Here is a 258,780-nt window from a genome sequence, read left to right as displayed (position 1 = left end):
GTGTGTGTGTGTGTGTCTGTGTGTGTGCCTGACTGCTTTGCATTAACATGTGTGTGCTTGTGTTTCTGTGTGTGCATCTATGTGTGTGTTTTGTAGTATAAAAACATCTGCGTTATCCTGTCAGCATCCAATCCCGTGTTTATTTTATGTAATTGTATTATTTACGCTTGGGTTGGAAAGAGAACAATGATGCAGGCCTACAGCTCAGGAGTGCACACAAAACTATTTTCAAGCTTCAATGAAAACGCTTTTTCAATTTCAGTCAGCGCCTGTGACAGTCGAATGTTTAACTGACCAAAGTAAGACAACCAATTACAACCTAAGTCATTTTTTTGTCACACAACAAATCAAAGCCCAACCTTCTTTAATGTGTTCTTTCAGTTGAGAAAACACTTGGGCAACTGCAATGTTCTGGATCCTTGTGGTCTTGGTAATGTATTCCGGAAAAAGCAGTACACTATGGGCAAGCCAAGTAGGCTACTTACTGTAGTTAGAATTGTGAAACACTGGGTAGGTTGTCTGATCTATGTAATGCTGCTTGTCGTGACAGAAATATCTATTATCTTGTGTATCACAACGTGGAGGCTGTCTGGTCTTGTCTTGATAAGAAGTTTGAAGACAGAGATTGCTGTCCTGCGCTTAAAGTTTGCACTTATGATCAACACTGCAACCACTTGTGCTGTGTGATACAGATATGTCTTGTGATGTTGATCCAAACGCAATGTGTACAACTTTCTTTAGTAGGCCTATAACAACATTTCTTCTGTACTGTCTCTTGTATAACATGTAATTTATCATGACAAAACTCCAAGGCTATTGCCATCTGATTATGTGACTTTAAGTTCAGATAAGTCGTTAAATGCTTTCCTGTTAACTAGGGAAACGTTATGACAACGTGTATAAAACTATATTTTCAAAATATCAGATAAACCAAGCTTCATAATAATCAACTTACCAAGGCTGTTAGTAGACCCATCCATGATCGAAGCTCCAATACTTTTAAATCTCGGGTTTCTCAGGAAAGCGAATAATTTCATGTGTTTCCCATCCTGTTAGTAAGCCTGGAGACTTGACAGAAGTGAAACGCAATTTCTCAAGAAAAAGGGAAAAGACACGCACATGACAACGTGCGCTGCGTTGCCACAGGACAGCAGTATTGTAACTGATTCAAAATCACAAATCCAGGAAATGAGTTGCGTATCTTGAAGGCAAGTGCATCATAACGCAGATAACAAGTATGATTCTATCGTTGGAGGGACTCCACTCTTACTCCCTAGGGGTGTGTACCATGTGATACATGTGGCGCGCGATTCACTGTATTTAAGACTTGAAGGTGTGTAGAAACTTTTCTAGTTTGAGCGCTGCGACTCATGAACCAACATCCAGTTCGTAATGTTTTCCTTGGGGTGTAGTGCCGCCTACAGGTAAACCATTGCCTAACGCCTCTCTCTAGCGGAACCATTCATGTCTGATTCCTTCAGATTAAGGGAAGAAATTAAATGGGAACAGGAACTGCAGCCACCGGAGAGTGATGTTGGTGTTCACAGGTTATGTTGTCTAAAAGTCATGCTTGAAGGAGAGTGCCTGTGAACGACTAAAATTAGGTTGACAGTTGCGTATCACCCACCAGTTCAGGTACTGGTAATGTAAGCTTGATAGCTTATTTTTATACAATATTAAGTCGAGATGGTATGCTACAACTCTTTTGAATGTGTTATGTTAGTAAGGATATAGTAGCTAACGTTAGTTATATAGGATAGTACATATATGCTAGCTAGTTTGCCAAGCCTAGCTACCAGTGTGTTTCAACGTTGAAGAACGTTTTATCACTTGAATACATTTGAGCATTCTTCAGTTCTATTATGTAAGATAAATACCTCAGGCGGTCTGCAGTAACGTAATTCTGTGCTTTACGGATATAACTTAAGTAGCTATGGAATTTGTGCTCCCGTGCCATTTACATTAGCTAGGTTGAACGTCATGTTTAGTAACGTTTAGCTTCTGTGCTTTCCTGATCAGCCTGCTACCAGCAGTGTGCAAATCACAAGATCAAGTTAGGTGACTGAGCCTGCAACTGACGTTACACATTACTGGTCTTTCGGCATAGGAAGCTAGCTATGTCTACGTAGCTGTATTATCTGAATCGGTTGTCCTAATATTTAACTCACACTCACACACTCTTTGTATTTCACCAATGCATACATCTGCTAGCAAGATGTTATCATGAATTCGGCTCACATTCTACTACGGGGCCAGTGTGTCCGGTGCTTAGTTCCTTATGTCAGGACAGCTGTCAAGCAGGCTGTCCTCTTCAATGGAGGTCTCCCACACCGCACAGCTCTAAGCAGTAGCAGCGTCCAGGTAAATAAACATACTTTTTCACCACTAAAGCTTTTGAAAGCACTGATGCTAATATAAGTTAACGGTTACGGTTGGTTCATTATACCCCTGCAATGATTTGGTTCTGAGCATTTGTGGAGATTCGTCTTCATCTGTGTTTTTCTTTGCCAGGTGCACCGTGCTGTCCACGTCAGCTGCAGGTACAACCAGAATCGTACTGTGCCCTCCGCCTTCAAAGGGAATAATGAGGATGCCAAGAAAGAGAAGGCTTTGGTTGCCCATGACGATCTGTTTGAAAGGGCAGGCAAAGACGCAAAGTCTAAAGCCACTTTCACCAAGGTCGTGGACATTTTCAACAAAAGGGACAAGCGACGACGGGGCCATGTGGAGTTTATTTACGCAGCCCTGAAGAAGATGCCGGAATTTGGAGTGGAGCGAGACATTACTGTCTATAACAAGATCTTGGATGTTTTCCCCAAAGAGGTGTTTGTGCCGCGGAACTATATCCAGAGAATGTTCTACCATTACCCACGACAACAGGACTGTGCTGTGGAAGTGTTGGAACAGATGGAGGGTCATGGTGCGTATGATGCGTGTGTGTGTGTGTGTGTGTGTGTGTATGTGTGTGTCTGCCTTTTCTCTCTGTCTCCACACACACACACACACACATTCGTGTGTCTTATTGTCAATCCGAATCTGCTTGAATCTCAAAACATGTTTGTCTGCTTGAGCATTTGCTTCTAAACATGTCATCAATCATTTTAAAGTCACACATTTTAAGTTTATATCACAACCCTCCATTCTTTCGATACTGTCTCAACAGGAGTCATGCCCAACGTTGAGACTAAGGTCCTGCTGATACAGATATTTGGAGAGAAGAGCCAGCCGGTGAGGAAGTACCAGCGCACCACCTACTGGTTCCCCAGGTTCATGCACGCCAACCCGTTCCCTGTGCCCCACCAGCTGCCTGAGGACCCAGTGGACCTGTCTCGCTTCAGCCTCGCGCGCATCGCCAACGACAGAGACGCCCAAGTCACTGTCTATCAGGTCAGCCTGGAGGACTCCACTCCTACACTGACATAGAACCATAGAGTTTTAGATCGACAGATTGATTGATTGATTGATAGATAGATAGGTAAATAGATCAATCGAGAGAGCATATTATTGATTCTGAAGCAAATGTAGGCATCCAGTAGCTACGTGCTTCACATGATTAACCCCGATTCACTCTGTACAAAAGCTGCGCTATACATTACATACGAACATCTTTGTTCTTAATCTTGTGTTGAGCTGGTGATCCACACACATTTCTCGATTACTTTATTCTTCTCTGCTGGTTTTAAAATCATGAGGCAGAGAACTAGGAGGGATGGATTAAGAAGAAGCCTTGATACTCAAAGCACACCTACTACATGTTCCCGGTATCGATTTTATATGCCTAACCTGTTGATGCATACGTGATACAAATGGCTTATGCAATTGAAAATAATATGACATCAGAATTTCTATCATTCTATTGTGGATACAGTACATTACACAGTATAATATTTTGCACACATGGGGCATGTAAGCTGGCATTAACTTGCCCATTTGTCAGGTACAGCTGATTGATGAACACCGGGTTCTGGTTTAAAACCATGAGTAGAAACTGGACCCGGTTTAAAACCATGAGTAGAACAATTTGATTGATTGAATTTGCCTGTTCATTTTTCTGGCCATTTCCCTATGGCGTCTCTTAGTCCAATTGTTTTGTGATTGAAAGAGAACTGAAGCAGACCTTTTCATTTGATTGTCCAACACAGACTCCTTACACGGACCTCACAGAGACCGGCGAGGAGATCCAGGAGCCGCACATCGTAGGTACAGAACTTCACTCCTCCACAATTTGAAACATGCATAAGACACTCTTGGTGACTAGTATTGTGAAGTAACAGATGTAAGCAGTCCAGGTTTGGTAAAAATGCCTTTGTGTTTAGACCACTGAGTGATGATAAATGTTCACTTAGCTAGTAGCATGGCAGTATGTGTTTCATTGTTGAGAAAACCAAATGTGGCACAACACTGAGGACATAACATCTTGATCAAATAAAATAAAAAACAGTAATCGAAAGTAAGCCACACAGCAGAAAGATATGGCACCAAATATTTCAGCTGAAATGATAAATGTTTGTGTGGTGAACTGGGGCTAAAAGCTGAATTGTTCTCTGCCCATCAGGAATCCAGAGTCCAGATCAGCAGTCCCTGCTGGCTAAGCACAACCCCAACAGGCCTGTGTTTGTGGAAGGGCCCTATCCCCTGTGGCTCAGGAAGACTTGTGTGTACTACTATGTACTGAAGGCTGACCTTGTACCACCTGAGGAGAAGGTTTGACAATAATGTTTTTTTTTCTTTTCTGAACAGGCATTTTTATAGACAGCTATCTAAGGAGGTTTGCTTGACAATTGCTGTGTGGAAGTTTTCAGTTTGCAGGAGTTTTATAATTTGTTTACAGTCCCAGGATGGCAGGTTTTGGTACCATTATGCAGTTTTGATTTCCCAAGCAGTGAACCCCCTTGTGCTGGTTCCTGTGTCCTGTAGGTGGAGGAGTACATAGACCCGGAGATGGTGGGTCCTCAGCAGTCTCTCTACTACCCTCTGTGGATAGACCTGGATCTTCAGCGTGACATGGGAGATGATTTCAGCTTTAAAGTGGAGAACTGTAAGTTGTAAAGGTCTTGTATTTCATTTTACTCAAGGACGTAACTCCAATCAGGATATTGGGTTTCATGAAAAATGTTCTTCAGGTTTGAAATGTACATAATATATCATTATCTTGTCTTCACTCTTGCTAGTCAAACATCTGAATCTCCTGTTTACCAGGCAGTCTCATATTGTTATTAAAATAATAATTCCTGTTTTGTGCCCGTTTCCTTTGCTCTGCAGTGGAGGAGGGGGCCGTCTATGCCATGTGTATGGCCGGTCAGGGCGACCAGGCCACTCTGGCCCGCTGGATCTCCGGCCTCCAGGAGACCAACCCCATCCTGGGCCAGATCCCCACAATCTTCCGCCTCGATTCTGGGCCCACAGAGCTCCAGGACACCATGGAATCCCAGCGTCCTCCGGGGCCAGATACGGAAGCGGAACACGGAATGGATTCTGACCATTTCACAGAGGAGGAGCATCATCTGGGTGGCCAGAGAGTAAAGCAGTGAGGGTTCGGTTTGTGCTCTGCTAGCTCAGCATAATGCAACACTGTCCCAGTTATACTCCAAGACGTCTGCCCTCTTACAGGATTAGATAATGATCCTAATCACAGCTAGTAAATAAACACAGCTAGTTCCAGTGCTCAGACACTCCTGAGGGTCTAGCTGTCGCCATGTTAGGTGTGCTATGCTGGGGTTATGACTTAAACTTCACGGAAGGATAGACCAGGAAGAGGACAAGGTACACGTAGTTCTCCCCAATAACAAAAACGGGTTAGTGCATCGTTTGCTTAAGTCCTCCGCTGGGGTTTCACTAGATGAACGTGTGTGGACACTTTTGAAATGAAATAAATGCAGCAGAAATATTTTATTTAATCAAAGTGGTTCAGATTTAAACTTTGTTTATGTCGACAGTTGTTTTAAGAAGAAATATATCTGTTGGTAATGTTGTGAGTGAATGAGATCTATAATTTAATTGAAATGAAAATAATTAAAATCATGCAAAGTTGTGAAAACTGGCAAAGTGTGCAGTTCATGTGGTGAAGTGGGGGAATGTGTCAGCTGAGCGTCAGATGAAACTGATTTCCCTTCAGGATTTGATTTCTTCACCATCGTTGCATACACATAGATGGTTTCCTTTAACGTTTCACAAGGAAATAAACGGTTTGCCTTGACATGGGCTGGACTGCTGTGACGCAGTGACTTTTCACATCTACATATTTAGAACCTGTGATACCATGTGGCAGAGAGGTCTTTTGTTCACATGTAATCATCCTCATTGAAATAGACTGGCTTGGATTTCAGATGATCAAACAACAGGGAAGGGTAGTGCTGTTAAGTGTACTATATCAAAATGAGCAGTGGGAAATCTGAAATCTTCTTTATCAGAAGTGCTATATTCTTCTCCCCCATGATCAGCAAACAAGACTTCAAATATAAAGGGCTAATGTGTCATGGAGACCTTTGCATCCTGCACAGTTTACAGTATAACACAACAGTACAACAGAAATATTTCGTAAGGGCAAAACCGAATTCCCCAAAATACCGAGCTTTTTAAAGCTCAAATGACCATTGTTAAGCTCCACAGGACAGCATTGTGCTAATGTGAAGGCGACGGCCTTGTGTCATACAACTCTGGTACACCACTCCTGGGAGTACAGTAGGGAAAATAAACAGATAAACTCTCATTTACCTTAGATAAAAGCAAGGTGGGCTGCAACTCTGTCCTTCATTCATTCCACTGAGTAAATGAGTCCTCGTGAGTAATGTCCCAGTGGACCCCCCAACCCCATGTATATTAGGCGGAACTACCTAAAGGTGCCTCATGGGGTAGTGAGTGCAGACCTGCATTTTTTAATCTACAAGCGTGGGGCCCCAGAATTCTATTTTGGAAGAGTAAGGCCCTCCAGGGGAACCTTCTAAGAATGAATAGTGAGAGCTGGCCTCTGAGGGCTGTGCAAGATGCACTTGAACTGGATGTTAGGAAGAACCATCTATTACAGGCGAAATTTGCTTTGCTATCATTGGGGTTGAATGGGAGGCGAAATTCCCCCTTCTTTGGCAAAATGAGAGCAAATATACCTTGGCAGGCGAATCAAAGATGGCGAATTTTAACTTTATGCAAATGAGAACCACCCGAGAACCCAATTAGTTTGGCGTGTGTATGATTTGGCAGCCTACAAACATATGATAAAGAACTACGTGAAGGGGTCTCACGACTCGCTAGAAATGTGTTATAGGGAGACCAGACACCTGAGGTTTGGGGCCCCTCAGATTTCTGAAAGGGGCTACTAGCTTCTGTGAACAGCAAGATAACTGAATAGGGCTAACTAACTGACAGGTCTCCATCCTGCCATGGACATTAGTTATGTCCTCGGCCTATAATCAGGTACATCCTTATGCCAAGAGACTACTTCAGTAAATAAATATGAAATGTATGAATAGCCAGATTTTTTTTGAAACATGGTTTGTTGACCTTTGCTCAAGGGCTTCTTACTGGCTTGTCTCCACTCTGTTTATGGGGATGAGATTGGTGTGTAATCCACTGACATTAGAAATGGTTTTGGATGAAAACCAGGCTTTGGGGGCTTTTAAAGCAGTGTCTGCCCCTTCAAACAGTTTTATGCTAACGCTAATCATGCTAAATTATTGATTGTTTCATCAGTGCTAAATATATTTGACCCATAAATAATTAAACATCTTTATATAACATTATTATGTAACAAAACATGTAATGCATTTGGGTACAGATGAGTAATAAATAACCTGAAAGTAATTTGATAAAAACATTTGAAAGCCATGTTTACATATACCTGGAAATCCAATCATGCATTAAATAACTCATAATGCTTCAAAAAAAAAAAAAAGTATAGAAAATAAAAAGCTCTATGAATCTATTAAAAAATACTTAAATATTGGGCTTTATATACAGTGCATAAAAACACCTGTACCAAAGCTGTTGAATTACATTCAAATAATATACTCGAATAAGTAAATATAATAACTGGAAAGACTGTGCTCTTAAATAACTTCCAGGATTCACAGGTACATACATAACCTGATGTCTCCCCAAGCATTCTCAATCTCAGTACGGAGTAAGACTGCTGCTTGTGGCCACGTCCGGGGCAAAGATTGTGTAGGGAAACTATTTTGATATATAATATAAAATTACATTAAAAACTGAATTGAGGCCAAATATGTCTCCTGTAATTACAAAAAAATGAAGGTAACTAAAAGTTCATTAGAGCTGCTTTGATCTGAATTTCTCTTTTTACACTTTTCATGCAGGATTTTTCCCTGTTTCTTGTTCTTTCTTTTGTTTGTAAATTAAATATAAACACTGCATCCATACAAAAACAGCAAATATGACCATACATTCAAGTTTGTGTGTGTGCATGTGTGTAAAAAAGCAGTGTGCTGCTACACAACTTGAGTTGTATAAAACACATGATGTAAACACTTGGTTCTAGTCCGCTTCGATCAAACTCAACTTCTTCAGCTGTTTAAGTGACATGCACAAGCTGCCCACAGGGGAAAAAGAAGAAGAAAAAGAACATCTTTTCATTTTTTCATTTTTTCAACGTGTCATTTTTCAAATCCTTTTTCACACACACTTTTTATGCCAAGCAGTTGAACTATAGTACAAAATGACGTCATGCACATCAGTCACACCACTCATCTTTAAGTAATATCACAGCACAGCAAATGCATGACTGGAAAACAAGTAGCTGCCATTTTGCAAAGCCACTCAGAATCTTTTCAGGTTTTTAGTCTTGGCCGACTTGCTGTCTATTGACTGTGAGGCGTCATCCATATCCACAGTCACCTCCACTTCTGCTATGGATTCTGAAGGGGGGGAAAAACAGTCACATCATTTTTGCAAATCTGTTTAAAAATGCATAATAAAATCGTTACAGAAGTGAACAAACAGTAAGTGAAGGAATGACTGTGAGAGAAAGAGTGATTGAGTGTGTGTCGGCATAATATTGTCAAACATCCATCAAGCCAAGACCAATAAACACCCACAGAGATGCCACAATCATTTCTCAAGTACAGGTAGCCTAAACGGACATTTGCAAAGATATAAGATCTACAATAAGAAAAGGACTAACTGTGGCACAATCTGTGTACTTCTAGATGGATTTTGTACAAAACAAACAAATTCATTCCAGTTTGCTTAACTTAACTGGACAATGTGCAGTCTCTAGCATTTCTGCACAATAAACCATGTGATCTCGACCATATTAGCTTATTAAATGAAACTGTGCATTCAACTCCAGCCTGCTAGCATCTTTATCTCCCCACAACAGTAGGTAGACGCATCCCCACTCCTCCGGTGCAGGCTCCCTCACCTGTGTGTGCCGTGGAGTGCTGTTGCAGCTGGCTGGTGAAGAACTGCTCCCGCTGGGCCACCTGCTCGTCCCAGGCCTCCTGGAGCTTCCACCGTTCCTGCTGCCCCAGGGAGAGGGTCTCGGGGTGGGCCTCCTCAATGTGGGCCGTGGCCCCTGCCAGGCTGTGGGAGTACTGTTGCTCCCCGCACACCATGCACACCAGCAGCTGGTTCAGCGGGTCGTAGTCCATGAGGTAGCGGTTCCGCCATGCGCTTGCGAAAGAGGGGCCGCTGGGACAGATATCATCTTCAGCGTCGTTCTGGAAGACCATCTCGGCTTCGTCTGGAGAAACACAAGGTCAAAAGAGATGGGATCAGCCTGACTTCATCTATTGTGTCTATTTGAGGTGTATGTGAACACATTATAAGCCAAGCCAATGCTTTTTTTTTCTGTTGAAAAATTCTTGGTAAAACAACTGTGGAAGATTTTTGTTTTATTTAGCAGTCATCTTTATAATAATTTTCAGCCACCAAGAACATATTTGCCAGTAAATATTCTGTTTTTTTAAATTTTAGACTAAATGGAGAACCTTAAGCTTTTAAAGCAATTATAACTTAAACAAGCTTACAATACCAAATAATGTGGTGAATGACTCAAATCAAGTGAATCATTATAGATTGTACAGATGCTTCTATCCAGCATATCAGGAGGCTGGACCAAATACATACAAGTGATCCAGCTGGTCTATTCCCATCTATCACAGTAAACGGTATCAGATATAAGGTATCTGCTTGCGTGTATAGAGGTGTGTGCGTGTATAAGTGAAGAGGCACAGGGTAACTTAAACTACATGCGTAAACTATACCTTTCATGGGTTCAGCATGGCTATGTACACCCAAGTACCCCAGATCTGCATCCATTGGTGAGCTGATGAACAACAGAAATACACAGAGTGGAGTTAAGCAATGACATTTCTGATCTGATTTATTCTACATTTGTAATTACTAAGATCAAGGAAAGGATTTTTGTTTCAAATAATAATAATTATTATGATTATTTTTTACCTCAAAGCTAAGTCAGTCTCTTCCGAAGCGTTGAACCACTGTGTGGAGTCCTACGTTGTTTAAAAATAGAAGTTAGAAATTAAGAATTCCAAAAAGCAACTGAAATTGGTAAACATATATAGTTAATGTTAGAAATATAATTCTGGACAAAGAAATCTGAAAGTAACATGCAACACGTCACGTCTTGAAAATTCATAAAATAATACAACTTATAAAATATAAAAAATATAACAGCATGGTCTACCTGAGATTGAAAATTGTGAGGCAGTTGGTTTAGGGTGGGGAGGACGGGCTCCCATGGAGGTGGCATGTCCAGGTGTCCGAGCCCTCTCTCTCGTGCTGCCTTCTTGGCCCTTTGCTCCTTCTTCTTCACCCGCCAGTACTCCCTCTTCCTCCGCATAACGTCGTCATCGCCGTCCACAGCACTCGCTTGTGTGTGCTTATGGGGGCCGAGGGTGTGTGGGTGCTTGGCAGGACTCCTGTTGTTGTTGTTCAAGGGTGGCGCTACCCTGCCGATGGGCTGAGACGGACGGTAGTTTGAGGTGGGTGTGAGAGTGGCAGCAGGGGGCATTAAGGTACCTGTTTGCTCCTGCAGGCTCCAGCGCCTCACTCCCTGCATGTGGCCAGGGGCAGAATTCCTCTGATTCTCCACCAGGAGCAGTGGCCCATTCTTCTCACCAGAGGGTACAGGGCCTGCCCCATGTTGCACAAGCGGAGGTACACGTCTGCTTCCACCAGGATGGACTGCTCCTTGTTGCACAAGCGGAGGTACACGTCTGCTTCCACCCGTAGGGACTGCTCCTTGTTGCAAAAGCGGAGGTACACGTCTGCTTCCACCCGTAGGGACTGCTCCTTGTTGCACTAACGGCGGTACACATCTGCTTCCACCCGTAGGTGAAAGCGCAGGAACGCGAGTGCAAAGGCCCTGGAGGTCACCCCTGGGAGGGCACACAGGCTGAGCTGATTTCTGTGCAATGGGGGATCCACCTGAACGCGAACCATACTGATGGAAACTCTGTTGCTGGTTCGCCTCAGAAACAGGTGGGCTCACGACATGGACAGTGGGCAATGGGCAGACTGCAGTAAGGTGTGTCTTTCTTTGCAAGGTGCAAGCTGAGGAGAGAGACTTGTTGAGAGGTAGGCTGGCCTTCGGGTAGCTGCTCTGAATTGGCCTCTGAGAACCACTCCCAAAATTTGGAGCCTGAAAAAAAAAAAACATTACAATCACATATTTCATAGATGCTTTCAGCACACTATCTTTACTTCCTAATCACTAAACATTACATTTATATATACATACACATTTTATACATGCTTTTTTTCTGGCTTTATACTATTTGTGCCTTCCAGAACTGGAACTATAATAACCTTGATGTTGGTATGCTCCATCAGTTCCTATCTCTACCCCCTTTTTTTTCTTTTTTTTTTACAGTGTTCTGATGTTGTACCTGAAATGTTCTTGTGGCTGTTTTCCCCGGTCGGAAGCCCTGCTTCTCTTGTGCTTTCCTGGCCCTCTGCTGTCTCTTCATGAACTTCCAGTATTCCCTCTTCCTCTCCAGGACGGAGGTTTCATTAGGCACCTCTGTTCCATGCTTTTGCTGATGGTCAGGCGGTTGCTGATTTGAGGTCTTCAAAGAGCAAGATGGCTTCAGTCGGGCCCTTGTGGAGCAATCCCTCTGGACTGTTTGTGGTGAGGCGAGGGGTGGTGAGGTTTGGGTGCAGGGAAGATACTGAGACGAGCATAAAGAGGCAGGCGTAGTGGAGGCTGAGGAAGCCACAGCTTCAGGACAGGAGGATGGTGGAATGTCTTGACTGGAATGTGGACCTACTAGAAGAGGAGGTGACGGAGGGAGTGTGTGGCCTCCTGAGTGTTCACTTGTCTGTGGATGTGCATCTTCAGCAGAAAAACAGACGGGACCTGGGATGTCAGCCTCTACAGACTCTTCCACTGGATCGAACACGGGGTCTGTTTTGATGGCAGGGGTGGTGGACACCTCAACAGGAAGTGGCTCCACTTCAGTCTTACATTGAGGTTCTTCCATCTTAATGTTTGTGTCTGGTGGGTCAGAGCTCACAACAGTACTAAGGGATTCTTCCAGGAGTTTCTTCATGGAGGCCACAGCCAGGAGCGTGGTGGCCTGGGTGTCTGTACTGCCTGATGGGTCTGCTTCACTCTGCGGCTCTGAAGGTGGCGTGAGAGAGGGTTTGATGTCATTGCAGAGGGGCTGTTCTAGGGTAGGATTCACCTCTTCCTTGACAGACAAGTCTTGTTCTTGCTTTACCCTTTCCACTGGGAGAGTATCTATGCTGGGGAGGGTAGGGAGACTGGTTGAGGTGTTGACTGGGACAGAGGGGTTCATATTGGTGGTTTGGTGGCTAAAACCGGGTGAAGAAACTGGAGTCTGGTTCAGTCGTCTCCTCTTGGCTGCCATAGCCCTTCCTCGTAACAGTCCTTGTCGAAGTCGGGCAGCACGCTTGGCTCTCTGCTCCCGCTTTTTGATTCTCCAGTACTCACGCTTTCGAGCAACCTTTTCTTCTTCAGTTAGTTTTTCATTTGGATAGAGTGCAGCAGCCACAGAGACTGTGCCAACTGCCCTGGCTACATTGCCAATCCTCCTAAAATTTGTAGTATTATTAATCATATGTTGGGCATGGTGAGGAGCGGAGACATTAATCTGAGAAGTACTAGGACTTGAGTGTTTGAATTTATTATGATGGTTATTTGACACAAGACTGGGTCTAATACAAACTAATTTTGGAGGTGTTTGGACAGACACTCTGACGGGATAATTATTTTTCAGTTGAACAGCTCGTTTTTGTAAAGGTGGGGGGTTTACATTCATGTGGCCACTGAAACTGGCACAGTCCCTACTGGTGGAAACGTTAAAATGTGGAAATGGAAGCAGTGGTTTTGAGGGGGTCACTTTTTCAATGCCAGATTCTGTGCCTTTTGCAAAAGTTGGAGTAGGCATACCAATGGTGACGGTCCCATCCTCCTTGATGAATCCGCCAATGGCCTCTGAGGCACTGGTTATAGTATTTCTCCTGGGCTGTTGTGTATTTTGACTTTCTGCACGCGCCCGACGAATTTCCTCCAGGATGCCCTGGTAGCGTTTCACGCGGCGCACCAGGCTATCCCGCTCCCTCAGCTTGGTCTTCACCTCCGCGGACAATTTGGCCCGCTGCTCTCGTTTTTTGATGCGCCAGTATTCTCTCTTCCGGGCCATCCTTTCTTCCGCGGTCTCTTCCGGATTTTCGTAGAAGGGTGAGAGAGACAGCCTTGTATTTCTATACAGAAACTTTTGGGTTCTTACAAATGTATTCATTTGTATTCGGGAATTGTATTTGTATTTGGCTGTGTTTGAAAACTGGGCTGTGACTCCTTTAGGTGCATAAGTAATACCATGTTCCAAGTTCATGTTATTACTCACAACACAAGTTGCTGTTGTTGTAGAGGGTGCATAAAATGCCTTGCTCTGTTTTGGGTCTCCTGTTTTCACAACCACAGATGGTGGCTCAGGATCTATCACAATATGATTAGTCAGAGAAGAGCCCTCAGATTTATTTGTAATTGCAGTATTTATGCTTTTTGGGATGGGGCCAGACAATGCTAATGCATGGTTTCGTCTTTGTGTTTGCGAAGCAAGAACACATGGAATCCTGGCTCGAATTACGGCTTGCCTTTGACCCTGCCTTGACAGTCTTGGGCTGTTAAAGGCCACTCCGACAGCCTGCGCTCTCTCTTGTGCAGGCACACCCATTCTCTGGATTCTCTCTCTCTCCTTGACTATCTTCGCCGCCCGCTTTGCTCTTTGCTCCCTTTTCTTGACGCGCCAGATCTCGCGCCGCCTTACTGCCCTCTCCTCCTCGGTCTCAGGTGTCTGTCTCTCAAGAGGTCTGGTGAGCGTTGTGGCCAAGGCACACTGTTTGGTCTTCATATTGGCACAACTGACATCTGAGGGGCACTGTTTCACATCAACCCCTACTTTGTTTGTCACACTAAGAGGAAAGGCTTTACGCGGGATTTGGACTCTGACTTGAGGCCTCTTGTGGTCATTAAGCCCTTGTACACCGTTTGGTGGAAGGCTCTGATTATACACCTGAACTGAAGATGTTCCATTAGTAGCTGCTATTCTGCTTGGAATTCTGTGGTTCACAGTAGTAGCAGGATGTACTGTGACTCGAACCGCAGGCACTGGGACATTGGTGTTTAGCTGAGATCCATTGGATTTGGCCAAGGTATTGGATGCAACTAAAGGCCCTGTTGTGGATGTCCTTACTTCTTTTCTACAACCCATTGTTTCACCTTGTAGAGGTCCTGATCCCTCTGGAAACTTTGGTAAGACTTTGTTGAGTTTTATCTTCTGAAACCACCGAACTCTTTGACCAGGAGAAACATTTTTTAATTTCTGCGAGGAACCTGGAACACAAGCTCCTGCCACAAGCACTTCATTCACACCAGTCTTCTCCACTTGCTCGCCACAGCTGGAGGTCAAAAGACCTAATTCAGATGAATCACATAGATTTGTGTGGTGTGATCTATCGCTATGCAGCAACGTTGGACCGGATGCAGCGTTTTGCAAATGGGCACTCAAAACGTTACGCCTCGCGTCATAGACCCTTGCATTCTCCACACCAAGCTTCTTCCTAACCGTGGCCACCTTTGCCCTTTGTTCCCTTTTTTTAGTTCTCCAGTATTCCCTCTTTTTAGCAAGCGTGGCATTGTCAAATTCAGATGCTGGGTGATAGCGCTGTGTGCGAGGCCCTTTCGTGGTGGCCATTGGGTCAACTCTCAATCAGTCTTCAGCAAAGAATCTGTGCTTTCTCTCCTCACATCACACACTCCAATGTGTTAAATTAATTCCTCATCTGGAAGGTTAGCAGCAGTGTCACCGTGCAGTTACATATCGGATCACCTTGGTAGTCTCTCCTCTGACTGTAATCAAATGACATGTCAATAAAAAAACATGTGTGCCTGTATCAGAGGTCTGTGCAGAAGCATCCTGAGGGCCTGAGAAAGTAAAGAAGGGCAGAAAAACAATTTACATATTAAAATTCTAAAATGTTTTAAACACATATCAAAGGAGAGGTAGAAAGGTTAAAAATAGGCTACATAGTATTTTTAGACTATTCGCACATTCCATGCAATATATGCATCTTGATTTTACCATTGCACGGCAAAAATAGCAATCAAGATATATAGACAACATAGCAAAGCATAATTTAAATGTATTGTACATCTCTTTGAATGAAAGATTTCTAGATCATTCACTGTACACCTAATTGTATACAAATTCACAAATAATTAGAATATGCGCAATGTACATTTCTGATTTAACACGTGTGAAATCAAGGCCACTACATGTGAAATGGATATAGTCTACAGTCAAAGTACCCACAAATGTATACCAAGACCAAATGCTGTTCTCTGCCTATGCAGTTCAAGGAATGCCCAGTGTTCAACTGCAAAAAAACAATCCCCCAATTCTTTAGCATTAGCACACCGAAAAAGCACATAGCACATTGCCTCAGAGAAGGCTTTTAAAGGAATGTTTTCTTTTGTTGGCTGGAATGCGATAAACATTCCTGAAAAATCGAGAAGACAAGAGACAAATCAGGAAGCAAAAAAAAAAAAGACCTGTCTCTTTAAAACATGTCCCTCTGTCTATCACGGATGGATATGGTCGTTAGCCATTATTCACGTTTTATTCACAAAAATAACACTCATCTAGAGCTCCGTAGCATTGCTTTTGGTAGTACAACAAAATTGAGAGCTAAAAATAACTCCGAAGAGACAGTTTCGCTGTAATCGTGCTTTAGTTTACGTTGTCTCTTGTGTACTGTACAATGGACAAGCTCTTCCTTCTCCTGTCCACACAGACTGGCGTCTGTCTGCCAGGCGATTGCTTTATGTAAAACGAAGCGATAAGTACATACAAATGATCGGAGCCTTTCAAATACATTCTCCGACGTGTGTGAAATAACGCATGCATCAGTTTTACCTGGTAGCTTCACCTAACTTTCCGGGACACTTTTCGAGCGCTTGGACATGGGCACTGTCAGGACACTGCAGCTACTTGGCACGAGCCAGCCTGCCTTTCTTTCTATTGCTGCCTTGACAACGGTGAAAAGTACCAGGATGTGAGACCTAACAGGATTGAGGCGGAGCGAGAGCAGCAAACGTACGACAACTTCCGTGTTCGGTGTTTGCAAGTGGGAGGGGAGATTTATCCCCCCTTCATGGGGACCAGGGGGGGATTCCTCGTACGTGGTTTAGTGACAAACCCGGGCCACATTCAATCTCAAACCGTTTCGCTATGGTTTCCGGGTTGAACGACATTTGTCCTCATGTGTAATGGTTTTGGTGTTTTTTCTCGTTTGGTGGGTGTGTCAGAGATATTACCCAATCAGAAACAACGTATAACTAACGAGCCGTATTAAAAAGGTAGTGCGCACAATGGATCCAACTACAGTAATTTACCAATCGAAGATAACATATAAAATGTGGAAAAAGTTGAACGCGTATTAAAAATGATTTCACTAGGCTTCAGGCCTTCTTAGCTTCACTTATAAAACAACAGGGTGTTCAGAGTATGAACATTTCCATTTAAATATGTCTGGGCTGAAGGCAGCCCTGAGTAAATTAATTCAGAGTAAGTGGTAAACCTCCTAATAGAAGAGCCCTTTTCTATTAGGAGGTTTACCACTTACTCCGAGTCAATGGCTGCGATAGGATAGTAAAAACGTCTTACTGAGCTGACATACCACAGGCAAAAAATCGTATCCGCCAGCTACATGTTGTGGGTCACATGGACCTGTTCGTAGCACTCTGTTTAACAGGAATCCAAATATCCCTGCAGTTGGGTTATGCAAAACTAATAAGCACTGTTACAATTACAATAACCCATAATGGCCCAGCAGCTTCATCTCGCTTTATTATTGCACAGTGCAATATTTCTTATGTACAGTACAGGGTTCCCACGGGTCATGGAATTTCTGGAATATCATGGAATTTCATAAAAGTTTTTCCAGACCTGGAAAGTCATGGAATTTTACCATTTTGCATGCACAGTCTTGGAATATCATGGAATTTTCTTAACAGTTGTGTAGAAGCAAAACTCGTGTGCATTTTGTTGCTTTACTTTTTAGTTTTTGTGTACAACTTTGTTTCATACGTGATCCTACAACACTTCATCAGGGACGGCTTGGTTTCGCGCTATAAAATGTGCAACCTTCTAGAATGCAAGGTCTTCGTTCGAGCCCAGTGAAGTCTGGCAGGCATATCTGGTTGTGTAAAGCTTCGTATAGACAAAGAAAAGCTCTAGGGATGAATATAATCTTCAGTTTTCACACTTTTAAAAACTTTTTAACATTTCTTTTAACGGAAGTGGTCATGGAAATTCTGTTTTTTGGATCTGGAAAGTCATGGAAAATCATGGAATTTTATATTTGACTTTTATATTTGGGAACCCTGACAGTAGTAGGCTATTTATTGTTACACTAGGTTTGGATTGCTCGTAGCTTGACTATTCTCTCCCTTGTACGTCGCTTTGGACAAAAGCATCTGCTAAATGACTAAATGTAAATATGCAACCTCACATTTCTTTTATTTGTTCCATTCTAATGATTTCTGTCAGATCAGCTCCGATCCGTATTATGGGTTTGGGCCAAATCAGCGTAGTGTCTTTTAAACACATCTTCTGGGGATTTAGGCTTAAAGTGGTGGAAAATGGATCTGGGCCGAATCTGTAAGCCGGCAAAAATTCTGCACTGCTTGCAGTTGGGATATTTACACTAAAACCTCTGTCAGAAACAATGTGTAAGCTACAAACGGATCTAAAGGCTTTTGTGTGAATCCGTTCCTAACCACTTGTCATGAGGTCAATGAAATATGAGAGAATCCAACTGCACTTAAAGTAACACTATGCAACAATTTGACGCCTTTTGAGGTATGGTTTCATAGGCAACTAGTTTCGGTACCATCCTCAAATTCATATATTTTTTTTATAGCATGTGGTCATGTGAAGGAAAGACAAACAGGGCAAACACCTGTGTCTTTCCTACTAGCCATCAAGGATATGCCCTATGTAGTTCAGTATACCAGGCTGGAATACACTACAAAAATGGAAGAAAAGCTTTCACAGCATGACATTGCCAGCTTAACTTCCAAAAGACACCAGTTAGTGTGTAGGCAAGCTTCTATCAGTCAGTGCGGTTACATGATGGCATAACCCCGATTTCGGCCAAAGCCCGACTTCTCTATCCATGGGGGGTTAACTGCGTTATCTCACGGTACATGGCAGTGACAAATCCAGATCTTGGCCGCGTCAGTTCAAATCAAATGTGGAATGTTTACAAGCTGGCATTTGCTACCGTTGATTATACAGTAAATAAGTTGTGAAATGAAACAAAAACACATCACAGTTAAAGTTGTATTAGTATTGATTGATTCACATCGATATGAATGGATTACATGACTAACAAGTGGTGGAAAAGTAATATGAAAATATTTGTTCAGTGAAATAGAGCGTTCTGTTCAGTCGGACACAGGAAATCTAGAATTGGGGAGTTACATGAATTGGATCGCCGATTGAACCCCGACTACACTCGGAAACTGGACACATGTAACCGTGCTGACTGTCAACTGGGCTGTTGGTGGTGTTTGCAAGGTTTTTGCATGCCTTTTAGGTAGTTAGCTTGCTAGTTTTGGAACAGAATTCTAAATTTCTGCTTTAAGATGGTGGATGTTATTAGCAGGGGTCTTTAAATGTTGCTGCCACAAGCAATTGTGGAACAGCATTATCTCCTTCTTATTTGTAAAGAATGGTCCAGTGTACCTATATGCTAAAGGAGATGAGAAAGGATGGTCTAGTGCACCCTATGTTATAGAGATGAAAAAAGAATGGTCCAGTGTACTTAAAGCCATGAGAAAGGATTCCCCTAGCATTCAGAGAACTCGGATAGATCTTATCATAGCTGTTACTTATACTTCCAGGTCATGTCACTTGGTTATGATGAACCTTCCTAAGTAAAAAAAAAAAAAAAAAAAAGAATATCTGACTCAAGCCAAAGACTGTATAACAGAATACTACTTAAACCATTTTTTCCCCCCACAAAACCACATACTTGGAATAAGCTCATTGCCCTATTAAAGTCAATTAGAGAGTCAAGATTTCACCAAAACATTATTTCCCCCCATTATTTCTCTCTTGAGTGGTTGTGAGTGAGGTGAAGCAGAACTAGTTAAGGCAGCTTTTTAAATGCAGAAGAGTTGTTTCTATAAAATGATAGCTAGCTAGCTAACATAACTGATGTTAATTAAAACTGACATTTAAATTAAACAACTCTGTTGTTTTAGAGTTTAATTTACCAGTATTGAACTTTGCAGTTGTGAAGGAGTTGCGTGACTTTTTAATCCCCAATGCTGTGTCATTAGCACATGTGGTTTAACCTATAGCTCAGGTTTAGGTTATATTAAATTGCTGTGTCATCATGACCTCACAACTGCCACTGGAGGTTGCCTTTTGTTTGTCTTAGTTCAAACTTGGTGCGATGTTGGTTTATGGAGATTAGAATGACTTTTCCCACAATAAGACTGATATAAGATCCATCACACAGTCATGTAGGCTTTGTATTTCTTCCCATGTTGGACTATGTTGTCTTTAAGACCTTCTTTGACTCTATGAATTTAATGCTTTATAGGCCTATTAGCCTACGTCACACATATACAACGTGGACAACTGTAGCCCAACTGTGGGGTTGTTTCTCTTTTTACAAAATGTAATGCCAAATGCAAATAGCAAACGTTTTTTCCCCGCATGCTTTCAACAAGCACCATTATGAATGTTGATTTGTGGGTCGTTGGATTTTATGTGACTTTTAAACATAAGTCACACTTGCTTAGGCTACTATTTCAAATTTGAGGATATCAAAATTAGTAGGTTTACTGTGGTTAAACTTGCTTTATGTACCCTTATATTTTGAATATTTTGTACTATTGATTCCTAATAAACAGATTGTGGATTGTTAAAAAGACACCACAATGCCAACAGTGTAACCGTATTTTATTCTTTTTACATTTGTTGGTGAATGTGATGTTGATTGTATTAAATAGCCTGATATTTGTATTATATTTGCGCAGATCTAACTTCATAATTTATATCATTAAGCGATATCATTGTACAGTCTGGATATTTGATATTGTATCGGATATTGAATTCCGGTTTTTACACACATCACATTCAGCTGTGTTAAACTCCAAAGCTTCCGTTTTAATTAGTAAAGTAATTATAAGTAATGATTGGTTAAGACAAGTCACCTGACCGGAGCGGAAAACACGATGCGTTTCATAAGCTAATACCAGGACCTCAATTTTTTTTTATTGAGTAACGGTGTCGATTGCCTTAAACAATTGTTTTTTGTTTTATTCTGTGAAGTTAATACTTTATACTTAATACTTAATACTCAACTGACTTGTTAAAGCAGCACAACGGATCAATAGCTATTCGCTAAAGGTATGCTAGCAGCTAAAACTAACGAAATCTCTTGAAATGTGCTGACTTTGACATTATGACAAACTAGTTACTCAACGACCTTACACAGTCAAACATCAAGCAAGTGCAACACAAGACCAAGCAAGACGGCAAATAAGCTACTTACTAGATCGGCAGGAAGTTAACAAGTCAGAGCGGCGGGCTGCGGCAGGCAAAACTACAGAACGCAGTTATATGCCTATGGACCCTGCTATCACCATGGCACGGTGGCGATTCTCCATATTAAAAGTCATTGTAGCGCCCCAATTTTTTTTAAGCTGTTATTTTAAGGTTAAACTGCTTATCCTAACCCTAATCCTGAAGTATAATTGTTGCATAATGGGGCTTTAACCGAAGTTTACTTGCAACAATACAAGTCAGACCGATGTCGTTAGCTGCTAGTTAGTTAGCGCATGTAAGCACACATTAGCCATGTTGCCATAAATACTGCCAACTGTAGATGTAGCCTCCTAAGATAGGATAGGCTAGCTAGCTCAGTGAACCAACCTAATTAATTGCATATCCGAAAGTGTGATTTATTGGTATTATACACAATCATAGCCAGTAATACAGCACAGGAAATTTTGTGATCAAATATTATTGCTTATTAAGAGAAAATGTTTTTGTTGTGACATAAGATGACACTTCAGGAACAGTCCTGCATTTGGTGTTTATTTATTCTGGTGAACATAATTCTTCTTCAGCCACTTTGGAATTGTTGAGAATTTTTTCGGAACAAGGTGGTAAGGAGCTACAATGAATATATATCGCATAGATGACATCACTGGTTAGCCCCACCTTACCGAGCTGGTAAAATGGTAATTTTGTATTGCTTGGCTGGTTTAATGTTTTGGTAACGGGAAAAAAATGCTTACAGGGAAGTGATAACCATTATATGAAAAGAAAGAGGCAATTAATATATTGCTCGAAATGTTTACAGTTAGTAGGTTATTACACTACAAACAAAGGAAAAACTTTTGGTCTGTAACTTCATTGACATGGTTTCGAGGTATTTATGAGATCTTTATAGTGCTGTCAGTTTAACGCGTTATTAACACGCGTCAATTTTTTTATTGCACGATTAAAGGCACCTAGTGCAACTTTCGAGGCAAAAATGAACATTCAATTTCTAGTCTTTTTACACGTAGTAAGTTTCAATTACTCCATACCATTACATATCGACATTCAAGGAGCAAAGATGAGACGTCGTTGTGTGGTGAGAACTGATAGAAAATCGTAAACAACAACAATCTTTATTTATTGGTGCCACCAATAAATAAAGCAGGATTTCCGTCGGCAATTCTCTGAGTTTTCCGAACGCGTGACTTCACTATTTGCGAGCGCATGGTTCTATTTCATGATGGCGGATCTAAGTTGTTCCGTGACGAAGACGAAGAGAAAGCGTGGCCGACCTCGTGTTTTCACGACACCACAGAAATAACAGAAGTTTCATAAGAAGCATATGGGTGTCATGAGCTCTTGGGCGACACATTTGATGAATGGAGGAAGCTAAGCGAGAAGATCGGGCTGCAGAGGGACAGCGAACTTGCACGTGTGCTGTTGGACAGGTAATAATAATAATAATAATTAATTTTGTAAGTACTAACAACTGTATTCAATGCATGGGCCACATTTGCGGAATTCAGCAAATACCTTAGAACAGACAGCACTGCCAGCACAGACAGCACTGACGGGAATCCTGCTTTATTTATTGGTGGCACCAATAAATAAAGATTGTTGTTGTTTACGATTTTTTTATCAGTTCTCACCACACAACGACGTCTCATCTTTGCTCCTTGAATGTCGATATGTAATGGTATGGAGTTATTGAAACTTACTACGTGTAAAAAGACTAGACATTGAATGTTTATTTTTGCCTCGAAAGTTGCACTGGGTGCCTTTAACGCGTTGTTAAAAAAAAAAGATTAACGTTCTTTTTGGCCTCGCAAACTGTGTAGTAGGCTAACGTTACGTTTGAGTGAATGGTGAGCGCGATACGGTGAAATGGATGATAAAAAGCAGGGATGCACCGATACCGATACCAGTATCGGGTATCGGGTCGATACTTCGTTAAAATACTCGTACTCGTACTCGTTTTAAATTACCGATACCAAAAACCGATACCCAGTGTTGCGTCTTAACGCGTGTGTTTTCTTCTCCTCTACTTTCTATGCCTGCCAGGTGTGAGAGCGCCGAGTTGTATAGAGGCCGAGAGCGGTATTGCAGACAGATAAGTTGAGGTTGAACTTGCAGTTTAAATCAATTCAATAACAGCTTGGATACGATGTGTGGAGGTGGCTTGCGTAAGCTAACGGTTTCGCTAGAGATTTTAAACTTAACACGTACGACCTCCAGTAAAGGTAAGTGCTATCTTCGGCTATTTTATGTTTTGCAGTTAACTTAGAACTGCTGTTACATAGGCAAAGTGTAGGGGCTAGCCTACTGTCTTTAGCGACGCTGCGCCTAAAACATATTATTGCCATTTGCTACGGTTGATTGACGGGGACGGGAATGTATTTGTTTTCTCCTCTTTTACCCGGACGCATTTAGGTCTCGAAAGGAGGACATGTGAGGGTAAAAGAGGACGTCTGCCTTGTCTTGTGTTTCAGGAATCTTGTTGACTTGCTAGTTTGTCATAAACACCTCTAGCAAGTAGCCGCTAGCAAGACATCCCGTTAGCGATGTTAGCAAAGTTGTTTTAACACTCTTGGACATTGATGCTAGTATTAGTTTTATTACGTTTTTTTTTTCGTTTTTCCGCCTGATGCTAATATAAAGTACTCTTGCGTTAACTTATTTGCAATGTTATTGTGATAGCTATGTTGGCTAGGTTGCAAACAACTTCCCTAACACAGTAAGACATCGCTATACCGTTGTGCTGCCTTAACGGCGATTGAGACTAATTTTAAGATAAATTATGACAGGAGTAAGGCACAGTGTAATATCTGCACTGTTACAGTGTCGAGGGGCGGAAAGGAAAGTACTTCGTTTGACACAAGCAATTTGATTAAACATCTGAAGACGCACCATAGTGCTAAGCACATAAAGTTCACTCATGCCAGTGGCGCAAGAGACCAAAGCAACCAATCTTTACTGACGTCTTTCAAAACCAGAAAGCTCTGTTTATTTTTGGCTTGGGATAGCCTTCTGTTAATGTTGTACTATAGGCTTGACATAACCTGCAGAGGATAAAATAAAATCTTTCATGGAAACCAAATCTTGGAAGTATCGGTATCGGTACTCGGTATCGGCAAGTACACAAATAAAAATACTCGTACTCGTATCGGTTTGTAAAAAAGTGGTATCGGTGCATCCCTAATAAAAAGCTTCTGAATAGAAAGTTTACCTTTAAAAGTTGTGTTGTGCAAAAGAAGCGAGTAACTGTTACGGTTCATTGTTCACAGCAAACTTGAAAAAAAGAAAATATTAAGCCATGGTGTAACTGCACTATAGGCTGAGTCCTTGTTTATCAGAAATGTGCACTTTATAATTTTATTTTGTACCGCCCTGTTTGGCAATGTTGTTTTTCAATAAAATAAAATATTGCAAAAAGCAAGCCAATCCACTTTTCCATGTTGATAAGAGCATTAAAATAAAATAAAAATTATGGAAAAAAATGACTGAAGGGACATTTAGGATAGATAAAAATTAGTGCTGTCAGTTTAACGCGTTATTAACGGCGTTAACGCGAACCTAGATTAGTTTGTTCGTTTTGCCCTGCCAAACTGTTTAATAGGCTAACGTCACGTTTGAGTGAATGATAAGTGCGATACGGCGAAATGAATGATAAAAAGCTTCTGAATAGAAAGTTTACCTTTAAAAGTTGTGTTGTGCAAAAGAAGCGAGCCTCACTGTTGTCTGAAAATGTCAACATGCAGCTGGTTGAAAGCACAGAAGTAGTTGGCTTACCTTTTATTGGTAACCTAACTGTTATGGTTTATTGTTTTTGAATAAGAGGCCTGACTTCTATGTTCACAGCAAACTTGAAAAAAACAAATATTAAGCCATGGTTTAACTGCACTGTAGGCTAAGTCCTTGTTTATCTTAAATGTGCACTTTATAATTTTATTTTGTACCACCCTGTTTGGCAATGTTGTTTTTCAATCAAATAAAATATTGCTTAAAGCAAGCCAATCCACTTTTCCATGATAAGAGCATTAAAATAAAATAAAAAAGATGGAAAAAAAATATTGAACGGACATTTAGAATAGATACAAATTTGCGATCGCGATTCATTTTGATTAATTTAATCGCGATTAATTTCGAGTTAACTATGACAAAAATGCGATTAATCGCGATTAAATATTTTAATCGTTTGACAGCCTTAATAAAAATGAATCGTGATTCATTTTGAGTTAACTATGACAAAAATGCGATTAATCGCGATTAAATATTTTAATTGTTTGACAGCACTAGATTTTTAGTCTAATCTGTTCTCCGAATAAAACCTCTAGGGGCATAGATTTTCACTTTCCCTCCCTATTTGGAGGTGTGTTTCCGCTAAATCCCTGAGGGTTTAGGGTTGTCAAGTGCATGAGGGCTCTCTTGCAGACATTTTGACCCTTTTATGCACACTTTATGTAAATCCACATTTCTGCATTTTCCCTGAGGGGATTACACATAGCTCCTAGTGCTGTGACATGGAACACAGGGTTACCAGGGGAAGCCCGGAAGTGTTATAAAAAAAAATACTGAATGGGTCCTGTGATCTTCAATGCCATTCAGATGGTAAACTAACAATTTCAATCATAAGTCAATCATAATTGCAAGTCTGCATGTTGCAAAATCTTTTTGAACTTTAAAGTAACACTATGAAACAATTGACACTTTTTGAGGTATGGTTTTATAGGCAACAAGTTTTGGTACCATCCTCAAATTCATTTTGATAGCATATGGTCATGTGAAGGACAGATAAACAACTGTGTCTTTCCAACTAGCCATCCAGGAAATGTCCTATGTAGTTCTTTATACCGGGCAGCAATACCCTGCAAAAATTAAAGAAAAGCTTTCACAGCATGACATTGCCAGCTATTCTGCCAAAAGACACCAGTTATTGTCTGGGCAAGCTTCTATCAGTGTCAACTGTGCCGTTGCTGATGATATGGCAATGAATCTGGAAAAGGGCCAAATAAAATATAGATCTGTATTATCTTAATAGCACGGCATACACAACTGATGAGCATGAATACATCTTAAAAGACAGGCTTTCTTGACTTTTAACAATTAAAAAAGTAGCTGAAATCTAATAATGTTATTTATGCATAGCCTATATGCTCAGTGTATTCCATGTTTTTTATCTTGTCTTCATAACAGGCAGTATGGCACTATGACTGCTGGCTATGATTAAAGGTCTACTAAAGTTACTAAAAACCATGTTTCAAACCAGGTTCAATGTTTGGATAATTGCCTACTAACAAATCATCAGTTACAGATGGAAACTATGTAAAAACAAAAACCCACTGTCATGTAGACTAAGTGTTCCTTTGTGTTTAACATGCTTATTCCAATCATCATGATATAATAACATGGCATGGGCTATTTAAAGCAAGGGTCCCCAACCTTTTTTGCACCACGGACCGGTTTAATGTAGGCATTTTATTCACGGACCGGCTTCAAGGTGTCATTTTACCTGTCTTATTAGTCACGTCATCCATTCATATTGATGTGAATCAATCAATTGCACCCGTGATTGCATGCGAGTTTGATAGAATGAAGCCCGGTCTGCTCATACACAAAAGCTGACATTAACGTTAGGTGGAGTTAATTTGCGGCCAACACCATTGTATAACGAACGTTAAGTGCATGAAAAATACAACTCACCAAAACTCTGAATCAGTGCTTGGTCTCCATGTGCCGAAGCAGTTTTAAAGGCTTCATTGGCTCGTTTGGTAGCTTGTCGCCACATATTAAACAGAGCGGACTTGGTGCGTGAGAGTAGCCTACCTGTTGCGATAAACCCGTATTTTAAGTATGACTCCTGGTATTGTCTGTTAAAAGAAGCTTTCTCTTTTGAAGGTCGTAGGCTCCTCTTTTGGCTCCTTAGTTGGCCTTTTCATCTTTGCAAAGAAGCTCTCCAAAGATGTTTTTGCTAGTTTGCGGGCTTATTTATTGAGTGACGCATCACTTGAACTTGACAAGCGTCTTGGCGTGACAAGAGGCACAGGCGAATGTGACGTCCGGGAAAGTCAGCGTGTTTTTCAAAATAAAACACCTTTCATACGCTAATAATTAATACAGCAGAATTTATGTTAATAATGTATTCTTTCTGTGCGGCCCGGTAACAAATGCCTCACGGACCGGTACCGGGCCGTGGCCCGGTGGTTGGGGACCACTGATTTAAAGGACATAATTTCCTGCCACAAACAAAACATTGCAATGAACACCAGTGTCGGAAAAGCATAGTGAGTTAACTAAAAAAGGGGAAGTAACAACAGGTCTAGCAACGTCTGTTTTCTAGCAGCAGTACAACAGTTGAACAGTTCTGAAGGTAACATTGTGTTCTGGTGAAAAGTACTCTGAGAGATCTGTTGAAAGCAGTTTTTTTTTTTTCAAAAAATAGCTTTCAATTGGAGATAAAGGATAATATATCTATTTAAAGACAGCTAGATACGTAGCTTTTTCACTCGTCTAAATGAGCTGCCACAAAAAGCAATGGTGAGACCTTTTGCTTATGGACACATGCACAACAAATAATGAGGACAAATATTCTAGAAGTAGGTAGTTTACACTGCCTTTGGATAAGCCAGGATCAGCAGAGTAGAAACACGCCCACACTCTGTATTCTGTACCTGTGGTCTCAATCTACGGAGCACTGATTAAGCAGATTGGATCATGCATGGGTGGGCCGGGCGGACCTCATATACAATTCTGGCTCAAAGTAGCCTTTACTGCACAGACTCTTCAGTTCCCCTTACTGCACAGACTCTCAGTTTTTCAGAAATGTGGCACTTTGGGCAATTCTCAATTAAATTAATTTTGGTGTCATTTCCTCAGAATGAAGACACAAAGCCATACTGTCCACACTTTTTACAGTCATCGGTGAACACTAACTAAGTGCTCTCTAGGGGGATGCAGATTCACCAAAAACAACTCACACTTGAACAACCAATCAACATGAAGCCAACATAGTGAGTTTTTAGGTTTCCAAAAGAGTGTATGGATTTTTGTATCGGTCTAACCTGATACCTTATTAGACTGATCAGTGAGATCCTAACAAACCTGCAGCTGTTGGCCTAAACGGAAATGCACATCACTTTCAACAGGTGAACACCCACTAAAAAAACAGAATAGACTGAAGTAAGAATTATGTTGTACATAATAAGCAAAGAAAAAACTGAATCTTTTATTAATCTGTTCTTCAACTGCTTTCTACAATTTTGTTATTTGACAAAAAGCCTAAGTCGGTCTTAAAATAAGATTAATTTAGCAATTTGGAGAGTGATGTATATAAAAAAATCATATTTCTAAATATATATACATATAAACATTTAACATTTTTTACATTTACAAAACCCTGAAATATGTAAGGATTATGTGGAATGTGGATGATGGTTAACTGTAATTAGTCGATTTGGCAGTGTAAGAGTGTGGAACCAAATTGTAATCCTCAGGGATATGGCCAGGACCTTCATAGACTGCCTGGCTGAAATCTCCTGGCCCCCGGATATGCGTGTCGCTGCGTGAAAGCCGCTACTGTCTCTTTAAATTTACCCAGGAGCCCCTTAAGGAGCCCCAGGGGCCCCTAGCTCGGCTCCCCACCCTGAAGACAAGCTGAGTCTCAAAATACGTCCAGGAGGCCGTTACAAAACCGACCGACTAAAATCTGACAGGCCCTTTCGTCGATTCCTCACATGGATTTATGACCGACAGTGTGGTATCGATGCATAAAAAGTTAAGTTGACTCGCGCACTGAGGGGCACCGCACAACACTGCACTTACAGGAATGGGTGCGTGCGTGTTTCAGATAGCTCACTAAAGCGCCTGCCGAATGACTCTAAAAGCACCTCCGTCCGTGGCACTGCTACAAAGACGACGTAGGAACCGCTTTCAACACAACGACGTTACATAGGTATGGAAAAACAGGAACCGAAGGAAACCGAGGTCCAACCGTGCCCTGAGCAGACAGATTGCCTCTCATTAATAATAAGCGGTGAGGAGGAGACGATAGAAGAGCCGACGGACTTTGGAGTTCCTTTGGGAGGTAAAGATTAAAACGTTAAAATATGGATTTTACCCTTTTGCCTGGTCACCGACCTCAGTCGGTGTTAATCCGTGTGACGGACAATACAGTTGGGCAGCATGGCCCCTCGTTCCATGGGCTCCACTATAAACAAAGGCATAATACCATGCTGGTTGCGTACTGTGATGCGCAGTCGCCACCCAGCGGAAAGCAGCAGTGCATCAAATGGAGTCGCCGCCCCCCGCGTTGAGGGCTTGTGGTGCTTTGCGGAAATGAAAAACTCCGTGTGTGACTGTAGCCACCCCTGAGTGAAATACACACATTATCGCCACAGATTACATACATGTTTACGAGTGGCCGCGCTCTGCTCCGATTTTAACCTAAACCGAGGTCCAAGCGTGTGTGTGTGTGATTTTTAAATTAATTCGCAACACTCTAGCTCTAGAATTCGAGAAAACCCATGTTTTGATAGGATGGAAAACATGACCTTAATCTGTGCTAATACTTTCTCCCATAAAACGCCATGTACCAGTCACTCATTTTATCATTTTAAAAATAGATTTGTGTAGGTGTAGTCACATGTGATTAAGTCCATATGTCTGATGAAGGGAGGTCCATCATATCTCTCCCCTTTCCGCTGTTCTGTTTCTAGGTGAGGATGGCATCACTAACGGCCACGGTCAGGAAGAGGAGGAGGAGGAGATGGGGATCCCCTCAGGTTCACCGCACACCACCTACTGGAGTGTCAGTGAAGACCCAGACTCCCCCTTCCTCCTGTCTCCAATCCCTGGCCCCTCTCAGTGCAAACCCAGCCCTACACCATCGCTGGGAACGCCACCACCGGCCAAACCCGAACGGGCCTCCCGACCGGGCCTGAGCCGCATCCCGGGAAGGGACCACCGCCGCTACTACCATGAGTACTGGCGCAGTGAGTACCTAATGGACTTCGACCCGCTACGACATGGTATGATCTGCATGGTGTGCGGCAGCTCGCTGGCCACGCTCAAGCTGAGCACCATCAAGCGGCACATCCGGCAGAAGCACCCGGACTCGTTGCTGTGGAGCGCCGCCGACAAGGAGCTCATCCGGCAGGGCTGGGAGAGCCACCTGGGACTGGAGGCTAGGCAGAGGCCCTTCTACTCAGGTGGTGGAGGAGAAGGTGGAGGAGGAGAGGACGAAGAGGAAGGAGGAGGGGGCGGAGCGGGAGCAGCAGCGCCTGAGGAGATGCTGGACTGTGCCATGCGCTCAACAGGTGTGCCTGGTCGGTGTTACGCCATATTCGGCAAAACTTGGTGAAAAAAAAACCCTGTAAATCCTGGTAACCGATAGTGAAGCTGTCAGATGTCTGTATTCATTCATTTTCAATTATTAAGCTTATAACTGCTCAAACATCTGACAGCTGTCACCATGTTGTCTTGCAACTGCGATTGGTTGCGCCACACCCACTCTGGTGAGAGTGTGTATGGGGGAATCATAGGAAGAGAGCCGATAGACTTACATTCAATATGGTCTTCTACTATAAATCAAGGAAAACTAATAAGCTAGCTGTGACACTTACCCATCCATATCACTGTTTTCACCCCTCAGGCAAACTTACTGCTATGACCCCCAAACGGACACCACCATCGGGTAACAGCAGCTGCAGCATGACGCCTGCCTCTCCCCCATCCCTCCCGGCCAGGGAGGAGTTGCAGATGCCCTCGGCCCAGACCCTGGAGCGGTACCTGAACGACTCGCTGCACGCCTGGTTCCGCCAGGAGTTCCTGATGGAGTACCAGGCGGAGGCGGGCCAGCTGGTGTGCATGGTGTGCGGGAGCGCGCTGCCCTCACTCCACCTGGACCACATCAAGAGCCACGTGCTGGACCTCCACCCCAACTCCCTAGTGTACAGCTCTGAGGAGAAGCACTGCATCCTGCAGAGCTGGGCACAGACCCATGGTGAGGAGGGCTGGGAGGGGGAATGTGTGTGTGTGTGTGTGTGTGTGTGTGTGTGTGTGTGTGTGTGTGTGTGTGTGTGCACAGAGTGTGCACAGAGTGTGCACAGAGTGTGATTGTGGTAGTGTACTTTTATGTTAGAGTTAGTAGTGTGTTCATATCTGTGTGTGTGTATATTGTGGGGTAGACACTGCCTCTGTAACACTCTGCGTTAAATATAACTGAATACGTCATCATTCAATAAATGGTCTACACACCTCTTTTTCTTATTCTCTCATCTGTCCATTTCTGCCCTGTTTCTACCTTCTAAACTTCACTCCTACACTCTTGCCATCAGAATCAGAATCCAGCCCTCTGCCAGATTTTTTCAAATTGGAGCCCGACGCCAAAGACCCCACCGACTCCACCCACCCCACAGACCCCAGCAGTTGTATGGGCTTCCTCCCACAGAACGTTGACGATCTCCTCACCCCCATCCCTACTGACACACCCCTCGAGATCAACAGCAACAACAACAGCAACAACTCCTCTGCCTCTCCCTCTCTCCCTCTACCACCTCCTTCCCCCCTTCACCACAACCCCCACCGCCCGCCACGTAAGCGGCAACTGCGGGACGGGTTCCCATGGCGACTGCGCCTGGACTACATGGTGGCGTACGGGCCGCAGGGCACGGGCTGCTACTGCATGGTGTGCTGGCAGGCGCTGTCCGTGGCCAAGGTCAGTGGCTTCCGGCAGCACATCCAGGAGAACCACCCGGAGACCACCAAGCTGAGCCGGCGCGAGAGGGAGCAGGTGGCCGACGCCTGGGTCCGGGACGTGCCATCGGGAGGGCAGGACGGAGACAGGACCGTTGTGAAAGGTGAGGGGAACTACTGAGAGAGGGAGAGACCGGGAGGGGGAGTAGAGAGGGGGAGGGGGAGTAGTTTAACAACATTTTGCAGTAGCTTGCTGGTGGTTCAATTACATTGATATTTGCATAGAGATTCAAAGAGTTAAATCACTGTTTTGCCATTTTATTTTATTTAACTTTACGTTCACCATTGCCTTCCTACTTTAATTGATCCCCCTTTGACCAGCCCTGCCCCCTTTCTTACATCCTGACCGCTGTGAAGGCACACCCAGGCAATGCATTCATCAGGCAGCAACAATCACACATTTGTCCTTTGTGAAGAGCACGTGCTAAAGGGTGGCTGTTGCGATTCCTTGCAATTATATATTTGCGATAAGCCCAAATGGGACTGTTAAGGACAGGTTTAGGTCTTAGGGGTATTCCAGAAAATTAGATTGTCAGCTCACCTGTGAAATATTTGGCTTTAGTTTTAAATGTATTAGGTGTCAGTTAGTCATAAGTATTGGTTGCCTGGCTAACTGAGTAATCCTGTTAGGTCCAATACCCCACCTGGTATTCCTTGCACTTTACCATGAATAGTGGGTATTGTTATTTTTTTGTGTATGTATGACCTGTGAACAATTAAGCACCTTTTGCAAATACAGTTTTTTGCTGGCATATTGTATTATATTTAGTTATAATTTCATATCACAAGTACAATATTTTTTTTTTACAAAGTAGAACAATTATATTTTAGTAGCTTTAGTTAACCAAACTAGAATTCTCCTTAGGGTAGCTTTGCTGTAGTTCCAACTTCGTACAGTGTGAAGTAATTGGTTTTAAAGTCTTCTTGACTTCATCTTGTATCTTCAGTGTTTTGAAATAGTTTTCATTGCCAATATCCAGACTAGTTCATTCCTGTTTAGGTTTCTATGGGAATAATATCTTGCCTATAGAGTTTTGTCTTGTCCTGTAATCTAAAATGTTTCCTCACTGTCTTTCTCTGCTGTCCATGTCCGTAGCTGAGTCTGCAGGAGACCTCATTGCCCTGTCCTTATCAGATGGAGTGGACACCCAGACCTCTCCCAAAAAGAGCAGTGGACAGACCAAATCAAAGAATCAGGACGGCGTCAGCCCCAAGGGCACGGACAAAAATGTCCCCGCATCTGCAACCACGGCGACCGCGTCCACCGACCCGTTGCCTGCCTCCTCCTTGGGACGGCACGGGCACTACCCGGGCAAGGACCAGCGGCGCAACTACCAGGTGCGCTGGCGCACGGAATACCTGATGGACTACGACTGCCAGCGGCACGGGCTCATCTGCATGGTGTGCGGCGCCACGCTGGCCACGCTCAAGGTGAGCACCATCAAGCGGCACATCCAGCAGGTGCACCCGGCCTCGCTGGCCTACGGGCCCGAGGAGCGGCAGCAAGCCCTGCAGGCCTACGGACACACCGCGCCGCCCCAGTACGCCCCCTCCGAGGACTGCTTCTCCGCTCAGGATCACGGGCAGGCAGCGCATGCCAGCCTGTTTGTTACTTAACACGGGAGAGAGGGAGAGAGGGAGGAAGGGAGGAAGGGAGGATGCTTTTACTGATGAGGATGGGTTTCATTCTCTCTGTTTCTCTATCTTTCACTTTTTCCACAACTGTTTCCACAACTACAGGTGTAAGGCTGTAGCTGTGGCCAGTGATGGTCTGCTTGTCACTTCACGAAAGAAAAAAGAAAGAAAGGCAGAAAGACAGAAAGAGAGGAGGATGTGTGTTGTTCTGGTCCTTCCTCACACTCCCTTCCTCTATTACTTTGACTTTGTCCTTTTGTTTCGTTCGTTTTCTCAGGAAATGGGAATGAAAGCTGATTTTTCCAAGGCTGTTGCAAAATGCTTTAGTGATTTTTTTTTTGTCCTCCTTTTTTCTGTAGTGCACATTTTTCCCCCTTTAACACATGCATGTTACAAAGGAGCAATTGTGAAAGGAAACTTCACATTACAAATAGGCCTACCACTTCAATTGCAGATGCATACAGCCTTGTTTATGATCTTGTGATCCTTTAAGGAAGATCTTGTTTGTAAATGTGGTTTGGTCAATTTTTGTTTCTCCTTTCCCAGCTTATTGAGCTACACACTAAATTTTGTATGAAAGTGGTAATGGAAAAAAAAAAGTACTTTTATGTTCGGGAAACTTTAATTTGGACAGCACTTTCTTATTATCCTCAGTGTAAAGATGATTACACTGAGAAGAAAAAAAAGACATCTTTTGTCAAGTTTTTTTTACAAGCACTTTTATGCAATGCTATTTGTACACCAACAAGGTTTGTAGAGATGCCCTTTTTGTATGAAAACATAGAGAGAGAGTGTGTGTGTGTGTGTGTGTGTGTGTGTGTGTGTGTGTGTGTGTGTGTGTGTGTGTGTGCGCGCATGCGCGCAAGCATGTGGGTGCGAAGATTACACTACGTATTCCATTTTGCATGGAGGTCAGTGGTCATGCATGGTTTTCGGAAAGCATGTTTCTTATCTGTCAGAGAGCCAAGCTTGCCCAGGGCTGGTCTCTAAGGCTGGCATCTAAAGTGGCACTAACTAGCACTCCTCCATGAAGGTGCTCAATGGTGTGAATGCTTTGGCTAAATTATGGGCTATAAAACCTTCTTCCTTATTGTTTCACATTCCATGCAGTTCATATTTGGATGACCTTGAGAGGGCGAGCATGCAGAACAGTTTGGGAGTAGGTCGGTTGTAATGACCTCTCTCACACCAAATTGTTTTGAATCTGAAGAATGTGACCCATGTCTGTAGACACTGGTTAGTGGGGCGTTCGGGCCTCTGAAAGGGCTAAGGTAGCCATTCCGTTTTACAGGTGTGTGTCAAGCACCCTGATAACATCTTGTTTGTGGCTCAGTTATACAGTACTGTAGCGTACAGTATGTGTGGAGAGTTACATTGACACCAAATTGAGACTGGTTAAATCCCCCATTTTGAGTGCACTTGAGGTTGCTACACTGACTGTTATTCACAGCTGAAGGATGACAGCAGATAAGTGGAAGGCAGCGAGTCAAGGTTTCCAAAAATTCCTAACCAGGCTTTTTGAGGCCGATCTGGAAGACAGCACAAACTTTAGCCCTCAGGGCCGAACTGACGGGTTACAACAGCTAGCCTAGAGCTTGTGTAGGACCGATCCGCAACAAGACTTTAGTATCTCCAGAACCTTGTGTTTCTCAGTACTATTCCAAAAACCCAATCCTCTGCTACTGATTATGGGGCCTACTTAGTGGGGCAACATGACCCCTGAACTCACCAGGTCAGAGACCTCTACTTGGACTGGTGGATAAAACGTCAAAATGTCATGAATCAATGAAGCTTACCGGTCTCAGCGACTTGTGCTACATGTCTGAAAAGATCATCTCCTGATCTGTTGTCTGTAACAGCCTCTTAATTGGAGGGGCAGCTGATTATATTGGTAGCTTTGAAGAACTGCTTTTCGGACTGTCATCGACCAAATGTGGACAAAGCTTTTTTTATATGTGGAATAAATGTCACGTTCCCATCTCAAAGGTTGTTGTTCGACCATAAAAATTGTTAATGGTTTTTAAGCCAACCTAACGTGTAATTTAATTTGTTCCAGGTGTCCACAGCATGTGTCTGCAAGCTGTGAAGTGCTAGTTTTTGGCCAAATGCACAAACTGCAGTGATAATGCGTGTATCAAATCTGTAGCATTGCCAGTATGTAAATCCCAAACATGCTTCTAATGGGTCCCTAAAGGAACAACACTGTTTATTGTGAATGGAGGGTCCTGGAGAAAAAACCTGAGCAATCAAATCAAATTCAAATTAAATTATTCACGGAATGAATACACACAGTGTGAGAGAAGCATACAAGTCTTCATTTTTGGTAGGAATAGAAAAGGCATTTTGTAATTCACAGTTTTGTGACATCACATCTGTATCCCAACGTTCAAACACATGGTGGAGAAGGCTGGATGTTTTTGCTATTGGCTTTCTAAGCATCTGCCAAACCTTGTAATAAAAAAGAAAAAACATGGGTAAAAAATGAGTATTGGTGGGATTCTTTTAAAATAGGACTGGACACGCAGAATGTCTTCTGATGTACTTTTTATTAATTCCACTTTTAAAAGACGACTGAACACGCGGAATGTCTTCTGATGTACTTTTATTAATTCCACTTGAACATCAGCACAGGGTCCACATAGTTCTGTTTCCTCTGTTTGCAACTTTATTTTTTTTTTCTCCAAAGCACCCACAAACAAACTAAATCTGCAGCTAACAAACAGAGCTTAGGTGTTAGTTAACACATCTAGTTACCAAGAGAAAGTCAAAAGCAAAACAAAAAGGAAGAAAAAAAGTCCTGACCAGAAATAAATGACTTCCAACTCCCATCAACCCTCCCTTCCCAAGAAAGTAAACAAGACTAAGGTGGAAACATGCACTGAAACTACAGGATTAAGTCAAAAATAGTCATAGTGTAGTTCTTCCTGAACTCTTAACACTAAAGGAGAATAGAACAGCAACTAAGGCATGGTATCTACAGAGAAAGAGGTTTGTGTAGTCTATAATAAAAGAAAAAAAAAAACAACAAAACAAAAAGAAGACAGCATTGCATGTCACTCACGACTGAAGAAATACCTATGAAAACCCTATTTGCTGGAGCGTAGCCTATTCACCAAAACGCACCGCATCCATGATTCAGCTGTCGAACAGATGAACGGTAAGCATGTCAGTCCAGCGGAAAGCAAAGACACAGTGGTTTTCAGACGTAGGATACTTTCAACTGTAGGTGAGTGTGTATGCATGTGTGTGAAGAGCCATGTACGTGTTAAGTGTGCGTGTACAAGTGTGCAACCGAGGCGTGCATGGTGAATACGCGACGCTTACTCCTACGACGACTACACATCCAATATTGTGATTTGAGAAAACAGCTTTTATAAGGAGGACAACGAATACAAGCCCAGAGTGTCTTGGTGGGGAAAGCAGAAGAGCATGTTACCCAGTAAAACCTTCCGATGGCCTACCAAGACACCAAGAACTGCATGCACAAGATGGAATGTACTATAAATATTGCAGGGAAGACACATTCAGCAGGAGACAGACTTCTGTGTAGTAGTAGTAGTAGTAGTAGTAGTAGTAGTAATAATAGCATTAATAATGCATTGAGAGGCAATCCAAGAACAACCATTAAAACATAACTGAAATACAGTAAATGCAATTTTTTTTTAAACGAGATCCCATACATTATCTACAAAGATGGCTTGCAGAGATGCAACACTTGTGATGAGAATGATCCCTGTTCAGTTGTTTAATGGGGGGTGGAGGTGTTGGCAAATATACACAACAAAACACACAGCAAGAAAAAAAATAAAACCTATATAAAAACATTTCCCCCAATTTTATTCATCTCAAGATCCTTTAGAAGTACAAAGCACAGAAGCTACAAGGCCCTTGAAGATGCGCAGCCCTGTCAGACAAAATGGTTTTCATTTTGTACAACGAAACGAAGGCGAAAAAAAAAAAAAAACCTCACTGAGCATATTCATAACTCTAAGCTGTGTGACACATGGGCTGCTGTTGACACCAAAACGGACCCAAGACAGTTGCTGACAAGGAGGATATTTAGCAGGATTTTACACCGATATACCTGGGGCATTCATTTTAACGGCCTGCCATACCAAACATGGTCATCAGGGCGGCAAGGCCATGACAAACAATATGTAAATTATATATATAATATCACCACCTTGGGTGCAGACAGACACCCTTGCCAACACCCTGGAAGTCACAGATCAACACGGGTCACGACCTTTGCAGTCTGAAGCCTCCGAAATGCAAAGCTTTTGCGATGACACATAACAGGGAATCAAAGCAGTCATTCTAACCAGTGATAGCAATAATATCAACTGTAATGACAATAATTATTATACTATCAACAGTAATGATAACTAGAAGGATAATTGCGTAAATGTACATATAAACGCAAAAGAGTGACACTGAGAGATGTAACAGAAATAAGCACATTTGCCTTAAGGGGATTATAGTTATATAAAAAGCCACACCTTACTCCTTTATGGCAGACAGTCTGTTGCCTTGACTTATTATATACACATGATGCAGTTTCCAAATGCACCAGAACCAACCGGGTGAACTAGACCAAAAGTATCACAGCTGGCAAACGGCTTCAATCCTCTTTATTCCACCTGCTTGGATGAAGCTGAGACATGTTCAGTGCATTGCAGATAATAAAACATACATTAGTGCCTATAGGTGAACAAAACACAAACGATAAAGTGAGTGTCAGGCTAAGCAGCGTATCAATAACAGAGAAGTCCCAGAGATATCTAATCTAAAACTATCATCATCCAAAAACTTTTTTTTTTGTCTTTCAAATGCATGAAGTCTGGGAAGAAAGAAAAAAATACAACAAAATTATATAAAAAAAGCCTTTTCTCATTTTTCCTTTTTTTTTTTTTTAAAGATACTTTTCAGTTTTATTTTTAGACAAAATGTTTCGTTTCAATTACAGACATTTGCTTTTACAACACAAACCCCTGTTCGTTGATAATTGAAAGCCAAACGCCCCACCACTGCAAAACCAGGTCATAGATTCAGTCTAGTTCACCAGCCCTGGGCCACTTAAGAGCGCCGATACAAAAACAACAACAACAACAACAACAAAACAACAAAAAGTATCCAGTTGCAGTGTTCCATCCCTTCCTCCTCTACGCTGTGTGCCCAAGGCGGCACGACTGGGTGCCACTGGAGCTTCCCTATAGCGCTTAGAGTTAAGCCTGCGCGGTTAATAGTGAATACTGAGAAGCTTGTACATTTTTTTTGTTGTATTTGTCCCCACTAGCTGGTTCAGTGCAGGGAGGAGGGGGGGGGGGGTGCTGATGGACAGTGGGTGTGTGTGTATGGGGGGGCGGTAGAGAGGGTTAGCTTTGGGGTGGGGGTGAAGGGGGAATAACATTGTAGGATGAGAAGGGTGGTGGTTAGGGTGGTGGCAATGAAGGACGATCCGATGAAGCGGGATCATTCCGTTTTCACTCTCTTCAGTGATCCAGGAAGTTTCTCTTGTAACCTGCAGTAAAAAAAAAAAAAAAAAGAGACAGAGAGAGAAAGAAGCAAAGAGGGACAGATATTACTGTTGCCATAGTGACATTTAATTCTAGTAATACCTACTGCCCATCAGGTGGCGATATCCTTCCAGCTTACTGGAAATCTAATTTTAAAATGACTCACTCACACACACACACACACACACACACACACACACACACACACACACACACACACACACACACACACACACACACACACACACACACACACACACACACACACACACACACACACACACACACGAAAATGAGTCTTACTTGGCCATCGTGGTGTTGATTTGAGTACGTGCGATTTCCACATAGTGATCGATCTGGGTCTGTGAGCAGAAAAAAAGGAAGTGACATCAGGACAGCTGGATCAACTTTCTGCAGATCATTTTAGAGCTCACATTTCGCATTGCATGATAAGGGTAAGGGATGGGGTTTCAGACCGGCAGTGAAACAGTGAAACGCTTCAAAGAAGGCTGAAATATCTCCCTTATTCTAACCACAGGCATATCAGTGCAATAACTTAGTCAAAACTCTGCTGGATAAAAGGAAAATACCTCCATGATATAACACAGTTGAACCAGAGTGTGTTAACGCTTCAAGGAAGTCTGAAATATTTCCCTTATTCTGACCACAGGCATATCAGTGCAATAACTTAGTCAAAACTATGCTGGATAAAAGAAAAATACTTCCATGATATAACACAGTTGAACCAGAGTGTGTATGTATGTATGTTTGTGCGGTGTGTGTGTGTGTGTGTGTGTGCGCGCACACAATTACGACTGTTAGCACGTGTGTGGTTTTGCATGAGCATTGATAAAAAAGTAATGGCCCTCAAGTCAAATTCACTTAAATGACATGATGCAATGGACACCTGGACCATCACAGGCTGTTGTACAGCAACAATTACCCTTCTAACTGACATAATTGATGACCCCGTCTCATAAAGATGATGTCAGGACTGGAGAAAGCTTGTCGTAACCTGCACACCCCCTCCCCTCCTGTCCTGTGTGGAATGTGATCTGCTGTGCTTAGTGATCTGAAGGTCTCATGATGACTAAGGGCTTTATATGGGAATGACTCATCAGACTGGTATGGTTGCAGTGGACTTTTTGTGTGTCTTACAGGGCAGAGAGAGAGAGAAAGACAGAGAGAGTGAGAGAGAGAGCGAGAGAAAGACATAGAGAGTGAGAGAGAGAGAAAGAAAGAAAGAGAGATAGAGAAAATATCAGAAAAGAAGTTAGTGCAAAGGCCAACCAGGAAATACTCCCCATGAGTCACTTCCCCTATGTACTTCCTTTTAAATTAGAAATGGCCAACTGGGTGGGAATCACACATGATCGACCTAGACACAATCTTGGTTGGATTTCTGTTTTTAAGTTCAAGAAATAAAAAGTAGGATTCCAAACAATTTAAGAATTGTTAGCATATTTTCTGAAGCAGAGGTTATATTTTTCAATTTCTCACTTAAAAATATTGAGGTGTCGTGATGTCTTTGCCCAGGGGTGTGGGAAACTGTAAAAGGTTCTTGGACATACATTTCATGTCGAAAACACGAATCTCACCTTGTTCTTCTCATACACCAGAGGCATGGTGAAAATCAGGATGTCGGCTACAGAGAGAGAGAGAGGAGAGAGAGAGAGAGAGAGAGAGAGAGAGAGAGAAAGAATACAAGATTTAGACAATCAATACTACAAGCATATAAAGACATTTGCAAGATAGGGTCAAAACAGCAGTTTGACTGCTTCACGACTACCAAGACTACTTCATCTGGTCTTACCAAGGATGAGGATGGTGATTCCATTGAAGACTGCACCCACGTAGGTCATGAGCCACATGGCTACTGCCAGCTGTAGATAAAACACCCAAACGGTAAAATGGTAAAAGTGTGTAGGTGTGTGTGTGTGTGTGTGTGTGTGTGTGTGTGTGTGTGTGTGTGTGTGTGTGTAGGGGGGATACGTTCTACTATGCCCGCCTAATCTGACTACATAGTATTTGTTACAGGAGCCATGGCTTCTTAAGCATGCCTGGAGGGCAGCCAGGTCTACAGCCATGCATGCAAGGTTTTAAGGAGGATTGCCACCAAACAGAGCGATTAGAAACAGGCATTAATGGAACAAATACTGGGCTTCTCTCCCCATGTGCACTCACTCTGTCTCACTCGCACGCCTCCCTAGCACAGTATACACATCTATTTCTCCACTATCCTTTACTTCGCCTCTGCCCACTGCCAACCCTCTCATCTCGGTCCCTCATCTCAACTGTGTCCCTCTCCATCTTTTCATAACTCTGCCCTCTCTCTCAACCTCTGCTGCTCTCCCCTTTGCTCCCTTTGCTCCCTTTCCTCCCTTCCCTTCCCTCCCTCTCCATCGCTCTCTCTCTCTCCGTCACCCTCTCCATCGCTCCCTCCCTCTCCCCCTCCCTCCTGAGAGCGTCCCATTCTGGGTCAGGCCGTAGAGGAGTGCTGTAATCCGCAGGCTATGTGTGCCTCTCCACCGCTGCTGCTGCTGCTGATGCTACTGCTGACCGTGCTGCTCAATGAGGTCATCAGACATGACCCACCCCCAACCCCCCTCACATAACCCGGCCACGGAATGTGATCAGGACCCAGGTCAGGCTGTGTGTCATCACTACACCAGACACCCACCCTCCACTTGGGCCAAACAGAGATGCAAGCCGGAAGCAGAGTGTGTTGGGTCAGAGCAAGCCTCTGCTGGTGTCTCACTCCCTCTTTTTTACACTCCTTCACTCTCTCTCAGGTCCTCTCTTCCTCCCTCCACCCTCTCACTCTCCTATTCTCTCTCACTCGGTCACTAGCTGTCTCTGTACATCAATCTCTCCATCCATCTCCCCATTTTGCTTTCCATCTCTCTTTACCTCCTCTCTCCATATATTTCATCATCTCTCCCTCACTCTCTCTTTTCCTCATCTCTCCATATATTTCACTATCCCTCACTCCCTCTCTTCATCTTCCACTTGCAATTTCTTCATCCATCGCTCTTTGTCTCTCTCTATCACTCTCTGTACATCAATCTCTCCATTTTGCTCTCAATCTCCCTCTCTCTTTCTTTATCTTTATCTCTCTCTCTCTCTCTCTGACTCTCTCTGGGTCGCTTCCTCTCTCTCTACTGGCCTATGTGTGTGTTAAAAATAGACGGCACAGCAGCAGAGACCAGAGAGAGATGGAGGGGGTGGGACACCAAAAGTATGAGGGAAGGAAGAAGAGGAGTGAAACACACAGAACCGACAAACAAAGCTCATCTATACACCAAAACCAGTCCAGTGTCATGGACTCATTTTTGGCTTTTGTGTGGGGCATGATACATGTTTATCTAGATCTGAAAGAAAAATGCCTGTGAAACAACAGATAGAGTCAATATGAGGTTGAAGACTAAGGGGGGCCCACACACACACACACACACACACACACACACACCTTGAGGGAGTCCACCAGGTCCTCGACCAGGAAGAGGCGGCTCATCTGCTTGAGGGCGCAGTTGACGTAGGTCAGGCACACGTCCACGTGCTTACGGAAGGTCTCCGGGGGAACACTGACGTCCTTCTCCATGAAGGTTCTGCCAAACACACACACACACACACACACACACACACACACACACACACACACACACACACGAGAGACAGAGAGTGTTACATACCTCTAAAGCAAGGACAGCCCGGCTAATGCTGCCAACATGACATGCTTTCAAAACTCCCTGTGGGAAAGATGACCTCCTTCTCAGTCGGTGGTCTGCTCATGCACGACACAAACTACACTACCCATGCTGCCCCTGCTAATATTCCATTCCTGTCCCCCACTGGGATGATAGGACATTGACATGGGATGTCTAGACCTCACAGTGGGGATATTGATTTCTATTTTGCATAAACACAAAAAAGGGGGTGACCTACATACACTGCAAAAAATGCTTTTCTAACCTAGTGTTATTACTCTTATATTGAGATGAAAAATCTAGTTGGTCTTGTTTCTAGCTAAATTGTACTTACCTAGTGCTTTCTTGGTAAGGTTATTTTTACCTATGTCAAGCAAATATTACTTATTTTAAGAAATCTTTACAAGCCAAATTTGCTTAACGCACTGGCAGCCAAATTTGCTTGTTTTAAGCAAAATCATGCTTAAATATGTAATTATTTGTCTTAATTCTAGAGGGGCATTTTTTGCAGTGTAGGAGTGGAGGTGTCCTCTATATCTCTCTGTCTTTCTATCATTGCATTGAGCCCAAAAGGGTTGAGGTGAGAGAAACAAATTATGAAATAAACTAAAGATAATCTGTTCATTTAATATATTGTGATATATAGATACATCATTAAGGGGGCGATGAGGGTTACTGGGAAGAGAATCACAACAGGTTTTTAGTCAACCTCCTCCCAGTTGCTTTTAGGATACAGTTGCATGTTAGGATACAGTTGCAAAAGGTTGCATACAGTTACGATACAGTGGCATTGCAAGCATTTTTTTTGTGTTGCCACAGAGTGTGTGAGAGACAGAGACAGAGACAGAGAGAGAGAGAGAGAGAGAGAGTCAGACACAGAGTGAGCGAGCGAGAGTGTGTGTGTGTGGGTGTGTGTGTGTGTGTTTGTGAGTGTGGGGCGGGTTGTTCTTACTTGAAGGGGTGTCCATCGCCTGACTTCTGCACGGCCTGCACGACAGACTTGTAGATGCGGAAGCTGATGGTGACGAAGAGCAGGGCGAGCAGGATGTAGGAGATGACGCTGATGACGCTGAACGCCGCCAGAGAGAGCAGCAGCAGCATGGACACGCCGAACACCGCGCCCGACTTCTTGGGGTCGCGCCAGGACACCAGGTCCTTAGCTGCAGAGGTGCAGGGGGGACAGTGTGTGTGTGTGTGTGTGTGTGTGTGTGTGTGTGTGTGTGTGTGTGTGTGTGTGTGTGTGTGTGAGTAGTTAGTGTAAAGTGAGTGTTTCGGAGAGATGTGTGTGTGTGTTTATATGTGTGAACATCAGAAAGACGGGTTACAAAGTGTGGAAAAAGTGTGTGTCGTTTGTGTATTTTGTTGAGTGCAGATGTGTGTGTGGTTGCAGACGGAGTGGAGCAAGAGGAGAGAAGAGATGAGAGGGAAGAGTGGAGGAGGTGGGGAGAGAAAACAAATACGGTTAATAACCAAAATAACACAGTCAAAAACAGACCTTCCGCTTCTTTGCTTGCCTATACATGGCAGCTTCAAAAGGTGGGTGGTAAGTAACCCTCCAGCAATTTCAGTCCTAACAGCCAAGACCGTGGACCATGTGTGCACATGTAAGTGTGTGTGTGTGTGTGTGTAAAAATGTGTGCCTGCATGTGCATGTGCTCGTGGTCACACATGCAGAAATGATAGCTTTCTGTGTACCGCACTGGTTATGTTGGTTACGTAACACCCCGAGAGCCTGCTTCTAAATGGCTTCTTCTGCTGCATGAGAGGAGCCTTTGAAAGAGAGAAAAAGAAAGTAGAGAGAGTAGAGAGAGAAGAGAGAGAAGAGAGAGAGAGAGAGAGAGAGAAGGCCCCAGAATGATTCGCAACCTCTTCAGCACAAGGTTGAGCCCTGAGGGGAGACTTGGGTCCCGTGACTAGGAGTGTGTTTGTTTGCGCTGCACTGCTCTTCAGAGCGAGCCGATGTGGGTTGTGTGCATACACTAAAAGGATAAGAGAGGAGGGGGATAGCCTGTGTAGCGTAATGGTTCGCATGTCATGTGGTGTACTGACGACTTGTTTTTTGGGAGGGCAATGCCACAGATTTGGAGCGAGCTGGGTAAAGGCCCCGGGAGAAAATGGGAATACAAACACGCCATGCCCTGACATACACACACACACACTTCGCCTGAAATCACAGAGGCATGATTATGCACACACGTGTACCCACACGACACACACACGCATATGTTAATAAACATGCTACCACACATACAGGCCAGCAGCTGGCTTAACCCCACTCCAGCGTGAGGGTTTAATGCTACCAGGGTGGGACGTGCCCAGCGTTCATCCCCAACCCCCCCTCAGTGGATTACTCAATCCCACTATGACTCACTCTACATCACAAGTACGACACATACCACGGCCCGTGCTTAGACTGCACCAACTGACCTGAGACCACTGGCATAGGCCGTGCGCTGTGGAAGCATCCCTCTTCGTGCGCCCTACCCACCCCCCACCCGAGGACAGTACCGTCAAAACAAGGATGACGTCAACGTACGCTGACGCTAGCACTGCGCGGGTTTGCTTGCTCGTCCGTTCTTTAGCACTAGCGTGAGAGTCAGTATGAAGTGGAATCAGGTTAGATCAGCTCATTCTTGCAGGACATGGGGGTGGGGGGGGAGGAGGGGCGGGGCAGGGTTGGTAGGCTCAGAGATGACTTAAGAGTGTCTTTATGCCTGTGTTCATCATTCGCAAATGCAGATAAAAGAGAATGACAGATAAAAACAAGTTGAAAATCCAGTTAGATTGTAGTCATGGATTAAGTTGCTAACTATGAAATAGATAATGAGTGAAGTGTGTGTGTGTGAGTGTGTATGTGCATGGGGGGGGGGGGGGGGGGGGGGGGGGGGGGAGGACACACACACATGATACCTCCACACATGTCTTACCGCAGTAAGTGTTTTAGCTTTTGGGAGCAGGACATGGTAGGGGTCTGTTGTTTTTATAGAATGTTATAAAACTCTCTGCTTTACATCATAGGAGGGAACTGTAGCTACATATTTCAGGTTCTAAAACTCCAATTTGATGTTGGAAATTGACAATGGCTTTGGTCAATTCGTGAGTGTTTGGCTGTCTCAAAGTTTAGACATGCTCACATTGCTTCTTGAAACTATGAGTATGGTTTTTGTTATCCTGTGAAGCCCTAAATATGTCTTCTGAACATGGGGTTTCAGAAAAGTACAGAAAAACATCTTAAAAAATATTTAATTGCAGAAAAACAGCTCATTGGAGTGCAAGATAAACAGAAAAAAACTGTGTGTGTGTGTGTGTGTGGGGGGGGGGGGGAATTGTTTACAAAGGAATCGTCGTGACATAACTCCATGGTCATTGTACACAGGCGAGTGCTTGAAAGCGCACTATTGTTTCCAGCGCCTGAATTCAGATGTGGGGTGGTGAGCTCCCCGGTGGAGCGGAGTAGAGAGTGCACATGGGGCTTCCTCACCCATCACTGCAGGGGTCTGAGTCCCTCCCAGCATGCCTTGCTGGTGCCCACAGGGAGGCAGCCTCGGATGACAGCCCTCGTTCATTATTGCTCCGCTCCCCTCCCTTCTTCCTCTTTTCCTCTTTTCCTCTCTCTTACTCTCCCTCTCCCTCCCGCGTTTACCAGCCCCAAATCCAGCGGCGGTCCCTGTTACTGCCGAGCCGCAGTGTCCTCTTTTCAGCGTTTCCACTGCACGGCTCTTAAAGGTACAGGCCTCTGTGTGTGTGTGTGTGTGTGTGTGTGTGTGTGTGTAAGTAGATATAGAGAAAAGTGTTTTTGTGTGTGTGTGTGTGTGTGTGTGAGAGAGCAAATGAGTGAATGTGTGTGTGTGACCTCATTGCGTCGCAGAATATCTGGCAGATTTAGTTGCTAATACCTGAACCCAAACCAAGCCAAGACTGCAGCTTGGATTATGACGCCAAAAATAAACATTTGGACATTTGATTTAAGCATTTCGCATCTCATGCCTTACAACAAAGGCAAACACAGACTAAGACATTTCCACACACACACAAACACACACACGTACGCACTCAATGGATAGACACAAATCTTCTCCGACATATGGCCGACTTGGACTAATCTCAAAAGGCGTAACAGCACCCTTGAATCCCTCTTGGCCTAGGGTGCCCATTTCCAGGAGAGTATTGAGCTTCTGATTGGGGACTGGCATGCGAGTGCCAACAGCTCTAGTGGAAACGAGCACCAACCGAGCAGGCCACACCCTTGAGAGCAAACCTTTTTTTCCCTTGTGAAGCACTGGTTATGCAACACTTCAGCACAATTGGAGCATTCGGAGTCACCCTCATGGCTAACCAGATATTTAAACCAGACATTTCAAAAGCCTAAGAAAAAAAAAACTGGCCTTTTTTTGGTAGTGGGAACAAAAACAAAGCAAAAAACAAACAAATAAAAAATAACCCAAAATGGGCATCTAAATCAGAACTTCCATATATTTAATACTGTGTTTAAACCAGTGAACCACATGGACATGGTAAGACTGCTATCGAAACTTCCTAAAATAACACACATTCAGACAGGGACTCCAGTTAGGCATTATTGTCATTCACTGCCCAACCTCGAGTCTACACTTTCCCCTAGTTTCTGGTTACTGGGGAAACAACCTTTAAATTCAGAGCGTGCCCAGTGTGAGAGAAGCATGCTGTGTATGCACGCGTTTCAACGCATGCGCCAGACACAAGGCCTGCACTGTCTACATACCAATCCACTCGTAACAGGGCTTGGATTTCATGTTTGCTCTGCAAGGATACGGAAAAAGACTGGGGCTCGGTTCAAACGCTCAATCATGACTCGGTAGATGGGTGTGCAGTCCCAGGTCTACTTTGGTTTGGGTTAAAAATCTGATTAGTAAAATTGAGCCAAGAAAAGAGTATTTAGGGCAATTATTTTCCTTAACACTTACCCCAGTGCATGTTATAATGGGAAATGAGGCGTATTTCCGGGGGGGGGGGAAAGCATTTGTGGACCTTTAAAACTGAGTGAACTGATGCAGTCAGATTTAAAAAGAAAACAGTCAAATAGTCTGGGGTGTAGATTGTGATGCGTGATAAGGAAGAGAATCATGTGAACAAATGATATTTCTGCATCAATACTTTCTCTATCAAACCGCATGCCTCATCGGCATAGATAACATAATTACTGGTATACGATGCAAAATGTCAAATCAACATTTTGCTGAAAAAAAAAAAAGACATTTTTAGCCTGGCACGGTCGTGTGCTGTATATGTGAGGTGACTATGGAAAGTTGCATCAAAGCAGAAATCTAACACTAGCGATGGACTGCACCGTGTGACTGTGGGACAGTGCAAGCAGACACCCGGGGACCATGTTTAGACCACCTTCCCTCAAGCTATGCCTCTGGGAGTCTAAAACATCTAAGGACACAGGGTTGGTTAGGGTCATAAAGCCGGAAAGGGAGCGCATAGCATTTCAGGCTCATGCTAGCTACCTATGTTCAGAGTATAACCGGCCTGCTTGTACTTGACATGACGCAGTGTTTTTCACTGTGTGTAATCAACTGAGCTTTGTAATAATGACATCAATTCATTACACGAACTGCTATAAATACAATGTGATGCTGAAGACGGTGTCATCAACTGCTGTGATTTGTGCTGTTAGTGTTGTCAGACTGGGTACACGTTTCAACTGGGGAAAGGGTTTGGGAGGGTGAGGTGCACTGCAGAGCTTTCCTTGCGTGGGAGGTTAGCAGGCTGAGAGCCCAGAGGGAAGGGGTGTTACCTGACAGGTGGGTTAGTATTGCTGCCAACACATGCTCAGCGAGGTGGTAGGCCTCAGCCACCCAGACATCGATCGCCTCTACCTCACTGGACAGCGAGGTCTCCGACGCAGGCCGATTGGCTGAGGAGTCGTGTGTGAGATTAGAGGGAACGTGACTCGGTGGTTGTGGCTGAGGAAATTTCGTCTCCTGTTCTGAGGCCTTGGACTTGGATGAGGTCTTGTTCTCTCCTTCCTCCTCCTGACTGCTCCCGAGTTCTTTCAGAGCACGGATTGTGTTGCTCTCCTGCTCCAGGTCCGTCGCCACAGCTGGGGAGGGAGTGACCGCAGTGACAGCGGTTTTGGGGGTTTCAGTGTTTGCCGTGCGACTGGAAAACAGCGCCTCTGGCTCTTCATCCTGTCGAGACTTCAAGCACTCTTTCATGAACTCCACAAAGCTGTCTGTTGCCAGGGAGACAGAGCAGTCAGGCTCAATGCTCTCAGGGTCGCTTGTGTTCTCAGTGGGTGGGGGTGGTTCTAAAGTCATGTCTTTGGTGTCCTGGTTGACCTCGAGGTCCCCCATCATGTCAGGGAATGAGTCTGGCTGTTCGTTGTAATAAGAAAAGTCATCTTGAGGATATTCCTGCATGGTTGGCTGTTCCTCGACAGGATGGGAGGTGTAGTTATCTTCGGCCATAAGAGGGAGGTCCCCTGAGTCTGTCATTGTCTTGCTGTTGTCACTTCCAACATTGGAGATGTTCTGAGAGATCAGTGGCTCAATGTTAGCGTCTGAGGCGAAATCTTTAGGAGAGGGTTCAGGTACAGTGTCAAAGTTCAGCTGTTGGTCATCACAGGACTCATCCAAGCCAGGCAAAGAGTAACCTCCGAAGTGATCTTCACAGGATTGATCGATAAGTGAGCCATCGTTAAGATCTGGAAGTACATTCGATTTTGAAATGGTATCTGATACATAATCGTCCTTGGAGATTGGTTCAGTCTTTTCCTTCTGAGAGAGATCCTGAGCAACAACGTTTTTCGAATAAAAATCAATTACAGGCTCTGTGTCATCTAATAGGTTCTCTCTGTGATCCATAATGTCGACCGACTTCTCTTCCTTTCCCTTAATAGCAGACTCGGGGGCTGACTTTGACATGGAATCATTCGAACTATCTGACTTCTCAGAAACCACAGCCTCGTCATGGGGCTCATCTCGGCTAAGGCCTCTTGAGATTGGAGTCTGTGCAGCACTGCCAACATTTCCATCTCCTTCTTGGCTGTTGGGTTGCTTGGGAGCTGACTCAGCAGATTCTGTTGTGGAAACCTGAGAAGATTCGTTAGGCAGTTTGCAGTCTTCAGCAGAGGGTGATTCTGAGGGCTCAGGTTTCTTTACATCCGAGACTGGCTCTTGTTCTTTCTGCGGTTCTCTAACTGGGTCTGGCACGGCCCTGTAACGTTCATTTTCCTCTTCCGGCTCATACTCTTCCTCACTAACTACCTGCTCCTCTGTCTCAATGACATTGATGGTGGGGACCTGCATAGGTAGCTTCTCTGGCTTGGCCTGCTGTGGCTCGTTCTCTACAGAAGGAGGAGGACTGTTCACTTTGGCAGCGGCACAGGCATCCTCAATCACTGTGTCATCTGACTCGCCAGAACTGTCCATCTCGTGGGTCTCGGATGGTACAGCATCGACAGCCTTAAAAGATGTTTTCGGAACCTCAGCATGTGGGGGAGATGCCGGTGGGGAGGGTGGGGGAGACAGGGGGGGAGAGGGGGACCCAAACCCTGCTGGAGGAGGGGCGGTGGCAGGAGGAGCTGACATGTCAGATGCCTTTGCTGCAGGCTGCCCAGGAGGGCCTTTGGATGCATTATTCTCCTGCTTATCCCACATGTATGCAGTTGGTAAAAAGTTTAGATCAAACTCAGACTCTTCCTCTAGGCTCTCCTGCTTTTCTGGCTTGCAATCATCTTTGATTTCAGGAGGCTCAATGGGAGTGTCCATAAATGCATCAGGAACCCCAGCAAATGCCTCAGGAACATCTGCTGCTAAAATGGTTTCCACCTTACTCCCTTTCAGTGAACCTTCACTCTCCGTGCTGGGCACGGGCATGGGCACGGGCTTGGGCACGGGAACATCTTTTCCTTCATCCACCTCTGGATCCTCAGTGCTGAAGCTGGGTGCCGGGGGTAGGTGAGCCCGCATCCAGTCTGCAGTATCCTCATAGTCTGTTCCTTGGACCGAGTCCGCTAAAACCTCAAAGGGTGATTCTGGGGATTCCGTCCCCTGTGGGGCATTCTTCTTTTGGGGAGGTGCAGGAGTTGGAACTTCAGTGGGCAACTTCTCATAGTGGCGCTCCCTGAAGTGAGGAAAGCCTCCATCGTTCCTGCTCTCTGGCTCGTTTTTCTTTGCAGCGAGAGCCTCCAGCGCTTTGATCCTCTCAGACACAGGGGACATTTTTATCGGCGAGTCCTCTTGGGGAGACGCGAGGGTGGAGTCGGAGGGCTCCTTCTTCTCTGGGCCTTTGTGAGAACGGTCAGAGGTTTCGTGGCCGTAGGTGACGGGAGTAAAGGAGCCTGGTTGGAAGCGAAGTGATGTTGCCACGCCTTCTGAGGGTTTGTCAGAGCCTACTACCACCCTTTTGTCTGCATCCATCATGCAGGTGCAGTGAGCAAGAGGGGAAAAAGGAAGGGTGGGGGGGCAAGAAAAATCAAGACACACTCTAGACCCATGCAGATGTGCTAAAGCAAGGGGTCCCAACCAGTCTCCTGTCTTACCTCAATTAGGCTCCCTAATCTTAATCTGATTTTATGATTAATAATTAATAATGTTTTATTCATGATAGTTTTACCTTCAAGGACCCCAAACTTTAGCAGATCGCTGGTCATATACTTGTTAATGCTTGTGTTGTTCACGTTCCCAGAAAATAGTAGCATTTTATTCTTTGCAGCTCAAGCAGTCATGCATTGCATCCCAAATGTAGTCGTGTGTATGTGCCATCACCTGCATGCTGCGTTCACACTCATAAGTTGTTGCCATTGACAAGGCAATAGGACAACAGACAAAATCCATTTATATGGTAGAAATGAAGTTGCTGCTAAACAAACAAACAAACAAACTGTGCTGATCGACATACTGTGGTGGCAAAAACATTTTGTTCTTGTGTCAAGACACATGTGAGGTCTAAAAAGCAGTGTGTTTCAGTGGCCTGGCCGCCAGAAGGGAACAGGGGGTACATGACTCCAGGTTAATCAACATGGGAAGCGGAGGTTACTGCATTTCCTGTGGCGATGTTCAATAGCTTTAGGAATGAGAGGCATGTGCTCTTATTTCCTGCTCACTCCCACAACACAGACAAACAACAGCCTATCTGATCAGATCTTTTAAAAAGGACTTTCAGATACAGGATATTCCAAAATCACTAGTGTTACAACTGCCTTTCATCACTGGAACCGAAAAGCCAACACGCAAACACAACTCACTAGCAGGAGCAATAACCCAGACGGTCTTGCATTTCACACTGAACACAGAGGGCACATCTTACGTAATGACATGCCTGCAGACAGTTGGGGGGAGAGGGGGGAGGGCAAGGGTCACATGGGATAAATGCACTGTGGTTTAACTACCAGTGACCTTTAATGAGTGGCGATATGCCCCACTATGGCAGTTTGTCTTCCAGCTGCCTGTGCCAAAACTGCATTGCATAATTTCCCTGAAGGCCCATTTAACATGTGTCTTAGTACATTATGCTAAAACACTGATTCTGACCACAGTAGCTGAATATTTAGGAAATCTGAACCCATCCCTTTGGCATGTAATGCACTAGTTCTGTATTCATTAACGAGGGGAAAAACAGGGCATGACAAAGCACCAGCAATGGAAGATTGCAAGAAAATGTATTGTTGGACTATTCATAAATCCACAGACCCTTGGGCTCGTTATATAAGTTACACTGCAAAAATGCTTTTCTAACCTAGTGTTATTACTCTTATATTGAGATGAAAAAAAATCTAGTTGGTCTTGTTTCTAGCTAAATTGTACTTACCTAGTGCTCTTTGGTAAGGTTATTTTTGCCTATTTCAAGCAAATATGACTTATTTTAAGAAATCTTAACAAGACAAATTTGCTTAACGCACTGGCAGCCAAATTTGCTTGTTTTAAGAAAATCCTGCTTAAAACAAGCAAATTTGGCTGCCAGTGCGTTAAGCAAATTTGGCTTGTTAAGATTTCTTAAAATAAGTAATATTTGCTTGAAATAGGCAAAAATAACCTTACCAAAGAGCACTAGGTAAGTACAATTTAGCTAGAAACAAGACCAACTAGATTTTTTCATCTCAATATAAGAGTAATAACACTAGGTTAGAAAAGCATTTTTGCAGTGTATCATCCGTTTTTTCTCAACTTATTTAATTAATTCTACGATAAATCCACTGGTTAAACAGGGGCTAACAATCCACGCTAAATAAATAATAAAATAAAAATCCTCGGTGACCTTCACTTGCTCTTGATTTCAACAGTGGCCTGGCTACCAAAAAAACCACAGAGCAACCCTCACAGTCACAGCTAACACAACATAGATAAGGGACCTTGACAGCGCAGTGTGTGCAGAGTGGGCTGCCTGTCTGTTACCTGACCCAAACCCGATATCCTGCTGTAATTTCCCCCCCTCCCCCCAATCACTCAACCAAGGTGACCGTATCGAGAGGGGCTGTAGGATCCCCTTCACATGATACCCCACCGGGTACCCTAGGCTCACATCACAAGATGTTCCAAGCAACTGTACCCATGATCAGCTGGCTGGCTGCCAAAAACAATCCTCCCTGCCAGCTCCATTTGTCTGTGTTAAGTGGACTGGCCATTTGGCAGATATACTGGGTTAGTAGCAACTGGCCACTAGTTTGAAGCGCATTGTGCTACCTCTTGGTATGAAATTTGATTTGATTTTGATTAGTTTGATCCATCTAGGTAGGATGAAATTCAAAGACAGGCTTGACAAATAATAGGAGTTGATTTCAGCACAGTGGTTAAATGGAAAAGTCAACATTAGGAAATATGTTCCAATGCCTTGCCCAGAGGGGCACAGTGAGCGTGTGGAAACGAATATTTGCTTTTGCCTGGTGCCAGGGGTCAATTGATGAGGTCAATCTGACCCTGTAACCCAAAACCCTGGGTGGTGCAGGAACGCAGCGCACACCAAGTGAACTGCTCTCTCTCTCTCTCTCTCTCGCTCTCTCTCTCTCTCTAACAACTGACTATGCAACTCAACAAATCAGCAGCCATCTCTGCCCTACGTCTTTTGCCCTGTGCTGCATTCTCTATTGTTCACACTGGAAGTCACTCGTGGGAGTCCACATTTAGGGTGTGGGGACAAAATTCTGAAAACAGCTTCCCAGAGTAACAGCTATGAACTAGAAGCCAAAAAGCTTTTGAATCGACAAACCACTGATGACTTAGAAATGGTTCCAGTCGTCACAAATAACACTACAGGAAATAAATCATGACTCACACCTATACACTGCGACACCCAGTAATCAAAACCCAAGTTTGTACCAATAACAGAAATAATTCATCTCAACACTGCATTCAAGTAGAAGCCTAGAGTCAACTAGAAAAAACAGGATGATCACAACAGAAGCCTCACATCAATTTGCCAATCAGGCTTTAATAGGCCACGGTATCTAGGCCAAAGTCTCTTCCCGCCGAAGATTAATGAAATCACAGGGCGTGTGCACAGAGACAGGAGACAACTGTGGGCAACTGACGGGACTTAATAAGTCAATGGCTAAATGAGACTGCCAATCCTCAGCTTGCAGACACTGGAGTCTCAAGTCAACATTAGTGGAATCAAGGAAAAATCAAGGAAGGCCATTTCCTAACTGCACCTGCTCCTGTTACTGGATATCAAATAATCGATGGCTCATTTGACCTCAACATCGCAACACACACTGAGTATATAGACTGATCTTACTGGAAGAGATTCATAAGACAGACCTGCATCGGGTGCAGCTTTGTGACATTAAATGAATAGTGCAAACTACATATCCAGGACCTCTTGCAAAGACCTCTTACATTTTTTGCACTGTATATTTAATTTCCTTAATTCCTCATACTTCCTGTTACTGCTTATGGAGTAGATACATTAGATTGTTGGCAGAAATCTTGCCTCTGGCCTGGGAAAATATGCTGTTCCTTACAATGATGATAATAATGTCTAACTAAATGCTGTGGATATCAACAAAACAGATAAAGAAACGTATAGATACAAAAATAAACATAAATATATATATATATATATATATATATTATATACGCATATATAATGCAAGCATACATAAAGAAAACACACCGAACAAAAACATACCCAAAAAAAACAAACAAACGTAAAAAAACAAGATCCCATTATCTGGCTTAAACATGCAAGATGTCTTAACAAGCCAAAAGCAGAGTGGAGAGAATGAAGTCATGGCTATGGGGTGTGTGAGTCCCCGAGCTGGTGAACTCACAGCCAATCCCTCCCAAGTGTCGCTCTACCTGTGCTACCACAGAGGGGGGGGAGGGGGCAGGACGAAGAACAGAGTAGTGGCAAGAGAAGAGAGGAGAGGAGGAGGAAGGGGGAGGGGGCATCAAGGACAGAGCTCTGGAGGGACATCACTCGGGATCCATTTTTAGGATTCTGCTCTCGCACAAAGTGAACTTGAACTTCTCTGCTATCTTAAAATAAGGTGGCAAGTCTAGGGATTATCCTGGGCCTACAGAAACATTGACCTAAATAATGCACACAGCTGGTAAAGACTGAAATGGATCAAACTGTTGTCATCTTAAGGGAACTTCTGCCTTTGTGTTTTTAATTTGGGAGCCCTATTGAGTGTGAGGAGAGGAGTCACTGAGGTTCAGAGAGGGGTTGATACAGCAAAGGTCAGATCAGGAAATTGAAGCATTAAGAGAAAATTAATGGAAAAAGCTTCTGCAACATTATTATGTTCCTATTCCCCATTAGGGAATAGAGATACTGTACCTTAGGGGTTACAATAAAGCCAAAGCACGGTTACTGGGTGTGTGGTAAATTTCCGTTCATTAAATTACCCTGCTAGAGACAAACAACGGTCTTGCCAGTTGTTTTAATTTGTTGTGGAGTTCTACACTGTGGAGCTGCTGATTCAGATGAAGAAAAAAAAGACTTACCACAATTGTTTCAAGATGTCAGTCCAAAATTAGCACACATTAAAACCCTTCTCAGCATTTATGGATTCTTCACTAATCATGCACCATGGGAGTTTTAGGGCTTTGAAATCGGAAAAAAGGGTCAGGGAATGAGTCAGCATGATGTCCAGTTGGAATTCAAAATGCCCTGAATGTTTTGGGGGGTGGGGGGGACAGGCAGGGCAGGGCATGGGCAGGGGCTGGGGTTACTCAACCATCAGATGCTGGTGAGTACAGAAGGGGCTTCTCTGGCCAGTTGAGTTACATGAAGCATGGCATTGCAGGGCCATAGTAGAGAGTAGAGGGAGCAGATGGGACCCCGTTACATGGCCCTGAAGGGTTGTGGCACTAGCAGTGGGGGGAGGGGGAGCTGTCGAGTCAGTGAAGGGGTAGACACCAGAAGGTTGGACATGGCCTCCGCCTTTCACAGGCCTACGCAAACCCCCTTTATCGCACTGGTGTGGAGGAGGAGAGGGGCACTCAAGAGAGGGATGGAGAGCATTACAGCAGCAGCCCAGCGAGCGAGAGGAAGAGAGACAGAGAGAGAGAGAGAGAGAGAAAGGACAGTTGAGAAAGGAGAGAGAGATTTGTTTTAAAAAAAAGCAGGCGAGCAGCGTAAGAGAACCATACACTTGCCTTGAGGAGACTGAATGAGAGATACAGGCGAAGAGGAAAGAAAGGAATCTGAAAAATTAAAAAAGGACAGGAAAATGAGCATCCTGAAATTGCAGAAGGTAGGACCTCCCCCAAATCCACCTCCTCCAACCCAAATCCATCTTAAGCTTTAAGAACAGAGACATTAGTGCTTCGTCTAGGGCTAATAGTAAAGTAATTATTAGGAATTAAAAGTGGATAAACATAAAAACCCTAAATCAGGCAAATCCACCAAGTACCATCATTTGACCCATGCATATATCCCTACTTAGGCTTATTTACAACATAAACATAGTTCTTAGCACTATGAACCCTTAACATGAACCCTTAACATGCAGGACCTCCACCCCATGTGGGCATTTCACAATGGAAATACATGAATTATCAGACAGCGTTATTCCTTCCTAAATAGGCCATTGTGCAACTTTTTCCCAGACAATTCTGAAATACTTTCTTTCTCCCATATTTTCCAAAAGTCTTACTCTGAGCAGGGCGCCTACACTGCTCCCCCTTGACATGGATTATGTAACCTATTTAGAGAAGACATTTTCAGCCACACTTTTGAATCGCATGTGATGTTCTGCGACACAATGTGGGCCTTTGTGGCGCTGCACTGCAATAGTCTGGAATCTTATCAAACTGGAGCATTTATAAAAAAAAAACCAAGAGAGCGAGTTTTCCCATCATACTGCTACCTTGTACTTGAGATGTGTCGAGGTTTAGGAGGCAAAAGGGCAAAGGCCCAAGTCTTAATGGCAGCGAAAAACAGGTTTTTCAAGAATTCCAGACTTACCTGCAGGGCTTGGTTCCACTCAGTACAGACACACACCCTGCGGAATGTCTGTGCCAGTTAGACAGCACCTGGCCTGCACCGTGCGACTCTGTGCATCACACGCCCTGCAACACACCCCTCTGAATGGGCCGGCTCAGAGATCACACACACATTCCAGAGGGGTGTGTGAATAGTGGAAGCGTATGAATCTCTGCTAAAGAGGACAGATTGATCTGATCAGGAGCACACCGAAGTGGCAAACATTATTCCAGAGGGCTCGATGTTCTACCTTACTGTAGCTAACTGCATACAACTAAAACACCTGACTGGGGATGACTTAGATATCGGAAGAAATAAGCAGAAGACATTTTAAAAACACAACCACAGTAGTAATTCACCTTTGCTTGAATGTTCTTCATTCGTTCTAGTGACAGAAAAGTAGCTATCCTCAGTACTATACATGGCAGCACAATGCAGTAGTAGCCTATAGATAGATGCATCTTTCTCGGGCAGAGGTTGAACATGGCTCTGCAGATCGTGTTACAAATACCACTGGTCAGTAGTACCATTTCAGGCTATGCATGTGGGGCTGTGGGTGTCTTTCAGGGTCTGCACGGCACCTGTGGGATAGCCCGTACTAGTTTCAGCTTAGGCAACACTATACTATGGGGAAGGGGGTGAGGGTGAGGGTGAGGGTGAGGGTGAGGGTGAGGGTGGGGGTGGGGAGGGGGGTGCTTTGGTATCCTTGTCACGCCATTCATGACAGTCTCATCCCACGGAAGAGTCGAGTCATGATACCAAAAACCCCTCAGAGGGTGAGGCTGCTGCATCAGCCTCAATCAGTGACCTTAGCTTCTACATGCTAGCCCCCAGAGGAGGACAACATAGACTGACAGAGAGACCCTAAACAATGGGATGGGGAGAGCAAGGAGACAGAGATAGAGGAGGGTGGGAGAAAGCAAGAACAAGCGAGAGAGAGAGAGAGCGAGAGAGAGAAAGAAGGAAATAAATAAAGAAAGAAAGAAACAGGGGGACAACAGAAATGATTACCGTTGTGTTTCTGCTGTCCTTACCAGAGAAAACCAGAGCGATATCAAGATCAAACCTGGGGTGGGCAGGGGGTGGTAATCATTTTTCAAGCACTCAGATTACATGTGCAAAGTCACCAGCTCAAAGAGAACAAGGCTAGCATTTTCATTGCTGGTGTTAACCACCACCTGTTTTTCTCCTCCTACACCACAGCCATACAGTAGATCGCCAGCCAGTCTTTTTTGACCTTGAAATTATTTTAACTAAATCAAATGGCTAGAGCCAGTGGAAATGAAGGGATATGAGATTTTGAAAACAAGAGGATATAGAGATATTATCAACAAATGAAGCTTCTCACATGAGGACTGTGGAAAGTATACAGCATTGATCAGTGTTCAACACAACCACCTGGACAATAGCAGTCCTTTTGCGGTTTTACTGCTCTGACCTGTTCTCCAAAGCACCTGCTTGACTGACACATGAGGCCTTGAATGAGATAACCATTAGCATCAATTTAACTTACTTAGCCACCAAGGAATGTTACGGAAACTGCTTGGCCTAGATAGGCCTAAAGCAGCTCCTGCGCAAGGGCAAAGAATCTGTAAGAAAACAAGTATCCTCATGAAGTAATAGGATTTGAGAAATGTGTCTATAATTAAAGAGTAAATTAGTTATTTGATTCAACAAAAGGTTAAACAATAACTGAATTGTTACTAGGGACACATGAATGACTGTTCTGGCCATCTGGTTCAAAATGGCAGTCGACAGATGGTGAACAGGAAATCTATACCCTGACTGATAAACATTCCCAATAATTACAATCCATTCCCACACCTGTAAGGAGGCATCAGCTCTACGGCTTTACAGCCACAAAGCTAAGGGTTAGAAAAGGGGGGAAGTCTTAGTCAGGGCCAGATTAACGGGGCTCGGGTGGGGGTTAAGACCCAGGACCCACAGGCTGGCATGGCCCTGGTTAACAGAAGGAGGAGGGATACATTGGTTGGGGGTCAATTTAGACTGGGGACAGTCTATACAAATCTTATTCCTCCAGTCAGAAACATGCTAAAGAGGTGCCACTCATACTGCTCAGTTAGGCCCTCCCCCAAAAACAAATAAAAACGTACTTAGTTTGAATCCAGGTTTAGTTGACTTCTAAGTGACATGGTTAGTAGTGTCAAGGTCAGTGCGTCAAGGTCAGTGTGTCGAGCTGACATATGATGTTGTCATGGCACAAGTTGTTGCAACTGTCCCCAAGCTCAGCAGCCATGATAAAACAAACCACACAACAGTATTTTTCAACATTTTGAGTTTGATGCTTGAATGGCTTTCTGGGAGCAGGCAGAATTGTTGGGGGAAGGGGGGTGAGGTTCGTTCACTTATGATGTGTCATTTTTGAATGTCTGTGCACCTTTCAGGAAACCCAAAGTTGCAGTTCACATTCACTGCAGTGTGACAAATCAGTTTTCAAAACAGTTGCAGTTCTGTACAATTAATGTTTGCACATTTAATAAATGTTAAATAAAAGTTTGTTGCAGTGCAAACTGTTCTATTCATCCTCTCACATTGAAATACAGTAACAGTAACAGCATATTGACTTGACATTGACTCAAGGTAGGCCTATGTTCTACACATAACGAACAAAATTCAATAAATGTTATTTGATAAATATTTCTAAATAATATTATAATTTAATTATATAAATAAATTATACTATAATAAACAATGCATATCATGCAAAATAAGTAATTTTCTACAGTTTCTTCAGGTGTTGAGGTTAACAGGCACTGGTCTTTCATGCAGATGCTTGCCCCATAGGATTACATTGTATAGTCGCTTTGCGGTACCCAGTTACTGCATTCTAACTCAATGCTGGACCGATTTAAATCGTTATTGTTCCTAGTAAAAAAGAATGAAACTAGGGCCCGGGTTAAGAAGTACCATATTTGACCTTTAATACTGCAGTGTCCTTAACTTTAGATTTATAGGATTATTGTGTGTTACATTTTTGACATTCTAATTAGCATCACCTCATCTAGTTGTTCACACTTGGTGGTGTTGTTGTTTTCATTGACGTCAACTGCTACAAGTGCGCATGTGTTGTGTTAACGGTGGGATAGTCAGTTGGTAGCATTTCATTGCGGTGGCAAATTGGTACATTTCCTAGATGGCCAGAAAATATTGTGTGATCATTCTGAAAGGGCCCTTTGAATAGGCGTAGCCCCAGGGCCTTTAGTGTTCTTAATTTGGCACTGGTCTTGGTAAGAGAAGCTTGGTTTACCAATTCTTCAGTGTTCTTAATTTGGCACTGGTCTTGGTAATAGGAGCTAGGTTTACCAATCCTTTAGTGTTCTTAATCTGGCACTGGTCTTGGTAAGAGAAACTTGGTTTACCAATCTGTTTGCTTATCTCCACTTGGACTGACCATCACAACCACACATCAGAATTCTTGGGTGTACAGCAACCAATACCCATACGCTCACTGTGAGTATACACAGACAAAAGACGTGCAGGCTGGGAGGGTCTACCCAGGGGGTAAACAGCAACTGTCTAGGTGTATGGATGACGTTTCTAACAAAGGGACTCTATAAATTATTCATGAGAAGGGAATAGGTTATTTAATAGCGGTTGGGTGAAAAAAAAAAAAACATATGAATGAAGGAATGAATAAGGCTTTAAAAATAAAAGTCTCTCAAAATCATTCATTGAGAAGGCATCAGATCAAAGGACCACCATTTATAATGTATCTGAGAACGCCTCCCTAATTTCAATAGGTAATGCCCTGATGGTTCAGTTCCCTTGTTACTTAAGTCTTCCAACTGAGCAGTTGTCATAATTGGACTATTTGTTGGATTAAAAACATACACCCGACCATAAAGAAAGGGAGGGGTGGGATTCCTCATGCCAACTATGACTGCTTTATTTTTTAATTTGACTTCATAACAGACACAGGGCACTACACAATATAAACAGAATACGCCCCTCCCTAGCCCAAGATAAATCAACAGCTTAAAGATGGCTGCAATGTGGGCAACACCAGATTCCCTCTTTGTTTTCCAGCCAATAAAACCTCCAGGAGATATCAAACAAAGCGAGCACAGTAATTGCATAATATCCCATTGTTGTCACATGTGCGCAGATAGGTTGAAGATTATTTTCATGTATACTTCAGACGTACACATTCGACGCCAGGGGGTTGATCGACGTGCAATTGATTTTTCGCGCATAAAATCAGACAGCGTGCCTTTAAGAGGTTCTCCCTGTGTTTGCAGTAGCCCAGTTACAACGTATCTGCACTGCAGATTGCTCTCGCCGCAACATGTAGGCTACCGATTTCATCAGGCCCAAATGTGGTTATAAAAACAAGTCATGGTTTTCCACCGTTGCTTGATTTTTACATTAAAGATCTGTTCTCCAACGCCAACTCTGACAATGCCAGAAATGCAGCCTCATACGAGCCCGGTCTAGACAATTAGCGAAAGGTTATGCACATAAGTTATGAGATTCTAGCAATAATAGGTTCTTTCGAGTTTATTCCACCAACGTCGACTCGTTTACGGAAACGAATGTGCTGGAATAAACGCAATGTGCCGCAAACACAAGTAACAAAGTATTCAGTTTCTGTTGCCCACATTGCCTGCGTTTTCACTTGTATGGAGACTAGCAGGTGGAGAACCCCTAAAAGTGTCGACATCTTTCACTTCTGAATCATACCGTTTTTAAAAACAAGCTTCAATTTTAAGGAGACGGGAAATCCGGCGACTTTAACGAGTGACGTCAATTCATTTCTAGTTCTGCATGATATTTTACGCTCACGTAGGACACTTCAGTCTTTCCGTTTTATGAAGCTTATATCTTACCGGTGAACTTGGAGTCTTTCGCGGAGTTCTGTCCATCGGCGAGTCCCTGTGACGATGATATTTGAGAGGACTGGGTCATTGGATCTGCCATTTTTTCGTATTATCTGCAAAACAATGTCTTACAGCTGTTGGTTATAATGTTGCTTCTTGTTGGTGATGTCGTCCTCTGAAATAGCTTGACTTTTCTCGTATTTCCCCAAGAGTGGGACGCAGCGTCACCCAGCTCGAACACCCACACGCACGTATGACTATTGAAATGGTGTGGAAGCGAAGGCGGATACACAGACAAGCGAGGGGAAAAAACTGTCCAACATGCAGGGCGAGAGGTTGTTCGACGTACTTAAAGGCATACACCTCTCATTTTCCTTTGTGTCGATGGTAGCAAAGCCATCCCCTGCGAAGCAAATAACCTGTTATTTGATCAGTTTTGGGTAGGTTCACTGGTTAAAACAGCGTGTGGTGTAACCTTGAGTGGGGTTTGTTATTGAAATCCACCATATTTAATAAGCTATGCTATTTCATAAAAGGCAAACCTCTTTAAGTGCAGGCCTAACACGCCATCAGCACACTTTAAGCTATTTAGTCTAATTAATTAAAGAACATAAAGTCCCATAGGTCTAGGCCTACTTCAAACATTGTGTTGTGTATTCCCCTTCAAAGGCACCTTGTAAACTTACAAGTTTGACTTTTAAAAGGAAAACGTATATTTGACATGCAGTTAGAAAATATAATAGGTCTAACCGATTAGGTGTGTATGTATGCCTAATCTAGCAGAAATAGACTGTAGGACAGAGCTATTAAATTACATCCTGTCCTCGGCTGCTTTTAGAAATTAATCCCTTAAAAACACATAGGGCTGAAATACTATTAGCATGCCGTTTCACTGCAATTAAATGTTACACGTGTGGCTATGGGCCATGTCTAAAATTACATAATCATTTTTGTTGTTATTCTGTAGCCTATCTCTCGCGAAGACAGTAGCTAAACCGACGCCTTTTATCTACCCACGAGAGAAATTATGTAATAGTGTTTATAGTAGCACGTTGGCACCATCTTGTGGTGTATTCTGATTGTTATAACTCAGAATTTACAGGTGTACTAATCGTTGTCAACACACGAGTAAACAATGTCTTTTCATGTGGGTTCATTATTTAGCAACAGCTGACTTTGGATTATTTCAAAACATTTCCAGTGCTGATTTTGAGATAGTCCTATAGTAGTTTCACATTCTCCCTTCTATGTAGACTATGACAAATGCCTCAAGATTTAAATACTTTGGAGTCGTGGTAAATCTGAGGCCTACCTCTGTGACTGACCCTCATCAATCTATTGTTCTTTCCGGTCACATAGGGGGCTGGCTGCTCTCCATAGCAGCTCCATATCAATCTTATTCTTCTACTACAATGTGACCATCAGCAAGGATGCCTTGTTTGATTAGGTTACTGGCCTGCAAAAGTTCCTAAAGGGGGGATACTTCAACCTCCCCTGCCAGGAGTTCATGGGGACGCATGGCAAAGACAAACCTGAATAAAAATACATTCTTCTGAGAAATGCACTGATTAGGTTGGTATAAGTATATTATGTAGAGTATGCTAGTCATCTTCATAGGCTCATGGCCATCTTTTTAAAAAGGCAGTAAAAGAAACCACCCACTCTGAAAACATCACAAAGAAACTACTATTGTCATAGCACGTGTCTGCTTGCCAGGTTTAACTTAGCCTTTGTGTTTGTGTGGCAGCATGTAGTAGTGATGGCTTATGAGTGATATTTAACTTGACTGAAATCTCAGGTCAACACCTTTCTGTATTATTAGCGCTCTATCATTTGTGATCAGTGCCCTAAATGTGCAACTGAAAAACTATGATGACCCATTGTTTCGTAGAAATACTAAACACAAGAACATGATTAGCTGTTCTTTGAAGCTCTTTAATGATTCAAATAAATAATCAGTAAACTCATTCCCAGACTTAGAGGGGTTCAGGATAGCAGCATAGCATTTTAAAAAGTTGCAACAGGATTTGTTTTGTCCTTAATTTCACATTTGGAGTCAGCAAGGCCTGTTGCTTTACTGAGGGGGAAGCAGGGCTTTGGTCTGGGCCATCACCGTCTCAAGGAGATCCTCCATCTGGGCTTCGACAGATTCAGCCAGTGGTTTCAGCTGGGCCCGCATAGACTCAGACAAGGGTTTGAACTGCTCCTCAAAGTTGGTAGTCAGGGGTTTCAGCTGTTCCTTGACCTTCTCCAGCAGGGGCGTCACCTGGGCCCTAAAGCAGATGAGAAGAAAGCATTAGCAACATTCGGCCATTATCAGTCAACATGTGGATGTGAATGCGGACACACATGTGAATTAATTGTGGAAGCAGGAAATAAGCTGTTTCTACTCAGAGACTCAAGAATACTGCTGTATTGACAATACTCACTCTGCCTTGCCGGCCAGGTCTTGGGCCTTAAGCGTCTCCATAAGTTCAGTGGTGGCTGTGGTCAGCATTCTGCTCAGATCCAGGAAGTACTTAGTGATCTTGGCGATCTTCTCAATCTCTGCAGGGATATCAAGCTTCCCCAGAGATGCAGACTCAGTGCCTGAAGAACACAGAAAAAAAAATGGTCACACACTCAAAATGGCATACTAGTAGAAAGTAATTGAATAACTTAAATCACAATACAAGCTCTCATTAGCATTGAAATGGCATTTAAATGTCTCACTGGTTCAACAGAAGTGCACACTTACCCTGTGAAATAACCAGCACAACAAGGGCGACAGCAAGAGCAAACTTCATTTTTGCAAGATGAGTAGAGTTTTCCTCTAGAACAAATGAACATGGCTTGATTAGTGATAGGCAGGTACAAATAAACCGCACTAGTTACTTTTAAATGACAACCTTAGTCACTGCAGCAGAATATAAGACACAAAATAGAGCATAAGGGAAAGCAAAAACACCTCCCCTTCCTTACCTTCCAATATCCTTCACTCCAGTGGTTGTATTGCCTTCTGGTGTCCTCCTCCTGCAGCCGAGAGCTTTTTATATTGCCTCCAAAGAATGTGTGAAACCAGAACTGACTGATTAGATGATTAGATTAGATGCACATGATGAAATCACTGGTATACAGTAAAGGGGTAGAGAACACAGTAAAAGGGTGCTCATGATGAAATCACTGGTGTACAGTAAAGGGGCAGTAAACACAAGTAAAAGGGTGCACATTATGACATCACCAACATACAGGGGCCAGAGTTGAGTCGGCGGAACTTTGATGGTTTAGGTCGAGTTTGTTATTTTGTACCAGTTATTTTCAGTTTCACTTCCAGTTGTATGATAATGGTATCATTACCAATTGAATCATTGTTTATGTTCATTGTCACTTTAGTTGATCAGCACTGCAGGTCAAAAGGGATATGATTTATCCAGCATATGTGCAGGGTAGCTGTGGTATACAAATATTATACAACAATATAGAAATAAAATATGTATTGCTTTCCATCTTCAACATTGTCCCAGGGACAGACTGTCAGGCACAGATATTTAGTTCCTTACATTTTAGACAAAGAATCCTGTTGCCCCATAATGAGCTGTTCTCAACACCACCCCAACTGTTGCCTCTCAAATTCTGATAAAGTAGCCTAATCAATTAATCAATCAAAGCCTAATCAAATTAGTGGGAGACATTCATTATTGTGCTTTCATTCAAACAGTGTTGTCTTCATTATCACAGTCTTGTGATTTTAGAAAATAATAACAAAGGGTAAATTATAATGTTAATACTGTAAAGAAGACCTTTACAGTATTAACATTATAATTTACCCTTTGTTATTATTTTCTGGCTCACACCAAAAACTTTGTGTTGATGTCACGTCTTTGTGGGATCTTCAAGCAGACAATAACACCAAGCACTAAGTCTATGTTCAGTTTAAAACAGATGCAATATTTTTTTTTTTTTAAAGTCAGGTTAAAAGGATATTCTTGTCATGTAATGAAGCGATACCGGTTCTGTCAGGAGGTTATAGCAGTGACAGCATAAATGAGGACAGAAAAGGCATGTAAGTAAAATCTTCAGTGGTAAAAAGTCTATTTTTGGCAGCTTCATTTTGCTACTGTTCTCTTAAATGTAAATGTAATTTAATCTTAATGCCTTATGAGACACATGTCTTACGACAGTGAGGCAACAAGGCAGCCATACTCTGTTTCATACAGACAAGATGTCCATCTTTTTCCTGCTTTATCATATTGGTAGCGACATCTTTATTTTAACGAGACAAAACAACAGTTAGTTACAAAAGACTGACTGATAACTACATTATAGGTTGCCTAGGTTTTCTACAGGTGTTGTTTTGCTCACACCATATTCCCTGAAAATCCATTCATTTTTCTATAGAAATGTTTTCTATGGAACCAGAAAGTGTTAATGCTAACACTAAAAACCTGCAAACTTCGGGCGGACTTCCACACCCTGGTAGTAGGGTGAGACAGCTTCCATGTACCGAACCAAATGTTTTAAAAAACTTTTTTTCATATATAAAATTGGTGCTTAAATTAGTCGGAATTTTAATATTTCTTTACAATATACAGAATAGGCTATATATACCCTTAGAACTCTGAAGTTAAAGGTCTGCACACTGTTCATTTTCGAACCCATAGATGGATACTGCAGCTGGTTGGCGGGATCAATTCAATTCAATTCAATTTTATTTGTATAGCGCCATAACAATACAATTGCCTCTCGGCGCTTAACAGAGCCCAGAGCCTGAACCCCATACAGTAAGACATTTTTTTGTTGTTGGAACATGAAAATACTTTCTACTAAAGTATTTTATATTATATCTTCTAAACTTGTATTGATTTATATTATGTGCCATTGTTGGCTGACTAAAAACAAAATGGTTCTGCTGGTCATCCTCAATAAAATGGGTGTGGCGCAGATCCTTAAGGAGTTAAAAGTATTCGACAGTAAGCCTCGTTCCAAATCACTGGACCTCCATCACTTTTCTTTTGGCATCCCACTACCGTAGCCTACCAAACGGTCTTGAGGGTGATGCTGCAGTTTTAAGTAGCCTATAATATCTATGCAGTTGTTGACTGGTATCAAGATGAACGGCTGTATTTCTTGTAGATAAAATCATTTCTCCTTTTTGCTTTGCTTTATTTCACTTTCGCTTTCGGTGAGGGGAATTGCGTGGTCATCCCATCCGGAGGAAACTTCCAGTTGTAAGCGTAGGCTATAGCTCGTTGCTACTGTAATGAAAGAACGGCCACTGTAACTTATCAAAAATAATCTTTATTAGAGTCGGTACTTTGCCCGAATGACTTTGCGATACCATGGCGAAAGTTGAGTCGAATAGGGCGACGTAGGCTTTTTTTTTGTTTTTGTTCAATAAACTGTTGATCTTAATTCCAGGATTTTCTAGTTCAGAGAGCCTGCACGAGATTAGCACGCTTTTTCCTCAGTATTTAGAATGCAGGCGTGGTGATAGACTGGAATGCTCACGTCTACTGTTGTGAAATAAAAGGTCCCTTCCTAAAAGAAGCCTAGGCTTTACTTCCACTTTAATATTGAAGAGCTGAAACGTCAACATGGAGAACTGCATGGAGAACTGCTGTGGTCTGGTTACGGTCAAGAATGAGCCAGGTATTTATGGTCGTGGATACTGCATATTTTGGCTTATATTTTTGTGTTGATCGTTTTTGATTGGCGCCTTGTGGTTATTCTGGACTTTAATACAAGGCTGTCTTGCGTAGGATTTATTCAATACGGAAGCCGTGTCAGCGTTTCGCCTAAAACCTGCCTGCTTTCATTGGCCGATGTAAGATGAGTGTAGGCTACAGTAAGCTATACGATGATAAAATAGGAGAACCAACAAATAATAAATAGGCTAAGTGCACGGGAAAGCCAGCCAATCGAGGGAAGCCTAAAAAAAGTATAATTAATAAAAGTATTTAAACCTATTGTTGGTGCGGGCTAAATTTAGTTTTCATACGTGAAAATAAATATAACAGCTATTTCCTACAGAAACTAAAACTGAAACTTCAGCAACGGAAGAAACAGTACTTTCCCTACCGTTTCTTTACAGATATTGTGGTTAACATACAAAGGTTTATACGGATCTTTTTCATGTTTTCAGACACTCACAATAACATCATGAGCCTGTCAAAACAAGCGTTTGACGCAGATGCTTGCCTAAGGGATTAGCCTACATTGTAGCCTTTGCGGGTGTAGGTTATTGCATTTTAACTCAATACTTGGACCCGAAAAAATCTAAAATAAATCCCGATGCTGCCCTGGAAGTGGTCTGTTTCAGGTTTTCCAATGTGTTAGGCGCTATATTTCATTTTTCCGTCCCTGGAAAATTCAAAGAAATTAATGGAAATCACCAGATCTTATAATCCCGATGAAATGGCCTAAATGCATAGGAATTATGTAAAACTATCTTTTTGCTGTTCATTTAATAGGTGCACTTCAGGCTTGTTCTGCAACACCTAGATCTGTCCATGCATACAACCAGTTTCATGATAAAATGGACAAGCCCGCCTCTGTTAACACTCAGCTAGACCAAGCCCATCTCTGACAGTGTTCCTGTGCCATTACAAAAGGAGTTTCAGCACACCTTTATTTTTCAGATACTGACTGGTCATTTCTAAATCCAAGTAAGGCCATGTAATAGCTCAAATTCCTCTGTTAAAATAATCCTGTACTTGCAAACACAGGTGAAGCAATGTCATGGGGTAATCTTTGTGTCATTATAAAGCACCTACTGTACATCATGTACAAGTATATGCAACACTTGTACATGATCACTTGTCAATGTGGGAGTTGAGTTCACCCCTCCCTGTGCACACATAATGTTGTTTGTTTGGAACATTCCTAACTGCTTAACACAGCGATCCAACCCAAGACAGTCAAAGAGACTATTGTTTTTTTTCATCATGGGTACCAGAATCTAAGCACAGTTAAAGGTGCATTATGGATTAATAGCTATTCGCTAAAGGTATGCTAGCCGCTAAAACTAACGAAATCTCTTGAAATGTGCTGACTGACATTATGACAAACTAATTACTCAACGACTGTCCTTACACAGTCAAACATCAATCATGTGCAACACAAGACTAAGCAAGACGGCAAATAAGCTACTTACTAGATCGGCAGAAGGTAATCAAAGACAGGTCGGCGGGCATCGGCAGGCAAAACTACAGAAGGCCGTTATATGCCTATCGACCCTGCTATGCCATTGGCACGGACGCAATTCTCCATATTAAAAGTCATTGTAGCACCCCAATTTTTTTTTTTGCTGTTATTTTAAGGTTAAACTGCTTATCCTAACCCTAATCCTGAAGCATAATTGTTGCATATTGTGCCTTTAATGATAGTTTTCTAAAGCAGAAGCTTACGTCTTCGGGCAATTGAATTACTATGAATACACTTAACATTGCAAGATCAGCTTGTCTGGGAATTCCCTGCCCCTTCACTGCATTCCATTTGTTCAGTTGGTCTGGCCAACTCTCAACGGCGCTCCACTTCAGCCACCTGATTGGACAGTCCTTTAACCAATCAGACCAACGATACTATACAACGATACAACGATCGGTAATAAAGCAAACACATATTTTTTCTGTATGAATTGTTCCAGGGCAAGTTTCTGTTCTGTTTTCAAAGAAAACGTGCCTTATCGAAGTTTTGCGGTGCTTCGGCGGCCACCATGTCCAATGTTTAAAAACTCTCCGTGCAGTAGATTTTGTAACGTAGCCATGGTAAGTTTAAATCCGCCAATGGCACGCCAGGTAGCCAAAAGCCAGTTTGTGATTGGCTCCAAGGATTCTGGAAATCTTGAAATGAACGGCTATCCGAAGTTGACCAGACCCACTGCAGAGGCAAAATCAATTTGGCCGGAAGAAGTGGGGCGGGACTTCCCAGACTAAGATCAGCTTTAAGTTTCTTCGATGCAGTTACTAAAAGGCTTCATTAAATTAAAATAAAATGTATATTTGATATAATAGAGTAGTATGATGTTTTTATTTGATTTCATGAGATACATTTTTGTCAGTAGCAAATTCATGTTGTGGTATATGATAATGTGAGTAAGATATAAACATGCCTGTCATTCTAGCTGCCAAGCCAATTCACCATATAGACCAATTTTTTATTATATTTTAGAATTGAAGTTGAATTGAAGTTTAAGTCAGTGCGTATCTCTGTAAAGATTCAATCAGTTTCTCACTCACAAACTTCCTCCAGTTCCTCTGAAGAGCGTGGCGGTGGATGTGCGTGTGCAGGGACATGTAGCCACAGTGACCTCCACTCTGCTGTATGTGAATGGAGAAGAGCGCCCCCTGGAGGCTGTGTTTGTGTTCCCTCTACCTGGAGAATGTGCCCTCTGCCACTTCAGCGCCAAATTAGGAGACACAGAGGTGGTGGCAGAGCTGCAGGAAAAACAGAAGGTGAGATGGGGGGCCAGACATTTTAATGACACTGACTTAACAGCATGATTACAATGTGTACATAGTGCATAATATGTAGGCTTCTATGTGACTGTATTTGGAAGGCTATATGCATCATCGCTGACTACATCTGTTACCTGTGATATACCTGTACCTATGTCCAAATATTGATTCATCAGTGCATAATATGTAGGGAAAAAGGAAAGCAATGGATCAGATATGTGTAACTGAATTCATGTATATGAGGAAAGAAAGTTTGTATAGTATATACAAATGAAGTCATCTCTGCCCATAGACTATCATCAAAAAAAGTCATCATCTGCCTTGATGTCAAATAGTTTTTTTTTGTAATAGTGACTGTACTTGATGTATAATAACGTTTAGACTTCCCCTTGGTTCAGGCACGCGAGCAGTATGATGATGCGTTGAGCTCAGGCCATCAGGCTTTCCTGCTGGAGGAGAGTGATCAGAGCCCAGACATGTTCCAGATGAACGTGGGCAGCCTGCCTCCAGGAGAGAGCGCTGCCATCACTCTGGTCTACATTTCAGAGCTGGCCATGCAAGCTGATGACGCCCTGCGCTTTTGTCTGCCCGCTGTGCTCAACCCCCGCTACACACCCCAGGGTGAGAGCCAGAAACCTGGAGGCTTGTGGTGAAGAGGCCTGTCATACCTCATTGCATTGAAGAGTTTAGTATATAGAGCTCATCCTGCCTTTGTAGACCATGCTCACCATTAGTTAGCATGAGCGCTAAGCCATTTGCTATTTTGATTTATGTGTGATTGGGGGCAGCACCTGAATATTAGAAGCCAATATTGTCCAAATGTTATTCTTAAAAACAAAGGTAGGCAAAGTTGAAGGTACCAATGTTAAATGTTCATAACACTCAGTTCATAACACAGTAGCATTTTCCCAAACTCTCTACTCTCAGATATGGACATGAGTAAAATGGCCACTGTGACATCAGTCCCAGCTGGCATGGTGCCCTACACTTTGGCTCTGAGTGCTCACCTATCCTCCCCCCAGCCCATCTCTAAAGTGGAGTCCAACTGTGCTCTGGAGCCACTGGTTTACCTAAACACAGACGAAACACAGGCCACGGTATGGTATGGGGTGAGGGTCGAGGGACATGAATGTCTGCCTTCATAGTAGCAGAAGTCATTTCATATTGTATTTTATTTTATTCCTCTTCATGATCCTCCAGGTGAGTCTCTCTTCAGGCCACATGTTTGATCAGGATGTGGAGCTGTTGCTGTACTACCAGGATGCTCATGAGCCCACTGCCATAGTGGAGGCGGGACAGGACAGTGCTGAGCCAGGTGAGGGGTTGTGTTTTTCACCTGCCGATAAGCTGCACAGTTCTACGGAGTTCACTAATGAGTGGCTTTTGTTTTATCATAGGCTGTGGTTGTAAAATAGTTTACCAAACTGATTTCATATGGCTTGATGTAGAAATTCAATCAAATAAATGCAAGTGCCCCCCTCTCTGTTTCTCTCTTAGGCTCTTTGATGGGTGACCCTGTGGTTATGCTCAGCTTTTACCCAGAGTTCCCTGCTGCAGTAACATCCTCACTTACCACCTCTGGAGAGTTTATTTTTGTGGTGGACCGATCAGGCAGTATGGACTGCAGTATGCACTCAGGAAAAGACTCAAAGATGCGGATCGAGAGTGCCAAGGTATCATGATTGTATATTACTATATTGCTAGAGAGTACCTAAACTGACAAAACCTGCCAAATCAGGCCTTGTCATTAATTCTTCTCTTTTGCAATATTCCACATTTGTCGCAGATACTTGTCCATGGTTGTTTACTACTCAATCTAAACCCTGTTTTTACATATTCAGGACACGCTGCTCCTTCTCTTGAAGAGCCTTCCCATGGGCTGCTTTTTCAACATCTACGGCTTTGGATCCCATTTTGAAAGTTTCTTCCCGTCAGCATGCTTTCCCATTCATCTGTCTCACTTAACTATTATCTATTTTATTATGCTTCTGATTAGGTTTTGAAAAATTCAGCCTGCTTCTTACAATACGATGGCTACTGTCCTCTTGCAGGAAGAGCGTGGAATACAAGCAGAAGACAATGGATGAGGCTCTTGAGAAAGTGAAGGGAATCAGTGCAGACATGGGGGGCACTGAGATTTTGGAGCCTCTGCAACACCTCTTCAGCCAGCCCTGCATTCCCAGTCACCCCAGACAGGTAGATAATCAGACACATCACTGTGACTCACTTCACCTTCTAGGAATATAGGGTATGCCTGCCCTTATGAGCATGAGCAATAATGAGCAATAAGTGTTAATTGTGCCTAGCTGGTTAGTTAAACTAATTTTAGACCAAAACTTTATGTTGCTTAAAAAGTGCAAAATATACTACAAGAGGGTTCAGCAAAAACCTCTTCCATACAATTCATATTCCATCCTGAATGTGTGGTCCCAGGTAACACATGTGGTTTCTCTTTTTCCTAGCTTTTCATTTTCACTGATGGAGAAGTGGGAAACACTAAGCAGGTTTTGGACTTGGTGAAGCTGAATGTAAATTCTCACCGGTATGTGATGGGTCACACCACACAAAACATTACCTCAACAGTGTTTCAGGTGTTTTATTAGTTTGCACATAAGAGAAGGTTTCTAATATATATATATATATATATATAGTATATAAAAAAAGACATAAACTTACCTCCATATGATGTGTCCAGGTGTTTCTCTTTTGGTATTGGAGAGGGCGCCAGCACTGCTTTAATCAATGGCTTAGCCCAGGAGGGCTCTGGGCATGCTCAGTTCATCACCGGAACAGACCGCATGCAACCCAAGGTAGGAGGAGATGGAACTTGTGTGCAGACAACTGGAGTTGGGTAAGAAAGGCAGAGACTCATTCACTACTGAGAGTGTGATTGCACTGAACAAGGATAGTACACGAAATGAACTGAAAGATTGGCGGGTGATGCAGTGTATTATCAGAATTACAGAATTAAGAAAATTACAAAAGAAAGGAAACCGCTAAAGGACAAGGCAGGCAGATGGCACAGTCACGGGTCATCCTGAGCAAGAGAAATAAATATATTAAAATACACATTAATGACATTAAAATACACATTAATGACATTAACATATGTCAAAACAATCACATCTGAAAGGAAAAGATAGTTTTGAAAAATACATTGATATGAGTAGTAGTACTGTGTGCTGGATCACAGGAAGCCAACAGGTGAGTTGACCACTCTCTGAGCCTTTCATAAACTGGTATGCCCACATTTTATCTGCTATACATCAGGCTTCACTACCATTATGAAAAGCTAATTTGTACTTTCCTCTGCACATTTGGTATGTCAGTAGGTTTACACTTTTCATTTGTGGTGGTCATTTTGTTTCATTAATCCTCACAGATACTATCTTACTTTTCACACCCCCTCTATCAGGTGATGCAGTCTCTCCGCTATGCACTGCAGCCAGCAGTGAAGGACATCTCTGTTGACTGGGACCTTCCAGATGGTGTGTCAGTCACCACTTTGTCTCCTGCACTCAAAGTGCTCTTCCATGGCCAAAGGGCTTTGCTGTATGCTCAGCTCAGAGGAGAGGTGAGAGGACATCTCAGTCTTACCTCTTGTGTGGTCATTTTGAACCTGAAAAGGTTATGGATAAATAGGCGTTGCAAACATGGTTTGGAGTGAGGTCCTTTATAGCTGTAGTACCAGTCTTTTTATTCTGGTGACCATCAGTACACAAAAAATGTTTTTTGACAAACATTTGTCTAGAAGGATTGTAACTTGTAACATGTGTGTAGGACTATTGTACCGTTGTAGACAAATGAAAAAGCTCCCCAATACAAGCAACACAAAAGCAACTAACACAAAAGCAAGCAACACAAGGATTTCTTGTTCTTTCTGTTCATGTTTTACATTTTCTGCACTTTCATTTGCAAGATGATATAGTGATGACACTGACATCATACTCCATTTCCTGTTTCTAGAGCTCAGGGAATCCAGAGGGATCTGTAACGATACAGTACAACCTGTTGGAGGAGACGGTCAAAAACCATCTCGGCTTCTGTCTCAAACCCGTAGGAGACACAGGGTAAACATGAGTTTTTGTTTGCTCTGAGAAAGTGCAAATATTTATAATATCAATAATAGAAATAAAAATAATTTAGAATTTTAAAACTTAGAACCTTTTCAACTCTCAGTTTCAAGGACCGGGTTCATTGGTTTCATGAACCTACTTTAGATTCAGCAACATTCTGGTAAAGGGTGAGAATATCGTAGCTGTATACATTCTACACTATTACTCGTCTACCCTTGAGACTTGTGCCAAAAAGGCACTAGACTTGCTAAATATCTTGACAGAATGCATTTTTTTTTTTAAATATATATTCTGCATTAACTTGTCAATATCAAAAAGATAATTTTCATCAGTTTAGATATTAGAACATTCTTTTTGAAATTAGGGAAAGATTCCCACGGCACAAGATGAAGAAAGAAACAATTTCCAGATTAAAGATTTAAGGAAATTGAAAGCATATAGCCCAATGCATGATTAAACAGCAAACAACTATCAAACAGGTGTTAATGATCAGCAACATAAGCAGGTTGAACTAAAATCATCTCCGAGATTCTTGGTAAAACCTACCTGCCAAGTATACCATGTATACCAAGTATACAGACAATTGATCATATTTTTGAAGGCAAAGGGTTTTCTGTGAACTTTGTGTGTTGTTAAAGGTACAGTCCATGATTTCTTTCTTTCACCTGATGTGGGCTGTACTTTTGCATTTTCAATTTACAGCAGTTTGTCTCCCAAGTACCTTAAACCTCTCCATAGTATTGTACATGTGAATATGTTATATATAAGCATACAGAGATGCTGATCTCTCCTGGTCTTCCACACTCTGCAGGGTGACTCTCCATCGGCTGGGGGCTCGGGCCCTGATTCGTTCGCTGGAGGTGGAGGAAAGGGCAGACGGGCCAGAGTCGGAGGCCCTGAGAGAGAAGCTGCTGCAGCTCAGCCTGCAGTCTGGAGTCAGCAGCACACACACCGCCTTCATCGCCATCCACAAGGGCAACGGACAGGCAGTGCAGGGACCACTGCTCCGCAGAAATATACCAACCCCAAGTTTCAGTGGGTCTCTTTTTATGCTTGTGTGTCTTCTGATCCCACAGTGATTCAATGCTGAAGAAAATAACTTACAGGTTCTTCTGCTCACATTTTATTTCTGTTTTGTTTTTGCCAGTGATGTCTGGTGGTTTTGGTGCACCTATAGCCATGTGCTGTTCAATGGCCCCAATGTCACCAACGTGTCTTCGGATGTGTGGATCATTTGGAGAAGGTAGTTGTAAGTGTTCAGCCTGTTGTGATGTTATCTCGTCCCTGTTTTAATATGCTCCACACACATCACAAGCTCACCCACTTGTTCCATTTCCAGGGTTTTGCTTTGCTCCATACATTTGTCTGTTGCAGTGTGTTCGAGATGTACTGATTTTGCAAAGCTGAAAAGACCAGTCAAGGACAAAACCTATTTTTTAATACATTGCGCTCCTGTAGTCCATAGAAAAGTATGTGTGTATCTAAATGCTGTCTCTGAATTATTACTGTATGAATGGATTCAGATTCATATTTATATTTATATTTATTCACTTAGACGAGATATATGATGACTGCGCTATGCTGGATGACGAAGACGGGTTTGCTGTTGAAAATGGGTTTGAAGGTACAATCTTCAATTTAGTCAATTGTTTGATGTGTATTCTCCACCTACTAATATTCTGTAACAGTCATTTTGGTTTATCTTGCTGCCTATGTTCATCTGAATGAATGTTTCCTTGTCTTTTAGAACCAGAGTCCCTCACAGATCCCCTCCTTCAGCTGATCTCTCTCCAGAAAGCCTCGGGGTCATGGGAAATGGACTCCTCAATGGCTAAAGTGTTGGAGAGGTCAGATGACGAGTTGGCCAAACTGATGCCAGTGGGGGTAAAAGTTGTCTGATATTAATCATGCAAACATCCAAAGAGCTACAGCAATCATAGGATCACTTTAGGAATGTTGAACCTAGTTATGCATTTTGTCCATAAAATAGATATACAGTACACATGGTATACATGATCATTCAGTCATGTTTTTGTGTTTTGATGCCTTGTTTTAGTGTGACATGTTTAAATGGGCCTGGAGAACTGCACCCCTTTAGTTCAAAGTACTTTATTGTCATTGCCACAAAGACAACGAGACAGTAGGGGCAGCAACAGAATTCTTCCACAGCTAAATAATAATAAATAACAATTAATAAATAGATTAACAAATATCATAAATTAAAAAAGCAATATATCTCCATATTAAGGTGCATCAAGTGTTAGAGTGCAGTCCATGGGGGGCAGGGCGGGCTGGGCCGGGGGGAGGTGAAGGGGGGGGGGGGGGGGAGCTGTTGAGGAGCCTTATTGCACAGGGATAGAAGCTCTTTGCCATCCTGGAGGTGCGTGCCTTTTTTGATCTGAACCTTTTCCCTGACGGGAGTAACAGGAACAGATGATGGGCAGGATGGGAGGGCTGTGAGGATGTGTTTAGAGCGCTGCAGGCAATGGGAGGAGGAGATGGAAAACATGTCGGGCAGCTCTGCTCCAATGATCCTTCCCGCTGTTTTAATCAGCCTCTGGATGGCTGCCTGCTCCGCCTTTGTGCAGCTGTAGAACCATACATTGAGGCAGTATGTAAGCACACTCTCTATAGCGCAGCGGTAGAAGTTATGCAGCAGCCTCTGAGGAAGATGTTCTTTCCTCAACTTCCGGAGGTAAAAGAGGCGTTGCTGGGCCTTCCCCAAAACGGAAGCTGTGTTTTTGACCCAGGACAACTCCTCCGTCAGTGTCAGACCCAGAAACTTTAGAGAGGTGACTCGCTCAACCTCTTCCCCGTTGATGTAGAGTGGGAGATGGTGATTATGCTGGGAAGACTTCCGGAAGTCAATGATCATCTCTTTCGTTTTCTTTATGTTGAGATTGAGGTTGTGCTCAGAACACCAGACTGCCAGGTTTCCCACTTCTTGCCTGTAGGCAGCCTCATCGTTGTTGGAGGCCAAGCACTGTTGTATCATCTGCAAATTTGAAGATTTTGTTGGATGGGCAGGAGGGAGTAAAGTCATGGGTGTAGAGGGTGTATAATAGTGGGCTGAGCACGTAACCTTGTGGGGCGCCAGTACTGATGGTCAGATTTGAAGAGTGATGCTTCCCCAGTTGTACACTCTGTGTGCAATTGGTCAGGAAGTCCAATACCCAGTTATACAATGTAGCATTGAGGTTCAAGTCCTGAAGTTTGGAGATGAGTTTGCCTGGAAGGATGGCATTGAATGCAGAACTGTAATCTATAAAGAGAATACGGATGTAAGTGTTCTTTAACTCCAGGTGCTCTTGTGTGATGGTGTGATGCCTCTTATGTGTTTCATGACCAGCCTTTCCAAGCATTTAGCAGGTATGGGGGTGAGAGCCACTGGCCTATAGTCGTTCAGGCACGTGACTGCAGTCTTTTTTGGCACAGGTATGATGGTTGATGCTTTGAAACATGGGGGGACATGTGAAAGGGCTAGAGAGCGGTTGAAAATATCTGTAAATACCTCTGTCAGCTGGTCACCGCAATTCTTTAGTACACGGCCTGCCACACCATCTGGTCCTGCCGCTTTCCTGGGGTTGATGTTTTTCAGGCAGAGTCTGACCTCGTGGGGGGTCAGAGTGGGTGCAGCATCGTCAGAGGGTAGGGGCAGAGGCAGCTGATCATTGTTGTCCCTGTCTAACCGTGCATAGAACTGATTCAGCTCTTCAGTCAGGGTAGCACAGCTGGTCTGGGGGGGTGACGCAGTCCCTTTGTAGTCCGAGATTGCTCTTATTCCCTCCCGTACTCCCTACCGTCTCGGATTGGTGTGAGTGTGGAAAAGTTGCTCAACACGTTGCCAACAGGGTGTTTGGCTTTTGCAGATTTTATGCCTCTCCTCAGTGCTGCCCTAGCTACGCTGTATGCTGCTGTTTCACCTGATCTGTAGGCTGCGTCAGTGTACGCACCTCTCTGCACATCCATGGCTTTTGGTTGGGGAACACTCTCACAGTCCTCCTTCTTGTGACATTGTTCACACAGAAGTTGATGTAGTCCATTACTGAAGATGTGTATTCCTCCAGTTCAATTTTTGGGTCTTTAGACATCATGTTCAGTTTAAAATTAGGTGATACATTGGTTTTGCTGTAAAAGGTGTTCTTACATTTTTGTAGCGTTTCCAACTCTAACCGCAAAACTGAATAGTGAGCAGCCCAGGTGTCAAATCAGAATCACAGTTGTGTTTAACTCCCCATCACATGACCATGCACCAACAGAGTGTATTTGAGGATGTTATTAAAAAAATTGTTACCAACAAAAAATACCTTTTAAAAATAGTTAAATGTCACTGTTCCGATTGGTCAAGAGGTGTTGCAAGTTAATTATTTGTGTCTACTCTCATGCACTCATAGGCACAGGAAAATATTCAAGTTTAAATTAAGTGATGAAAAAAAAAGTGTATATTCTGAATTTGATCTACAGCGTGTACGCGCATGTGTGTGTGTGTGTGTGTGTGTGTGTGTGTGTGTGTGTGTGTGTTTGATTGTGTATGAGAGATTATGGTAAGGGAACATTCGAGAAATGCGTTCCAGCTAAAGTTGACCCTGTGTGATTCACACATTGTCAGTTATTTTGTAGCCTAATTGATATTCTATATTCCGATTGATATTCATTACCCCGGGCCCATACATATTAGACATCTCAATGTCACACTTTGAAGTTACACTAGAGTCCCTGCATTTATTTTTGGTTCTGAGACTGTAGTCGGCTCGACCCACGTAACCTTAGGGGGACGCGTACCCCACTTTGACAATTGTGATATTCGGGTATTGCATCTTTGATTGCCTTCATGTATTTTTTAAAACACTTCATTAGGTAGCTTTTGTTGAATCGTCACCAAAACACTTCACCCTAGAACATCAAGGAGAAAGCATATTGCATTTTACTGGACCTTACACAACTGTTTTCCAATTCTGTCATGACAGTATATGTCTGTGTTTAGGCAGACAAGGCTGTGTGGGCTACAACTCTGGCTCTGATTTGGCTCTATGGTTTGAGGCTGGAGGCCCAGGACGAATGGCAGTTTGTAGCCATGAAGGCAGCATCCTGGATTCAAGCTCAGAAAGGTAAACTTGTCTCCTCTCAGTCTTTGTCAGCCTTAAGACGTGTGTTTCTTCTAGTGCTCACATTAACATTTTGTGTTGCAGTGGGCTGTGTGTCTCAGTGTGTGCAGGCTGGAAATGCTCTGCTGGGATGCCAGGTGCAGCAGAAGACCCTGGGGCTCTGAGGTGACCAAACCGGTCCTTCTGTAGAATGGGTCATTAATTAAATGTGACATAAACACATCGGACTCATCACTGATTCAGATAGTTTCCTATTCTATTTGTTCCCAATAATAAAATGTTTGTTGTGCTTTCCTTGGTGTTATTGACAGTGGCGTGTTCAGGGAGTGGCCTAGGGTGGCACGGGCCACCTCTGAAATCTGATTGGCCACCTCAAGTGCCACCCCAATATTAGTATGTAAATTATGCCATTTGCGCGCACGAGTACAATAGCAGACGGAGTAGGGGAAGATAAATAGTTTCATTGCGGCTTTCTGCGATTACCCATTACAACAGGTATTAACAATTGGGTCTTGTCCAATGGTATATATACACCTGAAAGGGCAAAATTGTCTCTATCATGGTGGGTATTTTTTGTGGGAGAAACAATAGCAATCTACAACAAAATGATATGCTTATCTTACACTATAGACACTATTAAAAAACGATTCAATTACATGAAAACGTTGTTATTTTCTTCGGTATTTTCATCATATTCAGATTTTCAATGATGATTTCTGGGTAATTGTTGTGTTGTTGTCCAATGTCAAATCTCTATTTGATCATGTGACGAGACGATACGATGTGTATCCTAATGTTTAGAAGGGGCAACTGCTATCGTGAATTATACAATAAATAAGTTGTGAAATAAAAGGAAAACACATCACAGTTAAAGTTGTATGAGACCTAACAAGTGCCTAACAAGTGTTTTTTAGTGGAGGTTTCGAAAAATGATTGCAACATATTGAAAAATCCCGTGCTTGCGTTGTAGCCTATATGTGGACTTCAAGTTTACAAGAAAAAAAAATCTCTTCAATGGTAAGACCCTTTTGTTGTGCTTCTTCTGGTGTAGCATACAATGTGACTTTTATTTGGGCATAGCAGATGCCTATCATGTGTAATGTGTAGGCTATTTCATTCCGTACTTGCAATGTGAATAATTTAATTTCAATATGCTTATCTCCCTCTCGTGCGCGGTTGTACTTTTAACGGGACTTGTGTGAGCGAGTGCATGTAGTAGGCTGTCTGTTGATGCCAGAGTTTAAAAAAGCCCAAAATCGTGCTGTACGGAGAAGTCAAATCCGACCTTAACACGGATGAGGCAAAGCTCGTGGCTGCCTCTGTCAAATCTCTTCCGTCAGTCTAATTTTGTTTTAGGTGTTATTAAATATAAATTACTCTAGCCTGCATTTAATTTGGAAAACCACCGACTGGTGACAGTGATACGGTAAGATGTGGCGTTGACTTGCCAAATGTGAGCTTGCTATTCACAGATGAGGTAACGATCCCTACAGCTAGCCTAGCTAACGGTATGTCTTAAATTGAGACCGTTATGATCTGGTAAAATAAGCAAGCTGGTGCTGTTGTCAACCACGAGATTATCATTTTTTTTATTGTTCGAATGGGATTTTCAACACCTGACAATACACTGTAGAGCATATTGTAATGCAACGTTGAATGGATGAATAGCTTACATAAGGGTACCCAGCACTTTTCAAACCATATTCAAGCTTGGTTATTGTCCCCACCACTGACACCCTTGCATATCGCACATTGCAACGTGTTAGTATTGCTGTTTTAACCATGGTAACCACGGTTCCACTTATGCATGTGAGAAAAATGTCTGCGCAGGCGCTCCTGCTCACACTTCATGCCACCCCTGCATACGTCAGTGCCCCACTGGTGCCACCCCTATCAAAAATTTCTGGACACGCCACTGGTTATTGACTGTTCTTAGTTTCTAAATCTACTTGGCAATTAATATCTGCTTTGCCAGGGTCCTAACCCGGAGGCTCAAGAATGTGGTGATGTCCATTTTCAAGGAATACCAAGACTAAGTGCATAAAAGGAAAGATAGCCACTCTTGGAAAAAATTATGCAGTCTACAACCCGAAAAGATTCTTAATCTGTCACAGTCTTTGTCTGCATCATGGTGAAAGTGACTGTAACTACCCGCTGATTTTGTCTAATAAACAGGACCACGCATCATACTGATGTCCAACTCTTCCCGTACTTTATTGTCTGGAACACCGTGAAAACTAGACAGAAACAAACAATCAAACAAACAAACAATCAACAAACAAACAAACCCCAAGTTTACATATAACATCGCAAACAAATATACATTCCATTTAATATTCCAGTGAAGATAGGTAAGTATTACCGTGTTCGCCTGGAAACCAGCAGTAGAATAACTTAACTTAATGTGAATGTGTTGCGTGCGTGCGTGTTCTCTCAGTCTTTCAAGTCGCATTACCCTCGCACTTCCAGGTCATATAGGTGAGGTCACATGTCGCAAAGGGTCAAAGGGTCACCAGACTAATGCACAAATTCCTGAACCCACCAGCAAATGCAAATTACGTTTGCAAAACAACAAATTAAATCACAAATTGTAAATGACAATAATAAATAAATATGTGCAATTGAAATGTCTATCAACCTTGGCCATATCTTGACAGCTGATACATCAGGGTCAGCTACAGTGACAAATCCATTATCAAAACCAAAGAGCAGTACAATTTAGATAATTTACGGCTAACTTACATACAAATCAACTGGATGTCAGGAAAGCGTGTTGCTTTTAAGATAACCTACGATAACTATATGTGGCATGCTTGCTTGGCTTGCCAAGCCTACCTGACACAAGGCTCTGTTTCTGCGATGATGTCAGCTATAATTTCAGGGTGTGTTCTCTCTGAATGACTGTGTGTACATGTGAGTACACCACTGCCTCAGTCAGTGAGAGGACCTGTTAATGGCTGACGTTTCTGAGAATTGTTTCATGTTTCTGAATACAGTGCCCTCATATTTAGTCAGAGGAAGGGACACCACGAGAAAAACTTCATCTGTATGAGATTCTGCACTCCAGGTGGAACCATTATCATCGCAGTAGTGATACCAAAGACACATTCCTAACTCATAATATAAGAAAGGATTAATGTAACCCTAAAAGAGCATCAGATTTTTATATTCACTCTGAAATAGATTTGATGATGATAGGTTACATGACCAAAAAGCTATTGAAGTTTCCAATGTTCAAAAATTCACTGAAAATAGTGTGAGGTGAAAAAGAAAAAACTAAAATCTGTGCAACATGTATACATAGTCAATGAACACTCTGAAACTAGTTTGAGGATGATAAGTCACATGACCGAAAAGCTATTGAAGTTTCAGACTTTCATAAATTCACTGAAAATAGTGTGAAGTGAAAATGAAAAAACCAAAGGCTGTGCAACATGTATACATAGTCAATGAACACTCTGAAACTAATTTGAGGATGATAAGTCACATGACCAAAAAGCTATTGAAATTTCAGACTTTCATAAATTCACTGAAAATAGTGTGAAGTGAAAATGAAAAAACGAAAGGCTGTGCAATGTGTATGCATACATTTTGAACAGTTCAACATCATTTTTATGTTTTTAGTTCATGTTATTGAAAAGCTATTGACTTTTGAAATTTTAAATGTGTAATTTGTTGATGGTCCCTAAACATACGGGTGTCCGAATGTCTGTTGAATATCCAACTTCCAACCAACTTTACCACGGTGTGTTAGTGTGTGTTACATTTAACTGACGGTAACTTTTCACCATGCGTATGTGTGTTTGTATCCACCCGTAGTGCGGTGGTTTTTATGGTAACGGCAACCTATAGCACAGGTGTAGGACGTTCTCGGGTGCAGCAAAGGTATGTTTCATCCATGCCTACAGTGTGTACGGGGAAGGCTAGCTGTATAGTTAACATACCACTGAATCTGAAGTCTGGTTTAATGAGTATGTTTCTAGTGTAAGCCTAAACATGTCCTCTGTTTGCTCTGTCTATAGCAGCTATTGCAGCACGCAGTGATGAAGCATTGTTAGCTGCTGTTCTCTTTGAGGTTGATTATAGTTTCGGGTGCTGCTATCGGAATATTGGTTTATTTGTTTTCCCCCTCTAGCCTGGGGGGCTAGTAGTGTGTATGTGGTTAGGATTATTGTGAGCCACAGGTTAGAGGGTTTTCTTTTCGTTTTGTTTGTTTTGTTATTCTGTTATCTGTTTCCCCCGTGTCAGTCCCCGTCAACCATAGCCTGGGTATATTTAGGGCCTTAGCCTAGATTACAGGTTGGCCAGGTTTCCTCTCAGAGTATTGTTCTCACCTTTTAATATTATGTGTAGTGTAATGCAGTGAAGTGTGAAACCCCTCTTAATGTGCCTAAGTGGTACGCTTGCAGTGGTGTGGCCAATGAGCTTGTAGTGTGTGCTCTCCTCCTCTCACGTGTGAAATTGGAGGCAGGCCCCTGTTAGTCAGTGTTGCAGTGGCTCTGGTCTTACTCAATGGCTTGGTTATCTCCCATGAATTCTATTTAATGTATTGTCTTGTATTTATTTATTGATGACCAACGCAACACCTTATTTTAACGACAACCAAGAATAAAATTGATCTTTTGTATTTCCTCAAAAAGAACCGGCGTGGGTCCATTATTGTGACGGAGTTCCCCTTGCTCTTCCAGTATACCTCAAGGGGTGGCATAGTCTGTTGATAGGCCTACCTAAGGGCCACATTTAATTAAATATAACGGTCACATGACGACGTTCAGATACAGCGGGTTAAATAAGTATTGAACACGTCACAATTTCAATTTTTCTCAGTAAATATATTTCAAAAGAATTTCCATTCCATTATATTTCCATTCATCCTTCCTTCAATTGTGTGACGTTTGCCAGTACCGTATGCTGAAAAGCAGTCCCACACCATGATGGTCCCACCTCCAAACTTGCCTTTTTGGATTATGCGCAGTGCCATTTCTCCTCCAAACATGGTGTGCATTATGGCATCCAAAAAGTTTAATTTTGCTCTCATTTGACCAGACTATATTCTCCCAGTATTTCACAGGCTTGTCCAAATCTTGTGCAGCAAACTTTAAAATAGCTTCAACATGCTTTTTCATCAACAATGGAGCCTTGCATGGTGAGCTTGCATACAGGCCATGGTGGTTGAGTGCATTACTTATTGTTTTCTTTGAAACAATTGTCCTGCTTATTCCAGGTCTTTCTGAAGCTCTCCACAAGTGGTCCTTGGCTCTTGGACAACTCTGATAATTTTTTTCACTCCTCTGGCAGAAATCTTGCGAGATGCACTTGGCCAGTTTATGGTGAAATTACGTTCTATCCACTTCCGGATTATGGCCCCAACAGTGCTGGAAATGCGTCCGTAAACAATGGCATCAGTATGTTTTGCAACAATAAGGTTGCGAATGTCTTGAGAGAGCCCGTTACTTTCACCCATCATGAGATGTTTCTTGTTTGAAACCTTTTTAAAGGCCATCGGTTTGGACTGAAGCAGCTGATATTAATTGACACTGACAATGGGCCAGATTGCCTTCTAATATTGATAGATTACAGCATTTGTCATGCCTTTTGCACCTCCCTGTGTTGTGCAGTCTTTTAATGACACAGAACTTCTACGGAAACTTAGTGAAGGGGACGTGGTGGCCTTTGAACCTAAATAACACACCTGATACCTTGTAGGTCTTTACAATCAAGACAGAAAGGCCAGCCATGACATACATGATGCCTGCCAGAAAGGTAGCATTAGCCTCTGCAATTGTGTTTGCTGAGCTGGTCCTTTACATCGAACAGAACAGGCAAAATGATGAAACAGCACCAATCTTTGAGTAAGCTGAACTTGCCCAGCTCTACCATTTACGAATGGAACAGCTAGGAGCGGAAGAGTTCACTCTACCCGGCTGATGGAAAGGCTTCTTGCTGAGTTCCCTGATATAACCCTTGTACGTCGCTTTGGACAGAAGCGTCTGCTAAATGACTAAATGTAAATTTAAATGTAAATATAACCGCTTATACAAAGGGAAGATAAATCCTGATGGCCTTTGAAGATGATGTTGGAATTGCTCTTGTCAAAGCCTGTGAACAGAACAACACAAAAGATGTTATGCACATTGCACATGCTGCACAATGTTTGGTGAGGCCAAATCTTTTAATGGATTCCCTGATACCAATAATGCTCTGTTCCACAGCTATTACTGACCCTTGTTCAAAAGCTGTTAAGGGGACCCAGCATAAAAAATCAGATGGCAGAGACAACATCACCAACACAATTCAACAGTGTAAAGCACAAACGGGGACCAGGCACAGGATTTGTCAGACACAGTACTCCACAGGATATACCAGTTCCTTTATATGTAGGGCTGATGCTGCATGCCCACACACAAAAAAAGGAACTGACCTCAACTGTCAACTCAGATGGGGAACAACTTCTACAGGCATTATCAAAATTGGTATGCCATGTACAATCAGTAAAGCTGTGGAACACCTGAATCCTGGCCAAATTCCAGTGTTCACATTTGACCAACCTTTGTATGCCCTGTTCAAATCCAGTTCAAGTGGCCTGATAAATATGGTGAAGACAAATTGGTGGTTTTGTTTGGTGGGTTGCATATTGAGATGGCTGTACTGAAAATGCTGGGAAGTGGTTGGGTTGAAGCCAATGTGTCTCGCACCAGGAGCAGTGTTGGGAAAGTGTGGATTTCACTTTCTACATGAACTAGTTCAGTTCATAGTTCACAAATTTCAAAATGAGCTAGTTCAGTTCATAGTTCAAAATTCAAAATTTTGAACTAAGTTCACAGCTCCAAAAAATGAACTAGTTCAGTTCTTTTTTTCAATATGTTGCGAGCAAAAAAAAAAAATCAAAATCTCTATATGTCTGCAATACCGCTTTCGGCCTCTATGCAACTTCGGCGCTCTCACACTTGCCAGGCATTGACAGTAAAAGAAAGCACATGCAGCGACTGGAAACAGGACTGTTAAATGTATGTTTTTCGCCTGGAAGTCTCTAGAAATCTGGCACCGTATTGAAACGAAATTAAAAAGAGTGAACGTGCTGTTCAGACACCAGAATTAACGCGTTCACAGTATCGTTCATCAGGCAATAATACAAAACTTCAAATTCACGTTCACCAAAATTATGAACTTTCGTTCAATGAACGCGTTCAGGTTAAACACTGACCATGAGGGCTCATCACAAATGTCTCATGACGAGTTTGGCCCTGGTGTGGGGTGGACTCCCCCGCCACAATGGTTCGATCCGGGCTTCCCCAGCCATAGTGGCTGGACCCGGAAGACCAAATTGGCTCAATTGAACTCAGCTGGCGGCCCCTATTTAAAAGGCGCCTCATGTTCATGAGGACAGACTTTTTTACCACTTGAGATGGTGATGGGAGAACTTTGTGAACAGGCATGCGAGACGGTGAAAGGTGTTTTCGTTTAGGAACAACTACCTGCTGTGAGGTGAAGTGGATTAAGTATCTAGCTGTGTAAATACTGTTAGGGCTTTAGATGTTTCTAGTGAACTATGTGCTTTGTGAAGAGGTTCCTTCTGAACCTGTGCTGTGAAGATGTTCCTTCTGAACCTGTGCTGTAAAGATGTTCCTTCTGAACCTGTGCTGTAAAGATGTTCCTTCTGAACCTGTGCTGTAAAGATGTTCCTTCTGAACCTGTGCTGTAAAGATGTTCCTTCTGAACCTGTGCTGTAAAGATGTTCCTTCTGAACCTGTGCTGTAAAGATGTTCCTTCTGAACCTGTGCTGTAAAGATGTTCCTTCTGAACCTGTGCTGTAAAGATGTTCCTTCTCAACCTGTGCTGTAAAGATGTTCCTTCTCAACCTGTGCTGTAAAGATGTTCCTTCTGAACTTGTGCTGTTAATATGGCCCTGATTGACCTGTGAATCTGTGCCTAGCTCAAGGATATGCCTAGTCCTCCCTAATGTCTGTAGCACATCTTTTGTTTCTGTTAATATTTATGTTTGTTTATTGTATAGACCTGTTTCAGGGTGGATACAAAATAATTCCCCCATGTAAATAAATAAGAATCTATTTTTATATGGAAGCCACTATCTCCTGCACCCTTCTTCCCAACTACACCACCCAGTCCAGTCGCGACCTCTCAAAACAACCACATGAGTTTAAACACATAAACACAAAGGAAATCATTCATAAGAGATGCAGTTTTACACTTTCTACACATACCGTATTTTCCGGACTATAAGGCGCACTTAAAAGCCTTTAATTTTCTCAAAAAACAACAGTGTGCCTTATAATCCGGAGTGCCTTATATAGGGATTAATTTCGGTTGTGCTTACTGACCTCGAAGCGATTTTGTGTGGTACACGGCGCTCTGTCAAAATGTTTTAGTACGACTTTGGTAAACTACAAAGCCGCACCGTTTGCAGCATTCAGCTACCGTACTTTATATAAATCCTCGAACATTGTTCATTTCATTGCTTCCGACCACTGTTGCTCTCTGGTGGCTCGGTGTTTGAAGTGCCTTCTCCAGCAAGCTTGAAATGACAACTAGAGTAATTTGCTGGAGTAATGCTGGGAGCGTTGCTCTCTATCCATTAAATAGGGAATGTATTTCACGTATGTGTAGAACCTATTGAGAATGGCTGACCTTACATAAAACGGCAGTGAAAGAGCCAAGAGACTGGAGGCAAACAGTACCTCTGCCCTAATGAGGGGGGCGTGTGAGAGCATATCATCATGCTAACGTTATACTTATTAGCAGCGAGGCTAGCTAGCTACTATGTGTTTCAATGGATTTTTGGTCTAAGCGTTAGCAGAGCTTCAGTTAAGACCTACAATACTCTGCAACATTTTGAGAGTTATTATGAATACACTAACGTTTGATTTAGCGGTATCAGACTTTTTTTTACGTGTTACAACTGAACAAGGTTGGGAGTTATTGTGAATACGCTCATTAACGTTTGAACAATGTAGAGAGTATTTGTGAACACGTTTAATAAAGTTTGACTGACTGACTGTTTTGTTTTGCTTACTGCGCCTTATAGTCCGGTGCGCTTTATATATGAAAAAAGATCGAAAATAGACCATTCATTGACAGTGCGCCTTATAATCCAGTGCGCCCTATAGTGCGGAAAATAGGATACATGTCTGGACATTTGTAGATTTATTGATTTATGGCCCGGTCTAGAAATATTTTACAATGGTCATAGTCTTCCATAATATAGCATAGTAAGGCCATAGCCGTCCTGGTGACGGGGAGTTAACAGTGAGTCCATGGGATGTGTTCATGCAAACGCAGCACGAGTGTGGATTTCACATTTAATTTATGAAATAACACACAATATATAATCCAACTAGATGTACTAACTAATGAATTTAAAGGGAAGGTGTGTGTGTGTGTGTGTGTGTGTGTGTGTGTGTGTGTGTGTGTGTGTGTGTGTGTGTGTGTGTGTGTGTGTGTGTGTGTGTGTGTGTGTGTGTGTGTGCGTGCGTGCGTGAACTTGGATGCTCAGGTGTGCCCTTTAAGGTGCGCGCCAGAAAGAATGTGTGTGTGTTCCTTTGTTACAATGGACGTATTCCAGGTGTACCTACAGTATCTTTGTGCATTTTCATAGGTGCAGCCAATAAAGCACATATGAAGCATAGTGTAAATATTCACATAATGTCAATGGGGAGTTAACAGTTATTCTAGCATAATGTTAATTTAAGCTCGTTAACAGATACTCATTAACAGATAATCAGCGGAATAATATTATATAATAATATCAAAAAATTATACATTTTACTTCTCCTCCTTTTCTTCCAACTCCTCCTCCTCCACCCTTTAGTCCTCCTCTTCTTCCTCCTACTCCTCCTCCAGACAAGCATAGTACAAGCATGAGTGTGGATTTGTCCTTTATTCCATGGTCAGAAAGCTTGTCTGTGACCTCCAACTGCTTTTCCACATTCACATCCACATTCTTGTCTAACATTAAATAGACCAGAGAATATAAATCAAAGCATTTATTAACACAATGATGACATATGAGTTAACATATATTCCAGCATAATGATCATTTTAGCTTGTTAACATATACTTCAGCATAATCTTCAGCTGAATAATATTATTTAATAATAATATCATAAAATTATACATTTTCCGCATCCGCATCCTCCTTCTCCTCCTCCTCCTCCTCTTTCTCCTCCTCCTCGTATTCCTCTTCTTACTCTTCCTCTTCTTCTTCCTCCTCCCAGTCCTCTTCCTACTCCTCTTCCTCGTCCTCCTCTGCCTATTACTCTTCCTACCCTTCCTCCTCTCAGTCCTCTTCCTACTCCTCTGCCTATTCCTTTTCCTCCACCTTTTCGTCCTCCTCTTCTTCCTCCAGACAAGCGTAGTACAAACATGAGTATGAATTTGTCCTTTATTCCATGGTCAGAAAGCTTGTCCGTGTCCTCCAACTGTTTGTCCGCATACAGGAGCCGTAGCTTAGAGAGATCTAACAGTTTGGCAAGAATAGTTTAATTGTGTAAGTGGATGAAGTGAAAAAATTAATTTTACAAGTGAGCATGCATTTTGTCATTGTGTGAGTGAAAAAAAGGCAACACCACAAATCATTCTAAGAAAAAGAAAACAGAAACGAACACACAGCACATAATGGTCATCACCTGTGTTCCCTGAGAGCTTCTCCACAAGTTTACTCTTTAATTCAAGAACAGTTGTGTTGTTGAAGTCTTCCTCTGAAGTCGCAACATCAACCATTTTCCGTTCTCCTTGTAATCCAGTAACAATTAATTGGTAAATCTTTCCCATTATGCTGATAAAAGAGGAGAATCAACTGGTGGGTGTTCTGCTGAAGCTTCCTTCCCTGTCTCTTACTGAAGTTAAAGAGAAAGGTTCATCTACATAGGAAAGGGGTGTGCCATTAGTTATGTTGGAGTTTATATGTGTGTGAGATTGTGGCCACTGTAACATAGCTTACTATTAACGCCATCTAGTGGCACTAAAGAAAATAATTACAGTACTCTCAAAACAAAACAGAATAGTTTTCATACTTCATGTGTGAGGTATATTCTTTCTTCCTTATGGAGCACAACTGTATTGTAAATCTAAGAACCAAAAAGTACTATTTCAGTTTTTGTTTTCTCATCACAATGATCAAAGTAAATCCAGTCTTCCTTGTCCAGTGGTGTTAAAATATGCCTCCAGTCCTTTTCTCTAAAATGATATACAATAAATCTGAGCCCTCCATTTTGGAAACCTTAGAGCTGTTGAATTTGTACCAGATCCACTGCATTGAAGTGCACAATACAATCCTAAAAGGTCTTGGGTGTCCCTGTGTTTTTGGAACTTCAGCTGCAGCACAACAGTCTTCAACCCCAATTAAAGCACATAAGAACATAAAGAACAGACTAAACTATTTGAAGCCACGGTGGTAGCGTCCTACCTAAACTTGCTCACACTTTTTACTCCCATGGTCATCTCAATCATACGTACAGTAACTGTCAAGGTTCCATACAGTAAAGATTAGCCTTAGATGTATTCAAACTGGACGAGATGGACGAATGGACTAGCTGGTAGCTCAGTTCAGTTCAGTTCAGTTTATTTGTTGAAGAGGGACAGTGTACATTAATAAACATTAAAATGTAAATGTACCCAATTGTAGCCAAAAGGCTAGTTTCCATTGGCAGTCCCCCTGCCAGAGTGTTAATGGCTAAACAAGTTTAAATAGGCATTAACATGTATATCAAACATAACAGAGTGATGGTGGCTAAACAACTTTTAAAAGGCATTAACATATATATCAAACATAACATTGACAAAATAAATAAATAAATAAATAAAAATAAAAAAAATAATAAATAAATAAAATAAAATCCCAATATATAAGTTCTACTGACCCACTAATGCTCACATTTTTGGCTATTTATTAACCATGTTTTAAGATTTATTTTAAAGCTGTTAAATGAGGTTGATTCTCTAATGTTCTGCGGGAGATGGTTGCATTCCTGGGCTAACCTAAATGAGAAAACTGACTGTCCAAATACACTTTTTTTTAAAGGAATATCACAGTCTCCTCTTGTTGCCCCTCGAGTAGTACTGGTTGCTGCTGTTCTAAACTTGACTAGGCTGCATAGTGGTGAGGGGGCCAGGTTAAACCGGATTTTAAACATTAAACAGCAGTTCTTAAATATGATCAGATTGTCCCAACTTAAAAGTCTGTACTTATGGAGGACTGAACAGTGATGGTGTGAATTAGATTTTTTATCAAGTATTTTGAGAGCCTGTTTGTAAAGGGACATGACTGGTTTAAGAGTAGTGGAGTTTGCAGTAGACCAGGTGGGTAAGCAGTAGTTAATGTGAGATAAAATCAATGAGAACATATACATTTTAGCAGCCTCAGTGGACATGTGATTTCTAAGATGCCTAAAGTTGGCCAAGGTGAATTTTAAATTCTTGCATATTTTTCTTACATGTTTTTTAAAAGTAAGCTGATTATCAATCAAAATACCAAGATATTTGTATTCCTTCACAATCTTGATTCTTTGATCAGAAATAAACACATCGGGTTCAGTGTGAGACTTGCTGGTTTTAGAAAAAAACATAGCAACGGTTTTGGAATTGTTAAGCTGAAGACAACATTTGTTTAACCAGTCAGACACATCAACCATGACCTTTGTAAGCCTAGCAGCGACCTCTACGTTATTCTTACCCCACCCAAAGATTACAGTGTCGTCTGCGTACATCAGAACCTCACAATCTTGGCAAACAGATGGCAGATCATTAATGTAAAGGCTGAAAAGAAGTGGACCCAGGATTGAACCTTGGGGAACACCTGTAGACAGATTTTTGAAGTTGGATAATACATTGTTTATTTTAACACACTGAGTTCGAGTTGATAAGTATGATTTGAACCAGTTGGATGCAGAAGAAGAGAAGTTAAACTGATCAAACTTAGACTGAAGTATGTTGTGGTTGACCGTGTCAAACGCTTTCCGGAGATCTAGAAAAACTGCACCCACAACTCCTCCTCTATCCATAAGGGACTTGACCCTTTCAATAAAATAGACCGTTGCAGTCTCGGTGGAGTGATTTGATCTAAAACCATGCTGCATAGGGTGTAAAAGCTGATTAGAGTTAATATGATTCATTAGTTGCTCTACTGCTAATTTTTCCAAAACTTTGGACATTATGGGAAGTATACTAATAGGTCTGTAATTGGCTGCTGAGTGAGGATCCCCATTTTTAAAGATAGCTGTTTTTGTGATTTTACCAGACTGAAAAGGAGTTGTTTAACAACAAACGTTTATTGTTTAAAACACAGATACAATTTAAACGTGGTACGTTTCAAAAATAGCTACAGTTAAGCACAATGAACCTTTCTCTGCTTTTAAATAACTGTGTATTCTTAGGCCTAGGCCTAAGCATTAAACAGGAAAGATTTCCAACTTTCCTAATCCATCCATGTCTATGGGCTGTCAAATAACAAAACAAGGCCTCCCATTGATGTGAAACTAGGCGTGCTTTTTGCTGCCTCAATGAACTATATAGTCAAAAAACGATACTAGTACCCTAATGTTTTCATAATGATTACCGACACCAAACTGCAAACAGAGGATATGAACAACTTTCTGTCAAGGAAATTGTCTCAGACTCCTCCTGGCAGCATCAATACAGGGAAAAGACTGGATTTGTCATTAATTCTGTTATAGCATAAATCCCATGTACAAGTTTAAACCAAAAGAAAATTCCAACCGAAATTTTGAGTTTCACTTTTACTTGAGCTCTTGGAAACATGTGGCGTCTCCTTTCTGTGCATTACAGGCTATCAGAGGTGAACTAAAGAGAGAAGCTTCACATCATGAAATCGAAGACAAGAAGACCAACGTTGACTGCATCAAGATGCAACATCACGAGGAGGGAAAGCGGTATCATCCAGTTGATCCAACTCTGACATTTGTAAGAAGGAGAGATGACATAATTAGGTCGTATACATTTCATCCCGTTAGTAGCATATATTACTGTAAGTTTCTGTCTAAACGTTGAGGAACACATGTCCCTGCTTCCCGTGCCTTAGAGGTGTGGCACCTCCCCAGTCAGTGCCAGTGTGGAGGAAGCACAAGTAGCTGGCCACTAACACACCAAACAGTGTTGTGGGAATGGGTTGCTTGGAGTTCTGACAAATAGGGATACCATGGGGATTATAGTTGTGTTGAGTCTTTAGTGAGATTACAGTTGGATTGAGTCTTCAGTCAGTTCTAGACACAAGGAAGTGAGAGCAATTACACTCATCAGGATAGACTTAAGTGCCATCATGGACATATGATTAACGCAACATTTTAGTCTTGAGGTTACTTACAATTTCGAATAGTCTATTAAATTATAATTGCTAAAACGTGATTATATTTTTTATGAAAGTATTCTGGTAAAGTGAAGCAGTGTGCTGCTATTTGTATGGTGCTGTAGTATTGAATAGAAATGTTGTGTCCCATATTTAAAGAGAATAGAGCAATATTAAAAGTTCTATTAAGATTGTGTTATTTTTACATTTTGTCTGTTAATTTAGTTTTTCTTATATCATTACTGTTATTGCTGACTGTGTGTGAAGCAGTTCTTCCCCTTCTCAGCTAACAGACTTGAAAATCTTTGTATAATTTACAAGGATTCAAATAATGTCAGTTAACCAAATAAACTGTTAAGGCTGTAATACAAAATACTGATTTTGCTTCTCAAAAAACGTATTACAGCTCAACTTTGGCCTCATCATTTTACAGCATATTCTACCGCATTTAAAAAATAAATCACACCGAGTATACTTACAGATGTTAAAAGCTTAAGACTATATGATTGTGTTCAGCTTAAACTATTTATTTTGAATGATTGATTTGGATGTCTCTACTATTTCTGTGTGGCTGGGGCAGTAGTCTATCTTTACATTAAAATATGTAACTTTACAAAACATTTTCAGAGGTACAGCTTGAGTCGAACACTTGAACTCCGAAAAAGGATGCAATATAATGAAACTATGCCATAGTTTCATGAACACAGTATTTCATTTTTCTGAAGTCGCATTGTTAGTCTTCAGTGCCCTCTTGCGTTATGTTCCTGACTGAATGCTGCATGTCTGCCTTACATGTGACCAAAGAGACCCCATCAAGATTCTGTCTTACCTTCAACAGACCACGTTGGTACGGTTCAACGCTCAGGAACCTCCTCACCCAAGGAACCTTCTATACCTACTATAAAACTATACACACCTCTCCTACTATATAACTACACACCTCTCCTCCTTCATTTTTTTCTTAGGTTTTATGGTCTAAGATACCCACACCTTTGTTAGCATGGAAAAATGAGTGGAGTGGCCAACCTGTTTTAGGTAGCTGTGTCGTTTCCCGTTTTCAGTCGCTGTGTTGTTCAGGATTTCCTCAGGGATCTGTAGAAGGGGAAAAATGCTTTCAGCTTAGTCTTTAAATTAGTTTTAGCGTAGTCTTTAGATTATTTAACAGCTGCTTATGTGGTGACCTGCTTCAAAAATATGCACATGTATACTGTAAGTTACTCCATTGTGCAAGTGTGAGTCACAAAGACTTACTCAGTAAGATCTTTCTTCTCATGCTTATCAAGATACTTATTTACATTACAGTGGTGGGAGGGGGTATATAAGTTAGAAAGATTGATAGACTGCATTGATTTCCAATAGCATTTAAAAATGTGGATTTGGATTACTGTCTGGCGAATCAACAGAAAATATGTGTCCGAAATTTGAAAAAGTACTTAAAACTAATTGTATTCAGTGCAACTCTTAGGTAATCTCCATATTTAATTTGATCATATTATAAACTTGACCCATTGACCCATTCGCAAAGTACCACATAATATTATTCCTAGCATGTTTTTTTCTTCCATAAATAATATAGTTTAATTAAGACCCCACACTTCCTTGCACCTCATCTGCTGTTTCAGTCTCGAGGGCTTGATGAGGAGATGAAGGCCAAGACTCTCCTTAAACACAAACACATGCAATCAGCTCTTTATGTAAAATGCAACAAAAAGAATCATTATATTTTTACTGTCCAATACTGTGGGGTTGAGTTAATGATTGATCACATTTCTTTGATGATTTCATGTAATCTCATCCATCCAATCCATCTGTTAGGTCTATGAGGAGAGTGTATTTGTAAGTTTACTCACTTTTTCTGTACACAATCATGTATGCGGTATCTGACCTGCAGAAATTGAAGGGGCAACTTTACAGACAACGAATAAACTGAACATGTATTGAGAATAACTGCCTAATGCACTGAAATAACTTAATTGTGTTGATCTGCATAATTGTACTACCTTTTCAGGAAGTCTTTGTCTGTGATCTGTAAAGAAAAAACTAAAATCAGTTTGACTGCTTCTCTCATTCTTAGAAAATAAATGTATGTGCTTTAATTTATTCCTGTTCCAAATGGTCACACACACACTCCTTTACAACTGTAACATATGCATTAGTTATCCTACAGTCCAAGGCCATGAATAGAAAAAGAAAGTGATGCATACCTTTACCACACGAGAATCATCAAAGCAATACCAGTCATTATTTTCAGGAGACTGAATGTAGGCATAGTAGTGTCCACTTCCATACCCACCACTATGGTTGATGACACCATACAGATCATATGTGCAATTCTAGGTGGAACATACAAGCATGATGAGGTTGTGCTTCTGTAGACAAACATTACTAACACCAATACCTATGCTTCAATTCCCATGTAGCACATATCATCATTGCTCTGTAGGTTTGCAATGATTAAAGTGTCTTCTTATTTAATTGACAAAATGCTCAACCTCTGTTGTGTGATCAATTCTATTTTAATACCTCAAAGTAGGTAAGTGTGGAGGGTATATCCATAGGGCAGCAGTTCTTCTGATATCCCATTTTCATCTCGTCAAAGTAAAACCTCTTGAGGTGCAGAGTCAGTATTGTGGGATACTTCTGGATGTTAAATCTCTGTAGGATGAAAGGCATGTTCATCACAGAGTCTGAACTAACAAATGCCATTGCTTACTAGAGTAGACACAGAATATAAATGGCTAAATCATAGACTCTCACTCACTACTTCTGCATTACAGTGCCAGAATCATTACGGTTAGGGGGTTGTATAACCTTGGTGATAGTTGATAACAGGATAGATTGTCTCTGGACAAAATAAATACCTTCACCCTACCTGTTGTTCTTTATTACCCAAACTTGAGCTTATTAATTTACCTTACGTTACGTAATTTAAGAAAATGCAATAACGAATCAAATTGATTTACGAACGTCTAAGGACTATATGCTACATCTTCATCAAATATTAGGCCGCGAAATTTGGACTCACAATTTCCATGTATGTTTTCTCATCACAGTCGTCACAGTACAGCCAGTTGTCTTCAACAAACCTTGTGGTTTGAAAAAAGGCTTCAAGACCGTCAACCTACAGAGACAGTACTCTGTCAGTGGTGTCCAAATGTGTGACATGACATTTGTTAACAAATAAATGAATGCAGGAGAATCACTCTTACCACACGGAATACTTCATCAAGTCCAGCATCAATGGTGATTGGAAGTGATAAAAATGTGCTGCCTTCATGAGTTTCATCATGATCTTTCTTCAGACACCTCAGTGTTTTTAGTAAGGTTCCTTCATAGACCTGAATACAATCACAGAAAACATCTAGAAATGCATACACTTAATAGGTGAATGTAAAAGATATTTTAAAGGCAACCTGGTCCTTCCTATGAAAAAACTGTAAAAATATTTGTTGAAGTACCTGAGAGGCATCTGGTGACGCTACGCTCAGGATTTTCTCAAACCACTCCACTGCATCTTGATGTTCAAAAACTAACAAAATAAAGTTGACTGAACAAATGCAGTACTTTAGAGACCAGCATGTTTCATTAATAATTTAGGAAAGCTTGAGTTTCACTCACCATTTGTAATTGAGAGGCTTTCGATTATTTTGACAGTAGATACACATTTGTAATCAGCTTTTAGATTTTCAAATAGTTGTTGCAGTTGGTAAAGTACCTCATCATCATTTGGTGTGATCTGCAACCTGCAAGGTGACAAGACCAACAAGTCAACAACAGTCCTTGCAATATTGTACACTAAACAAGTTTCACTATTCTGTTACCTTTCTACTGCCTCTCTGAATTCTTTGGTCATAAAGAGGACCTGCAAAGCTGAGTTCAGGTAGCTGGTTGCACCTTGATTTTCTAAGCCACTGTACCCAACTGTCAACAGAGAGAGAGACAACTAAAAACTTTCAATAAGAAATCTCTTTTGGCCAGATGTAAATCAAAATTGAGATAACACAAGCAACTATTAATACATTGCAATAATATGTGTCATAGATGTATTGTTGTGAAATGTGGCCTACCTTCCTGGGTAATCTCCTTGGTGTCTCCACTGGGTTCTGGACGAAGGAATAGGAATAATCCATCAGTCGTTGCATCAATGTTTCTTATCTCAGCAGAACTGAATGTGGTTTTCCATTTCTCAGGCAGTTTCACTGGAAACAAACATTGGATAATTAGGCATTGTGTATTGTGCTTTATACGTTGCTAATGAATAAGAGGTTTGTATTAGTTTTAAGGATGTAAATATGTAATTTGGACTAAAATAGGACAGCCTGTGTGGTGAGAGATTTTGTTCATGCAGCAAGGACCCACTGTATAATAGTGTCCAGAAGGTGGCGACACACAATCACCAAAGAGTTCATCACATCTTACGTCTTGCTTTTGTGTACTTGTTTTTGACCATAGGCTGCATGCATGAACCTTAGAATGTGATTAATAAAATTGATTGTACTCTTCTGGCTCCGTTACAGGAAAAATGGTAGTTCCGCTAATTGTCTAAATTTGTGTGTTTTCCATATCAAATAATTGCACATAACTTACAGGTTTTGACATTTGGAGTCAAAGACAAAACACTATAGAATAGGTAAATAATGCAGTAGGCCTATACGGTTCAAATAAAAGACTAACATAGCACCATGTCTTTAAGTTTAAATATTCGCTCTCTTAGGTATTGAAGTCACTTACCTTTAGTGTCATTTGACAGAGCCAATGATTTCAAGTCCGCTTCCAAGGACTTAGACATCTCCATTTTTACGTTCTTTGAAAGCTGAACGTTTACGATAAACTTTAGTCTGTGATTTGCTTTTGAGTGAAAATAATTTGAAGAACAGACTCAGCATTAACAACAATGTTTTCTCTTTGAAACCTGTCTCTGTACACAGTACACTATGCCAAACGTAACGTCAAGTAGGCCTACATTTAATCTTCCTTATCTGCATTTAATGAAATATAACGGTCACATGACGCCGTTCATATATAGCCTATATATACCATATATATCATATACAGTAAATTACTCCGGAAGTTTACATACCTGCCTTGCAGCTGGAATGTAAAAAGTAACAATGTTAAAATAGGCAGATTTACTTGCTGTAGCAGAGATGGAATTGCAACAAGTGAAGACAAACTTATACATTTCGAATGGTTCTGTTCCAGCACACCTGAAACCCACGACAAGTTAGTTAACGCCCACAGGGGTACCCCCCCCCCCCCCCCCCCCCCCCCGAAAGACAGCAGCAGGCATCGCTAAGGAGCTTTAGTGTGACAGATTTGAAAAACTAGACTGTCTATCTGTGCTTGCCAGATCCCGTCTTTGAACTGGGTAAGAGGGGTTTGATGTCTGTTTTATGTGTATTTTTGTGTTTTGTTGATATTCTTTGATATCCGCAATCATAACCCACATAATCAGAAAATAAAATATACCTTCTTGATCTGGGGATACGTGCATGCATTTCTGGAATGCTCTGACATTTTTTTAAAAGCATCCTGAAACATTCCAAAGTCAAAGTTTATATCCAAAACAAGTGCAGCCTCAATAATATGTGGCTCTATGACTCCAGAGATTTAAACAACAATTATTATAGTTATAGTAACAATATGCAACAACTTGACAGTTTTTGAGATATGGTTTTATAGGCTACTCGTTTTGATACCATCCTCAAATTCATTTTGATAGCATATGGTGATGTGAAGGACAGATTAACATCTGTGTCTTCCCCACTGGCCATCCAAGATATGCCCTATGTAGTTCTGTGTAACAGGCTGGAAAAACCCTGCAAAATTGAACAAAAGCGTTCACACGCATGACGTTGCCAGCTATACTGCCAAAAGGCACCAGTTAGCGTGTTGGCAAGCTTCAGTCCCTGTCAGCTGGGCTGTTGGTGGCGTTTGCAAGGTTTTTGCATGCCTTTTAGGTAGTTAGCTTACTAGTTTTGGAACAGAACTCCGTATTGCTGCTTTAACCTTCACAAAATTGAGCTAAAGAAAATATTATTTGATTTAATCATGAATCAAAGGTTTGTTGATCTGCAGCAGTCATGTCTATTTAATACAATCTGAAGACTGATTGCTGAGTTGAATGATACCTAGGTCAAGTTGCGGTGAAAGACTAGTTATATTCTGGTGAGACATTTGTGTATTGCATGTAGGAAGTGCAGCATTTCCTTATTGTATACTGACTCAGATGCATAATATCAATAACATCAGCTGTCATCCAGGTCAGTGTAGGCCTACAGCACTCTGACGAGATCATACCACGAGCAAAATTAAATCTCAGTGTCCTCGCTGCATTCAAGCCTATAGCCTCAAGCCCTGGGCAGTGACTCAGGATTATGACACAGAGGGTATGTATGGGGTCATGGGGTCATCTTTGCCTAAAAAAAAAACTTAACCTTTCCCTTCGAGGTGAGTTTACAACAAAGAATCACTTTTGCCTTGAAACTTCTGTTTCACGTTCAAGTTTCCCTGAAGCTTTATGCTTCCTTTGCTTTATTTTACTAAAGTGACAGAGAAAGGTTGATCTACATAGGAAAAGTGGTGTGCCATTAGTGTAGCCTAAGTGAGTTAAAGGCTAAAAAAAGAGAAACACAGAAGACAAATATAATGGCAAAATAAAATAGGCAAAACACGGAGAAAATAAGCTAAGCGACTAGAATAAAACCACCCATAATAAAAAACTCAATAAATGGACAATTCATTTTTTTTTAAGAAAAATTAAGAATGGACTTGACCAAAACCCATGTCAATAGCCTACCAGGCCTACACTGGATATAACTTCCACATTTTGCTCCTCTCTCCGAAACGCACTGTCCCCCTTTTACTATTGGCTCGTTGGTGACGCTTCGGCGTCTCTTATTGGATCATTTTGTGACAGCTGCACCGAAATCCACTCACGGAAGCGAAACGCACCGGCGTTGCTTAGTGAAAAATGCCGCAATGCAATTCAAGAATATAAAGCAATGACAAAATACTATAAAATAAAACCATGCAAGAGAGATTAACCTTGTTGTCAACGGTTGTCAAATTTAGTAGAACCTTTTTCAAAATTGTAATACAGTTCCATGCTTCCAAGCCTACCATGTCTATGAACATTCTCACATAGTAAAACTATCTGCAGATCAATGTAATGACTTGCCGGATTTGAACGATGGCGTTTGTAGTCTTTTACAAATGGATCCCATTGCACATGCAGGGTTTTAACTAAGCTTTAGTCTGTTTAACAAAAACACTCATATTGTCGTTCAACTTATCCCTCATTACCCTCTTACATTCGAACGTTCTATTTGGACTTTAATTTTGAAATATCCGGCGGCAATCTTAGCCTTTTTTTGCTAGGTTTTGTTGTTGTTTTCACGGTTACCGTTTTCCCTGCACATTACTGGGTCAGAAAACAGGTTGTAGATGGTCTGCTTGAAAGAATATAGAAATAGGCCAAATGGACCTTTTTTATTTTTTGGTGTTGTGTTCTCTGTGTGCAAGTAGTCTGTGTGCGGTCAAAAAAGGCGAGGGTGACGAATGGGTGCATCTCCCAAATAAATGTGAAGGTAATACTCAGTTTGGTTAATTCTGCGCTTGTTCAACAGTGTCATTTATTTGGTCGGATATTACTTTATATTTGATTACTCAGACAAATCCGTTTGCTAATTTTATTAAGATATATGGTCTATGTATAACTAAGCATGTTTATAATATGCCTATGGTATAGTAACGGTCCGCTTAAAACCGTTAACTACCTATCGGCGTATGCGTCCTTTTCCTCAGCAAAGGCTGTCAGTCATGCGCATCATGCCAAGGAAATAAATGTGCTTTCATAGGCATACACAACAATACTGACACTGTCGTTTATGTTTTTAGTATGTAAGTTTGTAAGCATCGAAATGAAGTCCGCATTTGACGAAACTGGGAAGACAAAAGAAGTGATTGACACCAACTACCGCTTCATTGACGGCAAGGGGTCAGCGCCGATAAAATATGTGAAATCGTAAGTCAGTCTGATATTACTACAGCACCAGCAGAGCTAGTGTCTTTTGCTCGGTCTTAAGTAGAAGAACAGAACGCATTTATCTGTCACTCAACATGTACTCTGTTATTGTAAGTGTTTTCTTAAATCTTGAGTTGTTTGTTATAGTGGACAACACCTAAGAAACTATTATCTTATTTTCATTCAATCGCAAAATCGTCACATCTTGTTCAGTGTAGTGTACTTTCAGTTCCTCACACTTTCTTGCTACCTCTTCTCTCCTTCCCCAGTGACATGCGCTTCATCGAAGTGGTAGAGAATGTGTGCAAGAGGCTGCTGGAGTATAATCTGCACAAGGAGAGAACAGGAAGCAACCGCTTTGCCAAGGTACAGTACACACCAGATGTTGCTTCGCGCAAGTGTTGAAGGGGAGAGAGTTAAGGCCAGTACAGCATTTTATTTGGACTCATCTCTCATGCTCGTGTGCTTGCAGTGGCCCCGTGTCTGCACAGAGCATGCTCAACCAATCTCAGCCCATGTGCAGTGCATACTAATCACTTCTTCTTTTTCCACTTCCTCTTATGGTGTATTTGCTGAAGGCTTTTCATTTCTCACATCTCATTTATATCCTATGCACACACACACACACACACACACACACACACACACACACACACACACACACACACACACACACACACACAAACGCACACCCACACACCCACACACACACACACACACACATACATACACACACACAGACTCACGCACACACACAGACTCACGCACATGCACACACACACACCACACACACTCACTCACTCACTCACTCACACACATACACACACACACACACACACACACACACAAACGCACTCACACACACACTCACACACCATACACACACATACATACACACACACAGATTCACGCACACACACAGACTCACGCACACGCACATGCACACACACACACACCACACACACTCACTCACTCACTCACACACACACACACACACACAGTGGCGGTTCTACATGGAAATACGCCCCGGGCCCCCTCCCGAGCGCCCCCCCCCCCCCCCCCCCGATTTTTCAGGGAGGAACAATTAGCTGCTTGGTTACTGCCTAGAATTCTATGCATGCCACACTTCAACTTATTACTGGTAAACTATACTTTGTCACGAAAGCAAATGGCAAATGTTCCGTCTTTGAAACTGCCTAGAGAAGATATGAACATTCCGTTGGCTAATTACACGGTACACGGCGAAATTAGAGCTCGTGTTTGTTGAGTTAAAACCGATTTATTGTTGTATAATCATAAGCAGCAGAATAGCTAACAAATGTAAGAGTTATAGCCTACCACCAATTAACATTAGCCCTTCATCACTTCATGGATAGGCTACCGTAATCAAACAGGGAGAGCATAGTGGCATACCTTTATGTTTTGCTCGTTTCTCCTCTTCTTCTTTTCTTTTTTTTTCCGAAATTGGGCACCTGACGGATTTTTGCCTTTTCCTATCTATCTCTGTGATTATTTTGCACTCGACAATCAACACATTCTCCATCCCCCAAAACTTTCACTCGTACAGAAGTTAAGACTAAACCAATTCACCTTGCCCTTGGTGACACATAATCGTTCAGTATTACCTATTTGTATAAGCCATTTCACACAATTCAGAAAAACAAAAAACGTGCAGGAATTATAGGTCTGTAATTATAATATTATGAATGTGCGTTTTTTGCAAGAAAGTCGAGGTGTGAGTGACTTGCGCCCACTAATTGTATTAGAGTATTGCTCTATAGCCTACAGTGGATCCCCCCGCCCCCCCACTTGTCTGTTCCAGTTGAGAGTCCCAGAGGTTAACTTTTCCCCCGCGCTCCCTCCCCTTCCACGTTTTCACACATATGGCACCTTCTTAGCAAGCAGGGGCGCAAGCAGGAACGCACTCACACACACACGAACACACCATACACACACACACACATACACACACACACACACACACACACACACACACACACACACACACACACACACACAGTTTCCTTTTAGGCTTTATATGTCTCTAATTTGTCTTCACAGTCTCAGAGACCTTTTAACTACACTGCAACTATTCACTCCCCTGTGAAAGAGCAGAGTGACTGTTTAGTGTTTAGGGTCCCCTGGAGCAAGATTGAGAAGAACTGCTTTACTGTTCTCTTGCACACCTGTCTTGTCCTTTGTCATGTATGTTATGTATGTTCAGTCCAGGTTACTAGGGAGAGTAAGCAGTTGAGCTGGCCTGACTGGTCAAGCATGACAGCAACAATGAGTGTTATGTGCTCAGGGAGTATCGACCTGCCCCCTGTCGCTGCTCGCGGCCATGTTTGCATTCTTGTACGATCCGGTGATCTATTTTGACATAGTGCATTGTGGGTATAATGCTTAGCAGGAGCACTGACAGTAGCAGTAGGCAACAGATACTGCCTCCTGGTGGTGTCAGGTGTGTAGATGAGCCTATGCACATAGAAATGCTGCACACCTGTGTAGTGGCATGAAATCCATGTAATGTGTAGCGTAGTCCTGCACTGGATTCTAAGGTGCACCTTGGAGCTTAGGGGCTCCTAAAGCCTACTCCCTTCTCTTAAGGCCTACTCCCTACTCATAAGCTCTACTCCCTTCTCCTAAGGCCTACTCCCTACTCATAAGCTCTACTCCCTTCTCCTAAGGCCTACTCCCTACTCATAAGCTCTACTCCCTTCTCCTAAGGCCTACTCCTCACTCCTAAGGTCTACTCCCTTCTCCTAAGGCCTTCTCCTAAAGGCTACTCCTTAATCCTAAAGCCTACTCCCTACTCCTAAGGCCTTCTCCTTACTCCTACAGCCTATTCCCTTATCCTAATATTTCCTCCCCTACCAAACAGAGATTATATGGAGTGAATGGGAAATTGGACGTTTGCTGATAAATTGAATAGCTGCATTCTGCTTTATCTCTTGTCTCTGTTGTCTTGCCTCACAAGTGTGGCACATTGCTTGTGTTTGCAGGGGATGTCCGAGACCTTCTCCACTCTGCATAACCTGGTCGACAAGGGTGTAAAGGTGGTGATGGACATCCCATACGAGCTGTGGAACGAGACCAGTGCTGAGGTGTCCGACCTCAAGAAACAGGTAGCCCTTCACATGTCTGTGTCTCTGCATGCAAGTGAGTGTGTATTAGTGCACACTTTGGAGTGTGACAGGGTGAGTCTGCATCTATGTGTGTAAATGTAATTACCTTCTACAGATTACAAAGCACTCACAAGAGCAAATGTGTCTCCTGAAGTTGCCTATAGGTCCTGTCAGGATACTTAAAGCAAAAGGTAGTACATAATAATATTATTGTACTAAATATTAGTGCTGTCAGTTTAACGCGTTATTAACGGCGTTAACGCGAACCCATTTTAACGCCGTTCATTTTTTTATTGCGTGATTAACGCGATGTAAAAAAAAAAAAAAAAAACTTTTTTTTTTTTTAGATTAACGTTATTTTGCCCTCCCAAACTTTGTAGTAGGCTAACGGCACGTTTGAGTGAATTATGAGCGCGATACAGCGAAATGGATGATAAAAAGCTTCTGAATAGAAAGTTTACCTTTAAAAGTTGTGTTGTGCAAAAGAAGCGAGCTTCACTGTTGTCTGAAAATGTCAACAGGCAGCTGGCAGCAAAAAATATTAAGCCATGGTTTAACTGCATTATAGGCTGAGTCCATGTTTATCTTAAATGTGCACTTTATAATTTCATTTTGTACCGCCCTGTTTGGCAATGTTGTTTTTCAATAAAATAAAACTTTGCTTAAAGCAAGCCAATCCACTTTTCCATGTTGATAACAGCATTAAAATAAAATAAAAATTATGGAAAAAAAATAATTGAAGGGGCATTTAGAATAGATACAATTTGTGATCGCGATTAATTTTGATTAATTTAATCGCGATTAATTTTGAGTTAACTATGACAAAAATGCGATTAATCGCGATTAAATATTTGAATCGTTTGACAGCACTACTAAATATGTTATGGGATACAATGTAGACCTTCTAATCTTGGAGTTGTAGAAAAAGGGATGTTTGTCAGGTGGTTGGTGCAGCAATCAGTCTTTATTCCTTTAAGTGCAGTAATAAAGCACGTGGAACATACTCCAGATTCAGTGGTGCAGAGCTGAACGACAAGCACCTCCAACTGTTTAAGACACCTCCCACGCATTTAATGTAAATGTGGGAGGCTTCTAATGCAAACAGGGTTTTGGATATTATGCTGGCCAACTTTTGGTGGTCACAGCAGCTGATTTATCAAGAATATCATGTTCTCACACAGGATATACTGTAATTTCAATCATGTTGTTCTATGGGTGTGTCTTTCTAACTGTGTTCATATGTATTTTGTGTGTGTGTGTGTGTGTGGGTGTGTGTGCTAGTGTGACGGCATGGTGGAGAAATATGAGGAGGTCATTGAAGACTGGTACAAGGGAACTCAGGAAGAAGATCTCACCACTTATCTCTGTGAGAAACACGTTCTCAAGGGACAAGATCAAGGTAGAATACAGCTTCAAAGGATAAATCAACCACACAGACACAGACATTGACATGACACACACTCACACACATATACATACACACACACACAAACATACAAACACAAGTAGACCTACACATAGGTATGCATTTAAACTCAGACAGAGCTTAGTGCACACAGCCTCAGCTGATAAACGAATATATACTGTAGAACCTAGCATGACCCCTTACACTAATACTAACCATGATGCCTTTATCAGATTGTCTGCAAGAGAAGTGGAAAAAGAAGGGAGACACAGCCGCCCTGCCGGAGAAGAAAAAGAAAAAGAAGAAGAAGGGAAAGAGCAGGGACCACGAGGACGGACAGAGCAAGAAGAAGGTGAAGAAGAAAAAGAGCAAGTCCACAGCAGCAGATGTTGGGAAGGGCAAAGGGAAGAGCGGCGACAGTTCCAGGAGCGGGAAGAAGGTGGCTCCGCAGAGCGAGAAGACGGAACTCTGAAGTGTCCATCTGAGGGAGAAGAGGGGGAGACTACTGGACATGACGCGATGTCTGTGACTGTCCCGACTTCAGTGTTACACCTGTGCTGACCGGATGGTTGTGTGTGTGTGTGTGTGTGTGTGCGCGTCCATGCGTGCGCGGTGTCAGTGTGAGGGTGCAATGTGGAGGGTATTTCAGGCATATCGTGGTCACTCTCTCGCCCCCTCTCTGGTCTGGCTGGTCCCTCCGCTGGTGCTGCCAGTCCTCTCCTCCCCATGCCAGACTGACTCCACCAGATTTCTGTATTTGTCTACGATCGCTGCTTCTCAAGGCTTCTTCATCAATCAAACCTCTATTTCAAGCTCTCTGTCCTCCACATGACCTGTTTCCCTCTCTTTTTTTCCCCCGTCCCATCTCTCCCTCTCTCTTTCTCTTCTCTGCCTCATCCTGCCCCCAGTGCCATGGCCCCTATGCATTATTGCAGACAGAAGGAAGATGAGGTCTAATTATAGCTCTTATTTACCGCATAAAAGGGACCAAGTAAGAGCTGGGGATACGTCAGGTGCTTAACATGCTATAGAGGAAACGTCCATTTTAAAATGACCCTCTTCTGAGACGGTGATATGTCAGTGTTGCTCTGACGGAAGCCTTTTCATTGCCTAGGGTGTGTGTTCATATGTGGAATTCAACAAAACGTCCTTTTTGATGATACATTTCAGAATTTCAGTCTTAGAATCAGTAAAAGGGGCTTTTTAGATAGCCTGTAATTTAATGATTTTTAAAAGGACAGACATTAGATTGTTTTCTTTAATATCAGCCTGACTTACTCTATTTGTTTATGCATGGTCATTAAGGAAAACTGTAGTCTTATCTACAAACATTGTTTCAACTTGTTTTAACCCAGTTAGTTGTGTTAAAACTTAAGCTGTTCGCCTACTTTCAGTATGCATAGTGGGTGACAAGCCAGGACACCTTTCGGAAATTTGAACTGTGAACTATGTTTTAAAAATGAAAATGTGGTTAGATTCTCTAGCACACGGTGTCTGGCAACCTTCGTGAAGTGAAGGACTGTGCAACCTGATTGTAGTATATTTAGTAGCATAATTAATATTAAGTAAGAAATCATTCCAGAACATTTCGAGGTCAAGTGCAGTACAATGACTTTATCCTCCTCTGTATTGTTTTTTCCCCACAGTATACAAGGTAGGGTACAAGTCCTGTAAACTGTTATGTTGCATATTGTCATCTAGTGTTAGAAACCTTTCCTTCAACTTGCCCGAATACTTCTCCATCATGTTTGCTTTCATGAGGTAGTGTGCATCAAATATGGTCCTCAAATGTCAACACTGTTATTTTGACCCTTCTAATTGTTTAATTCCAATTATTATTATTTTTTATTTTATTTAAATGTACAATTTTAATTGCTAAATTGACAGGACAGAAAACCGTGATTATGTGTAGGCTGTAGACCATCAATAAGTGTTTTATATGCATTTGTAATTGTTTTTAATTGTCTCTGATAAAAATGAATGAAGGGATGAATGCTGTAACTCCTTTTCATTCCTTTGGTTAATGTTTAAACTTGAGCCCTTTGTGTTGGTATGTTTTGTTTCATTTGTTTGTTTCTCCAGATTGCACTGGCCTTTAAAATGGTGTCGGCCTAAGTATGCAGCAGAGGATTGAATGTACATAAGCTAACGCTGCAGTGTAAAGATGGTCTGTGATCAGACCTGGAAGGATGATCTGGCAGGTGCTTGCCAGACGTTTTTCAGGGGAGCTTGCAATAAAGTCTTGCTATTGTAGAATGTATGTCTTTCGCCTTCATGATCTAAACGAGAGGTGTTCCCAACTTCATCTGGCACTAGGGGATGTGATTGTAACCGCTAAGGCTCCTGTGCACCAAAAAATATCAGATACACCAATGTGACGCAGTGACTGTTTTTGGTCATTTCTATAGCCTGTGAGATGTCATTCTGAAGACTCCAATATGAAAGTCACATTAAACCAGACTTTGCATCAGCATCCCATGTGGCCGACAGAAAGCAATTGTGTTTTGAGGTGCCAGTTATTCATTATGACCTTAAATATAAGGTCTGTGACTCTAATCAAATGCACTTTTTGTCAAACTCAGCTCATTGCTCTGCATGGTCCTCTAGCTGTCCAATCTGTGTGCACTCAAAAAACTCCCTTCATTGTACCCAGTCCTGGCTCACCATGCATGCACTGCTTGCACTGGCGCCTCACAGAATAGAAGGTCATGGGTTTGATTCCCACATGGGGCGCTGTTGGCTCTGGGGGGCAGGTCCTCCCCAGACCTTCTGTGCTCAGGTGGGCTATCTCCTGGGCCTTTCTGTGTGGAGTTTACATGTTCTCCCCGTGTTCACAAGGGGTTTCCTCCACTAAGAACCCCGACAGAAAAAACATGCAAAACAGAATACATGTCCCTGACCAAAGATGGACTGTTCACTTCACCTGGTCCCCGTGCGCTACAAGCTGCCCACTGCTCCTGGGGGGTCCTTGAGGAAGGAGAGGGAAAAAGAAGAAAATAAATTCACCGCGACCTCAGGCCTGCCTGCGTGTGTGTGTGTGTCCTGTGTCGCCTCCATATATGCACGTCTGTGTGTTCCAGGGTGTCGTGTGTGCCATTAAAAACCTGACAAAGGTCTTAATTATTGTAAATGGGAAACAAAGTAGTTCAGATTGCACTATACTCTATTCCAGCCAATCAGAACGTTACTTTAGAATATGTAAGGACTGGGTGTAATTTGATTGTCTGTTGAACTCAAATAATAACAACGTTTACGCCAGAATCGTGGACTGGGCCTGTAATGAAAACCAGTGACTTCATCTACCTCGTCTTACAGTTTTTTACAATTGCTAAAACACTAAAACCCACTGGCTGAACAAAGTTCTAAGTTGCCTGAACTCATGAAGCTAATTGTGCAGTCTGTTGTCAATACCTTAAACTATTTCTCATGGTAAAACACAATTTTTCGGGTCTCACTTAGACTTTTCAGCACAACTCTAAACACATTAGTGTATACTGTAGTAGGCCTACAGTGCATTGTAGGCTGTATAAGGACAATACGTAAACAAGTTGCATGGCCCTGAACATTGTGCTTTCTATTTGGTACAGTAACAGTACTGATTGCTCACTACAGTAGATTTTGATAGGTTGCAGGTTCATATCAACAAAGAACAAGAGTGAGTTGTGAGTAGTGAGATGCAGGGTACAGTACTATAGGGGTACAAGAATGAGAAAGAACCAACACAAATTAGAACAAAGCAAAGTAGTAATTTCTGATACATTTGTATAGCTACTATGATAGAGCATGTTTTCATTCATCAAAAGTCAATGACAGATAATATGAAATTTGTTTTGAGGTAAAACAATTTTTTTACTTCTCCCTGAGAACTATATGTTTTGAACAGTGTGTTTTCTATTTTTTGGTGTATTGTTTACTGACTGCTTGAAAGTGTATATAATTTTGAACACTTTGTTTATGATTTGACAGCAGTGTTTGATTTTGAGCACAGGTAAAACTGTTTTGAGCAAGAGGATTCAGAGGTTTTGTAAATAGTGCTTGAAGATGAGGTTTTGTGTTTAGAGTTTAGAGAAAATGAGTGACTGTTTCGAGAATGTGTTTTAGCAATTGTAAAAAACTGTAACACCACGTTGACTCCTTTGATTTGTGTCCCTTTTACTGTGGTAGTGTATTTTGTTGTAGGCCTACAGTGCATTGTAGGCTGTATAAGGACAAAACGTAAACAAGTTGTATGGCCCTGAACATTGTGCTTTCTATTTGGTACAGTAACAGCTCTGATTGCTCAATAGATTTTGACTGGTTGCAGGTTCATATCAAGGAAGAACAAGAGTGAGTTGTGAGTATTGAGATGCAGGGTACAGTACTATAGGGGTACAAGAAGGAGAAAGAACCAACACAAATTAGAGCAAAGCAAAGTAGTAATTTCTAAAACATTTGTATAGCTACTATGAGAGAGAACATGTTTTCATTCATCAAAAGTCAATGATAGATAAATATGAAATTTGTTTTGAGGTAAAAAAAAATGTACTTCTCCCTGAGAACTATATGTTTTGAACAGTGTGTTTTCTATTTTTTGGTGTATTGTTTACTGACTGATTGAAAGTGTATATCATTTTGAACACTTTGTTTATGATTTGACAGCAGTGTTTGATTTTGAGCACAGGTAAAACTGTTTTGAGGCGAAAGTTTCATTTTGCAAGAGGATTCAGAGGTTTTGTAAATAGTGCTTGAAGATGAGGTTTTGTGTTTAGAGTTTAGAGAAAATGAGTGACTGTTTCAAGAATGTGTTTTAGCAATTGTAAAAAACTGTAATAGTCCCATACGCAACAAGATATTGCCAGAAGATTGTACTATTCACCACACGGTGGCAGCATAGTTCCTAAACGACATTGGAAGGACGCAGACAGTTTTAAAACTACGTATGTGAAGATTTACTCTGATTTTAAACGTACAGATTTTGATGGTGCTATAACAAGACTTTCTATTAAGCTGTAAAAAAAAAAAAAAAAAAACTCTTTATGTGCTAATTTATTTAGCTGTAAAAAATCTTATGGGAGATTCCTCTTTGCATAAACTTTTACAACTTTGTTTTAGTTTATGTTTAGAATCGCACTTAAAGATAGCCTGTTTTTTTTTTTTAGTTCGATGAAGTTTTCAGTTTTCACTAAATATATAGTCTGGGTGGTTGTTAATGAACACATTCAAAGTGCACACGCATCTGCGGCGCGCATCTCAATCGCGGGGGCCGCTGGAGACGTAGATGATGCCATGATGCGCTTGACTGGAATGATGCGCGCAGGGTGCCTGCATGACACCGGCACATTGCAGTTCGCAGGGGAATATATGCCCTTGGAGAAGTGGACGTCAATTTATTTCCAAAAGGAGGTAAATAAAAAGGCTACAATATATCAACTTGACACATTTAAAAATACCTATTGAAATTCCCTAAAGCATTAGCAGTAGTTCAATGTTGACGGTGTGTTTGTATGAGCATCATATATAATTGTTTCAGTGAATAATGATAGCTTTCTTTTGCTATGTTTGAAGTATGAACACCTGCGTGTTTTTCAGGGAACTCCTAGGAACAAGACGCGTAGTTGACAGAGTTTACAAGTTATTATTTTAACATGTTCTCCTCTCTCAATTAAGGACTATGTCAGTGAACTGAGGACAGGCGTACAATGGGCGACAAATTCGAATTATTGAGGAAGACGCCGATAAAAAGCAGCATCGCGCGCAAGCTGAAGATACGCGTCATCTTCTTGGACGGGAGCGAATGCTTTTTCGAGGTTGAGGTAAATTAACACTTTCCGTTAAATACATTTTAGTATTTATAGTGGCCGCTTGCTTTGGATTACTGACATTTTGTTAATTTTTCTAAATTATTCCACTGTCTTTGCTGTAGCTAGACACATAAGAACCAGTAGGCAATGGTTGTATATTTGGCCTGCTGAGGTTTAAAATATGTAGGCTAAACTGTCATATACATGAAATTCCTAAACTATAACATACAGACTGTGTTCCTTAGTTATAACTTATATACATTAATCTATTCCATATGGTCATTTGAGGGCTTATTTTAAATAGTATTGGGGTCAGGGGGCGGCTCACTGAACAACATGGCCAGAAGAGTCTATTCAAGATAAAATGGCATTGCAGGGTTTCTGCATTGAATCCACTCACAATACTCACCCTCAGGCCCTGTCCCTGTAAGAGTGAGTGAGATGCTTCAGAGGAGCGTATGTCAAAGTAATGTGTGTCTGTGTACAGTGTGTGTGTGTGTGTGTGTGTGTGTGTGTGTGTGTGTGTGTGTGTGTGTGTGTGTGTGTGTGTGTGTGGAAGAGAGAGAGAGCGAGAGAGTGAGATAAGGACTAAAAGAGAGAAGGAGGGATGTTAAATGGAGAGAGAGAAGATGGGAGGCAGTAAGTAAGAGCAAAGGAGCAAGAGAGAGGAAGAAGAAATACATGGCAGGAAAAAGAGAGAATGAAAGAGTGTCATGGAGAGATGGAGGCTGCACGCTGGCTGGGCGCTCATCTATGTTTTCTTTATAAAGTAGCAGAATTACAAGCGCCATTATCTACGAGCTCCCTCTCTCACAATGTACTACCCAGGAGATGCCCTGAAGCCCAGGGGCCTCTCCTCAGCACCAGAATGGGGGTCAATGCAGAGTGAGAGAGAGAGACTGAGAATAAGAGAGAGAGAGTGAGAGAGAGAGACTGAAAAAAGAGATTGAGAGAGAATAAAAGGATAAACAGAGGAAAGCGTCCTTCTATGTCTGTGTTTTGGTGTTGCAGGGTGTAAGAGTAGTTTCAAAAGCTGTTGAAACAGTTAGTGTTTTATGATATTGTGTTGTTTTGGATGTAAGGCTACTGTGACTTATGTTATAGTTCCGAATGTGAACTCCATTCAGCCACCGTAGCCTCGGGCAAAAGAAGCAATTAGCACAGATAGGGGAGAAACAGGCGGAGGAAAGAGGAGATGAGAGGGCCAGAAAAAAGGACAGGAGAAGCTGTCACACAGAAATAAGATAATGATTCAGACAGAGAAGACTGAAGAAAAAGTGGAGAAAAACTGAAAACTGAAAATAGAAATATTTTTTTTTGGCAAGAAAACAATTAGATAACAAATCAGTTAACAAATAATTTGTTAATTAAATAACCTAGATGTAAAGACAAGACTTACGTTAGGGCTTGCTAATAGCATCCCTCTCTCTCTCTCTGTCTCTCACTCTCTCTGTCCCTCCCTTATTCACTCAAGAGTCATGAAAACGCATGTTGATTACAAGTTTCCGTATTAAGTCCACACTGCTTTATTTTCTCCCCTGTCCCCCTTAGTCTTTTTCTCAGCTCTCTCTCTCTCTCTATCTCTTGCTCATCCTTGCCTTCTCTTCAACCCTGACAGTATAATAAGGATGTTCTCTGCCCAGCTGGTGTGGTAAACACAGGGTTCCGTGTCTTACACGCACACACACTCATATACTGGGACACACACATGCGCAAACACAAACACTGTAATTAAAGCCTTTAAGTGCTTGACACAAAGAGCTACTCGATTGCCTCACTCTTTAAAAATATTTTCTTCAAAGTTCAAGTTAGTATACACAAGGATTTTAACATGTTAGAATCTTCGGGGGGCTTAAGACCCCAGGAATAGGCTTAGTGATACCCCTGATGGCCAGGATGTCCAGTTCAATCAAAATGTATCTCACAATAAATTCTCAAACCTCAGGTAGATTTTTTTACCCCCCTTTGTGCATGTCTGTATTCACACTCTCATGACACCCTCAACCAAAATCCTATTTACTGGGCTTAACCATATCCAAACACTTGCTAGCTTTTGTGGACAGGATATCCAGTTAAATCATAATTGATGTACGATTTCCACCACTGTTGTGCATGTGTGCCTTTACATTCACAGTTCTCCCACAGATCATCTCTCATTTCTGCCATCTGTCTTTCTCTTCAGCATAGGATTTTGGGTGCTGACTTTTTCAACAAAGTGTGCGGCCACCTGAAGCTGCTGGAGAAGGAATACTTTGGGCTGGAGTTCCGTCACCACACCGGGACCTATGTGAGTAACACACCCCTGACCTCTTGCCACCCCTGACCTCACCTAAAGCCTCTGACACACCGCCGGTCACAGGGACACTTTTCCACAACCAAAAGATAGAGGGCTGAGAATGCCTGTTCCATTTGCAACTAGTGGTTATGCTACTAGCAGTTAGAAGATCTGGCGCAAGGCAAAAGTGAACTGATTCAAATTTCACTGGGTTTAAGATGGTATTGCATCAGCAGGGACTCTAAATGGAAAATTTCTGTGATTTTAAATCCAGGTATGGCTGGAGCTGCTCAAGCCCTTATCAAAACAGATCAAAAGTAAGTTTCACAAAAAACTGTTTGCTTGCTGTGTGTGTGTGTGCATGCATGTGTGTGGCAAGAGAGGAAGGAGGTACTTGGGATAATGAAGACTTAGGTTTTGAGAACATGCTGGTGATGTCCATGTTGTCCCACCTCTCCTCTCTGCTCTGCTTTTAGAGGACACCAGTGATCTGGCCTTTCGCTTCATAGTCAAGTTCTTTCCCCCAGACCCAGGACAGCTGCAGAGAGGATTGACGAGGTCTGTGTACATTCATTATTGCGCACGAATCTGTGTGTGGTGTGTGTGTGTGTGTGTCTATGTGTGTCTGTGCGAGTGGGCGTGCATGCATGTTTGTGTGTGTGTGTGTGTGTGTATGCATTCTGGCATATATTTATTCCTGGGTGATAGTGACATGAACAAGTTATGTACACAAAGAAAATAAGTGTAATAACTCTGCAAATATGCAAGTCAAATAGTAGTATAGTTTTGACGACTTGTGAAGGTTTTAGCCAAAAACCTGATGACCCCTTTGATACCTATGACAATAATTTAGAGTATTCAGATACACAGTAATAGTTGTGTTTTTCTCTTCAGGTATTTGTTTGCCCTACAGGTGAAACAGGACCTGTCTAATGGAAGCCTTACCTGCAATGATAACAGTGCTGCCCTGATGGTCTCCCATATATTACAGTGTGAGTCATACTGCACTGTTTACCTGAAAATGACTATCCACTTGCTCTTTCATCACTCCATTTCTGAGATTTCCTTTCTCTCTCTGTCTCTCTCCCTCTCTCTCTGTCTCTCTCCCTCTCTCTCTCTCTCTCTCTCCCTCTCTTCAGCAGAGTTAGGGGACTATGATGATGAGCTGGATGCTCATCACTTAGAGAATAAGAAGTACGTTCCAAATCAGGAGTACCTTGACCACAAGATCATGCGCCTCCACAAGAAGCAGAAGTATGAAATCACACACAAACACGCACACGCAAACGCACACACACACACACACACACGCACACACAAACTAGCACACACACACGCACACGCGAACGCACACACACACACACACACACACACACACACACACACACACATGCACACACACATTTTTCAATTGGTGTTTCATGTTACCTGCAGAACTGTACAGTTGTCTCTCTGCACATCTCACTCTCGCTCTCTCTCTCTCTCTCTCTCTCTCTCTCTCTCTGTATCTTCCTCTTTGTGACCTCTAACTCACTCATACCATCCCCCACCTCCAGAGGCCACACCCCGGCCCAGTCGGACGTGCACCTGCTGGAGGTGGCGCGCAAGCTGGACATGTACGGCATCCGGCCTCACCCTGCCCACGACGGAGAGGGCATGAGGATCAACCTGGCCGTCACACACCTGGGCGTGCTGGTGTTCCAGGTGACCACGGGCAAACAAACAACAATAAACAAACAGATAAACACATAAACACATAGGACGAGAACTGAATGGAGCTTCAGAGCAAACATCAGCAGATATGTGATGTTAGGTTTGAATGTTTTATCACCAGGGCAACACAAAGATAAATACCTTCAGCTGGGCCAAGATCCGTAAGCTGAGCTTCAAGAGGAAACACTTCCTGATCAAGCTGCACGCCAAAGTGGTGGTAAGAAAGTTCCAGAAAGAAAGATACAGACTGAGAGGAGAGAGGGAAAGCCAATTCAGTGAAGGTTCATCTCATGAGGGCATACAGCAACACTGCCCTTGTGTCTGGCACTGCACATTTCAGGCTACCAAAAGAAAATATAATGTGTGTGTGTGTGTGTGTGTGTGTGTGTGTGCGTGTGTGTGTGTGTGTGCGTATGCGTGTTTGTATGTATCCAGCCCTCTCGAAAAGACACGGTGGAGTTGGCCATGGCCAGCCGGGATGTGTGCAAGGCTTTCTGGAAGACGTGTGTGGAGTACCATGCCTTCTTCCGATTGACCGAGGAGCCCCAGTCACACAGGAAGTCCCTCCTCTCCAGCAAAGGCTCTAACTTCAGATTCAGGTTTGACCAATCAGGGACCTCGCTGGAGTTACAAAGAAAATTGCTACCGTCACTGTCAATCACAGTGAGACTGTCCTGGTTAAGTAAAAATGGAATCAATAGAAAAGGATTAGTAATATACCTATAGCCAAAAGCACTATCCATAGACAAAACATATAATGCAAATAGGTAATCTATTAATTTTGTTATGGAATCTGCATCGGGGCTGTTTTGGTTTGCCAAGTAATGACATGCAGTAACAACTGTCAAGCCAGCTGATAAACTCATGTCAGCCAAATATATTTTAGAGATTCTGCGTATGAGTATGTCTACACACTGAACTGCCTTATGAATGGATACAGATAAATGTAAACCCGACGTTAATTGTAAAAGTAGTGTTTTAGATTGGTGTGTGTAGCTATTGTTGTGTGTTTGCAGTGGCCGGACTCAGAAACAGCTGCTTGAATGTGTTGAGGGCGGAGGCACACGACACACGTCCTCCGAGAGGTAAGTATGAGCGCCGGTTTTTCTGCACAAAGAGTGAAAAGGTACACCATGGCATTCATCACACCTCAAACGAGACTGGAAACATCTGGTAACATAATTTCTACAACAGACCTTCATCCTCAAGCAATGAGAGATGCACTCAGCTTAGCTGTCTCAAACTTTAAAAACATACCTCAGATATGATCTAAAGAATGCTCTAGTTACAATGAACACGTTGTACAAATATAAATAATCTATGATCATTTATTTAGTCTCCCTCAGTTCAAACTGATCCAGAAAGGGACAGTATTGGTATTGGTACACACACAAAGGAATGTTTGTTTCTAGATTCGTGGGTACTGTTTAAAGTGAGAGAGTTTCTAGATTCATTGGTACTGTTTAAAGTGAGAGAGTTGTTTTATGTTGTGTAACACACATACCATATGTGTTTTATGCTGTGTTACACACAGACCATATGTATTTTATGTTGTATAACACACAGACCATATGTATTTTATGTTGTGTAACACACAGACCATATGAATTTTATGTTTTATAACACACAGACCATACTCCAGATCAGACTACAGCTCTCGGCAGTGTAGATCCTCTCCTGATATCCTCACAGCTGTTGCCAAACAGGTATGCCACTTTTGGACATCATTTCAGTGATTACTGGGCCATTTTTTTTACAAGCAGCTCTACATATGCTCTTACCTATAAACTGTACATAAATAGTACATAAATAATGGATGAGATACGAATTGTGTAAAATTGTGTATACTGCTCCCAATGCATGAATGTGTCAATGTTTTTTCTGTGTGTGTGTTGTGTGTGTGTGTGTGTGTGTGTGTGTGTGTGTGTTGTGTTGTGTTGTGTGTGTCTGCAGCTCTATGAGGAGGCCCACCCTGTTCTGGGCCACATGCACCCTGACGAGGCCTCCAAACGCAGCCACTCGGCCGACCTGGTGGACCGCTCGTCCCCGTACCACACCCACAACCCCTCAGCAGGGGCCGAGCGCTACCCGTTCTCCCCGAAGTCTCGCTACACTGCCCGGTCGGCGCCGGAGCGCCAGGAGCGGCGCGGTCGAGGGCCGCAGCGGCACCGCGCAGGCCACGGCCCCCAGAGACCCCGCCGGCGCCACTCCCCCAGCAGCCAGCAGCACCTGGTCCTCCTCTATCCCACCAGCCCCCACCTGCAGTTCCATCCGGTGCTGCCCACCTTCCCGCTGGCCACCGCCACTGCTGCCCACCCGTACCTCGCCACGGCCCACGGCTCATCCTCTTCGCTGGATCACCTCCGACCCATCCGGCACGGGCCAATGGAGTATATGCCGCAGCCGCTGAGCTGCTACCCAACATCCTCTCCGTCCTTCTCGGCCCAGCGCAACCAGCAGAGGCTCCAGGCGTCAAGGCTGGGGGTCGGGGCTGCGGGGGCGGCGGCAGCGGCGCGCTCCAGGCTGCGCTCGGAGACGGGTCGGCCAGGGCTCGGCAGGCGGCTGGACCTGGGGAGGATGGAGGTGGGCCACTACAGTGACGACTCCACCTTCCACACGGGTCTGCCCCGCCGCGCCTCCAGCCAGCCCCATGTGGACTACCTCCACCCGCTGGAGGCATCGGCCTCAGCCGCCGCCCACGCCTCAGAGTACCGCCCCCTGGGCTACTACCCCCACCTATCACGGCAGCAGCTGCCCGTTCGTCCCACCTACCTGCCCCTCAGCTCCTCCCCGTTGCCCCAGCGACCAAGCTCCCTCTGCGTGCTCGGCACCAGCAGCTACAGCGACTCCGACTCCGACCAGTTCTGTCCCTATTACTACCCCGCGGTGGGGAAGATGGTGCGTTCTGCTCCACTGGCGCGCATGCGGTTCTCCTCTGGGAGCCTCCAACTAGATGAGGAAGAGGAGGAGGAAGAGGAGGAGGAAGAGGAGGAGGATGACCCATACTGTCATGGTGGTGCAGAAATGTGTCCTCCTATGCCAGTGAAGGAGATCAAATTGTAACTTCAGAAGACACTCACACTGGAAATGCTGCAGTTACACACAAGGCCAGTGGACAGTACAGATGCCTGGTGCCTGAACACAACATCAGCAACCTCGACAAAACTTACAGCAACCCTCTGATTTGATGAGACCATTTTTTCCCACTGGAATGAAATGATGACACCCAGATGCTATTTCTTTAGGATCGCTCAAGAAGGGGAATGTCTCATAATCAACATATTACAAATGGGCCATGGTTGTGCGGTATACAGTTACAGTAACATTTGGGCTACCCATTTTTTTATAAAAAAAAGTAAATACAACCAATGCAGAATATATTAACCACTAATTGAGGCATGTGCCCAGGGAAGCCCACACAGCTGAAATATGTTGGTTGTCTATATCCGTGGAGGTGCATGACTAAAGCATGACAGACTGGCCTAAATCAAGGGACACTGAGGCATTTTAAACTAGTGGACTGAGCCTAAGATGACAGGCACACTATGTTCCTGGTATTTCCATGGTAAGGGAAAATCAAAAAATCTAAATCATGAAACATTCCTATATTACATTTTGAACTGAGCAATGACTATCACTAAGATGCACCAATGGATGGACTTTGAAATATTTGTAAATGTATATTTTATTTTAAAAATCCAGTTGAGGCTGCCCTGCCGTCTTTAGTCAGATGCTGCCATCTTTACTTTGACTATGATACGGTCTTTAGCTCAGGCCCCCTAACCTCAGGTCAGAAGTGTTTCAATCACGGCCTCAAGACAGCGGGCAGCTGTATGTATTCATGTGTTATGTTTAACTGATTCCTTGGCTCAGTGGCTTGTGTGTGTATGTATGTGATGTCTGGAGGGCATAGGTCAAAAAATGATACGCTTTCTGGTGTGTTTTGTTTAGCAAGAGTTGTTTTGCAGAGGTGTTCCACTGTGATAGGTCTGATTTTTAGGCAGTAGGTTTGTTGAAATGCGTGTGAGAGGGAGCAAGCAGAACAAGTCGTAAGGCACAGTGACTATTTAATTAAAGATAAGATAATGTAGCAGTTGGTTTCTAAACACATGTTTGCCTTTGGGATAGAGCAGACTAGCCCAAGACTCCAAGATATTTTTTGGGTAGTTTTTAGTAGACTGAGTGCAGCTGTACATATTAACTTTGAATTTGGTCCATTGAATTTGTTTGTTACAAATGTTTGTAGAAATTGGTAATTAAAGCCTAAAAAGATGGAAAAAACCCTTTGGCCATGGTGCTGTCATTCCGATGTCATTGGTCACGTTCTGTCTATATTGTGCTTTGAAAACAATACCCAGTTCTATGGCTACAGAAAAAAATCTTGTGAATCGTGTACTTGTAAATCACAGTATCACCTTATTTCATTTTATTACACATAATTATGATGCAAACACAAATGGACAAAAAACTAATTAATTCCATTGTTAAAATATTTATCACAGATAAATGTACAAAAAATGCAAAAATAAACATATTGACACATAAGGAATGAATTAGTTGTCATCAACTGTAGTCCAACATTTACATGTAGCAGTATTAAACACTAGGGAATAAAATAACTATTTCAGAGATTTAAAAAAAATTAGACCCTAAGTTAGTTTGAGCTAGTAAAAGCTAGTAAACACTGACAGCTGCTTCCCTAAAGTTACATCCTCATACCATAAAGATTTTATATTCATTTTTGGTGTGTATATGTGTGTGAGTGTGGGTGTGTGTCGGTGTGCAAAACAGTATATAAAAGTAGAGTGTGGGCTGCCATTTAGCCAGATATAAATAATATCACCTATTAGCATTTTTTCCAGTTTGCACTTGGTTAAATGTCTGATTGAACAAGTTCAAAGATCATATTTGTATGGTTTAATTCCAATAAATCAAAGTTCTAAATAATCAGGATATAACCATAAATGCCCCTCACTGCTGAGGAAATGGGGAAAACTGATACTGAACCTGACTCCATACTCATGTCATGTAGAACCACTCTTACACGGAGGGCACTAAAGACGACACCACCTGCGTATCAAGGCTTTCGCATGCTAGTTGCCAGTTTACTGTAGTAGTTAGCATGCTAATGCCACTTTATCACCCAAAGTAAGAATCCTAACGGAGCCGAGTAAGTGTGGTCCAGGATTAGGTCCACAATTATGAGCGGTAAACATTTGTTCATTAAAATAAACACAATCCACCTCTGAGAGAAAGTGGATTCCACAGTCAGTGTTAATGCCATTAGGAAGGGTAAGAGGAGCAGAAAAAAGGAGTTTAGTATTTCAATATTTCAACTTAGGCATGCCTGGAGGAACAGGTGGACACTGACCCGAACTCACTACAGACTGAAGAGGAGGCTGAGAGAGGGGACACAGACAGACTACACAGCACAGGAAATCATGGTTGATCAGTATGGCATGACTTTTTAACCGGACTTACATATCTGAATTTTTCCAAAAAAACAGCTTATTGCCTCCACCCGCTTCTACTAATCTCCCAAAACAGCACCACACATCAGGCAATTCTAACTCTCCATCTGTCTTTCCCCTCCATCAACTCTCCTCCCTCTTCTCCATCCCATCCCCCTCCTCCTCTACATCGTTGACTTGTTCTGTGGTTCAGGCGTAGCTCTGCAGCGGCTCGCTGATCTTCATGCAGGTCCAGTAGATGGCCCTGGCCAGGCTCAGCACCAGGAGCAGGATCAGCACGGCCCAGGCAGCGTAGATCCGCTTGTTGGCTTGGGTCTGGTACCAGGTACCCGCCTGGAGGATCAAAGCAAAGTATGGGAGGAACAAGGGGAGATTAAGGATGGAAAGAGAAAGAAAGATAGATAGTTCAAAGAAGTCATACTATTAGAGAACTATGTATGATGAAATGACACTCGAGTTTGTGGGGTTGGTAAAGGATCTCGTCATTGCTTTGATTCGTCCTCAGGAAATCACAACAGTGGGGATATCCATTACCAACACCAAGGACATGTGTGTCATATCGCTTTGATACAACATTTTTACTATCAACTAATTCAGTTTGATGGCAATGACTTTGATCATACACCCACTCTCACGCACTCACTTACTCGCTCATGCACACACTCGCTCCCTAGCTCACTCGCTCGCAGAAAGTAGAAGGTTACTTGCTGTTCGTTGTTTCTATACATTTAGCCACTTTGTACACTTTTTTTGGTCCAGTAAATATGGCAAGAACTTCTTGAAACTAGATACAAGGAATGCGTCTGTACTGCAAGTATACTTTCATTGCGCCTCTTCAATTCAATTGTGGGAGGCATTTTATTTTTTAACAACAAAATTATAAATAATGCACCTGCCATGGAAACTGCAAACACATCGCATATACAATCCAATCAAGTCTACTGTCAAGCCCAATCATGTCTGAGTATATCTATTCAATGCACTGATGTGCCGTGTATAGTGAAAAGAAAATGAAACATGTTGGCCACAGAACAAAACCGAAGAACACTTACTATTAAGCCTGCTGTTGCTATAGCGAAGATCAGACACAACAGGAAACACCATAAGCTCTGTCTTCTCGGGTAACGCTGACCAATAGAAGAGCTGGGGGAAAAAACACACTAAACATAAACACACGTTTTCTTAAAGAGAGAGAGAGTAAGTGAGCGAGAGAGAGAGAGAGAGAGAGAGAGAGAGAGGGAGAGAGAGAGAGAGAGAGAATAGAGCCAAGGAACCAAAAAATGGTGTGTGTGTGTGTGTGTGTGTGTGTGTGTGTGTGTGTATATGTGTGTGTGTGTGTGTGTATATGTGTGTGTGTGTGTGTGTGTGTGTGTGTGTGTGTGTGTGCGTGCGTGCATGTGTGCGTGTCGAAACAAAAACTGTACTTACACTTTTTTGCAGTGCGGGCATCTGGCTAGTGTCCTGTCTGTAAACTCAGTCCACTGTGGAGAAAAATGACATCCAGGTTCAAAACAAAAGTGTCCAAAAGCTTAATGGCTGTGTAAGGTTAAATGTGATGATGCGGTGTCTCACCAGGAATGTATTGGCACAGTGTCCGCAGCAGACGCGAGCTCCAGTAGGCTGAGGCTCTGCGGCCACTGACCCTGGATGCACTGGCCCCAGGTTAATGATCCTCTTACTGCAACACAATCACCAATCACATTAACAGCAGGACTTCCAACCACCAATCACAATACAGCAGGACTACTAATCACCAATCAAAATACAGCAGGACTACTAATCACCAATCACAATACAGCAGGACTACTAATCACCAATCACAATACAGCCGGACTACTAATCACCAATGACATAAACAGCAGGACTACACACGACTCCTACTTTAGCCAGTGCCTAACTGGTGTTTATAAAGACAATAGACAATGACAAAGTAGATAATGGATCTGTTTTTTGTGGCAGAATATTTAATTGAGATCCAAACCAACCTTCTATTTTTATGACACTGATAGGTGAAAATTCACTCTAGTTACCTCAGGACTCGGAGTTGCATATAAGTAGATATATTACACAACAACAATTGCAATCGGGCTCACTCACAGCACAAGGCTAAAAGTGAAGCAAATTCACTCAAAGCCCACAAGGTCTATATATACTTAAGATTTATCTATTGCTGACACCATAAATGTTTAACATCACAGTCAAAATAAAGTTCTCGACTGAGCTTCTTGTATCTTCCCAGTGTCGAGAAAACAATAAGTGGCGCCAGTAACTACTAATCAAAGTAACACATATACACAGGAACACAGAAAAGCCATGTTTCTGTTCAAATAAGTATAAAAGGCAATTATTAAAACAAGGCACTTGATTCATATATTCTAAGGTCATTAACAGTGCTTGGAAATTATCTCCATCGGACACTTTCTCTTAAATATGAAATGCTTATAGTCATCTTCTCAATTAACTCTAACATTTCAGCTACTTCTTCCCCACTCTCTTCCTGATTTGAGACCAGTTTCCAAGGGCTCGGATTCAGAAAGCAGAAACGGCAACGTTTTCCCTCCACTTATGCAATAAGCCAGGTGATTTCATTCATTAGTTTTACCTCCTTGCTGAGAAACGCTGCTAAAGTACAACATCACATTGATAAACACAAAGCCTCGTGCCTCGACTCCAGCCAGATATCCGGAGCTGCTGCTCACTCTCACTTCCAGTCTCACTTCCACTCCCTTTCTCCCTCTCTCCCTCTCGGTCTCGCTCAGTATCACCCTCTCTCCCTCTCTCCCTCTCGGTCTCGCTCAGTATCACCCTCTCTCCCTCTCTCCCTCTCGGTCTCACTCAGTATCACCCCAGCTCCCTCCCTCTCACCCCTCGTTCTCACCAGTATGGTCGCGGGCAGGCGATCCGCTGAGACGTCACCTTGCAGATGAGGAGACAGTTACAGGGGCAGCGCACGTACTTCTTCCCAGCGGGAGCATTCTTTATTGGCTAGACGGAGGAGGAGAAGGGGGTGAAAAAGAGGAGGAATGCTGTTTAACTGCTGTTTAATTATACGTGTCTAAATCACAGAAGTGTCATGGGCGCCAGGTTTAGAAATATCGTATTGGACACAAAACAAACCTGCAGAGGAAAATACACACTTGTGAATGCTAGCGGTCAATCTACAGTGCAGGTATATAGGAAGAGTTCCATTATCTATCCATTATCCATTATCTGTTCCATTATCTAGTTCCATTAACTATGTCACTTCAGAACAAGCCTTAGAAGAGGACAGGAAGTTCTGATGTTAGTAAAAGACACATTCACAGGATCAAGCAGTCAGATATGATCAGTGAAATCTCAATGGCTGTCTGCAATGTTGCTTGTGGATTCATGCAAGCTCCATTAGCACTGAAACAACATGTCCTTATGTCCCGATTCCTTAAATCATTAGTGAGAGGGACTGAAGATCTTAAAGTTGTAAAGTTGACTCTGGTGGAGAGGAAATGTCTGAGGACAACTTCAGATTTTGAAATCGAAGAAGCACATTACTGCAAGGTCTACATTCCACAAGGCCGTCTTGCCCTCTTAAACCAGCCAACATCGTCCAGAGAACACCACCCACTGTTGTACTTTCCTATTTAAATCGATGCTCCAGGTCTGAACTCTGACCCACATTAAATCCAATCACCCTTGCCACCACTGTAATACCTCTGTTCCTGTGAAACCTTGTGACCTTTACATTCTCTAGGGCTTGATTTCCATTCCTGTTTTCTCTAGTTTGTGTGTCTCCAACACAGCAAACACTATTTCCTGTTTTCTGTAACATCATCATCTGCTTCACCCAACGTTTGTTTACCAGTGTGTATCAAACTTGTGTTTGGTTGCTTTGTTTCAGTTGCCACATTTCTACCCAAGCTTAAGAGAGCTTGAACTTCTTGCTAATGTGTGTGTGTGTGTGTGTGTGTGTGTGTGTGTGTGTGTGTGTGTGTGTGTGTGTGTGTGTGTGTGTGTGTGTGTGCTTACTGTAGCCTCGTTGCAGACGCCACACTTGACCACATGCTGATGGATCTTTCCCTCTACGCTGATCAGGCTCTGGCACACTCTGCAACTGATGACGGGGGCACTGCCACTGTCTGGAGAGCCCAGAGGGGAGTAGGGCGGCGGAGCCTCCTGGGGACCACTGGGAAAGGGGGGCAAACCTGTGTGAGTGTGTGTGTGTGTGTGTGTGTGTGTGTGTGTGTGTGTGTGCATGTGAGTGAGTGAGCGAGTGAGAGAGAGAGAGATCTCATTAATTCTCATTCCCTTTATCACATGATGGTGCAAGTGAAACACTGCCCCTCTTTCTGACGTTTTACGTTTTAAGTTACAAAAGAATTGTGAGCTAAAGGACCAGACCTGTAGGCAATTTTCCACAATTCTACATTTTATGGCTATTTGCTGATGTATATTAAACACAGAACAAATCCTAGGTTACGCCAGGCGTTTGTTTGACGTAAACAAGACGCACATGTCGATAGGCTAGCTACTTAAGTGTTTTGTACCACAAAAATAATTAGGTAAGTCTAAGATTCACACGCGTTTCGTGTAATGATGGGGTTCGCAAGAAGCTAATGCCTACACATAAACTACATGATAAGCACAAATGTTATTTATAATTTTGTTGCAGGCCGAGGCAGGCCGTAGCTACCCTAATTCCAAAGCACTCAGTCACTCACTTTGAGGTTTAGTCAGAATTCCATACTGGCCATCTCCCGCAGATATCCCGTTCGATTCATCTCGAGTATCTGCCAGCAACGGAGATCGTTCGCTGTCCGCCATTCCATGAACACAGCCAGGAACGGAGATGTATGGAAATGTATTAACTTGTTTATAATGAGACAGTAATGAACTGCTCTGCGCGGAACAGTAACGAAACACACTAGGAAGCGTCACATAATCACATGACCGCGCATTCCAGGAAGTGGAGGGAATAATAACAACACCACGTGACATACGTTTTGAATTTCCCTTGCTTGACCACTAGGTGGCGTCTAACGCTGTAAGTGCACGATCATTGACCAAAACCACCTCCTTAAGGGCTCAAATACACATACGCGTTTTTAAAAAACGGGACGCGAGCATTGATTCCTATGGTACGGCGCGCTTTGCGTTGGCGCCCCTTCTCCACCACGCGTTGCGTCTTTGTGGCGTTTTTTAGGTGCGCTTAAAAGTTGAACTATTCTCAACTTTCCAGCGCAAGGCAGGGTAGCGCACCGCTTCTGTTTTGGCCGCCGCACTTTGCCAAAGCGTTACTGAAGCGTCTTTTTTCAGGCAGAAACGCTTCAGTAACGCCTTGGCAAAGTGCGGCGGCCAAAACAGAAGCGGTGCGCTACCCTGCCTTGCGCTGGAAAGTTGAGAATAGTTCAACTTTTAAGCGCACCTAAAAAACGCTTCAAAGACGCAACGCGTGGTGGAGAAGGGGCGCACGCTTTAAACGCGCCGTACCATAGGAATCAATGCATTTGCTCGCGTCCCGTTTTTACAAGTAGCCTAGTATTTCCAATATTTGATTAACACGAAACCCATACTTTAAGATAGTTAACATTCTTATTAGTGTAAAACGCCATTTTTGTTTAGTAATTTTATTGTGAAAACCGGTAAGAAAGAACATCTTGTCTATGAACCTGAGGAATCCTTCTAGGAACGTCGGCCACCTAAGGGCTCAGATACACATACGATACTATATGCTTATTTTTTTGTAGATGTAACACTACAATGGTTTATTCATTTATTGTTGTTCTGAGCTGCTCCTATAACATTTAAATAACTATACACGAAATAATAAACAAAAAAGGATTGCATTTGCATCTCATGAAAACCGTTTTTTTCTTTAATTTCACATATCAAGAGCAGCATAGAGATACACACAGTATAACCAATAAAATACAATATACATAAATGTAAACATGATCATCATGAAACATGATTCATTTCGGCCATGTATGCACACGGCTGCAAACATTCCTTCAGCTGTCCACAAACAGCAAACAGTAACAACAATATCTGTTTTTAATTTTTTTTTTCTTAAATTAAGAATAAAAAAGTTTAAAATGAAGTTAGCAAACCAGACACCGCTGGGGTTTGTATCCTCAAAATGAACATATAATGAAAGGGATCCTTAAGTCCAGTTAAGACAAAATAACAAGCATAACACAAGGTAAAATCCCTTTTTCTTCAGAAAGAAATAATTGTAGAAATACTTCACTTCCAGTTCAGTAAGTGTGTATATTTGTGTGTCTTTGTTTGTGTGATTTGAGTGTTTGTGTGTGTATCACACATCGTAGTCAGGAAGAGCCGAGTAACTGATCCCTCCAATGGTGGGAGGGGTAGAGTGGAGAGGTAACAGCCAACAAAGCACTGACCCTGCAACAAACACAGTAAGCTGTTAGATTCCCCGCCATCTTCAAAACACACACACACACACACACACACACACACACACACACACACACACACACACGGACACAAATGACAAGGCCTACAACACCAAAACCAGATTTAACCTTCTTTCAATCTCTCTCATTCTCCCTCTCTCTATCACACTCATTCACTCACTCTCACAGAAACGTATAAGATTCTCTCTATCTCTTCCACACACACAGCACAAAGACTGTAACATAACACCGTAACCAATTAGATTCTATCCATCTCTCTACTCTTATTGTAGAGGCCAAACACAGGCCTGTGACAGAGTATTCCAGACAAAAGGGTCGTGATAAAACTCAGCCGAGCCCGCGGCCAGCGCCCAGTCACACAGAGACCCCATTTAAAGTAAGACACTTTGTCCGTCTTGGAACAAATGGAACAGGTAGCCGATAGCATAAAAGCCATGATGTAACCAAGACAGTGGAGATTGTTGACAGTTGATTTGATATGGAGTTTAGCCGTATGTTAAATGCGCCTAGATATGCAAATGTGACTTTTGAATGTGTATACATCCAAGATTTTGCATTTGGAGGAACTCTCCATGTAAGTGATCAGGCACACACACACACACACACACACACACACACACACAAACAAACAGTTACATAAATACACAGGCTTATACGCAAACACACACACACAAACATACATCAACTGGCTCATACACACACACACACACACACACACACACACACACACACACACACACACACACACACACACACACACACACACACACACACATATGATATGATCTATAAACACGTTCAATCAGACATTTAACCAAGTGCAAACTGAAAACATTTGCTAACGGGTGTTATGATTTATCTCTGGCTAAATGGCAGCCCAGACACTACTTTTATATACTGTTTTGCACACCGACACACACACACACACAGGCTCAGTCACACACACCAACCCCCACACACACACCCACAGGCTCACAAACAAACACTCACTCACACACAGACATGCACACAGGTAGATGTCAATCTCCTGAAACACAAGTCCAACTCCTGCCCCACACTCCCACTCTCTCACCTCTTCCAAAGACCTCTCGAAGCAGCGCCAGCTTGGGCTTCCGAGTGTGTGTGTTGTGTGCCGGAGGGGCCCCATTGGCTCTGTCCTTCAGCAGCTTATTCTTCATCTGCTCAATGGGAGTCTCGTCTGTTATTATGGACACTAGCTGAGGAGAGAAAGAATAGGGAGGGTGATAGAGAGAGAGATAGAGAAAGAGATAGAGAAAGAGAGAGAGAGATGAGAATCAGAGAGAGAGAGAGAGTGGGGGAAGAAAAATACGTGGGTGGGTGAGCGCATGAGACAAAGGGAAAAAAAGGAAGGTGGATGAAGAGATGCAGGCAAATTCATTTAATCAAACCATTTAACGAATAAGATGCCATAACTCACTAAAATGGCGATGCAGATTCTACATCTACTGGCAAGGACAATGCTTAGCAGAAGCTATGTAAGCTCTGACTGAACTGGATGAGAATGAACTAGGCATAGTGCAGCAACACAGCACCTCACTCACCTGATCGTAAAATATGACCATTACAAACACACCAAAGAGAATAGACTCCACCAGGAGAATGATATAGTGGGCACTGTGTGAGAGAAAGAGAGAGAGAGAGAGAGAGAGAGAGAGAGAAAGAGGAAAGGAGGGAAGTTTAAATGCATGAAGAGCAGCAGAGGAGCAGGACTTTTACTGTAGCTGTAAAACCATAAAACCATGGAAGTGATTAGATATGTTATTGTCCTGTTTCCAGGTAATATGTAAAATGATAACATGGTAAAACCTAAAAGTGTGTATTAAAAAAAGACAATGTGTAAGGTAAACTTGTGTGCCTTCTGGTTATATCAAAGGGCTTTATTACATCGCTACTAACGTCTTGCCCCACAGACCCTAAAACCATGATAAAACAGTTATTTTGCACACAGCCACTGTGATACAGAAATCAAATCAAAACTGGCAAAGTTTAGTAGTTTCTTTTGATTGATTTGTATCAATTTCTTTTCCTTCAAAACAAAACAGTATTGGCTCTCGCTCGACTCGCTCAACAGTCTCAAATCTCTCTTTCACTCACACAATGAGATGTTTGGTGGGAGACTCTTCCCCCTCGTTGTCCTTCTCTCCATCCTCCTCCCTCTCACTGCGGATCCTCCACACCCACGCTGACACCACCAGCGCCAAGGAGTACAGGCTGGCCATGCCTACCACAGGTTAGTAGACGACAGAGGGAAAACGAGAGAAACTTTTTAAAGCCTACATCACCAGTTCAACCCAAGCCTACCAGAGTCATTTAAGGTCATTGTTACGACCCCCTGCGCCCCTGCCGACTGTGTATTGGCCATGCATGGCCTGCAGGCAACAGTGGGGACAACAATCGGTTGATTCCCTGATTAGTGGTTTAACTGATTACCCACACTTGGGGAGGTGTTGGGGATAACAGGACCTTTGGACACCTGTCGCTCTCTCTCTCTCAGCATACAGACGTCAAACCCCACAAACTGAGCCAAAACTATGCAAAACTTAAGACTAGGGACATGACTTAGAACTACTATTTCTTATGGGAAGGTATTAGGTAACAAAGAGAAGACTTACCTGTGTAGAAGAGAAACTGGATGAAATATTTCTGGTTGAGCTCTCCAACACAGTTGTTTATCCTTACAATCAATCAAATAAACAAACAAAAGAAAGAGCACAAAACAACAAATCTATTGTTCAGATAGGAATGTGTGTTGGATAGGACTGCGTATTGATCAGGCAAAGTACTGGACAAGGACACAAGTGTGTGTGTGTGTGTGTGTGTGTGTGTGTGTGTGTGTGTGTGTGTGTGTGTGTGTGTGTGTGTGTGTGTGTGTGTGTGTAACTCACCAGGGACAGTGGTGGTCCATGCGTCTGATGCAGCGTTGACACACCCTGCAGTGGTGTGCCCGAGGTGGCCGATATGTCTCACATCTGCTACACACCGTCCATCCCTCACAACCCTATAAGACGCAAACACACACAGACACACACACCAAAACATCAATATTAACATCTAATATACACATATACACACACTCTCTCATGCAGAATACACACTGCATAACAACACACAAGTACATAACATATGCAACAAACATGTATGAACCCTAATGCCTCTGAATTATGTTGTTAATGTCAATAATACACACACACACGGACACACGCTCACAAACACTGCACACACACACACACACACACACACACACACACACACACACACACACACACACACACACACACACACACACACACACACATACACACATACACACACACACATACACACACACACAGCAACTTACCCTCTCATTCATGCGTTCAGACTGTGATCTTAAGTCAGAGAAGTCAATGGCCATCTCAGGTAGAGGCACCATACCTAGTACAGCATGAAAGGAACAATATACAGATGGTGTATGAAAACACACATGGTGGAACCTGGTTTAAAATTAGGGTATGATTTTTGATTAAGATAATAATGATGACATACTATTCTTATTTAACAGCTATTCTTATTAATCCTCAAGGGTAGGCCTACTTAATTTAACCCAAGACTGCACTGCATTCCATTGTGTAGATGTCATTTAGATGTCATCATGACTGGCGTGAAGGCCTGTCCTCTACCACGAAGACATCGTTTTCAAGCTCAATGCCTTATACTGTCAAACGACAATGTCCTTTCAAAGAGGTGATTTAGGCTATAGAAACATTGTCGATGTATGAATAAAAAGTTACCTGGATCTGAGAACACTGCCTTGGAGTGGCATGCAAGTAGCAGCAGTAAAATTACATTAAACACTGAACCGTGTAGCGTACACCACACACTGGGGAAGAGAGAGAGAAAGAGATACGTTGGTATGTCATTATACATTCAAGCCCCTCATCTCATCCCTCATACATTTGCATCAAAACAGAGATAAGCACGATCGCGTTACATTTCGTTTAATCCCATGAGAATAAAGCAGCATTAAATCGATTACATACTCTTCGTGGCACAGTGGTGGTGTCAGTCAGACCCTACTCTTAATACAGCCATCGTCTCAACACTATCATCACAACATCGCTCTGATAGTGGTCTCACCACAAAACCTTGATGCTTTATGGTGTCTTCATACGATTCAATTATACATACCTTCCGGAGTAGGCAGGAATGAGGACATACTGAATTACCACATAATCGGCATAAAACACGCTGAAGTATGTCAATAATAAACAAATGAATCCACACGGGTCTCGCCGACAGCGATTAGAAGCCATTTTTGGTGCCCTTCTTCCGGGTGACGTCACGTCGGAGGAGAGTCGTGACGTTCGTCAGGCTATTTTGGAAACCTACTATGCCAGTCTTTCTAATCTTACCAGTTGGAACAGAAGAAACCCTTTCACCTGTCTTTCTTTTTTTTTTTAACTGCAGTGTTGGTGAAAAGTTATGATGCAGACCTAGAAACTCTTGAGATTCCAGTTATTTTCAGTTTGGTGTATAGAAATGTGGAACTGTTTATTTTCCACTGGTCACAGTTAATTAAAGAGGAAACAAAACTCCAATGTTGCAATGCAAGAAAAGTGTTGTTTTCATTACACCCAAAACCACCCGTTTCTCTCTCACACACATACACACACAACTACAGATAACCAGAAAACAATCCATCAATTAATGTATTTATTTATTCAATCAACATGATCAAAAAACTTAAAAAGTTCAGAGCAGACAGTTCAACTCCAACATCCAACCAACAGCAACATAAATCATAAACCAGAACAGTTAAACATTAAGAAAAAAAACTGAACAAAATATGAATATATAGTGGTGTATAGGCGAGATACCACTGCTACTGAAGACAGAACTGTGGGAAAACCGGGTTAAATGAAAAAATGCAAACATTTTGGATGTTAAGAGATGTCATGGAAAAGGCACTGTTTTTCTCTGTGGCAGAAATACCTGCTACTTGTTTTTTTTTACATACATACAGTACATCTGTTACTGTTAAAATTCATAGCACTGAAACATTGCAGGAGACCTATTACAAATAACAAAATAAAAAGAAACAAAAATGTTTTTGTGACTGAAGCTAAAGAGTGATTTCAATACTAGGGCATTTGGACGGCATCTAATTATGGCATCAATTTTGGATTGTGAATTTCAGTGATAAAGGCATATTAGTATAGTTAAATATATATGTATATAAGTGTTTACAAATATTTTTTTCTATTATCACATTGCTAATTTCGGATCATTGACGTGATTTATAATTTTGTTATTTAGTTAAGTCTCACACTTAATAATAAATAAATATTTTTAATCACTTTAAAAACTGTTATTTTCAGGACTTCACAATGGGTAGACATTAATACATATTTCTGTTAAATATAGAAACACAGATTCTATCAAATTTAGATTGGCACATTTTTCAAAATTAAACCATATTATGTTGAAAAAAATTGCTATAAAATCAGTGACAACTAAAAAATTATACAATACTATATGTTTGAAATAAATTTACAAAATGACTCAAAACACTATTTTCTTTTTTCATTATTGCCTAGAGTGACAGGCATACCGAGGTCCAAGACTCACAGCGGTACTGTGTTACAGAGGCCCTTGGGATGTAAAGCAATAGTTAATTCGATAAAAAGAAAGACATATATCTTTTAAACCTGCAATGTTACTGGGAACTTGTATTTACACAATGAAAAACTACACGACTAAATGCATATATAATAGGATGTTATTTATACTTTTCACTGGCTTTCACTATGAAAGTCAAAATACAACACAAGATAAGCAAAGATAAGAACACAAACACAACTAAATTCAGAACCCCCCGATAAAATGCAGTATATACAACACCATCACATTCCTACAAATCTGACGTCCTGCCAGTGATGCGTGACACCCAAAACAAGTCAGACAGGCAGCTGCTTGCTGGTTGGGTCTCAGTAGTAGGGTGTCTGGCTGGGCAGGTAGATCCTCTGGCCTGGAGCGCTGCTGAGGGACAGGGGAGGGGACAAGGGTGCCAGGGGGTAGCTGGAATAGGGGACAGGGCGACAGCCGAAGGTGAGCAGGCCAGGGGAGGAGGAGGGGGCTGGGGGAGACAGGCTGCCAGGAGAGCCCTGGCCCAGGAAGGAGCAATCTGTTTCCAAAAAAACAGGAAATAACACACACAGGTTACATTAAATGCTCGTGTGTGTGTCTATGTGTACGTGTGTGCACAACTGTAGTATATCTTTAGCCATTTGTCCACATATTTCTATCTGTGGTATATCTATGAACTAGCATCAAGCATAGCATGTGCATGTAAAGTGTGTGTGTGTGTCTCACCCAGGCTCCAGAGGGCATGCTGCGCGGCCAGCTCCTTGGCATCCTCCAGCACGGTGCACACTTTGTCGGGCATGAAGCTGCTGCGCGTGCTGCTGAGCACCACCTTGTAGATCAGCAGCATCTTGCCCTCCTGGGCCACCGTAGAGTAGAGGTAGTACTCGGGCGGCGCCCAGCCGTTCTTCAGGCATTGGTACTCCAGTAGGCTGACGGCAGAGCTGAGCTGGCCAGGCTTGAGCGCCTGAAGCCCCACGGGCACCAGGCTGGACCCGGGGTGGAAGGGGAACACGCAGCGCTCCACGTCCAGCCTGCACGGGCTGCCCAGCCGCGCCGGCAGGCTGAGAGGACCACCCGAGTTGCCCCCACTGCCGATGCCACCACCGTTGGTGAACAGCTTGAGCCCTCCCATGCTCGTGGTTACCGCCGCCATGCCAGTGAGGTCGTCCGGCTTGCCCTGGAAGACGAAGCCACCGGCGTCGCCGTAAGGGCCGCCCATGGGCATGCCGGCGAGCATACCTCCGCGGCCGTTGAAGCGCCGACTGCCGTCCTTGCTGACGGGCTTGGCAAGAGTGACCTCGATGGGCGAGCCGTCGACCAGGGCGTTGTTGGAGGTGTGCATGGCAGCCACGGCGTCCTCACGCGAGTGGAAGTGCACGAAGGCGTAGTCGGTGAGCTTCTTGACACGCTCCACCGAGCCGGGCTTGAGGCGCGAGAACTCGGCGCGCAGCGTCTCCTCGGTGGTGTGCAGCATCAGGTTGCGCACGTAGAGCACCCGCACGCGCTGCATCGTCTCCTCATCCACGTCACGCTCCGGCTCCGCCCAGTCCACCTGGATGGTGTGGCCCCACAGCTGGAATGTGCCTGAGGCACACACACACACACGAACACACACACACACACACAATATGACACGACACAACACACCGACACACACAGAGCTCTGATTTAAATGGTTTCTGTTTTTACACCTCCTCTCAAAGTGATCTTTAATGTGCCACAGATTAGGGCTGGGCGATATGGGTAAAAAATGATCACGATAGATATTTTATATTTTCATTCGGTAACGATATAAGACGATATAAATTAAGTCTGTTTCATTTGCTTCAGACAAGAACACCTGTGCAAACCAAAGGTTTCAATGTTTCTTTTTTATTGTAAACTCCCAACATTTCTCAACTTCAAAACAAATCAAAAGTGGAAATATACAGTAATCTTTCCACGTAAACAAACTGATGTCTGATAATAACCGGTTCGTCCGGAACATCAGCTAAATGTGTGTAATGCGAAAATACGATGATAAACCAATAAAGAGGAGCCCTGGCTGTGGAGCAATCCGGGGGGTGGGGTTATCCCCTCAAGTCTAGGCTACGAGATTCAGCCCTAACGCAAGAAGTTCCGATCATTTGAACGACAGCAAGAAAATAACATTTGCGAATAAAGTGCACAATGGAAACATAGGACATTCTTCGTGTTTTACTTCTCAAAGCATTCCAGGGATTGAGTTACAGTGGCAAGTTAGCGATCAAAGCAACAGGTAGATCACCTCCCAAAATCAGAGCAACAGTAGATTACAGCACAGCTGGCTAATAAGTGGTAACGTTAGCTACCAATGGAGTTGAATGAATGGTGTGCTAACGGTCACATATTACAACGTAACGTAAATGTAAAACCATTTATCTCACACTGTGATAAATATGTTTAAGTGACCACCGTTTAATTTCCATAAACTGTTGGTTCGTTGTAAGTTAAAAATTAATACATTGCTAGCGGGCGTGGTGTAGCGTGTGGAAATAGTGCTGACAGGACTAGAAAGCTAGTTAGCAGGCTAGCCAGCTAGTAGGCTATCTAGTCCAGTGGTTCTTAACCTTTTTGTAGGTACTGAACCCTGCAAGCTTCATCAGTGCATTCGCCGAACCCTTCGTAATTTGAAAAATAAAATATGATTTCTTCAACACGTAAAAACGGCCCGACATTGCTAGTGTGAACCGGGCTATACTGCGTGTGTCTTGACCCCTGCCGAACCCCTGAGAGTGGCTCAACGAACCCCTGGGGTTCGATCGAACCCAGGTTAAGAACCACTGATCTAGTCCCAAACAATTGTTTGTAGACGCTTTAGCTGCGCAGTCTACACTCTGACCTAACCATAGACAATACAGCGATTTAAGACTTTTTAATGCCCCGCGGCCACCCTGATACCATTTCTCCGCAACTTCCTGCTGCATCACAGAAATGCTGTTCCTAATTATTCTCTATCGACATTATTGATATTATTGAAAATGAATTAATGTTACGATAGCTTTATCGAGGGAAGTCATTATCGCGATAATTATTTTTATCGTTTTATCGCCCAGCCCTACCACAGATTTCTATTATGATATATTTACACATGTGTATACACATGTGAATAATCATATAAAAAATCATAGACAACACATAAAAACTTGTATTTTCAGATCTGTTTTCAACTCTATTAATTTACTAAAGCACAAAAACCAGTGAATGTAGAAACAGATCTCTATAACAAAAACAATGCACACTCCCGATGAATTAACTTTAATTAGGCCAGGACCAGGTATTATTCAGCTGTGTGGATACATGTGTTATTTCTGTCTGGAGTCAAACCCAGAGGCCAAGACTGGGATTTAATGCACCGGCCTTGGACCACCTCCTTTCTCCAAGCTCAATGGAGCAGACAAAAGAGCTTTTCATTTTTCCAAATGTTAAACCGTAACACCATTCACACGTCACAGTGGAAAAATGAGGCACACACATACACACATGCACACAGATGGGCATACAGTACATGTTCACTAACACGTACACACACATGCAAACACACAAAAAAACATGGACACACACAGATATAATATTTGGTTGCGAAAAACACACACACACACAGGCCTCTGAGAAAACCAAGCTGGTCCAGTAATGGGGTCACATGTCTGACAAAGAGAGCCTATTCATCGCAAAACGGGAAAAACTTACCTCATCCTGCCCGAGACCCCATCACCACCACCTCCACCACCCCGCCTCACAAAACCTCAACATCATTTCAAACCTTACTTACTCTATTAAAACTACACCATTATCATCCAATATCAATGACAGATCAATATCATCAGTCTCACATTCGCATTTAATCAATTCTTCTCACATGAGCATGGGTATGTATTTTTTTGAGTGCATGAGTTTTGGGAAAATGAAGGGCGTATGGGTTGACCAAAGGTGGAAAAATCCTGTGCAAAGAGCAGGAAGCCTAACCAGTACTTAGTGTCAGCTGTGTGGATGTGCCAGCAACCACAGCGCTTCAGAGCTAGAGGTGGACCACAGGAGTGCAGTGAGCTGGCTCGGGGGATGGCTGGAGCAGAGTCATCACAGAATGAGTATGAAAGGCATTTTTTGCTAAGTATGGTTTAAGAGCACTTTGGTGCAGGGTTTGCTACTTCCAGTTGAATAGAAGGCAACATCTGCTCCCCTACCTGGGTCTTAGGCCCAATCCCATTTCTAATCTCCACCCCCACCCCTACCCCTACCCCTTGGCCCTCGCCTTTTCAAACGGAGCAATAACGTAGGTGTAGGCGAAGGGCTTGAAACGCTAGCCCTACGAATTGGGATCTCCCTTCAACAATTACGTACGTCATCGGTACGCTGCGTAAGCTGTTACATAACCGGAGAGCGACAGCTGTCACTCACCAGACATAAACAAACATGGCGCCTGCAGCTGTTGTTTACACAATGCAACATTTCATCAAACAAGTTTTAAAACCATGAATTACAAAGAAAATACTTACATTTGTGTGATGCTTTTCCTGCTGTTTCCAACATTTTTAAAGGGACTCGCGCGATGTTTACAGGATTGGGGTGTGAATGATCACGGGTTCGCAATGCATTGGGGGAAATCGGTCTTTTTATTGGTTTGTTTGTTTTTTAAGAACCTTGGGGTAGCAACCAAAATGAGAAGTGTGTTGTGGTGTATTTTCTTTTCTTAAGGAAGACTAAGGGAGAGGAAGGGACTTAAAACCCATGGAAAGATGTTTAATGTGTGCTGTACTAGTACCTGGTATGAGTTTCCTGCGAGCCATGGCCGCAGCCTTGTGGGACTCGTACTCCACAAAGGCGAAGCCGCGGTTCTTTGTCTTATCAGTGGCGCTGGGGTAAACGATCACGTCCACAACTCCTTCGGTCACCTGTCGACAGACACAGAAATGAACACATCATTAAATTAAACAGCTACACATTTTTTTACACTAGTTATAAACTTTTAACAGAGAGGCCTAATCCCCCCATTGGAGATCTTCAGTCACTCCAGAAACATAAAAAAAAGACTTCCCATTGAATGTTATAACTTTTTTACCACAGGTGTATAACAACAGTTACTACAGCACTGGGATTCAAAGCTAGAATTGCTAGAACCCAGTAGTACTACACAGGATGAGGAGGAGGAAGATTATGACCTTCATCATCTCCTCCTGGATCTCCTCCTTGCGCTTGTCCTTGGGGATGGAGCCGATGAACAGGCGGCAGTTGTCCAGGCTCACGCACACGCCGATGAACTTGCCGGGCCGTATCTCGTGGTTGTCCAGCAGCTGGATGGCACGCTGAGCTGCCTCGCGGGTAGTGTACATGACGAAGGCATAGCCACGGTTCTCGCCGCTGAACTCCATCATCAGGCGGAACTCATAGATGCGGCCAGCACGCTCGAACACGGGCACCAGCTCGTCCTCGTACATATCCCGTGGGATCTTGCCCACAAAAACTTCACAGCCCCGAGGAGGAGGCTGGCCTTCCCAACCTAACAGATCCAACACAAGCAGACACACACACACACAAACAGTACCTTTTTATGAGCAAACTGACACAAGCACCGCAACAACCTCATCCACATTATCAACACGTCACCAATGAGTTTCTCTTACAAAAAGGTTCTTCTTAGAACTATGCTATGGTCCCAAACTCTGACTATCAGATAGATTAGAAAGTACCCTTAAATTACATGTAGTACTTCTCTGCAAAAAAAATCTTCAGGGGTTCTTCAAAAACAACGTGGAACATCCCACAGCACATGTTTTAAATGTCCCCTCATAATAATGATATGACATGCTTCCATGGGTGAGGCCCTTTTCTTATCAGTTTACTCCTGTGTGTTACGGATGAATTGTGTCTAGCAACTTGATGTTCCCTGTACCTGGAGGTGGACCACCGAACTTCCTTTGGCCATTCTCTTGGACCATACTGTAGCCGGTCTTCTCCAGCAGAGCCAACAGTGCTGCTTCATTTGGGCTTTCAAGTCGGCTGTCTTCTCTGGTCACATTTCCATTCTCATCCATGGCTTATTATTTATTGGCTGTGAATGTTCATTTGCTTTAGTGACTTATTGCAGACTCAATAACGAATACCAAGTCTACGTGTATGGGGTCTGGGAACATTTTAGGGTCCCCTTTATACATAATTTCAACAGAAGAATCAATTAATAAAAATGAATGTAAAACATTAACTAGAGGGCAGGTCTAACCGTTGGCCCCAGGGTCATCACATGGATTCCATTCATGTTGATAAATAATATATATTCTATAGGTAAACACACAGATATCTGCTCTAGCTAATGTAAGGCTACGTTACATACCATTAGGCTGGTTAACAAGTGTTTGTGATTCAAAACATGCTGAAACATTCTATACGGTTAGATGTAATTGGTTCAACAATTTCACTGCATAACAATCTGACATTGTTTCACTGACTCTTGGGGTATACAATAAGTGTAAAGTTCATTTTCATACTATGAAGCGTGCAAAAACAGGTGATGCGCTCGTTCTAACTGGATTCTAGGCATCTTTGGCAGCCTTGATTTCATCAAGGAGCTTCGGCGGGAACTTAGTTTAGTTTGCAGAGATTGCATCGCTAGCTTGCCAGCCAATATTATTCTGGCTCTAAAAAAGCTCAATTAGTATACATGAGCCTTTGCCACACGACAGTGTACTATGAATGGTACCTCAAATAATAAGTTAAAACAATGTAGGAACTAATGTAACATACGTCGCTTTTTCTCCTCCTTTATGTTAGCTAAATGGTGTACTAACCGTAGGCATAAACGCTATTGCCATAGCTGCACAATGACAGCTTAGTTGGTCAACTGACAAAGTTTAACCTAAACCTTCCTATCGTTCGGTTCTAACTGATATATCTGACTGTCTGAACACTTGGCAGTTAGCTACAGTACAAATCCACTACGAGCTAGATAGCAAAAGCAATCTAATTTATCAAAATGTTGACAGGCTGCACGAGCTATCGAACCTTACCTTGCAAGCTAGCCAGGTCAACTTAGCTAACGTTAGCTAGCTAAATTAGCTAATTTATAATCAGTGTGTTGACAAGGATAAATTCATTGTGGTACTCGAATCGCTTAAATATCTGAAGATAAATTCACCGAAAATTCTATAAATTTGAGAGTTATTTTTGTAAAAGTACCTGTTGACTCCCCAGAAGTTTTCAGTTAGTGTAAGTGTGTCCTCTGGTTGCTGACAGACTTGAATAGAACGCGCTTAAGCTTGTGTCAAGGATGACCCCCACAGCCCCAACCCCCACCCCTCACTTCAAGCAGGTTAATCATATCCAGCGGTTTGATTTATTTTCAAGCCGTAACAATAAATTGCCATGAACCCTCAGAAACAGCAGTGATCCACAACACCAAAACGTTTTAATGCACATTACACAGGTGGCAGAATACAACACAAAATAAAGAATTAACTTAGATATTTACATTTGACTTCCATCCAGAGCCTCTTAGTACAGTAATGACAAGCCTGCTCTGAAAAACATTTTGAAAATGTTATAAGCAGTGTATCTGAAAAGTGTATGTGTCAATTACACGGGAAAACACCCACCACCGTCTTAGCGACTATGCTCTCTAGATGCTGTAGGCCAATTACATGTACATGAGTCCGGTACAAATTGCAATTGAGAGGTATAGCCTATCATTAAAAGTAATAATGATAATGTAGACCTTAAAAATGACTTAACTCCAAGACATTTAATTAGTTTCCTGATTTTTTTTCTGTTCTGGTCTATCACCCAGGTTGTGATGTAAATTCAGGAGGCCATCCAGATGTGGAAGGAGATGAAGAAGGTGAGGAGCAGACTGTAAAGTGGATCCGTTTGGAGGTAAACCATGATGGCCACACCAATTAATGCACTCACGAAGGAGAACCTTTTACTGCAGAAGATCTTCCGAACTCCTTTACAGAACTGACAAGGAAAGGAAGAGAAGATAAAAGTGGAGCGTTAAAAAAAAAATACTTTCGGATTTATGATTCACCACTAGGTGGAGACAAAAATCTTAGGCAGATTAGGCAGACTACTCGAACATGATTTTCCTAAACATCTGACGAAGGGATGCATTGTTGTAGAAATTGGTTGGCCTAATCTCCATTGGAGTTTCCTTTTGGGAACTATAAACCAGAAAGCCCTGAAAAAAATATTCTAAAATCCACCAATGCCATCAATGGGACCGAAACAAACACACAGAGAGCTCAATCTCTTACATTCCCTTCTTATTTCTATAATTGCAGAGTGCGTAGAAATACAGCTGGATGCACAATATTGTATTTTATTTTAAGTCCTTACAGTGGAAGAAAAACGTATTTGACCACTGTGAATATCTCACAATGTAGCCTATTCTAATCACACTTATTAGAGCCGGTGGGAACTTTTTTTTCCCTCTGCAGTTGCAGCAACAGGCTTAGTCTGGTTGGCTAACTCATATCCTGCACTATTACAAAGCACAGTAAATCATGTAGAGTAATGCTCAGTTGCCAGCTCCGGCAAACTTTGAAGCTTTTCCAAGAACAGACATTTGACCACACATGCTAAAGGGTGACGTGAATGTTTTTCTTTGTGAATAGAATGTAGTTCATGGGAACTTAAACAAACCTCTGTGCTCTGTGAAGAAAGAACAAAATGAGAATGGTTGAGCAGGTTGAGCAATGGTTGAGTGCTAAGCCACATTTCTTTACCCAGGACAACCAGGAATGCGTTGTGATATTAAGCGTCTGAACTGAATCCATGCTTTGTAGTGCTTCCAGTTTAGTTAGTATAAAGTCTACAGAATACAGAGACGTGAGAATTTAAGTGGTGCTCCAAACATAAGTGTGACACTTGCGTGCTCTCCTCCTACCTGGAAGGTCTGGAAGCTCATGACGGTCCCGTAGCGGCAGTACATGACGTAATGCTCACAGTTGTACCACAGGAGGCTGTAGTCCACCGGACCCATCAGCTTCTCTGCCCGGCGGGCCACCTCTTCCCCGTCGTAGGGCGGCCGGCTGCACACCTTGTCCATGGGGTTGATGAGGATATCACCGCCGTAGGCAAAGTCCTCCACTGAGTCCACGCGCACGCTGGCCGTCTTGGCGATGGCCCCCAGGATGAGCCGCAGGTTGGTCACCATAGTGCCAATGGTGTTCTGGTTGGACGAGAAGACGGTCAAGATGTCGGGGATCAGGTGTGCAACGCGGCCGTTCCCCAGGTAGATTCCGAAATGGGTGAAGAGGGTGCGTGGCACCTCCAGGAGGTCCCCCCTCTTGTAGAGTGAATTGTCATACTTGCGTACCGTCTCCTTCACCTTAATCTCCTCTTTCTCTTGTTCTTGCTTGGTCGTGGTGGTTATGGTGAGGAGGAACATGCTCAGGAGCTGCGGTACGGCCATACTAAGGTGAGGGGGAACAATCAGCCTGTGGCCTCCAGTGCTTTGGACCCAGGGGGTTTTTATTTGTGAGGAAGTTTGGCAAAACCCAGGGGAGGGCAGGATTAGCCGCCCGGCGACTGCATTTTCTGGCAGAACAAACAAAGAAACCATATGGCTTTGGACAATCACATGGGCTCATTTAGAACATTGTGAGGGTTTCACAATGCCTTTCCTCCACGCTCGTCAATTGCGTGCAGCTTTGTTTTTTTTCTTTGAGCGACAAATTAGTCTGAGAGTTGTTCTCATTTCACGACACAGAAAGGGCAAGATAATTATAGACAATAATCCATGTGTTGCTTCATACTGCGTCCTGTGGTGCAATACTTCTGGGGTTAAAAAACATTCTCTTAAAACCCCTAAATGTGGGATTTTTTTCTTGATTGCTTCACAGCTTCTACACTTGCATAATTGTGGACTTTGGTTTGCAGGATGGATCTAATTGTTTGTAATTTCTTGCTCAGAATGCAACAGATGTACGATCACATACGGGAAGAGAAGGCCCTGGATGTGTTTGTTCCAGCCTCTCCCTGCGGTTTTGCATACTTCCATGGAAGGAGGAGAGCGGGAGAGACAGTCAGAGACATGTGGGGAGTACGGAGTCGGAGGACTCGACCAATCTAATTAGTCTGTGGTGTGGCTGTGACAGTGGAGTGCAGTGGACATAAAACCACAAGCCCATAATAAGGGTACATGCACACACATAAACAAGCCAGATCACACACCATGAGAGAGGCCGTGCTCATTTTAATAGCCAGTATAATGAAACCAGTATAATCAAGGATCTGGTGTCTCTATGAGTGAGACTGATACACTGTATACATGTAAGTACTATGTGTGACAGTCTAATTTTTACACATGGGACAATCATTTCAAAAGTAAACTCGAAAGTAAAGGTTATATCGGATTATTGGTTATTCAATTGAAGTACTATTCAAGAGGAAAAGAACAAGTTTACCTATATGGAATTACTTCATTAAAGGGATAGTTCATCCAATCCTGAAGTATCATTCCTGTAGAGCAAAGTATTACGCTCATCCTTCCTGTGTCACTCAGAGGTAGACCACAGTGTCTCTTTCTCTAGTGTGAACTCCAGCTATCCACTAGCTCCTTCTGACCACTAACATTTTCCCCAGGGAAGTCATTTTGCACTTACTAGCAAACCCACTGAAATGAGACTAAGAAATGGCAACGGGTGAATTATCGATACCAATTATCAGGTGAATTTCCAAAACCAAGATACTGTATAAATAGGTTATGTGTTTATCCCCCTCCATAATGTTTAGATTTTGACATTTTATTTGAGCTATAGTGGTATAATGGTCACAGTAAGGGCTTCTTCCTTCATGGGACATTCCACCTCAAATCAGCAAGTGCCCTCTGCATGAACATCTTAGATTTTCTTGACAATTTGACCAAGTTTACCAGTTGTACCAATTTTATGAAGTGTGACCTTCTAAACTAATATTTGCTCAAATTTAGCCTGACATATATAATACTTTCTGAGAAAAGAAATCTGACAAAGGAACCCCTTGCTGTTTTTGGTGCATTCACAGACTGTGCAAAGCAAGGGATTTGTTATCTCAAAATATTTTCATGCATGCGGTTTCAAATTTTGAGCAGATATTTACCTTTTATTTAGTTTAAACCTTTGCCAGAGGATAGTCGCAGTGTTATCCAATGCATGATATCCTTCAAAAAAATTAAGAAACCAACCTCCAATTTAAAGTGACACTCTGCAACAATTTTACACTTTTTGAGGTATGGTTTTATAGGCTACTAGTTTTGGTACCATCCTCAAACTAATTTTGATAGCATATGGTCATGTGAAGGACAGATAAACACCTGTGTCTTAAATATGTACAAAAGACACAAACACTTTTCCAGATAAGAGACAAACATTATTTTAAGGGCTATTAGGTTCTGGAATCTCAAGAAGGTACAAGAGCTACAACCAAGTTTGAGGTTATCATAAGTCACTTTATATATTTCACACATATCATTTTGTACGTGACAGTTATACCTTGGATCTGTTGGACCAAGACCAGCTGTGTTTTACCTCAAGCATGATTGTACTGTGTAAGTGAATTATTGGATGTGTGATGAGATGACATGCCATGTTGCTGATATTTTGGTTTCTCCTGCATATTGAGGTTTTCAGGAAAATTATGTTTTGACATCTGACATCTGCTGGTTATCCAAGGTATAACTGACGCACAAAACTCTCTTGGACCTTACACAGTCCTGGCACCAACTTGAAATTCCTAAACCTGATCACCTTTCTTGCAAAGTGTTTGTTTTATTTGTACACCTCATCATACCTGTTCAGCGAGCATCTAAAATAAGATTGAAAATATGTATTATATAGATTCATGCACAAAACTTCCTCCTACAAAAATGCAATACAGACATCTCATAATTATTTTTTGTAAATATAAACATATCTGCCAGATGTCTGCTGTGTAATAGGGCAGTTCAATTGGGGGTTCAAAAAGAGTTCTTTTTTCCAGATTTCGCATGTTGATAAAACTGTGACTATGAACACAATCTTCTTGTAAAGTTTTAACAGGAAATTAAATATAGATGTAATGTATCTGTTAAAAATGTTAAGCCTCTAACATGAAAACTTGTTTAGATAACAAATCCTAAACTTTCCCCCAGTCTGTGAACACGCCATAACCAACAACTATTTGATATATCAAAATTATATTTGTAAGTATTAGTTTGGAAGGTCACACTTTATGTGGTAAAACATTATTTTTTTTAACTGAACTGGTCCAGCAGAAGGCATTTGCAGATTTGAAGTGGAATTACCCTCATATGGAAAGCCTAACCACAACTATTTGATATATCAAAATTATATTTGTAAGTATTAGTTTGGAAGGTCACACTTTATGTGGTAAAACATTATTTTTTTTTTAACTAAACTGGTCCAGCAGAAGGCATTTGCAGATTTGAAGTGGAATTACCCTCATATGGAAAGCCTAACTAAGCAGAATAAAAAGTGGACCGAAAATTGAATGAAGCTTTCGGCAACATTCTTACTGACAATACTGGAAAAGGGTGAGGTTCCTAACGGGCATTTGTTAAAAACATTTGATTACAACAAACTGTATAAACTGTATTTTAATATAAAAAACACTAAATACAACCAGGGAGGGAAATACATGGCAAAATAACATACGTTATGTATCGAGCTACAAGTTTAGTTCAGTCTAAACAATTGCCATAAACATTTTTACTCTGTGCCATCTATATCTACAAGCCATGCTCACTATATGTACAGTATACAGTACAGTCAAACATAACCCCATTGCTCACATATGTACACATTCCATTCATGGAAGAAATTACAAAGAGTCCAAATAAGTCCATTAACTTGCCATCCATAACGTGAATGGGATAAGGATGGTTGGGAAAATTGTGGCAGGCGCAATTCCCACGCAACCAATGGACACAAGCCCCAAAAAAGCTGTGAGAAGGATACTCCGCTGGTCCCGTATAATCGATTTCAGGAACTCTAGAAACTACAAGAGAACACATAAAAGACAGAGAGAGGCGGTGAAAACAACTTTTTAAAAGACAGGACCTGGGTTGCATAACTTTTCATTCACTTGTGCGCCCAAGCTGCCAGACGTTGAAAAGAGAGCCCTGTTCTGGGTGACCCAGATTTTCCATCAACATCGCTGAGTGGCTATTAAAACCCCGGACGTCTTGGGTTGCCCAAGTCGTCCATTGGGCTACTGAACAACAAATGAACACGCTCTAATAAGGCCAATTAGGCTACTCGAGCCGCCTGAAAGCGCGTTGACGCAGGCAAAGTTGGATGCACTTCAGAATATTACGACTGAAATGCCCTACTGACACACACTTCGAAACATATCCATGATAGCAATAACTGATTAGCTTGGCGCCATTGACTAAAGAATGCCTAGCCTACGGCACGAAAGATACAAATCAAACCATAGTGAAATACAGAATATAGGCTACTGGCACAACCAAATATGGGTAGGCTTAGTTTAAGAATAACATGAAGCAAAACAACTTAATTTACGTAGCCTTACATTATGTGGCTGGATGGAGACTTTACTTACCTTGTCCGTTTGAAGACATATGGCTGAGCCGTACCTGCAGTAGGTAACAAAATGCTCGCAATTGTTCCACATCAAGCTGTATTGAACTTTACCGATAAGCATCTCCGCTCTACTGGCGACTTCTTCACTAGGTAACGGTCTTTCTTTTACGTAGTGGTCCATGATGTTAATAAGGATAGGTGAACCATACGCAAAGTCCTCGACCGAATCCACTCTCACAGTCGCCTGCTTACAAAGCACCCCCAACAGCAATCTGTTGTTAGTTACGCTTTTCTGAATTTGACACTTATAGCCCGTCAGCATGGGCACAATATCCGGTATTAAATGCGCGACTTTGTTGTCCCCCAAGTAGATGCCGAAATGGATGAACAAAGTGCGAGGGACCTCCAGGAGATCCCCTCTCTGCAGCACCCGAGGAGAGGATTCGCAAGACTTTTCACGCTTCTCTTCTTCTGAAGGGATAAGACTAAAAATGTTAAAATGCGCAAGGAGAAACACTCTCTCCAGTAGGTAAGTCAGTGAATCTAGCATGATGAGTCTTTCGCCGACACTCACCCGACAGAGTTCTCATGAAGTTTCAGACGCATCTTGTTGCCGTGGGGTAGAAGGAGGGGGGTGGGGGGGAGATGACATCACGCCATCAGTGAAAAGGCCACTGGAACGACTCCGTGAAACGAGAGGTGTCACTTTTACCGGGTTTATAGCGCACATGAGAATGCCAAAGCGCAACAGTTGTGGGTGTCATGACCTCTCATGTCACCTTCAACCGCAGTTTATTTGACGCCACTGGAAGGATTGGAGGGAAAACGTTATTTGGAACTTTTGGACCGTTGTCACCTCAACGATGATTTCACCGGCAAATATCTCGTTTCTTACTCAAATAGTAGGTGAAACGCAAATATTCAAAAATAGCCACAAATGGCTTGGCGCATAAATGGAATCTGTTTAAACTGGGGGGGGTTCAAAATGAGTTCCCTCTTTCGAGAATTTTAACTTCTGCAAGTTATCCTGAATCAGTTTTTTTTTTTTTTTTTGGTTGGCGAATAACTGAGAACAACCAGAGGACAGACTCTAGGAATGGGGGAAAAAACTGCCGTGGCTGGGTTTTTGGCGGACTATTTGTTTGCCTGTGGTCGGAGAGTTTCGCTACGGCCATGTGGCATCAATTACAACCCAGCTGGCACGAGCACCACTGACCCCTTTACAACCAGCAAAGAGTGGGCGTCGCTCCCGAGAAGCCCATCGGCCACACCTGCACTCAATTAAACACAGCCTAGACTATAACACTATGGTATTGAAAGAAATTGTGATATGCAAAGAAGAAAAATTATATATAAAACAGAAAAAAACAGCATATCACAGACAATGCCATGTTAACTTTAAACTATCAAGTGTAATGCAAATAAAACTATAAAGAAAAATTAAACTATAATGCTGGCATCTTTGATCATGATAATGTAGTGCCTTTTTTTTAAGAACACACCACAGTGAACTGGCTTTTCTCCAACTTGCTCCTTTCCAGTCTGTGGATTTCCATAAAGTTACCTGCACCTAACGACATCAGTTTTTCCATTCCTTTCCCACTCATCCAGCTGGCCTGCAACTGGGTCGCAATCAAATGTTTAAGACTACAGTGGACAGAACATTGCCTCTAAAGTTAGGACAAAACCATTTATTCACATTTGCATTGGCCAAAAGGGCAGTCTGAATCAACCCAAGTTTGTGCCAACCTCTCATGAGTGAGCTAATGACCAGTAAGCCATTACGGCAAATTCAGATTCAGATTCTTTCGGAGGAAAAGAAAAGACAGATAATGGGTTGACTTGATTAAAGAGGATTTAGCCACAGGGATCCCAGCCCCTTCACCCCACTGATTGACATGTGGAGTGATCGGGGCTGCAGTGGGTATCAATAGCAGCCCTGCATGTGGTTAATGCTTCGCTGGGAGTGAGATTACCCACTGACCCCCCAGAAGCCCAGGGGCTTTCAGGAAAGAACCGATGATGGATGCGGAGACATTTATCTTCCCGGTTTGTTTCTCAGTGTGACTGTGAGGGACTGTGTGTGTGTGTGTGTGTGTGTCTGTGTGTGTGTCTGTGTGTGTGTGGTGGGTAGAAGACAGATTTGGAAGAGCAGAGTGAGAGTGTTGGTGCGAATACATCTGATTTATCATGCATGGCACATCTCAGAGAAAGAGAAAGGACGGGTGTCTGTTTGTGTGAGTGAGAGTGTGAGGAGCGAGAGAGTGCTTACTCACTGTCACTGCTGAATGCATGGAGGGAATGCTAACAAGTTGTGCTCCACAATTACCTGTTGCCTCAGCCATCACCGTTTGATAAATGAATTTTCTCCTTGCAACGATATAATGTTCACACAATAGATTCACAATTGACCATAAACACACACAAAGTCTGTTGTGTGAGTGCAAACGACAGCTGAAGGCGGAACACGGATCTACACTGAATGTATGTATACTCGCACACTGACATGCATGCAGTTTTTTTCACATGGCAAAGCTCCAAAAGTGTAAAATTAAATAGTTCAAATAATTAAATGTAAATGTAGCACATGGTTGAGTAGGGAAGAACTGTGATGCCCTACTGTGGCTGTGGTTTTCATTTAAGAGAGCCTGTGGTTTTGATGTTCCTGACAAGGTCATGTGTGGTCATTTACGAGGAGTGACAAACTATGTTTTTATGCAAGGGCCGCGGTCAGCATTAACAGACCGAAAAAGAAAATAGAGACGATTGCGACAGTTGGGTCATTGTTAGGTCAAGAAACACTCTTTGAGTTTCACAACTGTGGGAGAATGTTTACTAGCCACGTGAATTGCGTGCCTTGAGACACTTTTATAGAATTCCTGGTTTTACTAGATTTCACACAGCTATACTGGCTGTGCAACTGTGTGTTTAATTTGATCTTCTCTGCTGTGCTAGAGTTACAATGGGCAGCCCAGGGCAGAGTAACGCAGAAATGCCGTAGGTGCACCATAACAGTGAATGGCACCAATCAACTACTAGTCCGACACCTCAGAAAAGGATAGTGTTGTCATTTTGTGATGTAATGTGTTGGTGCAAATGAGTAAAGAGACACTGAATCGCCTGCTATGCATGAATAAGATACTGTAATCTTGCCATTATTTATAATATCCATAAGAACAAGCAGACACATTGACTCCCTGTTCCTGATTAAGATGAAAGTAATCACTCGACTCCAGACCTGGGTTTACAGCCGTCTTGAAGTGTGAGGGGCCCCATTTAACGAACCACCATAAAATACAGGATCTAACACAGTGGGTCCATGCAATTTAGCCTTGACAGAAACATCTGCATGCTTTAGGTACCAGAAAAACATGCAGTGCAATTGCTCTATAATACGCAAGCCAATACTAAACGGGCAGCTCTATGTGTCCAGTTGAATCATTGTAATCACTTGTTTTCTGTTTAATTCTGGCAGCCCCTTGCTTCAAATCTTCCTCAGAAGCGTCGAAGCCATACCATGTGTTTCAGACTGAACAGAGTAAGATAAGCGAGACCAGACCTGATACACTGAAACTCTTCTCTTCTAATCTTTGAACAGCAATTACAGTGTGATGCAATGCAGGTGCTAATGGAATTTGTCCTGGGAAAATGTCAATGATAATGGAAAGATCTATCTCTACCTCTGTGTGTGTGTGTGTGTGTGTGTGTGTGTGTGTGTGTGTGTGTGTGTGTGTGTGTGTGTGTGTCTGTGTATTTATCTTGCTATCATTTAGTAATTTAGTGTGTTTTGCGCTTGATTGTGTATGGGCTGTCATTAACTGTTGATATAACTGTTGATAATGTAATGTAACATTACTATAACCGACTAAGGGAAGCCATTTGTGATAGATATGTTTGTTAGTGTTCAATGGGACTGCTTCAAAACAGGAAGTCAGCATTATGGTCAAAATTACTCTTTCATCGCCAACACTGTAACATGATCCCAAAATTCCACGCAGCCATTCAAAGACTACCACAAACAGAGGAAGAGGAAGATCTACTTACAAAAAGTAACAAAGTCTCCCTTCTCTGGTAGACATTGGCAACACATGTCGAATTGCTACAGGGTGTCCCGGTATGATTAGGGTGGTAGTTTCAGGACGGTTCACTGTCCAAACAGTAGCAGTTTGAAGTTATTTTTTTCTGCAATGTGCAAGTGTTGTCACAAATTCTGACAAGAGCAGCAGTTTGGTGTGTCACAAAATAACCTGTTTTTATTATTATTTTAAATCTTAGTCATGTTATGAAATAATAATTCATTTCTATACAGATTCTGTTTCATACTGACATTCTAATGCTGTATTGGATATAAAAATATTCAGTTCATTAAAGTGTTACCAATGTTCAAAAACATAAGAGGCACTGCTTTAGTCCACCAGTGATTTTAGATCAGGTAGTCCCTTCATTTTGAAGTCAAGTAGCATCTGTCCATAACCTTTTCCCTAAAAGAATACAGAGAGCAGATTTTTAAAACTATTATTTCTATTTTCCTGTCATATTTAATTTTGAGTAGACTTACAAGCATTGTGCAAAGAAATAAGAGGGGTTTTAATACTCTACTACGTCCTTCTCATCTAAGTACTTTACTTTCCATTCCTAAGAGTACGGGTAGCATTTTAGTCAAACCCACTTACTAACAGAAGCACATTATAAACATATCAAAAATGAAATTTCCTGACCTGTTGTTACGACAGTCAATGTCCAGTGATGTAAGTGCCATACAACCATATTTGCCTTTAACCTGTTATTGCCTATTGTCACTGGTCGTAAAATTACACTGTTAAAATAATTGGGCGTCAATGTGATGGTCATATTGACAGAACAGGGCATTCATTATAACATATTTATGACAGGATGTTTGTATTTGTGTGCTTGCGTTGTGTTTACATGGGTATGTCATACCTGAGGGTCACTGCGTAACGAAGCAATCCCTCCCCCACCAAGGGAGTTCTGCAGGAGAAAGTTAAGGCCATGGATGCCTGGCAACTCATACCTGAGAACACACACACACACACGAAAGCTTCACTTACTGACAGGCGTGTGGCATCTTTCTATGGACTAAGATCTGACACTTTAGACTTACTGACGCCACTGAATATAAGAGTTGGATTTCAGGCCACTCCCCATGTTCCTAACCCTCACCCTAACCTTACCTGGTGCCACTCCCCATGTTCCTAACCCTCACCCTAACATTACCTGGTGCCACTCCCCATGTTCCTAACCCTCACCCTAACCTTACCTGGTGCCACTCCCCATGTTCCTAACCCTCACCCTAACCTTACCTGGTGCCACTCCCCATGTTCCTAACCCTCACCCTAACCTTACCTGGTGCCACTCCCCATGTTCCTAACCCTCACCCTAACCTTACCTGGTGCCACTCCCCATGTTCCTAACCCTCACCCTAACCTTACCTGGTGCCACTCCCCATGTTCCTAACCCTCACCCTAACATTACCTGGTGCCACTCCCCATGTTCCTAACCCTCACCCTAACCTTACCTGGTGCCACTCCCCATGTTCCTAACCCTCACCCTAACCTTACCTGGTGCCACTCCCCATGTTCCTAACCCTCACCCTAACCTTACCTGGTGCCACTCCCCATGTTCCTAACCCTCACCCTAACCTTACCTGGTGCCACTCCCCATGTTCCTAACCCTCACCCTAACCTTACCTGGTGCCACTCCCCATGTTCCTAACCCTCACCCTAACCTTACCTGGTGCCACTCCCTATGTTCCTAACCCTCACCCTAACCTTACCTGGTGCCACTCCCCAGGTTCCCACGGTGTCTCACCCTAACCTTACCTGGTGACAGATGGCTTGTGGGTGCCGTCCTGCTGGATGAGGTGCTGGAAGTACTCCTCCACCACTGAGGCACTCAGGTGCTTCTTCAGGTACGGGTAAAAGAGAGGATGCCGCGCGATAACTCCTTAAAAAATTTAATAAAAAAAATAAATAAACATACAGTATATCCCAGTAAACAACATTTACAACGAATAAACAGCAGCAGCAGCCCCAGAGATGAAGTGCTGTGCAGAGTAAGATAAGTCCAAGGTAGCCTAATGAAGCTGTAGATTGCTGCTATAAATGACGTGCAACCTCTGTGTCAGCTGTTGGACTCCTAGTTATCCAGCTATGAGATTATAAAACAATGGGTTGAACCGAAATAGTAATAAGGCATGCTCATTCATGTCTCGCCACTTTTTTCTGTGATAAAGTGCAATCATTTGTGCTGTTACTGGGTTGTCATGATACTTTGTGTACTTGGTGTAAGGACATCAAGAAAAAGAAAAAGAAAACGTTGCGTGTGTGGGTTTGAACTTTTGAGTGTTGTGATGTTGACATGAAACAGAAAATCACAAGAATGCTTTTTGGCAAACTGTGTCCCAGGGAGTCTGTGCGAATTTGGTCAATCATTTTTTATTTTCAAAACAAATTTTGGTTTGAAATCATGAATTGGAATATAAAAATAACAAAATACAACACATATTTTAAACCAACGTATATCTTGGTTGTAGACTTCTGCTTTGGAATCTGAAGTGTGGGGTAGAGCCCCACAAAAGCACTTAAGAGCCCCACAAAAGCAGTATTCTCAAAATGGCCCAAGAGGGTAGGTCATCCGTTGAAATAGCTGAGACTATTAGTTCAGAAGTGAGTGGCCTGAAAGGGGTTACTGTCCAAAGTATAAGCAGATTTAGTGTCAAGCAAAAAACAAGCAGATTATGCAGTGCACTCTTGGAACTGGAGGTACCCAGCGCCACAGAGGTAACAATGAATGAAGTTTTGACTTTGGAGACACAAATTGTGAACGCAAGCTTTAATTATTAGATTGTTGGTGCAATAAAATATTCCATGAAATATGTGTTTTTTATATAATTTCTTTGTTCAAACTCACAATTACAAACAAAACAGGTAATTGTTTGGTTCTCTTGGAGTTGTTTTGAAAATGAAAAACGAATGACCAAATGCACATGGACCCGGTAGCACAGCTTCTAGCTGTGATCTGTCTTTCTGTGACCTTCCCAAATCCTTAACATCCTGTTTGACATTGTGAGAAAAGAACACTCTGGAAACACACTGTTTAAAAGACACATAAAACTGAGATTGAAACATGCTGATTTTGGCGTAGTAAGACCAGTCTGAATGCAAAGGATAATCAGAAGGAGGAGACATTGTCTCCTCTTCTTATCACCCTTGCTCTTAATGTTCTACCACCATGCACACACACACACACACTCACACACAAAATCTTATCTGACAGGCTATAGACATGCCTTATTAGTTTGCACTATTTATATGGTAGGCCTATTTTTATCTCTAGATGGACCATACAAATGACTGTTCTTAAATAATAGCCAGATGTAGGCTACAGTCAATCAGTAGCACTATTAACCGATGGGGATTTCTGGATTTATTTGGTATTTTGCAGGCTGTTCCACCCCTGATTCAATCCTCCTAAACTGAATGTGATTTGCTTTCACTGAAAAACTAAACAGCCATAGGACAAGTTTATCAAGTTATTGTGATACTTTTCTCAGTAAAAAGTTTTTTGTTGATATAAAACTCCCAGGGTTGTGTAGTGCGTAAACAAAAAGATGTCTCACCGATGTTAGACGAGTCACCTTTGTCCCCGCTCCTGGTGTAGGCCAAATCTTCCAGACGATAGTTGTGAGGGCCGCTGGGCAGATCTAGAACAGATGGACTCACTGTTAGAACATTTCTGTGGTCGTGTTTCTAAACAGCAGACCATGTTTGCGCAAGCGCTCTTTCCCTCTCTCTCCTCCCTGCCCCCTCTTGCTCCGAGTACAGAGCATTCCTCACAGACTGACAGTTAGAGCAGAAAGAAGCTGCCGGAACACCTCTAAAAAGAAGGCCCTCTCTCCCCGGCAATCATGCTTGTTTTGTTTATGTTAGTCATATTATATAGGTCATATTTGTGCATTCATTCAAAGCAACTTACAGGACAGAAGAAATCTACCCTACTGCATTAGTCTCATAAAGCTTTCACCATGTTCTGGTACTACAGCCATAGGAATCAGCAAGAGGGGCCCCCATACATTTAAAAAGCCTCTTGGTCAATAAATACACTACAACTCAAGATGGATAACTATGACTGAACATCCAAGGGTGTACAATGCTTGATAAGCGCCACGTGACCCGAAGGCTTTGTTTGACAACTTTGTGACAACATGTTCAAAACAATTCAGTAAACACATTCCCAATTTGATTATGTGGAACAAAAAGGGAGATTTTTTTTTGGGGGGGGGGGGGGGGGGGGGGGGGGAGTCAGTTCCCCGGTCACAAAGGTCAAGCTACCTGCAGATGTTTCAGGGGTCCCAGAGGGTGGGGGTGATGAGAGTGCTTCCGGAGATGGGGTCACTTCTGTGTGCGTCTCCACCAGCTCTCCATTCAGGTGGACATCAACCTGAGACACAGGAAAGAAAAGACAGATGGAGGGATGGGATGATTGATGGATGGATGGATGGATGTACTGGTTGGGCAAACAGATGGAAAAATTGACAGATGAAGAAGAAGACAGATATACCTTGACTTCTGCTTTAGGATGGAGGAAGAAGAAAGGCTTCAACACGGGCGATCTGCAGAAGAAGAAAAGACAAACAGAGGAATAAAAGTGGCAAAGATTTAAGTAGAGAGAGAGAGAGATAGACTATGTACTGTCTGTATATAAGTGAATGAAAATACACAATGGAATAGAGTATGTGTGTGTGATTTGTAAGAGTGTGTGTGTTTTTGTGAGCAGGAGTTTTTAAATTGCACACACGCTCTGGGTCTGCCTCCAACAATCCCTAGGAGCCCAGGAGCTGCAGTAACACAAAATACAGGGTATTAAACAACAGTCAACAACACAACCACACATTACCTTTAATCTGCACTAATTGGAAAGGAAATCTACTACGTGGTGTAGGTCACTTCCTGTTTGCCACCCACCCATGCCTGTTCCGGCAGGCGCGATTTCTCTGGCAAAGATCTCCAGTGCCTTCTTCTGTTTGTGATGGACAGCCATCCATAACACGACCTCTCTGGCACTCTACAGGGACATCACAGACACCAGGACCCAAACAGAATCAGCAAGGGCATGTCTCCGTTTTTTTTTCACAAGGACAAACTTGAAAGGGAAGGGAGCTGGCTTGGAAACTACAAACAGGACATGCATGCCGTTCAACAGCACAAGAGTGTTCAGCCAACAGCTGTAGGCTATTAGAGAGCTACATAGGGTTTACTGTGTGAAGTGTCAACCAACATGTCCACATCTGGAATCGCAGAAGTTAGTCATCTTGGAAAACACGTCCAGCAAATGACTCCGCTAGTTAGTCACCATTATTCAGGAGTTTGTTATATGGAGCCAGACGTGTTTTACATTATTCCCATCTGGGCCATTGCGGGAATTTGGTTGGAATGTGGGTTTGGGACGGTAAGCATGTTTTGGTGTTTTTGACGATGCTTCACGCACTGTGACGCCAAAATCAGTATGAACGTGCAGATTCGAGAGGAAAAAGAAAATGGGGCTCAGACAGTGGGAGGCCTGGATAAGGAAAGCCAGCAAGGATAGCACTGGCCCCCCCAAGACCCCGAGATTTCAGCTAAATGTCCCCAGACATGGGCCACCTGCAGTAGCTTACCTTGCCAGAGGCGTGCGGCCCATAGGTGTCCTCCGCTCCCAGGACCTGGATGTTCACAGCGCTGAAGTCCTCCAGGCCAAGCTGCTTGAATATGCGCCTGACTCTGCAAACAGGACGTAAGAGTGTGTCAGAGAGAGAGAGAGAGAGAGAGAGAGAGAGAGAGAGAGAGAGAGAGAGACAAAGAGATAGAGATTGTATGTGTGTCAGCGATGCCGTGAATAGTGAGGAGCAGCGTTGGTGTCAGAGAATCTTCAAAGTGGACCCTTACTGTTGCAACCCTTACGTATTGGGGAGACCTATAGTGGACTTTTCTCCAGTGGTGATAAAACATCCAAAATAATTCAGTGTAATTCATGTTCATTAAATGCCTTTTTACATAATTTTCTATCCAGTAAAATCCAGATGAAAGTGTTGAACATTTTGGAATCTCCTCAATTACCCACCAACTTATTGCCTTCAACAGTGTGCCAATGACACAGATAACGACTCTTTGTATTTGTGTGTGTGGCAGAGAGTGAGAGAGATTTTATGTGTGTTAGCATTGTGTATGTCTTAGAGAGAGAGAGAGAGATATATTACACGTGTATGCATTGTGTGTGCGTGCGAGTGTGAGAGAGAGATTGTACATGTGTGTGTGTGTGTGTGCGTGTGTGTGTGTGTGTGCGTGCGTTTGTGCATGCACTGAGGCAGACCTCTTGATGATGCTCTGTGCAGTGCGTCTTGACTTCTCAGCCGCTCTAGGCCCGCTCACTGGACACACTGCTGTGGCCCTAAAGCCATCCATGTATGTGGCACACACCTGTGGAGAAGTCAAAATCAGCTCATTCTCAAGAATACAAATTATAAAAATCTATTAAAGTGACAGGAGTATGTAAAAGATGAGATGCATCGTACCATAAAGTCATATATGACTTCATGTTTTATCAGTATGAGACTGATAAAACTGTTTTATTAACAATATTATCTTTATATATTATGCTGTTATTTTGTCATCTGTTAACTTCATCATAAGGTGACCTTATAGTCTGCTGAAGGTGGTAGGCCTTTGGCTCCAGCCACTGTCACTGCACCTCCCTCAGCTCCTGCCATTCAGAAAGACATGCATAATGGAAAGTAATTGTTGAATGATATTGTTAATTAAAGTAGAAAAACACTCTTACAACTGCAGTTCATTTGCTGTTTAAGTACTGTGACAAACGTAATGCAATACTGCCAAGGATATCATACATTTTGACATTAATGTCACAATGTTTTTTTGTGCGCATGAAGGCACAACCAATTAAAATCATAGGGCCCTATGCTTTTAGTAATTTGGTTATCACTGTTGCACCGCTGTTCCAGCTTGGTATGATATATCATATCGGTTTTTTTTCTTAATTTATTTCTTTTTATTTCTTCTTCGATCATTAACAAAGCATTCCTCTGTTATTCTGACCTGGTACTTCTGTGATAGTGACCTGGGAGAAGTCACACGTGACATCGGGGAGGAGGTATCGCCGCGGGTCACCAATTTCGTAAACGAGCTGTTCAGCCACTGTGCCAAAGGACACTAGGCCTCCCGTCCCAGGAGGTTTGGTCAGTGTAAAGGAGCCATCCGCAGAGCATTCCACCACAGGGAAGCCCATGTTATCCCTGCAGCACACAGTGGACACATGTTCATATTCACTGGAAATGCAAAGCTAGTAGGTTTATTGAATGTATAAAAAAAATACATTCAGTATTTTAATTCCACTGTTCATATTCAGCGGGGAAAATAATAGTCAGTATACTTAATGTATACACACATACTGACCATAAACTAAGACACTGAAATAATTGACTCATATTGGTAGTAAATGTAAACTTTTTTGTTTCAAATTAAAAATTAATGATGGGCTCAAATAAAATAAAAGTTTCATGATTACTTGAACTGAAATGGAATTTATTGGCGTTTACAGTTTTAATTTCAAATGTGTTATATTTAAAATATAACCAATTATATTTGTGATTTTTATTCATGCTTTAGTTTTGTTGTCTTTGGTGTTGCTTTTTCCCCAGAGTTTACTCCAACACTGCAGTCACCAGACTCAAGCTCTCACCAGTCAGGGACCTGATGCCAGTCAGTGAAGATCCCTCCTGTGCTCTGGGCTCCGCACTCTACCAGATGACCAGCCAGACTGAGAGAGAGAGAGAAATATAATGCCATTACATTTACATTTAGTCATTTACCAGACGCTTTTGTCCAAAGCGACGTACAAAGGAGAGAACAGTAAATACAATAAATACTATTTTACATAAGAGTTAGAAAAAAGTGCAGGAATGTAACTGCTGTAAGTGCAAGTTAAGTAGTAGTAGAAGTGCAAGTTAGGAAGGGAGGGGCTCTCTGAAGAGTTGAGTCTTCAAGAGCTTCTTAAAGGTAGAGAGGGACGCCCCTCAACGTGGACCTATGAATGAGAATAGTCTGGATTGCCATGCTTGCACAGGCAGCAGTGCTAAACGACGCTGGGGGTAAAACTTGCCCTTCCAAGAGCATTTAAGTAGATGAGAGCAGAACCAGCATTCACTCTGTAGGCAAGCATACATACTCCCTCAAATTAAAAATACCTACAAACATGTCAAAGTGGAACTCTTACATTCATGCAGAGTAACTATGTGTGTTTTAAGATCTTTCAATGCTCACAATTTAGTACAATACATTACATAACATTCAAATAATTATCTATGTGAAAAACATTTTAAAATCCCCCTACCTTCCAGCCGCCAGCAGGTCATAGTTGCTCTGATCCCAACCAAACTTCCAAAAAAAGGAGCATTTAACATATTAGTATTTTAAATACATACATACATACATACATACATACATACATACATACCGGTATATATATACATTAAAGAGAGAGAGAGAGAGAGAGAGATTGAAGTACTGACAATGGTTTCTTTTCTGTACCTCAGCTATATGTCCATGAAGTTATTACACACCATCAAATCATCTTAAGACAAATGATGACTCCTTACAAATGGCAACAACTGAGCACCGTCAGATAAACTGGGGTGGACATGAAGTAGTAGCTGGACTGTAGTACAGAGTGCTAATACCTTAAGTATACTCTAGTAGCCTATTGGCCGTATGGTGAGTGCGTCTGGGTGATGTGAGGGCGGTGAATTCATACCGAGTGCATGAGAGGGCCCAGTACCACAGCACTGTCCACACAGCGGCCAGTCACCACGATGTCTGCTCCCAGGTCCAGACAACGCTGAATGGGCACAGCGCTGGGGGCAGCACAAATAACTTGGTTTTCAATCTCCTCCAAACCCGCTTAGTCATAGCTCACAGCAGGTGCCTTTCTTTCTGTGATAATCCCCTATTCCTGTGTGGCATTTCTTAAAGCTGTGCGGTGCCAGGGAGAACCGCAGGTGGTCTTACCCAAGGTAGGCGTTCATGCTGTGGAGCATTTTAGGGAGGGCCTTCTGGCCGTCTGAGTCCACCGCTCTGACCTCACCCAGGGAGCCTTTCTGAAAGGGACAAAGAGAAAGAAAGAGAGAGAGAGAGAGAGAGAGATTTGCGAGATTACTTGCAAATTGAGGTTGAATTTAGTTAATGTATTAGAGGAACAGGCCACTGGGCTGTGGGAATATTCTACCCTGAAGCACTGGGGTAGGACTGGGGCAGGACTGCTCAACCCCAGGACATAATCACAGGTGCTGGGCAGGCAAGCAGCTTCACCAGGGAGCTCGTAGAGCTTGTTTGCCACACACACACGGGCAGAAAAAAATAAATGTGGGTGGCAGCGGTGGTGGATTATAGGGGCAATTGCTATTGAGCAAAAGATGAATTCTTCTAACCTGTGGCATGAGGTCATCTCCGGTCACCACGGCAATCTTCAGGTCAACGCCGGCCTTCTGGGCGGCTTCCTGCAGCGCGGCAGCACACGCCAGAGGGTTAACGCCACCAGCGTTGCTCACCACACGGATACCTGTGGGGGGCGCCAGAGGACCACTTTAGAAGTTACTACTATGGTTGCACAGTCTGTGTGTGCTTCTACCTGGGTGTTCTCTTTGTGTGTATGTGTAAGGGATAGAGACACAACACCTGTTCATGAACATGGGATTAAATGGGACCACATAAACAAACTGACTGTGAAAGTTAATGTTGATGGTTAGGCATAGATGTGAGTTCCTAACGTAAGTGTGTGGCTGTGTGTGAGTGTGCATGTATGTATGTGTGTGAGTATGTATGTGCCTGAGTGTGTGTGTGTCTGTGTGTTTGTGTGTCTGTGTGTCTATATGTTTGTGTGTATGTGTGTATGTGTGTCTGTGCGTCTGTGCGTCTGTGCTTCTGTGCGTCTGTGTGTGAGTGTGTGTGTCTGTGTGAGTATGCGTGTGTGAGTATGCGTGTGTGTGTATGTGTGAGAAGGTATGTGTGAAGGTGTGAGTGTGTGAGTGTGTGTGTGTGCGTGAGTGTGTGTTTGTGTGCGCAGTCCTTCACACCTTTCTTATGGATGTCTTTGATGAATGGTGCTACAGCAGACATGACAAAATCTGGAGCATACCCTAGATTCTAGAAGAGAGGAAAAACACAGATTGAAGCTCAACAACTGAAGTTCAAAAGATGTGTGTGTGTGAGAGACAGAAACAGAGAGCAGGTACAGAAAAGCAATTATGTGAGTGTTTGTGAAGTGTGTGAATAGAAACATGAGAAGGTAAAGCATGTGTGTGTGGGTGTGTATGTGTGTGTGTGTGTGTGTGTGTGTGTGTGTGTGTGTGTGTGTGTGTGTGTGTGTGTGTGTGTGTGTGTGTGTGTGTGTGTGTGTGTGTGTGTGTGTGTGTGTGTGTGTGTGTGTGTGTGTTGGGAAGTCATCCTCATTCACTCACAGGGACCTTGGCTTTGGCTGCTGTGAGCAGAGACATGGTGATCTCAGAGAGGTAGTCAAACACAAGGAAGTCCACATTCCCTTTATATATGAGCTGTGGTACTGTTGAAAGAAGGGGTAACACACGGTGACACACACAGGTACGGTATGACACCTACACAGACACACACACCTTCCCCCCCCCCCCCCCCAGACTTGTGATTTACACGTCTGCAGTGAGGAGCGGACTGCAGTGCCATCTGCTGACAAAGTGCTTATACATATACGCAGAGATGGGCAGTATTTCAATTACTTGTATTTGAAATACCAGTTATTTTACTTTTGAGTATTTTGTAATTTGTATTTGATATGGCCGATAAAAAACCGAATGTAATTTGTAACAAAATAGTTTAGAGTGGAGTAATTTTGTATTTAAAATACTCAAAATACTTTCTCCAGTGTTTAGGCAGAAGGAGATTTTTTTTCTGTCGGATTCTACCACTAGACCATCTAATCTGCCTCTGAATTTCATTGGCGAATCAATCATCAGTCAATTTGCCAATAGTGGCAAAAGTGGTGCTTCTTATGGCCCGCCCCTTTTTTCGCCCCAGATCTCTCTCATTGACAAAACAGGGCGGTGTTCGAAAACTTAGATAGCTGTCTTGATCCTTGTCAATGTATCTTCATTAGTACACCGACTAGAAGGAGGTTATTAAAAGAGCGAATCGAGTTGTTGCACTGAACGTTAGCCATCTTGACAGAATGTGACTTGATCAAATCCGTATAATGTCCTTATACGCAATTACGTATTACGAAAGCACGGTGGGGATAGCCCTCCCGGAAGCGAGATTGCAATGAGAACTCTGTTTTGTGAAAACTTGAAAGTCACACAGGTGCTGCCTGCAAATATTTATACAGTATATACCTAATCAACAAGTTGTTGTCTTTTAATAGCTTTGCTTAGTTACACTGCCATTCTGTGACTGTTCTTCCTTTTTGTGGGGTTCACCAGAGCTTTGTGTACATTATATAGCCCCAGGGGCGTAACTATAGGGGGTGGGGTCAATATGCCTATGGACCCTGGCTACGGGCCCCCTAAACCCAGGGGCCCGTAGCCAGGGTCCATAGGCATATTTATGTCAATCTAAATAGTCTGAATTGCCAAGTCACATTGCCCAAAATACTGATGTATACCATATTCAGCGAAAAAATTACACTGACAGGTGTTATAGGCAGAATATGTGTGCGGGGGGAGGGGCGTGGTGGCGGCGGCAGTGGCGGTTACAAACATGAGAAAAAAAGGATACAGGACTCAAATGTTTGGAAACCACTGACAAGGGCCCATCATAACAGCCTGCACCTTGGCCTCTGGTAACTACGTTACGCCACTGTATAGCCTAAACCTGAATGTTTTGCTATACCAAATTGGAGGAAAACGGAAAATTCAGAAAAAGTATTTCCTATATTTTAAAAATACAAAATACATGTATTGTATTTTGTTACATTTTCTGGCAACAGTATTTTGTATTTTATTTTGATACATTTATTTGAGGGGTAGTTTGTATTTTGCATCAAAATACATTTTGATGTATTTTTGCCCATCTCTGCATATACGTAATCCACTTATAAAGTATCCTGCAAAATAACCCATATGTAGCCTACCCAGGATTTAGTAATGCAGCAAACTAAAGGTCATGTTCATAGCTAACTGTAGTAGGCTAGCTCAGACTACAAACCATTCAGACAATGAGTACAGTGGTAAGAGCATAGGCCATATAATGCCTCAGTGTCAGAATGGTATGTTTAGAAATTAGAATAATTGCTACAGGGTTTAAAGATTTTCGCAACCAAGTTTCTGTTCAAGCATATTCATTGACATGACCCTGACTCAATGACTGTAAAAATGTAATTCTACTTTACAGACGTTAGGCCTTCTCCCTTCGACCTAGCACCTGCTAAACTGTCAAGAATGCGATTCACTGTAGTACTACCAAATTGGAAATGGGATCAATTCAATTTCCAATTTGTTAGTATAGTGAATCGCATAGTGTTTTTATGATTGAACTCTGGACCACTTCATCCATCTAATTGGGTCAGAGTAACCGATCACGTGATCTATCATTCTTGCTGCATTGGAAAGCTGAACAGTAAGTTCTTAGTAAATTCTTAGTTTTCTGCTAAATCGATTGTTTATACCTGAAGTTGCGGTGTCTCCCCAAAAGCCCGATGCACAGCCTATGCGCACGGTTTTCTTTGCCGATGCTGTGTAATATCTCTTGTTCCCATGTCGAAAGCATCGGTTTCGAAGTTGCTTGATGTGAAAACTGGAAAACCTGTCAATAGAATGAATATGACGAAACGTATTATTGTGGGAAATCAGCGACGAATTACACGTCAACCACTGTAAAGTCCCGATTTGCACGGCACGCGTTGAATGCCATAGGTTAGACATTCCGATTTCAACGCAGTGAAAAGTTTATTGTTGATAAACTTGGTAAGTCAAACTTCAGTGGTAGGTCGACTCGACTGTTTTCGGAGTAACACCCTTAATCGTCCGTCTAGAAACTCGTCGCTTCGACGAAGACCCGTAACCGTAGACTATGCCCGTAGCTATGCTATCAGTACCATCGCGTTTAAAGGCATGTTACTTTTACTTTTCGTGCAGTGTGTCTACTAAAAAAACCTCCCCCAGTCCCGACGCTCTAAATGGCAAATAAAACTAGTGGCTTGGACCGAGCCATAAACAAAATCCAACCAATCAACGACTTGCCTCGGGAACACTGAAGGAAATTGTGTAATTTCATCGTCTTTTGAGTTCAAATATCAATTTGAGTCTTTTGAGTTCAAATATCAACAACCCTTCGCCAGAATCGTGTATTCTGCCTTTAGGCAATCAGATTGTAGAAGAAAATGTACAACCCTCACATAGTATATTTCTTTACCCAAATGTGCAGCTTACTAGGCTAAACAAACCAGGCTCAGCCTTCAAAAGGTAAACAATTCTATAATACGAAATTGAATAATGTTAAAGGAGATAAAGTGTTTAATTAGGCGATAATTGATTTTGATTTCAGCTGTATAGTCGTAACATAGAGTGTAAACAGGCCTTACACTTAACTTCCTAAACTGAACTAAAAATGAGTTTGTACCAAACGCATAATAAAGAATATTTCTGTAACTTTGAAAACTGTCATAAAATTGAGAGGGGGTCAGCTTTACAGTCAGCATGGCATCACATGCCTCTGGCACAAAGAAGAAGATTCCAGTAGCGTGGTTTGATCTCTGTTCAGATGGTCTGTTTTGCCTAGGACGGCTCCTAACTGGGCAAAATGACCTGGAGGAAGTGACAGCTTTTATAAAAGCGGGTTGAATTCTCTAAATGCAGTTTTTATTAGATACTTTGTATTGATCTTTTAATCTGTTTTTTTGTGTGTGTGTGTGTGTGTGTGTGTGTGAGCTGCTTCGTCCTGAACGGCAGAAATAAATAAACATGAAATGAATAAGTCACAGTCTCAAGGTCTCATCATTTGGTTTGACTCATTCATTTGAGTCATTAGATACATAGCCAGGCCTGGCATGTTCAGTACCTGTGTATCGACCAGAGTGAACCATCAATCCAGCCATTGTGAAATCAGTGTGGGTGTTTGCAGAACATGTCCGCCCCCATTCACAGAGGTTCACCTCCCTACTGCTGACAGAGTGTACCCTAGTAGGTCAGGACCTCCCTCTCTATTCTCATACCTGTCAATGAATAACAACAACAACAACAGACATCTCTCAATTTGGTTGGTCACAGTAGGTAAACAATGACTCTATCTAGATTAGTCACTCTCTGTATATGAAATAGAGCTTCAGGGAGACAGGAGATCAGTATCCGAAACACAGACACTGAGAAGGAAAGATGAAGCTACTTTGCTTGTGCTTGCTCCTGGCGCCAACATGGGTAAGTGATCCCTTATCCCTTACTATACTTGGAAGAGATTAACTTCACAATCTGAATCCAAATTCAAATTGTGAAGTTATCATCCTATTGATTCACAATATTTTAGTCCTTAATTGCCAGTAACAGTTTTAGTTTGTGTTGTCTTGACTTGAAGATTTAAGTTATTAAAGTGGTGAATATACGGACAGCACATATTGAAAAGAATGGGATATCTTCTTCACTCTTACTCTCTGTCTTCCAGGCCGCTGACTTTGCAGACCCCAGGGGAGCTCGTCCGATGGAGCATGGCTACAAGGCTGACAAGTGTGCGACGGAGAAGGAGTGGCCATTTTGCACAGACGATGACTGGGTAGGCATTCTATCAGATGTTGTTCAACACCTGCCCAGATTATATATACCTACTGTGTTATAAACAATATAAATGACTCAATGGTCATGGGTACAGTTAACTGGTCGCTATCATCTTGATTTCCTTTAATCAATTAATAAAGTGTTATTCCATCAGTATATCATCAGTATTGGAATTTCTATGTAAGTGTAGTAAGATGTAGTAATATGGGAGATGTAAAACTGTAAATGGCAATCTGGTCCTCATGTCTCTGGATGTGTGTTTCTGGGATCCAGGGCAGGAAATGTCCATCAGGCTGCCGAATCCAAGGCCTCCTGGATAAAACAGACCATGAGCTGATGACCAGAATCGATAAAATCCGCAGGCTCCTTGGCGACTATGATCAGAAGTACCGCAGCACTGACCAGTCATCCAGGCAGACATATGACTACCTTCGTGACCGTCTCACCACCAGCTCAGGTAAGATTGGGACACCACACACACATACACACATTCACGATCACATTCTCTCTCTCACACATGTACACACACACACACACACACACACACACACACACACACACACACACACACACACACACACAAACTCTCTCTTTGTCTCTCTCACACACACACACACTATCACACACATTCACACACACACACACACATTCACATTCTCTCTCTCTCTATCTCACACACACTCTCATGCTCTCTCTCTTTCTCTCTCTCTTTCTTTCTCTCTCTCACACACACACATACACACACACACACACACACACACACACACTCACACGTACACACAAACGTGAATTGTGTGACTGAAATCCACTTCATAAGGAGTTAGCACATAGAAGCTGTAACCTAGTGTATTTCCATAGGCGCTAGTTACTCACACACACATTCTGACTGCACAGTGGCTCACATTTTCTCTCTCTCACACACACACACTCTCTTACACGCATACACACACACATACACACACACACATACTCTCTCTCTCACACGCACACACACACACACACACACGCATACACGCATACACGCATACACACACACGCACGCGCACGCACGCGCACACACACACACACACACACACACACACACACACACACACACACACATACTGACTGCACAGTGGCTCTGGCATTTTCTTTCTCTCTCACACACACACACACACCCACTGCAGACTGCACAGTGGCTCTGACATAGCCATAGAAGCTGGAAAACTCATGTGAGAGCTGATTTCTGTTTTGCTTTTGCTCACCCTAGGCAATGACAACAAGTACAATTCACTGGCTGACTCCCTCAGGCAGAATATTGTGGATGTGAAGATTAAGATCGAGCGCCAGCTGACCCTCCTTGAGGCCCTCAAGGCTCGTGTCAGAGAACAGGTCATTGAGATGCAGAGACTGGAGGTAAACAGTTGCATATGTACTTATTCACTAAATCCCAAACCATTGGTTAGTTTGTTGACCAATAGGCACAATTATTCATTTTTGGGGTGAACTTGTTGACCATTATTTAGCCATGTCATTAAAGAATAATAGTACTGGTCATTGCTATTTTACCTTAGCAGAAATTATCATAATTTAAACATAGTCTTTCCTCTTATTTGTCCAGTGTGTTTTTTTTCTTCTTGTTTGTGCCTCTAAACCTAACCCTTGGTTTGCATATATCCTTTCTGCACAGGTGGACATCGACATCAAGCTGCGTGCCTGCAAGGGTTCGTGTTCTGAGTACGCCGAGTTCACCGTAGACAGGGAGAGCTACGTTGCACTGGACAAGCAGATGGACCAGCTGGAGTCCATGAGGGTCAACAGTGTGGAAACGGTGGGCGCCCTGCGGGTGATGAAGAGCCGTCCGCTGAAGGAAGTGATCGTGCCGTCCATCTACAAGTCCGGGCTGACTGGCAAGGCGGAGGAGCAGAAGCAGTACTTCACTGACATCGGCCAGACCACGCTGGAGCTGCAGGCCGAGGGGGCCACCGCTGACGCGCCCGCCACCGTCAGCAAGTTCCCAGGTACTTCTTCATCCTCTTCTTCATCCTCTTCATCCGTCCCCTCCTCCGAGTCCACATCTCGGACCACCACCCACACCATGAAATGCACCCGCACTGTGCGCAAAATCGTGACGCAAACCAAAGACGGGCCCGTGGAGAGGTTTGAGACGGTTTCCTCTGGGGAAGGTTGCGATCATCTGGGAGGAGATGACCGTTCCAAGACGTCCTTCACTCAGGGAGGCGGTGGCGATTTCGGTACTGGCGGTGGCGACCTCTACAAGCAGTTGGCCGTTGGGTTTGGAGATTCGTCCTCGTTTGGCAGCACAGGCTTCACCAAAACCTTGACTAGCCATAAAACCAGCGGATCCACCAAGAGCACCACAACTGGCTCGCTCTTCGGGGACGACTTTGGGGCATTCGGGCGCGGTGATGTGGACGACGACCTACCAGATATATTCGCCCGGAGCGGGAGGCCTGGAACTCAGTCCGGGGGGGAAATGGACAAAATCCCCACAGACTTAGAGTAATGGCTGACACTGGTTACAGCATTGCAGAATTAACGAGTGAACAAATATCATCCAGACAGCCGTTTTATTTTTGCACAAAATTTCGAATGAGGTATTGAAAACAGTCAACATATGCTAGTCAAGAACTACCTACATGGTCCAGGTTCTTTACCTATTAGATTTTAAATGACAAATGAGAATATGGATATCAGGGGAGTTAAGATAATGTAAACTAAATCTTCAACTACGTCCATGGACTGGTAAATTGAATACAAATAAGTATAGCATGTCGTGTTGAGAAAAAAGACCTTCTGAAAATATTTTTGGAGCGTTGTTACTTCTGTGACTGTTTTTCACTGTAGATGGAAACTATGTGACATTGTGCATCTTATCAATAAAGAGGATGTTGCTCAATTAAGTTTGTTCTTTTCATCTGTTAAGTGTTGTGTGATGTGGAACTATTTGGATGAAGGAACATACATGTGAGTAAAATTAACACTTTTGTTTTATTCTATAAACTACTGACAACATTTCTACTGAATTTCAAATAAAAATAATGTAATTTAGAGCATTTGACAATTGAGTCAAAATAACAAAAAAGATGCGTTTTTTCCAGATATTGATTTCTGATCTCTTCCTAAGTTAAAGCATTAGTATTGTGTAGTTTAAGAATCTATATGAACTTGTTTTCTTTGCATTATTCGAGATCTGAAAACTTTCCATTTATTTTGCTATTTTGACCAATTGTCATTTTTCTGCAAATAAATGCTCTAAATGACAATATTTTTATTTGAAATTTGGTAGAAATGTTCTCAGTAATTTATAGAATAAAACTAAAATGTTAACTTTACTTTAACTCATACCAATAAATAGTAAAACCAGAGAAACTGATAATTTTGAAGTGGTCTCTTAATTTTTTCCGCGGCTGTATGTTGATTTGCCACAAATATGTAGCCTGAAAAATTTCTGTTGGAGTATTATTTTATTGTGGATATAATAAAATGCAGTTTACCTCACAATGTAGGGTTTTCATTCTGAGAAAATTATTAAATCTGTTAAACCACATAAACTTACCACAGTCCCATAAAACACTGGGCGCAATATATAACTCTAAAAACCACAGGCAGTGATGATCCCCAGATAAATACAGGGGAAACAGAAGAAATGGAGGAAAACAAACATTACAAACAGCTTGGAATTAGTTCATCTTGTTGTGGCTGTTTGGATCTAGTTTAATTTATGTGCCAGGCAAAGTTGTACATTTATGAATTTTCCTCAATTAGTTCCCTGTAAGTTATTATCATTCCTACCACAACAATCAACATTTATTAACCTTTTTTATTTACTTATAAAGCACAAACTGAAGGCCTCATAAACACATTGTGATATCCTATGGGAATGTTTCGTTAAAAAAATAGAACCATACAATTACATAAAGGACTGTACACCTAAATATGAATTCAAGTTTCATGCTACATCTTTCATGCTACATAATTTGCTTGGAATTCTATACCTGAATATAAACATCTCTTTTGGTCTATATGATTGTATGTGTTGCAGAGTGTAAGGCCTTGAAGAGAGACCATGCGCCCCTCAGACCTGGCTACCGCTATGGCACTGTTAGCACTCGCTACGGCCGGTGCCTTAGGAGGCCATCGTATCCTCTGTGTTCAGACGATGAGTGGGTGAGCCGGCATGTTGTACATGGATTAGTTTTGACCAGAACTCTCTCTTTCTGTCCCAACCTTTTTAATAGTGCATAATGCATAACAACTATGCAGTAGGGCGGTTAATAGTGTATTACACGTTGTTGAGTGAAAATGACCTTACAAATTCAGCATACAACATAATCGAACATTGAACATTTTGATATATCCTCTGTTATACCTAAACATATGAATTATGTTAATTAATTAAAAATGGGATTCTAAAAGCAAAGCACATTTTCAACACTTTCCATCTCATGAATCAGTCCTGAATTTTACATTGCCTTCATAATTCAAACACACTTCCATTTTCAAGGAGGATGTATTTCCATGGCTTTTGTAGAGTATAGTACACTATATGGCTAAATCAAGGAGTTGCATTTCAAGTTAATTGCAAATCACATTATAAGCTTCTCTGAAGTGACTTCAATACACTTGATATGGTGACCCTTGACCTGGAAGTTGTTAGTGCTGTGAAAGACCAAGGGCACAGGGAGATAAGAAAGAGACAGAGTACATGGATTAGTTTTGACCAGAACTCTCTCTTTCTGTCCCAACCTTTTTAATAGTGCATAATGCATAACAACTATGCAGTAGGGCGGTTAATAGTGTAATACACGTTGTTGAGTTCAGTAGCATTGTGTTTTTTTTGTGTAAATTGTACTTAATACATCCATATGTATTTGAACTTGTTACCACTCCAATGACCTTACATACAACATAATCGAATTGAACATTTTGATATATCCTCTGTTATACCTAAACATATGAATTATGCTAATTCATTAAAAATGGGATTCTAAAAGCAAAGCACAATTTCAACACTTTCCATCTCATGAATCAGCCCTGAATCTTACATTACTTGCATAACTCAAACACACCTCCATTTAATATCCATTTGTGGACAGACTGAGAAATGTCCATCTGGCTGTCGACTGGAGGGTCTGGTAGATGCCACAGAGATCGCCATCCAGAGACGCCTGGGGCAGATCTGTTCAGTGGCTCAGGGGTATCAGAATGCCATCACTTCAGCCTTGCTCATGAACACAGCTGTGTACTACTCCCACCGCAAAATCATTGTCAAAAACTATGGTGTGTGTTTTTTCTCCACTTGCAGTTATATCACATTCTATTGTATTCTATTCTTCATAATATACCATTTGTATTCATGTTGAATTGTACAATGTACATGTACAATGATTTGATTGATAATTAATTTAGTATTTGTACTATTTGTATTCATTTATGATGTTGTATAATTTATAATTATATTGTATAAATAAGATGCCAAGTGTGGTATAATATTGAGTCTTTGTTTTTAATTTTCAATAAATGAAGTGAAATCCTTGAACATCTTTGGGCAGTTGCTGAGCTGAGATATGCAGAGACGTTTGAGGAGCTTCAGAGGAACCTGACCCTCCTGCAGAGACGCTCCACGGGTCTCTCCAGACAGCTCCAGAAGCTGCACGGCCTCGTCCGGCAACAGATTCAGGACATGCTACGGACTGAGGTGTGTGTGAGTTTGTGTTTGTGTGTGTTGACGTATGTTTGTGTGTTTGTGTGTGTGTGTGTGTGTGTGTGTGTGTGTGTGTGTGTGTGTGTGTGTGTGTGTGTGTGTGTGTGTGTGTGTATGTGTGTGTGTGTGTGTGTGTGTGTGTGTGTGTGTGTGTGTGTGTGTGTGTGTGTGTGTGTGTGTTTATGTGTGTGTGTGTGTGTGTGTGTGTGTGTGTGTGTGTGTGTGTGTGTGTGTGTGTGTGTGTGTGTGTGCATCTGTTTACGTGTGTTTGTGTGTGTGTGTGCGTGTGTGTGTGTGTGTGTGTGTGTGTGTGTGTGTGTGTGTGTGTGTGTGTGTGTTTGTATATGTATGTGTGTGATTAGGTATTACAGAAAGTGTCATTTCTATAATGTTGATGGTGTTAATGATAAAGATATTAGAGAACCTAGATGACTGAATGTTCCCACTGCCCCTGAGTTCCAGGCAATCTCTTTTTGTGATGTTCTTGTGTTTTCTATGTACTCAGTGCAGACATACCACCTTTGAACTGATTACTTAACTTGATTCTTCATGTTTTTGGTTCTTCAGGTGGACATTGACATCAAAATTCGAGCTTGCCATGGGTCGTGCAAACATACCTTTGTCCATCGCATCGACCATGAAGCCTACACAGACATGGAGAATGAGCTTGCCAAGTTTAACCTCATAACTGCCAAGAAAGCCATATTCCCTGCAGACATAAGGAAGCTCAACCTGGAGCCAATGGTCCGTCCTCCCATCTCCCTGTCTTACAGAAGCATCCCGATAGTCCGCAAGGAGTTCCTGACGCAGTTTGAAGACATTGACTTGAACCAAGTGGTTTTAAAGGAACTTTTCAATGACTTTGACCTGGAAGACTGAAAATCTGATTTTCACAGCAATTAGGCAAAAGCTGACTACCTCAAAAACTACCTCTGCATTCTTTGTGTCAAAGATGTCTTAGGCCCAATCCCATTTCTAATCTCTACCCCTACCCTTACCCCTACCCCTTTGCCCTCGCTTTTTCAAACGGAGCCATAACGAAGGGGTAGGGAACGCTAGCCCTTCGAAATGGGATAGCCCTTCAACAATTACGTACGTCATCAGTACGAAGCGTCAGCTGTTACGTTACCGGAGAGCGACAGCTGTCACTCACCAGATATAAACAAACATGGCGCCTGCAGCTGTTATTTACACAATGCAACATTTCATCAAACAAGTTTTAAAATCATGAATTACAAAGAAAATACTTTCATTTGTGTGATGCTTTCCCTGCTATTTCCGACATTTTTAAATGGACTCGCGCGATGTTTGTTCTTTAATGATCACGGGTTCGCAATGCATTGAGGGAAATCAGTCTACCCCTCCGTTTGAAGTGTGCCCTCGGAAAATCTCCGAAAGCGCTAGAAAGAAAGCGCTTCCCCTTCCCCTACCCCTCTGTCTTAACGTGAATTGGGATAGCACTACCCCTACACGTGAACGCGCAAAACGGAGGGGAAGGGGAAAGACGAAGGGGTAGGGGGTGAAATGGGATTCAGCCTAAATCATCAGACCCATTTTCTGTTACCACACCATGTTGATCTATATCATATGTTTACTGTGGAGGTCCGTTGGTGCATCACAGCGAAGTGCAAACGAGTGTCTTTGTAAGTTTACTGCTTTCCATGAACCTGAATGTAGTGTTGTTTGTTGTTTGTAGTGATATGTTTGCAAATATTTTTTAAATTAAAAATTCATGATGAATTGTGAGTTCTGTTTTTCTGTGGCTCTGGACAGAAAAGACAGGTGCGGCGGGGGGGGGGGGGGGGGGTCGCTTGTCATGGGCTGATGGGACAGTGGACAGACCAGAGCAAACTAAACTGATGAGACCACCCACAGGCCCTGGTCTGGCTCTGATCTGGATCTGATCTGATCCTGATCTGGCTCTCATCTGGCCCTGGTCTGGCCCTGATCTGGTTCTTATCTGGCTCTGGATTCAGATGATCTATGCCATACCAGAGCCAGATCCTTTTCTGGAGTTCCCTGCCATCTGCCCTAATAAGGTGTGTCACAGCTCAAGATGGTGTAGGCATTTAAAAACCCTTTCTTTCATATTTCTGTTGTGCGGTGCTGTTATATCACAAGTATCTGTATTCAACATAAAGAAATACTGTAATGATTAAAATTGAAGTCTCAAGGACTTCCGGCATACAATTTCAGAAAGCCTAAAAGTGGGCAGTTGACCTCATAGCTTAAGATAAAACTGGGTACCCCTACAGATATAAATCTGAGTTTGCATTTCAGTTGCTCATTTTCTGAGTCATTAAAAAAAAGGAAACACATAGAAACATATGTTTCATGTGAGATACTTAATTATCTTTCATGTAATATAAATACGTTTGTGAATAGCAAGTTTTAATATGTTTGAAAGATGTTGTTTTGTTGGGGTTTTTTCTAGTTTTTTGTTATGTATCTGGTCTTGTCCACATTTTTATTATGTGTTTCAGGGGATAATATTTAAGTTTTTAATTTGATTTCACCGCTTTTGAAAGAAGATGAAAAGGCAATTCAAATATTTTGTGAGAGACTTTATTGACAGTTGGTCTTGATTTTTCCGCTTTGAACACACAAGTTTACATCTTCACCATCATGTTACTGTACAGCATTAAAAACAATGTTAATGCAAATAGCTGAGGAGCTTTTCTCTGCTTTATAAACCTCATTTAATACCATCAACAGTTCCAAAACAACTGTAGTCAATATTCAATGTATTTTGCTATAATAAATGCAACACAACTGAAAAATCTATAACCTAAATCTGATCTTTTTCTTAGCATTTTCTTTTTGGATGCATGTCCAGTCTGGTCTCCATCTCCTTTAGAGTGCACACATGTGCAAGTGTTCATTGTAGAAAGACCCGTCTCTCCTCACATTTCACATTTCGACCCAACATCCCTAAGTGTCTCTGAGCACTGTGTGTTCACTTGCGTCTACTGCTGGAAGAACGGTCTGATCTTCATGCACATAGACTTCAGAGAGTACCAGGAGCCCTTCCAGTTCATCCACACCATGCCATCGTCTGTGCCGTGCTTGGCCATGTACTTGGTGTAGGATCCTCCCCAGTAGTATCGGCCGTTGGGATTGGCCGAGTGACAGCGATGGTACCACCAGCCGCCGCCATCTTCTTTGGAGCACTGTTTCATGGGGTCACCAGGGGTCCTGAAAACATAGAGGATAAGACACAGAGGAGTCAAGACAAGAAACATCCAGCACCATGATTTGGTGAGTTCTTGTGATGTGTTATAGTGAGTATATGCAGCCTTCTGCAGTGTAAGAATTAAATGATATGTTATACTTATTAGAGGAGAACTGCACATCACCATGCTATGTGTCTGCTATGCTATGTGTCTGCTATGCTATGTGTTCTACAGGTTGTCTCGAGAAAGGTTTTTGTTGGATGCCATTTCTTAGAGCCTTTAGTTTGAGGCAAGAAATGATCTTCTGCTCAGCAGAAAAATATGTTGATCAATGACAGCTAGTCTTATGATAACTAAGTCAAGATAACTAACTAAGCATGAATGTTGGTATTCTTCACATGGCCAAATAAACTATGGTGGCAAAGAAGCAATGGTCTGGCTTATCTAAATGCTTTCGCATTGTTGGTCTTTGTCTTCCTGCGTGGACAGACTGCGCTCACCATTTGTCGTTGTCACGGTCGTATGTGCTGAACATCATGCCATTGTGGATGGTCATGGTGCGGTTCTCCCCAAACAGTTCCGTGGCGCCAGTCAGCATGGTGTCACCCGCTGTGCCAGAATAGCCGTCGATGGACAAGATGTAGTTGGAGGTCTCGCCCTGCACGGTGAACTGCTGGTACCGTGCCTGGGTCTTGGCGCCGGTCCAGTCTTCCATCTCGAAAAGAACCTCAGTAGGGCCCATCTTGGTAAGCTGGCTGATGCGGTCATTGCCGAGCCAGAACTCTCCTACAAGACAAGCAGAATATATCCACATGGACGTTGGTCTCACTTTTGTCTCAAAGTCAGGTTTGTCTCAGCAAGGTTGGGAAAGTTTGCAGGTAATGATTGTCAGGTGAAATTTTTTGTATTGAATGGTTTTGGATTTAGAATGTTAAGATATGCTGTTACTGTAACTTATGAAGAATAAGAGGTCCTATATCTTCTTGGATTGAACGCCCATACCTGGAGTATTGCAGTACTTTTTGCCTGTGTCAAAAGCAATGTTTCCAAAACCTCTCCTGTATTCGTCCCAGCGACGTCCGAAATCCACACTACCATCCATACGACTCTGAACAGTAGTCCAGCCTGTAATTGGACAACAAGTGCATGTGGATTGCGAACAAAATAAGGAACAAAACAACAACATCACAAATCTACACACAAAACTACAGTCCAATCCAAAGAAGCACAATCATGACACACTACTGACCTCCATCGAGTGTGGTCTGGTCGCAGTACACCCTGTAGGGCTTGAAGAACGAGTCGGGCCGGATGTAGTACATCTGGGACTCGGTGCCGCCTTTGCGGTAGATGTCCTCGCACTCCTTGCCGGACACGACAGGGATTGGGCAGGAGACGGTGCACTGTGTCGCGCACTTATCCCGTTGGGCCACGATGGCCGTGTTCAGACGAAGGATCTTGGTCCTAATTGACCCCAGGATGCCCTGCAGAATACGGATGTTGCTGGGGAAGTTAGTATTAACGGCCTCCTTGATGAAGGCATGCTGAGACTCCAGGTCATTGGTGTACTCGCCGACCAGCTGCCCGTTGCCTGGTGACAGCAGACAGACGAAAATGGTGGATAAGGAAGACACGAAGGATGCTGAGACACTTTGAGCTCTACATTGGTGTAAGTTTTAGTGAGCTGTTCATATCCACTTCATGGCAATTTTTATTTTGCATATGTATATTAAACCATTTCAAGGTGTATGTTGAGCCAACAGAGGAACCAGCTGGTGTTATTTGTTGGAACTTTACAAGTTTACAAGGGATTAGTTTAAGAATCTTCCATCGTGGAAGTGTGGTGTTCAGCTGGGCTAGGGCAGCTTTTGATCTTGCCTTCTGTCACTTTCTGGCGCTCACGCAGTTCGTCAGACAACCCATCTACGTATCTGGAGACAGAGTTGGTGTTGCGGCTAAGTTCGTCCACACTTCTCTTCAGATCGGCCACGGTAGGTTTGATGTTACGCTCTTGTTTCTTAATGGTGTCTTTCAGCTCACAGCCAGTGGGACAGATCACGCCCTTAACAAAACCAAAGGAGAGGAGAAGCCATTTTAAAATGCCCAGAACCAAGGGAGAGGATAACCTTATTATCCTTAGAACCTAAGAACCTTAGATTCTTAACGTGCCCAGATAATGGCAATACAACTTTACGGAATACAGCATACAGCTACTGAATAGTAAACATCACCTGGTTTTGGTGAAACTCACTGTTAGTAAACATATTTCACATGTGACAAATGCAATTGATCTAAATTAAATTTGAATCTGAGAGAGTTACTTAAAGGGCAAGGCTAAAATTGCAGTTTTGACTGTCCTCGTGGCCTTGACCAACATTTATAAATCAAATCAATCAATCAATCAAACAAATAAACAAATGAAAACACTCTCACCATTTGCTTTGAGGCGTGAGTACAACCTCCTGCATCTGGCTGCTCATCACTCTGCTCTTCCACTGGTGTCACTGGTGCAGCTGTTGGTCTCCCTCGGTAACGACCACGGCCGGAGACTGGAGGGGGTGCGCCGCCACTCGTCACGTAAGAATCGTGGCCTCTAGAGCTTGGCCGGTGACCTCTGGGACCAATTTCTGTGGTCTACGAGAGGACAGGACAGAGCAGAGAAGTTGGTTGGGACAGATACTGTTTTTGCCCTACAATACTACTTACTCCATACTCTATATTCTCTATAGTCTATAGTTTACGGTACCTTTTGTGTACATTTCAACAGCATCAGTATGATAAAGACTATCACATCATTGCCATAACAGAAAAAATGTATCTATCAAATTATATCATCTAGTCTTTCAACATACAAATCAGCATTGCTGTACAACCAACACATATGGCTCTGGTATTTCTACCAAACAAAAATGAGAAAAGCCACACATTTGATAATGAAATAAGAGATTATCTTGTAGCCTAATAAGCAGGAAAGACCAGTGATCACACACTGATGTTCAAAAACGTACCCCTTTATCCTTTGGGTCCTGTTGGAGATGAGAGACATATTTTTAGTTGAAAATAGATGTTCAATTATTATACAAGTATTTGGACTATTAAAATCATACAGACTTAAAGTTTGGTTCTATGCAAAACATTACATTAACATTGTAATAGTAATTATAAGGAAAATGTTTGTAGCACTAACAATTTGGGACCATTTTAAATTTACATTTCCCAAAATATTTAGAAAAATGACTTCACAGGCACATACTGACCAAGTCATAGTCGTCATACTCCAGCACATCAGCCAAGGACGCACCGATGCACAGGCAAAAAATTAATAATGTCTTCATTTTGGCTGCCGTGAGGCTCTGGATTCAATACCCCTTCAGTGCCGAGACCCTGCTATATACCGTATACCCACAGGCCTCCTCCCACTTCATGGCGTGGGTGATCTTCTTCACAGAGAAGTGGATGATTAACCTCAGGTGATCACTCATCGTTCTCTTGTTTTATTTATTTTGAGTCAGGGCTCCGCTCATTTTTGGGAAATGTTGAGATTAATTTGTTCTCTATGAAGTCTTTGTACTTGAATGTATGAAGTCAGTATAGGGAAATGCATGATGGTTTTGGACAACAGTGAGGCAAAAATGACCTTGGAGCTTTCTCAAGATAAAACTGAAACTGTTGAAACTTTTTTTAATAGCTTTTAGTCTGACTGGCCTCTCTTTTCAGCTTGGTTTACCATTGTTTAATTACATTTAATTGACAATGATAATGCCATTATTTTTCCATCAGTGTTGAACTGTCATTCCATATTTGTAACTTTATGTTTTCAGGTAAGCTGTGTGCAGAACAACTGCATTTAAAAGTTACGCAAGTCAAGCAGGTCATTTTAGTGGCAGGCAGTTGGTCTATGACCCAATCAATTCTGAAGGGTTGACCAGCACAAACTGCTGTGAGTCAGACAGTGACACTGAACTACAAAAACAAACGGATAGAGTTTGCTCCCGAATGAGTTTATTTAATGTTTCTTTAAGCCTGATTGCCACGTGTTTGCCTTTTCCCTCGTCCTCCCCCGCAGTACAAATATAGAGATTGGAAATGTAATGGACTGTGGTCAGCGGGAGGGGGATAATCTTTGATCATTATGCTTGATCAATGAATCACTTGGTGATTATACAATTATATATATCGTTGGGTGTGTGTGTGTGCGTGTGCGTGTGCATAGCCAAACATTTGAATATCGTTTTTTTAAAGAAGGGATGTGATTTTTTTCTCCCGATTTTGCTCCCCAGCAGGCTTGGTGTTAATAGAATATTAATAAAGCACGCTAAAGTTGAAGAATGGACCGGAGGCAGAGTCAGTTTCAGTTGGTTTGTATTTCAGCATGGAGACCCCTCTCGCTGTTGGTTCAAGAACGGTCTAACCTGAAAGCAGTTTGCTATCGCATTTATACAATTCAGGTTACAGTACAAAGGGAGAGGGGAAAGGCCACACCCTTTTAGGTGAGAGAAGGGGGGTGGGGGTTACAGTCAGAGGTTCACCTATGGGGGGATGATGCCAGGACACAAGGCCTCTAGCAGGAAGAGGGGGAGGGGAGGGTCACATGTCATTTGCATTGGATCTCAGTGAGAGACAGACCTAGTACACAATCAGAGTGAGTTGTAGATACAGAGCAGTACATCTTTACCTATAATAATAACAATAATTCCAGTTCCATCAGTCCCCCAATTGAGCAGATATATGCTCACACAATAATAACCAGGCAACAGCCAATCAGGGCAGGACACATCGAAATATGTTACAGATAGGGATGATACAAATTAACAGTGGAATATCTATTTTGCAGTTCCATCAGTAGTTATCTTGTGAACACACAGAGCCCACATGCAGAGTCCTTCTGCCATGTTTTCTGGGTGGGTAGTCTCTACCATGGCAAGACGTGCTGAATCAGGTGCTGAAACACCAAGCACGTGGATGGCCAGTTGATGAGTTCAGGTTTCCATTGTGGTCACAGGGTTGTCAAAAGTCCTTTTGTTTAGGCTGAGTGTGTATCTCTGAGGAGAGCTGAACAGTCCATGGCCATCTCAGGGTCCTGAGATTCTTGGCTGCGGGTACTTATCAAGTCTCACATGAGAAGCCAACAAAAGCATGAGGTGATTGGAGAACATTAAAGCATTTGCATTTGACTGTGACATGGGGGAGGGGGAGGGGTGTTTGGTTACAGGAAATGCAAGACTACTTCATGAGTGAAGGCACAGGCATGGTAAAATAAAATGGAAGGTTGGACCAAACAAAGACAAATAGCACAAGACATTGACAAAAATAAAATAAAAAGGAATACAGGAAACAAAATAGCACAGTAGGGAGATCTCACATCAGACAAAAGACAACATAAAATAGTGCAGATAAGTCACAACAAGCCTTCAAATCCCCTATATGATAGCTTGGAAGCTATCACCTTTGAAAAGTAAATACAAGTTAAAGCAAGGCATTGTCAGACTTAAATCATACCAGACAATAAACAAAGCAGTCAAAAGTGGTCAAAAGTATGTCAGTCTATATTCTCACTCAGTCAGTGAGTGGCATTGAAGTCATTCATTGGCTAGGAGTCGTGTAAGTACATTCATTCATCGGCTGGCCAGCCCACACACACACACACGTACACACATGCGCGCTTGCGCAGTTGTTTGCTCAGAAGACGCGTTGTCTGACTCGCGGGGAAACACAGACAAGATAGCGCTTGCGCAGTTGTTCGCTCAGAACACGCGTTGTCTGACTCGCGGGGAAACAAAGACAAGAGAAGTTAATAATCTGGTTACAACATGTAGGCAACACAGAACACAGAGAGTTAGCAGAAGTCTGCCTCCTCAACATTCACTGGCTTTATGTGACTACCAGACAGCGACAGATCACTTGAACAGCGAGCTCATTTGATTTTACTTAAAAGGGGCATTCCAACATATTGTGGGCCCAGCTAATGTGTCTATACATTTACGTATGTTTTTTTTTTTTCGAAAAGGCATCTTATTTCCATGTATCTTAAACATATACACCCAGGATGAAGGCTTTGTTAAAAGTCTTCACTCCTCTCCTTCTAACTGGCTAAGTTAGATCAATTTAGACAATGGGATAGATGGTGCTGTTTGAATCACTACTGATAGTCAAGCCTGGCCACTTTAAGAACAAAGACAACACAGATTGACGCACACAGGCTTACACAATGAACATAAAACACGGAACAGACAGACATATAGCACACTGAAACAAACCAACCGAAACTGACCCGTCCTGGTCCTTATAATGAATAGTATAAGTCAATTATAGCGAACGGGACTTTTTCTACGTGCAGAATTTCTTTGATGTGAGAGGTCCCTATTTCCTCCGAGCAGGTTATTCAAGGTTAGCTCCCGGTTAATTGGAGAGGATTGACGATGGAGGATGTCTCTGTATGTTCAGCGTTACATACAGAGGCCATCGCGGCTCTCGGACTCACTGTTGTCCAGACACGTGGCCACAAGTGCTACAAATCCGACGCCCGCGTCTGATACTTTGTTTGAATATATATTGGGACTAAACCTGAATGCCTTTCACTGTGCGCTGCAGTGTCGGGTATATATATAAAACTACTTTACAAATGGTGTCTCTGTCTCACTCTCTCTCTCTTTCTCGCACACATTCTCTCTCTTCACGCACACAATTTTCTCTATCTCTCACTCTCAAAAATTCTGCACGCTAAAGTTGAAGAATGGACCGGAGGCAGAGTCAGTTTCAGTTGGTTTGTATTTCAGCATGGAGACCCCTCTCGCTGTTGGTTCAAGAACGGTCTAACCTGAAAGCAGTTTGCTATCGCATTTATACAATTCAGGTTACAGTACAAAGGGAGAGGGGAAAGGCCACACCCTTTTAGGTGAGAGAAGGGGGGGTGGGGGTTACAGTCAGAGGTTCACCTATGGGGGGATGATGCCAGGACACAAGGCCTCTAGCAGGAAGAGGGGGAGGGGAGGGTCACATGTCATTTGCATTGGATCTCAGTGAGAGACAGACCTAGTACACAATCAGAGTGAGTTGTAGATACAGAGCAGTAAATCTTTACCTATAATAATAACAATAATTCCAGTTCCATCAGTGTTATTATCATGTTGCATGGTTCTTTTTGGATGGTGAATGTCAGTAATGCCAATCACTGCTGCTGGCTAAATTTCCCTCAGACTATGTGTTTTTGTTGACAAGAAATAAAGCAGGCAGAAAAAATAATGTGTTTTCAAACTTTATTGGTTTTATATTATAAATATGATGTGTGTCACTATTGTGTGTGTTTGTGGATGTGAGTGTGAGTGTGAATGTGTGTGTTTGTGTGTGTGTGTGGTGTGTTTACTAGTTTGTTTCATTTAATGAAGTAATAGTATTGTAATTAGTAATAGTATTGATCCGGGCCTCGTTTCCCGATAACGACGTATTTTAACGGCCTACGTGGATTTTGGCGACATAGTAGACTCAGTAACACTTTCTATTTACGAGCGTTTCCCGAACATCATCTTAAAGTCAGGTGCACGAGCGCAACGTGCACAAGTTCTTAAGTATCTCTTAGGGTGGAGCTGTCCATCACAGTGGTTCTGAAAGTAAAGCAGTCGATGTCAGACGAGTCGATTTTCTCACTTGTGCACTGTAAAAAATCCAACTTGCAAAATTGTTCAGTGAAATAAGGATTCTAAGTTGAATGAACACTTTTCCTTCGCTACAAGTTCAGAGGAAGTCGGAAAGTAAGTTAAGCGAAGTTATATTTTCAAGTGCTGATTGACGCTGACTGACGCCACTTCAGCAATGCCACTGCGCATGCGCAAATCATTGCCTCAACTGTTCGGTGCTCGTGTCGTGTGAAGTGAGACTGAAGAGATTACCGTGAGAGTTCAACAAGGTAAGATGGACTATTGCTCTATTTGCAATGTTAACTTAGTTTTGCTATATTGAAATCACGAAGTGTCAGGATAAACATTGTCGTGTTGCAAATGTTTTAGTGCTATCGTTGTAGCATTGTGGTATGCTAGGTAGGTCCAATGCTTGCTAGCTTTAAGCCAACGGACAGAGATGAGAGATATCTAGTCACGCCTATGTTAACGTTTGCATAGGCAGTCGGTTTAAATAGATTTGCACATATGCCAGGAGAATTTTCGACATTAAAGAATAACTAATTTTCATCCCCAATGCCGCCATGCCAATACCGAAGGAGTTTCGTTGAGCTGTGCACTTGCAGCTAGGGCAAAGCACATCTCCACACTTGCTGAGTAGCTAGCTTTCTGTAGGTGTGGGTCTAATTTACGCGTGGAATTCATTGTATATTGTTGATGTATTGTTATTTTTAAACTGGATAGTGTTTCATGTCGAGATTAACTACTGATTTAGCCATTGTTTCAGTGGTATAGCTAGACCCTTTTCACAGCAGCCATTTTGACACGATTTAGAAGGGCAAGCCTTTGGTCAAAATTAGAGTAGCAGAATCTGCTTCTTAATGAACGTCATCAGTAACACCTCATCAGTAACACCTGTGCTTGTCATTCAAAATGTCTGCCGCAGCCTAGATGAGAGCACGCCATAAGGCAAGTCATGCCCAGGCACATCCCATGCACAACTGTTGACTGCACAATCAGCTAATCTGCCTTGCTGCTGGAATTGGCTAGGCTTATAGAAAAGCAAGCTAGCTAATTGTTCTGCATTAGTTCTTTTTTACTAATGGCATTCTAGTTGACAATGTTATGCATTAATGGCACGAATATAAGACGACATTTTAGCTAAAGATTTTACAAGACGAGATTTTAGCTAAAAACTTTCTTAAAGGGGCAATACAAGTTCATGTAGTCTGTGTTCGAATAACACATGAATGGAAAGGGGGGGTCGTCTTATATTTGGGCCAGTACGATACTAGCCTGTTTACCTGTATCATTTGTAGTCAAAAGCTGACTAATTTAATGTAGGTTTATGTGTTATTGAATGATTGAATAATACAACTTATTAAATGAAATTATTTGTGATTTACAGATTTGGAATGCAATGCAAACTGTGCAAATTTGAACACCCCAGCCCCGCAGTACTCATGAAGCATTACAGGTTGTGCCACTATCAAGGGAGCTCTTGGTCACTGCCTTGTCTCTACCCCGAGTGTCTGTGCACTTTCAAAACCACAGGTGCGTTGAAGTGTCATTTGTCAAGAGCACACAGAGCAATTCCACAATCAAGCAGCCCAGTTGGGTTTTACATGTGAGACCTGCGATTTTAGAGAGATATGTTCACCGAAAACGTTTTTAAGCCACATCAAATGTCACTTGAGACATGAATCTGTTAAGTGTCCTTTTAGAAATTTCACGGTTACAACCAACATTCTTTTTACTTTTAGTAGCCACATATCAAGAAAACATAGATGCCAGAGCAGGTATGTGCAGGTATGTGCCTAGATCTGATCAAGGTTAATTCTGAGGTATTGTGTCCTTGTCATTGAATGCCCTAAATGTTGTTTGTGTTCCTTAGGTCTGCTTAGAGTTCCATAGGATTGCTGTCGTTCCACTCAAGGAGACCTTCTTCTCCTCCCTTGATGAATATGCGCCAAAGATCCTCAAAATGTTCAGGTTGCAAAGTGGGTCCTTCGAGAAGATTTGAATAGTCTGTTGGACAAACTGGACAAACAAGTAAATTGCTATTTGATCTATTCTTTCTCTTTGTATAGGCCTATTAGTATGGCTTACCTGTTCCTCCTTTGATAAGGCAGAACTTGAAACTCGGGTGTTGTGCTTCTGGTACAGTAGTATGTCTAATTTTTTAAGGCAGGGTTGTGGTGATTTCTGTAATAATTTTCATCACCACAACAATTCATTACTGCCATCATAACACTGATATTTCCTCTCCATATTCATCCTTGAGATATACTGCAGGACATTTGTGTGTCTGTGTAAAATGAGTTACTTGGCATTCATGTTTTGATATTTGTTTCCCACTGCTGTCTTTCAGACGACCAATTTGGTTGCACACAGGAAGACGACTGTTCTACAAGTACTGCCTTACTTTATGAGAGAGATTCCTGATTCTTTCTTCAAGTCTTGCCTGGTAAGCAACGCTATTCTATCTAAGCATTTAATTGAAGTTACAGTACTGGTATTTCTGAAACGTCAACTAATATGCATGTCAATATGCCTGTTACGAGCTTATGGTTCTAAAGATACTACCTGACACTTTGATGCAACAGGCTGGCATTTTGGTGTTATTTTGTGAGTGTGGTTGGTCCCCTCCCCTGCCTGTAGGATGTAACTACTGTCACACTGAATTTGGTTTGCTGTTTCAAATTGTATTTTTGTGATGTGTTCCTGAAGGACACTGATGCTGATGTTGATGACACACACCTAAAGGGGATGAACATAGGAATCTTATCGGTCATCGAGGATGATGTAGCCACAGCTGACAGCAATGTGAATATAAGATGTGTCTGTCTGATTTTGGAGGAACAAATTGTGATTGATGACATTCCAGACCTCCAGACAGCTTTATGCATTGAACAGGAGATATCCAGAGAACCTCAAGTACACGTTCGAAACCCTCCAGAAGGTCTTCATGCGTCTAGACACAAACCTTTCTGCAAGGGTCCTCTCCTTCAGAAACTAAATGCTGAGATCCTAAAAGAGCAATACCTGATAGGATGGTGGTTGGCGTTTTATGTTCTGTTCCATGGTTTTCGATTTGCCTGGAGCCAAGTACATTTTGGATAGATTTGTAAAAGCCTTGTTTTTCTGCTTTATATTGGAAACGTGTGTGGGGTGGTTCTGAGCTATAAAAAGCAAGCCAATGTGCCTTTGTTGTCATTTTAAACGGATGCTACTTTGGAGATTTTGTATTGTTTTATATACATGCATTTTAAGCCCATACAAAGTGTAGGTAAAGTGATACTTTTGTTTGATCGTATTACGTTTCACTGTGACACTGAATCTGCCGACTTATCTTATGTTTGCCCAGTATGTTTGGTGCAACTACTATTTTGGACAACTTTGTATTGCTGTGCTATTATCAGCCCATTAAGAAAAGACAAATGTATACTTTTATTGAGAAGAAAAAGGTACACTTTTATTTTGGTTTATTGTATTTATGTTTAATGTGACACTGAAGGATCTATCGGTAATCTACTAGATCATAAAGGCAGGGTTCAAACTCATCACCTTTTAAGTCTCACTTTTTTTTTGGGGGGGGGGGGGGGGGGGTGCTTTCTAAGTCAATTGCCACTGTTCAACTTCACAATTTGAAAGACTGAACTTGTCAAGTCATAAAATACTCTTCTGTGTGACCTTAAAAGAACAAGTTAGCATTACTATTTGGCCTTAAGTTGAGTTTACTCAAAATCCCTTGGCAGCTGGTTGCCTTACAATTTTAAGTTGGTTCAACTAACTTCATGTTTTGTGCCAACTTGCTTTTCCAAGTTAATAGGAATGATTATTTTGATTTATTTCAATATCACAATTGGAATGGACTGAACTTTTTTTTATAAGTTAAGTCAACATAAAATCCATATCTGTATTAACTAAAAAGAACAAGTTAGCATTACTATTTGGCCTTAAGTTGAGTTTACTCAAAATCCCTTGGCAGCTGGTTGCCTTACATTTTTTAGTTGGTTCAACTAATCATTTTTTACAGTGTGTATAGGCTCATGAATGAAGTTCCAATATAACAAGTGTCGACATAAGAACAATACCTCAATTTGATTTGATTTGATTTGATGGGTGCCACACTGCTGAATGATAACAGTAGGCTCATTGTGGGGTTGGGGGGCTGATGGAGGGGGTTTGGGTGGTGTTTGTGACGGAAGTGGGGTGCTTGGTGACTGTAAAGGAAAAGTTGGGGAAAAAACAAAGGAAAAAACTAAATTAAACAAAGAGGTTAATTATGGTCTGCCGGACCCGAAGACTGGCCCGGTGTAATGCAGCACGACCTTCGGGTGGGGGAGGGTTGGCATCCTCATCATCATCATCATCGTCCTCGTCGTCCTCGTCCTCCTCAGGGAGATAGCCGCCAGCCCGCACAGCCATGTTATGTAACATGGCTGTGACGACTATCACCCGAATGCTACGCTCCGGAGTGAACCGCAGCCCTCCCGCTGAGCGGTGGAGACAGCGGAACCTGAGCTTCCACCGACCCAGCACTCGCTCCACCAGGCCCCTGGTCCTGATGTGGGCCGTGTTGTAATTCTCCTCAGCTGCGGTAGCGGGATTGGCCACAAGAGTAAGGAGGTAGGATCTGAGCGGGTAGCCACTATCCCCGAGGAAGATCCCCCTCCCAAACACTCCTGCGGCCGCATCCCGCCCCACAGCTGAGTCGGCCCAGATGAAGGCGTCGTGGGCGCTTCCTGGCCAATTCGCCACGACGTCGGAGAAAAGGCCTTTTGCGTCCACGATTACTTGGACATTCAAGGCCGAGTAGCCCTTCCGGCATATGAACGCCCCATCCTGTAGCGTGGGGTTGGCAATCAGGATTAGGGTGCCATCCACCACCCCAATCACCCGGGGAATGCCCGCCACTTGGTGGAAAAGCTGGTTCTCCGTCAGCATTTCTTGTTGCGTGTCAGCCACACGTATGTGGTGGTGTGCTTCTTGGGCCAATATAGCCGTGACGGCCGCCACGCTCTTGGACACGGCTGCCCTGCTGAGCCCGACACCATCGCCCACCACCTGCAAAAAACTACCCGTAGCGTAAAAGCGCAATGCCGCCAGGAGCTGGACCATGGGGCTCAGGGCATAATTACGCCTTGTTGCCCTAGCTATCAGGGGGGAAACGATGTCGAATAGCTGGAGGATTTCCCCCCGGGGCAGGCGATAACGCAACATTATCTCCCCATCTGATAAGGTGTCGAGGGGGTTGAAGCGTACCCTCAGCTCCGCGTTAATAACTACAAGAAGGCTGCGCCGTCGCCGAATCCGGTTATTCATTAGAATTAGTCTCTGCAGACCCGCCCTCTTTACTCCTCGAAGAGTGTAACTCGGCACTACCTTGATATAGGCTAGCGGGTGCCACCCTCTTGATTGATTTCCAGCCCGGCTCAATGACATGTCAATTTCCTAATATTGCAGCCTAACTACACAGTCAGAAAAGCCATCTCCTTAGTTCAATAACATATTATTTTGTATAATCTTTATTTTCAAATACTCAATATTCTTTATTTCTATTTTGATGGGAATAGGCAGGTGAAACAATGACATTCTCATGATGTGCTATACACAGAAACATCCTTTGGATTTCTTCTATAATAGGCCGAACAACACCCCTGGTGGATTGCATCGCTAAGTGTGAAGTTACTACTGGTCCTGACCACACGTAGAATTCTTCTCAACGAAAGATAAACTTAAGCTAAGTGCGGCGTCGGGAAACCGCTCTGAACTTGACTCATTTGCCAATGTCTTGGATAAGTTCCACTCCCGGTCACCATCTCCACTCTCCACTCTCTTCCTCTTAATGTGTTCTGCACGTGTCCCACCATCTCTCCCCACCTCCCTTGCTTGTAATGTTCTTGTGCTCGTCTGCTTCTGTGCCTATCACCTGTGTCTCTCGTGTCGTACATCCTGTATCCTTCATTCTCATCCCACCACTGAGACGCCATGCCACTCTCCCACTCCTCTCTCGGCTGTCTATCTCTCAGCTGTCAATCTCTCTGTGGTTTGAATCTCTCTCCACGTCTCTCCATTCCCTTCTCCTGTCTGTGCGTATGTCTTCCTCTGCCTCTGTGTCTGTTGGCAAACTCCTGTTGATTTCCCCTCTTCCAGTCTCTCCTTTGTCCTGCTTGGACTGTAGTATTCTTACACATCAGTCCTGGTGCTCCATGCTTCTCCTCTATCCTCATTCCTTCGCATGTTTTGCATTTTTCTTGGACACTTCGACACTTGTTCTTGTTTTTGCGTATGTCTTTCTCCGTCCCTGTCCCGGTTGTCAAACTCCTGCTGATTTCCGTTCACCCTGTCCTGATTGCATTCCAGCTCCTCTTCAATTTTCTCAGGCAGTGGTTGAGCACTCGTATCGCCTTGCTTACATTTTTACCTCCTTTGCCAGCTCTTTTGGCCCTCCTTGTTTTCCTCTTTTTCTTGACCTCGTGAGTCTCATCTCTAAGAATGCATTTAGAATTTCGAAAAACATTTTGAATTTAGTCTCTGTGGTGAGGTATAAATAATCACCACAGAGCTTATTCACTTGAACACTTTAAACAAGGGACATACAAAACAGAGATGGTAATAACATGTTTGACAGAGACTGTTTTAGGCCTACATACAACTCCCAAATCCTGCATTGTTATTTGAATTGTTCGCCCTACAGTACTCATACTCACTGGTCTTTTCATCACTGGTACCCACCTTTTCCTCTGTTTTGTCCACTTTATTTGGGGTTACTGTAAAATCACATCCAACAGATATGATTCAGTGAAGTTCATACAATCTTAGTCAGTTATTGTTCAAATCATCCCTTGTGCGATACTCACATTCAGTGATCTTGTCTTTGCTGGCAACCACCTCTTCGGCTTTGTCCACTTCAGTTGGAATGACTAAAATCACATCAAATGTCATGATTTGGTTATTATTATGTGTCTTACCTCATCTATCTATCTACTGTATCTATCTATCTATCTATTACCATAATCATCTGTCTGTAGGTATCATGTTTGACAATTCACATCCTTCGACTCATCCTTACCTATAGCATCCTTTTCTCCTTCTATCTCTCTCTCCTCCACCATCTTCTTCCTTGTTTTCTTTTCTTTCTTGCTTTCCTCCTCGGACATATCGTCCTCTCTTACCCTCTCATCCTTCTTGTCCTCCTCCATCAGCGCTTCCTCCTTTTTTATATCTTCAGTATTTAAGTCCTTCTGTACCTGGTGCATTCTTTCCTCCTCTGTCTCCACATCCATTATATCTTTCTGCTCCTCATCTTTGTTTTGCATCAGGACCTCGTTCTCCATCTCTTCCTCTTCCTTTTTCTTCTCCATTTCCTCCTTTTTTACCCCCACCTTCACATTTTTTTTACCTTCTCATCATTGCCCTCCCACCTTTCATCATTATTCTCTTCCTTTTTATTTCTCTCCATCTCCACCTCTATCTTTCTCTCCACCATCTTCTTCCTCGTTTCCCTTTCTTTCTTGCTTTTATCGTCCTCTCTTACTCTCTCATCCTTCTTGTCCTCCTCCATCAGTACTTCCTCTGTTTTTATATCTTCGGTATTTACGTCCTTCTCTACCTGGTGCATTCTTTCCTCTTCTGTCTCCACATCCATTTCATCTATCTGCTTCTCATCTTTGTTGTAGCCTAAAATGCAGTGGCGGTCCGTTCATTTCACGACTGGGCCTTCAGTGATGTCCTACCACTGATCTCAAAAAGAAACTTTTTGAGATCAGTGTGTCCTACACGATGTTAAACTGAGTGAATCCGCCTCCTAATACCATCATTATGACGCCATGGCTCTAGAACCATTATATTTATACAGAAAGGCAGTGAGTACCTTAACATAGTCGAGTACAACAGACTTTATTAATATTTCCGGAGCATTTAAAATCAATACACCCGTATTAACAATACATTAAGAGTAGTAAACTCTCAGTTATATGATCGCTTGGATATTACTGTCACAACTTAAAAATAAAAGGCGATTTTCAGGGATTTGTCTACAAAGTTTTATTAAGTCCACCGAAAGCTTTAACAAGTTTGTCCACTAAACATCGCATTGTCCCACCTGCAAAGCAGTTTCATTAAACTTCCCATCCTCACGATATCCAGTTTTTCTTGAAAGTTCCGTCTTGAAAATGGCGTTGTAATTGTATCAAAAACTGGAATTATCAAGTTGGTGTAAACTAGTTTATATGAGTTGGTTAATGTAATTAGGCTATATTTAGTCTTACCAATTGAAACAACTAGCATCAGCATGTACATCGTTTTCGCATTAGCCAGCTAAACTGAGCACTGAAGCACTGCACCGGTCTGCCTCAGTATCCAATCAAAGGACGTTTACGTGTCACGTTCAACGCGAGGAAATAAATCTTCCGGGCCTTCTAGAAGGCCCAGTGTCGCCAACTCGAAATCTGATTGGTTGTCACAACTGTCTGTTTCAGTTCATTCAACTTAAATTAAATGAAACAGCCAGTTGTGATAACCAATCAGATGTACACGGGCCTTCAATGTGAATTCTGAAGGCCTCAGGGAAGAGTTCTGTTCTCGGGGAAGATTTCGCGGAGCGTGGCAACACATGATAGCTGAAATATGATTGGATGAAAGCTCTAACATAAATTAACAACGCTGGAAGTTATGAAATGAAGATAATGGACTATAGGGAATAATTGAATACATATTTATGAAAAGAAAATATTAAAATTAAATTTATTTTATTACATTTATTTTCTGATGATGTTTAGGCCAGCAGAGAAGGCCTTGAAGGCCCTGACGGACCACCACTGCTAAAATGTTTAATGTATATATTTCTTCTCAGCGCCAGGGACATAATATGACTGTTAAAGTGCCAAATGTGCACTTTATATTCAATATATCACGATATAATACATAACTTGAACTAAATATTACATTAGTTACATTAAATATCTATGGCAATTACTTTAATTCTCAATAAAAATTCAATGAGGAATACAACGAAATAATGTTTATGTATGTCCAGGAAGTACATACACGCAAATTCAATAGCCTTTCGGTGGCCACTAGCTGGCGATATCGAGGCTGGTTTGGTTGTCCTCGTACACCTCAGTTTCGCAGATTGACTTCAGCAACAGAAGAGTCGAACCACTATGATTTAGCTTGCCGGTTGGAAAACAGAAATTAGGGGAATGGGCGATACACAACCGCAGGTAAGAATTTTACATTGGCATTAATAGCAGAAGTTTAGTGTGTACATGCCTTGTTGTTTTCATTTAGTTTGCATACACTATATAACTTACCTAGAATTTGTGAACACATTGTTAGCTGGCTAGCCGGCTAAGTAGCCAGTTAGCTTGTCATCTGTTTTATGATCCACCTGACTGACAGATAGGGTGTGTGTAACCAAAGTGTATGCAAACGTGGCAGTTTTCCGCAGACGAATCTCTGGTGTATATGTGTCTTTGTAAAAAATAAAACAGTTGGTAGTGATTTCCTCGCACGCCGGCTGTCACAGATTTACAGTCATCCCTTATAGGTAGCCACTTGGTGATAACGTTAACGTTAGCTGCCAATGATAATGTCCCAGCTAGAAGCTAAAGCAATGTCTTCGTTTTTTGAAGGTCTTATGATTAAGGGAGTTGAGTTTGCGTCACGTTGATAAAGTGTCTTATCATCAGTCCTAACAGTATTGTACTTAAGTTGTACAGTTTTCATCAACATCTCCATTCAAAGTTCAGTCGTGTGATTCTATTTTGCCTAATGGGTCAACTAACGAATGCCATCAACCACATCCTGTGATCATCGTTATTTTCTCTTGTGGTGCAGGTGTGTGTTTGCATATGCACAGCTGGCTCAGCTCTGGCATCAGTGTTGATCCCTACTCCAAGAGGGCATGCTTGTATAACTTTTAAGCTTTTCTCTTTTCTCAAAGGGGGATATTTTGAAAATTGCCCATCGAGAGAACTGGAAGTAAGTGGAAACCTCTCTCCCTCTCCCTGCCTCTCTCTCCCCTGTACATCTGTACCAGGACTTTGCATGGGACACTGACTGAAGATGCTTGCATAAAGACAGACAGAGTTGAAGTAAAGCTAATGAAATGCATGAGATTTATAGAAGGCTATTTGTATCACTCTGATGTGTTTGTGCATAAACTTGGTGAACGGCACGCAATTGATTCACTCGCAGTAGAGCCAAGAACACTGTATTAAACATCAAGCCCTTACATCAAGTGTCTCTTCTTCCTTTGTCTCTTACATCATATACCATTATATATTCTTTACCTATTCAACTCTTGATTTATCTCTGGTACCCCTTTGTCTGAATACTGTGTAAGTTTTATTTTGGTCCTTTTCTCTGCCTTTTTCTCTCTCTCTCTCTCTCTTTTCTCCCTTCCTCTCCCTCTCTCTCTCCCTGCCTCTCCCTCTGTCTCCTTTCCTCCCTCTCCCTTTGTCTCTCTCTCCCTCTGTCTCTCCCTCTGTCTCTCCCTCTGTTACCCTGTCTCTCCCACTCCCTCTGTCTCTCTCCCTCTCCCTCTGTCTCCCTGTCTCTCCTTGCAGAGTGCAGCATGAGCGGCTACACGTGAAGCACCGGGGTCATGAGGCCATGCATGCCGAGATGGTGCTCATCCTCATCGCCACACTGGTGGTGGCCCAGATCGTCCTGGTTCAGTGGAAGCAGAGACACAGCCGCTCCTACAACGTGAGTGAAAGCAATCAGTGGCTAGACGTTGTGACTACAATGAGGGGTCGATATTTCGGTTTGGTTGTAAAAGACACTGTGCGTCTTCTATATCTAGCGCTGTACCGTGTGCTTGAGCACAAAAGGACTGAAACTGTTAAATATGAAGGTAAAGCGGGTTTCAATGGATTTGGCTTGTGTCTCAACCTATGCTAAGTGACGGTGGCCCAGTCCAGGTGGTATTGAGATAACAGTCTCTCGTTCTTCCCTGGAAGTTTCTCCACAGACCATTCTTACTCGACTGAACTTGGCTTCCTCACTGTGCTGCTAGCTCTTTATCTCACTGTGGGGACTGGGGCGCTAACACTGCCCTGCTGTCAGTCATAATCTGCTTAGTCCCCTTGAGTTGATTAAGTCTCTCGGTCTCGTATGTAGCCGCTATTCTCTGGGAGAACAGGAGATTGCCACCTCAGGACAGAGAGACACTATGCGTTGCATGCTTATGGTGAAGCTGTCCATTGTCCAACCATGGGGGTTGTGTACTTCATTTTGTATCTGAACGTTTGAGAAATTGAAAATGTCTCAACGACTGGAGCCAAATTCCAGTATAATATTTGTTGTTTGCATGATCAACTCTGTTTTGAAACTTGCTCCACTAAAGGGTTTTACAGGGAGGTTTACCACAGTAAATGCTAACCAGCTTGCCCTCATTTGTATGTATGTGTTTTTGTGTATGCGTGTGTGCGTGCGTGTGTGCATGTGTGTGTGTGTGTTATGGGCTGCTTGCCCCCAGCTGGTGACCCTGCTGCAGATGTGGGTGGTGCCGCTCTACTTCACCATCAAGCTGTACTGGTGGCGCTTCCTCTCCTTCTGGGGCATGTTCTCCGTCATCACCAGCTACATCATCTTCAGAGCCACACGCAAGCCCCTGTCTGGCCGAACACCCAGGTAGGGACCCCCAGGTGACCCCAAACAAGCCCTCGGATAGCTGCTGTCAATCACCAGTACTGTGTCTTTCAGATTTAAGGGTTGCCTGGGTGTACAGCAGCACATTTCTAATGTTGATTCCATAACATTGAATGTGTGTGAATGTGCTAAAATATCTCACAAAAAAGTTATGTTGTGCTGATGCTCAGGTTATTTATATGCTGTATATACTGTAGTGTACACGATATGTAGAGGGACAGTTATGAGCTCTTGTGTTGCCACACTACGTGCTGTTTGTTATCTTTGTGCACTCCAAAGTGTTTTCATACGGTTCCTGTGTGCTTGATCTCCTGTAGAATGGTGTACAAGTGGTTCCTGCTCATCTACAAACTGAGCTATGCAGTGGGAGTGTTGGGCTACCTGGCCATCATGTTCACCATGTTTGGCTTTAACGTCCTATTCAGGTGAGTGAGCCACATTGCATCTCCTACCTGAGCTGAAATCCAGCTTCATCTAACTGACAAGGATGCCGTCACGGTCATCACAGTCATTCACATTAGTCAGTTAGCATTAAAGCTGATCTTAAAGACCATCTTTTCCTCTCATCCAAGCTGAAGGAACTCGACTACAAATAGTAGTCAATTAGAAAAGCAGCATCAGAGGTGTTGTTGTTATAATTTGTTGTCTGTCTGTTGTTGTTACAGAGGTGTTAGTTGTTATTTATTGTTGTATGTCTGTTGTTGTAACTGAGGTGTATGTTGTTATTAATTATTGTCTGTCTGTTGTTATTACAGAGGTGTGTGCTGTTGTTAATTCTGTGACTTGATGTCTTTCAGGATAAAAGCCGAGGACTCCATGGATGTGGGTGTCATCATGCTCTTCTATGGTCTCTACTACGGTGTCATGGGACGGGACTTTGCAGAGATTTGCTCTGACTACATGGCTTCAACCATAGGGGTATGCTGGGAGAGAGAGAGACTCTGAGCATCCTGTGCTTCATATCAGAAATAGCGCCTTTCCCTCATGATTTCACAATTTCATACAGATTTCTTTCTCGGTTTCTCAATTCGATGTTTAACATGCACGCGTCTTTTGGGCAAAGTGCAAGTAAACGTGTTTGTTAATTCTGTTACTGACCTGCCGCACACAGGACTTGTTTGTTAACAGGCATTGTATGCCAGTAAGCAGGGTTGCATGTGTAATGTATGTGTCTGTCGGTCCCCTCTTGCCTGGCAGTACTACAGTGTGGGTGGCATGCCCACGCGGAGTCTCTGTGATGACATCTGTGCCGTGTGCGGGCAGAAGATTCTGGTGGACGTGGATGAAGAGGGCATCATTGAAGACACGTACCAGCTCTCCTGCAACCACATGTATCCTTTGGGAAGCGACAGCATGCAATTGGTTTGCATCACATAATGCTTATCAATTTTCTGGTTTACGGTGTCTTGTAGAGGTGAAGGGATATATTGCTAAGCAAGTCAGCATGCGTGCAGAATTAAAGAACCTATGAGGAGACCTTTTGCAGTTGTCCTTTAGAGGTGTGGGGGTTAATCTTTTTTTTCTTTATTTCTAATTATGGCGCCGCTCCATTCGTGTGTTCAGTTTAATCAGACGGTCCCATTGTGCCCGGTGTCCTGGTTTTCAACGCTGTGGGAACATCGGTACTCGGGTGCATTAGGATTTAAGGCCGTTCACACTGCCCAAGATAACTATAACAATAACTGTACGAATACTATACTATACTATACTTTAAGTTTAAATACTACTCTAGCTCATAACAATGGCAATGTCAGAGGAATTTCTCCAGAGCGATGATGAAAACACTGACAGCCAATCTGAATCCATTGAATGTTAAAGGCATTGCATTGAAACATGAATTATATTTCTGAGAGGTTTGCCTAATCGTTGGTCGGTGTGGACACTCATATCATTATAGTTACAGTTGTCATTGTAGTAATTGGGACAGCCCTTTACAGTGGTGAATAGAACAGACGTGACCACTTTCCTAAGGGGGCTACTCCATTGCTTTAGACTGTAGCAAGTGCTTGTGAAGCTCAGAGCATGTGGTTGGTGTGTTGGTCCTTCATGATTGGTTGCTGACAGATTCCATGAGTTCTGCATTCGTGGCTGGTGCATCGTGGGAAAGAAGCAGACCTGTCCCTATTGCAACGAGAAGGTGGACCTGAAGAGGATGATGAAAAATCCGTATCCTTTGACCCATTAACGTAAACCCTTCAACCAATCAAGGAAACGATTGCATCTCAATACATTGATCAACATTTCTTTCTTTCTTTTTTCAAATGACCTCAACATGGATGAAAGGCAAAGCGCTGACTAGAAAAGTAGAAAATGTTCCAACTACTACATCTGTACTCTGAAGCTTCTTAACTCCAGTTATCAGTTGGGAGAAAACACACGTGCTGTACGGACAGCTGTTGGATTGGCTGAGGTACCTCGTTGCTTGGCAACCCATCATAATTGGCATTGTTCACGGAATCAACTTCACCTTGGGCCTGGAATAGAGGGAGTGGCAAACAAACAAACAAACAAACAAAAAAACGAACTATGAACCATTTTTTAGCAGCTTGCACGGTTTTGTTTGTTAGTATTTATAAGATGTTATTTCTGTACTTTACCATGTATAGATGCAGATGCTTTTGTATCATAGTATTTATTTAATACAGTATCAAGTGCTTCACAGAGCCAACTCAGCCAATGACTTGCATTGTAAAGGGAGGGATTTCAACACATCCAAATGTCTAAAAATGTGGAAGACCGGTTGTCGCCGTTTGTCGTGTTTGATTTTTTTTTTCTTATTCGCTCATGTGACCATTTCTCGGTTGTGCCTCACTCACCCAATGTTTCTGTTCCGTTTACTCTCGAGACAAATGAGACAAGACTATGAGCTAGATTTGAATATGTTCCTTACTGTGACTCCTTCATGTTGACTGTTAAGGGTATAAGCAATGGTGCCATAAGAGGTGATTCTAATGAATCCGTAGAGGTAAGAAGGGAGAATATCACTCCAGTGATCTTGTGTGTAAATGAGAGTATTTTTTTTTGTTCTGGTGAGGAAACCTCATTTTTTGGGGGGGTCTAGCACATTTTTATCCATCCATATCTGTGTTTTGTTTGTTTGTGGTCAGCTGATTGTTGACAGACTATTGTTTCTGAAATCCTTCACTGACAATGAGAGAAATTTTAAAAGAAAATCTCAAACCTCAGATTTGTTTGTGTGCTTTTTTCACATGCAATATGTTGTTATGGTTCTTTTCATACAAAGATCAACTTTATTATTATCAACTTTATTTATTATTACTATTATTTCTTTTTTTAACATGCACCACACCGTAGAGAAAAGGTTCTGCCAGCCTACCTCCATGTACTAACCTAGCAAGAAATTGAACTCTAGCTTGCAAGATTTAACTTCTTCTTATTCTATTACTACGAAACCAAAAAATATCTGCTAAATGAATCAAATGAGCTAAACAAGAGTCTCAAGAGTGGTTAACTTACACAGGTGTTCAGGTCCAACCATCAGGTCCTAACATACAACTTCCGACACTGACAGATGCTCTAAACACAGGCCAGTCCAGACTGACGTCATTTCCTGAACCCACTCCCCTTCTCTCTCCCACTCGCCCCCTGCCAGCTCATAAAAAAGCTAGTAACCCCCCCCAACAATAAAAAGTCATCCATTATCTACTCAGTACTTTATTGATGTGAGGTACATTAGCAGTGAAGGGTGAACTGCACTGTACGAGTTTGTACTGTATGGAAACAATCTGATATCGGAGTGAAGGTAGACGTGTTATGATCAAAAAGGATTACTGTAAAGGCAGTCACATGTTGAATTAACCAGCGCTGATTATCAATGGATAAAATAATTACATTTGAAACAAACTTATGTTAAGGCTGAAATTGAGGCATGAACGATGAACATTCTGTTGTAACACATGTATACACAATCTTTTTCCAACGTAAAATACAAATCCTCATGGTACATAAAAAATAACATTCATGACTGAAAATGATGATTTATAAATAATACTGTATAGAAAAACACTGAAATCTGAAATAAATATACATTCTTCCAGTACCATACTTGATAAATAATATGTGCTTCATAGATGTAAACATTACATTGGAACAGAACAAGTCATAGGAAGTTTGCATGAAAACAAAAAACATACATATAAAGTGAATGAATAATCAGTGCATTGATAAAGATGCTGTTATGTTTTTTTATTTTGCTGTAATGCCACGATTTGAACTTTGTGGTATAATACATGCTTCTAAATTACTCTGGTATACAGTGATAACTAACATCTAACAGGCAAGCAGTATCATGCCCAAGCTTGGTCTTTAGTACTGAGCAACAATAAAATGCTGCTAAATGGCATTTCTGAATAGAGTGACTTTTCAAACTATTATATATTAAAAATAGACAAATGTACTCTTCCTTTTTGGGACGGGAACTGGCAAAAGGATGTAGGGCCTTTATTGAGCAGAACCCTAACTCTGTGTTGAACAGCTGTTATTTTGTACGACTGTTAGAAAAGCTATAGCCTAATTCTAAAATAGTGTATTTCTTGGACATAATTTTTCTATAGTGATAGAAAAACAAATAGCTAAATGCTGTGCAGATTTAGAATTACAAAGTGACAAGCAGAATATCTCTATGTAGAAATATTATAGTAGCCGGAGGGTCTTCGGAGGACATGAACCAAAGTGCAGTCCACAAGTTCACTTCTTGGCTTTAGGCAAGCTTTTAGGCAAACACAAAGTGCAGATTATTCATTAATTCGTCAGCATTTGGCCAAGTCGTGATTATTATGATTAATGCGTCTTTTGTATTAATCACATAGCATTTTCATATTACAGTTTTTTTTACAATTATATTCACACTTAATACCATGTCCACTTTTTTCAAACACTGAACACATAATCTCCATATCAGTAGACTATGTGAACTTTTGCATTGCTTTGATACAAAATGCATTCAATATCCACTTTCTCCGAAATGTATAGATCTCAATCAATGTTCACAACCAACTTAACGCTGTAAAACTACAGTAAATTTACATATTTCAGAAACTTAGATGCTCTTTTGAAAACAGTTACAGCTCAGTTCAAAACCTGACGAATTTTAGCTCACTGTGGATGCAGATTTACTGTATTTTGACGTACAAATTAAACTGTATACTTAAAACTTAAATATATAAATATAACAAATTATTCAGATTTGAGCAAATAACGTATTGTTTCTTTTTTAGGTTTTTTTGCAGCTTTGTTACCATCTAGACAAAAGTGGTCAAATGTGCATGTTTATACACAAAATATTGATGTAGTTGTAGACATTTATTACTCTACTATTAGTGCTGTCTTTGTAAGTCACGGGCTCACAATGAGGGAAACGGACCCCAGAATGCTACTACACTCAACAGTGGTCTCTACAGTGTTGTGGCAGGCAAGCCAACAGAACAAAGAATCTGTTCTTGTGTCCTGATATCTGCTTGTAGGGGTGGAAATGATACATAGGATGTTGCAGTACATGTTAAGTTCATAAAAATCTGACGCCAAATACACAGGACACCATGAGTCAGCATTAGGCTACAGCAGCATTGTTGTGGTAGTATCACGTAGTGTTGTGGCTGTTTCACCCACTGTACTGGATATGAAAAGCATCTGCACGCTTTTTGTTGTGTCATAGTATTACACAGAAATTGTAGCATAAAGCTGACATGAAGCATATTGCAGCATTTCAGATATATGTGCGCCTCGGTGTCATACTTTTTCTTTTTTTGCAAAGCAGCACAAATCTATGCAAAATAGAAGGATACGGCAACACATAATATTTATTATTAAACATGATTATATTATTATTTCTGTCTTTTAGTCCATTGTATTTTTAGCGACAAAGTAGTATTGCTGTGAGAGAGCATTTCATATAGTTATGTCAGCAGTCATTTTTGGGTGAAGTACTGTTTTGCTGATTGTAGTGCATTTTGCACGAAAGGTTAACTGATGTGCTCAGTTGTGTGTTTGCAAACTTTTTTAAGAAGTTGACATGGTATTGAGACAAGTGTGAAATTGATTGTAAAAAAAACTGTAAATGAACCAGTCAATATCGACCTTCTGCCTCGATCAAGCACTAGGTTCATCTTGGACCAGGGATCTAATGATCACATCTTTCGGTCAAGATATTATCTAGCAAGATTTTGGAGGAAGCAAGCTACTATAAGCTTTAGGTGTTCTCTCCACAGGAACCAGCCTTTTTCAGAACCATTTATCTAGGACCTTAGACAGGAAATAGGTGTCCCACACTGGGAGTTTTAGTGCTTGCTGGCTGCATAAGGAATTCCTGTACTCACTAGTTACTTGAATATCACTAGTTAGTATCCTCTGTTTTTCATATGCTCTATTGTCCTCTATTGCTTCAAGAGGCCACTGCAGAACTGCAGTGATGCTTTCCCTGGTTTTTGCTCGAGTCAAGTCTATCTCACAGACAGATTACAGGATATTGTTTGCCTTTTTCACTTTTCTCTTTGCCATGATTGTTCCAGTGAAATAAACCAGGGCCATAAGGGTTGTCCTACTGGGGCCCCAAAGGCCTAAATAAATATCTTTGACACAAAACACTTCAGCAAGTGGTTGAGAGTGAAGCATCCCTTTTTTTGCACTACAAAATGAACAGTCATTCCAAACATTCCAGACCCTTGGCAACGGGCAAAGGGGGTGGGGGTGCACTTTGCAAAACTATGTCTATTTTCTGAGGGGGACAGGAGGCACAAGCCAGCGAAAATCTCGTTTTATTACGGGAAGCCTGGAATGAGTGGTGTGAGGCCCCTAAACAAAAGCTCCTTTGGAGCCGGTTTCTGCTTTAGTTCCATTTTGAGAAACATTTCCGGTTTGCCAGAGGCTGAGGACGCCGCACCTTGATCTGGTCGGGTAGAAACGCTTCCTGGTTGTTTACTGTAGGTAGCGGTACACCTTAAAGCAGTGGTTCCCCGAGTCTGCAACCACCACGTGCCCATCGGATGTGAGCGCCAGGCCCTGGGGGCCGTACAGGGGGTCAGCCGATGTGTTTATGTAGGACAGGAAAGAGCCGGTGCTGTCAAACACCTAGAGGAAGGATCAAGAAGGAGATGGGGGGAAATTAGATAAGAGACCACTGCACCAGACCCAGATGCGCAACCTCGCACCTGGCTAGCAAGAAGGCCAAAACCAATGAGTGCTAGTGTCTAGCCAAAACCAAGTGTGTGTTGCTAGCACGACACTTCAGGTGTCTCTCACCGCAGAGCCCTGTACCCGCTCGCTACCGTTACATACAGACATATAAATATAGATTTGAAGATAGACAAAAGAAAGAGAGCCTACAAGGCACACAGACAATAAACTGTACAATAAACAGTATACTTAAATCTTAAATCCCACCAAGAGTTGGGCCTATACAAGTTAAAAGGCAAAAAATTCAAGGCTGTAGTGTGGAAGAATTGGACACAAGTTAGGAGAATGATGGGGGGAAAAAAGAGGAGGAAAATCTGTGATATTATACAGCAGATTTTATCAAATATCTTATCATGTCACATGACAAAGGATAAGTTAGTAAGAGGTTAGATATCCATAGGGCTTCATACCTGGATCCTACTGTTTCCCCAGTCTGCCACAATGATGTTCCCATGGGTATCTACTGCTACGCCAGTTGGGGCGTTGAACTGCCCATTGCCCTCTCCGTTTGAGCCAAACTTCAGCAGCAGCTCTCCGTCTGTATTAAACACCTGCACTTGCAAGAAAGCACATTGATCGCTCAGAACAACTCTCAGAAATAGACCTGCAGGACAATAACTAACAGAACTACAGTATAACTGTAATCTAGGACTGTCGCCCTAACTGGTCTGGAAATTACATTATCTGCATGCCTTACCTTTACAGAATGATTGTGGAAATCGGTGACGATGATGTCATTATTACTGTTCACTGCAGCAAAGTGTGGTCCTGAAAGAGGATTGAAACAGGGAGAGTTAACATGGCCGACTGAACAACACTACTGACGCAAGACCAATTTTTTGCACTGAATCTTTCAGGTTGTTATAAAGCCGCGCACCTGCAAACTGTTTATCTCCATTCCCACGGCTACCAAACTTGGAGATGAGCTTCCCGCTTGTTTGGAAGATGTAGACGGTACAGGCCTTGTTGTCCACCACGATCACGTGTCCGTTATGGTCCACAGAGACTCCTTTTGGACCCAACAACCTCCCGGAGCCCAGCTTACCCTTCAGATACAGGAACAGATACACAACATTAGGAACGCTTAGTACTAACTGTTTGTAAATGCTCCCACACAATACCAATATACAGGCTAATGACCAGTGAACAGTGAGATAAAAGCAAATAAACAAACAAGTACATTCATAATTAATAATTATTCATGTGTGATTCACAACATATTCAAAGTGTCTCTCTTCTGTCAAAGGCCTTATTCATTTGCATAAACCTCAAAATAGCTATTAATTGTATTTGGAACTGAAGACACTGGACATTGAAGTTGGCCGTGACACAAGGAGAAAAGGGTGCAAAGAGAAAGAAGATGAGGGAGGGAGTACAGTTAACCCCTGATGAGGGAGATGAAGCTATTTGAACTGGAAAGAGCAAGAAAGTCAGAAGAAGTTAGGATTAAAGCAGAAAAGGAGTAAGAGAAAGGGGAGACAGGGGAGGTCAAAGGTGAATGGAGAAGAAAATGGGTGTGAGAGGGTAATTACACAAGAAGAAAAGAAAACAGCATACATGTTGGATTTTCGTGGGAGAGATCCTGAATTTCTGAATAAGGTAGTCAGTGAACTAAGGAAGACACTGGACACAGTAGAGTATAGTGAAGGAGATGGGCAGAAGGCTGAGGACCAGCACGAGAAAGGAGAGGAGGAAGGAGAGGAGGTGGAAAATTAAGAGAGGAAAGATGTGAAAAAAATAAGGAGGAGGTAAAGAGGGTGGAGGAGAATAAAAAGAAGGTGGAGAGAGAGGAAGAGGAGAATGAGGGTAGGAAAAGAATGTGAAGAAGGAAAAGGAAGGAATGAAAGAAAGAACAGAGGAGAAAGAGGAGGAGAGAGTGAGAGAGGGTAAGGACATGGAAGGGGGGAAGCAAGGAAAAGGAAAGGAAAGAAGAGGTGAAGAAAGAGATAGAGATGGAGACAGAAGACCAGAAGGAGGAGGACAAAGGCGAGGAAAAGTTGGAGGAGATGGAGAAAGAGAAGTAGAAAGGTAGGGGGAGGTCAGTGGCGCAAAAAGTGGGTATGCGCTGTATGCGGCGCATAGGGGCGCCGCACCATGGGAGCGCCAAAGCGATGGTAAAAAAAAAAAAAAATGTTTGGGGAATTTTCTATATGTAGCTGCTGTTGTGCGTTTCTAAATCATTTCTGTATTTCCTTAATGTTATATAACATTTTAGAGGACTAAACAGACTAGAGTAGGCGCCTCATCTCTTAAGATTCCATAATAGAATTTTGACATAGAAGAGGGAGAGTGAGCGCCATGACCGCTCAACACACAAGCAGTTAGAACTAGGCTACGAGTAGTGAGTTGGTTGGATGGAAGATGGATAAAGCAAAGGAGGTCAGGAGCTGAAAACAGAAAAAGAAACAGGGAAAAAGAGAAGACATGTCAGGGGATGCAACAGCAATTAAATAAGTGGATGGTGAAAGGCAACAGGTAGGTTTTAAGGTGACTTTACGTTTGTGCTTGGAGGCTTGCAAATAATGTTAACAGACTAGCTAGCAGGCTAGCTAGCGTTTGCTAACATAGAAATGTAGCAGCCAAATGGGGGTTTATGGCTAGCTTATGCCTCATCAATTAGGCTGATGATAGCTACATTTAGATTTTGGTTAAACCCTACTATACCAATCCCATGTATGACACATCTCAATTTTATTAAGGCAAAATAACAACTGGTAAATATAAGGTGGCAGACGGGCTCTGGTAGCATTCACAGTAACTAACAAGAAGCTGGAAACGTAACTCTGGTTACCATTGTTACCATTAGCTGTTCATGTTAGCTGTGCTGTCAAACATACAGGCTGTTGGCATGGTGCATTTGTTGGCATGGTGCAATACAAGATATATGGGCAAGGGAAAAGGCACAGCGTGTTATTATTTAGTAGCAACTAAAGAGCACTCTAGAATATTTTGGTAGCAGCATTGTTACACATCATCACCTTAAAAGATCTTTATTTGTAGGCTTACTTTTGCGTTTTAAGGCATTATTTTGCAATGGTTATCATTTTAATGTTAATGTTTGCAACATTGCAACGTGTTTATTATTTGTTAACATTGTTACTAATATATATATATTTGTGTATGTACAGTATATACTGTATGCACCATAGGGCACCATTATGGTAGGCATGCAGTGGCTGATATACTTTAAAATAAACCTTTATTATTTAAAGCCCATACATGATGATGTCTGGCACACTTATTTATTTATTTGTTTAAGAAAAGAAGTGTGTGTGTGTGTGTTGGGGGGGGGGGGGCGCCAAAATTGTTGCTGCATACCCCCCTGACAAAGCGGGAGTTGAATAAGCAGATGTTGTCCATCAGGAGAACACCAGCCAGAGTAAGTATTGCAAGGTACTTACAGAGACCAGTTCATCCCCAGATGAAGATCAAGAGAACAAGAAGAATACAAGGTGAGGAAAGAGGGCAAGAAAATCGAAATCGAAGGAAAGCGATGAAAACAACCAACTGATAACACTGAAGGGAAAATAGAACAAAAAGAGGACAAGAAAGATGGGGTTCAACTGGAACTTAACACCAACCACAGCAACAGTGACGGAGACAGATATGTAGTGGGACAGAGAAAGCAGAGGAGAAAGCAGAGGAGAAAGAGAAAGTCCCAGAACCAATGACTATGACAACAAGTCTTCCAGCAGGACAAGAGAGAGAGAGAGAGATGTCTTGCAAAGTGCAGAAGAACAGATGAACACATGAACCCAACAGTCAGGAGAACTGGAGAGACAGAGAGGAAAAGATGCAGAGGCCACTGAGAGAAAGACGGAAGACGGGGGAGAATAAGAGAGCGCCCTCTGCAGGACAGAAGCAGAAAAGCCCAATTCCGTAAAAGGCAGCCACAGTGAGGGGAGAGTCGTCACGGAAAACCACAACACACTGCGGAGAAGGAGAGACGGTCTGGAAGAGAGCCAAAGGTCACCAAAAGAAACAGCGTGCAGGAGGGGCAGAGGGCGAGGGCCTGTCTATGCAGACACGAGGAAGGGCCCTGTGACTGGAGGATGGAGGGAACTAGGATGGAGAGCACGGATGGGGAGGACAGAGACTTTTGTGCTGCACTATAGAGGCAGAGGGAGAGGACAGTATGGTTTGTAACAGAGGAAGACTGAGGGACAAATCAGTGAAGAAGAACTACTGGGTTTAAGAATACTAGTTTAGAAGAATGAAACAAATGAACATAATCCGACACAGGAACAAATATGCTATGTAAATAAATTGAATTGCTATAAAAGGAAATAAAAGCAAGCAATGTTTTTTATTCAATAACAAATAAGTATACATATGTAGATGTCATAAGAAAATTGTTGTTTTCAGAATTGTCATACGTAATTTGTAAGACAATTAGTATTGTCTATTGAAGACAATGAATGTGGTAAGGAATCTTACAACCAATAGTCTAAGTGGCAGAAACCTGACTCATCCAGTCCTGGTGTCCCACAAAAACTAATTTTCCTATGCTGTCGCCACTGTGACAAATGGAACTGCCAGACACCAGTTAACAATGCAATGATTATTCCAGCATTCTCTAAGGGATCCACCCAGAGATGGGTCCTAAATGAACCCTCCACAATCCTCTAACTCACACCAACACCAGTGACGCATTATCTTGTGCTACTTTCTCACTATGTTGTTTAGTCATTACAGTCATTATTTGGTCATCTATCCCATTTAGTACAAACATCTTCACTCATCAAATTGTTTTTATTTTCTTATTTCACCTTTAGGTATCAGCAGCACCATTGAACCTACTTATTCTCATTGCTGCTGTTTTTATTTTAACTTAGGCCCTGATATTAAGCATTCTGTGAGAACTAAATATTTACATTTTCAAATCTCTCTCTTTCTATCTCTCTCTCTCTTTCTCTCTCTCACTCTCCATGACTAAAAATATCCAGTGATTTGTTGAGTATAGAAGGGTACCATCTCCCATCTTACCTTGTATTTCCCATCACTGGAAAAGATGCTGACCCATTTGTTGTCATAGTCAGCAATGATGATGTCACCATTGGGATGAATTGCCACTCCTGTTGGGCGCTGCAGTTGGCCTGGCGACCGCCCTCGTACCCCAAAGCGATTTTGGAACACCCCTTCGTTGGAAAATACCTGACATATGGATATGGATATTTAATATGGCAAAAAGCATAATTTGTCCCCAAGTGATGTGACAATTTTTAGCCAATTTTCAAGTTTGTACATAACAATATCCTCCTGGCCTACCATGTCATTGAATGTGATACTATTCACCAAGCATTGAAAACCGCAACTGAGCACATGAATACTGCTCTGCAGAGGATGCACCTAAACACGCAACTGAACACATGAATACTGCTCTGCAGAGGATGCAACTGAACACGCAACCTTTCCTTTGCTGAACTCAAGTCAATCTCTCCTGACAAGCTAGACACCCTCGCTCGGAAGAGGGACCTCTCTCACCTGCACATTTTGATTATTACTGTCTGCGATGAGGATGGTGCCTGTGGCACATGCGCCCACGCCTTGCAGGTTGGTGAACTCTCCTTTGTTTCTTCCTTTTGTCCCTGGAACATAAGACCAGACATTATGGTCAGACAACACATATAAGGTTCCCTGATGAAGACCCTTTTGGCTGACATGTGTATGTGCGTGCATGTGTATGTGTAGGCTAGTGTAGGCTAACCCTAGCAAACAAACTGGACCAGCAGAGATCATGTTTGATTCTACCCAACCCATAAAAGCATCAGCATACTTCTTAAAAGCTGCATGTCCAGAGAATTTTAAGACAGAGGCCAAGTTGGCTAATTTTGGCTAGGGTTAAGGTTAGCTAGCCTAAACTAATTTATCACGGCTACTAGAAGGGATCTGCATTTTAAGTAATTTAACAGAAATATATCAGAAACTGATTTCGATTTTCAACATTTCTCACGTACGTGGCACTGAATCTCACAGAGGTTCACTCCCAGTAGCATAGAATAATAATTACAAGTCCGTTGACAGTGAGAGACTGCCATGTTCGAATGGTGTGGCTCACTGTCCGTGTAGCAGTTTTAGGCTACTATTGTCAATGAAGTTTCAATATACAGCTTTACTGAACAACTTCTTATCTCAAGGCAAACCAGACCTGTTAACCAAATGTGTCATACATTCTGACAGAATTGACCTTGTGACATTTTGGACATTTCTTAGTTATACACAACAGGTCAAAAAAAAAAAAATTAAAATAAACATGGTCAGCAATTAGAATGAATGACCTTCACTTTTGACATGCAAAAGGTGATGAAGGCATAGCTAAACTGGAGGATTTATTTTCTTTCTTATAGTCTCAAATTCTCAATAATATACTGTGATATTCAGGCACTGTTACCTGAGATAACATGTAGTCTCCTACTGCCTGTGCATGGTGCTGGGCCTACGCCTGTTTCTTACCTATTTTGAAAATGAGGTCATCCTCTATGGGGTTAGCCTTCTTTTTTGGGGTGCTGAACATGCTTCCAGCCCGCCTTACCCCTCTCTGCCGACTCCGGCTCCCCGACCCGGGTGACTTGGCACCGCGCCTCTTTGCGCCGCCAGAGGACCCAGAGGAGCCGGCATTGGCAGCCGAGGAGGGGGTGGAGAGGATCTGCGAATCCTCGGGGGAGCTGGTCATCCGTAGTCGGAAGGGGCTCCCCTTGATGTGCTGGTCGTAGAGTCTAACAGCCAGGCTGAAGTTCCCCTCTTTCTGGATGGTGTACAAGAAATCGTACGTCCCATTCTTATTGTCCAGGATCTCCCCGTCAGCGATGCTTCCATCCGGCGTGAACACCTCAGCGGAGATGACCGCGTTCCCAGCCTTGCACAGCCCCCCAGCTTTGTCCCGGGTTACTATGGTGACAGAGGTGGGGATACCTATAGCGCACTGCTCCAGGCCCTCACCGGCCGCCTCGGTCTGGCTGGCCACGGCGTTGGTGGTGACGATGGTGCCCAGGTTGTGGATGGATTTCTTCAGCTCCTCCGACTCTATGTACAGGTCCAGCTGGTCGTTCTCCTGGGGCTGCAGGGGCAGGCCCTGGCTGGCCAGATCGCTCAGCTTCTCCGCCTGCCCGCAGTGGGCCAGGAGCACGGCGGCGTCACTACCCCCGTCCAGGGCCTCGGCTGTCAGGCTGCAGCTGCTGCTGATGCTCTCCTCACCCTGGAGCAAAGCATCCAGCTGGGCCTGCAAAATCTACAACCAACAGAGGGAAGCAGAAGGCATGGGTCCAAATTAGCGGATTTCACTTCAAAACGGAAAAAGAGAGACACAGTCAGGAAAACAGATGTTGTTTTGTTTAGAAGATCACTCCTCCTCTTTCTGTGTCCAAGTAAAACAGAGTGATCTTGATCACAAGACACCAGCTACAACTATGTCATTTCCAAGGTTGTCTGTTTTATCCAGTAGTAGCCTTGGAATGTCTGTGTGCTAGTGTTAGTCCCATATCAACCATCTCTATTGGACTGTGTGTACAGAATACCCACTGAGAAACACTGACGGACAAACACAAGTCACTGTTGGCAGGTTCGTTATTGTGACGGACGGTACATGAAGCCAGGAAGAGATAAGAGATAAGAGACAAGCAGCCAGAAGAGCACTCAGAGAGGTAGACTCAAAGTTATTACAATGTGTCAAAAACCGGACATTGTCTCCCAACCCCTGAGTACATGTAGATGTGAATAAGTCTGTCCAACCCCCAAAGTACACTGTGTAGACAAGCCTTCGGAAAGTTTAAATATGCGGGAACCTTCTGCTTGAGGGTGTAGGTGACCTCCAGCTCCATCAGCAGCACGCTCTTGCGCACGTCCAGGGTCTTGTGGAGATCGGTGAAGGTGGAGTGGATGTCCTCTTCGATGGAGCTCCTCTGACCGGTCAGCTGCTGCAGGATGTCTCTCAGCGACTGCCGGGCCTCTGCCATCTGTGGTAATCTGTGGTGAGAGAGTGACGAGCGTTAATCAGTGTATCATTCATTTCATTAATCGGTCAATCAACCACTCAACCTACCAATGAACAGTCTGACCTAACCTAACCTAACCTATATAATCAATCAATCAAGCCATCATTCAGTCAGTCAAACATTGTTAGTCAACACATACATAATGTGTAACTGGCTAAAATGAATCATTGCAGTGTAAAACAATTAGCTGTCCCTCCAGGATTTGGTTTTGTGTGTGTGTGTGTGTGTGTGTGTGTGTGTCTGATTTTTTTTTGCGATCAAAATTGGAGATTGTTGGTGGTGATTTCTAAACATTTGCAAGGAAAACTGCACAAATACAAAAAAAAAAAGAAAGTATGCTTTGGTTTGGTTGTTTTTCTGAGTTCTTATGTCTTCATTTCATGCAATGGCAACATGAGAACCCTCATTTTAGATGTGTCTTGTGATTTCACAGTCATCCTAATATGGTCATTTCATCCACACCAGGATGTTATTTAAATTAAGTTGAAATAAAAAACATTGCCTTGGTTTGAACTTTGAACTTTTGGCACATGAGTAATCCGGCACATTTGTTGAAAGTTAACAGAACAGAAAACATGATTATTCAAAATGTGTTGACCATTCCTTCGACCATTTTCTACTTAAATTCAAAAACGTTTTTTATTACAGTGCATGAAATGCCCTGTATTGTTATTCCTAGGCTTCTTCTTCTTATTACAGTGCATGAAATGCCCTGTATTGTTATTCCTAGGCTTCTTCTTCTTCTCACCTTTTTCTGCGATTAATTCAGCCCGAACCGCTTAACGTAGAAACTTCATTCAAACTTTGTCGCGTAGGTCTTGTAAAGGACACTTATGCTATGTATTTCACTTTTCTAAACTTAATACTTTTTAAGATATTAAATAAAAACGAATCTAAATTTTCCCATTGACTTACATTGGGCCATTATGACATCATAATAGGGTCTTTAAACTGGCTTGCACCTGTGCTTCACTGACACCTGCGCCAAATCCAAGGAACCTCTTCTCTGTCCCTCTCAATTTAACTGTATAGGAACATTAAGACACCTTCCATTCTCTACTTTTTTTTCTCTCCATCTTTCTCACTATCCCTCTCAGTCTACTTTATCTCACACTCCATCTCTCTTCTTTATCTCCTTTTTTCAATAATTTCACTCTCTTTTTATCCAGAGCCACTCTTGTTCACTCTTCTTTCCTTCTTCCATTTTTCTTTCCTTCTTCCAATCTTCTTTCCTTTTTTATCCTTCTTTCACTCTTTTTTCCACTTTTCTTTCCTTTCTTCACTCTTCTTTCCTTCTTTCAACCTTCTTTCTTTTCTTCTTCCACTCTTCTTTCCTTCTTTCATTCTTCTTTCCTTTTTTTCATTATTTCACTCTTCTTTCTTTTCTTCTTTCCTTCTTCCACTCTTCTTTCCTTTCTTCACTCTTCTTTCTTTCACTCTCCTTTCCTTTCTTCTTTCCTTCTTCCACTCTTCTTTCCTTTCTTATTTCCTTCTTTCTTTTCTTCTTCCTTTCTTAACTTTGCATTTCATGCACTGGTATTTCCTTCAGGAAATGCATTTTCTAGTTTCAATATTTTCACTCTCTCTTTATCCTGGGCCACTCTTGTTCACTCTTCTTTCCTTCTTCCACTCTTCTTGCCTTTCTTCTTTCCTTCTTTCACTCTTCTTTCCTTCTTCCACTCTTCTTCCCTTCTTCACTCTTCTTTCCTTTCTTTTTTCCTTCTTCCACTCTTTCCTTCTTCCATTCTTCTTTCCTTCTTTTACTCTTCTGTCCTTTCTTCTTTCCTTCTTTTCTTTTTTCTTTCCTTCTTCCACTCTTCTTTCCTTTCTTCGTTCCTTCTTCTTTCTTTTCTTTCTTAACTTTTGCATTTCATGCACAGGTATTTCTTTCAGAAAATGCATTTTCTAGTTTTTAACGTCATCTCTATGCAGAACGTACGGCGAAATAAACAGTTGGTGGCAATTGTATATAATAAGTTAAATATCTGTTCGAACACTATTTACAATTTCACATCTAAATACAATGCAGAATATTATAATGCGTAACGAGGTAATTTAACTTTGAATGAGATAGCATATCAGCTATGTCGCGAACGTCACCTGAGGCTGACACCAAGCTAGTGGGACATTAGGCAGTGGTTGACACAGACTGCGTTGTCTTATACCACCATCATAAGGCCAGAAGAAAGCTAAGTAATTTCCGATTTAACGTCAAGGCTTCTTTTCTTCAGTTCCTCAGCTTAAGCGGTAAATAATTAAATATGCAGCGTGTCGAAAAATGGGGTAAAATGCTGATTTTGCGTTGAATTGCAAATCGACTGGACTGAATTAGCGATCCCAAGAAGCACACGAATGATATGTAAAAGACACGGTGTAATGGGGATCTGCACTGGATGTGTCACAAATGTGTCTCACCTGTTTGTGGCGGCTGACACTCTCTCCTGCAACGTGATGCGGAGCTTCTCAACGGCGGCAGTGAGGGGCTCTGTGGGATGGCCAGCGTGGTCGCCACTAACGCAGTCCTCACACACGGCCCTGGCACACGCCACACAGTACAGCGCCACCTCCTGGAGAGAGAGGGGGAGGGAGGGAAAGAGGGAGGACTGAGCAACTGGAATGTCATCATGCTCAGTAGTTCCATTACAGCAGCAGATTCTGGTATCATTCATGGCGATATCTTTCTACACTGAGGTGTGTGCAGTTCCTAGGATTTGGAGAGGTATTAAATAGAGAACTAGACCCTGTTGCATCATGGAAACTGCATCGAAGGTGGTGTGTGTGTGATACACAAGGGGATGGAATACCAGCCAGACATCCTTAAGAGATTTCTGAGCAATCACTTGACCTCGAACCCCTTAAAGACCATTGCGGCTTTGGATATACTATGTGACACATTTATAGACATTGATTGGCCCTTGCCTCCATTTAATCAACACAGAGAAATGTAAACAACTTCAGGAAGCAGAGATATTCCCCTTTATATTATTGGCAGAGATATTTTCCTGTATATTAGTATGTCATTGGCATTACTCTTACCTTGCCCTGGTGCTGTGTGCAGGTGGGCAGTGCCATCTTGTTGGGCAGTGCCATGTTGTTGGGCAGCGCCTCCAGCACCGTGCACTCCTCACTGCTGCTGTCTGGGGACTTCTGCTGCGGCTCCACAGTGGCTGCTTAGGGACAAACAGCACCCTGCGACTGGCGCTAAGAAACAGAGCAGTTTGCATTTCAATTTGTTAACTGCGCTAAAATATATGTGCTATACACACGTCAACAGAATTGTGAGTATATGAAGTTTTTCTGATCAAAAACTAATAAACAAATGATCTCTCAGATCTGTTCAGAAAAATGTATTTGTGCTGTGCATTCTCTCTCTCTCTCTCTCTCTCTCTCTCTCTCTCTGTCCCTTTCTCTCCTCTCTCTCTGTTTTTCTCTATCTCTGTGTGTAGGTGTGTGCGTGGGTGAGGACTCACCCCTTTCTGGTTTGTGGGAATGTAAGTGGCTGAGTAATATTAGGTTGTCTTAGAAAGTATGGCTCCAGTGAAGATCAGGGACACAGCTGGATGGCACCACAGCTGTTACACCAGAGGTGAGGAGAGGCAGAGGCCTGCGCAGACCTCTCCATCTTACTCAAGGCCCTACGAGAAAGACATGGATTAGATGGTCAGAAACACACACACACATAAATAGACACACACACATACAGGCGCACACATATGGAAAAGGATTGTTGATATCTGGATGTAAAACTCTTAGTAGAAAGATTTGTGGATTAAAACATCCATGAAATATTCGCATTGATGTAAAAAGTGGGTCAGACATCATTCAGAGAGGGGGCAGGGAGACGAGTCAGAACAGAGGAAACCCCTTTTGGGGTGGATTTTACAGAAAAATTAGAATAAATTATACGCCACAAAATATCCTCCTCACAAAAGAGCACAGATCATCACCATAGCAACCGACGTCAGCGACTGCATGTGTGTGGGTGAAGCCTAGTGCACGGCAGCGCCGGGCAACCTCATTTTACCATTGCTAACTGCTTTTATGGGAAATACTGAAATACTGCGCTAGTTTAAGACTATGTCTGACTTCCAGAGTGCTTACGTGGTTGAAAAGAGCCGTACCAAATCGTATTTGTGATTTGTCTCTGTCTAAGACTCATCACCTCCCACCCCACCCCCACCGCCAACACCACCCCCACCCTGCTCTGTCTCTCTCCGAGCCCCATCCTGTCTCCCTTGTTTTTAGCCTCTGGTTCACTCACTGCAGTAAAACACTGCGTAGGATTATGGGGCAATCCGCATGTTCTGGGCTATCTGAGAAAATATTCTGATTGTGATTAAAATAGACCTTGCGAGACCAGGGAGAGGACAGATTTGGAAACGCAGTCTCACTCCAAAGGGTTATGCCAGTTTGAAAAAAAGGAGGTTAATTGTGACATCTATGGTACACAATTATCCTTGCCAGAACACTGAAGACAGTAGTAATCCTTTTGGTTAAATGTGTCTTCCAAGACAGATCCATTCTGGAATAATTAGTCTTTTGAACTATCTGTCTTTAATATATTGTACGCTATAAATATTAGTGTGGTATCATTAAGAGAATCTTGCGCACATCTGCTGAAGTATGAGAAAGTTAGACTGTTGGATAAAACAGTAAACTAGACAGTGATGCATAGCTTTGTGCTCTGGGTCTTCTGGGTGCGTTTCAGTACCTCCAGAAGAGTGCCCTTGTCATGAAAGTAAGTACACTAAGGGGCTTTTGATTAAAAGTCACAAGCTAATTAGCTAACAGCCTTTGTAAATAGGCTAACCTATTTGTTTGATACCCACCGATGCATGTAGGCCTGTAGCTGAATTAAGCTCTGACCAAAAGAATAGGACCACATTAAAACTACTGCAAGTATGTACTTCAGAGTCAAATATGTACTTCAGAGTCAAGCCGTACAGCAGAAGCAGGTCCTAATGAAATAATTCACCAGCTGATACAAACATTCATTGACCAAGATCACTCAGTAATAACCGGAAAGAAAAACAGGAACTTAAATGAGAGCGAAAGGGATGAGGTTCAGGGGAGAGAGCAAATTATCTGTTTTATGTGGCAAAGGATTCCAATGAACCAGTTCCAAAACACAGGGGAAGTGTGTATAAAAGTAGTTTTGCATTAGTAGTTGCTCCTGAAATTCCGCAATGTTATTATTCTCCACCTCACAGTTGCTGGCACCTTTAACTTTGGCTTACAGAATAGCAGTGAGTGGGTGATTGTAGTTCTACATCATGCTCAACCCCAAAGGCAAATTAGGTGGTACGACATTAACATGCACAAGCCTTTATTTCATAATTTCCATGCCTCTGTACTTACAGGAATAACATGGTTTAAATGGTTAAAGACAGTGTGCTTGGTCAGCTAAAATGCAAATCTAGAGCAAGGCAGATCCACTGGCAGCTTGAGGGTAAAATATTGTCTGAGTAGAGCTGTGTTGTTATGGTGATCACGATCCGTTTACTAGAAACCGCAATCTGGATAGTAACCGAATCTGAAAAGCAGCAGTAGGCTGCAGCGCTCAGCATTACTGCGGTTTAGACTAAGAGTGTCACTTTATACTGAAGGTACGCTTGATGTGCAATTAGTCAATAAATTGACTCAGATTTTGGTCAGTGTGACCAAAATGGTTGTGAAAGCATGCTTATGTTTGAATACAAACTACCCAGAGGCCAGTGCTATGCTAGCTTTATCATTGCTGAAGAGAACGTACAGTAATATCGCTTATGGATGAACTATGCATGACCCAAGCAAAATCCATATGTGATCTGTTCTGAGTTACTTGGGTTAACACTAGTGTTTAAAATACAGTTGATCATAATCTAATCTAATGGTATAATCTCATGTCCATATCAGGTCATATGGCTATACAATACCATAGCATTCAAATGTTATTTTTTTAAGGATGTCTCACCACATTTAAATGTTACATTCATATTTTGAAACACAAAGTATTAGAAAGAAGTAGAAGGAATGTTCAGTAGGTGTGTATCAGCCAATTCCAGGAGCCAAGTTAAACAGAAACAAACACTATGAAGAATGACCACTGCAGCAGGGCAGTGTAAAACACACACACACACACACACACACACACACACACACACACACACACACACACACACACACACACACACACACACACACACACACACACACACACACACACACACACACACACACACACACACACACACACACACACACACACACACACACACACAGATATATTTACCCCTTGGGAAGGACTCGTGACCCCTTGCCCCAGTCCCAGAAATATCCTACTCATCTTACTATACCACACAATGTTTTATTCTGGAGAGGAAATCCCTCTCTCCACCATCTGCCAGTGGCTCACACTGCAAGATAAAATATTATGTCTGCTGGAAGTACATTTGCTGGCTGTTTGGCAATGAATGACCAAAAAAGAAATCTGGTAAAAGCAGGTCATCACTAAGTGTTGTGTAATTTAATCAATCTTCTGCCATTAAAATGTGAATTGTTCATTCAATCTCAGAGTATTGAGTAGTCTGGCCAGCTTTGCCCCTTGCCACAGTTTTCCGTATTAAAATAGTGAATAATCTCTGATGAGGAGCAAAGGACAGATTACCAGGCGTGGATTTGTGGGGTGGTTCAGATCAAATCTGTTGCTTATTGGGCTAGTTTTAATCTGGTTTAGTGATATTAGAGATACTTTATCACAAATACCTGCCAACTCAGAGCTCAGGGTTGCTTCCTTTCAGGCAATATCACAGGCCAACCACAGAGGTCCTCCTTTCAAGCTAAAGAACAAAATGCAAGAAAACTTATCTGTCATCATCTCAACCCCACCCCACCACCCCCTTATGTCTCTCTCTCTGTCTTTCCATCTCAACAATTTTAACATACTTTTCTGTCTTGATTTTTGCTTCATCAGCTTAAGATTTGTCCTAGTATCAATCACAGAAATCAACAGCACAGTTGGTAATCTTCCATGAGAAGACTGACATTACAAGGGTAGGACAACACGTAAACATCCATCAGCTAGCTAATTGTGGGAACACAGAGTGACAGAGAGAGGGATGGTGTCACAGAGAGAGAGAGTGAGTGAGAGAGAGAGAAGAGGAGGTGGAAGGAGAGCAGGAGGGGGGAAGAGAGAGAGAGTGAGGGGGGCTAACTCTGTGGCCGGAGGAAGCCATTTGAAGGCAGTGAAGCAGAATTCCCCAAGGCTAATATCGCGGCTCCAGTCGAGTGCAAAAACTGCACCAGCTAACGCGCTCCAGCCTGTTTGCTTCTACCAAGCCACATGCAGCGTGTCTGACGTGGCCTGGGCAGTCAGCAGTGCCAAGATACCAGCGTTTGTCACTCACACACACATGCCTGCACATACACACACAGCTCATGAAAAAACACACACACACACACACACATGTGTAGTTGACTGAGTCTAGACAGGAAGAAATTAGTGGAGGTGCGGGGCCTAGCCCAGGCTAGCAATTCAGTCAGTCTGAAGAGCATCTATCATCTTCCCCTGTGCCCCTCCCTCCTCCCTCTCTCCTCTCTCCTCTCTCCTGTGGTCTTAGTTCACATGCTGCCTCATTCTCCCGATCTCCTCTCCTCTCCATCTGTCCATCTCATCCCTCTGTCTCCCTCTCTCTCTCTCTTTCTCTTTAAAAATCTTCTCTCCTCCCTCCATCCATGTAATTTTCTATTTATTCCCCTCTCCCCTGCTTCCCATCTTTTCTCAGGCCTTACCTTGATGTTGCTGCAGATGAATGAACAGGAAGCAGAGAGCGTGTGTTCCTTGTAGAGACCCATCTCATCTCCTTGTGATGGGGGGTGGGTGTGCGTTCATCAGCAGAAACCTCTCATCTCCTCACCTCCTCTCTTCTCTTCTCTCCTCCTCTCTCTTTTTTCCCCCTCCACAGCGCTATGGCAACAAAAACAGAGACGATCAGTGGCACCAGCTAGCCGAGGTGGGGGGAGGCGGTGCCCTGCATGCTGAAGGAGGAAGGATTAGCCAATCACAGAGCAGGGAGGTCTGTCACACCAGCTGTTTTTTTCTCATTCGCTGATGTCTGTGTCTGTCTTCATCTCTCTCGTTCGCTACATTCTCTCTGATTGTCTCTTGTTTTCCCTTCTCTCTCTTGCTCTATATCTCTCTTTCTCTCTCTCTCTCTTTTCTCTTTCTTTCTCTTACACACACATACACACACACACACACACACACACACACACACACACAAACACACACAAATACCTTGATACTGTGACTATTCACTCATAATAACTGAATTGGCAATATAAATAAAATCAACAGTTACAGCTACAAAGGTAACTCATATCACAATTATGTATATTTCAATTATATTCTGGGACCCGTTATACGACTTGACATACATTTGTGAAAAAATAAATTTAAAAATGTCCTTCACTAAATCACTTATACGTAATACCATTAAAAAGACAACAACAAATTGATCTCTGGGTTGCCATGCCTACTCCTGTCTCAGCAGCAGAAACGACTGGTCTTAAGGATAATCCCATCCTTGTTTGAGTAAAACTGTTAAAAAGTTTATTGTGAAAACTGAAAAAATAGACACTCCTGCAAGACCAGTGACAATATAAATGATTTTAGAGATTTTGTTTCTGAAAAATCACTTGTGCAAACATTAAGAGAAGACAAAATGGGGATACTCTTTGCTCAAAAGAAATGAAGGCCTAATCCTGTTCCCGGTAGCCAGATGGATAAGCTCTACTTTTAGCCATAAGCAATTTCAAACAAGATCATTGTCAGAATCAGTCTCTTGGTTATGGCAAGTTACTATATATCAAGATACCTATTTAACAAAAAATGGCTAGGAACATGTCATTTATTAATAAACAGTACACCCACATCAAAGTAAAACAATACAATACAATTTCTCAACACAAGGTGGCAGACTCTGGATGGTTCAGATGGGTTGTGCTCTTTACTTCCACAAGAAGGCGCACGTTACCCACCAGTGCAGAAGCTCAAACTAAATCAGTGAACGCAATGAATGCAGGTATGGCTCCCGACCTACACTTTTGAGACATCATGCCACAGCATTGTAAACATGAGTGATTAGTCAAAACACTTCATCTTCTAGTTATTTTTATTAATTTTGTGTAATATTCCCTTTGGATTAACCAATTTGATTCTAAATAGTGTGATAGGTTAGCACTACGTGACCTTTACAGTAATACGAGAGAGCAGACAGAGCAGTGGCTCCTGAGTAGCGCACACTCCAGGCAGCTCTGCTCAACGCTTCAGTGTGCATTTACTAATATGTGGCTAGCTTTATTCTGTTTAGCTGCTCAGGTGAGGTTTGTTGATAATACCATACATTTATCTATCAGAAGAAGACTCTCAGAAACATGAAATTTGTATATCTCACTCAGTTCTCGAATGCTAACTACTTCTCTCTCTCTCTCTCTCTCTCTCTCTTTCTCTCTCACACACACACATACACACACACACACACACACACACACACACACACATAAGCACACACGCATACACACTCACACACACACACACACGTACAATAGCTCAGGCCCTGTTATTAATAATTTAAATAAAATAAATTACAAAAAGTAGAACAAGACCTCCAAAGATATTTCACACACACACACACACACACACACACACACACACACACACACACACACACACACACACACACACACAAACACACACACACCACAGACACACACACACATACACAGAGAGACTCACATAGGCCACTCAGCTCATGGATGAAAGTGAGTTTTCTGGTTACTTGTGTCAGTGTCTGAAGAATAGTGTGTGCTGTCATGGCACACATAAAACCACTCTGTGAGAGCTCACTGAAGCCCTGTTACGCTAACTCTCTCTCTCTCTCTCTCTCTCACACACACACACACACACACACACACAATGAAACAAACACCACACACACACACACACACACACACACACACACACACACACACACACACACACACAGTCAAATCGGCATACATATACACTTCTGTGCACATACAGTCCCTTACTCACAAATGCACTCACTCTTTCTCACACACATGCTCTCTCATTCTCTCACATGCATGCACAAGTATCATTGAACAGTTCACTGTAAAAAGCTGCTCTGTATAAAACATGAATGAAGTTCCCCCTGTGAAACAAGTACGACATCAGGGGTAATGAAGTATGACGTGCAACTAAAAAAAGATAGGAAGAGAGAGGGAGAGAGAGAGATAGAGAGAGGGAGAGAGAGGGACAAAGACCTGATCAAATTGATAACTTCAAATTGATTTCTTCCTCTCAACAACATTTAGGTAAACTAAAGATATACAGCCATTAACAGAAGGATATTACTTTTCTAATTCCATGTCTTCCTAGCATCCCTCTAGAGGAGGCCATTGGAATAGTTTTGCAATGAGTTTGCCTGAAACACAGTAAGCAGACCCTGATATTGTGAGCGGATGTAGAGATGTGTGTCAGGAATGTATAGAGGTGTATGTATGCAGCCCTTTGTGTGTATGTTTTCTCTGAGAGCTTTCTCTCTCTCTCTCTCTCTCTCTCTCTATCTATTTCTCTTTCTCACTCTCTCTGTCTCACTCCCTTTCTCTCTCTCTCTCTTTTTCACTCCCTCTGTCTCTCTTTATCTCTCTCTCTTTCTCACTCTCTCTCTATGTCTCTCTCTCTCTTTCTCTCTGTCTCTCTCTGTCTCTCTCAGAGAGCAGTGACCAGGTGCCAGTATGGGGGATGCCTGTCATATCAGCATCACTCTCATACCTGACTAGGCCATTTTGAATATTGAGAAACTCACCGGTTCAAAACCTTAAACCCAGATTTGACCTGTAGTATCCATCCAGTACAGCTGTTAAACCTACAGGCAGACTGGCCTCTAATACAAAGCTAATTCATAAATATACACGTACACTCATGGTTTTCCATTCATATGCTCAACTATGTGAATCAGAATCTGTTTATTCAGTGTCAAACATAATAGCTCCAGTGTTTTATCTGTGCACTCTCTCGCTCTCTTTCTTTCTCTCTCTCTCTCGCTCTTTCTCCCTCTGCATGCAACTGGGGACAAAACATGAAACATTAATCATCAACCCAAATAGAAGTCAGAGCACAGCTGTACTAAAAACCACTCACTCACACACAGACACACACATACAGGCAAACCACGTGCAGAAACACACACACACAGAGGCAGGCACATCTATAAATCCATTTAAACTGAACAGGGAGATGGGTGGCAGTGAATACTGTGACCTCATTGAAAAAAGCTACACATAAAAAAGCTACAAAGTGTACACACAGACCTACTTTACCAAGCTTACTGCGTGTGTGTGTTTGTGTGTGTAGGTGAGTGTGTGTGTGTATGTACGTTCGTAACAAAGTGATCAAAAGGAAGAGAGTATATTTGTGTATTTGTAAGTGACTGTGTTTTTGTGTGTGAGTGTGTGAGTATGACGAAGAATTGTGTGTGCGGGTGATTATGGCTCTCTCTTTTTTTGCCCGTGCGTGTGCGCACATGTCTCTGTTTGCATGCTTTGGATGCCCATCTGTGTTACTATATTTATTTCTCAGTCCATCAAGTGCTGACATATCTGGACCACACATGGATTGCAACCAGATTAATATCGAATTACCACAGGATTAAAATCAATCAAAACACAAGCAACTGTGAAACTGTGCTGAGTCAGTGTTGTGACCCCAGAGGCAAACAGTCCCGTTGAAGGGGGTCAGAGTGTAAAGGTTAAAGTTCAAGCGCTATGCTGCTTGCGCTTGCAGCAACAGGAAGAGCAGTGAAACCAACATCGGCACTTCCTCCTCGCCCTGCGCGTTGGGGGCGGGCTCTTCTTCTCAGAGACGGCGCCCTTAAGGGTTTGGAGGCGGAGCTCCAGCTGCTCTATCTGGGTGTGCAGGTGCCTCTGAACGGCCGAGCCGAGCGCCTGCCAATCAAGCGTGGCGCCATACACCTCCCATGTCAGCCCTTGGTCGTCCCACGTCACTTCCTGCACAGGCCCTGCTTTCTCCTGTGTCAGTCCCTCCCCTGTCTTGTCTTTCGCTTCAGATTGGTCCATGGGCATGTCAGGTCCGTTGGTTGATTTCCCAGAAAGAGAGGGGAGACCTGGGATCACAGCAGCTGGGGGAGGGGCCTGGCCTGAGGTTTTTGGTGATTGGCTGCTAAGCTCGATCTCAATCTGACAGACGTACTGTGATGATGGACGCTGGCGAACTATTGGCTTTTGAGGGCGCAGGACCAGTGCGCTTTCATCAGCATTGATGTGCCCACCAGTGGCACCAGTGAGGTGATTGTCAAGCTGCGATACTGTTACCGTAACATCGTTGCAGAGATCATTAGAGACTTGCACCGCAACATCCTTTCCCAGTCCTTCCGGACCAGTCATAGTTGCTACACTCTTCCCCACGTCTTTGCCTATCACTCCCTTCCCATCATTTTCTTTTCCTTTCTTCTCCACACTCTTATCTCTCGGCGCCACCGTTTTTCGCTCTGTGACGTGCGGTGATGTCTCCCGTTTGGTTTTTGGGGTGGCACTGTGTTGACTGCCAGCAGTCAATGTGTGTGTTGGCTGGCTGGATAGAGATGTGTGTTGAGTCTTGGTGGTGTGTGGGGCTTTATCTTGGACTTCTACCGTGTGCGTCATCTGTTTTTGAGTGTGTGTGTGCGTGTCTTTTTGCTGTGGTTGTGGACTGTGAGCGTCCTTAGGATGAGTGCGGGGAGAAGGTACGTGTTTGTCTTCTTCTTTGGGTGGCTTTTGAGAATCCTGGACAACAGGGTTAGTTTGTTTCATCTCCTGTTTTACCTGTTGGTGGACAACAGGGGGCGCTATGACAGGGATAACATCAACCCTAAGTGCCTTAGCTAGACTCCCATCATCCCTGATGGGAGACAGATGAGTGCATGGAGAAGGTACGTGTTTGCCTTCTTCTTTGGGTGGCTTTTGAGAATCCTGGACAACAGGGCTGGTTTGTTTCATCTCCTGTTTTACCTGTTGGTGGACAACAGGGGGCGGTGTGGCGGGGATAACATCAGCCCTGAGAGCCTGAGCCAGACTCCCATCATCACTGACAGGAGACAGGTCGTCCGACAGGGAGAGAGGTGTGCTGCTGATACTTGCCGATTCTTTCATTGACTTCTTGGAGGGCACTTTGTTAATTTTTGGTGACACTTTCACTGGTATATGAGAAGCCTCAAGCTTGTTTTGATTCTTGGGGTCTTTAGCTGCTGTGTGAGAGGTTGATGCTGAGCTGTTGAGCTTAGGCGAGTCCTTAGCCGGTACATGAGAGGCAGCGGACGCTCTGCTGTTTTGAGTCTTTGGAGAATCTTTAGCCGGTATGCGAAACGTTGTCACCACGCTGTTTCTGGCGTGGAGATTCTTTGGCGAATCTGTGCTGGTCTGTGGCCTCGAGCTGTTGGGGGATTTATGCAGTTTGGGCTCACTGGAGTGTGTGGTCAGATGAGTTTTGCCGGCCTGTCCTGGCCTGTGGATCTGTGCAACGTGCTCCATGGACCCACTCTTCTGGCTGCTTCCCACCGTTAGCATGACGGAACTAGCATCGCCTCTGCCGGCCGCCCTGCTACCAGACGGGTCACACCCGGCCGAAGAAGGGGCGCCCTGGCTGGGCTCCTGTTTGCTAACACGACTGGCTGGGAGCTGTGGAGAGGAGGCAGGTTTTCTACCTTTGGTGTCCATGGTGATGTTGCCGGAGACAAAAAGGGAGGCTGATGGATTTGTGATGTCAGAGTGGCGTTAGCGACATCATCAGAGATCTAGCCGACCCATTTTAGATCATTCTGAGGACAGATGGGGAAAAAAGAGATTATTACATCACTGTGACACAGAAATGAACCTCATTTCATTTTTAAATAACACTATTAAATAAGTGATGAATTACAGTTTGTGAATATGACGAGGCTCAGATGAGTAGCACTGAAAGTCAGGTTGAGTTTCACTAAATTAAAACACCAGAAGATCTCTAGCCACTGCATTTTGACAGACATTGTTATAGACTGTAAAAAAGGAGTTACATTTCAATGCCAAGAGCAGACTTACACTGTCAGTGTTAAACTGAACACTAAAACATTGACTCTGACACTGACACTCTGACTCAATAATGCGTCAATGTTATTACTCCTCTGGTGGCTGGATCTGATCTGCTGCCTTAAGTTATTTTCACCATGAGACGAGAAATCATAGCATGGACCACACCTTAGATTAGCCTGCATTATCAAACATCCACTAGTAGGATATCGAAAATCCACTTGTAGGATATCGAACATCCACAAGAAGGATATCAAACATCCACTAGTAGGATATCAAACTTCCACTGGTAGGATATCAACATCCACTGGTAGGATATCGATCATCCACTAGTAGGATAACGATCATCCACTAGTAGGATACGGAACATCCACTAGAGAGCATCAGATTATCATCTACCATTCAGAAGTCAATTGCTACCTGTAAATGGAGGTGATCTTGGACTGTAAAAAAAGAGTTACATATCAATCTTAAGAGCAACGTTACACTGTGTTAAAACTGAACACTCTAACGCCCAAAATGACCATTCAGAAGGGAGAGGGGAATTAATCCCCCCTTGAATAATATACTACTATGTTTCCCCCATTGCACCTTTGGTAAACATTCATGGCATACATTCATAGTTTCATGGATGACAGGTATGGTCCTGTGGAAGACTGACAACACTGGTTCAAGGAAGGGCGTAGATCACAAGCTTTGCTAACTATCCATATTGCTAACTAAAATGGCAAGTTATTTTGCCACAGGCTCCTAGATACTCATGAATAATTTAACAAAAATCCATGTCACGAATATGAATATTGCGTTACTCAACACAGGATACCTACAGTATGTTTTTTTTAACTGAAAGGGTATGTAGAATCTTACTATTTTCCCGCCCAACCCCCAGATAACAGAGATCTTTAAGGATACCCCCCCCCCTCCTCCCCCAACTCCCTCCAAACCCCTTGGTCCTGAACCTCCACCGTGATAACAACGCAGCCGTAACCTCAGCCTGTGCTTTCTCTTCCTGTGGAGAGATCAGCACTCCGCCTGACCTTCTCCGTCAAGGGGCTCTGAGACTCTCTCAGAGCTAAAAAGAGATTTATCCTCATCTAGCTTCACCTGCTCCCACAGATCAACTGATGTATAGTGTATGATGTATTATTTACAAGCTACCTGTGCCAGACCAATGACCAAGAAACATCCGGAAGTATCTAACAACTGGAAGAATCCCTGAATCGAATGCTGATAGTTATACAGCTCCATATCCTAGTGCAATATCCAACAACCAGCGCACTGCAACTGAGGACTGCCGTGGAACTCTCCGAAGTACTACGGCAACATGAGCAACAACATGCCACACTTGGTAAATACATGTATGATAAATACAATAAAAAGAGATTTCTACTCATCTCTCTTCACCTGCTCATAGAGATCAACTGATGTTTCGAGTGATTTACAATCTATCTGTGCCAGCCTACCAATGACCAAGAAACATCTGGAGGTACCTAACAACTAGAGCAATCCCTGAATCAAATGCTGATAGTTACACAGCTCCACATACTAGTGCAATATCCAACAACCAGCGCACTGCAACTGAGGACTACCGTGGAACTCCCTGAAGTACTACGGCAACATGAGCAACAACATGCCAACGCAGCCACACATTTGGTAAATACACACACATGTAGAAAACAATGGCAACAATAATAAACTGAGCAAGCTACAGCTGGATCCAACTTGCGTAAGGGTTCAGACACATTAAATGGCCATTTATGAATGAAACTGCAGCATCACCCTTACCTGTGCTGTGCTCGCGTCAGGTCAGTTATGTGTAGAGTTCTGGCTGTGGGAGTGACGGACTGTGGTGTGTGTGGTCCGGTGTAGCGGTGTGGAGGTTGCGGCGGCTCTTGTGCCGTTGGTGTTTGCCGGCGTCAGGGTCAGCGCTCAGTGGTCTCGTCTGCACGGCGTCTCTGAGTCGTGTGTGTGTGTGGCGTGTGCGTCTCTCTCTCTGCTCTGCCTCCTCACGATACTCTCACGGCCCGATGAACAAACATGCTCCGCCTGCGGGAAACTGGGTCACTTCACACACACTCACACACTAACTCACACACTCATATGTGCACATACTCCCCCACACACACACACATACATATATACATACACACGTGCACTTACACTCAAATGTGCATGCGCACACATACACAGTCACAGATGGGCATGTGCATATACAGGCACACACACACACCTATTGTCATGTGTTTGTGAGATATATCTCTGCTTCTAACATGCATTAGTCCGCTGTAAGCCACCTGGGAATTCCCTAAGTGAGCTTTTACACAGAACACAGAAGCACAAAGTTTCATCTTTGCGTGTGTGTGTAGAGGCTGGGGGTGGTGATGTAAGTGTAGTTGTGTGAATGTTCATACAAGCCTGTGACATTTGTGTGCATTTGTGTACGGCAATCCTTGTGTGTGAAATTGTCTCTGTGATGTTAGCGGGGGCATATGGTTGTGTTATGAGTGTGTGCTTTTACATATCAGCAGTGTGTGTGTGTGTGTGTTTGCATGCACGCACTGTATGTCGACGTGTACTGATGGTTGCTGGGGATTATTTGTTGCGCAAATGTCTGCCTATTTCACATTAGAGACCAGAGATAATCTTCATGCTCTCAAGCCCATTTTAAGATCCGGTGTGTGTGTTTAATGTAATGCATTGTATTATTATTATTGTTTTCGCTTGTTTCGTCTCTAGTGCAATGGGCCAGGAGGGGCATTGTGTGGGCGGGCGGGCTGGGTATGAGTCACTATTGGGATGCTCGAGGGGTGACACGCTCTCTGATAGCATTAAGCCAGTAACAGTTTGGCCACGTGCCCCTCTGTTTCTCGTGTCCCATGGACCGGGTAAGATGGCATTACTGGGTGTACTGCTATCACAGAGCATATCACCCCTTGTGCACTTACTTTTTTTTGTTTTGTTTGTTCGGCCAAACGTAACATATAGAAATTAAAAGACTGCAGTCACAGCCCACTCAAGCCTCACTTTGGCTGAACAAATAAAACAAAACAAATACAAAAAAATTTAAAATAGAAAGTAGAAGAAGGCTTTTATTATTTAAGGATTTAGTTGATTGGTCAACATCTGTGTATCTAGCAATCATCCTTTTTAAAACAAAGCTGTTAACACAGCTACATTTGATTCAAACATTATGCATCTTATGTTTTTCTTTCTTACAGCACATAAAATACCCTAACTTCAGGTCATAATAGATATTGTATGAAACACATACACACAATGACAGAACATTGCATTGTATATAACTTTTCTTTGTAAAACTGGCGATCAAAATGCCCCGCATTGCCCTGAGTATCAAGCCCCACTGTGCTCTCATGCCCCCTCACTCATTGCAGTTTCATCATTTCAATGCCACAATTTGAAGCACAGACGCAAACAAAGTGATTGCTTTTACACGTGGTTATGAGGGTGTGATGGGACCTCCACTCCTTTAGGGGGTGCTGTCACATCAGAGCTTGCTGCCATGTTCAGAGAGGCGGGCTTCTCCGGTTACTTAGCAACAATCAAACAATGTCACCACCATCTGAGCATGCATTAGGAATGTCTGAGTCCACCTGCATACACCCGCCATGCACATATCTAAAACACACACACCTCACCAACACACACACACACATGCGCACGTCACACACTTAAAATACAGACAACTATCCTGATCTAAACCGAGAGCAATGACTTGTCATATATGACCACAGGTGTATAATGCAAGGCTACTCTATTGTGCCACTGTGAAGGCAGGGAGGTCACACGGAGGTCACACAAATGTCTGTCTGTACAGCAGCCTGTCTGTCTGCCTTACCACATGTTCAAAAAAAAGGATAACCACTCTTTCTTTCCATCTCTCCTTCCATCCAACATCAATTTCACCTCATGGCCTGTCTCTCAGTTGCCCAATCACTTGCTTTCCGTCTCTCTCTCTCTCTCTCTCTCTCTCTCTCTCTCTCTCTCTCTCTCTCTCTCTCTCTCTCTCTCTCACACTACATCACTGGGGGTAGAAAGGCTTGTCGAAAATACCAAGGCTATAAATCATACATAATTACAATAATTACTTCATCTTGACTAATCTCTGTTCCATTTAAGCATGCAAGATCTGGTCTGTCATGGGCTCCACTCATGCACTAAGCACTGTAGGTTTCATTCATCTGGTTTGTCATCTGGGTTGAAGTGCTATGGCAATGGATACATTTGGATGGTAGTCATGGATAGGCCATTTAGTTCCCTGTTTAGTTTTTTTTTTGTCTAAGAGTCTCGTCTTGAGTGCTCTCATGAGACATTTTTTTTGATGATGTTTAAAAATGCTGAATGAGGGAAAATGCACTTTTCAGGAATACTTTTCAGTAGATTGATAAGAATAGTCACCATCATTAACATTGAACCAAATGAACAATGGGCCAAGTCCAGACCACCTGACCCACTCCAGCTCTCTCAGCCAATCAGACGCTCCGCCTGACTCACCTGTCACAAGCACATGGTGACCTCTTTGTATGACGGCAACTGAAGTACTACTTTAAGGCCTCGTTGCATGTGTGAGAGTGTGTATGTGTGTGTGTGTGTTAGTTACTTTAGTAGCGTGGAGCAGGTGTGTGTGTGTGTGTTAGTTACTTTAGTAGCGTGGAGCAGGGAGGGACACACACACTTTGTCCGTCCATCTCTCATGGCTTCAGATCTGGACCCTGAGCAGCCTCAGCGATCGCAGCTCAGCATGTGGGAGGAGAACTTTGACATGGAGAAGTAGGAACCATCACACACACTAAAATATTACTACTGAGAAACTAAATTTTTTCATTCTTATACTTATTGCTATTAATGATTCTTACTGTACATTACTAAAAGGGAAGCTCTTGTTAGTAATTGACGTATTGATGATTATGGTTAGAGACTGGTATCAAGTGGTTTTGTCAGAACAAATTGAGGTTTAAGATTACCATGGAGATAAAATCTACTGACACATGACATTCAAGTAAATAATATGTATTTTGAGAGGTATACACTTGTTTAGGGAATTAGGAAAACATATGTAGGTGGCGTGGTGTTGTCTTTGAAATACAATTAGAGATCATATAGACCTAAAGACTATGTAGGCCTGCTGTATATTAGAGAGGCAAGAGCTACTGTTTTTTTTGGCAGATTTATGTCTAGAATCCTGGTGTCTTCTCTACAACTATGTGGCCTAGGGAGCTTAAACTTGTTATATATTGTTTTTAGTGCTGTGACACGATTAAAATATTGAATCGCGATTAATCGCACTTATGTCATAGTTAATTCAAAATGAATCACGATTAATTGCAAATTTGTATCTATTCTAGATGTCTCTTCATTTATTATTTTTTTTCCATAATTTTTTATTTATTTTAATGCTCTTATCAACATGGAAAAGTGGATTGGCTTGCTTTATGCAAATGTTTTATTTTATTGAAAAATAACATTGCCAAACAGGGCCGTACAAGATAAAATTATAAAGTGCACACTTCAGGTAAACAAGGACTCAGCCTATAGTGCAGTTAAACCATGGCTTAATATTTCCTTTTATTAAAGTGTGCTGGGAACAATGCAGTCAGGCCTCTTATTTCAGAAACAATGAACCGTAACAGTTAGGTTACCAATAAAAAGGTAAGCCTACTACTTCTTTGCTTTCAGCCAGCTGCCTGTTGACATTTTCAGACAACAGTGAAGCTCGCTTCTTTTTCAAAACACAACTTTTGAAAGTAAACTTTCCATTCAGAAGGTTTTTATCATCCATTTAGCTGTATCGCGCTCACCATTCACTCAAACCGTAACGTTAGCCTACTACACAGTCTGCGAGGCCAAAAAGAACCTCAATCTAAAAAAAACAAAACCCTGTTAATCTCGCAATAAAAAAAATGACGGCGTTAAAATGGGTTTGCTTTAACGCCGTTAATAATGCGTTTAACTGTCACCACTAATTGTTTTATTTGGGGGTTGTGTAGCACTGCATAAAGTCTTACATTTTTGTTTGTAGTGTGACACAGAACTTAACTGATAGCAAGCGATAAATGTAAACATCCTAGAAAATGTTTGGAATTTTAGTATCTGACAGCTTTTTTATGGATTTATAGTGTACGTTCTGATCTATATAACAGTGTGTATTTAGTGACGTGGATTTATGATCTGTGTGTGTTTGTCTGTGTGTGTGTGTGTGTTACGGTCATGGTGTTGGCAGGAAGAGAGACTATTCACCGGTTTCGTGGAGTGAATACTTTGAAATGATGGATGACGTTGTTGTGGGAACTGCTGAGAGCAAAGATATATCCTTTTCTAAAGTACATACACATGTTCTCACACACACACACACACACACAAGAACTAACAAACACCATCACACCAGTAATTACTCAATAACAAACATCTATGAGCATCATACGTATACATCTTAGAGGTAGACTTGTGACAAAATATGGAAGCACATATTCATAGTTATCTACACACACATATTCATGCACACTCACATCCCTAAGCACACACACACACACACACACACGCTGTTGAATCTTTGACGCTTCCACGTTTTCCGTGTGTATAAGAGTGGAGGAGACGGACCCCTACTGGTGTTACTTCATGGAGGAGGGCACTCGGCACTCAGCTGGGCCGTCTTTACCGTAGGTCTAACACACACACACACACACACAACACATGCATATACATACACACACACACTCACACGCACACACACAAACACACTCACACACACGCATATAAATACACACACACACACACACACACAATCACACGCACACACACACACACACTCACACACACACGCATATACATACATACACACACACACACACAATCACACGCACACACACACACTCACACACACACACACAATAACACACACACACATACACACACACACACACACACACACACATACACACACATTCACATACATACACACACACACACACACACACACACACACACACACACACACACACACACACACACACATGATTGGTTAATAGTGCACAGACAATAGAATTTAAAAAAAACAGGAACAACGTGAACTATCTGAACTAGGCTGAACTAATTGCACAGATACACACACAGATACACACACACACACACACACATACACACACACACACACACACACTGAACCATTACATGTACATTATTCCCATATCTAGAAAGCTAGTTATGGTTGGGCAAGATGTGTGCTCTGGGAGGCCATGTGACGGGAGAAGTGCCTGTTTTGTTCTGTCTGCAGGCAGCCGTGACCAGCAGAGTGACCTGTAGAGTCCTGGCCATGGATCTGCGGGGTCACGGTGAGGTCACTCACTGGGCATTAAAGACTAGCCCTAATGTTTGCCCTGTGTGCTATGGTCAGGGTAATAGTGCTTGAGTCGTAATACATGTGGTATGACTGTATGGCTAAATGATTATAGTCATAGTACATGTAGTCTGTCTCCTGTACCTGTTGTATTATCACTGAAGGTGAAAATCGCATCATAATGAATATGTATGTTTGAATGCTCTGACAGGTGCCACTCAGGTTCAACATGCTGAGGACCTCTCCTCTCACACCATGTCCAGGTTCAAATTTGTGTGTGACGTGTGTGTGTGTGAGAGAGAGAGTATTTGTGTGTGTGTGTGTGTGTGAGAGAGAGAGAGTTTGTGCACCTGATTGATGTGCCATGTTTACATACATACATACATATCACTGCACCAGCTGTAAAGTGGGTGTGTCTTCATTAATCTCCACAGAGATGTGGCCAATGTGGTGCGGGCCACCTATGGGGAGATCCCGCCCCCCATCATTCTGGTTGGTCACAGTATGGGCGGGGCCATCGCAGTGCACGCAGCCTGTGGACCACTTCTGTCTTCTGTGGTAGGGCTGGTCATCATTGATGTTGTGGAGGGTGAGGCTTCGGTCGAAAAGAGTTTCTAATGCTTATTGATTATAAGCGGAGGAAGTGGTGAAAGCACCTTTAAGAAACTTTAAATTAAGACGAATAGAGTGTGAAGACCTGTTTTACAGGCAATGCAAATACATACTACACGGACATTTACACGTGTTTGACTTTTTAAATAACGTATTATTATGTCCATTTACACACGTGTTTGACTTTTTAAATAACGTGTGTAATATGTCCATTTACACATGATTGGCTTTTTAAATATCGTATGTAAAATGTCCATTTACACGTGTTTCGTTTTTTAAATAACGTATGTAAAATGTCCATTGACACGTGTTTCATTTTTTAAATAATATATGTAATATGTCCATTGGAGGAGAGTGTGCACTGCAAAAATTCAGCTTTTAAAAACAAGGAAAAAAAAGTAATAAAATGGGGGAGGCTGAGAACCATGACATCTGTCTTGATTCTGACTTTGACGAAGCAGCTTGTATTTACCAGTGCTGATTAATAGTTTCAAGCATTTACTTGCTCAGAACCAGTAATAAAATCTCAGTAACACGTTATAATACCTTATTAAGATAATTAAGGAACGCTTGAAGCAAGTGTAATGCTCTTACATAAAAAATGCCTGGTTAGAAGAAATATCTTGTCAGACTTGGGAAACTTAATATATTTCATCTGACTAAGATTTAAATGTTTGCAGTGTGAGTGTAAAAGCACTGATGGTTGGTTGTTCTTGCGTAGGGAGCGCCATGGATATGCTCCACAGCATGCAGAACTTCCTCAGGGGACGGCCCAAATCCTTCAAGACCCTCGACCACGCCATCGAGTGGAGGTCAGGCACACCTTTGCTTCAAGCCATTTATTTACATTAAGTCATTCAGGGCTATACAATTTTATTATTATTAGTATTTGTATTATTATTAATAATAACATGTATATACACCTTTCACAAAGCATAGACTGCAGTAACTGTTATGATTGAGTGTTCTTCAAAGATCTATTCACTCGGTCATATCTACAGCGCGAGTACTAAGGTTATGCATTTTCAGAGAAGCTGTAATACCCTAATTCAATCTGATCCTTTTCTTATTATTTGTTTCTTTACAGTTTTAAGAGTGGTCAAATTAGAAACTTAGAATCGGCAAAAGTGTCAATGGTTGGTCAAGTCCTACGGTAAGGCACATTGCTGGAGCCAATCCTTTAGATACAAATATATAAACATAGTTCATACATACAAACATACATAATAACATATATACCTTCCTGTCCTCCCATAATTACTGTTAAATGAATATAATTAATAATAAATTAATGTTGTTTTGTTTATGGAAAGAAATGGTTGTCACTGTTTTCTCTCTCTCTCTCACACACACACACACACACACAGGGTTGAGGGGGACGAGGGGGACATGGCGGAGCAGGTGAGTCCGGTGGGGGAGGGCGTGACCGAGGGCCACAAGGAGTACTATGATCTGAACTGTGCCACCCACAAAGCCGAGAGCACCGCACCTGAGGTAAACCTCAGTGTCCCAGAGGTGAGACCCAGCGACCCAGAGGTGAGACCCAGCGACCTAGAGGTAAGACCCACCGATCCCACCTCACACTTCACATCGCATACAGCTACAGTTTAACACCTGACTTGTACCCCACCTCACACCTCACATCGCATACAGCTACAGTTTAACACCTAACTTACATTTACATTCCATTTCCTCATTTATCAGTCATTTAGCAGACGCTTTTATCCAAAGCGACGTACAAGGGAGCGAACAAGCTACGAGCAATAGAGACCTACTGTAACTATAAATACATAAAGGCCTTGACATTAAAGCTGTGTAGCATTTGGAAACAGAAACATGTTAACACCTAACTACTAACTACATACAGCCTCCATAGCATTACATTAAAGCTGCATTTCATACAGATACACTTCCATGGTGTATAGCTTCAATAGAGTCAAATCCCAACTGTGTTCATGCAGAAAACAATTTGACAGCATTGACATGTAAAATAGATGTTATAACACATAATATATATACTTCAAATAACCAATGTCCTCAGTTCTTTTATAGACATGTGTCCATGATAATTGTGTGAAGAGCTGCACACTACACACAGTTACAATTAGAATGTATTACACTTAACCTTCTATACACTGTCTTAAGTTGGAGTCTTATAATTACTGTGTTACATGATCATTCAAAGACAAAATGCAATTCAGAAATATTGTGTGCCATTTTATTAAGGCAATGGACCCACTACATGTTGCTTAAGGCAATAATTAAACTAGTTATGTGTCCATGAAGAACATCACTCAGTTGTGTGTAAGAGATGCTACAGAGGCCTGCTGTCGCACCAAGACAGCCGACTGCTTCATTCAGAACACAAACAGATTGTACTAATAAATAAAACCTTTAGATAGGTCTTTGTGGTGGGCTCAGGCTGCTATAATCAGACACGGGTAGTAAGGGTCGGGTGGTGGTTGTTCCTTTCCTGAGTTCTCCGCACACGTGTTCCCCTGGCTGCAGACCTTAAACGCGTACTACTGGAAGATCGACCTGTCCAAGGCGGAGAAGTACTGGGACGGCTGGTTCCGTGGCATCTCTAACCTCTTCCTCAGCTGCAACGTGCCGAAACTGCTTCTGCTAGCAGGTGCTCTATTCAAAGGTTCTACCGGCATTAACGTCTCTAACATCACTAACTCTATTATTTAATCTCTGCAGTGGGTTATGGAGGGCAGCACTGATTCATGCTTTGTCATCAGGTCTCATAGTGCTTCTTTCACAGTCTTAATATTAAACTGTTCCGTATTTGCTCTCACTACTAAAGACAGAGGTAATATGCCGACAATGCAATTCTTTCTGACTAAAACACTGTTTTCATTATATATTTTGATTGACAGGGATTGACCGTTTGGACAGAGACCTAACTATAGGCCAGATGCAAGGTAAGTATCTTAATACACCATATGTCTGTTTATGAATGTGAATAAAACTGGGTGCATATTAGGCGTCAGATATCTATTATGACACAGTTACAGACTGTAAGTAAGGTGAATGAGAAAAGTACCTTTTTTCCGCTCTTTGCAGGTAAATTTATGATGCAGGTGCTGCCCCCATGTGGACATGCAGTGCATGAGGACACACCAGACAAAGTAAGCGATTACAAAATGCTCTCACCCTCTCATGGTAGTTAGCAGCAAAACTTACCAGATACGGCATGTTAGCATGTTGTATTTGCCCATATTCTAGGTTGCTGATGCGCTGGCCAGTTTTTTGATCCGACACAAGTTTGCAGAAACCAGAAGTGAAACAAAAAGGTCAGTTGTGTGTGTGTGCGCTCATGCAAGTGTGTGTGTGTGTGTGTGTGTGTGCGTGTGTTTGTGTGCTTTTGTAGAATAAGTGTTCTGATGTCTTTTCCAGCTCCTCCTTTCCGTTCATGCGATGAGGATGACAAAAAGGTGGAGTTGACCTCTCAAAAATACACACACACACAAAGGAAGCGTAGGAATAATTTTAAATGTTACTCTGCAATGCTTCCAGAACATTTGTTTCATGTGTGATTTAATTATTTCATTGACAGGATTCCAGAGAAGTGCTCAGGCAGGACTTTCTCATTAATCAAAACCAACCAGCTCCACCATCATCCATCCCCTGCATCTACTTATACCCTACTCATTTCTGCTTGGACATAATACTTTGATACATGTTCTGTACCTGAGGAGAAAAATACAATGTTATTATAAAAATAAAACAAATAGATTTGAAGTCTCTTTTTGGAAACATGCTGAACGTGTGATTTCTAGTATTATCTAACCTTCTGACTTTTTTAGGTTTCAGTTTCTGCCAATCAAGGCTTTTTGGAAAACACATAATGTATATACGTATATATATATATATAAAGTTTTTGAAAGGGTTAGCTAGCTTTCAGAATAACTTAAGACGCAAGCTTTGCAAGGGCCTGAAATACATGATAACATCAGGTGTATTTAAAACAAAATTCTTTATTTGGTATTAGCTCAAAAGGCATCCTGCATTCACAACACATCCTTATTCACTCATCACGTAACAGCACTACTTAATACAATTCAAAGTATGACTTTATATGTTCAATTCAATACAATGTCAGTTAGTTACATCTATAATTAATGTAAGGACAGTAATATAATTAATATAGGAACTGTATCCCAGTCTCCAGAGATACCTTTTGAAAGGTGTGCTAGTAATGGATGGAGAGGTGGATATAACTACAAAGCATGTATTATTTTGTGTATGCATGTGTGTGTGTGTGTGTGTGCGTGCGTGTGTGCGTGTGTGCGTGTGAGCGTGTGAGCGTGTGTGCGTGTGTGTGTGTGCGCGCGTGCGCGTGAACTGCAGATACATGCAAGTACGCAAAGTATGCAAGTACAGCATATAAATGTGGGGGCTTAAATGTTAGGTGCAACAAGGAGGGAGATAGAAGGTTGAGGGTTTGATGCAAGTGATCACAAAGAATAACCTTGGCATAGAACCCAATAGGTTAGGGCTTAGGGATATATCAATAAGAGATATCATATACAATTTCACCACCCAATATACCATTTCAAAACCCAATATGTTAAGGGCACGGTGCTGAGAGTAAGAGATCTTGGATAGGGCTTAGAGTTTAGGGCTAATCAATGAATACAAGGATCTCTGGGTAACAAAGAGCTATGGGCAACAAGCAATGACAAAGGATGAAGCAAGCAAAGACTCAGCGTTAGGACTGATAGTCAGGGTGTCAGAGGTAAGGGTTAACGGTTATTGTTTAGGGTTGTCTTCTTAATGCCTAATTAAGGCTGACTTCAGTAAAGTTGTCCTCTCCAACCTTAAGCCCTGCAAAACACACATGCACACTATGACATAAAACCATAAATTACATAGGTACATGCACACGTTAAAGTGTAGCTTGTAGAGATACATAGACATCAACCGTATTGGAAACAAAGACCTTAAAACTCATATTACACACATAAACACATCTTCACTGACCTGCTGTTACCTTGGTGACAACTGTGAAGTTGTTATTGTTTACATTGCCTGATTGTTCTTCCACGTTGACATGTGAAGTGTCCTCTGGCACGCAATCTATTTGCGACCCAGCCTTTGGCAAGCAATCTATCGAGAGATCTCCGCAACCAATGAACTCATCTAAGGAAACACACACACACAAACACACAGTAATTTATATCTAAAAACGTAACACACTGAAGACGGGAAGTATGAGTGTGTGTGAACTTCAATTTGAGCCCAATCAAATTTGTCAGCAGTAGCCTACAGCATGTTAATACCTAGCCTGACGATGTCATACTCATAATTCTAGTCAGAATATGAGTCTGATGCTGAGCCATTGGGCTGTGATTATGGGGCGTGTTTCAACGAACCAAGAAAAAAAATGCCTCTTCGCTCAATTGGACACCTACAACTAATCAGAGCAACATAGTATGACCATCTGATACATTAAAACTTTTACCGGATCCCGTAAGAAGGACGGCAAAAACATATTTTCGATCGACAAATGCCTTGATCGCGTTTCTCTGTTCCTCTTTCAAAATGAATGCGCTATCAATATCTGTGAGATATGCCTGCTCACGTACTTATTAGCAGCAAGGCTATAGCTAGCTACCATTTGTTTCAGTGTTTTTTTTGTCTACGCGTTATCAATAATGGTCTAGAGTGCTTCAGTTAAGACCTACAATCCTCTGCAACATTCGTGTTGCACATACACAACTAACCGAGTCAATGTAGACGTAAAAAAAGTCGTGTAGATAGCTTAAATCATATAAAATATGTCCCACTAAGCTCCCGAGACAGCGCCATCTTTGTTTGATGTATATTCTATCTATCTAATCAACTCAAGCGTTGGATCTGTCCATCAACGTATAAAGCCCGCCCTTACAATTTGATTGGTCAGATCACTTTTCCGAGACGTTGAATGTCTCCCAACTAGCTCAAGTCCATACTGAATCTCCCAGACCAAAAATGTTGTGGGCGGAGTTCAGGCTGGTATCCAGGCTAGTTAATACCTGGTGGTGAGAACAGATTGGCCTGATTTGTGCACACATTAACACTGAAGTCTTTAGCAGACACATTTACTTAAGGGAGGGCCTGTCCTGATTTTTCATGTCTAGACCAATCAAATAAGTGATATAGTGGGTATAGTGGGCTGACCTGATTCGCTACTTTTACTGTCAAGAGTGATGGCTGTGTCCCCTGGTCCCTCCTCCACACCCCCATTGGCTACAGGGCTAGTCAGGTGGTTGGCTGCACAGTCATTTACTTCAGAAGGGAGAGTCGCTGGACTGTCTGCAAAACAAACAAGAGTAATGAAATAAATATAGTTCATAAGTTTGTGTGTGTGTGTGTGTGTGTAGGGTGTGAATTACATCATGCATGCTTTCACTACCTGTGTCTTTAGGCTGAAACCTCTCCATCTCCACCTCCACAGGTTTAAGGGGTGTGTTATCGCTGGCTTGGTCGTCAGCGGGGGTGAAGAGGTCAAAAGAGTAACTCTGTCAACACAACCAGAACACAGATTAATTAGGGCCCCCCTGTAACGTGTGTATGCAGGAGTGTGCGAATGTTCGCTAGCGCTCATTTTTGATATTCCTGTTTTCTTAAGGACTTATTTACTTGACTTAAAATGTCAAGATCAGGGTGTGCCCAGTGTTGCCTAAATGTTTGCATACAAATGTAGCATACATGATTAGAAAGGTATGCAGAATATTGAGTATTGCATAGCAGTACGTGTAGTATAGTGAGCAAAGTGTAGTATTCCTACAGTACAGCAGAACTGGAGAAGGACTCTTTCTCACCCTTGATTTCTTGCGCAGGTAATACAGAAGAATTCCCAGACCAATGATGGCAAACAAGAAGAAAATCAGGATTGTAGATCCTCCAGCCGTTGATACTATACGTGGAGCTGTACAAGGGTGTTTAAACAGATTTCACTGAGTTAAGTATATCCTACAGTACCTGGCAGAAAGCATTAAGACTGTATATACGGGTCTGTTATAGTTAGAATTATCTGTAGTCGGGGGTGTGTACTGTTAACTACATAAAGTCTGATTTAAAAGGTACATTCTGTAGGATTTAGTGGCATCTGAATAGTGAATACTTCCCTTTGCCATGGTGGCCGACAGGTGCAATTAGAAAAAGTGTGTGAGAGAGGCAGAAAAGTGTGTGAGAGGGGCAAAAAAGTGTGTGAGAGGGGCAGAAAAGGGGACAGCAGGCACATAGAAAACAGTACTGGCGAATGGGGCAAAGCATGGAATTAGTGATCGCCGATGTCAGAACACCATTTCAAGTTCCATAGTATATCGTTGTGACTGCCATGACACAAGGCAAGGTGTTGTATTCTGAGTGTGAGTGCATTGTCTACTTTATTGAGGTAACGATTCCCTATAAAGATGCGATTAAAACTGGTGAAAAAGACGTGAGTGGAACTGGTAGCAGAAGCAAGGGAATGATGTTGGCAAGCACCCACATGACCAGTGGAGATGAGTGGTAGAGCACACACACACAGGACCAGTGGAGATGAGTGTTAGAGCACACACACACACATGACCAGTGGAGATGAGTGATAGAGCACACACACACAGGACCAGTGGAGATGAGTGTTAGAGCCTTTGTAGCAACAGCAATCACAGCTGCTTTTCAAGGACGGTCACTCAAAGGAGCTTAAAATAAGTTGTCTGAGGCTGCTGAAAAAGCGAGGCAGTGTTGTGGCTAAGGTGCTCACAGACTACTTGACCTGAACTAACACTGAGAGATTTTAAATCTGCTCAGAAACTATGGTTGAGCAGTATCTATGGTTGGGCAGTATCTATGGTATGGTTGATATATTGGTCAGGTTTTTGTGTATGAGTGCTTGCATCTTTTCCTGTGTAACAAAAAAGTAGTAGATGTTGTGGGCATGTTACATTTTTTCTAAAGACAGAGTGCTTGAATTAAGTGTATATTTTTGTTCTGTCACACTCATGGTTTCAATTTAAAGAGATAAAGGACAGACAAAAAACACTGCACTGTTCTTTGCATTGTTCTCTGATACAATTGCTGGTAGAGAGTCTAAATATAAATTCTTAGATGCAGGAACAAGTAGCTTGCCTCAAAATGTGGGTCGCAGATTAACATGCAAGTGGTGTGGTGAGAACAGGAAATGACTGCAAAAGACTAAATCATACACGCACAGCCATAAGCATGCACACACACAAACACAAATGTAAAGAGACATAAACACACTGACATGTACGCAGGCACACACACAAATGCATACACACAAATGCACATACACACAAATGTAATACAGCAATAAAATGACATACAGTAAACACATCCACACACACGCACGCACCCATGCACGCACAAACAAGCACAGTTAACTGCTGCCAGCCCTGTGTTTGTAATAATCATCCTCACCAGTTGTGCTGGAGGGAATCACTGGCTTCACCGGCAAAAGCCCAGTGGCGGTGATTTCCAGAGCAGTAGTGGTGATCGCCGGCGCAGGGCTGGTGACATTGACTGGAACTGGAACTGTGAGAGAAGAATTCCCAGTGTGTACTTCGCTCGTCTCGTCTGGTGTGTGTGGCGTGTCGCTGTCATTGAATGGTGAAGATAGGGTAGTGCTATTTGCTGATTGCAATGAGGCCTCAGTATCGGGTGTGTGTGTTGTTGGGGTGGTTTGTCCTAATGAGAAGTTTCCCCCTGGAGTGGCACTGATCGTAGGCAGTGTTGTTGGGCCCATAGTTGTAGGCAAAGACCTGGCCGTCGACAGGCATAACAGAGCTGCACATGAAAAAAAAAAGGTGAGAAGACAGTGCAGCACATTTAGCACCTTGTCTTTGTCTTCCTGCAGTTCATCAAATGTCAACTTGACTGCCTGCCTTCACCAAAACATTGTGAGAAAAGTGGCACCTAGTTTCCTCTCAAGGGGAAGAAAAAGCAGAAACAAGCTAGACAAAACTTCACTAGAATTTACACTGAACACACTGCATTGACACTGTACACTGTTGTATAGCGAGGCTCTGAGAGGGGGGGAAGGGGGAGTGGTGGTGGTGGTCTGAACATTTATAGTCGTAGAAATGATCAGCACTCTCAGCACGCTCAACATATGAACCAAAGGTGAGCAGTGGCTGACCATCAACACCAGAATAAAAAAAAAAATAGTTTTTCTCTCTTGCAGGCCCGGGCTGTCCAGGTTATGGCCGACCAGGAGGGAGTTTTGCAAAATGGGACTTTTGTGTAACTTCCCTGAGGTTTCTCTATTTTTCAGTTCAAAAAAGCAAACTCTGGATCTCCCCAAACACAGTAAATGTGATACTGAAACATGCAAAATATATACTACCACGCACATAAACACATATTGTGGTGCATTTATGTGTAATCCTAGATTACACATAAAGCTCTAAGGCTCATAGCACTCTAATGTCTTAAAAGTATGCTTCAGTTAAACATACTACAACTTGGTTAAAAACACTATCCCGAATATTTCTCTGAGTATTTGAGGTTGACATCCCATTCAATCGTTAAGCACATGGTCACATCAGATTGCATCACATCCAAAACCATAACGAAGACTCATTCATGCTTACAGTTTCCCTGAGTCGGTAAGTCCTATACAAGGTATAACATTTTTACTTCAAAATTCAAAATGGCACAAAGACAATAAAAAAAATGAACTCTTACCATGAATCAACAGAACTGGGGTTTTGGCGCAAATAACAAAGCGGTTCATGTTTCTGGTGTCGCTTGAAGACTCGCCAAGAGAGGACTGACGTGCGTGTGTGTGTGCTGTGCAGGAGTCAAACCACAGCTTTGCTCACACAGGATGTGCTCTTCTCTTTCCCCTCACACAGTGAAAGCACAAACACACACTCTAACTGCATTGACTCATTTCAGAAGTGTTCGGTGGGATGGCGTATAGGTCTCGACATAGGGCAATGTTTTACATCACACACACCGCATCAAACAGCACTTCACTGATGACCTTGGCATTAAGAATTATTTCGAATGACCTGTGGTTTAAAAGAGCCTGATGTAGCGACTTAATAGTGTGTATATTGAGTGAACCTCAACTTAATAGTATGTAGATTGGGTGGAGCTCAACTTATTAGTATGTATATTGGGTGGAGCTCAACTTAATAGTATGTAGATTGGGTGGAGCTCAGTTTATTAGTATGTATATTGGGTGGAGCTCAACTTAATAGTATGTAGATTGGGTGGAGCTCAGTTTATTAGTATGTATATTGGGTGGAGCACAACTTAATAGTATGTATATTGGGTGGAGCTCAACTTAATAGTATGTATATTGGGTGGAGCTCAACTTAATAGTATGTATATTGGGTGGAGCTCAACTTAACAGTATGTAGATTGGGTGGAGCTCAACTTAATAGTATGTATATTGGGTGGAGCACAACTTAATAGTATGTATATTGGGTGGAGCTCAACTTAATAGTATGTATATTGGGTGGAGCTCAACTTAATAGTATGTAGATTGGGTGGAGCTCAGTTTATTAGTATGTATATTGGGTGGAGCACAACTTAATAGTATGAATATTGGGTGGAGCTCATCTTAATAGTATGTAGATTGGGTGGAGCTCAGTTTATTAGTATGTATATTGGGTGGAGCACAACTTAATAGTATGTATATTGGGTGGAGCTCAACTTAATAGTACGTAGATTGGGTGGAGCTCAACTTAATAGAATGTATAATGGGTGGAGCTCACCTTGTTTGGGTGACATGGTTTCTGCCTTGTCTGTCAAAAGCATCCTCTGTCCTCTTCAGAGGAGCAAGACTTCATCCTCACGTCAGTTCTAGTCTGCTGAGAGGAGCTGCTCTAGTGACACCTGTCGTTTCTCCAAACAGGGCAGGTTGCTGTCTCAGACGGTGTCATCTGTCATCTTTACCTTTTCTTGTCCACCAACATGCTTATGACTGCACCACTTATGTGTACTGTGTGCCTGTACTCTATATGCCAGTAACAACCAAACATTAAACATTTCACCATTATGGTTAATTGAAATGTGGAATATTATGTGGAAATGTTTTCATATATAATAAACATAAAGTTATGTACAGGTAAATATGTATTTTTATTACACATCAAAGATACATATGTACATATGCAATGTATGGCATGTGTTTATTCATTAATATGCTCACACACACACACACACACACACACACACACACACACACACACACACACACACACACACAAGGAGAGCCACAGTTCTACTCCTGTTGCTGTGAGTGCTCAGGTTATCTGATAGTCCGGTACATCATGAAATCCACCGTGGTGCATCGTGGGAACTTGCCGACGGAGCTGTCGTCCACGGGCGTGTAGACCTTGATCTGACGCATGTGTGTGTCGCGCCCGTTCTGGTGGTTGGCCAGAACCGCGATCTGGATCATGAACGTCCGGATCGGCCCCTTCATGACGTCACACAAGGGGATGTGAATCCACCCGCTGGGCTCCACCATCTCAAGCTGCTGCTCTCACACACGCACACGCACACACACACACCACATAGACACACACACAGACACACACACTCATTACAGTGGCACACACAGCCGCACACTATTAGTTGGGCATGTCACATTTAATCAGTCATAAGATCAACACAGAAACATTAAACTGCGTTTCAAGAATTTCCAATGAGTAGAGCATGAACCACACTCATTTGCATCCCTGTATACATGAGATTAGAATACCACCATAAAGATCAACTTAATGTTAACATATAGAAAAAATAAATACATTTATTAGGTTTCTAGATCTATAGATCTAGATCATACATACAATTAAACCTTCATCAGAAGGTTTTTGTGTCCATGCATGTGTATGTGCGATATCTAAGTATGTGTTAGCCTACAAGGTTACCCTGATCTCCTGTAAATTGTGGAAGTTGTTGCCCACACGGACAGAGATCTTGCTGGGCGTGTAACTCTCGTCTGACTTATAATCAGCATAGATGCATAACATCTTCACCGTGGTCTTCCTCCTGCATGTACAAACATATAAGAAAATATTACATTTCAGACATGTTTCACACACATGCACACATAATATATGCATGAACATATATGCATGAACACACAAACACATATCATAGGGTTTACATGTGTACATTTACCTGAACTGAATATTGACTAGATGGGGCTGGGATCCGTCTGACTGCCAGTATGTCTCAAGATTATCATCTCGGAGTTGATCCACCCCAAACCCTACACACACACACACACACACACACACACACACACACACACACACACACACACACACACACGACACAATAACCTTTAGTAACCAACTGACAACCAGAACGACAACTGACTGACACAGTGGGTAAGCCAACGAGAACGATGAAGACCATTGTATCATCCTCACAGTTTAGGGACCACAAAGTACACTCACCGGGTTTACATGACGACAGGGACCAAACGGCCTGCGATCCAATCTCTCGCACTGACCCAGTGCGCTCCAGCTGTTTCGGATCTGCGCCCGCAGGAGTCTTAGTAGCAGTGGCCATAACTAAAGAGATATTGAGTTTTCAACATAGCCAGACGATTCAATACAAACCAGTAAGATTTAAATGAGAAAACGTAAATGTTAGAATCCGCTTGAGAATGTTAACGTTATCCGAGTAGCTTGTGGCTACGTTAGTTATGTATGCGTTGGCTTGTTACTCATCGATGGGGCAACCACGGCAACAGGAATCTTGAATATAATATTAAAATATTATGTTTTAGGAAATACAAAAGGTCGTTAGATAGTAACAGCTGTTGGCACAGTTAACGTTGTCTAGCACAACCTTCCACAAAACATCAACAGGGGAATGGTATCGTAGGGGAGTTCATGACTAGCTAACTACGCGAAGGTTTTCAAGGGCTGAAGTAGTGAAATAAACCAATTAAAGATTTTAAAGGTTCTAGCTCACTTACCTCGGTGTTTATAGTTTCCAACATTAACTCCAAAAAGGCAACATTCCGTGGAGGTTTCTTGCTGGTTATTTCTTAAACCAGCTAACTGTTACAGTTCAAATTTCAGTTTCCCGGTTTTGGCGCATGTTAAGTGCGTCATCAAAGCGTCTGGATTTTCCGATTTCTGTCCGTGTTTTGCACTGGGGAGCAGCAAACCCGACGAATCATTCCCAAGTTCAGTGGTGAACATACAGAAGTACCATTTACATGCTCAGTGAATACCAAACAACAAAAGAAAATCTTGCCTAAATTCTCTCTGCCTTCATCCTAAACGAAGAGGAGCTGATTACCTAGCTTCTAGGCCAGGCAAAATAGCCCATATTGGAGCCAAAAATAGAATTGTAAAAGATTTTTTTTCATCAAAGATCATTTCTATGAGGTGTCCTAACAACATACTAAAAGTCCCAAGACATCTTAGTTTATGTTTAATTCTCATCAATCTGAGATTTGTGCTAATAATGCATGGCATTTTTTTCCTTTACTCCTATCAAAATAAAACTTTACACAATGAAAGTACCCATGAAAAGTAAAATTGTTTGCATCACACGTTCCTTTGAAAATGAATTTAAATATGCAAATGAGCTAAACACTAAACGAATATGCATGCCCAAAATACACCCAAATAGGCTTAATTTTTTCCTTTACTCTACCACAATACAACTTAACCTAGTAAACGTGTAAATAAACACTACTAATACATATGAATGAATTTTTCTGCCTATGGACATATTTAATTAGGGTGGAGCTCATTTGCATATTAAAATTGATTTGAAAAGAAACTTGTAATACAAATACTTTTCATGGGTATTTTTATTGTGTAAAGTTTCATTTTGATAGGAGTAAAGGGGAAAAAAATGTTGAGGTGTATTTTTACCATGCATTATTAGCACACATCTCAGATTGATGAGATTTAAACATATTTCCTCATCTAGGACTTCTTAGGACTTTTAGTATGTTGTTCTGGACACCTCATAGAAATGATCTATGCTGAAAAAGAATATTTTACAATTAGTCTGTCGTAAAACTCTATTTTGCCTGGACTATTCTGTCATTCACATAAACCAGAGAGTGGAAGTGTTTCATCAAATTAGATTCAATTTTCACCAACATAACTGGCACAGTCTCACCCCCTCCCCTTCAAAAAATAAAACCCATAAATTGCACAGACAACATTTTTGGGTTTGTAACAAATTTTACTCCAAAAACAGGGCAGTAAAAATGTCATACTTCACATCATTGTAAGTGTAAGTGTGTATGAGTGTGTGATGGACAAATAAGATAGATTGAGGTTTCAGTAACACATTGCCACACAGAGTCTTATGTGGGCAAGTTTGACAGCGATAGAAAATGTTTTTCTAAGTGCGAGACATTACAGTCTGATAATGTTTGCGTGTATGTTGGTACACCAGTAGTGTAAGGAATGGCTCATCACAAGTAAAAAAATAAACTACATTCTGGCATGTAAAAAAAAAAAAAAAAAAAAAAAATCACGGAATCATCAGAGTTTTGTCATTCAGCAGAGTATCGCCATGACAATAAGGCACTTCCCTTTGGGATCACAGATAATATCAGATGGGCTGCAGGCTTGTGAGCTTCAAAGCCTGATGAGGAAAAAGCTAAATTAGACACACAGACACAAATACAAACATTTAAGACACAAATACAAACATTTAAGACGAATCAGTGGCATTAAGTGGCCAGTGATGCGCAATTTAAATAAGTAAATCAGCTCACCATGTCTTCCGTAACTGTGGATACAATATATACCAACAACTAAAATGTGGATTTGTGGACCTAATTTATTGATTGATTGAAAGTGTGTAGTATTGTGATTGCATCAGCTATGGCTGACTGCTTTGTTGGTTTTGCCCCATAATGAAACAAAATTAATTGACTGGATTTGCCCTAGTAATTTATGGTCAAAGGGATATAAATTAAGTTGATTTTAATTTCCATTCTTAAGATGACATTTCTCACCGATTCAAATTTCATTGGCTTAATTAGACTTGTTCTAGAATAATTAATAAAGAATTAGGTATATTGGCTATGCTCTCATTTGTTATTTGGAGATTGACTGATCACCACCATTCAGACTGCGGTTGTTTTTACTCACTCACAGCAAGCGTCAGCTGTAACTCAATCCTACTGAATTAAGATAGCAGACTGAGAGAGAGCGAGAGAGAGAGAGAGAAGGACAGATGGGTGTGAGAGAGAGAACATGAGATATGACGTCTTCCAATGCCAAGATGCACCCTTGCCTCTTTAAGCAGGACAACTGAGGGTCCTTATTTTGGATAGTATTGAATATAATGTTCAAAAGAGTTTGAATAGTCATTTGGAAACCAACATAGCCAACATCCACTAAAAAATATAACATTAAATAGCAACTGTATGGGCGTCACTAATCACTACTCTCTAACTACCACATAACAGTGCCCATAACTTAATTTAAAGTTTATGATGTTTAGACAACTTGGCCACCATATCTGCTACTGGTCTGCAATGTTTTAAACACATCTTAGGGTTTTGCTGTATTTAACAGTCAAATTGGTAAAATTCATATTGATAACGTCTCATTCATTTTAATTACAGATTAATCTTTGTTCTAGCTCAGACAGCATGCATTTATGGAAATGTTGATTTAATGATCCAATGACATGCCAACCTTATCGGCTGCGGCTGTGAGTATTAGGGTAAGTGCCACTCTATTTAGTGTGTGTGTGTGTGTGTGTGCGTGTGTGTGTTTGTGCGTCAGTGTGTGTTTGTGTGTGTGTGCGTCAGTGTGTGTGTGTTCGTGTATGTGTGTGCAATTGTATGTTTATGTGGGTTCATGTGTGTGTGTTTACGTGAGCTTCTGTATACTGTATATGTCTCTGGGGGTGTTTTCAGGTACGTGACTGTTTATGAATGTGTGTTTATGAATGTGTGTGTGTGTGTGTGTGTGTGTGTATGTGTGTGTCTCACTTTCTGCCGGCTGTTCATCCAGGCTCTGATGGTGGGCACCAGCACGCTGCCCAACAAGATCTGAGCTGGGTGGTAGACCAGCAGCGGCACTGACACCAGAGACAGGTGCTCATCTCCCGCAAACACTATCTTCAACATGGGGATACCTGACAATGTCCACACACACACACACACACACACACACACACACACACACACACACACAAACACACACACACACACACACACACACACACACACATGTTACATACTGCACGGTACACGCACGCTCACACACACAGACTACATGCAAATATTAGCAGCACACCTTACAGCATACGCATTACACTGCCACAAATCCGCACCATGAACACATACTGTTTTGTAGTGCCATCATACACACATAATCCATGGAGTCCACACACAAACACCATGCAGGAAATCCCCCCCCCCCCCCCACACACACAAACTCACAGACACACACACACACACAGACACACACACACACACACACACACACGTCTTACCCAGTGTGAGGGATTTATGAGTAGCACAAAAGATAATGGCCACAGTATCAGCAGGAGTAAAACCGGAGGCTGGCCTGTAGAAGACACACACCACAACATCACACAAATTCTCTCAGAGGCACAGCGCAATTCTCCACATACACACTCTCTCTATCTGAAGCTTACAGTGCGCTAACACACTCTCTCTATCTGAGATTAGCAGTGCGCTAACACACTCTCTCTATCTGAGATTAGCAGTGCGCTAACACACTCTCTCTATCTGAGATTAACAGTGCGCTAACACACTCTCTCTATCTGAGATTAACAGTGCGCTAACACACTCTCTCTATCTGAGGCTAACAGTGCGCCAGGTGGGGGAGGGCAGATGCCTCCCAATAAACCTCATTTGGGGATCGGTGAGAGAATCAAAATCTAATTATTGCTGGATAGGGCTGCAGTGGAGGTGTGGAATAGAACAGGCAGGAGGGCTGACCTGGAGGAGAGGAAAAACGTCAGGAGCATGAAACTCAGCTGCACCGAGAAGACTAGCAGAGGGACGACAAGAGAAAACAACACACAGATAGACAGATTAGTTAGACAGACAGACAGACAGACAGACAGACAGACAGACAGACAGACAGACAGACAGACAGACACACACACACAAACAAACACACACACAGTTAGAAGAACTAAACAATAACCACCACATCCCATGGTGTGCCATAACGTTCTCAGACTAGTGTGCGTGTGAACGCATCTCCTGATGTGTGACCTTTGACATTCACATGACCTCTGCTCTCCCGGACACTGTAGATGTCAGGCTGCCTTTCAGGGTCATCAGAAGCTTTCAGATGACTTTAGAGCTCCATACATACACCTGAAACTTAATCATGTTGTGATGCTAATTATGCTATTATGCTATTTTAAATGTCTCTCTCACCCACCAACCCCAGTTCCTGCAGGAGGCTGTGAGTGAATTTCTTGGGTTGTGAGTTTGAATGTGATACTTTAGGTTAGCAGAAGAGCTCTGAACTTCTGAAGGATTCCCTGTCTGGAAACTTGTGAAGAGATGTTGCTTTCAACACCAATGTGTCACCCTGTGGTTTCTGTCTCTCTCTCACGCACACACACACACAAACAACCCCTCCCACACACAAACACACACGCAACAGTTTACAAACAGAAGCACAGATACTGACTTGTATGCAGCCACTCAGACACACACACACACACACACACAACAGTCTACAAACAAAAACACAGACACTCACTTGCATGCACCCACACACGCACACACACACACACACACACACACACACACACACACACACACACACACACACACACACACACACACACACACACACACACACACACAGGTGTAAAGGTACCGATGAAGCAGAGTAGCAGCAGGCTGATGTGGTTTATCTGTGTGTTGGGCCGACTGAAGCTCTCACAGAAGGTGCTGTAGATGATGAGCAGCAGCACCGCACTGCTCACGGTCCCGAACGGAGGCCTGGCCCGCTCCAGCCACTCCTTAAGCCAGCGCCGCAGCACCTACACACACCCACAGAAATATATATACACGCACGCAAGCACACACACACACACACAATTACACACATGCAATCACATAAAAAATACACACACACATGCCCAAAAACACATAATATAACATACTGCTCACCCTGAAGAGAAACACCATCCAACTGGTTTTACCTGTCTCTCTCTTACGCACACACAGGCAGTAATGATAACATTGAGCAGAAATGTGGCACAATCTAGCTAGGTCTTCAGTCAATGTCACAGTACTCATCTACAGCACACTAAGTCAATGATACGCATCCTCTTGTACAAATTGGTAGTGGTAGCATTTTTAGACTTAATTTAAATTTGTTTCTCACTTAAAGGCACCCAGTGCAACTTTATATAAACATTCAATGAAAAATAAACATTCAATTTCTAGTCTTTTTTACACGTAGTAAGTTTCAATAACTCCATACCATTACATATCGACATTCAAGGAGCAAAGATGAGACGTCATTATGTGGTGAGAACTGATAGAAAATCGTAAACAACAACAATCGCCGGTGGTGAGAGGCCATTTTTCCATTGACTGGAATCCTGCTTTATTTATTGTAGGTCACAAAAAATAAAGAAAATGGCGGCGATTGTTGCTGTTATCGATTTTCTATCAGTTCTCACCACACAACGACGCCTCATCTTTGCTCCTTGAATGTCGATATGTAATGGTATGGAGTTATTGAAACTTACTACGTGTAAAAAAGACTAGAAATTGAATGTTTATTTTGAAGCCTCGAAAGTTGCACTGGGTGCCTTTAAGTATCCATTAAAGAAAACTACTCCTGAAGGCCTGTCTAATGGCCATACTGTCTAGATCAAACACGGGCCACACACACACACACACACACACACACACACACACACACCTGCCCAATGAGCAGAGGAACGACGACCGTCATGAAGAGCTGAGAGAAGATGGAGGAAAACGGCACTGCTGAGGATGAGCCCAGCTACAGGAAAAAGAGCATAAACACATTCGTAACACATTCGTAACACAAGGCATTCATGGAGTTCTGAGATACAGACGCTCCTTTCACAGTCCTTTGACAAAACAAAACCACAAACACACAAAAACATAATTGCTCGTCTGGCTTTTGATAACGCATGGCACTGCAACACTGAAACACTGCATTTGTATTGTAAAGAGCACTATTTCCTTTAAGTTAACTGACCAAACATGTAATGTATACTGTTAGTTCCTTGGGATAAGAGTTGCCAGATGACTGTGTAAAATGGCTATATGTATGAATGTGAAGGGTGTACAAATATATGCATAACATCCTGTGACATGTTTCACAAATTCTTTCTACACAAGCAGACCTAGGAAATAGAATAAACATGCAGACAGACATACAAAAACACACACACACACAGAAACACATCAATTCTCGTGACATGCGGAATCCACTTACAAACAGGAGCAGCAGCAGAGGTGTCACTACGATGCCCTGCCAAGCACAGAGGTCAAGGGTCAGTTCCCATCACACCCTGCCAAATAATGATCCGCTAAATCCACACACTTTAGTTTACAATACGGTCTTATCCTCCTACATACAAACCTACCCGGCAATGGATTATGTTGCATCCTGCTACATAGAAATACAGCATTGAATATTTCTAATTTGTTCTATCAAATATAGATCCATGCTACTTCATATCATTGCCATACCCTGCCAAATTTGGTTGTATGCAAATACAATGACGTTGGCTTTTCTTTCTTCAAATAAAGACTCATTCAAACCCACTGCCAATGCATTCTGGGACATGTAGGATCACTGTCCACCCTGCCGAATACTGATCCTCAGTCATTATGTTACAGACTCACCAAGAAACTGCCAAATGCAGAGTTGAAGATAGCAGCAGCCTGCGAGCAGAAAACAAACGCCAGGGTCAACAAAAACAAACACTATCACAGTATCACAGGCACATCAACACACACACACACACACACAAAATCACAAACATACAAGAACTGACCCATTCTTACCTCATTTCCTCCTACAGCTTTGGTGAGAATGACAGCAGAAGATACTGGTGGGGGCATGCAACCAACTGTCTGCAGCCTTGGGGACACAATCACACAAAGCCAGGGTCATTAAAAGCCCATTCCAAACAAACATGCACACACTCCCTTTCACACACAAGATCATGAACAAGTGGGTTTACCACATGCATGTGCTTTCTGGCATACAGAAAGTGTTGGAAAATATATGTATACATACTTCTGTGAATGAACTACTGTGTGTATGTGTGTATGTGTGTGTGCCCCCCCCCCCCCCCCCCCCCCAAGGTGTATTGCACCTATAAATGCCCTAGTGGCTGATAACAGACAGCCAGTAGCCCTGTCTCTTCTATGTAGTGTCTCCCTTGCTATCTCTTTAGGTCACCATAAGCCTCCATTATCACCAAGGAACCTGCACTATAATTGAAGGCAAATGATAAGAGCCCGCTGCAAAAGATAGCTGGCTGGACCATTTCTGCTGCAAAACAAAACTCAATGTGATTCGTAATGGAGAAAAACAATTAACAAAAAATGAAAATGTTTGCACTCCATTGAAGGGCTGTTAACCTTGATTTAATTTTAAGTCATGTTTGTCAGTGTGCGCCTCTATAGAGTATGAGTAGATAGGTGTGTGTGTGTGTGTGTGTGTGTGTGTGTGTGTGTGTGTGTGTGTGTGTGTGTATTCCCGCACCCTCTCAGCAGCCACGGGTCCATTGACGTGAGGTCCAGGACATGGACTAGTACCCAGATACATAATGGGAAGAAGATTAGGGTGAAGCACTGGACAAACAAGTGCAACCGCACGTGTAGCAGCGCCGTGGCCAACTCCTACAGCAAAGATACAGGGGGAGAGAGACAAAGCAAGAGAGAGAGAAGGTAATTAGGCGTGGGTGTTTCAAGCACACTGACTTTACTAACTAAGACTAAGTAAGACACCATACCTCTGTCTTCAGTGAGAGACCACTGTTCAGGAAGATGGCAGAGACAGCAATGTAAGATACAGTGATCTCTGGCCGAAGAGGACCTGAATGAGAGATGAAGGCAGGTTAAAAGAATAGTACTAGACACACCACACTAGTTTGCATCAGCACACAGACAGGAACATACGAAATTGGCAAAGGAGAGGTAGAATGAGCTAGTGAGAGAGGGAGAGAGATGCCCAAAGGCCAGCAGCACTCCTCGCACACCAGGTGTTACGTGGTGGGGGGGCAATATCCGCGCGCAGGTCCGGGTGCTACGTGTCACTACAGATGCGCGTGACCATATGAGAGTCATCGAAGGGAAACACCATTCAGCCTCTAATTCATGTAGCCTAACCTGTTCATGGATAATTCCTTGTGAACAAATGAACACTGACAGTAGTTGTAGTTTAACGTTACACTGCGGTTGGCTGAGAGGCACTGATGTCTTAAGCGTCTGTAGATGCTGTAGTAACTTCAATGACAAACTGATGAGGTCTCATTCAAAGTTTAGTTATCAGAACATACCTCTAGCCTTCTTTCACCCATACACATTCCATCGACAGTCAGACTTACCTCCTTTCACCCCGACAGATGGCTCTAATCTAGCGCAGGCGATTGCCACAACTATCCCGATTATAAACCATTCCTTGCGTATCCGCGCAAGCAAACCCATAGCAAGAGGCACCCCTCAGCTGTCCGCCAGTAGGTATGCCTCCCAGTAGCGGCCGGGACAGACCTTTCTCTCTTCTCAACTGGAGGAGCCCCAAATTGCTCCCCCACTTCCGGACACATACGCGTGTCGCCATCACAACCGTAATGACTGTAGAATATGCACACAATTTTTTGCTTTCTGAAAGTTTCGGTGTCCACAGAAGTGTGGGAGGTTGATGTTCGAATGTCAGCAGATATCAGAATAAACGCAGCTATTACATTGAATGCAGTTATTGTTGCCACACAACCAATTTCATCATCAAAAACCATCTCAATAATCCCAAAATGGATTTCATTCTTGAGTTTGCAATTGAAACTGTTTTATTGTTTGATTCTCACAAAGTGTGTGTGTGTGTGTGTGTGTGTGTGTGTGTGTGTGTGTGAGAGAGAGAGACAGACAGACAGACACACATGTAGAAACCTGCCACTAATGTGGGTGTGTATAATTATTAAAAATAAAACATTGCCTTCAAATAAGCACTGTGGGATCTCATATAATAGTCCAGTAGTAATAGGGTTTCACCCGGAACAAATTTATAACAAGCTGAAATTTTCAGGATATGTTCAGAATACCTTTAGGAATGACATACTAAAAGTCCCCGTGAATCCCCCTTGTGCTCTCTGAGATATTCAAGATGGCGTCCAAAATGACCGCCATTTGGAGATTTTTCCGTATCTCAGGCTTAAAACCTGATACAAATGCAATTAAAAGGTCAAAATATATGTTTTTTTTAGGGTAAGTAAGTCAATTTCATCATTAGTTTCTTGAATGGAGACATTTCATAATAACAAATCACTTCAATCAACATCCTCATCATCAGAAATTGGTGTTGATTCTTCAGTTTCTCCCTCATCATCTAGTAAAGATGGCATTGGTGCTGCATTGTTGCATGTTTGACCACTGCACTTTGTACACAAGGCAGAGCAGTGTACCCCCATCTTCCTGCAGCCACATGACATCCCACAGCCATCTGCTTTGCAGCCACAAGAGATCATGTTGAGCAGAGTGTCTGGAGCAATGGGGCGGTCAGTTTCAACTGGAGTCAAAATATCCTCCATTTTGATCCCCAATCTGTTGGCTGCAATGGCCTTCCCATCCATTCCTGAACAATGAGATATGTTCTGAATGAATGTTGCTTGGCTGCATCACTTGTTGGAGGCAGAGTTGCCAACTGGAAGGATGAGCAAAGTGAAGTTCTGCTGATTGCCTTATTGTAAGCAATGTATCGGAACTGATCCAGTGATTCACAACTGGAAGCTCCATACAGCTTCAGGAGGAAGCTTTCACCTGCTTGTTGTACTTGCTGATGAGTATTTGCAGCATTGATAAATGTGTCAAGTAGATCATACTCTTTCTTCTTATGCACCAGATTGAATGCCTTACGCTTCCCTTGGCGATACAGAGCAGATACAGTGTCACATCCAGTTATAGCATGCAACACCATCAGATATTTGCTGGTGTTACCAATGCTCCCTTGAATGTCATGAACCCTGTACACAGTTGTGGGGTTCTTGCAGAATAACATGTTAAGGTCCATGTTTGCGGTTGCTTGAGCCACCAGCATTACCAGCAGGTCAGTGTCAGTTCCAACAACAACAACTGGTTTGATTGACTCTGCCAATGACAGAGCAGTAGAGACTATCAATGCATCTGCATCAGCTTGTGCCTGCTTCACCTGAACACCTGCTTGACTCAGCAAGTCACTGAGCATCTTTATCAAACGCTCCTTGTTGTGGCTATTTGCTAGAAATGCTGCCTGAGTTGTTGTGGTTGGCATGTTCTGATCAAATAAGATGTCACTGAATCTGGACTTCTTTGCCCTGCGCAGTTAGAGATCATGCTGTAGCCATCAAACACAGTTACAGTACCATCCCCATAGTGTTTCAGGATGTAGGCAATGTAGCAATGGCACACATCTACATAAGTAGATGGCTGTGGCCACACCACACAGACTGCAACAGATGGCCTCCATCTAGAACAAACTGGCAGTTCTTTGGAATGTTAGGTTGTACAGGGGCAAATGACTTGAGAAGAGTACCTAGAACAACCTCTTGGTTGTCTTTCGTATGACACCATTATGAAACAGGGATGGAGGTTGAGGAGCAAGCTCATATGACATGAACTGCTCCATGTCAGAACTTGTCTTTAGGACACAGGTGATCCTGTTGAAAAAGAGAGTGGGATTCACTACCATGTTTTGTCCCCTGACATTGATGGTGTTTTTATCCCCTATAGTCTTGACTTTGTCAGTCCGATGCAGTGTGATTTCTGAGAACTTTTTTCCTGTTATCCTGGAGGCTGCAGCCAGACCAATCTTGACTGCATTGTCACAATTGACTGATATGCCAGCTATAGCCTAACACCAGTAGCTATAGACACTAGGTGATCAGGCTGGTAACCTGCAAATGATGGATGTATCTCCAGCCATTGCCTAAAGACATCATAGTCTTTGCTGTCTTTAGCCTGAGTGGATGATCGGAGATCTTTGTGTTGTTCAGAGGTAGCACTATGCACACCGGTGAACTTCTCCAAAGCATCACACACAGGGACACAGTAAGGCAGTGCATGCACCCATTTGGTCGAGGTGCTGTCTGTTATTCCTCTACCATGGGTCATCCCTCCACTAGTTTTCAGCATCCTCATCAGGAACTGCTCAATTGTCTGGTCAGAGAAGTTGCCAGACCAGAACTCGTTGGCTCGACGGATGGTAAAGTACCCCGCTCAGGTGGCATGACTTGTTGGATGGAGTTCATCTGCTGCAAGTACAGTCTTGCAGACTTGGCATATGGCAGATTACCTGCTGCATGGAAATGTGGGATCATTTCCTGCACACAGTGAAGATGGAACTTCCAGTTGCCTGTCCTTTCGGCTCTGATGAAGTTGAGCATGAGGAACACCTGGTTGATGTACTGTACCCATAACTTTCCTGTTCTGCTCTGTGTGGCAGCTTGTTCCAGGTGATGAGCGAGAAACTGTTGAAACTCTCGTAGAGTTTCATCTTCGTTGACCTGAGTTGCATCTTCATATTGGTCAACTACGTATATCTTGATACAGATTGACCAGATGTTCCTTGTCAGTCTGATTTGCCCAGTCTGACTTCTCTAGCAGTACAGAGATGAGGGCCAACAAGGTCAGAATGTGAGCACGCACTGCTCGAGAGAAGGCATGACCTGTGAGCATATGCATCACTGAACCTTTGGCATACAGCCGTTCCCACAGCTCTTCCAGCCCGCTTCCTGTCATGATATGCCCAATGCTGCCTAGAAATGACATTAGCAGGTGGAACCCACCAAGTCGCACAATCACTTTGTCCAAGTCTCTAATAATATGAATCTACATACTAAGTCAGTGGCTGAAAATTATTTTGAAGCGACTTTATCTGAGCCTCCTTGAGACTGCACAGATGTAAGCGAGCCTTATTCAATATTGACAAATGTGATTGGTGCCAAATAAAAACTAACATATAATAAAGACATTGTATGATTAGACAAAATAATGAATAGCCTAGCATTAGACAGGCCCCTCTTTTTCTTTTTGACTAAGTTACAAATGGGCTTAAATGGGGCCTGGGTACACTATGTGAATTTTGTGTTATTGTCACATTAATGACCTTGTAATCTTGGTTAACTTTAATGTTAGCAGTGTGTCAATGGTGAATTTGGATTCCTTGTATGAGAAAACATACATTGTAACATTTTTATTGCATTTTATTATGTTTTAAGCCTGAGATATGGAAAAATCTCCAAATAGCGGCAATTTTGGATGCCATCTTGAATATCTCAAAAAGCACAAGGGGGATACACGGGGACTTTTAGTATGTTATTCCTAAAGGTATTCTGAACATATCCTGAAAAATTCAGCTTGTTATAAATTTGTTCCGGGTTTGACTCAATTTTGAGCTAATGCTCTTGGACTATAAAATGTCTCATTTAGAGGAAATTAGGCAAACTTTCATCATTTTAAACTAGCGTTGTGATGGAACAGTGTTTGTATCACAGAGCCTTTTGGGCAGCAAAGACCACACTTACTTCACTGCATGCCACACGGTAGATGAGACTAGGAATGTGTTTGGTAAACCGTAAGTACAACTACAACTTTGCTGTTTTTATTGTGTATTAAACATGCCTTCATTCAAACGACATTTGATCGTTTGCCTAATAAGTTGTTTGCAGCCAAGCCTCGCTTCTGTTCTCTGATTTTCTCTTGTTGTCTCTTCCTTCCTCCTATTTCTTCCCCACTGCTAGGAAACACAGAAAAATACCTTTAATGAACAACCTTCTTGATCATAATCTAATAATGTCTTGAAGGCTACATGCCAACCTAACTCATGACCCGGGTGATCTAATATAAACTCACTTGAGTAGTCAAATGCATCCTGGCGTCTGTCTTTCCAAGTTATGATGCGCTGTATGTCGTCAGGGTTACCATTGTTGGTGTGTGCGGAGAAAGAGGGGAGCATGCGCTGGGCACGAGTCACACCCACACACACCTGAGCTTGCTGAAGCCACCCGACATTACACACACTCTTCGCTAGCTCGTAGGCCTGCTGTAGATACTCCACTCCACGCTCATATTCTCCCTAGAGACACACAGATGTACACATACACACACACAAAGATGTACACACACACACAAAGATTACAGATTGTAGGATTTTACAAACAAACAAATGCATACAATATATGCAGAAACTATATAAATCTACACATAAACAGAAACACACGCACACACACACAAGTGTGATTCGTACCCTGTTGGAGTAAATTAGTCCCATACTCATACAGGCCTCCTCAAGATTCTCTTGCTGCTTCTTGCTACGGGAGACCTCTGCAAACTTTTCCAGATGTTGCACAGCTTCTTCCAGTTTTCCATCACTGTAACACACACACACACACACACACACACACACACACACACACACACACACACAATGAAAGGAAGGTTTAAATGTTTAAATGACATGTGTGTCCTCAATGGGTGACAAAACATATGAAAAACAAGGGAATGGGAGGGTATACTATAGTGAAACAAAGGGAGACCAGAGTAGAGTAGAGTTGTGTTTTCAGTGAGAGTGGTGGTGGTGGGGGGTCGGGTTAGGTTGGTGGCTCACCTCTCCAGTGATTTAGCAACAGCTTTGTACGCTTTTCCCTGACCTTCAGTGTCACCTAGTACCGTACTGATATTCAGAGACATAGTCAAGTACTACACACACACACACACACACACACACACACACAGAAACAGAACAAACAGCATAGTTAGCTAAATACATTTTATGAAGACGTGTACAAACATGTGTGTGTGTGTCTTTTTATGAATGTGTGTTTGTGTGTGTGTGTGTGTGTGTGTGTGTGTGAGAGAGTTTTGTTGGTTCTCACTTGTTTAGCAGTCTTTGGGTCTCCTACACTATGATAGGCCAGCCCCACCCAATAAGCCACCTTCCCTTGCATCTCCTCATTATCAGCTGTAGAACACAACGAATGCAAACCAGCAAATACATTAACACTGAAAATAAGACAAACAGACAAACAAAGGCTTGTAGTGTGATTATTGCTAATTCCAATTAGCAATCTGATTCTTGTGTAAAATTAATTACTGCAGACATGGACATCATTATGAGAAAATACTCTTGATT

At 42.4% G+C, this 258,780-nt stretch overlaps 23 protein-coding genes across 24 annotated transcripts in view; 7 read left to right on the top strand and 16 right to left on the bottom strand.

Moving 5' to 3' along the window:
- Positions 1-1,084, bottom strand: part of eml3 (EMAP like 3) — a 46,707-nt gene extending 45,623 nt beyond the window's left edge. Inside the window, 1 exon segment of the mRNA XM_080838366.1 lies at positions 956-1,084. Within this exon segment, the coding sequence (XP_080694492.1) occupies positions 956-1,037 (82 nt within the window). The 5' untranslated portion in view covers positions 1,038-1,084.
- A 452-nt stretch (positions 1,085-1,536) lies between these two features.
- On the top strand, positions 1,537-6,017 carry ecsit (ECSIT signaling integrator). Of its 2 annotated transcripts, XM_080838487.1 has the most exons (8): positions 1,537-1,635; positions 2,212-2,361; positions 2,512-2,920; positions 3,164-3,387; positions 4,143-4,200; positions 4,556-4,704; positions 4,918-5,038; positions 5,263-6,017. In XM_080838487.1, the coding sequence occupies exons 2-8, from the start codon at positions 2,224-2,226 to the stop codon at positions 5,529-5,531; spliced, it is 1,368 nt and encodes a 455-aa protein (XP_080694613.1). In that variant the 5' UTR covers positions 1,537-1,635; positions 2,212-2,223; the 3' UTR covers positions 5,532-6,017. The 2 variants fall into 2 exon arrangements, with proteins under 2 accessions (XP_080694613.1, XP_080694612.1); XM_080838486.1 differs by having other exon boundaries at positions 1,554-2,361.
- A 22,899-nt stretch (positions 6,018-28,916) lies between these two features.
- On the top strand, positions 28,917-33,434 carry LOC308365371 (zinc finger translocation-associated protein-like; the record flags this gene model as incomplete). The annotated part of the gene is made up of 5 exons (XM_080838764.1): positions 28,917-29,148; positions 29,780-30,388; positions 30,715-31,065; positions 31,400-31,921; positions 32,914-33,434. The coding sequence occupies exons 1-5, from the start codon at positions 29,019-29,021 to the stop codon at positions 33,432-33,434; spliced, it is 2,133 nt and encodes a 710-aa protein (XP_080694890.1). The 5' UTR covers positions 28,917-29,018.
- Positions 33,435-36,037: 2,603 nt separating this feature from the next.
- Positions 36,038-62,182, bottom strand: rtn3 (reticulon 3). Its single transcript, XM_080839822.1, has 9 exons — positions 61,938-62,182; positions 56,256-56,309; positions 48,455-51,070; positions 43,628-43,835; positions 42,438-42,576; positions 40,782-40,851; positions 40,567-40,613; positions 39,272-39,330; positions 36,038-38,973 (listed from the first exon to the last, which is right to left on the bottom strand). Exons 1-9 carry the CDS (start codon positions 62,026-62,028, stop codon positions 38,925-38,927), a joined length of 3,333 nt encoding a protein of 1,110 aa, XP_080695948.1. The 5' UTR covers positions 62,029-62,182; the 3' UTR covers positions 36,038-38,924.
- A 1,820-nt stretch (positions 62,183-64,002) lies between these two features.
- LOC308365108 (uncharacterized protein) lies at positions 64,003-64,714 on the bottom strand (the record flags this gene model as incomplete). Its single annotated transcript, XM_080838439.1, has 3 exons — positions 64,003-64,201; positions 64,358-64,517; positions 64,666-64,714. The coding sequence occupies 3 exons, from the start codon at positions 64,712-64,714 to the stop codon at positions 64,003-64,005; spliced, it is 408 nt and encodes a 135-aa protein (XP_080694565.1).
- A 2,692-nt stretch (positions 64,715-67,406) lies between these two features.
- Positions 67,407-79,763, top strand: LOC308365121 (von Willebrand factor A domain-containing protein 5A-like). Its single transcript, XM_080838458.1, has 18 exons — positions 67,407-67,556; positions 70,158-70,360; positions 70,762-70,984; positions 71,291-71,460; positions 71,564-71,678; positions 71,861-72,036; positions 72,205-72,293; positions 72,415-72,559; positions 72,826-72,905; positions 73,059-73,173; positions 73,779-73,937; positions 74,330-74,433; positions 75,251-75,474; positions 75,587-75,682; positions 75,995-76,063; positions 76,187-76,323; positions 79,424-79,547; positions 79,629-79,763. The coding sequence occupies exons 1-18, from the start codon at positions 67,502-67,504 to the stop codon at positions 79,706-79,708; spliced, it is 2,364 nt and encodes a 787-aa protein (XP_080694584.1). The 5' UTR covers positions 67,407-67,501; the 3' UTR covers positions 79,709-79,763.
- Positions 79,764-93,374: 13,611 nt separating this feature from the next.
- On the bottom strand, positions 93,375-97,714 carry LOC308366186 (ubiquitin carboxyl-terminal hydrolase 50; the record flags this gene model as incomplete). The annotated part of the gene is made up of 12 exons (XM_080839821.1): positions 93,375-93,470; positions 94,888-94,953; positions 95,455-95,522; positions 95,712-95,746; positions 95,862-95,887; positions 96,066-96,194; positions 96,385-96,516; positions 96,887-96,982; positions 97,071-97,199; positions 97,320-97,390; positions 97,480-97,604; positions 97,683-97,714. 12 exons carry the CDS (start codon positions 97,712-97,714, stop codon positions 93,375-93,377), a joined length of 1,005 nt encoding a protein of 334 aa, XP_080695947.1.
- A 3,594-nt stretch (positions 97,715-101,308) lies between these two features.
- Positions 101,309-108,449, top strand: cnpy3 (canopy FGF signaling regulator 3). Its single transcript, XM_080838214.1, has 6 exons — positions 101,309-101,450; positions 101,761-101,887; positions 102,157-102,253; positions 104,890-105,012; positions 106,294-106,411; positions 106,651-108,449. The coding sequence occupies exons 1-6, from the start codon at positions 101,342-101,344 to the stop codon at positions 106,887-106,889; spliced, it is 813 nt and encodes a 270-aa protein (XP_080694340.1). The 5' UTR covers positions 101,309-101,341; the 3' UTR covers positions 106,890-108,449.
- Positions 108,450-112,095: 3,646 nt separating this feature from the next.
- LOC308366184 (FERM, ARHGEF and pleckstrin domain-containing protein 1) lies at positions 112,096-119,248 on the top strand (the record flags this gene model as incomplete). Its single annotated transcript, XM_080839819.1, has 12 exons — positions 112,096-112,209; positions 114,380-114,484; positions 114,747-114,789; positions 114,949-115,030; positions 115,367-115,464; positions 115,612-115,726; positions 116,029-116,176; positions 116,307-116,402; positions 116,621-116,784; positions 117,202-117,270; positions 117,816-117,891; positions 118,139-119,248. The coding sequence occupies 12 exons, from the start codon at positions 112,096-112,098 to the stop codon at positions 119,246-119,248; spliced, it is 2,220 nt and encodes a 739-aa protein (XP_080695945.1).
- A 2,597-nt stretch (positions 119,249-121,845) lies between these two features.
- On the bottom strand, positions 121,846-126,554 carry pip4p1b (phosphatidylinositol-4,5-bisphosphate 4-phosphatase 1b; the record flags this gene model as incomplete). The annotated part of the gene is made up of 7 exons (XM_080838272.1): positions 126,351-126,554; positions 125,659-125,834; positions 124,535-124,641; positions 123,229-123,334; positions 123,085-123,137; positions 122,709-122,799; positions 121,846-121,989 (listed from the first exon to the last, which is right to left on the bottom strand). Exons 1-7 carry the CDS (start codon positions 126,451-126,453, stop codon positions 121,846-121,848), a joined length of 780 nt encoding a protein of 259 aa, XP_080694398.1. The 5' UTR covers positions 126,454-126,554.
- A 1,357-nt stretch (positions 126,555-127,911) lies between these two features.
- On the bottom strand, positions 127,912-132,382 carry LOC308365365 (palmitoyltransferase ZDHHC3; the record flags this gene model as incomplete). The annotated part of the gene is made up of 9 exons (XM_080838759.1): positions 127,912-128,037; positions 129,142-129,286; positions 129,632-129,704; positions 130,185-130,311; positions 130,703-130,764; positions 130,976-131,088; positions 131,431-131,504; positions 131,861-131,949; positions 132,258-132,382. The coding sequence occupies 9 exons, from the start codon at positions 132,380-132,382 to the stop codon at positions 127,946-127,948; spliced, it is 900 nt and encodes a 299-aa protein (XP_080694885.1). The 3' UTR covers positions 127,912-127,945.
- A 1,674-nt stretch (positions 132,383-134,056) lies between these two features.
- Positions 134,057-139,765, bottom strand: rbm46 (RNA binding motif protein 46; the record flags this gene model as incomplete). Its single annotated transcript, XM_080839818.1, has 5 exons — positions 134,057-134,253; positions 134,442-135,299; positions 138,496-138,625; positions 138,893-139,230; positions 139,624-139,765. 5 exons carry the CDS (start codon positions 139,763-139,765, stop codon positions 134,057-134,059), a joined length of 1,665 nt encoding a protein of 554 aa, XP_080695944.1.
- Positions 139,766-141,524: 1,759 nt separating this feature from the next.
- lratb.2 (lecithin retinol acyltransferase b, tandem duplicate 2) lies at positions 141,525-143,136 on the bottom strand (the record flags this gene model as incomplete). The annotated part of the gene is made up of 2 exons (XM_080838409.1): positions 141,525-141,680; positions 142,609-143,136. 2 exons carry the CDS (start codon positions 143,134-143,136, stop codon positions 141,525-141,527), a joined length of 684 nt encoding a protein of 227 aa, XP_080694535.1.
- Positions 143,137-146,546: 3,410 nt separating this feature from the next.
- Positions 146,547-147,797, bottom strand: LOC308365790 (lecithin retinol acyltransferase-like; the record flags this gene model as incomplete). The annotated part of the gene is made up of 2 exons (XM_080839389.1): positions 146,547-146,699; positions 147,267-147,797. 2 exons carry the CDS (start codon positions 147,795-147,797, stop codon positions 146,547-146,549), a joined length of 684 nt encoding a protein of 227 aa, XP_080695515.1.
- Positions 147,798-151,483: 3,686 nt separating this feature from the next.
- LOC308366353 (uncharacterized protein) lies at positions 151,484-164,273 on the bottom strand. Its single transcript, XM_080840028.1, has 20 exons — positions 163,949-164,273; positions 161,775-161,875; positions 161,391-161,460; positions 160,746-160,876; positions 160,327-160,415; positions 160,073-160,172; positions 159,653-159,696; positions 159,002-159,079; positions 158,359-158,555; positions 157,941-158,005; positions 157,616-157,722; positions 156,924-157,026; positions 156,232-156,331; positions 156,065-156,104; positions 155,828-155,879; positions 155,599-155,707; positions 154,887-154,970; positions 153,088-153,211; positions 152,189-152,279; positions 151,484-151,728 (listed from the first exon to the last, which is right to left on the bottom strand). The coding sequence occupies exons 1-20, from the start codon at positions 164,202-164,204 to the stop codon at positions 151,654-151,656; spliced, it is 2,016 nt and encodes a 671-aa protein (XP_080696154.1). The 5' UTR covers positions 164,205-164,273; the 3' UTR covers positions 151,484-151,653.
- A 10,446-nt stretch (positions 164,274-174,719) lies between these two features.
- On the bottom strand, positions 174,720-178,261 carry fgb (fibrinogen beta chain; the record flags this gene model as incomplete). The annotated part of the gene is made up of 8 exons (XM_080839176.1): positions 174,720-174,948; positions 175,427-175,712; positions 175,929-176,051; positions 176,176-176,517; positions 176,805-176,988; positions 177,360-177,560; positions 177,935-177,952; positions 178,184-178,261. 8 exons carry the CDS (start codon positions 178,259-178,261, stop codon positions 174,720-174,722), a joined length of 1,461 nt encoding a protein of 486 aa, XP_080695302.1.
- An 8,547-nt stretch (positions 178,262-186,808) lies between these two features.
- Positions 186,809-187,867, bottom strand: LOC308366182 (putative nuclease HARBI1; the record flags this gene model as incomplete). The annotated part of the gene is made up of 1 exon (XM_080839817.1): positions 186,809-187,867. One exon carries the CDS (start codon positions 187,865-187,867, stop codon positions 186,809-186,811), a length of 1,059 nt encoding a protein of 352 aa, XP_080695943.1.
- A 3,821-nt stretch (positions 187,868-191,688) lies between these two features.
- rnf175 (ring finger protein 175) lies at positions 191,689-197,388 on the top strand. The gene is made up of 9 exons (XM_080838609.1): positions 191,689-191,769; positions 192,492-192,529; positions 193,117-193,258; positions 194,031-194,185; positions 194,521-194,628; positions 195,001-195,121; positions 195,401-195,534; positions 196,268-196,369; positions 196,566-197,388. Exons 1-9 carry the CDS (start codon positions 191,749-191,751, stop codon positions 196,684-196,686), a joined length of 942 nt encoding a protein of 313 aa, XP_080694735.1. The 5' UTR covers positions 191,689-191,748; the 3' UTR covers positions 196,687-197,388.
- A 3,748-nt stretch (positions 197,389-201,136) lies between these two features.
- On the bottom strand, positions 201,137-212,457 carry trim2b (tripartite motif containing 2b; the record flags this gene model as incomplete). Its single annotated transcript, XM_080838253.1, has 10 exons — positions 201,137-201,289; positions 201,805-201,945; positions 202,092-202,162; positions 202,272-202,440; positions 206,381-206,548; positions 206,879-206,982; positions 207,848-208,622; positions 209,176-209,356; positions 211,801-211,952; positions 212,422-212,457. 10 exons carry the CDS (start codon positions 212,455-212,457, stop codon positions 201,137-201,139), a joined length of 1,950 nt encoding a protein of 649 aa, XP_080694379.1.
- A 15,742-nt stretch (positions 212,458-228,199) lies between these two features.
- LOC308366181 (protein phosphatase methylesterase 1-like) lies at positions 228,200-234,878 on the top strand (the record flags this gene model as incomplete). Its single annotated transcript, XM_080839816.1, has 14 exons — positions 228,200-228,276; positions 229,727-229,811; positions 230,070-230,162; positions 230,777-230,834; positions 231,051-231,102; positions 231,274-231,428; positions 232,173-232,263; positions 232,539-232,604; positions 232,819-233,008; positions 233,960-234,098; positions 234,334-234,378; positions 234,521-234,585; positions 234,683-234,750; positions 234,854-234,878. 14 exons carry the CDS (start codon positions 228,200-228,202, stop codon positions 234,876-234,878), a joined length of 1,209 nt encoding a protein of 402 aa, XP_080695942.1.
- Positions 234,879-242,545: 7,667 nt separating this feature from the next.
- On the bottom strand, positions 242,546-244,511 carry anapc10 (anaphase promoting complex subunit 10). The gene is made up of 5 exons (XM_080838761.1): positions 244,395-244,511; positions 243,868-243,984; positions 243,587-243,677; positions 243,334-243,454; positions 242,546-242,939 (listed from the first exon to the last, which is right to left on the bottom strand). Exons 2-5 carry the CDS (start codon positions 243,980-243,982, stop codon positions 242,709-242,711), a joined length of 558 nt encoding a protein of 185 aa, XP_080694887.1. The 5' UTR covers positions 243,983-243,984; positions 244,395-244,511; the 3' UTR covers positions 242,546-242,708.
- Positions 244,512-245,800: 1,289 nt separating this feature from the next.
- On the bottom strand, positions 245,801-253,106 carry slc10a7 (solute carrier family 10 member 7; the record flags this gene model as incomplete). Its single annotated transcript, XM_080838491.1, has 12 exons — positions 245,801-246,034; positions 247,398-247,543; positions 247,904-247,977; positions 248,376-248,427; positions 249,277-249,442; positions 250,336-250,419; positions 250,882-250,917; positions 251,295-251,333; positions 251,457-251,532; positions 252,163-252,299; positions 252,413-252,495; positions 253,007-253,106. 12 exons carry the CDS (start codon positions 253,104-253,106, stop codon positions 246,002-246,004), a joined length of 1,026 nt encoding a protein of 341 aa, XP_080694617.1. The 3' UTR covers positions 245,801-246,001.
- An 836-nt stretch (positions 253,107-253,942) lies between these two features.
- ttc29 (tetratricopeptide repeat domain 29) overlaps positions 253,943-258,780 on the bottom strand; it is a gene marked incomplete at both ends in the record, with an annotated part of 7,728 nt that continues 2,890 nt past the window's right edge. The window contains 8 exons of the mRNA XM_080839815.1: positions 253,943-254,247; positions 254,433-254,965; positions 255,194-255,307; positions 256,198-256,405; positions 257,502-257,724; positions 257,896-258,019; positions 258,256-258,347; positions 258,524-258,609. Coding sequence (XP_080695941.1) covers positions 253,943-254,247; positions 254,433-254,965; positions 255,194-255,307; positions 256,198-256,405; positions 257,502-257,724; positions 257,896-258,019; positions 258,256-258,347; positions 258,524-258,609 — 1,685 coding nt within the window. The remainder of the gene's footprint in view (positions 254,248-254,432; positions 254,966-255,193; positions 255,308-256,197; positions 256,406-257,501; positions 257,725-257,895; positions 258,020-258,255; positions 258,348-258,523; positions 258,610-258,780) is intronic.

The sequence above is a fragment of the Sprattus sprattus genome (genome assembly GCF_963457725.1).
Source record: "Sprattus sprattus genome assembly, chromosome: 5".
In the NCBI taxonomy this organism is placed as follows: Eukaryota; Metazoa; Chordata; class Actinopteri; order Clupeiformes; family Clupeidae; genus Sprattus; species Sprattus sprattus.
The sequence above is the reverse complement of the archived record's forward strand: the minus strand, read 5'-3'. Positions and strand labels throughout refer to the sequence as shown.

Bases quoted from the DNA above. Each gene is read 5' to 3' on its own strand.
- rtn3 (XM_080839822.1), bottom strand. From the start codon at position 62,028: ATGGCAGATCCAATGACCCAGTCCTCTCAAATATCATCGTCACAGGGA. The intron at 42,577-43,627 runs GTAAGAACAACC...TGTGTTTGGCAG, and splicing joins GGCGATGGACACCCCTTCAA to AACCTTCATGGAGAAGGACG. The intron at 39,331-40,566 runs GTGAGATTCGTG...TTCTGCTCACAG, and splicing joins TGGTGTATGAGAAGAACAAG to ACCCAGATCGATCACTATGT.
- anapc10 (XM_080838761.1), bottom strand. From the start codon at position 243,982: ATGGCCACTGCTACTAAGACTCCTGCGGGCGCAGATCCGAAACAGCTG. The intron at 243,455-243,586 runs GTAAATGTACAC...TTGTACATGCAG, and splicing joins CTAGTCAATATTCAGTTCAG to GAGGAAGACCACGGTGAAGA. The intron at 242,940-243,333 runs GTAACCTTGTAG...GTGTGAGAGCAG, and splicing joins ACAATTTACAGGAGATCAGG to CAGCTTGAGATGGTGGAGCC.
- cnpy3 (XM_080838214.1), top strand. From the start codon at position 101,342: ATGGACCTTTTTTATTTTTTGGTGTTGTGTTCTCTGTGTGCAAGTAGT. The intron at 105,013-106,293 runs GTAGCCCTTCAC...TGTGTGTGCTAG, and splicing joins TGTCCGACCTCAAGAAACAG to TGTGACGGCATGGTGGAGAA. The intron at 106,412-106,650 runs GTAGAATACAGC...TGCCTTTATCAG, and splicing joins TCTCAAGGGACAAGATCAAG to ATTGTCTGCAAGAGAAGTGG.
- rnf175 (XM_080838609.1), top strand. From the start codon at position 191,749: ATGGGCGATACACAACCGCAG. The intron at 195,122-195,400 runs GTATGCTGGGAG...CTTGCCTGGCAG, and splicing joins ACATGGCTTCAACCATAGGG to TACTACAGTGTGGGTGGCAT. The intron at 195,535-196,267 runs GTATCCTTTGGG...GGTTGCTGACAG, and splicing joins CAGCTCTCCTGCAACCACAT to ATTCCATGAGTTCTGCATTC.
- LOC308366353 (XM_080840028.1), bottom strand. From the start codon at position 164,204: ATGTCTAACCTATGGCATTCAACGCGTGCCGTGCAAATCGGGACTTTA. The intron at 158,556-159,001 runs GTGAGAGCTTGA...TGTGTGCTGCAG, and splicing joins TGGCATCAGGTCCCTGACTG to GGATAACATGGGCTTCCCTG. The intron at 157,027-157,615 runs GTCTGCCTCAGT...TCCTGTTTGCAG, and splicing joins GCACAGAGCATCATCAAGAG to AGTCAGGCGCATATTCAAGC.
- ecsit (XM_080838487.1), top strand. From the start codon at position 2,224: ATGAATTCGGCTCACATTCTACTACGGGGCCAGTGTGTCCGGTGCTTA. The intron at 2,921-3,163 runs GTGCGTATGATG...CTGTCTCAACAG, and splicing joins GGAACAGATGGAGGGTCATG to GAGTCATGCCCAACGTTGAG. The intron at 4,705-4,917 runs GTTTGACAATAA...TGTGTCCTGTAG, and splicing joins TTGTACCACCTGAGGAGAAG to GTGGAGGAGTACATAGACCC.
- LOC308365121 (XM_080838458.1), top strand. From the start codon at position 67,502: ATGGAGAACTGCATGGAGAACTGCTGTGGTCTGGTTACGGTCAAGAAT. The intron at 72,560-72,825 runs GTAGATAATCAG...TCTTTTTCCTAG, and splicing joins TTCCCAGTCACCCCAGACAG to CTTTTCATTTTCACTGATGG. The intron at 76,064-76,186 runs GTACAATCTTCA...CTTGTCTTTTAG, and splicing joins TGTTGAAAATGGGTTTGAAG to AACCAGAGTCCCTCACAGAT.